Source organism: Python bivittatus, unplaced genomic scaffold, assembly GCF_059951505.1.
Source record: "Python bivittatus isolate LINGU-HERP-01145 unplaced genomic scaffold, Pbiv_v1 ctg000480_np1212, whole genome shotgun sequence".
Classification (NCBI taxonomy): Eukaryota; Metazoa; Chordata; class Lepidosauria; order Squamata; family Pythonidae; genus Python; species Python bivittatus.
The window spans coordinates 24,573,460-24,861,817 of NW_028277075.1; the positions used below are offsets into that span (position 1 = coordinate 24,573,460).

General features: G+C 37.6%; 8 protein-coding genes and 1 long non-coding RNA gene across 17 annotated transcripts in view; 5 read left to right on the forward strand and 4 right to left on the reverse strand.

Moving 5' to 3' along the window:
• Positions 1-20,747: 20,747 nt before the first annotated feature.
• Positions 20,748-88,910, reverse strand: INO80 (INO80 complex ATPase subunit). 3 transcript variants are annotated; one of them, XM_088145478.1, is made up of 37 exons: positions 88,563-88,910; positions 79,999-80,218; positions 78,475-78,660; positions 75,913-76,079; positions 75,583-75,650; positions 74,351-74,512; positions 72,108-72,228; positions 69,985-70,199; positions 69,594-69,647; positions 67,394-67,597; positions 65,716-65,911; positions 65,284-65,351; positions 64,615-64,824; positions 64,206-64,286; positions 63,340-63,435; positions 63,049-63,108; positions 62,207-62,349; positions 61,067-61,151; positions 60,581-60,698; positions 58,412-58,497; positions 54,773-54,940; positions 53,205-53,338; positions 52,818-52,885; positions 51,878-51,971; positions 50,993-51,170; positions 48,672-48,809; positions 41,836-42,061; positions 39,346-39,473; positions 35,991-36,085; positions 34,208-34,280; positions 33,163-33,321; positions 30,888-30,990; positions 30,088-30,176; positions 28,374-28,529; positions 27,541-27,700; positions 23,205-23,420; positions 20,748-22,704 (listed from the first exon to the last, which is right to left on the reverse strand). In XM_088145478.1, the coding sequence occupies exons 3-37, from the start codon at positions 78,615-78,617 to the stop codon at positions 22,499-22,501; spliced, it is 4,668 nt and encodes a 1,555-aa protein (XP_088001604.1). In that variant the 5' UTR covers positions 78,618-78,660; positions 79,999-80,218; positions 88,563-88,910; the 3' UTR covers positions 20,748-22,498. The 3 variants fall into 3 exon arrangements, with proteins under 3 accessions (XP_088001604.1, XP_025024400.2, XP_007431416.2); XM_025168632.2 differs by lacking the exon at positions 79,999-80,218 and having other exon boundaries at positions 72,108-72,222; XM_007431354.4 differs by lacking the exon at positions 79,999-80,218.
• Positions 88,911-90,919: 2,009 nt separating this feature from the next.
• EXD1 (exonuclease 3'-5' domain containing 1) lies at positions 90,920-119,795 on the reverse strand. Its single transcript, XM_088145479.1, has 11 exons — positions 116,002-119,795; positions 110,790-110,858; positions 109,023-109,086; positions 106,718-106,842; positions 101,930-101,997; positions 99,320-99,406; positions 98,550-98,654; positions 98,324-98,404; positions 97,649-97,792; positions 93,563-93,754; positions 90,920-92,352 (listed from the first exon to the last, which is right to left on the reverse strand). The coding sequence occupies exons 1-11, from the start codon at positions 116,132-116,134 to the stop codon at positions 92,005-92,007; spliced, it is 1,416 nt and encodes a 471-aa protein (XP_088001605.1). The 5' UTR covers positions 116,135-119,795; the 3' UTR covers positions 90,920-92,004.
• A 1,963-nt stretch (positions 119,796-121,758) lies between these two features.
• Positions 121,759-146,367, forward strand: CHP1 (calcineurin like EF-hand protein 1). The gene is made up of 7 exons (XM_007431352.4): positions 121,759-121,942; positions 130,690-130,762; positions 137,754-137,834; positions 138,506-138,633; positions 141,125-141,186; positions 142,077-142,199; positions 145,602-146,367. Exons 1-7 carry the CDS (start codon positions 121,876-121,878, stop codon positions 145,653-145,655), a joined length of 588 nt encoding a protein of 195 aa, XP_007431414.1. The 5' UTR covers positions 121,759-121,875; the 3' UTR covers positions 145,656-146,367.
• A 13,380-nt stretch (positions 146,368-159,747) lies between these two features.
• Positions 159,748-168,772, forward strand: LOC103048935 (uncharacterized). 3 transcript variants are annotated; one of them, XR_003085328.2, is made up of 6 exons: positions 159,763-159,835; positions 160,096-160,320; positions 161,370-161,488; positions 163,884-164,009; positions 164,964-165,044; positions 166,675-168,772. It is a non-coding gene; the product is annotated as an uncharacterized LOC103048935 (long non-coding RNA). The 3 variants fall into 3 exon arrangements; XR_003085327.2 differs by lacking the exon at positions 160,096-160,320 and having other exon boundaries at positions 159,748-159,835; XR_456321.3 differs by lacking the exons at positions 160,096-160,320; positions 161,370-161,488 and having other exon boundaries at positions 159,757-159,835.
• A 7,527-nt stretch (positions 168,773-176,299) lies between these two features.
• Positions 176,300-184,281, reverse strand: OIP5 (Opa interacting protein 5). The gene is made up of 5 exons (XM_007433674.3): positions 183,851-184,281; positions 182,469-182,535; positions 181,504-181,623; positions 179,328-179,409; positions 176,300-177,962 (listed from the first exon to the last, which is right to left on the reverse strand). Exons 1-5 carry the CDS (start codon positions 184,122-184,124, stop codon positions 177,816-177,818), a joined length of 690 nt encoding a protein of 229 aa, XP_007433736.1. The 5' UTR covers positions 184,125-184,281; the 3' UTR covers positions 176,300-177,815.
• Positions 184,282-184,408: 127 nt separating this feature from the next.
• On the forward strand, positions 184,409-199,500 carry NUSAP1 (nucleolar and spindle associated protein 1). 2 transcript variants are annotated; one of them, XM_007433673.4, is made up of 12 exons: positions 184,431-184,620; positions 185,403-185,459; positions 185,780-185,956; positions 187,560-187,734; positions 188,768-188,836; positions 190,789-190,901; positions 192,468-192,533; positions 192,647-192,825; positions 193,203-193,384; positions 194,182-194,295; positions 195,032-195,122; positions 198,594-199,500. In XM_007433673.4, exons 1-12 carry the CDS (start codon positions 184,528-184,530, stop codon positions 198,679-198,681), a joined length of 1,404 nt encoding a protein of 467 aa, XP_007433735.1. In that variant the 5' UTR covers positions 184,431-184,527; the 3' UTR covers positions 198,682-199,500. The 2 variants fall into 2 exon arrangements, with proteins under 2 accessions (XP_025025935.1, XP_007433735.1); XM_025170167.2 differs by lacking the exon at positions 198,594-199,500 and having other exon boundaries at positions 184,409-184,620; positions 194,163-194,295.
• Positions 195,116-220,985, reverse strand: NDUFAF1 (NADH:ubiquinone oxidoreductase complex assembly factor 1). 2 transcript variants are annotated; one of them, XM_088145481.1, is made up of 5 exons: positions 220,525-220,985; positions 212,897-213,477; positions 210,400-210,585; positions 209,262-209,336; positions 195,116-195,418 (listed from the first exon to the last, which is right to left on the reverse strand). In XM_088145481.1, exons 2-5 carry the CDS (start codon positions 213,395-213,397, stop codon positions 195,323-195,325), a joined length of 858 nt encoding a protein of 285 aa, XP_088001607.1. In that variant the 5' UTR covers positions 213,398-213,477; positions 220,525-220,985; the 3' UTR covers positions 195,116-195,322. The 2 variants fall into 2 exon arrangements, with proteins under 2 accessions (XP_088001607.1, XP_025025930.1); XM_025170162.2 differs by lacking the exon at positions 195,116-195,418 and adding an exon at positions 199,525-203,756 and having other exon boundaries at positions 220,525-220,980.
• A 186-nt stretch (positions 220,986-221,171) lies between these two features.
• On the forward strand, positions 221,172-261,797 carry RTF1 (RTF1 homolog, Paf1/RNA polymerase II complex component). The gene is made up of 18 exons (XM_007433672.4): positions 221,172-221,388; positions 233,376-233,486; positions 235,942-236,089; positions 242,159-242,360; positions 244,515-244,635; positions 247,531-247,642; positions 249,632-249,767; positions 250,292-250,469; positions 251,654-251,736; positions 252,112-252,199; positions 252,303-252,410; positions 253,563-253,640; positions 254,941-255,062; positions 255,354-255,411; positions 256,649-256,726; positions 257,305-257,400; positions 258,059-258,170; positions 259,059-261,797. Exons 1-18 carry the CDS (start codon positions 221,311-221,313, stop codon positions 259,163-259,165), a joined length of 2,016 nt encoding a protein of 671 aa, XP_007433734.2. The 5' UTR covers positions 221,172-221,310; the 3' UTR covers positions 259,166-261,797.
• Positions 261,798-279,946: 18,149 nt separating this feature from the next.
• Positions 279,947-288,358, forward strand: part of LOC103049101 (carbohydrate sulfotransferase 9-like) — a 17,445-nt gene continuing 9,033 nt past the window's right edge. The window contains exon 1 of one of the 3 annotated variants that reach the window (XM_025170163.2): positions 279,947-281,411. The gene's annotated coding sequence lies outside the window, so the exon portion shown is untranslated. The remainder of the gene's footprint in view (positions 281,412-288,358) is intronic. The other 2 variants (XM_025170164.2, XM_007433675.4) reach the window with 2 other exon arrangements.

A 288,358-nucleotide genomic window follows, 5' to 3' on the forward strand; every position in this document is an offset into this window, starting at 1 on the left:
ATAATAACAGCAATGTAATAAATTAAAAAAAATAATTCAAAACTCTTATTTTTTCCAGCAAAGGTAAAACAATTGAAAAAATTAAATTCATTTCTTAAAAATTATTTTTAGTGGACTTAACTTTTAACTTTTGCTTGATATGAGAAAATAACTTTTAATTTAACTAGTTTACAAAAGAAAGTAACATACCCAAGAATAAGTCTTAAAATTTTTCATGTTTTCATTCTAATAATCACTTTTTATAATGATTGTTTATCTATTTGTTGCTTTAATTGTTGTACACTGCCCAGAGTTGCTTTGTGTGAGATGGGCGGCTATATACATGTGACAAATAAATAAATAAATATCCAAGGGGAACCCTGATGTTTTTTAACCAAACGTTTGGTATGATGTTTGTAAGTTTAATGTCGCCTCTTGAACATGTATCAGTTCTGTTTTTGTCCTTTGTTATTATTTAGTGAATCTACTTTCAACCATATAAGTTGTTGAAAAACAAAGTACTTTTGCCATTTCAGACCACAATAAACAACTTCCACAAGGGAGCCAAAGGTCGTCAACAGGCATGTGGAAGCCCCCTCTCACAATATGACTTCGAGAAAGTCCTCCAATCACAGCCGTCTATTTGCCAAAATTTTTGTAACACTGATCCTTTGGTTATCTTTGGGTTATCTTCCTTGCCCTCATTGTCAGTGCTGCTCATGCAATACCCAAGAAAACCCAGTGAGAGAAATTAAATATTAAATAATAAGATTTTGTTGGGAAGGGTTGAGCTTTGGAGGGCCACAAATGTGATTGAACCTGTCAGCCCCATTACATAGACCAGACCAAGAAATCAACCTCACTGGAAGCTAAAACTACTTTTATTGAGATTGACTATACTAACAGAATCTTGCAAGTCTGATTGTGTACTTCCTCCTCTTATAGTTTGGTAAATTAGGGAGGTGCTTGTCTGACCCCATTCCAAATGATACCTGGACATTCTGGACTTAGACAATGTTTTATCTTTTGTCACCTTGGCAACAGAGCTTGTTTGTCAAGACCATCATCCTTCTTCTTTATAGAGCCCTAACAAGAAAGTTAGTTTAAATCAGAATGCTAATTTATTTCTGCCTTTCAGTTGGGATTGTTATACCTTCTCTTATATTGGGGTGCTCTCTTGTTCTCAACAAGAATGCAAATATAGTGGAATATTCTGTAAAGGCAGCTTTTAGGATAACCTGCTCTATTAGGTGTTAACTTAAAAAGTACTCACATTGGAAATGAAGGATGGGGACTTTGATTTTTGAGTGTTTTTTTTTGAAATACATAAATATTGTAGTGTGAAACTCATTATCATGCTACCTTTGAAGTACCATTATCCGCAAATCAGAGTTACAACTTAATATTAGTTGATCTGAGAAGCCAATAATTTTTACCCTGAAAGTTGACCATCACTAGATAAATTCCTAATAAATATACTAAGGGCTGGATCACACAGATGCAGTGTTGTTGTTTTTTTTGGTCTCTGAATTACTGAACTCTTCTGGCTAGCAACTGAGTTTCATTAACGAGGTATATTTAATCTCATTTATTTAGTCTATTTTAAATAACTGTTTAGGATTGATTGTCCTCCCAGGGAGGTTTACAATACAGGCATAATTAGGTAAGAAAGTATTGATAGTGATGAGAGATCTGTGATAGTTATTTGAATACATTTATGGATGAACTTCAAAGATTCATTCCATACCTACTGGAGACCACACCAAAACTCCAATCTCTAGCTAAATATTCTATGATTTTATACTAAAGCGACATACATAGTATTTCCTTCCCCAAATGATCCCCACAACAACCTTGTGATATAGGTTGTGCTGAGTAATAGTGACTGGTTCTAAGTCACCCGGTGAGCTTCTGTGGCCAAAGGTGAATGTGAATTTGGGGCTGTCTTTTCCTAAATTAGCACCTTAGCCATTAGATTACCGTAGCTGAGTTGATTCTAAGCAATATTTTATAATAATTAAAAAATTAACTTCCATCCTATCTTTCCTAAGCTGAATAAAAGCTGATTCTATAGAACTGTAGTTTAAGCAATTCAGAAATGAATACCACATACTTCCAGGGATTAATCTTTTCCCCAATCTCACTTTGGTCCCAGTTTGAAGATTGAGATTTATGTTATTGAGTTTTTTTATACTGCCTTCACTACACTCCCAGAAAATAATTTCTTGCTAGTCATTTTAGTGTTTGTGTTTACATTTTGAATTCCTAAATTCTATCCAACAGGCGTTGCAAATATGATGGAATTAAAGATGAGATCATGCCAAAGGCAGTTTCACTCAGGCAGGAAGTGTTTTTACCGGGGATTAAAGATGGACATTTTTCTAGGTCACTGAGACATAGACTTCATTTATTAGCACTTGGGTGATTGATACAAAACCTCTGCTTGTCTAATAGCATCCCTTTCTTGCCCATGTAGTCAAAATAGTAATGGTTTTGCCACTGACTTCCCAACCACTGTATTTATGTCCTAAGACTAGTCATCCTCCTGGGTGTCTTTTCAGCACCTTCTCATTTTACATAGGGCCTCTCCCTTAGAATAATGAGAGACTGGCCTTTACCAAGCTAGAAAACAACACCTTTTGTGAAATCTTACATTGTTACATAAAAAAATGGAGGACAGGAAAGCAGAATCTGGGAGAACACAAATCTCTAAAGCTGGTTTAATTGAAGGTTAATTTCTGAAATCTAGAAATAAGAGCTGTGGAAGCCTGAAGGTCTAGACCTAAGTAAATTCAATACTATATACATCATTCATTTTCTCCAACCAACATTCAATTTTCTGATCATGAATAATAGTTGTATTTTTAAACATCCAAATTTATGCATTATATATTTTTCATTTCTGTATTGGCATGCCTTTGGACACTATGCAGAAATCTATCTGTCTGGAGAAGGCTCTACTGATGGAACAGGTGGAAGAAAAGAGAAGGACAACCAGCAGCAAGGTGGATGGACTCAGTTATCCCCATTGCCAATACCCATCCTATTTCTGTTGTGCTATTCCTGGTTGTTGCCAAATGGTGTTTTCCTGATTTGTGGGTGTGTTACTCATTATAGGCATTGTTTTATTCCTCTGGCTTTGATATCATCCCCTTTCAGCATGACATTAGCAAATACAGGAAACATCCACAAATCAGGGATGGAATAGGTCTCCCTTCAGGACTCTGTAATGTCTTCTCTAGGCTGGCCTGTCAGCCCTGCCTCACACTCCCTGTTGCATGGCCTAAATTAAGATACAGTGAAAGTCTGATTTACCAGACCTCAGTGCAACAGTCTTTCATGGGACAGTTCAAATTCCCCTGCAATTTATTCCATTTAAATAATGATATCATTAAGCAAATGATCCAAATTACATCAACTTCATCATCTATGTGATGATATCATCATGCAAATGATATTAATTGCTGCAATGACATACAATTCAATTTACTGGGCATCCCTTCCACCAATTAGTCTGTTATAAATGGAGATTTCACATGTGAAATAAACCCATGGAAAGAAACCAGGCCAGAAATATCCCAAAAGAAGGAGGCATACCCTGTGAAGACTGTACAACTAAACAAGTCATGTAGAGTGGCTGTCTGACTAGTTGCAGAACTAACACCTTTCTTACTCCATAGAAGGGAGGGGGAGAGTAATTGAAATGGTACAGAAGCAGAGATGTTCCTCCACTGTTTCCTCAGAGGAAACAATGACAGGCTGTTCTTCCCTGCTTTGAGTTGTTAGAAGTTGAGAGAACTTGGTGTCATGAGATGAAGGCAACATGACAGGAAAAAGGAAAAAATGTATGTCGATCGGGAGGGCACAATTTACTATTTTGCTTTGAGGAATCTCTTATTTTAAAAACCAAGCAGTGTGGATGATTACTCAGGACCTGCACACTGCAATATAATCTCCACTGGACAGATTGGGAATCATTCTGACATGCCCTAAGCTACAGTACAGTCCTTTCAAAAACGCACTTGTCAAAGCAAGTTTCACCCATAGTGTTGAACTATAATGAAGCTCGTTTGGTTTTGGATTAGTGTAATGTGTGAACTTTATAAAGAACATGTAGTTTGAAAAGTATGGTTTATGGCTTAATGTTGTGTGAATTACGCCACGGTGCCTTATGCAACAAATCACATTTAAACATTGGGGCCAGTATTAAATAAATGAAAATAGAGTGTGTATATTTCTGTAGAACAAAATATTTATATTGCACTATTAAGGGGTTCTTATGTGCATGATTCTTCAGAATAGTAGTACAAAGCAATGGAAGAGCCAGAGATGGGATGGGATGGGATGGGATCGGTAACAAGAGATGAGAGCTACTACAGCCATATTAAATCAGGAAAATTGAGTTAAGTGGATATAAGGTATTCTGGCAAAACAGCAATACTGTATGGCCTGTTTGGTGGTAAACTATATGTCTGGGTTCACAACTGGCACTAAACCATTATGTGGCTTCCTTAGACATGTGCTATCACAATGCATGAACCGAGTCATTCTGGCTTAGCATTATACGTGAATGTAGTCACTGTGGCTTATTAAGCAAACTATGGTTTAAAAAGTGATACATTGTGTTGAGTGAATCCCATGCTTTTCATAAAGAAACTTCAAGCTTCAACTACTGACCTCTTTGGATAGGACTAGGAAAGAACCTTTTTTGAAACCTTGGAGAGCTGCTGCCTATAACTGAACATTAGCAGACAACCAGGCACCATCCAGATGATTTGGACTAGATCTCCAGTGCCCTCAACCAGTATTTCTCTTAGAAAATAAGTGAATAATAGCCCAAAACATCTGGAGGGGCACATGTTGTCCACTCTAGTGAGCTGATTATGGATTGCAGCAACTAGACATTTGCAGCCAATATTTTAACAAATTAATTCAGTAGTCACAGTTACCTTTCTACTCCATCAAATTATCTTATTAACATGGGGGAAGAGAAAGACAGAACCCACAGCATCTTGTAACTTGAACAGTAACAAACTATACCAAACTGGAGGCAGCCAGGTCAGCAACCCTGTCAGGTGAGACTGTTTCCAATTGCCCCAGCTCTCCCAACATGACCACAGCTCAGTGGAAGAGCTGGTGGAGTAAGTGGCCTGCGTTGCTCCACCTAGGCCTAGGTGAGGGGGGTCCAAACATCCAGGCACCAATGCTACCTAGACCTAGAAGGGTACTATATTTTTCCCAGGCTTGACTGTAGGGATGGGAAATAGCAACATTCAGCAGCAGCAAGGGAGTAGGCCTTCTCAGTGATGCCCCCTCTGCTCTGGAACACCCTCTCCAGGGAGGTACATCTGATACCTACTTTATCTTTTATTCTTCCATAGCATATACATTAATATGCTAATTTTTATACATATATGTATTTGTGTGTATATATACATGCACGCATACACACACACATACATGCATATGTTAGTATGCTATATTAATACAAATTTAATAAGTTATTATTAAACTAGCTTAATGTATTTATTAAATAATACATTATTAATATGCTATGCTTAATATTTTGTTAAGTTGTAATGAAGGTCTTTTATTTTATTTCTCCTGTTTTACTGTTAGCTGTTCAGAAATTACATTTCTGCATTTGTATTTTTACCTGTTATTTTGAATATATATTTTAGAATGTGATGTGTGTTTGTAAACTGCTTTGGAAAAACAATTCTTTGGAGAGTGACGTATACATTTTAAATAAACATTTTACATATTTATAAACTGCCTTTCACTTATGCACAGTATCAAAACCAGTCCAGAAACAATAGAGGAAATCATGCACTGAAACCAGCATTAAGATTGCTTAACCACATAATAAAACAGGGAGCAAATTAAAATGTTTGAAGCTCAACGGTCTCGCTATCAGCAATGGGAAACTAGCAATTAGCTTTCTGTGGGGCTCTCGACAGCTTTGTGTGCCAAAAATAAAAGATGCTTTGGGCCTTGGGCTGCCCATCCCTGCTCTTTTCTATACAACTATCTTGACTCCCCTTTTCCAGCCTGACAATTTATACTTGCAGGTTGGTATGTCAAGTGCCTGATGCTCCACTGTACATTCACCTTTGGATAGCATCTCAAGGCTGACAATCTCTCTCCCTTGTCTCTTCTACATCTTTTTCCTCTATCCTCACGCTTCTTCCTACATCTTCCACTTTTTGTTTCATACATTCTTTTCACAAACATTTTGTTTCTCATGTTTTTGTTGCATCTTCTCTGTCTCACCACAATTTTAGCCACGCTATTTCCTTCCTCCACTGTAGACTGTAAATAAGGACTAACTAAATGCAATAGTGGCAAACCTGTTGGTATAGACTAGAGATGGAAAATCTCCAGACCATGTGCTTAATTTCATATTTCAGATTGCCTTCTTTGGCCTTGGGGCTTCAACTAAGAACCTTTCCTGGTTTCATAATTCCTCCCTGAGAATCCCTTAAAGCAATGTTTCTCCAGAGCATTGCATCACCTGGCATATTTTCTTTTGGGAAATAGAAACCTGCCTTGTGCATTTTCCAATTTGGGAAAGATGTTGAGAAGGTAGAACCAGCTTCCTGGAGCTGGCAACCTACAGTGGGGCAAAAAAGTATTTAGTCAGCCACCAATTGTGCAAGTTCTCCCACTTAAAAAGATGAGAGAGGCCTGTAATTTTCATCATAGGCAGACCTCAACTATGAGAGACAAAATGGGGGGAAAAAATCCAGAAAATCACATCGTCTGATTTTTAAAGAATTTATTTGCAAATCATGGTGGAAAATAAGTATTTGGTCACCTACAAATAAGCAAGATGTCTGGCTCTCACCGACCTGTAACTACTTCTTTAAGAGGCTCCTCTGTCCTCCACTCGTTACCTATAGTAATGGCACCTGTTTGACCTTGTTATCAGTATAAAAGACACCTGTCCACAACCTCAAACAGTCACACTCCAAACTCCACTATGGCCAAGACCAAAGAGCTGTTGAAGGACACCAGAAACAAAATTGTAGACCTGCACCAGGCTGGGAAGACTGAATCTGCAATAGGCAAGCAGCTTGGTGTGAAGAAATCAACTGTGGGAGCAATAATTAGAAAATGGAAGACATACAAGACCACTGATAATCTCCCTCGATCTGGGGCTCCATGCAAGATCTCACCCCATGGGGTCAAAATGATCACAAGAACGGTGAGCAAAAATCCCAGAACCACACAGGGGGACCTAGTGATTGACCTGCAGAGAGCTGGGACCAAAGTAACAAAGGCTACCATCAGTAACACACTACGCTGCCAGGGACTCAAATCCTGCAGTGCCAGATGTGTCCCCCTGCTTAAGCCAGTACATGTCCGGGCCTGTCTGAAGTTTGCTAGAGCATTTGGATGATCCAGAAGAGGATTGGGAGAATGACATATGGTCAGATGAAACCAAAGTAGAACGTTTTGGTCTAAACTCAACTCGTCGTGTTTGGAGGAGAGAGAATGCTGAGTTGCATCCAAAGAACACCATACCTACTGTGAAACATCATGCTTTGGGGCTGTTTTTCTGCAAAGGGACCAGGACGACTGATCTGTGTAAAGGAAAGAATGAATGGGGCCATGTATCGTGAGATTTGGAGTGAACACCTCCTTCCATCAGCAAGGGCATTGAAGATGAAACGTGGCTGGGTCTTTCAGCATGACAATGTTCCCAAACACACCGCCCGGGCAACGAAGGAGTGGCTTCGTAAGAAGCATTTCAAGGTCCTGGAGTGGCCTAGCCAGTCTCCAGATCTCAACCCCATGGAAAACCTTTGGAGGGAGTTGAAAGTCCGTGTTGCCCAGCGACAGCCCCAAAACATCACTGCTCTAGAGGAGATCTGCATGGAGGAATGGGCCAAAATACCAGCAACAGTGTGTGAAAACCTTGTGAAGACTTACAGAAAACGTTTGACCTCTGTCATTGCCAACAAAGGATATATAACAAAGTATTGAGATGAACTTTTGATATTGACCAAATACTTATTTTCCACCATGATTTGCAAATAAATTCTTTACAAATCAGACAATGTGATTTTCTGGATTTTCCCCCCCATTTTGTCTCTCATAGTTGAGGTATACCTAAGATGAAAATTACAGGCCTCTCTCATCTTTTCAAGTGGGAGAACTTGCACAATTGGTGGCTGACTAAATACTTTTTTGCCCCACTCTATGTTGTTGAGCCTATGGTTGTTGAGTCCAAAAGATGATCTGCTTCAAAGAAATTCTGGTGCCTCCATGTGGCTCCACTCTGGAATCATGTCTGCATGAGAGAAGGCTTTGATCTAACCATAATAATGTCAACCCTTGGAGGTGATTTAGAGAGATCCCCACCCTTTGTTTAAACCCATATCTACCACTATCATCTGCAAGGTTAGAACAGTTCTTCTGAGTTTTATAATGAATGAGCCTGCATTCTGAGCTGACATGTCCAACCCTCCTCCCCATTTGCTTTTCTCCCCTGTACTTTTCTACAATTTTACTTGACTAAACTCACTTCTGGCACTGAAATTCAACCAAGGAGGAAAGCATGATGGAGAACAAAGAAGCTACATGCAACTGATAGGATTTCATAAAATTGCTCTCCATTCCAACTCTTGTTTTACATGTGAATTAATCACATGGACTTATTGCCATGTCCTTAGTTTGGCCTTCACATACTGTTCAGGGTAAAGCTTATTCCCCAAAGGCACAATATTTCCTGCATTCATCTGTATTTCTGAGCATTAGTATTTGCCTGGCAGAGTTGCCCATGGTTTAAGGTTTGTCCATCCAACACAAAGCACAGTACCATTCCCAGATAAAAACGATTCAAGACTTCTGAATCTTGCAATCTCAGCTGTAATGCAAACTAAGGATTCAAAAGGGAGCAGAAAACAAACACAACAACAAAAACAACATAACTAAGAAGATAAAATAATTAAAATATTTAGACTAGATACTAATGACTAACTATAGCTATGTTAAATACCTGAAAATAGTCAACACCAAAGTAACATGGATTTAAAACTGGCTCAAGAAGTCAATACATTATTTATACACTGGATGTCTATAATTATCTATTACACGGGCTGCTGGGAGTCTGTCTTACTGCTGGCAAAACAGTTTTAGAGACAAAGCTGTTGCTGCTACAAGTACAAACTAGAAAAGGTATTACAAGTCCACAGAATATACTGAGTCAGGGAAAAACATGTGTTATAATAATGCTATTTCTAAAATTAGAGAGCAGCTATCCAAGGGCAAGGAATGAAATTAAACAACAGCTTGAAAATACCTACAGCATGCTTACCCTTTATTGTGTACTTGGGTTGAGTAGAGCCCAAGCTTGTTGATGGCAATTTGTAAAGGCTGAATCTGCCAAGATGGCAATCAGTAGTTTCCAGGCTCAAGAGGACTATCATGAAAACTTTTCTGTGCCACCCCAAGGCTACTAAGTGAATCACTAAGTATTTGTTAATTTGGAAAGGTGAGAGGAAAAAGCTTAGAGTTGAAATTCTGGAGCACATGCCTATCTAAAGACTTTGACTTCTTTGCATTGAAAAGGGTAAATAATCTGAGTGTATATGGCTTCATTCTTGGCTGAAATAAAGAAGCTAATCTTGTCAAGTTGGGTCTGAAAGTCTTCTGCTGAGTAATCTAATTTCTGAATAAGATTTTAAGTATGTGAAAAAACTGAAATTTACTGCTTTGTAAAGCCTGACACAACCAATGAAACAACAAAGATTCTTTCAGGGAAAAGAGTATTTCTAACCTGCTTTTGAAGGGCTCTCCAAGAATCTATGACATCCTAACAGGACAAATTGTAAATTATCATTGTAATGCTTATACTGTAAGCTATGTACAAGTGCTCCCTTTCCCTGTTTCATTTTGTTGCCCTTTCTTGGTTCAGACTATGCCAAAATTCAAAGAGCATGGCAAGGGCAGGGCAATCAACTTAAAAAAAAAATGTCTGGGAAAATCTTTTGATTCCATCACTTCCTTGAGCAAATGGTAAAAACAAAAAGACAGGTAGATGGACTAACTAAAAAATAGAAGGGCTTAGGAGAGGGATGCCAGGGGTTAGACACCAGAGCCTTTTTACTTGTGAGCTTTGTGTCCTAACAATCTTATATGTAAATCAGCCTTCCCCAAATTGCTACCCTCCAGGTGTACAGGGACTACACTTCCCAGAATTACCAGCTTGGCCATTTTGTTTGAGAATATAGAGTTGTAATCCCAACTCATCTCAAAGGCAATAAAGGGGAGGAATGGCTGCTAAAATGGAGGTGGGCCAGCTAATTAAGAGGAACTGGGGCTTTCTCAGGGCGGGGAATGTGCAGCCCCAATTTTTTTGGGGGGGGGGATTCCTGAGTATGCCATCAAATTTTGGTGATGAGATTGCTGAAAATCAATGGAGTATCAATGTGTAGATGTTGAGCTTCACATTTTAAAATAGGCTAAACAATGAAAGAAGGAATAAATATCCATATTCACCAACCCAAGAACTTGAAAATAATTCCATCATTCTTGCCTGCTTTGTGGCATTACCAATTTTTGCATCTCCAAAACATGTTAAATGTGACCCCGCAACATCAAAATGGTTGCCTTGCCCATTCCTCCTCAGCTTACAATATTTTCATTTGGAAGCCCAATTTTCTGTGACAATTCACTGGGCCGTTTATCTTAGAAGCCATGCCTTGATGTCACAGGTACCTGCGTGAGAAATGGAAGGTGTATGTCTCCAGGCATTCCATTTAATGTATTAATCAAGGCCAGTCATCAACTAACAAGGGAATAATTGCAGTCACGTGAGAGGTTTTGTATCATTTTAAAGCAATTACAAACAGAGAGCTCTGAACAGTCACAGCATTGACACTCAATGGTTCCTTTTAAAGTAATATTCAAAGGAATTCCAAGACTCACCAAAGTGACAACTGATAATTTAAGTGGTAATTGGACACCAAGAGAAGATCTCTTAGGCAGAAATGTGATAATATGCATAAAAAGAGGTGCATGTGATATCAGCATCTGATTTATACTGAATAAGCAAGGAAGCCCAAAGATGGCATTTCATTCATGTTTGTAGCCAGCAATAAGCACCTGAAACAATCAGTAAGGAACACAAATCCTATCACTGCTTTCATCTTCAACAAAAACTTTACAGGAGAACAGGGAAACCATAGGAACTAAGGTTTTTTTTTTTAAATGTATACATTGGACATCAGAGCTAGTGGCTTTTATTACTTTGCAGTAGTCAAAATTTGCTCGAGTTTCTGAAATGACTGATAGTATTATTCTGTATGTGCTGTATATACTCAGAGGTATTTGTTTTTAATGAAGCTTCCTTCCTATTAAGTGTAAGACTACAGCCTAAACTTTCTGCATACTTATTTGAAAGCAGCAAATTTCAAATAGGCATGCTTATGACAAGGCTGTGAGCCATACATCACTCAACCATTTCTAAACACAGTCCAATATATTAATGCTTCCCTTGAATATTTTAACAGTGTAATCCTAGATATGTCTATTCAAAAATAAGTCCCATTAGCTCAATGGAACTAAATTCTCAGACTATTTTATTTTACTTTATACTTTGCCTTTTTATCCTGGCTAACAATTAAGCTTTTAATACAATTGTAACTTTTATAATTATAAATTGTTAAAATTATTAGGCAGCTAACAACCCCCCCCCAGCATGTAAAATATTAAATACAATATTAAGAGGCAATATATATCTTTATATACCATATATAAACAGAGAGCAAACTCCACTCCATTCTAGCACTGAAGATGTTACCTAGCTGGGTAATAAAACATTTGCAAGAAAACAACGAAGCTCAGAGAACCCCAAAGACTCCACAGTTCAACCCTCAGCTACACATATTCTCTTCTATTAATCTCTTGTATTTTGCATCAACTGCAACTTTCAGGGTTATCCCACAAAACAAACATATATAACCAAACATACTGTCACCAAATCTGACTGGTTTACGTAAGGTCACAACTGACACAGCAGATGTAATTGTACAAAAGGATATGCAGGTACAGGATTGCAGCTGAAAGGACTGGGATGTCTAAAACATCCAATTGCTGTAGTGGTTGTCATACATTCTTCTCAAGCCCACCACCTGCATTTTCTTAGAGTAGGCACATGGATGTGACACTCAACATATCAAACTTGATTTGCTTGGGGAATTAAGTTTACTATGGCTATATACCAATTTTCTGCAGTATATTGTACCCAGAGAACTCTGCCTGAGGCTACAGCATATTTTGGGTACTAACCAAGGTACATGCTTTATTTATCCAATTTTTCTAGCATACTGGCTGGGATGAAAATAGAGATGTTGGACTGCTGGTTTGATAATTTTGGTTGGGATATTGGCTTACAATTCTTGTTAGTTACCCTGAAAGTTTTGGCCTTACTGCACATAAATAGATTGAGTTGTAATCAAATACATCTGAAAGGCAATCTTTTGAGGAAGGCAGTTGCAGAGTCAGAAAAGAGTCATAAAACGGTCCTAAGACTGCAGTAAATTAAGGGTGGGTTCTTAGTTCCTGAAATACTGTACACGTTTATTTGCTGCACATACCACCAGTTATGTTGAACCCAAAAAAGCAGTGAAGCATCTACTCAAGAGTACTACACAAGAGCTAAAAGTTTCATAACTATTTCAAATGATTTTCATGAATCTTTCCCTATCTATACCAATTTCCATTAGTTAACTTGGATTATCCAAGATTAAAAGAATGGCAAATTCTGCATGCTCATATATCACATAATCTTACAATGATAAGAAAATAAAACTTAAGCTCAATTTCCACAGCAAATACAAATTTTACATTATACACATAGAAGCCATGAAAGGCAACACTGATACTGAACAAACATTTCTACAGTTTGAGGAAATGGAAAGGATGAGCCCAAGTTTCGCCAGAAGTGAAAACTTCATCAGAACTTACCATTAGGATTTTTTTCTGCTGATCAATCAAAATTGACTTCCATATGATTTAAACTGCTTGTTTCTTGTCCTATCTCCTGGAACAATTCTGAACAATTCTGCCCCATCTTCTACACGACAAACCTTCAAATACACTGTTGGCTTATAGGATCATACTGAATATACTTGTGATCCACCAAGACACCCAAATTTTTTCTGTATGTACCACTGTCCAGTATGATCTTTCCGTTCTACAATTATAACTTTTCTACCCAAATGTAGGACTTTGCATTTGTCCCTATTGAAATTCTTGCTGATTTCTGCCAATTGTTCCAGCATGTCAAGATAGCACTCAATTTTGATACTGTCATGTAAGCTATTTGCTATCTCTCCTCTTTGTGCTGGCTGCAAATGTAATATTTTCTAACAACTCCAAATCATGTATAAATACACAGGATTTAGAACAGAATGGTATGATATTGCAGTAGACATCTCCTTCTAGCCTGATGCAGAGCCATTGACACACATTGTGAATGAATGTCCAACCAGCTCCTATCCCTACTCCATGAAATTGGGGTGCTGTATATTTACATCACTATAGACGGGAATCAGATAGATTAGAATAAGAGATAGGGATTGTCTCAAGAAAATTCAATGCATTTTATAGATGTGTGTGTAGTTGAAGCTAGGTCTCCCCAAATATAGTCTTATTGTACCATGAAACTGCAACATAAATAATGAGATATTAGTACACTGGATATAACACTATTAAATTAACTTCTCATGGGAGGGTGTGAATATATCATGAGTGTATAAACACTCTCCCAGAAAGCAAATACTAGATAAAAGGCCTTCAAGAAAATTATATTATAGATCTAAACCAAGTACAAGTCATTTATCCAAGTAAAAAGACAAAATTACTTGAAAAAATGCAACTTTTAAGTCTAAAAGGGCATTTTTAAGGACAACCCTAATCCTCTAATTGCATGTGACACCTAGCCATTTGGGATATTACCATAAGCCAGGCATTTTTTTTTTTTTTTTGGCTCAGCAGAAACATTGTTTTAAGCAAAGGCATTTTGTTCACCCCTTTACAGAGCTCCAAAATAACCTTATTTTGAAAGTGAAGTATCTCTTAACAAATCCTTTGAATCTTCTTCCACACTTTAAATATTCTATTGCTGTAAGTCTAGTATTCTCAAGGAATAAGAGTTATCTCCTGTACAAACTTTCAGTGCAGTTTAGTGCGTTATGGCCAAGAAAAAATGGTTTGTAATTTGTGTGACTATGCCCTAATGGTTTAGGTTGAATATGCTAAGGTAATTTTTTCATGCAATTCCTTGCTTTTTTGGAAGCTGCATAATACTGACAGGAACTGGATTTAAAATGCTTTTGATCAATCAAATGTGACTATCATCTCAAAAAATCTGCCCTTCTCCTTCCTCTTTTGGTTACCCTTGCAGAAACAAAAGACACTTCCCTTGAATTTGGGCAAAAGTTAAGCATTTCTGCTATAACGCTAGCTATTATCCTCAACTCATTTACAAATATATCACTTTGTAGGAACTTGAAATCCTGTAGTCACATTCCAAACACTTGTTATGATAGCATAAAACAAGTGGCTAGCCAGATACATACCTTTCTATTTCTAACAAATGTAGCTTGTTAATGCTTTTGGAATTAAGCATGAGTAAAGGAAGGGAGAGAAGAAACCTAAAAATGCCCAATTCTTCCAGATACAACAAATTCTCTTTCTCTTTCTGTAAATGATTATTGTTCAATAAACCAAAAAGTAACAGACTTTGCAAATTCCAGATTTTGCCCTTATGTATGCCTTAATGTATATTAATATAAAATATATATCTAAATATTCATACATCTCTTTTTGGAAAGATACAACTATCAAATAAAGATGCTTAATCTACTCTCATGCCTATAAAATAGCTCAACTCTCAGTTCTAGCACTCCACTTGAGTTCCCTAGAGCACACCAGAAATGGGTGGAGACAATGAAGTTGGCCCTTTTTTGTAATTTATGGGGTTGGGAATTATGAGTAAAACGAACATCTTAACTCATTCAGAGAGTTAAATGACTATTTTCGCTCCTTAATTCACCTCCACTTCAAAAGCTGTACAAGTTGGCTCTGACCTCTATAGTGATGTCAGTATATCACTAGCCAAACCCTCTACAGAATTTAGACAGCCAAAAGATTAGCTGTCTAATCTCTTGCTACAAAAGTTGCCTACTCCTGGAGTATAGAAATAGAACACTGGCAGGAATAGTTACTGAAAACACTAGGCAGACAGTCAGAGGGGAAAGTTCACTGAAAGTAGGTCACATCAGAAAATAACAGAGAGCTGAAGGGTACTAAGTACCAAAACAGGTGTGAAGTTAAGATTCAGAGATTTACAAATAAAATTCATGTTTAAATCTTACTTGGTTGTTTGGTAGAGAGATAAGGAACTTTAAACATTTGAACAGTTTACAAGGAAGGACAGTAACCTAAAGGTTTGAAATAGAAGATTCTTTCTAGTTTGGAGGGATGCAGATATCCAGCAATGGGCATCTAGTATTCCTTTCTCTGGGCCATATTACACAGCTCTGATAATGAATATTAAAATGATCTGAGAAAATTAATGTGATAAATGTATCTTAAGTGCCACAACTGTACTTTTCATTATAATGATACTACCACTTCCAGGTTCATCCTGTGGGCAAGCAAAAGGCAGAATAAAATCCAGGAAACAGACTGGAAGAGAAATTAAGAAGGAAATAAAACATTGTTCAGCCCTCTGTGAAACAAGTCAATAAACAAAACAGCTGAATCCTCAGAATAACAGGAAAGCCTCTGCTATTAACTCTAGGGTGTTGTGTTGAATGCCTCCAAAACACCTAACTGAAAGAAATCTTTACAGTAACTGATCAATGTTCTGTTTATTTACTCTCTGGAATGAAGACTTGCACAAACTAAGCAGTACATAAGTTGGTAATTTGCTCATTATTATGGGCCAGGAAAAACTGTAACAATACTTTTCTCCCAAATTCAGCCTATGGAGAGGCATAAAAATCTAATCTGTACTGTTTAATGAAATGGCTGTTTTAAGGAAGCACTGATGAATGTGGTATAACTTGAAAATACTTAGGATAAATGTTGACTTTTGGCAGCAAAATGTAGGTTTTAAGTCATCTGGTTCAAGAAGGAATTATATGCCATGCTTCCTCAGATGGTAAGACAGAATATAGACAGAAGCAGAAGAAATTTTTCTTTCCTATGAGAAAGAGAACTTTAGAGATGAAGGAAAGATAAAAGAGAATAACAAATATCTTACCAGGAAATTCTAACAGGGTCTTTGAGAATGCTGATAATTGTTGAAATTCTTCTGGTCAACACAAAGGAAACTAAAAAGAAGAGCCACTGGGAGATTGAAACCTTTGTGAGGAAGTTGAAGACAGTGCAGACTTCAGAAGGAAAGTGATGATCTACCTGAGGACTGAGGAATGCTACTCAAAGGAGTCTCTTCAAGTGAAGAAGACTCCAGAAGATGATATAACTTGGATCAGACCAAGAAGTCTGAAGCTTATCTCTATACCATTTTAAAGAGGCTAGCCACAAAATCTAATACCCTTGCACTGACACTAACACAAGACATCATTCCACGTGGTCTATTTGAGTTGATCTATTGCTTATTTCCTAGAGACACTGGCAGTACTACATCCATGGGCACTAAACAGCACAGGAGCCTACCAGATCCAGTAACACACACACACACACACACACACACACACACACACACACACACACGGCATACATTTGCTAAGATGTTGTGGGAAAAAAAGGGAATTGGCAGAAGTGTAAAGGGGATGCAGATGTGGCATGCCTTGAAGATTAGCCTATTGCTTGGGAGGGGCTACTTTAAATTGGGCTTCTTTCCTTTCCTTCCATTTTCAGATTTCTGTATGCAAAAGTGAGAATGGTCAGTACATATAGATGGGGAATCAATTAATTCTAGGCAATTAATTTTAACAAGTAGTTTTTAGTAGTATTTTTATTTGTCCTGGTCCTATTGTTTTTTTTTAAAAATGGCTTCTGGCAAGGATATATACCCAATATGCACACATTCATATACTAATGTGTCACAGGGATATATTTATCAGGAGATCTCTAGAACTGGTTTCAGCTAGAAGCCGACAACTTTGGAATTCTGAGATGGGGCAATCGTTGGCAACTGAGATACTGGCGACTAAGGATTGATAAGATGGGGAAGCTAGACATTGCATAGGGTTTTTCTCTGTGTTATATTTTTCTACCTACTCTTCTGGGAGATTGGGGGGATGGGAATATCTTAAATTCAAGTGTGTCTACAAGCACATGTACAGAACTAAATGAATACACACACATAATCACTGAAAACTGATGGGTCCAAAACCAAGAAAATGGAGAAAACATGGTTACCCCCTCCTCTTTCTTTGGAAAGAAGGCAATTTGCCAACAGACTGAAGAAGCTTCAGAGCTTCCTAAGGAGATGGAGACAGTGCTGAAATTAAATAAAGATCCTCAAGATGAAGTGACCCATTTAAGGGGTCTACACAGTAGAAATATTTAAACATCCTTTATGTTAAGCAGGATCAAGCTTTAGGAGTCTTTATGGAGAAATGTGTATGAGACAGGAATACAGCATATAACCTTAGAATTGAAGCTGCTTATCATCTGGGCTTTAGTTTTTATACAGCGCAATGATCTAGCCCTGTTCTTATCATATTTTTGAGATGTACAGAGTGCAAGACTACTTAGCTTGGATCTTTGGTGCAGAATGCAAAAAAAGTAATTATTTTTCCAGATCTGCTCCTACAAATTATTCAGAAACAGAAGCTATACAATGAAGGCCAGCTGGCAATAAACAAGGAGAGATTAAACATTTTTATTTTTCCACCAACTTTTTATCTTTGGATTGTGGCATGAAGTTCTTTGATCTAAAGCAGGCAGTTTGCTGCTATAGGATCATCTGAAGTATAGAAATAATAATTGTTTAAAAATTTATTTAGACATTCACCAATATACACACATACGTATAATTTTACTAGGAGATAGGCTATCTTGATGTGTGAAATTTCAGGCAATTACTATACTGTATCTTTAGGAAATTTCAGCCAAAGTCCTAATGATGATAGTTTTTTTAAAAAAAAATTCTTTCTTAGTTTTCATTTTGGGTTCTTTTTAGATTTAATGTTTTTAAATGCATTTTTCCCTTTTTTATCACTTTAAGCTTTATGTTTTTCTGCTTAGCTTTCAGAAAGTTTGGCTTGACTAAATGAAAATTCTTTCAGCTTTTTAGATTTTTTATCCTGCCTTTCTTATTTTCATAAATAACTCAAGGCAGCAATCATACCTAATACTCCTTCCTCCTCCTATTTTCCCCATATTTTCCCTGTGAGGTGAGTTGGGCTAAGAGAGAGACAGTGACTGGCCCAAAGTCACCCAGCCAGCTTTCATGCCTAAGGCGGGACTAGAACTCACAGTCTCCCGGTTTCTAGCCTGATGCCTTAACCACTACACCAAACTGAGAGAGAGAGAGAGACAGAGAGAGAGAGAGAATATATAAATGTAATATAGGCTTTACTGCAATATTTGACCATACTCCAATAATTTTATAAAAGTTGTCCTTTCTAAATGATGGCATTTAAATACACTAATACTGAAGGAATACTTTTTTAATTCAAGAGACAAAACAAGATTTCCAAGCATTTTTCTGAAAAGTAATTCTGTGAATTTAGTGGTATTTCAGATCCATTCAAGGCATACATTTGTAATTGTATTATTACATACGCTTTGTGGAAATCTGATGTGATAAATACCTAAACAAGAAAATTTGGAAAAATAAAATTAAAGAACTTTTAAATACTTATGCAAGACAACTTAATGGCATTATACAAAGCCTTTATGTCTGTTACACTGGAACTTAATTCATTGTATGCACTTGATATAGAATACTCACTGAGCCATATTAAAGTTATTTGGAGTAAGGAGAAAGGCCAGGTAAATTATTGGTCTGTTGATGAAGGATAAAGGGTATAAGGATATAGATTCTGACTTAATAAATCAATATTTTTAATTTTTTTAAATGTACAACATTGAGCCAAAAGCCACTGAGGGAGAAATTAATCATTTTAAAAAATAATATTGATCTTCCAAATATTACATGTGAACCTTTATTTTTTTAAGAAACAGATACTATTAAAACTATGAAATAGGGAAAGATCATGGTGCTGATGGGTATCCTATTGAGCGATATAATATATATTTCACTTTTTTGCCCCTATATTTCTTGATGTTGCTAATGATGCTTATTTAATAGTTTCCAACTTTTTAAAAATGAGGCTTATAAAACAGTAATGTTGAAGACTGATAAAGATGCTGCTGAAGGTACAAGCTATTGCCTGTTTTGTTAAACATTGATTCAAAAATTCCGAGAACTGCCTTGGCACGTAGATTACAGACATCATCTTCTTGTGCAATCTGGCTTTATAAAAGCGCGTCAAATGTTGGGCAATATTAGACCACTAAATGATATTATGGGTATACATTCAGAAAATGTTCAATTGGCATTGGATGTGGAAAAGGCATGGTACAGTGGAAACATCTGGAGCACGTTTTTGCCAAATGTGGATTTCTTTATTCATTGGACTTAAAAGCCGCACTCTTATTCTTCAGCCAGGGTTATTACAAATGGAATTATTTCTTTACTCCTGAAGATGTATCATAGAACTTGTCAAGAGTGAGGCAATCAAAGTCCATGTGGGTTATAAAAGCAAAAAACCCTTAAACTGTTATTAGGTTCTGATTATTATATCTTATGGATAAATATGGACAGCATATAATAGAATATATTATGAATTATGGGCACTAAGCTTGGGTAGCATTGGATAGAAGTATTTGCTTTCTGCTTAGGAACTGTATCTTTGTTGATGTAATGGAAAGACTGGCCAGTATTATTGTGTATGGCCAAGATTTAATCCTTTCTAAAAATTTGTCTGATGTTTTTCTAATATGTATTATAATACAATGATTTTGTTTTCTTTTTGGTTTTTGGTACTCTTTTAAAATTAATTTCTTTCTGTGTTTTGAAGCAATAAAATAATAAAATAAATGGTTAGCTTTAAGAAAAAGATCTTCAAGTGTCTGAAGGGGTATCACCATTGAATATTAAGAACAAATTATTAGGAGTAAAAGCAATTAAACAGTGGAACTAATTACCAAGGGAGGGAGGAAAAAACTCCTCTCTGCTGGATGTGTTTAAGCAGAGATCTGATAGCTATTTTTCAGGGATGCTTTAAATTGGATTTTACAGTGCCACTCGTGCAACAAGAATATACACAATTGCATTAAAAGGTCTGATAACGATTGCAAGTATTTCTAGTACTCCTCTACCCAATGTATGCCTCTTAAAACTTTATAATGGGGAAAACCTCATACTGAATATCATTTACACAAGGATGAGCAGAGAAGAAAGTCACCAGTAGGCCTGGATCCACAGTTCACTCCATTTCACCAGTGGTAATAAACATTCTATGGTTTCCTATACTCGGCCAAAATATTCTTCTGCACATTTATTTAGATATATAAAAGGCAGATAGCAAGTAATGAGAAATAAAGGAAAATATTCACAGAGAACATTGCTACATTTATAATCTGCAAGTGTTTGAAACATTCCACATATCTCGATACATTTTAAGAGCGCAGCAGTCAACAACAGACATCCTGTTATATCTATCACCTGATCATTTTCCCCATGGAAACAATAAACCACAGAAGCAGAATTTACATAAAATTATCTTGCTCCATTTTATTTAAGATTCTTTTCTCCAGTTAGTAAAAGAAAGATGTGTCTCTTTTTATACATATATACAAGTTCAGTTATAAAAATAGACAGCACATTCAAAGAGGAAAAAAAGGCTTGGCATTTTTCTCATTCCCTCTAAACACTGTATATATACATGTGAATCTGAGGGTGGCAGGGTAAAATCTTCATGATTTAACTTAAATATCCCTCCCCACCCAATTAATCCCTCCAATTTTTTTTCTTAAATCAATCTAACTGAACTCATTTCTGCTATTTTCAGGTGTGCAAATCAGAAGCAAAGTCAACAGGAAGCACTTGCTCTACATTGAGGGATGCCAGGCAAGGTGCATGAGACTGAAAAATCCTTTGCTGACTTAGCTAAGATCTTCACCTCGTAACCTGGTTCTCCCTTGAAAGGTGAAAATGCCCAGAAAAAAACAACCACTTACTGTCAATATGAAGGCAGGAGAACTGCCTCCCCCCTTCATCTCAGTGCAATGAGGACAGTATACATATCATGCTAAAGCAGAGGGTTCTTGTGCATTCAGAATGGAGTACCAGAGCAGAGAGTTGCACAAATGGCACCATTAATCTCTCACAACTTCACTAGCTTTACAGAGCTTTAATACAGTGCCAGATCATCACAGTGGAACAATCCAACCCTACTGAAGGGTGTGGACACTGCTGACAAATAAGACCAGCTATGTGCGCATACACACTTAATGAATTGGAATGAAAGACATTTTACCTTAAATAGGGACCAGAAGGGAAAGAAAACAGCATTGCTCATCTTGTGTAATACAACAAACAGTGGTACCTAAATCATCATCCAAAAGCTCTTCTATGGCACAATGAGAGGAGAAATAGTGATGTTTTCTCCCTCTTGTATTTATTCTTGTTTAAAGTAACTCACAAAGTGTCATTCTATTTTAAAACCTTTAAACCCATATAAGCAAATTTGGGGGTGGGGGAGCTTAAAAGATGTTGATGCATCTGACCCCTGGATATTATGATCTTAAAGATTTTTCCACTCTGTGACTGCAGAGATAGCAATGCCATTCCAAAGAGCTCTAACCTGTTTTACTGTTGGGCTGACTAATTAAACAGTATTACAGTAATCCAGAAGCATGATATTGACAAAAGATCCTTTTTAGGATACAGTGCAAAACTCTCCTTTTCCCTGAAATCTATTCTTTATGGTATATCACTATTCATCACATTAGAACCATCCAATTATTTTTCCACAGCTTCTTCCAAAAGGCGCAGAGCAGAAGGCTCATCTGAATCTACAGATCACCCCCAAAGTTTAGATGCTGAGCTCCTTATTTTAAAAACAAGCTGAATTCCATGAAACCTGAAAGATGAGGGGAGAGTATGCTGGTATGAGTAGGAATGAAAGGGGAGGTCTTGCAGCTGGTCTCACATGGAAGTTGGATTCTTTCCCTGCATGATTTGTAGGATGCTACCAAAAAAAAAAATCCTCAATGGAAAAGTTAAGCCCAAGCATCCCCGTGTCTCTGACCCTCTTCCTCACAATTCTGCAAAGGGTAGTAAATCTGGACTACGCATGAAAGTGCACATAAAACACCTCTTGCCAAGTAGTGCAGTAATCTTCACACCCACAGATGGGATGAAAACAAGGCATCATCTATATACCCTTTTGCTGGTAGGCGTGGGCTACTTTGAAAGCCAATATGAACACATATAGGTTCCAGGGATTCAAAATTACTATCGCCCACCTGAGATATGGGCTCCTTTATATTGTTTTCGAATGGGGGTTTCTGGTGCCAAGGAGCTGGTTAGGCTTAAGGTCTTAGAGGATCCACAAACACTGTTTCCTTTGCTCAAGGAGGAAGAGGCGCTTGATAATCCAAAATCTGAAAGTCCAGCAGGTCGTATAAGTGGAGTCTGGAGAGGGCTGCCTGAAGGCATACCTAGCCGAAAAAGACCACAAAGTAATAGTAGTAGTAACTGTAATAGTAAATACTTCCTCAAGAAATTAGACCTGAAACATGACTTTTTAAGTGAACACAGTACTAAAACTGCAGGGTTAATAATTAACTATGACTTTCAATGAAAAAAATAACTTCCAACTTTTTAAAAAATCTAAACAGATTTAAGAATAGCAAGTGTGAGGCATCTGAGCCCATTCATTTTAATGCAATTAAAAGAAAATACTATAAAACAACAAAATGTTGTCTGTTCAATCATCATCTAAATTTGTGACAGAAAATGTATTAGTGCAAAGTGGCTCCATAAAAGACTTTCCAATTAAAAATCTGATAAAAAAACAAAGGTATGGATTAGAGGACTAGGCAGTTGTACCCAACTGCCTATTTTTCTGGAATTAAATATGAATTTTATACGATACTATAATTCCTTCAGGAAGACCTGGCTGGGTCTTCTCTGATAACTCTACACGTGCACAGCCTACCTTTAGACACGTTGTACCCATAGGCTGCATATGCTGCTGCTGAGGCAGCAGCTGCTCCTGCTTTAGCGCCCGCCATGGCAGCTGCACTTCCTGCAGTCGATTTTCGGCTCCGACCTTTCGTTGTGCTTTTGGATCCACTGTTTGAACCTTTGGGGCGACCTCGACTTCTACCTGAATGACCTCTCCCTGTGACAGGCATATCCTGTACTGAAATTCCTTAACAAAACAAAGGAAGAAAGAAAACGTGGAAACATCTAGCAGTACATCAGAAATGATGTTTCTAACAAGCATAATTGGACTTTTCTTTATGGATGAACAATGTACAATTTATTAAAGATATTTCATTCTCCAAACCGGCTACATATTAGCAGATATATATTGCCACATTCTTAGATTAAAAAATGTTTTTGACAAGAGTGCTTCATACCTGCACTCTCCATTTCCATTATAAATTGATACTTTTAAATGATACACTTGATTCCTGTGTGACTAAATTTATAGAATAATGAAAAAAAGTCTTGTTTTGCTGAGTTATCACTGTAATATCCCATAATACTCCATAAACATTTTATCTCAGCAGTTCATGAACTATCCCACCTTTCCTTGAAGTTATTCAAGATTTGTATTCAAAATGAATTCATTCTGTGCATAAGAAATTTAGCTCATCACTCTGCTTGATAAGTACCCTTGTAGAAGTAAAAAAAAAAACAAATATTAATCTTCCTTCCAAAGGAACTGGCTCAATAAAAACAATATTTTTACTAACTTATCTATATCAATGAAGTCTGAGCTATCTATAAGTAACTCTTCCTCCCACCAAAAAAACCCCTTAGGGTCACAGTGGATGGCCCAATAAAGATATTGACTCAGATGCCGCAGGTTTCAAAAAGGGCAAATGTCACACTAGAAATCATTTGGAAAGGGACTGAAAACAAAATTTCCAGCACTGTCATGGCCTTACACATATCTGTAATACAAATCTGTATGCATGGTTCTGGTTGCTATAATTGAACAAGGAACTAACAGCTGGCAGGAGTACAGGCAACTGTGATCAGGGAGTTGACAATTCTTTCTGGTGAGAAAAGGCTACCATGGTTGGGGCACTTCAGCTTAGAAAAAAAGATGGCTGGTCATATGACTGAGGTGTATAAAATCATGTACAGCATGGAGAAACTGGACAGGAAGAAGTTTTTCTCCCCCCCCGCCCCCAAAACATTTGGACTAGAAGTTATCGAGGAGCCCAACAGACAAAAGACAATGCTTCATACAGCACATAATTAATTTGGGGAATTCATTATTACAAAACATGGTCATGTCCACTACCATGGATGGCTTAAAAGAGTCTTGTAAAAATTCACAAGGGCAGGTTTATCAAAAGCTGTTGATACAATGTAACCTCCAGCTTAGGGACAGCATCTCTCCGAATACCAGTTGCAGAGGAAAAAGTGGTGGGGGGGGTATGTCTTCTTCTCTTCAGAGCCTCTCAGAGAAGAAGAAAAAACAAAATGCTGGACTAAAATTGGCCTTAGACTGACCAGCAGTTTCATTTATAGCAGTCTAATTATTTTTTTAATGTGTATGACTTAATGTTGACTATGACAAAAGGATGTCTTCGCTTCCAAAAAAAATCATAAATCTTTTAAATTCAGGTTAGATTATCTACTTTCCCAGAATCCTGATGACTGAAACCAGAGGTACAAATTCTAGAGATAATTATCTCTATAATTTAGTAATACTTTAGAGATTAATATAGAGCAATACAAGTAGTCCTCAGGTTACACACCACTTAGTGACAGCAGTTCCACAGTCGCAGCTGCGGTTGTTGGCCCAGGACCTCATGGTTCTCATGCCCTGCCACATTCATCTCCGCTTCAGTTCTGCCCATCTGCCTATTCCCCACCACCAATCTTTGCCCTTTGACTGCCCTGCACTCCACCACCACCTACTCCTGGTGCCCCCTGCTGACCGCCGTTTTCTCACTCCCACTGCTGACAAGGTGTGCCTGGCTGAAGCAGCTGTTGGCCCTTTGCGAGGTGGGCTGCCAAGTACTCAAATTTTGATCATGTGACTGCAAGAGTGCTGCAACGGCCAGAACTTTGAGGACCGGTGATAACTGCAATTCGTCCAGCGCTGTTGTAACTTCGAATGGTTGCTGAGCAAATGGTTGTAACCCAAGGACTACCTGTATTAGTCCCAGAAATTGGATGAAATCTACTTTGCTTGAATTCCCAATATGTGTGAACCCACAAATTGGTAATAGAATTATAGGATAAGAGTAAGATTCTTTTTCTTTTCTGCATCTCCATTTTTCCCCCCCAATTCCTACTGTTAGGTACTGTGATCAAAATCTTCATTCATATACAGTGGGGCAAAAAAGTATTTAGTCAGCCACCAATTGTGCAGGTTTTCCCACTTGAAAGGATGAGAGAGGCCTGTAATTTTCATCTTAGGTATACCTCAACTATGAGAGACAAAATGGGGGGGAAAATCCAGAAAATCACATTGTCTGATTTGTAAAGAATTTATTTGCAAATCATGGTGGAAAATAAGTATTTGGTCAATATCAAAAGTTCATCTCAATACTTTGTTATATATCCTTTGTTGGCAATGACAGAGGTCAAACGTTTTCTGTAAGTCTTCACAAGGTTTTCACACACTGTTGCTGGTATTTTGGCCCATTCCTCCATGCAGATCTCCTCTAGAGCAGTGATGTTTTGGGGCTGTCGCTGGGCAACACGGACTTTCAACTCCCTCCAAAGGTTTTCCATGGGGTTGAGATCTGGAGACTGGCTAGGCCACTCCAGGACCTTGAAATGCTTCTTACGAAGCCACTCCTTCGTTGCCCGGGCGGTGTGTTTGGGAACATTGTCATGCTGAAAGACCCAGCCACGTTTCATCTTCAATGCCCTTGCTGATGGAAGGAGGTGTTCACTCCAAATCTCACGATACATGGCCCCATTCATTCTTTCCTTTACACAGATCAGTCGTCCTGGTCCCTTTGCAGAAAAACAGCCCCAAAGCATGATGTTTCCACCCCCATGCTTCACAGTAGGTATGGTGTTCTTTGGATGCAACTCAGCATTCTCTCTCCTCCAAACACAACGAGTTGAGTTTAGACCAAAACATTCTACTTTGGTTTCATCTGACCATATGTCATTCTCCCAATCCTCTTCTGGATCATCCAAATGCTCTCTAGCAAACTTCAGACGGGCCCGGACATGTACTGGCTTAAGCAGGGGGACACATCTGGCACTGCAGGATTTGAGTCCCTGGCAGCGTAGTGTGTTACTGATGGTAGCCTTTGTTACTTTGGTCCCAGCTCTCTGCAGGTCATTCACTAGGTCCCCCCATGTGGTTCTGGGATTTTTGCTCACCATTCTTGTGATCATTTTGACCCCATGGGGTGAGATCTTGCATGGAGCCCCAGATCAAGGGAGATTATCAGTGGTCTTGTATGTCTTCCATTTTCTAATTATTGCTCCCACAGTTGATTTCTTCACACCAAGCTGCTTGCCTATTGCAGATTCAGTCTTCCCAGCCTGGTGCAGGTCTACAATTTTGTTTCTGGTGTCCTTCGCCAGCTCTTTGGTCTTGGCCATAGTGGAGTTTGGAGTGTGACTGTTTGAGGTTGTGGACAGGTGTCTTTTATACTGATAACAAGGTCAAACAGGTGCCATTACTACAGGTAATGAGTGGAGGACAGAGGAGCCTCTTAAAGAAGTAGTTACAGGTCTGTGAGAGCCAGAGATCTTGGTTGTTTGTAGGTGACCAAATACTTATTTTCCACCATGATTTGCAAATAAATTCTTTAAAAATCAGACAATGTGATTTTCTGAATTTTCCCCCCCATTTTGTCTCTCATAGTTGAGGTCTACCTATGATGAAAATTACAGGCCTCTCTCATCTTTTTAAGTGGGAGAACTTGCACAATTGGTGGCTGACTAAATACTTTTTTGCCCCACTGTATGCTCTGCTAGGCCACTGTTTATTATGCACATTAATGCACGTGGCACTGAAAATCACAGAAAACAGTAATTTGGCAAAATGCACCAATTACTTTCATGACAAGTTGAGGAATTATTCAGATCACAACTCCTGCTTGTAAGTCACTGTAGACACTGATATTATATCAATTTCTGAATTTAATTTAAAAATAAACTTCTCAAGCATACAGAGAATTAGTCAGGACATACGATTTTACTGACCTAACATATCTGAACAGGACATTCTTTTCTGGATTGCCTCTTGTCCAATGTTTTGTAAATCTGATAGTAATATGCAGTGTACAGAATTCACAGCACGTATTTCTAGGCCAAGGTTACAGATAAATACTAACCATTCATGTTGTCAGAGACAGAGCCAGTGACGGAAGCTGGGGAGTTAGTAGCTCTTGACTGAGGTGCAGAAGATGCTGGATCATCTACAATCACAAGCATGTCACTGCTGCTCTCATCAGGGGGGATGGAACCCATGTGCAACTCACTGTTGATGGAAATCTAAATCATATACAAACAAAATCCTGTATGTTATCTTGAATTACACTAGTAAATGAAACATGCTTTCTGACAACACAAGACTCAAGGTTTCTTGCTGCAACTGGCAATGCCTCCTTGCCAAACATATCCCTCTGAGCATCAATGTTTTTACCCTAGTTTTGATTCCTTAGCCACTGCTCGTATCTTCTCCTCAATGAGCTATACCTCATGCTTTCAAAAATAGATATGCTATTTCTTAAGTTAATTTTATATGCTCTGTCTCTGAATTTCACTTTAATTATATATGACATGGGCAGCTATATAAATTTGAAAAATAAATAAATAGATTCACTTCTGGAATTCCAAGAGACCATGTTGGAGCTTTTATAATGGTTATCATGGGATTGCTGGGGGAGGGGGGGATGAGACTTGTCACAATGACTTACGTAAATCACACAATACCCATTCACCAGAAGACAAGCTAGTGGACTTGCTTCCCATCACCTATTCTATTACTCCTGCTTACCTTTGCTTTTGTTTTTTGTTTTCTTTTTGTTTCCTAAACTGGTTGCATAAATGTTTATTCCACTACATGTCAAATATGTGTATTTTCTATGACACAGAGTTATATTTTTCTATACAGCAATTATTTCATTTATGGAATAACCAAGTTGTTTGCTAAAGAGATCCTTACTTCACTGAAAGGGCTGGGCATGGCAGACTCTACACTAACAAAAGACTCATCTCCATCAGCTGAAAGGTTGGAATTATCTGCAGATGGAACAAATGGGACCACAAGATTGATGCCTTCTTTCCTTTTTCTCCCATCTAACTCATCTTCCTTCTTTTTCTGCAATAAAAAAAGAAATTATTGTAAGGCTTGGAAATATACCAAGACCCTAGAAATTAAGGTAACAATATGCCATTTCACCAACACAATACAAAGTAGTATGAAAAAAAAAAAGAAAGCAATATTGCCTGATCTGTGAGTCTCCTTATTAACTTAAACAGTCCTGGTACATCAGACCAAATAATCCTTCAAGTCCCACATCCCATGCTGGGATGAGATACTACTAGAAAGTTTACTAATAGTGCAAGAAAAAAACAGACCTCAAATTTTATCCCAGCAACTGCCTTTCAGAGGGATATATTCTCTAAGCGTGAAAGAACATGCATCATGGTTATTCACCTTTTAAATGTACAGGTAGCCCTCACTTAATGAACACTTGTTCAGCGACTGTTCAAAGTTACAATGGCACTGAACAAATGGTACATACACCCAGTCCTCTAAGTTACAGCCGTTGCAGCGCTCCCGCAATCATGTGATCAAAATTCAGGCGCTTGGCAGCCCACCATTTATGACCGCAGAGGGCACTTCAACTCCCCCCACTCACCTATCTCCCTACAATCTCTGCCCTTTTGGCCACTTTGCACTCTGCCCTGCATCCTTGCCGCCTTGCACTTGCCACCCCAACTGACTTTCCCTATCTTCCTTCCCCCACTGTTGATGAGGCATGCCTAGCCTGGCCCTTCATGAGGCAGCTGCTGGGTGGCAAGGGTGGAGCGCGGGGCGGTGAGGGTGCAGGGTGGTGCAGAGGTGGTGGGCTGCAGGGTGGCCAAAAGGGCAGAGATGGGGGGAAGATAGGCTGCTGGGGGGAGTTGAAGCAGAGGTGAGTGTGGCAGGGCAGGAGAAGCATGAGTGCCTGGCCTAACAACGGCACGGCCTGGCCTAACGACTGCAACTGGGACTACCGAAACTGCCATCACTAAGTGGTGTGATCACGTGATGTTTCGCCTAGCAACCACATTGCTTAATAATGGAAATTCTGGTCCCATTTAGGGTCATTAAGCAAGGACTACCTGTAGTAGTCCCACATCTTATACTGGATTAATTCATCATATAATTTACTATTACAATTAAATTATCTATCACAATTTTATAAAAAATATTTGCATGAAAATAGCTGAATTTTTATAATGAGATACTTAATTTGCCAATATAGAAATCTTGGTTAACCCTAAAGCTGGGCAAATATTATTTTAGGAAAATTTAATTCAAACAGCAAAACTGGTCCTTACTGAGAAGTCTCTCCCTCACTCTCTCTTGCTGTCTTTAGACTGCAGTGTTAATCAAATTTTAATGACCAGACTCCCACCCCTTTCAGTGAAGGAGTTTAGCCTGTTACAAATCTTGGGGTTTGAGAGCAAATACAATACATGACAAACAAATAGTTTAAAAAAGGACATACATACATCCCTTGGTGATTCTACAAATATATTCTGGCTGAGCTACTGACTTTTATGCTCAAGCAAAAATGAACCTGAATGGAACAAAAGATAGAAGCTTCTGGAGACAAAAGTCACAAAGCTATAAATATAAGCAATGGAAAAAGGAATATTCAAAATACCTTCTCGGCATACTTTTCCCTTTTACGTTTACGCTCTTTGACACGATTTGTTTCCTCCTGTTGCCGTTTCTCCTCCTGACGTTGACGCACTATATGTTAAGAAATATAGGGAAAGATCATGAACAGCACAGATGCAAATATAGTTGTAAAATGTTAGAACACAGTTTAACATTTACAAAGCAGATCTGTGTTATTTCTTTAACTGCAATTCTTTATCCTACAGTCTTTAACTACATTCCTTTCAAACATGGCTCATCCCTTCCTCCAAGAAAATAAAGTTTTAATTAGTCATATGAGATGCAAAATGGCCCTCATATAGATTTAACATTTACCAACAGGCAAATGATAGAATGAAAATATCACAGCCTCATACTCGTCTTGCTACTATATTCTTGGTTTCATTCTAAAGCTATCATTTTTTTCTACTTTTAAATGTTTTAAAGGAGAAAAAAATATGCCAACTTTTAACTTAGGAATGATTCTCACTGTATTACATTGTTATGTTTTAGCAAGATAAGTAGCGCAGCAGCAAACTTCCTTCTTCTGTATTTAGTATGTATGAAGTTTAGACAGGAGGAAAAAAATCTCACATTCTGTTTCAAACACGGAAATTTCCATAGTACTGCTTTAATGCAGTGTATATTGTGATCAAATGCCACAATAAGATTTTAATTCTGCATCAAATTAAAGTAAAATTAATCCTCCTCAATTTCCAGTTACCTACTCAAAACACCAAGCAAAAACAGCTGAACATGTTCACAACAGGTGATGTGTTAGGCAGAAAAGAGGGTTTTACATACATTTTTTTTCAAGTTCCTCATCATCCAGAAGTAGACTAACAACTTCCTTTGGTTTCAAGGTGTCTGGTTTGAAATTGCCTCCTGAAATCACCATCCTCTGAATCTAAAGAAAAGAATCTGGAATATTAATACTGGAGACAGTGTTTGATTTGTAAGGCAACATTTGATACAGAGACCAGGAACAAAGCAAAGCACCTTTAAAAAAATGTACTGTAAACTGGACTGGTATTTATGAATATAGATTTTTTTTCCTATTCAAGAAATTCTTTGGAATAAAAATATTATTACTATTATGATTATCAATATGTTGAAACTTTAAAAAATAAAATGTTTTGTGTACTAAGATCAACTGCAGCTTGATGTTATGATTCCAACTGCTCTAACACATATTCAAATATGCATATAAACATCCATGGATAAGAGCACTGATAACTCAGTAAAAATTGTGAGACCATTGTGACAAACCCAATAAATTGGTAAGGAACAAAAAGTTCTGGTAGTTGGCAAGATCTCCTCCACATTCCTATAATAACAGTGATGTGAGCCTGTAATTTTCATTCTAGTCTTATAAAGAATCCCATTTTTAAAAGAACACAGGTGTACAACACGAAAACAAAAGGACTTTGATGTTCTGAACAATCTAGTCATTATACATACTGGATAACCATCTCCCACTAGCACATGTATTAGTTGTGCTGGCTGAAGGTAACAAAGGCTGTAGTTCAACACAACTGCAAAGCATCAGACTGAGGGAAATCTGGAATAGTCTGAAGGGTGCAATGCCACCACCTTGCTAAAATCAAGCATGTTTCAAACTGATCAGTATCAAAATTGGAATTCAACCTTGGAATGCTATATATGTACACCTACTCAACTTTTCTAACAGATATATAGAATAGAGATATATTAATAAACATAAATAATAGAGATAAAAGCTGTCATTATTACTGATGGAGAACAGACCTTGTTTGTGTTTCTATGGTTCTGGACTTGTCTTTTTTTGTTACTTTACATATATGCAAAATGACAGGGCTGTTTTTGCACATGTGTAACATACGTTGCTTAAGGCTTAGATAGTCTGTGCAAGAGAGGCAGTCTGGTGTAGTGGTTAAAGGCATGGAGCTAGAAACTGGGGGACTGTGAGTTCCAGTCCTCCCTTAGGCACTAAGCCAGTTGGGTGACTTTGGGTCAGTCACTTTCTCTCAGCCCTAGGAAGAAGGCAGTGGCAAAATACTTCCAAAACTCTTGCCAAGAAAACTGCATAGATTTGTCCAGGCAATCACCAAGAGTCAAGACTTACTTGAAGGCACCACCACCACCAACAAAAAAGTACCCATATTGCTTTTCCTCCTTGCTTAGTCTTGGAAGCTTGTTGGGTCAGCCTTGTTGCAAAGCTCATAGTAGCTGGCCATCTTCTTCAATGACTCACTCGGGTGGTAACTGAGACAGTTGTCCTGTTTGTGCCACGTCGCTTCTGCTGGCTTCTGCACTCTACACAATTCTTTCACAATTTCTATAGAAAAGCCTCTTAGTAACACCATTGGATACCAATGCCACCCACAGATTGCTTGCTGCAATCTCTGATGAAGAGCCCTGCTAGACAATAGTACTGCCTGCAGACTATTTGCAGATCTCACACTTGCTGCAAGAAGTTTATAAGCAACATTAGTTTCCAAGAGCATAAATGAGAGGCTCCTCCACCAAAACTGTGAAAAGAGTCATATACAGCAGAGACACCAGCATGAGTAGGATGACTCCTTCTACCACCAGCTGAGCAAGTCCCTCTGTAAAAGCTAAGCTGCCATGAAAAAAAGCCTGGGTGACCCAGTGAAATCTACCACAATTGAGCAAGGAGGAGGAGCAAATATACACATTGGCAGATGACCATTATGGGAAGAACAACTTGTTGAAAGAAAAGAATGGCCACAGGGTCCTGAACCTGAGATCTTGTAATTTGCAGTTTGTTATCTGCTGTTTTATATGGAGAGAGAACCCTTCAAACAGCAAGTGCCACCTCTACGAACTCTAATGATAACCATATAAAAGCCAGCAGATTGTGTTAAATAATAGCTCTCTGCACAGGAGTTTACTTAATAGCTCTCTGCACAGAACAAACATTTAATTAAATGACTATACTTTTCTTCACAATGTGATTATCCTTCCATTAGATACAGGGTCCTCTCTCCAGAGGTGAATGTCTTCCTTCTCAATAGCCACAATCTCACTTCCCAGCTATCCCTTATATACTTAATATTCTGTATTTCTGGTCTCTTACCTCACTTTTTTCTTTAGCCCTTTGCAAGATGCGCTCCTCAATAGTGCCTTTACAAATCAATCGATACACAGTGACTTGTTTCGTCTGACCCAACCTGTGAGCTCGATCCATAGCCTGTTGGTCCACTGTTGGATTCCAGTCACTATCGTAGAAAATGACCTGTCAGGACATTTTTTGAACAAGTTACATATACAAAAATAACTCAATATTACCACTCACTGATAATATAGAGTTGATGCTTATAATTTAGTTCTTTGAAATGAATCACAAGGATCTTATATACTGGCCCATTTTGTGAGTTTTCAGGATGAAACTTTACTGTCTTAAAGTTGTTACATGAGAGATGCAAGTTGCTACCCATCTCTTATTTCTTCTAGTATGGCACATTTGCCACTTCAGAAAAAAATCAAGGCAGATCAGTCATCATTGTTGGTAGAGAACATCTTCTATCCCTTCAAAAACTTGGAGGATGGGAGAAGAGGAGAAGAATATATGGCTGCAATACTTCTGTGGTGATCACTTCCTGGAGAGAAAGATGGCCAGAACAGCACTCTCTCTCTCCACCCTGACTCATGGATTGGAACTGACAGTTGGAATAAACAGAGACAGGGAGTTATTATAGCTGACTCTTAAATATTAAGCATTTTGTCATTACATTGCCTCTTCAGGTTCTGGGAGAAAAAGTTGAAAAGTTGCTCCTTTTCTCATCACAAGCAAAAAATCTCACTTTGCCTTAATGTAACTTGTAATAATGTAACAGATGCTGGGGAAAAATGTGTATTACTGAGAACTGGGTAAACTGAATGCACAAATGTTCTCTACGTGGCAGTTCTTTTCCTATTAAAATTCCCATTTTCAGTATTTGTATAATTTGATACTATAATTCACATAAAAGTATAATAGAAATAATACAGCTATAGTATGAGGTAAATTCCAGCTCTTATCTAGAAAGATCTACGTCTGCAGCATTAATGAATGAGATTTCCTACTTTAATATCAACTGAGTACAAATTTTAAGATTACATTATCAAACCAATTTACTTACTGTATCAGCAGCTGTAAGATTAATGCCTAAACCACCAGCTCTCGTGCTTAACAAGAAAACAAAAATATCATTCCTATAGAAACAGAAAAGAAACAGGTCTTTAATAATCAACTTTATATTACTAGGTAACATACAGTATGAATGAATACAATATTCTTGATCAATTCAATATTAATGCATGCCTTTCATTTTCTATTAATAAAGTGTTCAATTAAAGTTGCAATTTTCATTAGATTTGTATTGAGGTTTAACAATGAGGTCCATAATAACTTCTGGGACTTGATCACATTTATGTTTTGAAAACAACTTCCTCTGTTTTGTCCACTTTCTATAGTCTACAAGGATAGGTAGACTTGATATATCAAAAAGAACTCAAAAAGCAGCATGGGATCTGTTATAACAGTTGTCCCAAATTTCCCTTTGCTAAAAAATATATTTCTGAAGATTTCTTCCTTCAAGCTGCCCTCGTGCTTGTTTCATTCCTTTCTGAAAAGACCTAGAACATTCTTCATCATTATATCTAACATAACACATTGCACAATAACACCGGTAGAGATGAATCTCCGAATTCATGGGCCACAAACAGATTAAGACAATGAAAAATGAAACTTAAGCTAAGTAAAATGTTCCACACAAAGCCCAATCAAAATGAGGTATTTGCATATATTTTCCTCCTGATTTTTTCTACACTATCCACTTTAATTTAGAATGAGTATCACCAATTCACTTTTATTTTTATTGCCAATTGTACAATAGAGGATCTTTCTGGTACCATATTAATTGGAGAAATCAATGTAACATTTCAGGTTCATGCTGTATTTTATACAAATGTACACAAAGGAATGGCACTGGATGAAATGATCATAGGAAACTGGACTTTCCATATTGTGTACAGAAATCATATGGAAAACTTAAAATTTTGGAACTGTTACGTATAAAGAGCTGCTTATATTTTTTCATCCTTGTTAAAGAGCTCAGACATCTTTGTTACATCAGATTGAAAGCACATCCTAGTACAATGAATAATAACTACTGTAGTCTCTTATTAATTGCTCTATAACTTGGGATCCCGTGGTGAAATGTAATTTGGGGGGGGCCTTTAAGGGTTGCAGGGAGCATGGTCAGACTGAAATGTCAGCTCCTGTTTTTCCACATTATTTGTGGTTCTAAGGGGAGATTCAAGACACAAAATACTGTGGATATGCTAAGCCAAAGCAAAACACATTTATTTTCATTGTTATTTCAACAGCAACAAAAAAATGGGGGGGGGATGCACTACCCAAAAGAACTGTCATCAAGTTTTCGTGGCATGCTCATGTGGGGCTCATTTCAAGTTCAAAACAACAATTTCAAATCTTGAAATGCAGCATTTCAAATTCACAGTAGCTCAAAATCAAAATGTTCTGCATGCCACTACTATAGTGATTGTGCAACTACCCTCATTGGATTGCTTTGCGGGCTCTGACTGCATGAATGTTTTTAAAAAGAAAGTTTTATTTCTGTAAATCATGTTTTTCCTAAACATGCCGACATTCCCCTCTTCTTTCTCAGAGGCTCTCAATAGTCACAATATGCATGTTTGCTATTAGAAGGATTGATAATGTAGTAAAAGCGGGGAGCCACAGAAGCCCCTTATATGTAAATGAAATACTACAATAAGCTCTGACCTATTCAGCAAAATGGAAAAGTCTCAACACAAGAACAAGATTTTATGTACAGGGTGGAGGCTTCTTCAGGTAAGCACTTAGCACATTAATACCATATTTAAATAGGGGGAACATACCTGTTCTGAAAGTCAGCTACCATATCTCTTCTTTCTGAGATTTTGGAAGAGCCATCTAGCCGCATGTATGTATGCTTCCTATAAACCATATATTCCTAAACAACAACAAACAAGATCCCCAAATTCATCTTAAATTGTAGTACTTATAGTTGTTCCTAGAGAAGAGTTGCATGAAATATTGTGTCTATGCTAGAAAGTAACGTTTGTTTTAAAAATACACAAAATGAAATGTATATAGAATTATTAAAACACGTTAATTCTAAACTTGTTAAGTTGCCCAGAAAATGCTTAGAAAGCTTGTAATTGTGACTCACTGTTTAATTAGTATTTTTATGTTCATCTTTATTCATTTCTGTGTTTTAAAGTATTTCTGACCTACAGAACCTGTTCGTTATAGTTATATAAACATTTTTGTATATTTTGCATAGAACCATGGTTCATCTAGCTCATCTAGAACTTGAGATCATCTGTATATTTAAAATGAGCAGAACTGTGTATTTTTCAGAGTTCTGTAATTGCCTGGCAGAAATGTAGAACTTGGAAACAGACCAAGATTATATTGCTTCAATTAAAACAATAATGTTTCAGTTTATACAAATAATCTTGAAAGCATGTGAACAATGTCAGGTGAAAAAAAGCAGGAGAGGAACTAAGCAAGACTGAAAACAGACAGCAGCATTTCAAAATCTCTTCCTATTTTGCAAAAACATCAATGATTCAGATTTATTTTATTTGCATGTTACATACAATCTTATGTAAATGTGTGATTTCAAGAAGAGCCAGCCTACATTATTTCTATATATGTTTTAATTCTTCCCTTTCATTCAAAGTATCAAGCAATGGTTGAGTTTCCCCCATCCTATAAAACAATTTCTGGAACTGAAACTAGACTGCCAAGAACAGAATGAGGACAGTAGTTTTTTTATTTTGTATTTTATGTACTTTAAATGAATGATCATAGAAGATGGACATGTTGTATTGATTAAAAAATCCTTCAGTGACAAAACTTATATTAATGGTGTTTAAGGTACATTTTAAGCAATTTATTAAGGACAAGTTTATAAAACACTGATAGTATTTTTTGAGTTATCTACACTGGAACCAGAAACTGAAAATAAAAACAAATTCTTATTTAAAGTCAAAACCACAAGATTGGGCTGAAAATAATACTTCCTTTCTAGAAGTTGATTTGCTCTGAAATTATCCATTTTAATCATTAACTTTGCCTACAAATAAAATAGCTTATAGGAGAATACACAGGATTTCACTGATATTCCAGGCCCAAATCTCTGCTAGTTCAAACTACTTTTTAGTGCTACCATCACCAAGAACCATACCAGGTACTCTTGGTGCACTCTTATCCTAACACTGGAATAAAAATTAGCCATCTTCTTGTAACTGATGTAGGAAAGGTATGCCTACACAAGATTTGGTTTCCTGGAGGACACGAAATACTGGCTAGGTAATTATTTCAGATCTTTGCACATCACTTAGGAAATACAGGTAGTCCTTGACCTATGACCATTCATTCAGCAACCATTTGAAGTTACAACGGCACTGAGTGAAGGGACTTACAACTGATCCTCAGAGTTATGGCTGTCCCAGCACCCCCGTGGTCACTTGATTGTGATCTGGGCACTTAGTAACCCATTCACACTTACGACTGGTTGCCAAGCACCCTGTGATCACATGATTGCCATTTGCAACTTTCCCTGCCAGTTTCCCCAGAAAGTAAACGGGGAAGCCAGCAGGGAAGGTTGCAAGTCACTGGGGTAAGTCTCCCCCACCTGCACACCCTCCTGACCCCTCTGCACTCCCGCTGGCCATTTGTGCACCCCTGTGCACCCTCCCCAACCTGCACAGAACCTCTCGCACACCCTTGCCAACCAGTGCCCCTCGTGCACTACTGCACACCTTCCCAGACCCATGTGGCACCTCTCATGCACCCCCACACACCCTCCCTGACCCATACAACACCTCTCGTGATTCTTCCCACAACCCAGCCCCCGGAGCACCTCTCACATAATCCCTTGCACCCTCCCCGCACTCCCTCCTCCATGCACCCACTCACTCCCCCACCTGGCAGCAGCCACTTACCTGCCTGCCAGTCTGGGACTTGCAGCTTCCTGCTATCTTCCCCACTGACTTTGGTTGTGAGAAGCAGGCAGGAAGTTGCCTCGCCTAATGAACTTGGGATTCGGTTAACAATGGCAATCAGGACTCCAGGGATTGCCATCACTAAACGATGCGGTCACACATTACAACTGCATTGCTTAATGGAAATTCCAGTCCCAATTGTCATCATAAGTCAAGGACTATCTGTATAAGTTTATAAAACTTATGAGGCTACCTGACTATATAAAGACTCTGTGCAGCAGACAACATTAAAAACAGCAAGAACCAGTATAACAAAAAAAAGAATGTGTGTCCAGAACAGAAAAAAACAATCAAATTAACATGTAGAATCAGGTTAGCGGCTCACCACCCACCCTAAACCAAGATCTGGGGAAAAAGCCAGATTTTAAAAGATATTTTAAACAAAGTCAAAGCAGGGCCAGATGGATCTCCAGGGGAATATTGTCACTAAATATGTTAAGCTTCCCCCGAGGAAAGGAGATATACCTTGGAATTTGACTTAAGTGAGCTGAATACATTGGCATGGATTAAAGAGAAGGGATGATGCTAACTAGGGCTTAATGCAGCATCTTAGCTCTTCTGCTAATACAGATATTGAAATCTGGAACAATAAACACTAAGGCTATTGAAATATTTAAAAAAAGACACCTATTCAGGATATTAACAAGAAAACAGTAATTACACTGGTTCAAGAACTTTTGCCAGAAAGCTTTTTGGTTGTACTATTTAAAAAAAAAGGTACAAAAAGGAGATGCTGATAAAATCTTAATGGAATGATTATATTAAAATCACTCGAATATCTTTTCATTAAGCCTACTTGATTAATTGAACCAGTCACTGTGACACCATATTAGTCCTGGGAAATAATAAAATCCATCCTAAGTGGGGGGAGGGGGGGAGACCTGTTTGCTGAGGCAACTAAAACATTGAGTCATCCTCTTATCCACTGGGAATGGAAAAGATTTCAAAATAAAATCCATACACTACCTAAATATTCAACCCACCAACATCAAAGCAATTCATTTAGAACATGATCCACTGGCTCTTTAGTAGAAAGAAAACAGTCAGGACTGAATGTATGAAACATAGTTACTATTAATCCCACTGTAGTAGCTACTAACTCTGTCCTAAAAGTAAGGCAGCTAGGCTCATAAATCACTATTCCTTTCCTTAGTCATGAAGTTTAAGATTCCCACTGTAGAGGTGATATATTTCCTACCTCCAACAAGTCAATCATCCGTGTCATCTGAGAGTAGATAAGGACTCTGTGTCCTTGAGATTTCAGCCTTGTCAATAGAACATCGAGGGCATAAAGCTTTCCACTGTCTGTGATCAAACTCTCTTTGTCTAAAGGAAGAAAGGAAAATAAATAGATGATTTATGTCCTGTTGCATGCAATTCAATTAGGTTTACTAACATAATGTGTTGAATCTGAAGGTAGCCTTCAATCAGCGGAAAATCTTCTATCTAGGAAAGGCTTTATCCTTTTGGCTCTACTTCATCTCCTTCCAGTAAAAATGGCTTCTGCGTAATTTTTGTAATGTAAACATATAGAGTATAATTCAAAGACCTTTTGCTTTCTGTACAATACTTGTAATAGTTAACAAAGAAAATCCATCCACCTTCTGACACAAATTTGTATTATTAAGTAATGACTCAATCTGGCTTCAGTTCATTCAAAGGAAGAACTACTTTAGCTAGGTTTAACCAAACTTGGTTGTGAAATTAGGGGGGAATTTGCACAACACACACCACTAAGAATAATTTAAAAATAGATAGTCAAAAATGCTAAAACCTGGCTTCCAGCAATTGCTTTCCTCTCACAGTGGTCTGCAGGGCACAATGGGGTCAGTGAGGAGCTAGCTAGCTTTCATAGTAAACAGCCAGTGAAGTTGGTGCTTTTTATCGATGCAAAAAGGACTCAGACACTTCCTGCCATTTAATCTAAGACCATTTTTCTTTCAAAGAACAGGAAAAGCTTTAAGATATTCCCACAATGATCGCAATAGGGAACAGTGATTGAGAGAGAAGGGCAGAGTTAACTGCACAGCAGCTGTTTTGCTGCTCACTTGGATATCTGTATCAGTGCAACTTTGCAGCATGAGTTAAAAATCCATACTGAATTGCTCTTTAATTTCTAAACCAAGCATGACCTAACCAATATCTGAATTTAATTATGTGCTATTTCTTTCTTAACAGTTCTTTATAATTCTGAATAAACATCTATAAATTATCTTAACATCCATCAATTTATTCTAGCTTAATATTCCTGCTCTTTGTTTCTCTCTGCAGTTTTAATATTTTCATTTTGTACTACAACTACATTTTGACATACACATCACATATTATGAGAAAGTAAGACTGGAGAATTTTTATTAAAAGTTTCTGTTTTACTCAATGAAACAGAAATAAGATCTCCCAATGTACAATATTTTAAAGTGTTATGCCTTTTGTTAGTAGGAAAAGGTGCTATCAGATGCCTGATTTTTTGCCTCAGTTAAAAAATTACCATCCCAAATGTGCCAGAAATAAAACAAACCGGAAATAATACTATGCACTGTTTTCTTTTTGAGTTTCTTTTTGTTTTTTTAGAAAGCATTTATTCCATTCCTGTTTTCACATCAATGATCATTATTCAAATCCACTTATTCCCAATGCTAAAAGTTCATCTTTATCAGCTAACAGCTATGTATTCATTGGCCAGCACTGATTTAAAAGCTACAAAAGTAATTTGACACTACAAAAAACATAACTGACTTACAATATATTATCAACCCGTCAACCTTTGATTTAGTAACACTGGTGTGTGAACATGCATGAAGAAATAGCTCTTCTCAAGTACATCGTGTACCTGCTCAAGATCATCACTCAGTTTAAGAATCCAGCATTTTCCTCATCAGCAGCTTGTGGCAATGGGAAAAACTGTGATGCCTTAAGTATGAAACAGCCCCCATCTCAGAAGTTCAATTGCCCTCTCCTCTGCCTGCTTTAATGCAGAATAAAGAGACTGTATTGCTTAGCTAGGCATTTTTAGTTTAGAGCATCTGTTGCTGGTGTGCTATTTTATTGCTTCTAGTTTGGAGACTGTATTTTAATGGCTGTTTTTAAACACTTTTATTCCATATACAGCTTTGAGTAGGCTTTGCCATGGAAAGACAGAATACAAATGGCAAAATAAATAAAATGGCATGAAGTGCACTACATACTGCTTTACTATTCATGTGCACATACTGATATATGTGTATCTTAGAAACAAGGTACACCTTTGTCTGTTCTACACATTTATATGCTATAGATGAAGAAAATACTTTATACCAAAATCTTTATTAATCAGAACTTAAAAACAAAAATAGAAATGGCAGGGGCAATTCATCAAGAGCAAAACCAGAAAAACAGGGGAAGCTGGGGCACGTAAGAGTAAAAAGGAAAAAATGGAAGTTATAGTTCCATAATGGTGATGTCGTAAGAGAGTAGTAACCTGTGAAATTGGACATTCAAATCTAATTTGGCTCACTCAATCAGGGAAATACTGCTTGCTTTCTTTGTCTCTGGCTCTGCCATACATTTTGATAGTTTGCTTATCCTTATAAGAAGCCTCCCAAAAAGAAAACATAGTTTATTTCCAAACTCAGTTATAGTTATGGTATAGGCAATAGTTTCTTTCCTTCTTAGCTATAATAGTATACCAAATTACAATACTGCAAACCACCTGGTATCCTGATGAAAGACCAGCCGTTTGGAGGTCTGAGCCCCAATAATCCTCCTGGAGATTCTGGAAACAACTGAGAGCATCGTTTTACCCAGCTAGTTGCTAGTTCAGGGGCTCCATAAAATATACATTGCTTTGCTTCAAGAGTTCCTCCTTCTTTAAGTGCTTTACGCTCATGCTCTGCACTGCGATCATTGCAGTAGAAATCCAATGGAACAGCTGTTACCTGTGAATCAAAAGACTAGAAGTTATTCTAGATATTATGAAAGAATTATCTGAGACTGGCCCAATAATACGTTAGCTTTCTTTACAAATAGAATGCGAAAGCAAAGTAGTTATGAAATAACTGAATGTTCTCTAGATCTTTCAGGATGATTAATTCAAGTGAGATATTCAAGCAAGAGACATTACAAAATGTTAGACTAAGGCTTGATAAGGATTTTTTTTTTATGGAAATGATTTATTTTGATGCTTATGAGACTTCAGCATCCAATTAAATGTACAAAACCTAAGACTACAACCCTTGCTCAAAGGTCTTATAATGTACTAAAAGCCAAAGAACAGAGAAGAGAGTTTGAGAAAAACAATGGAAAGAAAGCGCAACATGTTAAATGGCAAAGTATAGCATAAAAAGAGATGTAATAAAAAGAGAAGAAATTTATTTTGAAGATAAAAGAAGATTGTGATGGGAATACTGAGTAAAATGACATAAGGCCTGAGAGGAAGAAAGGTTTCAAGGGTGACATACATCAATCAGATTGTTCCCGAGGTGTATCTTGTCATTCAACAAAGATTACTTAATGGATTTAGGATCCTGAACTGTTCTATTCAGTTCTCAGTGGGACCACAGTCTTAACATGGTAATTACTGATTTAGTTTACAGAAATGCATCTTACATAATTATGATCTGAACTGAACTAGAAATAGCCAATAAACAGCAAGAAATTGACTTGGCTGCAATGACCTTTCTAAAGCCCAACAATCTCATGAATATGAAGCTTTTATAAATACATATTTTGTGTAACAGCAACACTGTCATTATTATTATTTATTTACTGCCAAATGATTATTCCATAATACAGAATCTTTGGGAAGCACTGATCTATCTCCGGTAATTGTGCCAATACTGTTTCATTCAATCTATATGGCTCCTACCCTGGAAGCCAAAGGCACTGAAAAACTGGCTATTCTTCCAGGCCCCGGGGTAGGGTGGTAGATGAGCCCCTTTATGATTTTTGTGGCATTTCATATGTTTTTTTCAGGACGCATATCATCTCTCTATTTTATTGTTCTGATTTTTTATGTAAAGTGCCTAGAGTCAGCTGGAATTGGTTGTTCTTTAAATCTGTAATAAATAAATATGTTGGAATCCTGATTTATCTTCCTATGCTTACAACTTTCTTCACTGACAACTTCAGTGTAAATTATTTAGCCAAACTAAATCATTGCCAACACAGGAATCTAACTTTATATCAAGCTAGCCATCTTGGACCATCTCCATCATTTTAATCTTTGGCTAACATTCTGCTTCATCCAGATAGTGGCAAACAGCAATCTCTCCAAGTGGCTGAACAGTCTCCAGATAAGGAATATGTTCCAGCAGACAAGATTGCCTTTATTTAAAACACACACACACAGACACACACACACAAAACTCCCTTATCTCTCTTTAACAGGCTAAATAGCAAGTCTGTGATATCATCCTGTACAACATGTAATTGTTCCCAAACACATATATTTTCTAAGCTAACAGCCAAAACAACAACAAGATGGACATAAGATGCAATGACAATGATAAAGAGAACAGTAGAAGTTATAATCAGTACTTATAATCTATATTTATGTACTGGCCAAGCAAACGTAGGGTACATTTCTCATACGAAACTCTGTTATTCACTAACAGCAAAGAAATCTCTACTTTATATGTCAGAACATGGATATAAATGTTTTATATTTCAGAATGCACCATAGCTATTCTATAAATTATTCAAATTTTGTATACAACAAAATAAAGTACTATCATAACCAGAATTAAATGAAGTTATCACATATCATTCAGTTCTTTGGATAAGAAGCAGAACTTCCATACTTAATCTCACTGAAACCTGCTATGAAGAGAGACAGAAGAGGCTAGCATTTGTTGAAAGTTAAAATAAAGAGCCAAAGTTAGATGAGCAAAATTTTTGAGCAGAAGAGAGGGGCACACATATGAAAACAACTGATAAAGTGATCCTGTCTACGACTTACAACCACTGCTGAAATACATTCTACTGACAGAGCATAATTTATATATTTTATTTTTATTCAAAAGATTTGTATGGCCACCCATCTTAAACAACTCTGGGTGGCTCACAACAGCAGTAAAACCAGTAACTATAAAACAAAAGCATAAAACAATAAAACAGTAAAATGATCCAACAAAAACAAAAACCCTGGGCTCCAATTAACTTCATTCAATTTTTTCTATTCTACTTTATCCTATCCCAGTGCCTCAGTAAAAAGCCAGGTTGTGAATGGCCTTCCAAAAGGCTAAAAGGGTGGGGGCCTGCTGAATCACCAGGGAGAAGGTATAACATAGGGTAGGGGCAGTCATGGAAAATGCATGCTTCCAAGGTCCCACTAGGTGGTAAGATTTCAGGGAAGGGATCTGGAGCGTGCCTACCCTATCCTTATCTAGTAATAAGGCAATACTCTTGACCCGCACTGCCAGGACATTCCTATTACAAGGAGAAATACTGGGTAAATGCTCCTTATTTTCCTGAGGAAACATAACACCATATCTACCAATGAGGCAGAGTATATAAACACACTTTCACTGAAATCAAATATAAGCTCCAGATGACTGCTATCCTCTATCAGTAGCTGTCATAAGCAGTCATAGCCATGATGATGCCAAAGTAACATGTATGTCATGACATCATGCTACACTCTCATATTTGCATTGTAACACTGACTGCAAGTATGTAAGGGCAAAGTTTGTATCACTACACTTTGATGCATCCTACACCTCTGGATACCAATGGCAGTTTATAATTAAAATATGTACTAGTTTTCCTATAATGGTGCTAGATGAGTATGGGTCAAGAAGAGATTTCAACCAGACTAGTCTCCCAAACAAGGATGTTCAAAACTTGTCACATATAGAAGAGCTAGTTTCTGGTGACATGTGTCCAGACTAAAACATGTATACTATGTTGTATGTTCAGGACGGGGGGATTCAAGGCAGTCATAGCAGTTAAGAGGAAGTAAGGAAAATATAATGCTGGGAAGACCAAAGAGGTGGTGGGAAGATGGGATATGTCATGCCAAGAACAGTGGCAGCAATGATGGGATATGTCATGCCAAGAACAGTGGCAGCAACATCTAAGGGAAAATAGAGAAAAGCAGGCTCTGGGAAGGTCATATTGATGTCTTCAAGTACAGTATATCCAACTAGTTTGACCACTCTCAATTTTCCCAGAAGCTTCCTTTCCCTACTTCCCCTTAGCTACTACCACCAATGCCTTTCGGTTCCAGCATGGAATAAAGAGAGGTATGGAAAGGTTGCTGGTATGAACAAATGTGAGTTTCCCACAGAGAAGGGGAGAGAAATGCTGAGCCATTATAAAAAAGATATCTGAATCCTGGGAAAGTAAAAAGTATGAGAAAGAAACTCAAAATAACTTTTGTATTAGGTATAAGGTAAAGCTGAGAGGAGCTCTGACAGACTTTCAAAATACTGTGGATACCTTAACCACTTTAAAGTACATTCTTTAAAGACTCCTAGTAACTTCTGTGTTCTGACCTTGTCTATCTTAAAGGGCTGACAACTGGGAATATTAGTGAGTGGGTTGACACATGGGCCATACAGAACAGAACATGGAGGCGACACATTACCACCCTTGCCCTATAATGTTCTGTCTGGATTTTGTCTTGGCCAAAGCCTGGAACAACCCACATGTTCTGGGATTTTGTTCTGCTTAACTGCCATCCACCCAGAATAGTTCAGTAGGGCTTTCAAGATATAATGTGTTTGTTTTGAGCTTGAAACAAAACGCCTTCTCTTTTGTGAATACTTCTACTCCTAAGTAGAAACCCCTTTTTAATACTTTGATCAAATGATACATAAAATCAATGGTCAAATCAGTGATATTTGTATCATGAGACTCAAAAGTAATCTAAGTGGGACATAGGTAAGTTACTGAGGTTTCAATTCTAACTTACAGTATATGGTAACTATAATTACAGAATGCTTATAAATGTCCTTTGGGGGGAAAAAGCAGAGATGGGTATCCCTAATGTGATGGGACCCAGAGGTAGCTTAGATGCAAATAATACATATTTGCACATGAGCCCAGAATCAATGTAGTTCATGATCCTTTAGCCATCTGACTTATAGGCTGAGTCTGAACGAGCTTCCTTTTAGACCTGCAACTTTAGCCCCCCCCAATAGAGAAACTCTTAGGAAGCAGAATTTTATTTTTTCATCAGCAACTAATGTTCAAAGCAGCTAAGAATAACAAAAAAACAAATTTAAAAACATAACTTAAAACAACATAACACAATAAAGTAATAAATAAATAAAACAACTATGGATTCATGATATTAATATGAAAGTTAATTATTACTGTCAAATCCCCAACTCTTTACATATATCATACCACATATCTTGTAGTACCAAAAATAATTTCTTAAAGTATTTTTTCTAATTTTGGAAAAATAAAAAAGACATTTTAGTGTGGCAAACTGTACAGTGAACATATATAACATACTAAGAAGTCAAAGTCTGATGCACTTGTTTTAGTTTCCTGAATTTAAAAGCATAGTTTAATATTATGGTTCACATTTTATCTCAGTTTTCTCATTATGACTGTTTTAAAGCAATTTCTAAAGAAATTATGCATATTATGGAAAGAAGAAATACCTTAAATGGAAGTTTAATGTAGAAAATGCTAAAAAGTAATATTTATTTCTGACTCTGAACCTATTCAGAACTGAAGGAACTGCATAGTATCTGGCGGTGCAATACAATACTGCCATCTACAGCTAAGAAATGAGAACTTCAAAAGGCAAGTTTCACAGATTGCCCTAAGACCACATCATTCCAACTGAACAATGCTACAAAGCTATTCACTATGAAAAAGGAATCAGAGTAACATTTCAACATCACAATTTTTTCAATATACTTGAATTAACAGAGATTAGATTTGAAACAGGACTGTCCAAATGTTCCCTCAAGACATGACATAAAGGTCAATGCATAGGAAGTCCTCATTTAATGACCACTTGTTCAGTGACTGTTCAAAGTTATGATAGCGCTGAATGAATGGTATTTACAAGTGGTCCTCAAAGTTACGGCTGTCCCAGCACCCCTGTGATCATGTGATCACGATCTGGGTGCTTGGCAACCGGTTCACACCTATGATGGCTGCAGTGTCCTGCGATCACATGATCACCACATGCGACCTTCCCTGCCAGCTTCCCACAAGCAAAGTCAATGAGGAAGCTGACAGGGAAGGCTGCAAGTTGCTCCGGTAAGTCGCTCACATCCTTCCCTGCCTGGCAGCAGCCACCCCCCAGCCCAGCTGCACCTCACAGGCCACTCGTGCACCCTCCCCCATCTGGCAGCAGCCACTTATCTGCCTGCCAGCCTGCTAGCAAGCCTCCTGGGACTTGTTTAATGACCTGCAATCCTTGCTTAACAACAGCAATGGGGAGTGCCAGGATTGCCATCATTAAGCAATGCAGTCACGTGACATTGTACTTTACAACTGCATCGCTTAGTGACAGAAATTCCAGTCCCAATTACCATAGTTAAACAAGGACTACCTGTAATCCAATTAACTTACGGTATCATGCTTCAAAATATATTCATTAAATGTTTGAGGACCTGATAAATAATCTCATTAAATTTTAACTGTAAAGGTAGAAGTCAACATTATGGAGGCAGAGGCTGTTCGTGTAATCAGGCAGGCAGGCAGGCAGGCAGGCAGGCAGGCAGGCCGGCCTTTCTTTCTTGATGTAGTCCCCATCCCATCTCATCCATGCCTCCCCTCTAAATGGACCCTTCCTTCCAGAGCAGATTAAGGACTTCAGTTGTATTGGCATAAGGAGCTAACCAGATACAATCTCAAGTGTTTCAGTCATAAAAATTATTTTACAAATTTCTTTAAAACTGTCATGATAAGAAAACAGAGATAAAATGTGAACCAAACAGATAGTCTTCAGATTTTAAACATTATTAAAAACATTGTGATCTGGTGATAGGACAGATGGAATGAACTAATTTCAAAAGCCTTAAAAGAGATGCTGAACCTTATGGAAGTTTGTGTGCACTATTTTCCTACTTTGCAGAAGTTAAAAAATCAAGATACTGAACATCAACTCTCTCTCCTATATATATTTGCAATTCTGCATAAACAAAGCATGATCCTAGCCATAGTCTTTACAAATGCTAACTTCACAATTTGCTGCTGAAAAATGAGCAAATTATAACTGAGCCAAGTAGCTCAACAAAAATATCAAGGGTGTGTGAAATTGTTGTGAAAAGGGTTAACCTTTACAGAATGCCTAGAAAGAAGAGAATATCAATATCAGAATGACTTAGTACAAATGTGTGCTATGAACACCCTTAGAAAAGCATGTAGTGACTTGTATCTGGCCCCTCTAAATGGATATTTAGAGCAGGAAGAGGAGCATAAAACAGCCACCAAAATGATCAAAAGAACAAAGCAGCTGTCTTTTAAAGAACAGTTATAAAATTTATATTCTGAGCTTAAAAAATACTGAACTTACAAGAGGCAATTCCTTACATAAAAATATTCCAAAACAGGTAGAAAGGATTAACAAAGGCTTACCCGTGGGCTCACAACGGTCAGAAAGGACGGCAGCTCTGTGATTTGACAATACTGTTTCCATGAGGTAGCTGACTGCTGATGAATGATGTAATCCGAGTGGCCAATTACTGCTTTACAGTGGCTTGTGAATACAAGGCCCTAAAAATGATAAAATTCAGAAAGGTTTCCAAGATTTAGGACCAACATTTTACAGCAGAAATTCTATTCTAAGAAATGACAAAAATGAGCAATGACCAAATATGTTCATTTGAAGAAGGAACCTCCTGTACTGATATGACATTCTGAGGCCCCTGGCCTGTGTTTTATGTTTCTTGTTTATAACTGATGAAGAGCTCCATGAAATAGAGCAACATTACAGTATAACACTCTAAAAAAGAACCTGTTAGGAAAGACATTAAGATTCTTTGATATAACATGTAGTTCTGATTCTTGCACAGAAATTAAATGCAATACTAAGAGACATATTTTTAGCTTATATGCATTAAAACAGACAGTAGGGAGTTGTGGTTCTTATGCTATTCCATGTGCCTTGGCTCCCATGCCCCATGCTGCTAGGGAGCCTGACACCTAGAGGGTAAATATAAAAACAACAGTAGATGTTGTAAATGGACATACAGTTGCCACCAATTGTCCCCCACTGTGGTTCTATACATCACAGGGAAGATTCTGGTTCCTTTAATCAACATCCTCAGCTGATTTCAACTGGATTGTGAGCTTGCCAGTGGCATTACACACTCACAAAGAAAATATGGGAAAATGCAAAAGAATATTGTTCTTTCATGCCTTTCAATAACAGAATTTATTCCAAGTTACTCTCAAACCACATTGCAAAAGTGATTTTCTTTTTCCTGAAAGCTCATGTTTAAAGCAAATGAAACTGAATTAATTATTTGGAAAATGCTAAAGCTAGGTAAAAAAAACCAGCTAGACTTATTAGTTAGCTAATGAGTAAAATGAAAGAATTTAATACCAATACTTTCTTGAGTATGTTCAGATTTATGCCACTTGTAAATGGTGTGGAAGGGCATTGGGTAAACCATGTAAAGCACTATTGGCTGATTAGATAAAGAGGATCATAAAACAAGATAATAAAACATAGAACATTCTTGTTGCCAGGAAATCCAAATAAACCAGTGTGCTATACCAATGTAAAAATGTTAACTGGGTAAAGCCCAGAGAAAAGGTAAATACTGTTACATAAATGGTAAAGGTAAAAACAGTAACATAGCATTTTTTTCAAGATTTTTCTGATTTTTACTGGAAAAACACAGTATCTTTTTTTCCAGATATGGAAATCAACAAGTACCTATATATAGTTAGTTTATGAATCCATTGTACCAGGGTTTATAAAATAGCTGTCCATTTTACTTAAAAAGTAAAGTTACATATTGGGGGAATAGCCTGCTTTAAAACTCTGGGAATTAATGACTACGCTCTTGGTGGTTCAACTGCAGTTTATACAAGAGAAGTCAGTAGGCTTGGAAGCAAACAAAGCAGATAGTAACTCATAGTTTATTGACCAGGCAGTTACAAATAATAAATCTCATGCCAATTTGTACATACCCATCTCTAACTTAAAAAAAATTACAAGACAAATTGTCTGCAATTAAGCATCCTTCTTCCCATCTAATCTGGTCAGGAAAGGGTTAGGGGAAAAGATGACTGAACAGAAACTGACAATCTGGTTTCACTGCCATTGTTGTTCCACGTGTCAGGTTTCAACCTGATTGATAATCAGATTAAAAGGCTTTTATTCAAAAAGACACTGTCCTGATAAAATGTGCTTATTGCAGATGCTAGCAACGCCCTAAATAATGCAGAAAAATAGCAACTGCAAACTGCATAGCTCAAGCCAGATAAATATACCTGACCCAAGGTTTAAATCTTAAAGCTTTTTCTCTTGCTCATATGTCTTAATTTATGCACTGCTTTTTAACAGACCATTCTGATCTTTGGCCCTTTGATTCTGACCTGCCCTATTCTAGCCTCCACACCGTAGCTAATTGAATTGGACTGTTTTTGTAATATTTTAATTGCAGAATAGATAATATAACAGCAGAAGTATTACTTAGATATACCCAGTTTGTGTAATGAATAAAATGACAAAACTGAACTATCTGCTACAGATTTTTTTCTTTGTGATGCTGAAGTTTCCCAGCGCAGATCAGATTACTTAATTCAGAGATTGTTGGAATGTCTTAAATTTATGAGTAGGGACAATTTTAAGACTATTGGAGGATATTCACTTATTAGCAGGGACTCTTGATGGTTTGTTGAACTAAAGGTATTTGCCCTTGCACAGAAATGAAAATATTACTCACCTGCAGCAAAGTGCAGCTGTGCAAGTTGGGTGGGGAGAGTGGAAAGCTGACATCCAGCACAAAATCTTGGTTCTGCAGACACTGAGACTGATGCTGGTCATCTTTTTCTGGCTCTTTCCAGAATCGAAAGTGATGAAGCCTATAGGCGGCTTTCAGAGACAGGAAAAGAGCTAACCATCTGAAAAAACCAGAGTACACATTCACAGCTCTTGAACAGGAATATAAATATGCAGAAAGATGGGAATTACTTAATAAGCCATTCGTTTTAAAAAAATGAATATGAGAGAACAACTATTTTGGCATAACTTTTAGCCATTCAATCTGTCCTTCTTTAATTCCAATGTCCAGTTCCACACATATGAAATGTTATATGCATCTGTTATAAACAGAAAAGTAATTTTAGGACTAGCAGATAGTGAATGATCAATATTGTTCAGCTAAAATAGAGTTTCAAAGAGGAGAACCAATAGTAAGTCTTTGAAAACAAACGGGCACAGAATAGTTTAGCATTACACAAAAAAAACCTTGAAACATAATTATTTAAACAGAAGCTATACAGACCAGTTCCTTGTATGTGTAAAACTTACTCCTTTTTTGTTAAGATCTACAGGGACATTAGGGCATACACTGGTATAATCTCAATACCTACATTCATACTGTATGCATATTTAATCAGCTTCAAGAATTAATCATTCAAATATGATTTTTTTTTAGGTTCAAGGAAATGAGAGTGCAAGCAGCAACCACCTATTTGTAATAACTAAATATTATTCATTCAATGGGCATTATCCCCAAATATGTTTGCAACAGACTATTTATAAAGTTTTTAAAATTTATTTTTACAACTATTTAAACCAAATGTGCTATTAGTTCAATATTTCTCACCTGGCTAGGTGTCCTTTATGCATGAGGTTTGCCAGTTCTGCTGGAGAAACATCGATAAACCGTAAAAAAGAAAAACAACTCTCTTCCTCGGTACCTATAACATGTAAATAACAAGATTAAAATGAGCTCCTGCAAAGGACTGGTGCCATGTTGACTATATAAAGACTGACAAGTGAAAAACACAATTTGGGCTTGTGTGTGAATGTGTGCATCTTTCCCCTGCTCCACATGCTTTATCTTTGGTCACACGTTTTTCTGTCCCAGAGACAACAGAGCCAAAGGAGCAGGAAGAGAAAGAAACAAGGATGACAATAACTGCTTTTCTCCATACAACTTAATTTTCTAATTAAGTTTTGGTTACAGTAAGAAGAAAGGGAAAATGTATTGCCATTATACTCAAGAAGACAAAATCTGAGGACCAGAGGATTAAACTGTAGCGCAGCTAAGAAGAATTATAGGTTACTGTTAATAATCAAATAAAAAGGAGTCAAATATGTGAAGCTGTGCTGTTAAGACTATGAATACAGCTAAGGAGTAACTATAATACCCAAAAAGAGATGCAACTGCTTTAGGTATTTTTATATCACCATATTAAGTTCTCCAAAAAATAACCTCAAGAACAATTTTGATAGCTTGAAAGAATTAAAAAAAGAAATCAATGAAAGAAGTAAATATTGAAAGGAAAATCAGTATGAGGAAACAGTCTTGAAAAGAACAGTGGTAACATAAAAAACAGCTCCTTAATATTTAAGTAAGTTAAATATTGGAAATGCTAAAACAGAAGTCAGTTCATTTGTGAAATAAGCCATTTAAGATGTTTACAACATAACTGTCTTTATAATTTTAAATATAAGAGAAAAAAGTTAACCCACTGTATATGAAGTATGTAAAGTGATATGAATTAATTTCATCTTAATGATCTCTCAGTACTTTAACTTACCCCTTCTATGGAACAGAGACTGTTGGATATAGTCTGGTGCAAAAGGAGAAAGTAAAAACTGCAACCACCTGAAAATTAACAAAGATTTAAAATGTGAGGATGTAAATATTGATTGAGTTCAAACTGGCTTTATCACCTACCCTTCCTCTAAGGAACGTAGGACAACATTGCCTCTATATAACCTATGTTGTTAGCCAAACTCGTTCTCTGGAGAAGCTCAGAAGTATAAGCTGTGCTCCTGTACAGCTAAGCCATGAGCCACCTTAGCATAACATTAGAAGGAGCTGAAGGAGCTACAGATCTCTTATCAACAGCCGTAGGTGAAGAGGTCCCCCCTGACTGCATAAGTTGCACCGGGAAAACTGAACAGAATACAATATTGCTTACCTGTCCCGTGAATGGTTAAACACCCTGATCTGTCCGTGGCGATAGAGAAACTTTGAAATCTGATATGGCTTTAGTGAAATGTGAAATGGAGACCATGTTTCTTGTCGCTCAAAGAGCTCTGGATGATTGCAGACCTGTAAGGAAATATAGTAACTCAGAAAGGACTGGAAAATAATTGTTATCCTACATGTTTGGAAAAATACAGGAACAATTTTCAGGGTTTAATATTTTACCCTGCTTTTCCTCCAAACAGACACATTAGCACGATTGTTTCCGTTCCTATCCTCATAGTAATCCTGTAAAGCAGATTAGGCTGAGAGAGAGTTATTTTTCCATTACTCAGTCTTTTATACCACTTCAGTCACAAATAACTCTAAGTGGCATACATTCCTTATCAGTAAAAACAATGCAAAGCAATATACATAACATCATATATTCCCATTGCACAAAGGAACTCAAAAGTATAAATAATCACTTATTGTAAGGGGACCCACATTTATGTCCAGTCCCAAAGGCTTCCTGGAGCAACCAGATCTAATGGAGTGGGTGGTTAAAATAAATTCAACAAAATAAATAAAAACCTATAAAATCCTGTTAAGGTTGGAGCTGCTCTAATTCTGGGGGGAATGCTGCTCCAGAGAAGGGGGCAGCAATAGAAAAGGCTTGCCTTTGTGGCCCTGAAGACCGCACTTCCTCAAAGTAGGTCCCAAAGAGAGCCCTCTGTTCCTGATCTTACTGGAAGGTAAGCTGTGAGCTGTAGCAGGTGATCTCTAAGATATCAGGGTCCCAAGGCCTGCAGGGCTTTGGAAGTGCCAACCGGTGCCTTAAATTGCAACTGGAATCCAACTGTCAAACTGTGCAACTCACAGAGTAGTGGCATTACCAGGTTGAAGCAAGAAGTGCTTGGAAGTACTTGACTCGCTGCCTTCTGGACACTGTAGCTTCCAAATGATTTTCAAGGGCAGCCTCACACACAACATATTGCAGTAGTCCAGTTGAGAGGTGCCAACGGCATAAGTAACTGTAAGCAGGGCCTCCCGATCCAGGAACGGTTGTAACTGATACACCAGAATAAGTTGTGCAATGGTCCTCTTGGCCACAGCTACTACCTGCTTTTTAATCAGGAGCTGTAAGTCCAGGAGGATCCCCAATTATGAACCAGTTCAGAACAAGGGAGTGCAATCAGTCCAGTTATTGGGCCACAGTCACTCAGAAAACTTCACAACCAAGTAGAAATCTAAATCTGAGTCTTTCCAGTCATAGTTCAACATCTGGCTACTATTCTACACTGACTGCTGTAAATAACTGGTAGACTATAATTTGTAACATACATTCTTCTAGAATACGCACACTTCCCTCTTCTATACTTATACAGTATCCTGCCAAAATGCTGTTTTCCAACAGACTATACTGTACTACACAAAATGACAAGATTTACTATTGCAAATTATAAGACAAAGGAGGAAGGGCATAAGTGCAACCTGTTAATTATGCATTTGGGAATGGGGGTATAAAGCTACTTTTTCTTGAGACAAGCATTTCAAAATGATACGTTTTCCTAAACTCACCTTCCTGAACTGCATGACAAGGTTCATGAGGCTACTAGTAGTGTTCTGGGCTTGCTGAGTAGTGCCCATGGAGGACTGCAAAAGGTCATCAATTGAAATCTTATTCTTCAGAGCTTGATACAATAATTTCTGTCGACTGGTCTGCTGGCAATACATAAGAATCTCGATCTAAGAGAAAGGAAAACAGATTAAACTATTGCCAATAAAACATTATATTAAGTCCCAGTTCCCGAACTCAATCCATAAATAATCTTTGGGAATTAGAGCTTTTTCCCAGAAACCTTCATTCTAATGTCAGGGATGTGTAATTAATATAAAAAAAAAACCTTTGTTAGCTACAAATATTCAGATAGGAAGAACCCGTCAAAAATCTATGGAATAATACTATATAACGTACAGTAACGAGATGTAGAGCTCTCTTTAAGAAAAAGTTGTAATGCTACTTTGAAAGTTACTTCTTCACAACTTCATGATTTAGCCTAGTCAAGAAGCTACACATTTTTGTTAGGATACAGTACAGATTTGTGTATTGCATTTTACGTTAATCAATGACTGATATTTTTTGAAGACTGAAAAAAATCAGTTGTCTCAGAAAAATACAAATTTTATTTGTACTATTCAGAACTGCATATAAGGCCAAGGAATACTCTTGGCTACTAATTCATGGAACTGGTTGGGGATTCTACTCATCTGATTGACTTTTGTTTCTTCTTCTTCTTCTTCTTCTTCTTCTTCTTCTTCTTCTTCTTCTTCTTCTTCTTCTTCTTCTTCTTCTTCTTCTTCTTCTTCTTCTTCTTCTTCTTCTTCTTCTTCCTCTTCCTCTTCCTCTTCCTCTTCCTCCCCTTCTTCCTCTTCCTCTTCTTCCATAACTCATTTAACTTATGATTTCTTTTTCTTGCTGCTTAATTTGCAGTATTGGTTTGCTATTATTCTTATTACAAACTTTACAGCCTTAGATCCTTTTCAGAGAAAAACAAAGTATTGGAACATCCTATAGAGGATTTGGGATGAGGTTTAAGTCCAATTTGGGAGCCAGTCAACTTGTGTCCCCTCTCCCCACTATGCTTCACTTCAGCAGAAGAAGCGCAACAGGGGTGTGCAAAATTCACTAATCTAGAAACAAAATGTTCCAGGAAGCACCAGAACATTCCCTTTCCCTCCGGTCTATACCACAGCTCCTCCTGCACCATCATTCTGGCTGCAATTCAGAGATTTCCAGAGATAAATCTTCCGAACCGAGAATGGAACAGAAAGCTGGTATCCTGATTGAAACAGGCCTATTTCAGGGCTCAACCATCCTACCTCAAATTGCATTCAGTTCATGGATCAAGAAATTTTGCACATCCCTAAGAATATTATTTCTACAATAATCATCATGCATTATATTGATCAAAACTGTGCACAGTTCCATATATTGGAGAATTTAAAAGTATATATTCATGATTTTGCTGAATGCCCTTGGGAAAATTATTTACCTTCTTTTAACTTCTTTCAAATGTTAATTTTGTAAAATATTACCGTTGCACTGCAATGCTAATTACAGTAAATAAAAATAAAGCATCTAACAAGTACTCAGAAGTGCAGATTTATATTACTGATTTTAATGTGTATACAGTTCTGTTTTATTGATTTTATGGTCAAATATATTTACTTATACAAATATACAAAGCCTGAGAGTAGAGGGAGATCATCATTTAACCCTTCTAGAAAGGATGGATCCAGAAATGTACTTTGGTCAAATGAGGTAATTTTTGCCAATTTTCTCTTCTCTATAACAATTCCCACAACCGCCTGGAGCCAGTTTTCAGAGGGCACATACAGTGGGGCAAAAAAGTATTTAGTCAGCCACCAATTGTGCAAGTTCTCCCACTTAAAAAGATGAGAGAGGCCTGTAATTTTCATCATAGGTAGACCTCAACTATGAGAGACAAAATGGGGGGAAAAATCCAGAAAATCACATTGTCTGATTTTTAAAGAATTTATTTGCAAATCATGGTGGAAAATAAGTATTTGGTCACCTACAAATAAGCAAGATGTCTGGCTCTCACCGACCTGTAACTACTTCTTTAAGAGGCTCCTCTGTCCTCCACTTGTTACCTGTAGTAATGGCACCTGTTTGACCTTGTTATCAGTATAAAAGACACCTGTCCACAACCTCAAACAGTCACACTCCAAACTCCACTATGGCCAAGACCAAAGAGCTGGCGAAGGACACCAGAAACAAAATTGTAGACCTGTACCAGGCTGGGAAGACTGAATCTGCAATAGGCAAGCAGCTTGGTGTGAAGAAATCAACTGTGGGAGCAATAATTAGAAAATGGAAGACATATAAGACCACTGATAATCTCCCTCGATCTGGGGCTCCACGCAAGATCTCACCCTGTGGGGTCAAAATGATCACAAGAATGGTGAGCAAAAATCACATGGGGGGACCTAGTGAATGACCTGCAGAGAGCTGGGACCAAAGTAACAAAGGCTACCATCAGTAACACACTATGCTGCCAGGGACTCAAATCCTGCAGTGCCAGATGTGTCCCCCTGCTTAAGCCAGTACATGTCTGGGCCCATCTGAAGTTTGTTAGAGAGCATTTGGATGATCCAGAAGAGGATTGGGAGAATGTCATATGGTCAGATGAAACCAAAGTAGAATGTTTTGGTCTAAACTCAACTTGTTGTGTTTGGAGGAGAGAGAATGCTGAGTTGCATCCAAAGAACACCATACCTACTGTGAAGCATGGGGGTGGAAACATCATGCTTTGGGGCTGTTTTTCTGCAAAGGGACCAGGACGACTGATCTGTGTAAAGGAAAGAATGAATGGGGCCATGTATCGGGAGATTTTGAGTGAACAGCTCCTTCCATCAGCAAGGGCATTGAAGATGAAACGTGGCTGGGTCTTTCAGCATGACAATGATCCCAAACACACCGCACGGGCAACGAAGGAGTGGCTTCGTAAGAAGCATTTCAAGGTCCTGGAGTGGCCTAGCCAGTCTCCAGATCTCAACCCCATGGAAAACCTTTGGAGGGAGTTGAAAGTCCGTGTTGCCCAGCAACAGCCCCAAAACATCACTGCTCTAGAGGAGATCTGCATGGAGGAATGGGCCAAAATACCAGCAACAGTGTGTGAAAACCTTGTGAAGACTTACAGAAAACGCTTGACCTCTGTCATTGCCAACAAAGGATATATAACAAAGTATTGAGATGAACTTTTGATATTGACCAAATACTTATTTTCCACCATGATTTGCAAATAAATTCTTTACAAATCAGACAATGTGATTTTCTGGATTTTCCCCCCCCATTTTGTCTCTCATAGTTGAGGTATACCTATGATGAAAATTACAGGCCTCTCTCATCTTTTTAAGTGAGAGAACTTGCACAATTGGTGGCTGACTAAATACTTTTTTGCCCGACTGTAGTACTACGTGGGAAATATATCAGTGAAATTAGTCTCCCCTTCTTCTTTCAAGGGAGAAAATTATTTAGCTCAAGGGATGTCTAGATCAAACCCAACAGATGTTGAAAAAACATTTTTAAGAATGTTGATTTCCCATCAGTTACAAAAACTACAGTTATGTATAATTGAAAAAAAAAAAACCTAAGAGGAAACAGAGTTTCTTATTGATAATTTTGATTGGCACCTTATCTGACAATTCATTTTCCACATCTTTCTTGATCCTCCTCAACATAAAAGGTTTCAGGATCATGTGCAAACGTGACAGTTGATCTGAAATCAAGAGAAAAAACAATCCATAATCATTCATCTAATGTTAAAAATGCTTTATTATATCTACTTTCAGTTAGCCTTATGACTGATGATTCAAAACTGAGAAAGGAATTTGCCATGGTTGTATACTGGCACTTAATTTAACTTATAAACAGAATATATCATGAAAAACATTAACTAGAACAAATAGCAACTGGAATTGAAACTGATGGAAGAAACATCAACAATGTCGGATATATTGAGGATACTACTTTGATGCCTGGAAGTGAGGAAGACATAAGGAATCTCGTGATGAAGGTGAAAGAAGATGGTACAAAAGCTCATCTGCGATTCAGTAATTTTTTAAAAAAAATCCTAAGATTATGTTGACAGGCAATGCTAACTCAACGCATGCTTGTGGGGAAGAAGCTGAGGTACTAACAATTTTATCTTCCTTGGCTCAAAAGTTCATATCACTGTGATTATAGCCATGAAGTAAAGAGATATCCACAACTTGGGCTAAAAATGGGCAGATCTTGTCAATACATATCTAGTCAAAATATTAAAGTACAAAGACATCACCCTGACAGTAAAGGTATGTACTGTCAAGGCCATGGTTTTCCCAACTGTAACATATGGTTGTGTAAGCTGGATGATCAAAAAGGCTGAGCAAAGAAAAACTGATGCCTTTGAATTGCACTGAATTACTGAAAATACAATACACAGCAAGAGCAAATCATTCAATACTAGCTCAAGTAAAACTGGAAGATTGCTCACAGAAAGCACTAACAATGAAGGGAAAGCTTAAGTATTTTGGACACCTAAAGGAAAAGCAAGAGACACTGGAGAAGTGATACTTGAAAAAATCAAAGGCAGTTGAAGAGAGGCTGACAGTCAGTGGACAGATATTCACACTGATGGCAAAAGCATGAACTTATAAGAATTCAAAAAAGCAGCTATAACAATCTTGATGAAATAATGTTCATTGGGTCATGAGGGGACAGAAGAGACTAAACCACCACCACCAACTTATAATTGGCTGTGAATCATGATGACTAAATATTACCTTAAATATCGGAAGTAGTATATCTTCAGTACCAATTGCTGCAGAACATGAGTGGAACAGTACTACAGTGGTACCTCTACTTACGAACTTAATCCGTTCCGTGACTCTGATCGCAAGTCAAGTTGGTCGCAAGTTGAGGTAAATTTTCCCATAAGGTTCAATGTAAATACAGTTAATCCGTTCCGCCCTCCGAATTTGGTCGCACCCCGAAGCAAATTTTCCCATAAGGTTCAATGTAATTACCGTTAATCCGTTCTGGCGTCCGTGGACCACGCGTCAGGGGTGGAAAAGCGCCTGCGTGCCGCACAGCGGGGCGGCAAAACGCCCACGCGCTGCGTGTCAGGGGCAGAAAAGCGCCCGCGTGCTGCACGGCAAAACGAAAATTTCGTAAGCAAAATGCCTGCGCGCTGCGCGGCGGGGCAGCAAAGCACCCGCGTGCCGCGCGACGGGGCGCAGTGGGGCGGGAAAACGCCTGCGCGCTGCGCGTCAGGGGCGGAGGAGCACCCGTGCGTGGTGGGGCGGCAAAACACCTGCGCACCGCGCGTGAGGGGTGGAAAAGCGCCCATGCGCCGCGCGTCAGGGGCGCGACGGGGTGGCAAGACGCCCGCGCGCCGTGGGGCAGAAAAACACCTGCGGACCACGTGTCGGGCGGAAAAATGGCCAAAGACCACGTGTCAGGACGGAAAAATGGCTGCGGACCATGTGTCAGGGTGGAAAAATGGCTGTACCTTGAGGCGGAGTTCGCACATCGAGGTAAATTTTTGGGGCTGGAGCTGGTCGTATCTTGAAAAATTCGTAAGTAGGGGCGTTCGTAAGTAGAGGTACCACTGTATTATACAAAAGCCCTGGTTGTAGTCTTTCCATGGGCATCTAGTTGGCTACTGAGGGAACAGAGTGATGAGCTACCTGTGCCTTTGGTTTGATCCAGTGCAGTTCTCATGTTCTTAGCAACTATTAACAACTGGTTCTAATAAATGTGGTAGTTCTGCTCATGCTGTAGAATCTGAATGCAAAATATACTGAATCCTGCATACTCACTCTCATCAATAGCAGATTTATTTTCCGCATGGCTTTCAATATCTTTAGAAAACCACTCATTGAATTCTTCATGGGAGTCAAACAATGTTGGCATGATGAAATGAAGCAAAGCCCAGAGCTGCAAAAGCAAAGAAGATAGTATAATAAGTACCCCTTAACTAATATATCTTAAAATGCTTTTCTTACATTCACTGAACAGGTTCAAGGAAATCTCCTTCCCAGAAATTGTCAACACAGAATCCTAAACTCATGGGTCAACTGGCCTGATAACTCAGAAAACCTTTCAGTAACAATAACAGAGAAGACATTAAAGCCTGTTAACGGATGGAGGAATGCCTTTTTCTGAGCACCTCTGGACACAAAGTAAACAGAAAGGGGTGGGCAAGACTGTATGAATACAAAGAATACACCTGAATAATACTTGTGAATGTATTAGCTTTCCACTGCTTTTTATAACCAATCCAAACCAATGAGAACAATACATACCTCAGCCATAGTGTTTTGGATGGGTGTCCCAGTCAGCAATAGTCGGTTTCGACACTGGAACTGAAGTAAAATTTTCCAACGGACGCTAAAATACCAACAGATTTTGAACAAACTGATTTAACAAGTGGCAACAAAGGGACTAATTGCTATTTTTGTTTTTAGAACATTAATTTGTAAGATTTCTTCAAGGAATAAAATACTACATAGATTTTATTGCCATTTAATCCCTCTCTTAAAACTTCTCTGCAATGTGGTATGAGCAAATTATAAAGTGCTTAAATATTATGTGAATTGTGTGAGTGTGTGCGTGCACAGTGGATTTTAGTTTAATTAAAGCATAATTCCCTGTTCATTATAAAGCCAACCTGGAATTTGAAGGAAGAGGCTATTCATCATTTCTCAAATAACAACCACTTAGCAGGGGAAAATGGGGATAAATTTCTTTCATCCATTGGGAATGAATATTTTAAACCCAAATACTACCCATCCTTGCTTGAGATTCATCAGTATCTTACACCTGTATCAGGACAACACCTTCTGGGTTTCCCACTGTTCCCAAATGTCTCCTTATGACTTACTGAGCACTGCTGGACTTGGGGGAAGGGCATGGGGGGGAGGAGTGCCACTTTTCTTATTCTGGGCCCCACAGCAGCACTTTCTTTTCCCTGACATCTTAACTAGCATCCTATTTGTTTAAAGAGTCAGGTTGGGGAGTCTTAAGTAGCACAGCTGATGGCGCTGCTTCTTCTCTGTTGATCCTCTCCTGTACTGCTACTTCCTTGGCCACCTCTGCTTGCCCAGAGAAGAGCAGCTGGTAGCTTTTCAAAGCCACTGCCCAGACAATGGGAGACGCAGAAGGCTTTTTGTTGTAACTTCTTAGTTACTGGAAATGGTCCTGTTGAGGCCCATGGAACCTAACTATAATTGGTGCTTATGCTGACTTCTAACAACTGCAACCGAATTACAAACATGGAATCCTAGTAAGACAGACTGAAAAACTAATGAGTAAAACACACCTGCAAAAATACATTTTAAAAGTGACCAAACCCACAGCATTTTAACACTTCATTTAATTACTGCATCTTAGCTTCCTTTCTGTCACTGGCCAAGTCATTTAACTCTTTCTACTGCATAAGATACCTGGAGCTACTCTTGAGTGCCTGTGCCTCATCCAGCACCATATATTGCCATTTAACTCGCTGAAAATATTTGACATCTTGGACTACAAGCTGATAACTGGTGATCACCACATGGAAAGAAGCATCCTGAGTATACAAAGTCTTCTGCAATCGGGAAAAAAACACTGAAGTTATATAAACTAAATTGACCCATCAAATATATGCAATAATTTTAAAATCTTTCTCTAAGCTGAGTGAGCAGCCTGTTTCTATCTGAACATATTCTTTTGTTATCTTTTATATTTAAAACTTCTACACATTAGGCAGATTCAGATGCATATTGATTGGAGTACAAGATTACAATCTTCATGGCAATTCAATTTACAAGGCTTCCACTATAGCAGCAGATACTTCCTTCAAAAATGTATTTCTCTTGACTGGGGGCTCTGTATTATACTGATTACGTCACAAGATGTGGTTGAATCACTAAGGAAGAAATCTAGCTATATTCAGATGATCACCCAATTATCCCTAAAGTATATTTAAACAGTAGAAGCCAAACTTGTTGCAAATTCCAATCCTAACAACTGGGCAGGGAATGAAATTCTCACATGTTAAGGGAAGACTTTATGTACATGTGAAGATAAGAGCTTATAGGGACTGGTAACAGTTGGGGTTTTAAGGACCTTAAATAGAAGTATAAGAAAAAAATGTACAGGCAAGTACTAAAGAGAAGACAAGCATTAAGATAAAAATGAGAAAATTAATATGGATTTATCATTAAAAATATCCCCAAATTCTATTACAGAAGGACAAGAATCTATTTATTCATTAAATAAATGAGAGGGATGTGAGTGATAGTACCTGACTCCAGAATTTCCTGATCACTTTTCGGTCATTGGGATTTCCCCAATATGGTAGCACCTAGAATATATAGAAAACAGTCCACATAAGTACTTTTTTTACGGAAGTCCTGAAGTTCTTTCAGATTTTTGTCATTCTTTGTTCATACAGATTCAGATTTCTTGTCTTTTATGCTGGGCTTCAGAACTTGGCAGAAACAGAACTAGGAGAGTAGGAAGTAATATAAATCCAATCCTTCCTTTAAGAACTTAAGAAAACTGAATTTATGGAATAATCAAGTCTGCCAGTTACCTTAAATCTAGGAACAAATCTGGCAAACTCCTGATGCCAGTTGTTTAATGTGGAAGCTGGTGAAATAATTAAAAAGGGCCCCCAGATGTTCTCTCTCTGGAAGAGAAAAAAAACTTAATTAAAGAACAACATTTAATACAATCTTTAAATAAATATCAGATATGATAAGTAAAGAAAATATACAGGTTATAAAACAGCTTTGTACCAGAACCACACATACTAGGGACACAAGATATACATTGTTTACTGACATACCTTTCACAAGCATAGTGTGATAAAGCCAAACCAGCAAAGAAACTCATGTAATTCATACTGATTTCTTTCTTCATAAAATAAGAGAAAAAAGGTAGAGCAAAGGTGCCTGAATATTTCTTTTAATGTAATAATTAATTTGAGATATAGCAGTAATATGCATCCCTAGCAACCTGTTTATTGTTTTTGTTTTCAGTACAAACAGATATTTGTGTAATTTAGTGCACTTCCTTATCTGTTGAACTACTACTTCTATTCATTCAGGACACCTGATGTAGTACAAACATGATGCAGATCCCTTCATGGGCAACCTGGGCTTGCAGTTTAAGACAACCAAAACAAAGCTAAAGGAAGAATAGTTTTGAGTAAGGCCGAAGTAGAGATGAAGCCTGGGGAAGATCAATTAGTATCAGGAAACATAAGAGATTCGAGTCCAGAAAAGACTTTGAAATGAAAGAGAACACAGCCTAAATTCAATAATGCACACACTGAAAGGAAATGTTACTACACATATGCACACAAACACAATGCGCGCACACACATAGGCCTCATTTCAATTGTGTAATAAGTGCTTGCTTTTAGCCAGGAGTCTGAAGCACAAAGGATCTACCTACCTCAGCCAGATGCGCTAATAAGGCTATACTCTGCACTGTTTTACCCAGCCCCATTTCATCTGCTAGGATACCATTGATGCCCTGCAAGAATGGAATTGAAAACTTTAGTCTGGGTAAGGCATAAAAATAAGCATATATAATAGCTTGAAAATCAATACAGTACTGAAGCTTATCATTTCTCCTCAAATAGCACAAAATGACATTTGTGGAAAGTTCCATAATATTCTCCTTCCTGTAAAAACATACCAGCAGATATCTCTGAAAATACATGCGGATTCATTTCCACAGATGACGTTTTAATTATAGGAATATGAACACAATATGAGTAACCACAGTTCACCCTTCTTTTTGGAGTCATGCCAAGAAGGAATTTGTTTTTAAGATCTTGCTTCAATAAAAACAAGCACACCTGCTCATAAAGGTTGGCTAGCCAGTTCATGCCTTTCAGCTGATAACCTTTTAATTTGCCATTGAAAATCGTAGGCTGTGGAATGTCCTCTCCTGCCCGGATGGAAGGGTTGGCAAGGCTGTAGCTCTCTCCAAAGCCAGTGCCAGATTTATTGGCAGCCCGAAGTGCAGCTGCCCGGCTCTCCTTAGCATCTTCATCAAAAGACCTGGTCTAAACAAAGTGAGAGAGAAAGGGTTAGAGAGGTAACCCTATACAACATTAACTGTTAAGTCTGAATCCCAAACTTACACCTGAATAAAGACATGTAGGACAAGATACATTTTCTTTCATTTGTTAACATGGTCTCATAAATATGAGAGGGATAGAACTAAACTAGCCAAAACTAATTCAGTCTGCAATCCTCATCTTAAATTTTAGTATGAACTACAACTCTTCATTCAATTTCTGAACTTGTTTCCTTATCATAAATGCTTTTTGTCCAATTCCATGGGATAAAATTCACTTGAAAACTATGCCATTCTGGTTTAAAAAATATATTACTTAACTATGGACATTTTAATTTTTTTAAACTAGTAAGTTACAAGAAATATTTTAAGTTCCTATACCCATTCCAGACATTTTAAAATTTAGAATACTTCTCACTTTACATTATACTTTTTCAACACTTACTTGGGCCTGATGAATTTGAAAAGCATCTTCAGCATTCTTCAAAGCCTGAACCTTGTAATAATTACTATCTGATAATAAAACAAAATTTTAAAATGAAATATGGATTAAATTACAAAACTGTACATATGGGCTATTCACAAATATCTGAAAATGAAAAGTTTGAAATAGGCCTGGGCAGATTGTTTGATGAGGTGCTTCACTTACTCAGAAAAGTGCCTCTCTTTGTCTCGCTACCGATGCCTAGAAAGTGTCTGGGCTTGCTGCTGCTGCAGCTATTTCATGCCTTCAGTTAAGGGCTTCAGAGAGGCACTTCATTTGCAAGCAATGCCCCTTATTAAATCACCAGCCCTAATCCATAGGACTGCATAAGCATGCAATATAGCAATGATAGGATTTCCCTAAATCTTGCTAGAATTTAGTTTCACTCCTTACCATAATCCTCTTGAGTAATGTTGACTACAACTCCTCCACCAATGTCGATCTGCCTCTGGATAGAACTATCTTCAAGTTTCCTCAGAATTTCCTCCTGAATTCCATCATGTCCTGTATCTCGTTTGCGGCTCATGAAGTGGGCATACAGCTCAGTTTGGGTAATCAGGAAGTTAAGTTTTCTCTGCTGTCTTTTAGCCTAATTTATGAGAAAATAAAAGAAACAATTTCACATGTAAAGAACTTAAAACAGTGCATTTATCTTTCACAACTGAGGACCTAAACATAATAATTTCTGAATTAAAAAAAAATGTCACTGATGGCTGTTGGTTAAAAGTACATCTCCCAAAATACCCAAATAGCTGAAAGATACAGCCTACGTGTTCTTGCTAATCCAAAGAAAACAACTTATTAATATAAATATTATAAAACAAAACAGGCTGACTTTACAAAAAAAATTTAAAAAATTAAAAAATTTTAAAAATTGTTCCCCGCGCAAAGTCACTTGTCTGAGATGGGAGACTATAGAAATTGAATAAATAAATAAATAAATGAGGAACTGTGAGGAGAGAGCACATATAAAAATTACAACAATTTTTAATAGATAATAAAATATACAACCAGGCATATCTTGTGTTTTGCACTCTCAGAGAAGGCATACGGAGATCCTATTTCTCAGTTAAAGGAGAATCCCAGTGTCTTAAGTATAAGCTCAGCATGGAAACTTATGTCATGCTGGCTAAAAACACATATAATTTGTTAGGCAAACTTTAAAAAGAATTTGGATTAATATTAAACTTATGACTTGAATTAATATTAACTTGAATTCTATAGTTTAGATCTGGAATAGTCAACATGATGTCCACAGGCAGTGATATATTTGCATGCACTTTCCCAGGTATCTGTATCTATTCATAGGTACCTTGCATTTGACTTAATGTATTTTTGATTCATTTAATTAAAAAAGAAACAAATAAATGGGAAACTGGCATGCCAGAAACTAAATCCCTGTCCTCTAGCTTCATCTTTATTTACAGAAATGTTTCTAGTTCTTACACAGACAACTTTAGAGAATAAAAATGGTAGATGGCTACATCTGTTCAGGAAAAAAAAAAGTGGGAATGGTTGAGAGTAGCCCAGGAAGCTAGAAGGGAGCAAATTCACCAGTTTGCTTCATGGTAAATGGCTGTTCCATAAAAAACAATAACTGTTTTGTGAGAGCATTCATGACCTGCTCTCAGAATTCTAAATGTGCATACCAGCCCAAAAGGTTGCCTTTCCTTCCTTTAGAAAACTGATAAAACAGACTACAAATTTCAAAATTCAGAATTAAAGAAAAATTAGATCATAATCCTCCTGAAGAAAAAAAACTGCAATGGATACTCTGCACCGCAATGACTTTGTAGGACGAGAGCTGTGTAGTTAATGGGGGCAAAAAATGCTACCAGATGTCTGGTAGCAGCTTTTCCGACTAACAGATTTCACTGCGAGCTGCAGCTCATTTCATTAGTTGCATGCCCATCAGTTGCAGCTGATGAAGGGAGCTGCAGCTCAAAAGAACTTATGCCCGTTAATGAAATCTGTTAGTCGGAAAAGGCGCTACCAGACTCCTCCTGACTATTTGCTTCAATGTCTGTGGTGTTAATACGTAGGCTTGATTCCCTAAATGAACTATTCTTACTTCTCTCATCTCCTCATCCAATTTGCGCTGTTCTAATGCCTCTTTCTCTGCCCTTTTGCGGTGTTCTTTTTCCACTTTCTCATATTTTTTCCAATAAAGAAGCATCTCCTTTGTAAGCCGGCGTGCCCTTGGTAGAGTTTCTTTGCAGTTCTTTTGGGCTTGAATAGCTGCTCGACGCACCTCTCTCATACACTGGTGAGCCAGCTAACACAGGAAAGAGAGAAAGGAAAAAAAGTCTCTGTAAATTAGAATTAGGCAGAGAAAAACAAGGAAGAGAAGTTTATATTCTCAAGTCTTGCACTGGAAACAGTGTTCTTGACTATTTCCTAATACTAGAGCTGAAACTCACATGCGCTGTTTTGATAATACCTTGGTCTTATATATTAAAATAATTTCCTTGTAAATGTAATCAAACGTAAGATAAAAGCAGAAGTCTGTCGCTGTGATGAAATGATGCTTTCCTCTTACTGGAAATAAATAGATTATGGAAGTTAAATTGGGAAAAATTATGAATACAGTTATTACTGTTACTGTTATTCCTATTTAAAAATAACAATCATAGCAAATACAGATTCTTAGTGAACTCATGACTAAGATAATGAACATGATGTGTGCCAAAAAACCCAAATTCAGTTAGACAAGACAGCGTAATTCATCTTTCACTGCCTAAGCTCCAAGGGAATTGGTCCCATTCTGTTCAATTTTCAAAGAATTACAGGTAGTCCTTGCTTAATGCCCACAACTGAGACCAGCAACTCCATTGCTAAGTGATGCAGTCATTAAGTGAGATATCATGAGACCATGACAAACTTACAACCTCACTTCAACTGCAGTTGTTAAGCGAATCACCTGGGTAAGCGAGACATCAGGTGATCGCAACTTGTGATTTTACTGCCAACTTCTTCATTGACTCTGCTGTAGGAAGCCAAATGTGAAGCACACAAATGCCAATCACGTGACTGCAGGAAGCTGTGATAACCGTAAGCATTCACTGGTTGCGAAGGACTCAAATCTTGATCACATGCTGCAGTAGTCGTTAAGTGTGAGGACCAATCATAAAGTTACTTTTTCAGTGCCATTCTAACTTTGAACAGTCACTAAATGGGGCAGTCATTAAGCAAGGACTACCTATACTATATTGATAGATGCACTTCAGACAACATGACCCACTTTCAACATTTGTTTGAGATGAAACAAATGAAGTAGGAGAAGCATGCAGGACATAGCTTCTGAAATTCTTTCCAATCCCCAAACAGCAGCTCTGCTCTGGGTCACCTGACCAAGGAGGAGGAGAGATGGGGTTTGGAGTGGACAGCTGACAACATTATGAGCCATTGCTCAAATGCCTCTCCTACAGGGATGTATTTGAGAAATTTTATCCAGCTGGATCCAGCCTATTTTCATTCTCAATTATTTTGCTGGCTTCCCTTTGAAACCAAATTTGGTCCTGTTCGGTTCAATTATCAGGTTGTCCTGCTGATGGACAGACAGGCAGAGTCCTGAGCCCATTCACATATTTTTTTCCCGATGTTGTGTTGGGTTAGAACAATTAAAAACATCAGCTATAAAACTGCTTAGAGAAATCAGGCTTTATGATTATATCAGTGCTTTGCCAACTTAACCGCCTCCTGTTCTCCTTCCTGGCCCAAATCAAAATGCCGTTTTTGACTTTTAAAGACCACTGTTCCTAGAACGGTTATTCCAGGAGTGATTTCTCTTTGCGTCTGCAAAAGCCTATCTATATACTAAGATAATTATTAAAGTGGCATTTCTGGATTCCCTGCCACCTGAGGCAGGTTGTTATAAGAGAAAAGGCCTTTTCTATATATAGTAATACTCAGCTACGAAATGTTCTTACCAGAAAGTTTTGCTAGTACCTATGCTGACAATTATTTTATTTTACATTTTTAAGATCTGTTGATAAAAACAAATATTTTTAATCTTTAAAATTCTGATGATTAAAAATGTTTTAATTGCATTTTTAAGTAAGGCCACAATCCAATTCCAACTAACTTGATAGTAGACCCTTCAATGCAATAGGTTTTACTTCTGTCAAGATACGTATATCACTGCACCATTAGTACCAAAAAACACTCAGGTAATTTATCTGAACGGTAAATTCTCTTAATTAATATTAAAACAACATTTAAAAATCATTATATTTCAGTCCCACTAGGATAGAAAACGTTGTATGGTATACCTTTCTGCTATTGCTCAAGAACAAATTTCGGGCAGAGACTTTTTGTTTGTATGCCTAAAAAGGAAAAAAAAAATCATACTATAACAATTTTTCATATATCTAAAAATACCAACTGGAAACATCAAATATAATGATAGTCTGGCTTCAAAGATTTGATGATATTCATTTGAATTTGTTACTTATAAATTTATCAAATCACAATCAACAACTCAATATAAATGTTTTCTGCATTCCTCTCCTTTTCCTTCTGTCAGTTTACTAGTCTCCTTCTTCAGTACGCAGAATACATTGATTTAGGAAAAAAATATATATAATTTGCTATTGAATATAATTTTATCTCGTATGATTTCTGTATTCACACTAGTAATACATTTTAGTTTACAGAGCTTACCTTGGGCAGCTCCTTTTTAGCAATGCTCAGCCATACTTTCCTGCGGCGAGCATTTAATTGTTCAATGGATAAATGCTTTTTCTTGGACCCTGGTGGAGGGGTATCATGAGAAAACTTGGCAAAAACTTTGATCTGGTGGTGATGGCGTCGTGGAGACTCCTCAGACGAAATGTCTTCATCCCTTCTCTTCTTTTTTTTCACCTTTTTCAATTTCGCTAGAAGAGGACAGAATGCAATATGATCAGTTTTCTTCCCTAATCATTTGAACCCATAGCATTAACTCATGGCTTTTGAATGCATACCATCCAATAATGGAACAGTTATGACCAATTTGGAGTAGCAACTAACTTCTCAATTCTCTATAAATCTGCAGGAAAAAAATCTGGACTTGTTTATAAATACTAAACCATTCAAAAAAGATGATTACAAGCAATTGATATCAAAATGTCAAAACATCAACATTTATATTTTCTTTTCTTGTAAATAAAATGCTATTCAAATATTTGAGAAGATAATTAATATAGAAAACGGAATAAAACTGAGCTCTAATATTGTGGATATGGATAAGATCTAATAAGGATTCAGGTTCTCACAACTGACAAAGTCAGACAATAAGTTTTAAATATAGAGCATACTGAGTGAGATGGAAACAAATCTAAGTGCATAGATTAACAAAAATGGCAAAAGAGGAAGTATAAAACAGTTTCAGAGAAAGCATGTCAGATTTGGAAAAGCTGTTTTACAAAGATTACTCTATGATTTATTTCTAAAATGTATGAGTCACCGTACAGCAGCAACTTCCAAATTAATAAAGGCTTCCACCACTTTATGCTAGGATTACATACCCCCAAAACCTCACATAATGTGAGACACTGAACCAGGAAAAAGGGGGTTGTATGGTATGGATCAAATGTTGTAAGCCAAATGCACCAACAAGCGTGCTCATGAAGTTTTAGAGCCTTATTCTTGAACACTACATTACTTAAATGTGTTTTCTTTCTTGTCTCACATTCTATGTACAGTGAAAGCATTTTCTCTATCTCTTCTACAACTGGATTTCTAATGTGCATAATTATTATGGCAGACAAATAGGCAAACTGCATCACAGCACTATGAATTCTTCATTATGCTTTGCACAGTACATTTGCCCAGATTAAATACTCATCCTAGGGCCGAGGATCTTTCACCAGCTTCAGTGCGATATACTATGCCCAACTTTGTTTCTAGCATTAGAAAATTCCTTTTCACTTTAGGCACAGGGTTTCAACAAGATATAGATAACCATTTGAACCCACAGTAACAGGAGTAGCTATGGCAGGTATGGAAGTGGGAGACAGGATGCACAACTAGTAAAACTGCACAGCCTGATGCATGAGTGAAAGCAGAAAGGGGTTTTGGCAGGAATATATTCAAATGTTTTTGCTGGGAAGAAGTCTTGGCTTTTACCAGACCTTTAGCTCCAACTGACTACGCTGGCACAAACTAGATAACCATGATTTTTTTTTTTCCCACATAAAGTGACTTCTTGGACAAAAACAAGCAGCTGCATAATAACAAATTTGCATCAAACAAGGGAAACTTGCATAATAAAAACAGCTAAAAAAAATAAATATAAAATACTGTCAAACTCTCCATTGTAACAAACAATTGTTTTTTCCTAAAACAGCAGAAACTGTCAGAAGAGAGAAGTCTAATTAACAGACTATGTTGCAGGACACCTACAGAAAAACTAAGATTAAAACTGAAAGTTACATTCTTCGCCTGGCATTAAAAAGACCAAGCAGTAGATACTAAGGCTTGCCTCTCTGGAAAGAACATTCCAAATGAAGTTGCTTCAAGCTCAAAACTGATTTAAGACCCTTCATTCCAACTTTTTGCAAAACATTCCTTAATTCAAGGGTGGTTAAGAACATAAATTATTCTGGCTCCTTGAAGGACATATCTAGATTCAACTGTCTAGATACACAGGCCATTTGACCTGAGTCCCTTCTCGTGCACATGAAATAGTGTAACATTCCCTTTATCAAAGAGGTTGAAGTTGCTAATTACTATTGACAATATATAGAACTGTAAAAACCTCAATGCTCAGAAAATCTCAAGAGGGAATCAGTATAAATATGTACCTTTTAATTTTTTTTCCTCTTTGAACTTCTTTTTCTTCGGCCCTATGAGATGACGCTGTTGTTCATAATAAGGATCGTATGTAGATAGCAAACCTGCACTGTAATACTGATACTGCTGTAACTTGAAGCAGACACACAAAAAATATTTTTTTAAAAATTAAGGCCTAATTAAGTAAGAAATATACCTGGGTAGAAAGTTCATGTCACTTCAAATATATATTTTTTTTATGTTTGGTAATTACTGAGTATATTAGCATGATATGCTTAGCTATAAAGTGGTAAGATATACAGTCAGGTCCAGAAATATTGGGACATCGACACAATTCTAACATCTTTGGCTCTATACACCACCACAATGGATTTGGAATGAAACAAACACAATGTGCCTTAACTGCAGACTGTCAGCTTTAATCTGAGGGTATGTACATCCAACTCAGGTGAACGGTGTAGGAATTACAACAGTTTGCATATGTGCCTCCCACTTGTTAAGGGACCAAAAGTAATGGGACAAGTGGCTTCTCAGCTGTTTCATGGCCAGGTGTGTGATATCCCCTCAGTACCCCAATTACAATGTGCAGATAAAAGGCCCAGAGTTCATTTCAAGTGTGCTATTTGCATTTGGAATCTGTTGCTGTCAACTCTCAAGATGAGATCCAAAGAGCTGTCACTATCAGTGAAGCAAGCCATCATTAGGCTGAAGAAACAAAACAAACCCATCAGAGAGATAGCAAGAACATTAGGCGTGGCCGAAACAACTGTTTGGAACATTCTCAAAAAGAAGGAATGCACCGGTGAGCTCAGCAACACCAAAAGACCCGGGAGACAACGGAAAACAACTGTGGTGGATGACCAAAGAATCCTTTCCCTGGTGAAGAAAACACCCTTCACAACAGTTGGCCAGATCAAGAACACTCTCCAGGAGGTAGGTGTATGTGTGTCAAAGTCAACAATCAAAAGAAGACTTCACCAGAGTGAATACAGAGGGTTCACCACAAGATGTAAACCATTGGTGAGCCTCAAAAACAGGAAGGCCAGATTAGAGTTTGCCAAACGACATCTAAAAAAGCCTTCACAGTTCTGGAACAACATCCTATGGACAGATGAGACCAAGATCAACTTGTACCAGAGTGATGGGAAGAGAAGAGTATGGAGAAGGAAAGGAACTGCTCATGATCCTAAGCATACCACCTCATCAGTGAAGCGTGGTGGTGGTAGTGTCATGGCGTGGGCATGTATGGCTGCCAATGGAACTGGTTCTCTTGTATTTATTGATGATGTGACTGCTGACAAAAGCAGCAGGATGAATTCTGCAGTGTTTCGGGCAATATTATCTGCTCACATTCAGCCAAATGCTGCAGAACTCATTGGACGGCGCTTCACAGTACAGATGGACAATGACCCAAAGCATACTGCAAAAGCAACCAAAGAGTTTTTGAAGGGACAGAAGTGGAATGTTATGCAATGGCCAAGTCAATCACCTGACCTGAATCCCATTGAGCATGCATTTCACTTGCTGAAGACAAAACTGAAGGGAAAATGCCCCAAGAACAAGCAGGAACTGAAGACAGTTGCAGTAGAGGCCTGGCAGAGCATCACCAGGGATGAAACCCAGCGTCTGGTGATGTCTATGCGTTCCAGGCTTCAGGCTGTGATTGACTGCAACCGATTTGCAACCAAGTATTAAAAAGGGAAAGTTTGATGTATGATTATTATTCTGTCCCATTACTTTTGGTCCCTTAACAAGTGGGAGGCACATATGCAAACTGTTGTAATTCCTACACCGTTCACCTGAGTTGGATGTACATACCCTCAAATTAAAGCTGACAGTCTGCAGTTAACGCACATTGTGTTTGTTTCATTCCAAATCCATTGTGGTGGTGTATAGAGCCAAAGATGTTAGAATTGTGTCGATGTCCCAATATTTCTGGACCTGACTGTAATACAAAATCTGAGGAAAAGAATAGAAAGAAAGTAATACTAATTCCTCTTTCTAGTGAAAGGACTGGCTTTTGTAATGAAGCAAACCAGTTACTGTATGATATTGGACCAGTCACCCTCTCAGCTCCACCTACTGCACAAGATTGCAATGAGGATAAAATTGAGGGGTAATCCCATCTATGCTGCCTTGAGCATCTTAGAGAAAATGTGGGATATAAGAATATATTGACATTAACAAGTTCAGCCAATTTGATCTACTCTCCAGTATAGTTCACAATGGATGAATTTCTTTCTAGCTTTTTTACCTCTTTATCTTTGCTATATTTACTTTGATGCAGCTTTTTGTACTTGTGCAATCGCAGCATATTGTGAAGTTCTTCTCTTGAAAGAGTGAATTCCTCTCCTTCTTCCCCATCTTCATCAGTTACTGATTCACTGTCACTGGAGTCATCGCTCAGGAGAATGCTCTGCCAACAATGAGATAATTTCAGTTCAGTAACAGTGAGCAAAATGACCAGAACAGGAAATAGGAATTTCTGAAACAGGCCAATGGGATCAAGGCTTCTGAAAAGGGGGGGAAAAAAACCCCTTACAACATAGTTTACACATACAGAACACCTTTATTCTTTACCATTTCCTACTGTACCTTCCTCCACAACATTAACCATCATGGAAACTTTTGTTTTAATGGTGATCTGTTCTATATGTTCAGGGAAAGTGGGCTGTGAAGATGACTTGTTGAAATTACCCATAGTCAGTGATGATCCATATGCCTGGTCCAATGACACATCACAAAAGTACAGTCTTCTTTCTAGCCACATTGGGAGAAGGGAGACCCAATGTTTTGGGGTGCAGGACTTTTTCCTGAAAATTTGGTTTAGGGTACAGTGTTGGCAAATTCTAAAGATCTACCCTATAATCATGAGGCTGTTCCCCACCCTCAAAACCCTCCCCCATTTACTTAAGCCAAGGAGCTACAGCTACATTGTGGAGAAGCAGCTGGTTGTCTTTCTTTGATAAGCATAGTGCTGGAAGGAGCTGCACATCATCTGGGCTGGAGTGGAAAAGGAATGGAAAATAAAAGGGAGCGATTAAGCGGTTAACTTCTGCATATGGAACAATAAAGCTGAAGGAGTAGCACTGTCATAGGAGTAGCACTGGGAAGCAGCTTGGTAAGAAGAGATGGGGATTTTTCACCTCAGGTTTGACATGCCTGAGTACGGAAAAGCAAAACCAGGAAATGGACAACAGAAAACTGGGGTGGGCTGGGGGGGAGTTCTGAAGGAACCTAAGATATCAAAACTTGATGCTGTGCATTACAAGCCATCATAACATGGTAAAAATAATACAAGATTAAAAAACTGTAACTTTTACTGCATGCATCAATTCTATAAAGCTAAAAGAATGAAAGATATATCAACAGGATAGCACTTTTAGTGTTTTCAGAAAACGGGGCAGTTTCTATAGATAGGTCAAAATAACTCAACAGAAGCATCACTAAGCACAGATCTGGATTTCAAATTAACAAAAAACTTACCTTTAGCCATTTTCTGCTTTTCTTCAATTTGGAAAAGTTATATAGACTCCCTTTTTCTGTTTTTGGCTCTGTTTAAAGAACACATCAAGAGAAAACATTTATGCTATGCAAATAGTTCAAATTCAAGACACTTTCAATAGAGAAAGCGTTTACTCTAACCTGAATTACAAAAATGCATCTTCTGATTATGTTTGTTAGCCCATAAGTGCATTGCATATTTGATGACTTATTAATCAGAACACAACTGTTCCTGGATCCAAGAGATCTGCAAGTCTAGCTCACATAATTATCATCAAATGCAAACTAAAAGTACTTTTGAAACACTCCTACCAGATTGTAACACTCCATTGAGTGAATGTGTGTTTAACATTCCTGAACTTCCTGCTCCAGAAGATTCTCCAAGTAAAGAGGTTGCAGGCTCTTCTTTCACTTGCATCAAGGGACTCCCAGGCTGAGGAAGCAAAGGATTGTCATCCAATCCATCCTCGCTTTCATCACTACAAGAAAGGTAAAAACATATATTTATCATAGTAAAAGAGAAATAATGCTGTAAAAAATAGCTGTGCTCCAGAGCAACTTTCATTTCCCCTATCTAATACCAGAAGGAAGTAGTTGACTTCAAATCCTGTGGATATACCCACGCAGGTCTTTTGGCAACAAAACAGAATGGTTTGCCACTGCCACCATCTTGGATGTTTTTTCAATTTCTCAGTCTAGCTTAAAACCCTGATATTTTCTGTGGTCTCCAAGTATTAACTATGTGTGACCCTGTTTAGCTTCCATGCTCAGACAGGATTAGCCAAGCATTACTACCTCCTGAGACTCTAACCCTAGATGGATATTATGTATTAGGTGTCTCAATAAGATAAAATCAAGTATGATTTTATAAATATATAACAGAGCACAATTTAAAATACTAAGATATACAGTGCATTTTTTCACATTCGGTGTTGTACAGGTGGTTGTTCAATAGCTTCAGAGGGCCTTGGATGAAGCGGATTATCTGGATCCTTTTCAGTCTGGATTCAGACCTGGGTATGGGACAGAAACAGCACTGATCGCACTTCTGGATGATCTCTGGAGTGGGCAGGGTGGAGGTTGTGCATCCTTGTCCTACTTGACCTCTCAGCAGCTTTCAAAGCCATCAACCATGGTATCCTTCTGGATTGGATTAGGGGACTGGGGGTGGGCGGCTCTGTGTTGTGCTGGTTCACCTCCTTCCTCCAGGGTTGATTCCAGTTGGTGGCAGTTGGGGAGGAGAGATCCCGCCCTCGGCCCCTTATGTGCAGTGCCACAGGGTTTGGTACTCTTCCCACTCCTATTTAATATCTACATGAGGCCACTGGGTGAGCTCATCCATCACCACGGGGTGAGGTATCATCAGTATGCCGATGAGACCCAACTATACATCTCTGCCTCTGGTGAAGTAAGTGATGTTGTGGATGCCTTATCCCGGTGTCTGGAGGCTGTGAGGGTCTGGATGGGGAATAACAGGCTTCAACTGAACCCTGGCAAAACTGAGTGGCTTTGGGTTTGGGGTTCTGCTGATTCTGGGACTATACCATCTTTGATGCTGGATAGGGTGGCACCGCCCCAGACAAACCCAGTGTGCAATTTGGGAGTCCTCCTAGACTTGTAACTCCTGCTCAAAGAGTGGGTAGCAGTCATGGCTAGGAGGGCCTTTGCACAACTCTCTATTGTGTGCCAATTGCGCCCTTTCCTGGATCAGGAAGCTCTGCTCAGTCACTCAAGCCCTAGTCATCCCCAGATTGGACTACTGTAATGCACTCTACATGGGCCTGCCCTTGAAGAATATCCGGAAGCTTCAACTGGTGCAGAATGTGGCAGCACAGGCAGTTATGTGCGCTCCTAGAAGTTGCACTGGCTGCTGGTTTGCTTCCGGGTCCAATTCAAGGTGCTGTTTTTGACCTTTAAAGCCTTCATGACATGGGGATGGGTTATCTGATGGACTGCCTCTCCCCAATCACATCAGCCTGTCCCTTTATATCTGGCAGGGAAGGTATGCTACATGTTCCATTGGCCAGGGACTTGCATTTGATGGGTAGCAGGAGGTGGGACTTCTCTGCTGTGGCTCCCTCCTTGTGGAACATCCTCCCTCTTGAAGTGAGGCTCGCCCTTTTCCTGCTGTCATTTAGGAAGTCCCTCAAGACCTGGTTGGGTCATCAGGCATGGGGGGCTTTGGGAACCGGAGACATTCTTAGATGGCTCCGCTGTAATTGATACTCTGCTCTCTCCATGGGTTTGAGTATTTTAAAATCTTTTTTTTAAATCTTTTAAAAAATTTGTGATGTTTTTATTCTAATAATAAATTTTTATCGTTTTATAATGCTTGTTTTTATTCACTTGATATTTTAATTGTTGTACACCACCCAGAGTCACTTTGTGAGATGGGTGGCTATATAAATGTGATGTATAAATAAATAAAAATAAACTTGACATTTATAAGAAATTAAGTTTGGTATACTTTTAACTTTCTCCCATTTTTCTAGAAAAATTTTTTTCTTCTGATTTCAAAATTTCCATTTCACATTAGAAAACAAGTTATAACTTTGGCAAACTTATATTTTTTAAATACACTATGCTTTCAGAGCTAAATGAAAATAAACACGCAAGTGCTAGCCATATCTCCCACTGCTTTTAAAAGCATTAACAGCAGCACCAGGATATACGTCTGGATATTTGGGTATACACTCTGCTCCTTTTTGAATATTAAAATCTGAAGCTGACATTTGCTGACTTATCTATGGGTTCCCATCCTCCTGAGCTCATTCACCTCCATTACTGAAACTAATGTTAGGTGTTAAGATAGTTGTAATATGAAATGACTGCTTTTTTAACTGAGTCCACATCAGCAACAGATGGTTTTGATACCTGGATGCAGTCCTATTGAAGATAGCAGAAGTCTGTCGTAAAAAATGATCCAACCGCAGAGCTTTCTCCAAATACCGCAGATAGAGGGGCGTTGCCAGCTCTGTGCAGTTGCCATCCTCTCCTGAACCTAGCTCTGAGGCCATAGAACAAGTCTCTCTTCATGCAAAGATGTCTCCTAACGCACAGCTGTTTTAAAACAGAATGTAGTAGTTTAACATAACATACCTATTTTCTGGATTTTTTTTTCAGTGACAGGATAAAAAATATTATTTTACTACATCACATCTCACACATGGCTGGCCTAAACAGAATATCCTGTAATTAAGACGTCAGAAGTTGCAGAATTGTACACTTATTCTACATATGGTTAATTACACCTGAAGGAGAAAATATGGATTTGGTGCTAGAATACAGGTAGTCCTTGCTATCCAACCACAATTGGGACCAGAACTTTAGTCGCTAAGCAATGCGGTCGTTAGGTGAAATATCACATGACTGCATCACTTAGTGACTGCAATCCTGATTGCATTAAGTGAATGCCCTGGTCATTAGAGGCAAGCAATTTCCTGCCAGCTTCCCACCATCAAGTCAGAAGCTGCAAGCCCCAGGCACTGCCAGGTGGAGGAGGGAGTGAGGGGGTTCATGGGGGGGGTTGGGCTGGGTGTGTGTGGGTGTCAGGTTGGGTCCGCGGGGTGCAGTGCAGATCGGGTGCATGCACCTGACCCAACCTTCCCACACACCTCCACACACACCCCTCCCTTCCTCCCCCACCTGCTCCCTCCCCTACCCCCGTGGCTGAAAATCCTGCTTGGATTTTTGGCACGAAGGTTTTTCAGTCAGCCTCCAAAGCACCTTGCGAAACTGATATAAGCAGCCTGTAATAGCTTCATGCTGAAAACAAAGCAGGATTTTGGCGGCTCCTTGGATTTCGGCACGGAGCTTTTTCAGGCAGCCCTCAGAGACAAGAGGGAGTCCTCTTGGCAGGCGGCAGCGGCTTGCAACCTTCCCTGCCAGCTACTTTTCCGGCAGGTAGCAGGGAAGATCACAAATGGCGATCACATGATTGTGGGGCGCTTGGCAACTGGTCATAAGGGCAAACCAATTGCCAGGGGCCCAGATCACTGTAACTTGAGTTCAGGTCATAAGTCCTTTCGTTCAGCGCAGTTGTAATTTTGAACAGTTGCTGAACAAATGGTCAGATAGCAAGGACTACCTGTAGGCAAGTAAATTACACCTCCCCATATGTATTTTCCCAAAGAAAAAATAAGTGTTAGCTCAGCCATAAAACACTTAGACACAAAGGAATGCTGATTCAGAGTGTAGAAGTGCTGGGAAGCGATGGCATTTGATAACACCTAGGAACAAGTTACATCTCAACAGACACATTCTTAGAACCCTTTATTCAATTAAAAAAGTCATTATATTCACATCATTACCTTACCAACCTGACCTCATTAACACACATATCATAATCCAATAAAATTGTTTGCTATATTGATTAAATGTATAGTTTAATTTGCATACCTCTATTTACAGGGGTTGCATCCCTGTCTACTTTAGGCTTGTCTTTTGCCTCCAATATCCTAATAAACCAATTTGTGCTTCGGTGGAATTGTGTTCTAGCCTCTGGTCCAAATGAACTCGTAAAAATTCTCCTATACACCCACTCTTTCTCATGCCACTGACAGCATTCTCTTGACATGGATCTCAAGCCAATTTCTGAATCCAATTGCCAAGGCTAAGGCTGATGACAGAAGAAAGGACATAATTACATGAAAATGAACAGCTACAGCAGAGAGAGAATGTGCATAGAAAATAAATGTTAGTCTATAATATTCCACTGTGTTGGAAGTATAAGGTATCTCATCATCTACAGAGTCAAAAAGATGTGATGTGCATTCCTAAAAATAATACTTTTGGGTGGGGGGGTTCTAACCAGTGTATAATGTAATATAATAAAAACAAAACCAGACAATTGACTGAATAAATAATGAATGGTATGATAGACTATAATTAATAAACCTGTTCAAACTAACTCCTCCCTGAAAAAATCTGGTTTCTTTGGGGAATTTTAAAAATGTTTTTAAGAATAATGCCTCATGCCAAAGCATGGACAGGATATGCAAAAATGTTAGTTTTTTTTTAAAGTAAGCATTTCAAGAAAAATAGAGACGAAGCTTGACATAAGACAATTTTTTTTCAAGTTATATGATTCTTTACTGAATCCTAGGCCAGTCTGCGATGACTTCCCTTCAATACAAGGAAAAGGCAAATCTGTCCATTTTGTTTTCAAAATGGTTCCTTCAGTTCCTTTTTTACTTGACACATGATATATATCTTATATGTGCACTTTTACAAACATTTTCTTCATATTATAGTACATTTCTATGCATACTTTGCTTTAATATGAATGTTGTGTGACCTTTCCTTAAATACATGCTATTGTCCATATTAGTCGAATTACAAACTAGTTTAAAAATGCAAACTATTTTACATATTTTATATAATATACGGGTGGTGCTCATTTAATGACCACTTGGTCAGCAACTGTTTGAACTTATGACATTGCTGAAGGAGTGGTAGTTACAACTGGTGCTTGTACTTACGGCCGTTGCAGGGCCCCATGGTCACATAACTGTGATCCAGCATCCCACAGTCACATGATCACAATTTCTTGACCTTCCCTGCCAGCTTCCCACAAGTCAATGGGTAAGCCAGCAGCAAGTCTTAAGTCGCAGTCATTTGAGGTCCTCGCTTTACAACAGTAATCAGGACTGCTGGAACTGCTGTCGCTAAGTGGCACAACCATGTAGTTTTTTGACTTATGATTGTGTCACTTAACAACAGTTTCCAGTCCCAATTAGCATTACTTGAGGAGTACCTGTACTGGGAACAAATAATAAAACTTAGATAAAACTGTTCCTGTATCTCTCACTGTTATGAACAAGGGATGTGATTTTCCAATAGAGTCCTGTGGAAACCAAAGGCTCTTTAGAAGTTTCTTGATGCTATCACTAATGAAAAGAAAATGGCCTACCAACAAGGAGAAATTACACCCCAGAGTACAGATAGCCAATCTGCACTTTCCACACCTATATGAGAGCCAATGTAGTGGTTAAAGTGCTGGACTAGGAACAGGGTCATCCAGGTTTTAGTCCTTCTGCATGCATGGAAGTCGCTAGGTGACTTTCAGCTTCCCCTAGACTGGTAAGTTGAAAAACATCAATCTACTAACCCATACTGGATCAGGGTGGTAGATTATGGTCTATAACCTTCAATAAAGAGGCCTTCATCCTGCAGAATCCAAACACAGATGTGCACCAAAACCTGCAGTTTCCAGAAAACTGAGCAGACCTGGCCAGTGCACAGTGGGAATTGAAAACTCATAACTTTCACAATGTTGTTTCTACAACAAACTAAGATATATGCTAAAAATGTTCCTGCAAAGGGAAGTTTTAAAACATTAGGAACTAACACTGTGTACACAAGGGTGGATAATCAAAAAAGTGAAGATGGCTGCATCCACACAATCAAAACCCCATCCCTTTCTTTGTGCATGTGACCCTGATACAGGTACAAAAGGGGCCAGGCATCAATCATAACTGCCATTTGATTTTGATGACCCTCCCTAATGCCCTTGCTAGGGGTTGACTTGGTTATATTAAGCCATAATGTAATTTGTTTGGTTTTCAGTTAATGTATCGGATGAATACACCAAGATGCAATTTATTCCATAAACTGTGTATCAACAAGTCATTAGCACAATAAGTAAATCCAGATACTGACTTTCTAGCTGGGTTCCCACAGTGAATAAACCATAATTGGCAGGTTAATCTAATGTAACAACCCAGAAACTATGGCTTACATATCACTAACATGCTAAACCTAAGCCAAAATAAAGCAAACCATATTATTGTACAGTATGTGTAAACTAGAGATACCAAATTTGGCTGCAAAAATCTAAATAACAGCAAAGAGATATGGAAAACTCTAAGTTTTGCTGCCATCTCGTAGGTCATTCAGAATTTTGTAGCCTAGATATGGTAATGCTAATATAAACCAGGTCTCTAGGGGACTTCCTTGTGCAGTTGGTTGGCCACTGTGAGAACAGACTATGTTCTTATACAAATATTTAATGCATCATGCAACACCATACTAGCCAAGCATTTGCCTCTGATTAAATGGCAACTTGCACCATGAAGGCCTTAGTGCCTTTCAAAATTTTAGCAAGGAAGGGACAACCCTCGCTTCAGGAAGCAGGGGAAATGCTTCTGAACATCCTCCCCACAACATCTTCATGTTCGCTGTACATAGGCTGTAACCCCACAAAGAGAGGTTACAGCCTATTCTCTTGACCCAGGCATAATAGGCAGACAGATTCCACCTGGATCAGAAGGTGGCAAGGACCTAAGCTATAAATAGCACCTTGCACTCAGAAATGATCCAGCAACCACTACAACCCTCACAGTACTGGTTATTCTGTTATACCACTGTTGACCAACCATCTTCTAGGGCAGCCCCATGCAGGGTGAATGACAATAATCCAACTGCAAAATACACACAAAACCAAATGAGTATTTCAACACCAGAGAAATCTGGACTGCTTGTTCATTTTATATGTCCTTCAGTATAAAATTAATTTCTTCCTTCTTAAAGGAAAAACATTTAGCAAAGAACTATTACATTTCTTCTTTGGAAGGAAAGAAGGGGCACTACAGTTAGAATGTTGTCCTAAGGCAAAAGGACTCAGGACTTTTACTCTCATGCTGACAGCAACTGCTTTTCTCTCAGTTACAAAGTATAACAAATTAATGTAAATGTTTAAAGTTCTATAACCCAATTAAAAATAACTGTAAATTATGCTCTCTTGTTGTGTGCTCATTCATCCTTCATAAACACTTAAGACACTATTACTGCAGCTACTGGCCATTATTAGTGTTCTGTATCCCCCTTAACAAACCAACAAATACCTATAGCTTAACCAGGACCAAACTTCAGTGAATCCAGTTCTTATCTAAGAATGATTTTTTAATCTCAGTTATGTAATAAATGCAGCCAATCCTACCATACAGTGATATAAAAAACTTGAAGCTGTTTAAAAGCCATTCATCCCTCAACTTTGAAAGGCAGATGAGCCTTGTTAGAGCAGAAAGTTAGCAGTCTAGTTCATTTTAATTTAAAAAGTCACTTTGACAGTTTAATTAAAACCCTAATAGTTGCAACTATTTCTCTATTAGGGTTAGCAGAACAGAATCTTTCCAACTGATTATTCACCTCAGCTGCCTTACAGAATGGACCTGCCAGTGGGCTGTAAACTTAAGAGGCTTACCACTACTTCACAACACAAGAAATCAGAATTTGGGTTTTATTTACCCTTTGTTATCATGGGTAGCAGCAAGTGTAAAAAAAGGAAGCTTTAAAACAGCTCACAGTATAAAGATGACACTTGAAATGGCAGTCAGGGTGATGCATTACTATATTCAGGCCTCCAGTGAGGAGGCATTAGAAATAGGCCAGATAAATGTGTAAGAGTCATAGTTGAATAGGATGAAGGGGACTAAGCACAGTGGTAAGCAACCCAAGATAAATATGGGGTAGGAATTTAATTAAACAGGGCTCCTGGAGCATGCAGCAGTTCCTCAGAATGGTTATGACACTGCTACACTGCTTTGAAGTTTCCACCTTCCATTTAGTTAGGATAATGAGACAACAGAATTTCTCTTAACTAGTATTTCCCAACCAGAGCAGTTGTATGGGTTTAACTCCCAGAATTTCCCCATTGCTGATAATTCTGGGAGTTGAAGTCCACTGCAGATCCAAGATTGAGAGTCCAGCAGCTTAACTGACAATGGACTTGGAACAGCTTGCCTAGGCAGGACCAATATGGCAAATTGCCAAAGTCTTTTCTGCACTGAAGCAGAAAAGGCCTATGTGGGATTGCCTTCCCTGTAACTCAAAGTGAGACAAATACTTCAGCAATGCATCTATCAAATCCGTGTGCTCTTCACTCTATTGGAGGTATGGGGAGAACCCCTTTGTCTACACAGCAGCTAAAACTAAGGGCATAGGCAACTACAAAAGTCAAATATTGCAGACCTCTATTTCAGGTCTGCCAATGTCTTATAAACATGTGCTCCCAATCAATTTTATAGGAATATTCCAAGAGCATTGTACCTGGGTATTCATGTAAGTGAAATAAATTGTTTACAGTTTATAGCAATGTCAAGAATTTGTGCCGTTGTACATGTACGGAATAACTCTCAGCCAGCATAGCTATAATATGGAATACTGAGAGCACCAAAGTTATCCCAGGTCAGAAGGCAGTGCTTTTACAGCTGTGTTCCCACACACTAAACTACAACTTAGCCACATCTTAGTTTACTGTGTTGTTCAAATCCAGCCCATGTCGCTAATTTATGGCTCACGAGAACAAAGTAAACTCAGTTAACCATGGGTAAATAAGTCATATGCTCAAAACTCACATAAAGTCTCCTCTACAAAGACCTTGTCACATATTTTTGTTCTATGGATAAGTTGCTCTGAAGAGTACAAGGCTTGGGTTCTAAAAGACATATTTTATTTGCTTCTTTTTTCCCATTGGAGATAATTGATAGTCAATACAGGATTTTTATTTTTGCATTCTGGCAGTTAATTAACATATTCCAAACACAAGACAAACTGGCAATTGTTATGGGAAGTATAACAATATTCATTTTCCTTGACCTAGAAGGCAACTAACAAAGTTGTACTGCCTGAGCTTGCTGCAACTTCAATTAAACAATTCCTCTTCACATCCCTGATAAAACCACCTATCTCAATATAAGCGATACCCTACAACCACTCTTCTCCAATGCATTTTCTGTTACACTTTCTGAAGTGAGCACCAGAGTTGGCTAGTTATTTTAACTGAAATGTCTATGCCCTGTGCATCTACTTTTCAATTGTTTTTATAAATAATTCATGTTTTTAATTCAAGACTATTTGAACCACCTGTAAAGAATGCTGGTGTGCATGCATGTTTACTAGTCATAATTACTGCACTTGTATTCTATTACCATTAAGGACCCTACAGGATCTCTGTAGCTGCTGGTGAGTATATTATGGTGGGGAAGGGGGGAGAGAAAGGTGACATTATAAATGCAGTCCATCACTATCCTACATGGACTGATTTACTGCAAGTTATTGCTCAGGGGGAAATACCACCAAGATACAGTAACTGTTTAATATTGGTTGTATTGCCAAGGAAATGTGTCAATGTTGCTATTTTAATTAAAGTAGTTATGTTAAGCCATTTACTGCTAGTTGTATATAGTATTTTAGCTACATTAATGTCAATGGCCCATGGCAGCACACAACCATGGTTTTTTTAGCTGCACTGTGGCTGTTTGCATAGAAACCTCAACCATAGTTTACTCAGTGAACTCAATTTTCTAGTTTCTTATGATAGGCTAAATCATAAAAGAATCTCACGAGTGGTGCTGTTACAACATATTAGTCTAAAACTTGATTGTGCAATATACAGAACCACAAACTATCTGTAACAACCTGTATTTTGGATGATGTTCACATATCATGGCAGGCCAGTGTTATCATCTTGGGTTACAGTCAGCACCATATCTAAAATATTCAGAAACTTCTAATACTTGTACAGAATTTCTATAAAAAGATCATTTGGAAGATTATGTGACTTTTTATGTAAGTCTAGCAGAGATTCAGGAAAGCAAAACTGCAAGCCTTAATAGAGAGATGAATTCCTACCTTAATTCATGATCAGAAATGCACTCAATTGTGTTCAGTTATAGATCTTTAAAATTTCCAGAAATGTTAACACCACTAAAAGAATGTATTTTGGGGAGGAACCTGAAAATTTAGGAAAAATAAAAATATATGCACAGTTGCTGAATTCTAAAGAATATGCCATCTTTTTATTTTTGCATTTTTAGAAGCAGCAGGTAGGCAAAAAGTTAAAAATGCAAACAAAAGCCCATCAATGTTATAATAAAACAAAAAGAGTTATGGATGTTGGAATTTTTTTCCACTGCATAAATACACTAATTTTAGAACACTGAGAAAGGATTCAGGGACAAAGTTCTGAAAACACATTTTGCAACAAGGAAAGTTGTATAATCTGTCTCATTTTCTGCATATGAAATGCTAACACTACCAATGGTTTCTACTTTTTCAGATCCTTTATTTTTTTCATTTTCATGAATTTCTGAAAATTGGAGTTCTGTTTGTAACAAGCCAGCTTCTCTACCCTTTCATGTGTTTATTTTTTTATTTGATGTATTTTCAAATATAGTTCAATTTCTTTCACATTTAACTATTTTATGAATAATTTAGAATGAAAATATTAACAAATATTTCTTTTTTATTAATTTTTATGATTTATATGGCCACCCATCTCACACAGGTGACTTTAAGTGGCGTACAAGAATTTCTGAGAAAAACTTTTTTTCCTTGAGCCTTCATGCCTCTAATTCCTGTATTAAAAAAAAAAAAAGCAAAACAGCATATTTTAACAAGGAATAACTCAACCAAAGCCCTATATATAACTGGAAACATTATAGAAATATGAGAAGCTTAATAATGAATTAATGCATCTCCTTTTCAGTATTTCAAAAAGTTATTCAGTTTTCTAGGAAAAAACACCACAGTATTTTGTTTGTTGGGTAGTTAGAAATAATCACAAATGTTTGGTATATGCACTGGTATGTGAATAAAATTTCAGTCATGTACAAGAATGCCTAGCCAAGGGATAACATGCTGGTGATAAATATGTCTTTCACATAGATTTTTTTTATTATTGTACAAAACATCACACCCAAAACACAACATTTCTAATCCAACTTCACTGAATAAGGTGCTTCAGTGCTTAATCAGAATAAAATTGATTTAATTTTAATTATGAAGTTTTTCATTAAAGCAAATAAATATTCTGATTATTAGAACTGTGGAACACTTGGGAAATAATTCAGAAAATGTGCTTTGGAGAACATGGGAACAAAAATGTAAGTACTTTTTTGCTATTCTGTGATGCAGCCACATCTTTTCCTGGGATCACAGTGCTGAGTTTGCGCTCCAGGCACTCTGAATCACCTTTTTCAAATAATTTCTCATGTGCTATACAGCTTTATTAATTCTACCTTACACTCCATAGTCTCAACTCAAACTCGTTTAAAGATCAGAAACACTCAAGTCCTACAAATCAACTTACCACAAGAATTTCTCTGATATGCAGACCATGCCTGCAATAAGAGGGTTAAAGAAGTGATCACCACCATTGTATGCTACACTGCATGGTCTGGTCAAGTCGTCTATTTAATCATAGAATATACAATGTCAATTATAATTCAGAAGTAAAATTGCCAGCCATTAACGTCTATTAGTTTCTAGCAAACGTTGAAGACATTTTGCACAATCAATGCCAATAGCTACCAAAGTATCATCTGTGCCTGTGATGTATTCCGTGAAGCATTCTTTTAAATGTAACCTACTTAATCTAAATAAATACATACTCGTTTTTCTGATTAAGGTGACAAAACCAGGATGCAAAGTGACACTTCATGCCCACTGCTCTTTATTTGGTTTTATGCTTGATAAACGGCTGTACTTGGATCTCAGGTTCATTCAACATACCAGCATGAGTCTCTCCCAAACATTCCCACGGCTAGGAATCCTGTATCCCAGAGAGGGACGCCGATCAGGCCGGGCGGTTTCCTCGTTTTCCATTGCCAGGCATTGAGCAAGGTGCGCACGTGTGACCGTGGACTGGGTGTGACCAACACACGCTCGCCCACCGCATGCTGCCCGAGGCCAGAGGTAGTGAAGGCTCGCCTGCGGAATCTCCCTCGCCCTGCTGAAGCATTTGATGGGAAAGGGGAGACCCTGGAGTCCTGCCCCTTCCCCACTAGCGGGTTCCCCCCCCGCAAGAAAACGTCCTGTCCCTTTAAGAGAAGGCCCGGCTGCCGGGGCCACTACTGGGGGACCGCGAAGGAGTGGTCGGACGGGGGTTGATCCCGCGGCCTGGTCTAACGGGTCCCCGCTTTGCTGCCACTTGCCCCGGCCCGCGAGCGACGGCGTCTCACCTGCGTGCGCGGCTCGGCTTAGGCCGAGAATAGCTCCTGAGTTGTCCGCCCCGCTTTCCCCTCCCGGCCTCTCGGCCCGTGCTGCGTTGGCGCTGCTTGTGTCCTGCCGCGGCGCCCTCGACTTCTGCTTCGACAAGATGGCGGCCGCGCTATTGCTGCTGAGAAGGAGGCGGCGGCTGCGGGCGCTGGGACGGCGGCGGCGGCCACTTTCGCTCACTGAGAGGAGAGGAGCAGGGACACGGGGAGCCATGGCGGGGGGGAGGAGAGGCGCCATAGCCAGGCCAGAACAATCGAACGCGGCACCCCCAGCTAGTGGTCCGAGCACAGACATACAAACATTCCCCAATGGGCTTCGCCGCAACCTTAATGCGGACCCTAAGTCCATATCCCGCGCTCGGTCCCCATACGAAACCCAAAAGAAGTCCTCCAGAAACGATTCGTTTATCGCTCGATTGGTTGGGTCTGAGAGTGACGGAAATTGCCGAGTGCTTTCGGCTCCCAGAAACTAGCGTGAGTTAGCAATTCTCGCGCGAGGCTCAAATAAAGAGTCGCGAGAATGATGTTCCAACGGGACCTCCCTGGAAGTGACGTATTGTTTCTACTAATCTTAACCTGGCGCAAAGTGTGGTTGCAGGCCCAGCTAGGCCTCAAGTTTGTTTAGGGTAATTTTCGGTTAACCCTTCAGTTATGTGCACAGTAGATTTATGAACGCCTCCAAAACCTTTTACGATTCTCGCAGATACATTAAAATCGGACCTTTTCCCAGCGTTGTCACTTGCCAATGGCTCTGGATGACTAATTTAATCTAGAATTTACTGTGTCAGAAAACACTTGGCATGCCTTAAATTTGTTTTTTCTGCCTGCATTTGTTCCAATTCAGTATTATTATTTTAGAACAGGTGAAAACTACAGTTTTGTTATTTTCATTTAAAGGGTTCCAGCAGAGAGAGCTCTAAAGTAGTTTTTGCTTTTTTGAGTGGGGAGATGCCTTCAAGTCAGCCTTGACTGGCATCTGCTTGGGCAAATCCCTGCAGTTTTCTGGGCAACATTTTCAGAAGTGATTTGCCATTGTCTTCTTTGGGCTGAGAGAAAGCGACTGGCCCAAAGTCACCCATCTGGCTTCATGCCCGAGGTGGGACTGAGCTCAAAGTCTCCCGGTTTCTATTCTGGTGCCTTTAACCACTAACACCAAACTGGCTCTCTGGTACTAACAACAGATACATCATTGAAGGAAAGGTTTGAATAAATCCCAAATTAATTATGGGCCATAAAGTTGATGCCGATAGATAGATCTTCTCCAGGATGATCGGTGTCCAACTGGGCTCTTCAGGTTTTCCAACAATGCACCCATCGCTTATATAATCAAGTTCATCTGCCTTGCTGCTGATTGGCCTCTTTTTTCCTCTACCTTTCACAACATTATGATCACAACATTTCTGAAGAGAGCTAGGTCGTGTCCAAAATATGTTAATTTGAGCCCAGTCATTTTATTTATTTATTTCGTCGAGTTATATAGCCACCCATCTCACATATGTGACTCTGGGTGGCTTACAATAAAATATTGTAAGATTTTATATTTGTTCCTCAAGTGAGAATTCTGGATTTTGTTCAATGACTCATTTGTTTTCTTGGCTATTGATGGTATTTTCGAGAGTCTTCTCCAATATCAAGGTTCAAAAGTGTCAATATTCTTTCTATCCTGCTTCTTTAAAGTCCATCTTTCGCCTATGTAGTGCAACACAGGTAAGACCCATTTCTGCATGATTCTGATCTTTGTAGGTTGAGACATATTGTGGCATCCGAATATATTTTCCAAGGCTATCATTGTTATTTGCCAAGTACTAGTCTAGCATATTTCTTGACTGCTGGTTCCTTTACCGCTGATAGTTGACCCTAAAAGGCAGAAGCGATCCACTTCAATATCTTCATTGTCAATTCTAAGGCTGGTTGCTGTACCTGTTGTCATTACTTTGATCTTCTTTATATTTAATCTTAGTCCCATGTTTTTACTGTGCTCCTTGAGTTTCATTACTAGACCCTGCAAATCATTTAAAGTTTCAGGTATCAGAGAAGACTCAATAGCATAGAGCAGGTTATTGATGTTTTTTTCTCACATCTTGCTTGCATCTCTGCATCTTGAAATCAAATGGAGTGGGAATGTTTATTTCCCCAAGGTGTGCATATAATGGAAGCTCTGCCCATTTCAGAGATGAATACTAGCTCCCTATTTTTCCACCTCTAAAACTGTAGTTTCTGAACCTATATTCATGAGTGCACAATAACACATAGACCCATTACACTATTCCCTTTGGAAGTAAGCAATGTTATTCTACCACATTCATTCTACACAAAGACCATAAAGAGAAATCTAAAATTTTATTTTAAACAGAACATTCCAACTGTTTTACTACAGGAAAAAAAATCTCAAAGAAGAATGTCATGTTTGTCTTTGAAATCATAGCTTCACATTACTAAATCTGCATTTGTTCAAGTGCACCCCAGGCAATATCTGACCTATTTTCAAATACACAAATCTGTTACAATGGTTCTATATTACCTGATTGTGGGCCTTTTCCTATCTCAGTTAAAAAGGTACTTTTACAAACTTGGACCACATATTCCATACTCTACTTATATTAATAATGTGAACTACAATACCTCTCCAGAATAAAATGCATCAGGGTGTAGATAACTTATTAGAAAAAGAAGTTTGCTGATTCCTTCATGAGGGGATCTTCCCCTCAAACTACAGTTATCTATAGCTACCTTGTGCAAAAAAATAAGCAGTTATCCTGGGCTAATACTTAGTATTTCAGTAAATATGTTTCCAGTGATATAAAATTAATGAACATAACAAAAACCTAATCTATAAACAAGGTTGGAAGCCTTTTCCTGTTATGCAACTGTTTGGTCTTAGATGGGCAATCTACTCTGATTATTTGGAAATTGAAAAGAGTAAGCCCTGAATCTCCAGCGAGCAAATAGTGAACAAACAGTGTCAACTGTATTACATGAGAGACAGTTCTGCATTGCAGCAAAGAATATTGAATCCCATGTTTGTTGTTCCAATGGAAGCCCCCAATCCTAAAGAAAATAATTTCTGCTCTTGGTCTCTAGAGCTTAATACTCTTAGCTGGCAGTTAAATTTGGAAGACCCCCACTTTCTTTCCTCTTATGGAAAAAAGGATAGTAATCTGACTTGCCAGATAAATGAGATTCCAACAGTGTCAGACCAGGATTGGCAAGACAGCCCCACAGAAGGCAAAGGCAACCTTATATCTTGAAATGAGAACTGAGGTATATTATTCATTTTTTGAGCTAAAAAGACAGGCATAGGAGTTTCTGTTTATTCATGCTTGTCATTCAAAACCTGTCTGATTTCTTTTTCTAAAGTAAAACTGATATTTGTTTGTGGTTTGAATATTGGAGAGAATTTTTTCCCCTACATTTTAGTCTCTTCCAATGTCAGTTTACATGAAATACCTCCTTTTGTTTCCATTTTAGATTCTATCTCACCACTGCCAATTGTGGGCTCTTGGTTATCATGGTGATATATTTCTTCTTTTTCATAACTGCCCTGACTACCAGGAAGCCAGAGATGGACAGAACGTGGACAGAATGTTTTAGGATATGCTTCTTTCGCCGCCATTTTCCTTCTTATTGGCTCCACTTGTTTTCTGATGAGGAAACCTTCCTCACTGAGCTGGAACTTTTGCACTGCAGTCTTTCTTCGTATGTTATAAACATCTGCCAGTTGTCGTAGCTCTTCTGGTAACTCCATAGAAGATATCTGATTTAACACAGAAACAATTAAGAGTAGCACTTGATTATCATTTTTATTGTTTCTTTGAAGTACTGTTGTTATATCTATGAAATGAGGTAAACATGAAGAACACAGCAGTTGGCACTGATTTCAGATATTTTAACAGCAACCACCTGAATCTTTGATTCATATGAGATACCATATTCTCTGTTGAACCAAAACTGAAATATTAAGTATATTTTTTCAAACTCTGTAAGCATATGGTATTTAATTACAGTAAATAATAAGTTCCCTCTTTTCTTTAAGGGTGAATTCTATATTTTGTGTAGTATTTGAAGAATATTTATGTGTTTGAAGGGGTTTTACTAGGGCTTTGCAAAGTGTTTGAAAAAGATAATTTGCAAAGCTTATTAGCATGATTGAAACCCTCTTTTCAAAGCATTAAAGCAGCTGTGTTCTTTGAAATACCTCACACATGATTATCAGCATGCATTTGGGCACACACAGCCACTTTGTTTCAGTCCAGCAGTAAAGTTGTATCTGCATGCATATACATGTGTAAGCAAAGTTCAAAGCTGTTGCACTTCGCAAACTACCTCTTTTGAAAGCTTTGTATGCACTTAGTATTTACTGCACATTTTTCAGCATGAAAATATATGGAAACATATATTTCCAAAAATATTAAGCCAGTGATCATTAGAAGCATTGAAAACAGGAGTTGTACCTGTTCCTACACTACTATTATTTTGATATGAGGTGAAGACTTGTTAATACTTCCAGTTTTATTTGATATTTTAGATATTTAAGTTTTCTGGCATGAGTTTTATTGATCTAACCTACTACTATTATGTTTTTATTTAATGTCAATTAATTTTCTGTTTTGCTAATGTCCTAGAAAGTAAGATATATTCAAATAAGAAGTATAAACAAATATTTTCATAATTAAATAATTTTAACAGACATATTCTTCTGCTGTATGGAAATGTTGAATTAATATAAATATTAATTCAAATTCAGTATAAGTTTTGTGTGCTCTCTGCCAATAAAAATGTAAAGCCTATACTGAAGTTTCTCAACTGCAGTTCTTCAACTTAAGACAAAAGGAGTGCAGTTTTTTAAAAAATCTTCACTAATTTTATTGACTGAGTCACAGTAAAGTGCTTCAGTAGTTAATGGTTAATAGCATTAATAAATTAGATGATCCTACCCAATAGTGTGCAATTGAGGTTGAACTTACTTCTATGCTTCCCAGGGGGTCTGCAGATCCTTGCCGAAATGCATTCAAGTATCCATCCACTAAAGTTGTTAAATCAGACATAATTTCATCAAGCAGCAGCAAACGAAGAGGGAGGAGGTACACTGTTTCCAGAGCTAATACATTCATCAATACAGGTGGAAGGGGTCGCACAAACCAGACCTCGGGATTTTTCTACATGAAAAAATACAAAACAATATTCTCATTGGTATTCCTCAAAACTGAGTTGGTTGATGGAATTGCTGCTATAGCTTAACAGCAAAGAATCAAAGGAACCTTCGGTAGAATCATTCTATATGAACTCAGAGGTTACTTTAGATGAGCCATTCACTCTCAGTCTTATCCTACATGTCAACAATATTTATTTATTTATTTGTTTTTTTTATATAAATAAATCAAAATCAGCAAAAGATTTCCAGTGGTTAACATCAAAACATGAAAACATTAGCAATCTAAAATTCATAAAAACATAACAATAAAGCAATCAGCTGTGAGCCACAGATGATATCAACAAAAATAGAGAAGTTTTGTTTTAACCAATTTCCAGAATGTCATCAGGGTAGCCACCAACACAAGAAAGAGCCCATATTAGAGTTTACTTTGTGACAATAAGGGCAGTGGATGTCAATATTTCTCTGCCCTTATTGTGTTCACCAACAGTTGCCCAGTGGCCCTCTTTAGGGTGACCTGCTAGGTTGCAGCAAGCAACAGGATCATCTGTGAGGAATTCTGATTATTTGGTGGATAAAGTCACACCAAGTTGGACTCCAATTGGCAGGTTCAACTGAGGTGTCGGCACAGTCTGATGGTGTGATTTAGGATGAGTTTGAGTCAGTGACTCTTGAGGAAGTGGACATAGTTCTCTGCACTGTTAGTTCAGCCACTTGTTTGTTGGACCCAGGGTCTTCCTTTCTTGTTAAAGTTTCCAGGGAGTTGACCTGTAGTTGAGACTATGCAGTGGTATCAGCCTCTTTGAGGGACAGGGTAGTGCTGTCAGGCTTGAAGGAGGCTAGGTTATGTCTCCTCCTCAAGAGGCCATTGCCGGACCCAGCTATTTTAGACAACTACTGTCCTGTCTCCAACCTTCCCTTTTTAGGGAAGGTTGTTGAGAAGATGGTCAGGCTGCAGTTACACAGGACCCCAGAGGAAATGGATTATCTAGACCTGTTTCAGTTAGGTTTCAGGCTGGGATTCAGTACAGAGACAGCCTTGGTCATACTTGTTGATGACCCATGGCAGAGCCAGAATGGGCATGTGATATCCATCCTTCTACTCTCAGCAGCTTTCAATACTATTAACCACAGTATCCTTGTGGACCAACTCCAGGGACTGGAATGGGGAGCACTGTATTACAGTGGTTCTCTTCCTTCCTTCACAACCAGTCCCAGTCAGTGTTGGGCAGGGGGAGAGGTCACTCCCTAGACCCCTCCTTTGTGAGGTGCCCCAGGGCTTGACGTTCTCTCCCCTTTGTTCAACACCTATATGAAACCACTGGGTGAAGTCATTTGCTGGTACGGGGTCCATCAGTATGCTGATGATACCCAATTATATTGTTCAACCCCAGGCCAGCTGTCAAAGCCCTATCCCAGTGTCTGGAGGCGGTGCAGGCCTGGATGAGAAGAAACCAACTCTGGCTCAATCCTACCAAGACCAGATATGTTGCAGCTGTTGAGACTGGCTAGATCTAGGGATTTTCCACCTTCACTTGTGAATGGGGTTGCACTCCTCCATTCAGGAATGGGACACAACTTGGGGGTCCTGCAGGACTCAGAGCTCCCACTTGAAGTTTAGGTAGCACCTGTGGCCATGAGGGCCTTTGCACTGCTCCATGTGGTGTGCCGGTTGCATCCCTTCCTAGATTGGGTGGCCCTTCAAATGATCAGTCATGCTCTGTCATCTCACGGCTCAATTGTTGCAATGTACTCTATATGTGGCTGCCCTTGAAGACCATTTGGAAGCTTCAACTGGTCCAGAATGTAGTGGTGTGAGCAGTGATGGGCTTGCCTTGTCATGTCCACATGGTGCCTCTGCTGCTGCACTGATTGCCAGTGTGTTTCCAGGTATGATTCATCGTGCTTGTTATCACCTGTATAGCCCTATGTGGCATAGGGCCAGTTATCTGAGGGACTACCTATCTCCTATGGTTTCTGCCTTGCTGGTACAATCTGACAGAGTGGGTATGCTCCAGGTTCCCTCAATTAAACAGTGTCATCTTTCAGGATCCAGGAATCACATCTTCCCTGTAGCGGTACCTGTCCTCTGGAAAGAGGTCTCCCCTGAGATCTGGATGGCTCCCACTCTAATGGTCTGGAAGGCTCTGAAAACCTGGCTGTTCTTTCAGGCCTTAAAGTAGAGTGGATGACCCCCACTCTTGTTTGGGGTATTGTCATATTTGTATACATATTGGCGTGTTGTCTCAATTGCCATCTTATAACTATTGTGTAATTCTTGTTTGGATTAATTTTTATTGTATTTCTATTTACTGTTCTTTTATGTTTTTATTTTGTGAGCTGCAGAGTCAGTTGGAGTTGGGTGGCATCAAAATTAAATTAATAAATAAACATTAATATTGATCCAATAAAGATTTTTTAACTTGCATTGAACTATGCATGTTTACTCAGAAGTAAGCCATAGCGAGTTTAATCAAACTTGCATCATAATAAGAATCCATTGGATTGCAGTACTAAACTGACTAATATCCCAAAAATTAGAATTCAGGCAGTCCTCAGTTAATGATAATTCATTCAGAGACCATTCAAAGTTACAACAGTGCTGAACAAGGAGACTTACGACTGGTCCTCAAAGTTGTGGCCATTGCAGCATCCCCGCGGTCACATAATTGCGATTCGGGCATTTGGCAACCAGCTTGCAATTACGATGGTTGCAGTATCCCGTGGTCGCATGATTGCCATTTGTGACCTTCACTGCCAGCTTCTGACAAGCAAAGTCAATGGGGAAGCTGGCAGGAGGTTGCAAATGGCAATCTTGCTTAACCATGCAGGATTCACTTAACGACTGCAACTGGAACTGCCAGAACTGCCAAGGTAAGTCGACAGAGTCATGTGAGGTTATGCTTTATGACTGCATCACTTAGTGACAGAGTTCCCGGTCCCAATTATAGGTAGTCCTTAACTTACAACCATTTATTTAGCGACCATTCAAAGTTACGATGGCACTGAAAAAATTGACTTATGACTGGTTCTTGTACTTATGACTGTTGCACTGTCCTCATGGTCACATGATTGTGATTCAGGCATACCGCAACCGTTGTGCATTTATGACAGTTGCAGCATTTTGCGGTCATGTGATCGCCATTTACGATGTTCCCAGCTGGCTTGTGACAGGCAAAGTCAATGGGGAAGCTGGCAGGGAAGGTCACAAGTTGCAGTCATGTGCTGTCTCGCTTCACGACCAAGCAAAAAAGATCGTAAAATCAAGTTTAGTCACGTGACGGCTCACTTAACAACCACATTGCTTAACAATTTTCCAGTCCCTATTGTGGTCATAAGTCGAGGACTACCTGTACCATCATTAACTAAGGACTACCTGAATTGCCTTTATGTTGAGCTCCCAGATTGGATTACTTCTTTGCCTTTGCTATCTGCCTTTTAATATCTTCCTATTGGCTCTTATCATAGGCTTTCCCTTTCAGGTTTTCATATGCCTCAAACTCTTAATGTTTTACCCATTTCTTTTCTTAAACTTCCCTCAAATAACCTTTGATGACATTCCCTGAAGCCCACCTAATCTCTGAAGGTCTTAATGGAACTTTATAGTTGCCTTCCCAGAAAATTATGTGGTATATGTCCAGCAGAAATAATGCCCGTGCTATTCCATTTAGATAGGCTACAGAATGTTTCGCACTGCACAACGTAACTCCTGCCTTGTTATTTGCAATTTCTAGCTCTGTGCCAAATCAAAGAAAAATCATGGTAAGTATTAAGTATATGCTATTTTTGGCACAATTTCTGTTACAACCTCAAGAAGGTATAAAATAGATAATGGGCTACAAGCAGATCTGATTTCCTTCAACTCACATGATGATGCCATCTGAACTAACCATCTTACCACAACTGCTTGCTGCCTGTATTCCAAGAAAGAGATACATTTGTAGGGCAGCCCCAGATACCGTATTAAACACTCTTGTAAAGAGCTGATCCTGTGTGGAAGGTAACCACCTGTTTCCATTGAGAACTGCAATACATCAGCAACCTATGGGGGAAAAGGGGGGAGATCAATTAATCACTTCTGCAGTTCACAAACAAAAGAAACCTGAATACAGAGGATCATTCTTCTGTCATTATCACTTTAGGATTAATCCAATAAATAGCTTTTAGCAGATTTAAGAGTATTTTTCAGCAAATCAATGATATAATGCTAGAAGGAAATAGAAGACCAATAAAAGGCTGTTAGAAGGTTAGCTGTAAAAATCTTGACTGAGAAACTTAGAGATTTTCATCTTGATTTTTTTCAGTCATCTTTCATGAAGCACTATATATTACAATACAACTGGCATGTTTTATATCCATTTATGTAGCCATGAAAGTCATCATTCCTTAAGCTTTGAAATCTAAAACAGACTATCAAAAAATAGCAATTAAGATAGATACCAGATTGTATAGAATATTATATGCACGTAAATTAAGGACAGACAACTTTGAGATAAGATATTCTTTTATAAAGTAGCATATTAAACTATTTCCCCTCAAATCTGGTTACATACAGAAGTATTTGACAAGCTACCTGTGTATCAAAGACATTGGACAGCACAATTCCATATTGGTGAGAAAGACAATCTGAAAGCCAACGACAATCATGGATAACCTAAGGAATGTGAGGAAGAAGCAATATAATAATTTTGATCAAGAAATATAATAAAAGTAACACATTTTTCTTGCTTTTTAAAAAACATAATTTCATGTTTCCTCCCCATATTTTATTGGATCTCCTGTGCTACATAGAAACATACTTTCAAAATATTCTGGTCCTCCAATATCATTTGTAGTCCATTCTTGAACACTCGAGCTCCCAGAAGAAAAATGTCAAATAAGAAAACCTGACTTTTTGTTGCAATCTATAGTAAATATGTAGAGAAAAGAGCAAAATTATAGGTCTGCTGTAATCCAAATATTAATACTAAAATATGTTCAGAGTATCAATGTTTTTGACTGTTATCTTGATTCTAAGTATGTTACAGTATCATTAAACTCAGTGGCAATTACTTTCAAGACATATTTCAAATTGGACTGTGAAGTTCACAGCTTCTTAAGTTGAAAGAATATCTAACTGCAAGTAGGAATATTCTAATAAAAAATTAACTTGTTTATCCTATTACATAAAGGATAAACTATATATTTATCTAATTTCTGATCATATATTTTACTTAATTTTAAATTGTAATCACGAACTATTGTACCTATTAATTTTAGTCAGGTATAAACATTAGCATTTTTCTTTCCCTCCAATTCAATCTTTTTGTTTAGTGAAACTGATGCAATCTGATATGGACAGATTCTAACTACACCTCCCATAATACCTTGATCTACAGAAATTGAGAATTCTGTGAAGAGCCCCAGATATATCACTCATACAAAAACAACAAAAAAGAGGAATTACACCGGAAGGCAAAGATACAGCATATCTTTTTTGATTCTTAGACCATTATTGTTCGTAAGAAAAGTACCATTTTTTTTTTTTACATTTACACTCCAAATTGCGAGGCATACTGTGCATTCTTACTTGTAACCAAGCGAGTTTTCCATACCGACACAAATTGACACCCTCTGCTGCTATACTACATACGCTTTGCTTTTTGATGTGCATCATCTAATATGGAAACAAAAAGATATAGCAGGACATGGAAGACAAGGAAAACAACATGGAACTAGTTTTTGTTACCCAAAGTTACCATGCATCATTAAATGTAGAAGGATAAAGCAGTTGATCAACACAGTGTAAATAATGAATTGTTTCATGCCTGCTTGGGCATTATTATCATGTATTTATACAAAACATTTTCAGGTCTTTTAAGCCAATGACATTCAGGACAAGGCATTCTACTCAGCCTAACAGAATCCTCGTGAGGTTATTATTTTTTTCTTTCATTTGATACCATTTATACTAGGACTACCCCAATAATAAATATTGTCCTCAAATTTTTTATATTTTATCTAGAACCTCAATACATTTAAATTGTATTTTAAATGTATTGCAAAATACATGAAAAAACATAATACGTGAAAAAACATAATAAAATAAGTTCCCTGACCTTAACCTTACTTTTTCTTAAAGAGCCCAAAATATAAATATTCTTTGAAGCAGAAATTTTCCAGCCCCTACAATAATCCTTTTTGAATGCTGTTCATCAGAACTGTACCCAGTATTTCAAATGTGGTCATACCATATATTTACAATATTGGCAGAAATCTTTTTGCTCCACTGTGCAATTTTGTTGTTGTTATGATTATTATTTATTAGATGTATTATAGCCACCCATTCCAAAAGACTCTGGGTGGCTTACAACATGTCAAAATATACAATAGTTAAAAACATAACAACAAAACATAATTGTGCTGTCAAGAAGTAGCCATGATGGTTAAAAAAACCACACCCACACAACAGGAGCTCCACCAACACACTAATCCCAGGCCTGAGAACAGAGACAGGTCTTAAGGGCCTTCCAGAACCCCAGGAGAGTGGGTACCATCCCCACCTGTGAGGGGATGCTCTTCCAGAGGATAGGGGCCACAACAGAGAAGTGTTCTCAACTTTATATTGGATTTATTTATCCATTCATAAAATTTACATCTCAATAATTTCATTGTTGCATCACAAATGTTAGCCTGGTAAATATTAAAAGCTCCATGAATCGCTGTAATAATAGCCTGATGAACTACTGAGAATTCCATTAATGGAATCTTAGTCCCTCCTTGCAGTACAGTTTGCTGAACTGAGAAATGTTTGTTAAACCTACTTAAATCTATTTTAAATCTCACAGATTCTACCATACTTCAGACTACAGGCCATTAAAAAAAGTGTGCTATAAATAAATTATGTCCAGGGACATCTTATATCAGCTGGGTTTAATCTTAATTTAGCTCCCCCAAAAGGTAGCCTTTTTGGGTGTGGGGAGCATGAGAGGTCCACAGAAAACTTTGATTCACTGGAGGATTCTTCTGCTGAAAATGGAGAAGTTGCAATATGGGGAAATTCAATACAGCTTTTGCCACAGTTCAGGAAGGTTCCACAACCATTTGAAATAGTTGTTCAGTGCAACTGGATTCTCACACTGAAAGCCTCACTCACACATACAGCAGAAGAGTGATAGTCAGAAGTAGAGCCTCAGCTTGCTGGTTCCATCATGTGCTATGGATCCTCCCTAAGGCTAAAAAGAAAATGTAGCTTGGCACTCAAACATGACAGCCCAAAGGACAGCTGCAATCCAAGCTCCAAATCAAGGCACTGTCACCAGTGTCTCAATGTGGGACTTAGAGTGCAGCTGCCCCTCAGCTTGCCCTGCCTGGATGCAGAGCCACACTTTTCACTTTAAAGCCATAACCAAGGGGGTGGGGGTGGCTATGGGAGTAGGACAGCCTTAGCTGTGATGACACTCTATCTGAAGCTAGGAATACAGCTGCTCTTTAGCCTGCCCTGCCCAGAAGCAGACCTGTTTCTTCTCAGCCAATGTTCTACAGTGCCTGGTGAGACTGGCAAATGGTGACCTATTTCTGGCAGTCACTTCCCTGCTGTGTGTGCACTGAGTGAGGAATTTCCTATTGCCTGTGCTGCTAGCAAGATGGCAGTTCCTTTTTTCTCCCTCATCTCCATCAGATCTTAATTTTATATCTCTGAAGGCACACTTTGGTTTTCTTTTGGTCTACAATAAGGCAAGTCTACCAAAGCAATTTACTAGCAAGAAATCAAAATTTCCAGCCCAATACAATTTTCGGAGAAAGCAGATTACTTGAGGTTTCCACCATGAATAGGTGACTTGGAGGGGAGGGAGGACTGGAACAATTTGGCAACCACACTTAGGCTCAAACTTGATTCAAAACCCCAAACTATCATACTTCCCCATTAATTATAACTGGAAAACATTAAATTGCAACTGCTTTTTTTCCTGTGTGAGTTTTTAAAATAAATTTACATTTAAAAACATACCATGATACTATTTTCTCAATTTTTTACTTACTCAAGATTTGTGTATCAATGCACAAAAGGGCACTGCAGCCCTCAGAGTAAACAGCAAGACCTCTTGAGGCATTCATGATGATTTGAGTTTAAGACCCTGGGCTATAACAACAAAATAATAAAAACATCCTTGAGAAGCAGCAGCAACATTATACTTACAGCAGAACCAAATTTCTTCTGGAATTGATCAATAACAATATATTCTATGTCTTCCCCTTTATTTTCATCTGTAATAAAATTAAAACAATATTTGAAAGTGTTAACTTTACCTGTAATCACTGTATAATCTCCTAAAGTACTTTTCAAACATATATGATGTTTCTTCCTCTACAAAAGTACATAAACTATGATGAACAAATCCAGCAAAACAAATCAAGATAAAACTGGTTCAGACAGTAAAGGTGGTCTTTCAAAGTATCCTCACATCTGATGCCTCTAAGACCAAATTATTCAACTGCATTTCTAGCAGGCAGTATTTAAAAAGGTAAAGAATCCCTCAAGTTGAACTTTTTTTAAAAGTTTTTTTTAATCCCACCTTTATTATTTTTATAAATAACTCAAGGGAGCAAACACATGTAATCCTTCTCCTATTTTCCCCGCAACAAGAAGCCTGTGAGGTGAGTTCGGCTGAGAGAGAGCGACTGGCCCAAAGTCACCCAGCCGGCTTTCCTGCCTAAGGCGGGACTAACTTCACTCCTAATATACACCCAACGTGTAAATAGATCCCTTGGCTCCTTCTGGAACATATTTTTGACTTCCTAGTATAACCTACAGCCCTAGGATTTCCTGATAACCTCCTATCCAAGCACTAAACAGAGATAAGAATTCTTAATTTTTTTGAGGTCAGTTGCTTGCTGCCACCTGCTGTGATGTTAAATACTTAACGGCCTGGAAAGAACTGAAACTAAAATATATTTTAATTGCTTGCACATTGACTTGCATACTGTAGAATAGTATAAAAATGGTATAGCCTTCCACTCACATATTTAAATAAAAGTTAAGATTGTTTATGCTATCATCATTCCTAGGATTTTATACATTCTTTACCATTCAGCCTTATAAATAATCCCCAAAAATGCTTGAGAAAACTTCTGCTGAGAGTTTGGCCCTTCCCCCAGCAGCTTGCAGATTTCTATGCTACAGCTGTCTTCCTCTAACAGCTCATCTGGTTTCTATTCTGGGTTCAAAAGAAGGATGAAGCACCCCATCCCAACTCTACCCTCCTGTTGGCTCACTTATATATAATTCTTTGTTGCTTATGCCTATCAAACAACTGCTTAATAATTTTGTGTTGATCATTAAAGGCCTTTTACACATTCAGTTTAAAGTACTAGTGTATGGTCTCTTGAAACAATTAAAAAGAGCTTTTTGTCCACAAAGATTCCATTTGGCACCATTGCTCAATCCACACATCTATGATTTTTTAAAAATAAATTTACTTTCTGTTATTTGAACTACTATAGGTAAGTGCTTAGGAGCATGACATATCTGTTTCTTCAGTTATCAATGGAGTCCTGGGCTTATAAACAGCATTAAAATGTATCTTTCCTTTTTTTCATTTTTTAAAAAATACTATTTTAGGTTCCAATCCTATTCTTACTTAATAGTATATTGTAGAGGGTAGTTGAAAATCAACATCCTCTTTTGCTCAAATGGATATATTTTCTGTTAGCACAAAGTCAATATCTGAGATATTTATTTATTCATTCATTCAATTTATATACAGGTAGTCCTCGCTTAATGACCATTCATTTATCAACCATTCAAAATTACGATGGTGCTGAAAAAACTGACTTATGACCCATGCCTGAAGTTAAGGCCATTGCAGTGGCCCCGCAATCATGTGATCAAAATTCAGGCACTTGGCAGCCTGCCTGCATTTACAACTGCAGGGGTGCTGCTGCTCCTCCCACCCGCCTATCTCTCCCCCTGATCTATGCTCTTTTGGCTGCCCTGCACAGTGGTACTTGGCAGTGGCAGCAGCAGTGCTGGGGCTGAAGTAGAGGCCTGGGACTCTCAGCAGTGTTAGTCAGCTGCCACCGCTGCTGCCACCACTATCCCAGGCCTCTACTTCAGCCCCAGAAGTAGCCATTGAGAAATGCCGCCTCAAGCCCCAAACCATGGCCAGCCACCCCAGCACCATTGTGCAAAGTTGCCCCTGCTGCCCAGCGCTCCACAGGCTCTGCTGCACCCAGCTGACCTTCGCTGTTTTCTTCCTGCTGCTGACAAGGCACACAGGGCCTGACCCAAACATCCCATTTCTTCTCCAAATAGCATGCCCATTCTTGCGAGACCTGGGAAGACCAGAAGGTTTCCGAAGCACAACAAGAATGGGGCTCCTGCCTTTCCCCAAATAGCGTGCCCATTCTTCCAAGACCTGGGGAAGACCAGAAGGTTTGCAAAGGATTTTGCAGTTTGGAGAAAGAATGGGGTGGGCAATTTAGAAAAAGAATGGGGCATGCAATTTGGAGAAGGAATGGTGCGAGCAGCTTGGAGAATGATGCAAGCAGCCTCAGGAGGAAGGCCTGGCATGGCCGGCAGCTACCTCGCATACAGTACAGTCAGGCCAGGCGCACCTTGGCAGCAGCAGGAGGAAAACAGTGAAGGTCAGCTGGGCACAGGGCAGCTGTGGAGCACAGGGCAGCGAGGGCAACTGGGGCTTTGCGCAATGGTGCTGGGATGGCTGGCTGTGGGGTGGGGCTTGAGGTGGCATTTTTCAGTGCCAGTAGCGGCGTTGGGGCTGAAGTAAAGGCCTGGGGGCAGTGGCAACTGGCTGAGACTGCTGAAGGACCCAGGCCTCTACTTCAGCCCCAGCCCCAGTGCAGCTGAATGCTGCTGTGCAGGGTGAACAAATGGGCATAGGTTGGAGGGAGATAGGCAGGTGTGGAGAGTTGTAGTGCCCTTGCAGTCGTAAATGCTGTTGGGCCAGGCTGGGGCGGCTGAGGCTTTGTGCCTCACTGCAGCACCACACAACTTGCATACAGACTGCATTGGGCCTCCCAAGGCTTCCCCCACCCCTCTGTTGCACCCCCCATGCTCCTTACCTGGGATTCCCTCTGCTTAATGACCCGCGATTCTTGGTTAACAACAGCAACCAGGAGTGCCGGGATTACAGTTGCTAAGCAATTCAGTCATGTGATGATTCACTTACCGACTGCATTGCTTGGCAAAGGAAATTCCTGTCCCAATTGTGGTTGTTAAGTGAGGACTACCTGTAGCTGCCTATCTCACATTTGTGACTCTGGGCGCCTCACAATTAAAACGTAAACAGTACCAAAAAAATTAAAAAATGATAAAGCTTACAATAAAGCATTCCTTAGCAGATGTCCAGTATTAGTTCTGTACTATAATATTTGGACATTCCACAAGGAATCAATTCACCCAGTGTAGACTCCCCAACAAAATCTGTTGATGGTCACCAGCAGTGAGAGGATAAGGCAGCAGGGCCTCATGCTGTTTTTCTACTGCAGCCCCTATGTTAGGGACAACTTCCACCCTGAGGTCAGATCGGTGCCCGCCCCTAACAGCTTTCCAGGAGCTAGTAAAAATAGTTTTTTCAGAGAGTATTTGGAGAATGATGCATGTGCACCATCTGCATTGCTGAAATGTATTATTATGGTACTGTTGTTTTGGTTTAAATATTGGTTTATTGTTGTAAACTCCTGGGAATCTGAGCACATTATTGCAGTGTGTATATGCATGTAAGTATATGTATGTGTGTAGATAGATCAATAGATAGATATTTTAAAAAATGGAAAACCCAACATGCCTTTTAGCAGTATGAGAGTTCAATGCATGTCAGTTGAAGAAAACCAAATTCCAAAAGATTATATTGGATGCTGCACTTTTCCCTTTTTCTGTTTTTTCTAGTTTCTTGAATGGATTAACTTTTTCCAGATGTATTAAGCCTAAAGTCAAGGCAAAGGCTCCCTTGAGCTGAGATCAAAACTTGGTGGCTATATACCTTTATCCACGTGGTGTTCTTGGCAGCAATTCAAAAATGATTTACTCTTGTCTTTTTCTGGGATGTCTTTTCAACTTCACAATCTGCCCTACAGCCCTGGGATTTTCTGGTGCTCTTCCATCAAATGGAACCAGATCTGACCCAACTTAGTTGTGAGGACCAAGTCAGATTCAAAGAGCCTGAGATTTCATAGGTCCATTGCAATAACAATGCATAAATGTCAGTCACTCCTTCCACTGAAAAACAACCAGGTCTCATTCTAGTCCATAGCAGCACATAGGGAGAAAAAAAGAGATGTTAAGATTTTAACTTGGGGATGGACTGGGAAACAGAGAGAGAGGGCTCAATGGCTTTAGGCTTATAGCTATCCATTGCTGGTTTTCTTCTCTAATACCAACTTTTCTAATATTTGTAATAAAATTAGCTAATCAAAGAGCTGTGTCCTTGAATCTCCATCCACTAGCTTTCAAGTAATGGTTGGAGTAAAGCCTGACAGTAAAATTTTTTGAAGAGCTGCTAGGGTTGGCTAGGTGCTGCTACCTGTTGAGACCTTCTAAGTCATCTAAAACTTAATACAACTCTTTTTCCTATGTGTGGAAAGCCTCATTTCTGTTGTAAGGTTTGCCACCAAATTTCAGCAATGTGATCTTGGGTGGTTCCAGGGGTTTCTAAACAGAGTTTTAAAAAGGTACTTTGTAGGTCCACCAATCTTACCCTAAGATGATGGTATAAGTTGGTATCAGCAACGTCCTCAGTGAGCCATGATAAAGTCAAATTGACAAAATGCAGGTGATATCCTCGGACAAATGCTGCTATTACATATTTATGCCCTATCTCTGAAACATGTATGTTAATTACAGCATTTGTATGTCAATGTCATCACACATTTTATCATTAGCTACCCCACCCCATGGATGCTCATGCATTGTGCATGATATAAATGATTTCCAAATTAAGTATTCAACTGAATTTCTGATAATTACCGGGAAACTTAACATTACCCAAACAGAGATGCTGTCTCACTGGGGAAGCAACTTTAGCTCTATGAGTGCTTTGCTTCAGCGGTGATCCTTGGTCAACTGCAGACAACTTAGTAGACAGAAATTCTCTGCAAAAGATATTATTAATTAGAATCATGTTTAATAAAGTAAAATTGCTGACATGATGCTGGTTACATTTTAGCCAACCCAAACATAAAACTGTTCTACATACAGTAATGATTTTTTGGTCATTCTTAGGGCTACACAACTTAACTGTTCTTCAAATCTTGCTTTATCAGCTAATCATTCAAAAATCATTCAAAAGACAAAAAGGACATTATCTTTAGCTGAATGCATTACCAAAGGCAAGGTCAATCGCAAAGATTATGATACAGAAAGGACTTTAATGTGTCAAATAATGAAATCAAAGCAGTACCTGAGGCATGGCTAGAGCAGAAAAATTAGACTGAAGAAATTTAGCCTTAGTATACAGACTTTGTCCCAAAGACAAAGGAATGTAAAATAAATGGCCACCTATAATTTTCTCATTTATATTTCACAATATTTTGAAAAAGATAAAATTCAGCAAGTAAACAGCAGGTAATGCTACCATCAGTTGAAAGTTGCCTACAACAGCAAGTCTTCACAATCACAGCGTCTCCTTCTCTGGAACAGCATTCCTCCCAAGATCAGATTGGCTCCCATCCTACTAGGGTTTTTTGGAAAGCTATTTGTTCTTGCTATTCCAGAAAGCCCTGGGAGTAGACTTGTGATGCGGGGGGGAACCCTCCTACTATTCTATTAATCAATTTTAATCAGCAATCAGAAAATTACATTAAAAATAACTAAAAAGGAAAACAACAATGTTCAGACTTGTATCTACTGTTGCCTCATTTTCATTGCGGTAAAACAAAATTTAGCTACCATAGGGGTCATAGATAATTTCACATCTGCAAGGAGGTGGTTTATAGAATAATTATCCATCCTTCCTGGGTACCAACCCAGCAGGTTTAAGATGTAACTATTCCAAATATTCCTAAAGAAGTTACAATGTAAGAGTTCATGATGAACTGCTTTTATCTCCACAGATCTGCATGGGTGGATGAACTTCATTAGTGAGGTTTTACAATACCAATCCTGCAAAGTGACAGACCTTCCTGTCATGGGTTTGATTTCTGTTAGTTGTTCCTCAAGGTGTTGCTGGTTTGGTTTGGTTTGGTTTGGTTTGGTTTGGTTTGGTGGGTTGGGTTTTGTTTTTTTGGGTTTTTTATTTTTGTTTTTGTTTTACTATTTGACTATTGTTTTTATTCTTATGTTTGTAAACTACTTAGAGCCTTGAGTTACAACAACAAATAAATTGCAGTAAATAAATACAGCTGAGTTACATGATGTCTCAATCAGCCTTGTGTTAGAGATTATGGGTAGGTTTAAGTATGGGTATCTGGGACTGCTTTATCTACTGAGGCACGTAGTTCAAAGGCTCTCTTACAATAATGGGCCTACTGATGATATTAACTTACCCTTACATATTCAATCAGTGATACCATTTTTGCATTGAATAAGAAATAGGTGATTTAGGAGTATGATCTCTCAGCAGTTCTTGATACCAATGCCATTGACCACACTATCCTTCTGTGTTGCCTTGCTCAAGGACAGATGCTTATATCTCTATTTTGATTACTCTGGCCTTTCATGGAAGGGTGTGTGTAGCAAGGCTCACATACTGCACTGAGGCATGCGTGTTGTCTGAATCCAACATTTGTGGATTCAATCATGATTAGGCAAAACATGATTTAGCACAATACCTGAATCTAGGCTGAATCTCTGTTTCTGATAAGGAGGCGGAGGAGAGGAGATCTAGAATTAGGACATTAGGAAATTGTTCTACTTCTTGGCCAGTAGTTTACTAATTTTGGGGTGAGGTCCTTGAAAGCACAACAATATTTAGAACAGTCTCTCTTGCAGACATTAAAGTAAAGCAGGTTCATGAGAAATATATAATTATAACATGATGGTATCTAATAGCATTTCCCAAGTTCATAATACGCCTGCAAGACTGGCTGGAAATAATGGTAATAGAACTTCAACACTAAGTTGGAGAAGGCTGGTGAATGTATTGTATGTTATAGATACACACATATATATACACACACATTATTATAATAGTGGGAAACCTTAATTTTTTTATTTTCTTGATCCGCTTGGGTTTGATATATCACTAGTATACAAATAAAATTTTTCACTGGGAATAGCTTTTCCTAATACCCAGGATCTCAGTCATTTCTAACAATGAAAACTTCATGTGTACCTGGATCCAGCAGGAGTTGTGTTTCTTTCTGCAGCACACTGTTCTAGATCATCAAGCAATTGCACTGAAACATAGATCAACAGCTCCTATTACGGATTTAAAGTTCAACCAGGAACTACGCTTAATAACCAGATGACATAAACTAAAAGTGAATACAGACATAGTAACAAGTAAACCTGCCAGGATTAAAGCATGATAGAAAATAGGCTTAATCAAGTAACAACAGACTATGAAATGTGCATATTACATACCACAACAGGGTTACATAATTTTACATGTAGGCTTTATGCAAACAGAACAGAGGCTGCAGTGGTTTATTCCAAATCAACTCTCCTAAAACCATTTTGGTTCTGTTGTCAAAGGAGGTAAGATTACATCATTCATATATTTGCAATAGCAGCTAAGAGCCACCAATTACAGCAAGTTGAGAAGGGCACCTTGGAAGTGTTCAAGCTTTTGAGACAGATTAGAAACAGCAGAGAGGGAGAAGAAAAAGCAAATATGGTTCAGAAAAACTAAACACGGGTAATTTACAGCTTCCAGTGCAGCTTTATGCAGCTTACATATTCAACACAGCCCTAAATCAATTTTTTCCAATAAACTGGTTCTTTATTAGCACAGGTAGGATTAAAAATGTGATGGAAAAGACTTCCAGTGAACTCTTCAGTAATAATTCAACTGCAAACTTATGTGCCCTTAGGGCATTTCTCACTATTACCATTTTCAATCCCTAAACCCTCAGGAGCAGTTTGACAGTGATCCATAATTGTCTTCCTATCTGCTGGCTTGAACAAGAAGCAAAAATCACTCTCCCATCCCCAGCTGCTGTAGGTCCTACAGCAAAGATCCCTTCACTCCTGTGTCATCTATAAAGTGCTTCTCCCGCCACCAGGGTCCTGGGGCTTTGCACGTTTGACCTAGGCTATGGAAGAGGGAAATATAAAACCAGCATTTCCTTTTCAGGAAGGAAGCCGGGAATTGGAAAGAAGGATGAGACAAAAGTTCCATGTAATGGGAAAAATAGAAGATCTTAAGTAAAAAAAAAAAAAAAGGAAAAAAAAAGCTCTGCAGCAGTTTTGTAAACTACAATGCAGTTAATTCTGAAAAAGAGCACCAACCACTTAGGTCTTCAATACTGCTTGGGAATGCTGCTTTCAGACTGGTACAAAATCCTCATATGAAAGTGCCCTTAACATGCACAGGATTAGACCAAATTGCTTTATTTGACAGGCTAGCTTTTAAATCCTGTTCATTTGTGAACATTGTGATTTAAAGGAAATGAAGATTAACTGGGTCTCAGTAAAATATTAGAAATAATTTGTGTAAAATGTTGGAATGTATCCGATAGACCTTTATTATAGTCATAAGGTATTTTGTGAAATCTATATGATTATTTCATGTCTATACATTCCAAAGGAACCAAAATATTTTACATATATGTAACTCATTTATAAATAGAGCACGATTCATTAAAAATGAAAGCAATATAATTGCAATATTTGTTGAGAAATAATTCTATAGTAATTCATTTCAACTTCATGTTCTAAGAGGCTTAGGAAAAAATCAAAGCCCTATTGAAAATGTATTCAAAAATATATTTAAAACTTTTTTCATACTTTAGTCAGTATTAAAGAATATAAGGTAAATATCATTGTTAGTTGGAAATTTGAAATTGAAAACAGACACTAATTAATATGAGGTCCTGAAAATATCAGGAAGATTATATCCATCAAATAACTTCTGAATATAATTGTAAAATATTCTCACCATTAACAATTTCATGGCCAAAGAACTTCTTTACTCCTGGTACATTTCTGCCACTTTCCAAATTCTTAACTGAAGTAAACAAATAAAATAAGCATCATTCTCTTTAAATAAACAAAAAGCTGTTTTTAATACTAAAATATATAATATATATATATGAAAAATATAAGTATGAAATATCTTTGAAAAACACAGTGTAGTATTATGATGTGGGAACGCTCAAAAATAGTTCATTCTTTGTTCACCTTCCATGAACTTCTCTTTATATAATTAAATATACACTTATATCATTTTTGATAAAGCTGTCTTCTTCAGCTAGCAATCTTTTCTTTAAGCTACATCCTAAAATATTAATACATATTGTAATAAATCTATATACTACTAAAACTCTGTGTTTGTCAGTTTGTAATCTGCGAATGGGCGAACACTGCATAATAGGGCAACAATTTTTGAATCAAGTACCTCAAATGAGCTAACTTAAAGAATGCGTCCAAAATCTGGGACCCATTACTCCCATGGGAATGAAATTTGGCAAAGTTGTGGCCACTTCAGTGCCACACCTTCTGATTACACTTCCCAGAAACTCATAGATTGGGTGGCGCAAAGGAAGATGGGAGGGGCATACCTCCACCCTCTTTCCCACGTCCCTCTAGCCCCTGTGCCCAATCAGCTGGCAGCAAGGCCCAATGGTCAAGCAGTGATTGGCTGTTCTGGAACAGAGGAAATTTGAAATCTCTTAATGCCAGCTGGTGGTGAGGGAAGGATGAGGAGGCAACTTGGATGTCTTCTGATGAGGTAGGTCTGGTTGGGGGGGAGGCAGTTGATGGGGGAGCCCTTTCCTCCCTGGAGGGAGGGGGGCGTTGGGGACATGCCAGGATGGGGAGAGGGGGTGCAGTTTTGCTCATGTTCCGCGGCTCGCTTTGTTCCCCCTCCCCCTAGCAAAGTGACAGGCAGTTCAACAGGGAGGAGGAGGAGGAGGAGGAGGGATTTCCAACACCCCCTGCCAGCTTCCCACAAGCAAAGTCAATGGGAAAGCTTGCAGGAAGTCAGAAATAGCTCCTGCTCCCACTGCTTTTTTGCCTGCCAATGGTCATTCTGTTTCTTTGTTTAGGTAAGGTATCTCTGAAAGGATGATCCAATGGGTCACAGATTGTCTAGTAAATTATAATAAAAATACATTGGTAGGACTTTGAAATAAATGTGCAGAAAAGGATAACTAAAATTATTAGGAGGCTAGAGCAGTTCCCTTACAGTATACTTTTCAGAGTAAAGATTTGTAAGGTGAGGCAGACAGAAGTAAAGAAAATGTGGTCAAGAACATGTTTTTCACCCTCTTTCAAATGATGAAACTCAGGGTCGTCCATTGAAATTAAACATGTGGAGATTCTAGACCAATAAAAAGTAGCACTTCTTCACACAAAGCATGCTTAATCTAAGGAATTCACTGCATCAGATATGGTGATGATCACCAATTTAGATGGCTTTTAAAGGAGGATTAGATAATTCAAGGAGAATAGAGGCCATCAATTTATATTATCTCGTAAATCATAGGTAGCATAACTTAAATACCAGCAACAGTAGTAAAACACTATTACCATCTGTTGTTCTTGAAATATTCCCAGAGTGATCTGATTGGCTACTTTATAATATCAGAAGGTACTTTGGCTTGATTCTGCAGGGTGTGTATATGTGTATGTGGGGGGGGTGGCTTTTATCATGTTAAAGTAGTGAATAATTTGAACTCTTAATACTTCTAAGTTCTAAACAGCACTTGCAGGCCTCCCTGGAATTTAAAATATTGGTAGACTAATCCAAAGATACTTGCAAAAAACCAAGTACTGTGTAATTCTTGAATGTTGCTCCTTTGTGTTTACCCTTGCTGTCACAGAATCAATGGAATCTAATGTGCTTCAAGCTTCAGAAGAGCAGGCTGCAACCTGCACACCAAATAAATTAGAAAGTATTCCCATTTATGTGTATGAAATTAAGCTATCTGAAGGACCACCTTCTTTCATATAAATAGTCTTCATCTGTTAGGATTCCCTTTGGAAGTTATCTTCTATATTTGCCTCTGAGGTTTGATGGATGACTACTGGTAAAATAGCTTCTTTTCTGACCCTATAAAACTTGTTAAATTTTATTTTCAAGCACATTTAATTATTATGTTCTTGGTGAGAAAAAACCCACCTTGTTGTTTCAAACTTATTGTTTATTTTTATACTACTCTTCCTTAGGAGCCTTTATAGTTAAGAATAAATAGCTGTAAATAAAGCCAACAAACCTAAAAGGTAGCAATGATGCAAAAATTAAATCAAGGTTCATTTTTAAGAACCATTTAACAATGCATTTAACATAATTATAGATTTGTTTCTTTTGATCTGAAGAACTGAGACTTGATATGTTTCGTATATTTTTGTTTTACGCATTTTTTAAAAATACATACAGTACTTATTATTAACTACCTTGAATGTTCAGCTCTAAAGTAGGATATACATTTAAAAAATAAATTGCTTAAAATCACTAACACTTTGACTGTTAAAGGAACAGACTGCTGTTTTGAGTTTTTATAATACAGTACTTGTCTTTTCCAGCAAAACTAAATCCTGTCCAAAAAAAATAACACTCAGTTAAGCTGGTACACAAAGTACAGCAGGAGGAGCCTTTTACATACATAAATGTGCATGATGATTCACTCCTATCAATGTGTGAAGTTAGTACTTTAGAATTTATCAATAGATGCCAGTTATTGAGTAATTTAGACAGCATGGATACTAGCCTCTTTCTGCTGTTTAAATAAGAGTGTATTTTGTTTCTTAGGTTCTACTGAAATCCAGTGTTACACATATAGTCTATGAGTATAATAACTTATTTACTTACTCTTGAACAAGGTAACTATTGACTAACGGTTAGATTTATGTCAAATATAGAAAGAAATCTCAAACCATTTGCACTCCAGTGTGCCACTAATAAGTTTTATCACAGTGAGTTAAGAAAGTATAACTTGAGGATAATTGCTATGAACATTTTAAATAATGAAATAAATTCTATTATTATGAATTATTGAGTATTAAGCAGCTGTTTGAATCTAATTAGGATGATGACACTCAGATGCTGGGAACAAGTTTTAATGGACCCAAAGGGGTAATTATTGCTAACAGCATCCTGTTAACATCAAGGGGGATGAATTATAGTGATGGAATGTTGCTGATATAAAGAAATAAATTTGTATTGATGAGTTATGAGTACAGTACTAGGAGACTATTTGTTATAACTGGAACTTTTAGCACTGAGAGTTTCTAGCAGAATCTCATGAGACATACAGTGCATTCGGAAAGTATTCAGACCCCCTTCACTTTTTTCAATTTTGTGGTAGCCTGATACTACAATCATTCAAATTCATTTTTCTCTCTCATTAATCTACACTCAGTACCCCATAATTACTAAGTGAAAACAGAATTTTAGAAATGTCTGTAAATTTATTAAAAAGAAAAAACTGAAATATCACATGTACTTAAGTATTCAGACCCTTTACTCAGTACTTTGTTGAAGCACCTTTGGCAGCAATTACAGCCTCAAGTCTTTTTCAGTATGATACAACAAGCTTTGCACACCTGGATTGGGGGATTTTCTGCCATTCTTCTTTGCAAATCCTCTCAAGCTTAATCAGGTTGAATGGGGACTGTCGGTGGACAGCCATCTTCAGGTCTCTCCAGAGATGTTCAATAGGGTTCAACTCAGGGCTCTGGCTGGGCCACTCTAGGACATTCACAGAGTTGTCCCTAAGCCATTCCTGTATTGTCTTGGCTGTGTGCTTAGGATTGTTGTCATGTTGGAAGGTGAGCCTTCGGCCCAGTCTGAGGTCCTGGGCGCTGTGGAACAGGTTTTCATTGAGGAGATCTCTGTACTTTGCTCCATTCAGCTTTCCCTCGACCCTGACCAGTCTCCCACTCCCTGCTGAAAATCACCCCCACAGCATGATGCTGCCACAACCATGCTTCACTGTTGGGATGGTATTGGGCAGGTGATGAGCGGTGCCTGGTTTCCTCCAGACATAACATTTAGAACTGAGGCCAAACAGTTCAATCTTGGTTTCATCAGACCAAGAACCTTGTTCCTCACAGTCTGAGAGTCCTTCAGGTGCTGTTTTGCAAACTCCAACCGGGCTTTCATGTGTTTTGCACTGAGGAGAAGCTTCCGTCTAGCCACTCTGCCATAAAGCCCAGATCGGTGGATGGCTGCAGTGATGGTTATCCTTCTGGAACTTTGTCCCATCTCCACACAGGATCTCTGGAGCTCAGTCAGAGTGACCATCAGGTTCTTGGTCACCTCTCTTACTATGGCTCTTCTCCCCTGATTGCTCAGTTTGGCTGGGCGACCAGCTCTTGGAAGAGTCCTGGTTGTGCCAAACTTTTCCAATGAGAAAAAAAATGAATGTGAACTATTGTAGTATCAGGCTGCAATGTAACAAAATTGAAAAAAGTAAAGGGGTCTGAATACTTTCCGAATGCACTATATTTTGGTTGGTTCTGGATGGTTCTGCTACAAAAGATTAACAAGGATAATTTTTCAGCTTTGCAGTGCTAAGATTGTCTATTATTGTAAGTTAAACTCCTCTGTTAGGAAGAATAAGCTTGATCACATTTTATCCAATTCTTTTGCTGATCACCTTCAATCAAACGTTCATAAAAAATTACAGCACACAAATTGTAAGGAGAAGAGAGGAATGCTGCTTTGCTACTCTGTCTGCCAAGAACTCACACCTCAAGTACAATAGTTTCAGGTACTGGAGTTATTCATTTCCTTCTCAAATTTCAGGTCTCTGAAGAAATTGGAATTCAGTCCAGCATTTTTGAATTTCACAACCAATCCAGATGTGAATTTTTAAACAAGCTCTGGACAAAAAAAGTTTGGAGCTTGATCTCTAAGGAAAATAAAATGAAATCAAATGTTCTCAAAAATGAGACATGTTATACTAATGTTGTGGATTGGGTGGTAGGGTGGGAGATATAATTCCAAATGTAATATTTATTTACATACTTCAGCTTTTTAATAACCTGTGACCAAACTATGCTTCTATTGCACAAAAGACAACCTAAAATGAAGCCCTATTGTGTAGAAATTAGTCATCCTGATAAAGTAAATACATCAAATCTCAATACAATTTTAGCTGCAATTTTCAGTATAAATGCACTGAATTAAAAAAGAGCAGCAGGACCTCTGTTTAGAAAGATACATTGACTGGAGTCCACATGTTGCAATATCCCCTGGAATGTGCCACATTTCAACGTGATTTGTACAGTTTTCCCCAAAACATGATGAAGGAAGTGATAATCACTGCTAGGATCCATTATGTATTTTTCCTACACGGAATCTGGTATTCAACCTAAATAAGAAACTAAACAGATGAATCTTTTGTTATTTATAGAAGTATATAAAAATACACTAGGGAGATTATAAAATAAAAACTTATTCTCCAGTCAGTGATACATAAAAATTTCTTAGGAAGAAACTATACTAATACAAATCTTTATAAATTGTCCGGCTTCCAATTAATCACAATCCCACACAACTAAACAATCACAGAAATGCAGACTAGTAGGTGACCTGCAGAATGATCTTGCATATAAAGTAATGTTCATGATAAAAATAGAAAAGGCTACTCAAATAAGTCATCAATGAATGATACAAAGTCAAAAATCCAGGTCCATATGATACTGTAATGTTTATAAATCCAGGACAATCTGAAAAAAAAAATGAATTCGATTGTTCAAGCAAAGCCAATGTCTTCCATTTTTAAGAAAAAGTATGGGCACACAGATGTGCTTTGTTTGAGCTGAAAACAAACCAGTATAGGTTTGTTCTATTATTGCCATAATTTGTGCTGAAATTCATGGGCTTATTAACATGATGCACAATGTGCTCTCTTTTTTCCTTGCAATATTGCTGGTACCTGGAACTTATCAAGGCATTAAGAATTGTAGCCCTTTCACACACTGCAGGGAGGGAGGAGGCCAGGCATAAAAGAATTATTAAACAACTATCTACACCTGTAGATAGATTGCTGATATCTGTGGTTTCTTAACATTTGAACAAGTCCTTCAACAGGGATAAGGAAGAGAATTTGACCAATCCAATCTTCATAAGTTGTCTTATTCATGATATACATTTCCAGTCTTTGGCCCTCCCCCAATAGCCATGTTTTTATACACATGATACACTTCCTGAGTTTCAGGACAAAGTAAGGAACCCCAAGTATCTAGTAATAATCTGAACTGAGCACTCATAAAAATTCAGCTTTAAATATCTGAGTTTTAACAGAAATGGTTCATCAAACTTTCAAGAAACTTATTGTTATTATAGTACCAAGGTCCACCAACCACAGCCAATATGGAAAATAGTCAATGGCACAGGTATAGATGTAGGTGTATACTATAAAATAAGGACCAACTTGCTCAAACAGTAATGAACAATCCCAAATTATTTCTAACAAAAATCTATTGATATCTTTTTTGGCATCCTAATATAAAGGAAGGATATAAACAAAGAGCTTTTTTACTTGTTGCAATTGTTTAGATAATTAGAAGTCATGAAAACTTGTTTATCATCTGCAAATGCCCCAGAGATCTACCAGTAGATTTCATTCTATTGTTATCCATCCCTGCTTTACACAGAAGAAACTGTAGTTGACCAACACTTTTAAGAAAGTTTAACACAGTAGAAATAACACCCACCCACCGAGATCAGCCTGTAAAGACATTGTAGCTTATAAAACTATTGACTCTCATATACTGGGGTAGAGAATTATCAGTACATGGACCAAATCCAGCCCACTGCACAATTTTATTTATACATGAGTATTCATTTTTATGTTGATATCCCAAGGAGGAAAGAAACCTTGATAGTACCAAATAGCTTCTGGCAGTGCTGCCTTATTGCTGGCCCTCAACAAGGAGAAAAGTAGGCAGCAGGGATAGGTAGAATCCTCCTCCTCCGTGAGCATTTCCCTGTTCACTTTTCTACTGCTTTTCTTTTCTTCACTTTTTGCTATTCTGCTGCTGCATCTAGTTTTGCATTCTACGAAGCAGGAGCAAACAATTTAATAGACATTGTTACTGCTTATTCAGGGAAGCAAAATATGGCTGTTTCTGACATCTACATAAACTAAAATGAAGATCAGACATTCATCACCCCTGCAGCTGAAGAAAAGGTGAAAAGAGATTGTCATACAATGCTGCTCTCATTTGTTGCTGAAGGCACCAGTTCTGTTATTTACACTGCCCTTGCCATCTTTGTTTCCAGGAAAAGCCTTGTTTTCTTCATCTGGTGCCTTGTTTCTTCCTCTAAAAATTAAATGGTTTTCTATATAGCCATCGGCTGCTCTCACAACTTTCTTTTCAAATTTAACATAAAATATTACAATCTGAGATTAAGCATGTTTATTTTCAAGAAATTCCACTATTATTATAGATTTAAATCTCACAGACATGAAGCAGCCTAACAACACAATTTTAAGACTTAAATTAGGCCACAGCACTTACTAAGACTCAAGTCTAAATATAAATATCAGTTGCTTTTAATGCCTAGTTTTCTTCGTAAGTTCATGGTGCTTTAAGGTTCCAAGTAGATGACAATATATAAAAGTTATTATAGATATTGCCTTTTTGGGGCAATCCTTAATCCTACAATTTGATGTTGGTCAGTAAAACATGATTTTTTCCCCCTTCATTAAAAGCCACTAATAAAATTTCTAAAAGATAAAATTATTGAAAATATGTCATCACAGAAAATTTCAGCATACTAAATCTTCTATAGGAAGTCAGACCAAGTCTCCCCATTTAATAGGGTCAAACATTTTGGCAATGTTATCACATCTAATTTCATTACCATAAGAGTCAGCATCATGATTAACTCTGAATTTTGCATACATAATTAAATCTCTCCTCTAGATTTTGAAGCTTACACACAAATGGAGAGCATCTGATTCAACCAGTGTGGCCAGTCACTTGAACCCTCAGGCAGGCCTGCAAGATAGCTGACTTTTTACCATCTCTTTTTTGAAAGGTTTGCCATTCCATTTAAACCAGTTCTGTAAGCAATGAGAAACCCTCTTTCAAAACAAGTCATTGATCCTCCAGTGTTTTCTTTTGACTTTAAAATCTGGTCAATCTATATGGTAGGTTATCTGGACACAACTGCCATTCTGAAACCAAAAAATGAAACAGTAGAAAATTTAAAGACACTGGAATGAAACAGAATCTGGGATGTCTTTACACAGTAAAAGTGAGCTATAAAGAGTACAAATATCTCTAATCTGGACTCAATTTACTGTATTCCTAATATGTGCAATCTCTTACACAATTTCATTTTTAAAACAAAGTTAAGGCAGATGAATTCCAATACTTGTAGAGAATCACAAACTTCTGTCAATTCCACGGATCTTCCTTTTGCTACTTGTCTCAATAGAAAGAGACAAAGCTGTACTAAATAATATCTATATCAAAACATAGGATACTTCATTCAAATCAGTGATAGTTAAACCACCACAAAAGATACATCTAATTTATTTGTGTCCAAAATCAACAAAGACAGATACAAAGACAAAGCTTTCAAAGGTATATAAAAGTAAGCTACAGTATATAGAAGAATCCCTAGATCCTTAACATAGAGTACTATTGTTAAATACACTTACTGAGAAGTCAGCCCTATTAACTTAATGGAAGTTGCTATTTAATGCAAGCATTCTTAAAATTTCTTGGAAAAATGACACAGAATTTTTTAAAAGTACCATGGCTGCTATTATACTTCACGTCTCACAGAAAGTCAAACTGGTGATGCTAAAGGACAAGTAAATTATCTAAGAACTTAATAAAAAATAGATATGGGATCTAAGTTCTAAAACCCATTCCTTTGAATCTATAGTTCTGTGTTTCTAATAGTAGAGAATATATGTAACTTGGGGTTGAACTGTTAGGTTCCTGATGTTTTCTGAGTTTGGCTATTTTCCTATAGGTGTTTCATTACCAGGCTAGATAACATCATCAGGACATGGAAGAATAAAGTTTGTTGGTTGGTTATACATAGTAGCTTACCAGCAAACCTCATTCCCCCATGCCCTGATGTTACCTAGCCTGGTAACGAAACATCTGCAGGAAAACAACCAAATTCAGAGAACACCAAGAACTCAACAGTTCAGTGTTCATTCACAGTATCTCCTTTCAGATATTCACATCCTCAATGCATAAGATCAACTTAACACTTTAACTTACTTTTCCATCTTACTCTCACACACACAGTGAACTGAAACATCACACTTTGATTTTAGCATAGTAGTTTCTAAACCAGGATTTATGGCTTACAATGTTGAAAGAACTGTTACTTGTGTATTCCACAAATCATTTAAGACTTAATGTAGTATACAAACCCTGCCATGCATTCCTATTGTCTAACCACAGCCCATGCAAAACAAATATTTTTTCTGATTTTCTTTTCTGTCACTTTACTCAGTTTTTCTTTTCCTGAATGGTGACTATTTCTTCCCTATCAAATTTGTTCTCTCTCCTCGTCTCACCCATTATGCTAAACTGTCCTCAGTCCACAACCAGCCTGTCTGCTTAGTGTTCCCGCTCCATCAAGTCATGCAAACCTCTACCAGTTTTCCTGCTAGCAGGCCAGAACTCCCTACTTTACCAGATGAACCAATGTGGTTTGCCAGTGCCCCATTTCAAGGGGAAAAAGAACTGGTGCCAAATGGCATTAATTGTAATAAAGATATGTGTGTGTGGCTTCAAGTCAGTTTTGACTCCTGGCAACTGCCCAGAAGAGTCCCTGCAGTTTTCTTGGCAAGGTTTCAAAAGTGGTTTGCCATTGCCTTCTCTTAGGACTGTGGGAGAGGCACTGGCCCAAGGTCACCCAGCTGGCTTTGTGCCTCAGGCAGGACTAGAACTCAGAGTCTCCCAGTTTGTAGCCTGCTGCCTTAACACTAAATTGGCTCTCCATTAAGATAACAGATTGCCAAAGACCCATAGTTTACTCTGAAATACTCCCCACCATTTTTTAAAATTAAACACATTAATCTTCAGGGCATTTCAAGAACATGTTGCCTACTCCCATCTTCTATTGTATTTAGACTGCATATTACAATCACATTTCAGTGTTAAGTGCCCAGTTACCTAACCTATGCATAGTGCTAGCAGCTTCCATTTCCTCTGCATGGGTGCTACTAAGGAAAGGCCTAACCCACTTTGAAAACTGGTTTGAAGGATTTGCTCCTCACCCAGATCAATATTCTATAAATTCCAGGGGTGGGGTGGGGTGGGGCACTGGTTACCAAGACTAGAATACCCATTCCTTATTAAAGTTGAAATTCATTTCCCTTAAATACTTAACAAACTGTTAGCCCGTTCTTTTAGATAGCAAATTACAGGACATAAATTACACAACCAACGCTCAATGTTTTCTTCACGCCTGGAAGACTCATCTTCCAACCAACCAGAACTCAAGTCATTGTGGAGACCAGCTCGTATCAGTTGCTACACTGCATTTGCAGGCAACAGATATGCAGTCGGAATAAACCGGGCAATCACAAAAATGCTTTAGAGCCCTCGACTACAATCCTCACAATACTATACTTTGTACTGTAACGAGAAGGACGCAGTAAGATAAAGTACGTCACGACATTAGGAGCCAAGGAACAAGCCCAATGTAATCGTTAAAGGGGGTGAAAGCCAACTTGACCTAAAATAAAGGAACTATAACCGCCGCTCTGCTCGGAACTCTGTAGTTTTCGGAGAGAAGGGTGAGAACCGCCCGTGCTGACGTCAGAACGGAACTGGTGGATAGAACCGATAGACAGCCGAAGTGGGAGCGTCTCTCTCTGCGCAGACGCAACGCTAGGGGGTGGGGCGGTTTGTGCTGCGCGCGGTAGGGCGGGAAGTGGGTGGAGAAGCTTGGGATGATAAAGAGGGGGCGTCGCGCATTCTGTCAGTTGCAATCGCAGGAGCTCGTGCGACGTCTGCGTAGCTGATTGGTTCTACCTCCGGCTCTAGGCCAAGCGACTGGTGCTTTCCTGACGGGTCGTGAAGTGGCTGCGATGGGCTCTCGGGCGTCTACGCTACTTAGGGACGAGGAGATTGAGGAGATCAAGAAGGAGACGGGCTGTAAGTACCGATAGAAGCAATTAGTGGCGGCCACGCCGGCTGCGGCGTGCCGACCTTCGCCTTTGGGACTTTGGCCGGGAGAATTTGCTTTCCGTCGTGAGTGAATATCTTTCACCGCTCCAGCACGAGTGAGGGAAACGAGCCCTTCCGCGTTTTTGCCTCCTCAGACGCTGGATTGAGTGAGGAGGCGCTATGATTTATCCCTGTCATGACAGTCGCTCCGCTTGAAGCCCTTCCACGGGTCTCTGGGTCACCTTGGCTAATAGGGGTCCATCAGATCTCTCTCCCCGTCCCCAGCCTGCGCTTTGCTCAACAAGGGCCGGTATCGGTTGTCTGAGACGGCGCGACCCAAAGCATCCAAAAGCCTGGCTCCTGGGAGCTATGTAACAACGAAATGTCTTCATATGCCTTATATCCGGTCACAGGACACTCAGAGAGCTTGGCGTTTGGAGAAATGATTCTATTTAGCAACACTTAGGAGACAGCTAGATGACCATGGTAAAGTGCATCCCCCAGTCCTTGTGCCGGCAGAAAACACGCCGGCAGGAAATTAGCGGCTCTGATGGTCAAGCCCTGTTTTGTTTCACTGATAAGGATGGTGAATGGGGCTGTCCTTACCGTTTTAATGTGGAACAAGTTAAGGAAACCAGTTGGTGGATTCTTCTTGCTTCATTTCCTGTCCAGTGTCACCTGCCTGTGAGAAAAACAATCACCAATCATTTAATGGGGAGAGAAGCAGGACTATGCAAGTATAGGTGGGTGCTTTGAACGCTGAGTTTCACCACCTATTAAGTTGCCCAACTACTGGGTTCCAGGCATGGAAGTATCTTGAGCCTGTAAAGTTTCAGTCAAACTATTCCTAAACATGAGCCTTTCTTTCTTTCAAGAGCACTAAACCTGTGTCCAAAAATAGCCTGTTTGGCAGGTCACAGGTGCAGAGGAGAGGCTCACAGCAAGCAGGAGGGAATTCTTCTGATGCTCCTGCTCAGAACAGCCTCTCCTCTGTGCCTGTGACTTGTCATCAGACAATTTCTAAAGATGGGTCACTGAAAGATCACGCCGAGAGATTGGAAACAGAACAGATGGTGGCATAAGAATGAAGTTTGGTATTGCTCAGGAAAAGATTATAAGCAGCATAAGAAGGAATTGGGGGAGCTGTTTGAGAAGACTGCATATGCAGGAATTGTGTGAGGAGGACCTGGAAGCTAAAAACAAATTGAGTTGAAAAGAAAAAGAGAAGTATTGTGAGAAAAAAGAAGGGTTTCACACATGCCCTGCATAAAGGTGTTGCAGTGATTTTGTAAATCAGGCATTTCCAATAATTTAAAAGTGGGCAGAGGGGAAGAGAGGAGTGGCCAATGAGAATATGAATATCCAGCAATCTCCAAGCAATGCCTCTTTTTCCTCTTGGATTCCTGGGCTTGGTTCCAAGCAATAGGAAAAAAGGCTGCCTGTTCCAGAGCAAATAGGGAAAGATCTGATACAATAATAATAACCTAAAAGAGTGCTGCAGCAGGTTGGTATCATGGTGCTTCCATGTTCTTTTTGCCTTCTGATGTGATGTGCCTGGGTCTCAAAAAGAGCTAGGAAATAGGAAGCTGCTGAGAAACTGCCAGACCTTCCCACTCTTCCACCCTCCCCATATAGAGAGTGTGGTGATACAGTAACAACAAAAAAGTTGTAATTAAAATGACTTTCTATGCAGCACGGACATTGTGTACTCTCAAGGGAATGCAAGTTCTGTTTTGTAAACACCAGTCTAGTGTTCTTTCAAAGAGGATTAAACTTGTGTATATAAGGATCCTGTGTGAGATCTTGCACATGCTTTGGAAAGAATCTGTCAGATATTACATGTGCAGATGCCACTGCAGATGTCAGGTGTCCAGTTTCTTTGCAAGCCAAAATGGCAGTAGAGGGCAGTACCTGGTAACCAAAAGAGGGGGCAAGCCTGCAGCAGGCCTAGGTAACCATTAAGAGCTGGGCAGATCTTAGCTTTTGACAATGCCATCAAGCACATTGTCACTGACATGTGCCAGATTGTCCCCATAGCAAAAATTGGGTTGGAAAAAGGCAGAAAACACAACTTTAAAATTGGAATAGCTAAATATGACTTTAAGCTGCTTCAGCTGTGCGATGGGGATGAGAGGAAGACAACATCATGAGGACATAGCAGATAAAAATTTTTACTAGGATTTGTTTGTGCTATGGTTAGGAAGACATGAGGATGAGCCCCTTCATTGTACAGAAACCAAATTATGTGTATTTAGGCACCCCCTTCTACTGTGAAATAACAGTTTCCATTTGCAGCCAAGGGCTATGTTGTTTTTTGTTCAACAAAAGAAAGCAGGTTTTCTCTATTATTCTTTTCAAATTCTTTGTTATTACAGTAAATATAGCAGTCCAGCTACTGACCTGATCATTTTAGAATAATGGGGGAATGATGTGGTCCTGGGAACAATTCTGGAAGGTTTTTAAAATTTGCCTGTTCTGTTTTTTAACATACAGTAGTAGCCAATTTAAAATACGTAAACATCTATGCTGTAAATCATTCTCCCTTTGCTGAATTACTGTCACCTGAAATTTTTTAATTGTTCAAGAACCATATGTAAATACCATTTTGCTTAACTTGCAACATTTAGATAAGTATTCTAAGCTGATTATTTTAACCTATTGTATGGGATTTTTATGCTCCTTGATTATAAGCATTGATAAACCTTTTTAGAATATTTCTGTGTAGTGGCTGGTAGTAATAATAGAGTATACTGGGAGGAGAATAATGCACTGTACTCTTATTACTTCATTGATTCATTAGTTAATCATTCAGAATAGATTCTGCTTCTTCGTATTGTTTTGTGAATATTTTAACCTTTGTTGCATTATTTGTCATCACCATATCCTGATCTTTTTAAAATGATGAATAAGTGTAGAGCTGCCTCTGCAAAATTGATATTTATATGAAGTGCTTTTTCTTAGATTGCATGCAATATTGTATAAGCAACTCTAACAGAATAATTCTGTGGGTACGTACTCAGAAGTAAATACCATAACTCCCCCCCACCCTATGGAATACCCTCCCCCCAGGGGTGAGGCAGCCCCCTACTCTCTTGACCTTCTGGAAAGCAGTTAAGACCTGTCTGTGCCAACTTGCATAGGGCAAGAAAAGGAGCAACCAACCCTGGGGGTGGCTAGCACCTTGAAGATGCCCCTGTATGTTAATATCTTTTCTACCAGCAGCACCTTGGAAGATATTGTTATTTATTATGTATTTGGTTTTATTGTATTTTTATACTATTTTTACTGTATTGTGATTAATATTTATTTTTTGTTTTTATTGTAAACTGCCCAGAGTCACTTCCTAGTGAGATGGGTGGTGACCAAATTTGAAATATAAATCAATAAATATAAATGAATAACATTTAATTGGATTTCAGTCATACCACAACAGGATCTTAATCTTATATATTCTTTCCTTTCTGCTTCTGTTTCTCCTCCATAGAATTAGATCAAGTACTCTAGTATAGGAATCTCCATTTTTATATGTGTAAAACACATGCATGCTGGTGGTATGTTATTTATAAATAGTATAATTTATCCTTGATGTGTGTTGGATATATAATTATATATAAATAATGTAATTTGGTATTATTGTCTCTACCTGCCCTCCCCTAATTTATGAATGCCATGAGAGGTTTTAGCATAGTTTCAATAATTTAATATACTTTAATCTAAAAGATGCTGAAACCTTTATCTTATTATGAAGATGAACAGCCTGATAACATTGTAATTTCCTTTTTACAGTTAAGAAATTGAAGCTAAAAGAGTAAGTTGCCCAGGGACTCCTAACAGTTTTGTGGAAGAGTGGAATTGCCTAATGCATCCTACTCTTTTTGATAACAATGTTATCTTATAGTAGAGGAAAAACAAGTAAAATAAATTTGAAGTTATTTATAGATGTTCAGTGTTTGTGCATGTGTGTGTGTTTGGTCTGACACAGTTCTGTGTTAGAGAAGCCAAGCTAGCACTTTGATTAAGTAACATAAGAACTGCCATACTGAATCAGACAAAGGTCTGTTTAATCCAGATTTTTATTGCACGGTGGCTAACTTGATACCCACAAGAAGTCTCCTTGCAAGACTCTTAGGAGTCCCCTGGACTGCTAGGAGGTCAAACCAATCAATCTTAAAGGAAATCAACCCTGACTGCTCATTGGAAGGATTGATAATGAAGTTCAGGCTCAGATACTTTGGTCACCTAATGCGAAGAGAGGACTCTTTGGAAAAGACCCTGATGCTGGGAAAGATTGAAGGCAAAAGGAGAAGGGAACGGCAGAGGATGAGATGGTTAGATAGCATCACTGAAGCAATGAGCATGAAACTGAGCAAACTCAGGGAGGCAGTGAAGGACAGGAAGGCCTGGCGTGATATGATTCATGGGATCATGAAGAGTCGGACACGACTTAATGACTGAACAAAAATTTCCCACTTGTGTTCCTCAACAGTTGAAGTGTCTCAACAATTAAGTGAAATACTAGCTTGGTTATTAAATATCAATGAAGATAGGTAATTTATGGGCAATGAGTAGTATAGGGTTGCTTTGCCATAAAGATTAAAACTCAAAGTGATGAATTTAGAAGTCAATAGTGTCCTTGTATAATAAAGACTGAAAGTAAGTGGTGAAGATGTTTTACTGTTACCAGCCTCTGGGCTGATAGTGGGATGTATAAGGGAAGATTTTCAGTTACCGTATTTAGGAGATCAAAAACAATTAGAATCAATATGTAACGCTTTGGTGTGTGTTGAAGCAGACAGATCTATTGCTTAACTGATAATGGGGCAGGTTAGGACTTATTTTTTCAGGGATTTCCCTATGGAGTCAATTTGTATAGCAACAGTTTCAGTGTTGATCTTGTTTCAAAACAGCTAGTTAGACTCTACCATTCCATTTTTTTAGCCTTCATTCCTGTTTCACCCATTCTCACAAACCAATTTTCATGGTTTTCTCCTCCTTCTTATCACCTCTGTTCTGAAGCAACTCTGAGACCTATTGCAATAGGAGTTGTTGGGATAAAGTACTCCAAATAATCTCATTATGGTACAGAAGTTCACAGAAGACATTCAATTTTCTCAGTTAAGAAGCTGAACTTCCTGGTGGTGCAGGTGATAAGTCTGTGAACAATTGACTGCTTGTGTGCTTAGCATCCCTTTTTTCCAATTCTTAACTACAACAAAAAGCTAAAAATATACTAGTTTCCAACAATTACTCTGTGTAAGTAACTACTTTAGTAACCATAGGGATAATATATCAGTACAGATAAATTAACAGTAGAGTAAGGAAACATTGCGAACTTGGTTTTTCAAAAGATTTTACAAAGTCTCTTATCAAAAGATGTGAATACATATGATTGTTATGCAATAAAAGATCCAGTTCTTGACTGATTGTTATTTAAACAATTAAATTAAAGTCGCTCTCTGAGATGGGCGGTGACTACATTTGAAATATGAATAACTAAATAAAATAAAAATAAAAGTTAAGATGAAGAAATAATAAATTAGCAGTTTTCACAAACATGGGAAATTATCAGTAGGAACCCTCTAGAAACTATAGGAGCTGGGACTATTGTTTTTTCATTAACAATCTGAAACCAGGGATTAGATAAGTAATGAAGTACAGGTGATTGACTAGGAAAGGGATCTTGGCATTATAGCTGAATGTTTGATCAGTGCTATTATGTAAAAAACCCCAACAAATTCCATATTCAAGGTCATTAGGAAAGGAATTATCTATGGAGTCCTTGGGGTTCTCTGAGCTTGGTTCTTTTCTTGCAAATGTTTCATTACCCAGCTAGGTAACATCTTCAGTGCTAAAGTGGGATGGGGTTTGCTCTCTATTTATATGCTGTGGCCTGCCTTGCCAGTGCTGGTGGGGGTGGGGGTTTAATAGATTCAAAAGAAGGTTTCTATTCGCAAAGGAATAGCATTATATTCCCACCCCCACCAGCACTGGCGAGGCAGGCCACAGCATATAAATAGAGAGCAAACCCCATCCCATTTAAGCACTGAAGATGTTACCTAGCCGGGTAATGAAACGTTTGCAAGAAAAGAACCAAGCTCAGAGAACCCCAAGGACTCCACAGTTCAACCCTGAGCTACACATATTCGCCTCTGTTGGAATTATCTATGTTATGAGACCAAAGGTTAAAGATTATGGCCGTCGGGCCTAGCCCAAAGAACTCCTGGAGACCATGCAGGATCAATCAGCAAAGTTTATTAGCCAACGCCTGTTTACAGAAATCTTCTCAGACTGACCAGCAGTTCCCAGGCACAACTCTCTACTATCTTCTGGAATGTTTAGGGATGCGCCAGCTTTCTCCGCTTATCTCCAGAGTGTTGCTCTAGAGACGAGAGCACCGTTTTCACCCCCCTTCCTCCATTCCAGTCCATCACAATGGCTTAGGACAGGAGTTCATCACACAGAGTTTACAAGGCGATTATTATGGTGATAAAATTGGAGGAAGGAGTACTCTGTTGTCAGCCCACTAAGGTAGACCAGACTAAGAAACCAATGGGACAGGACCCAGAAGACATTCCTTTTCAGCTGTGGCTCCCAGCTTCTGGAACATCATTCCCCTTGAGGTGAGGTTAGCCCCATCCCTGCTAGCCTTATGGAAAGCCCTTAAAATGTGATTTTTCCAACAACCTTGAGGAGCCTGTGAGGTAGCTGTACTGTGTTTAGGTGATTGTTATTCTCTGCTATCTTGGTTTTATGTTTTTATTTTTTTATCTATGCTTAATTGTTTTAACTGTTATTATATTGTTTTCATTGTTGTTGGTTGTACACCACCCAGAGTCACGTTCAGTGACATGGGTGGCTATATATATTTGATAAATAAATAAAATGCCATATGGGTCAGGACTACTTTTATTGTAACAGCTATAGTAAGAGAATCTTGCAAGTCTGATTGTGCTCCCCCCTCCCTCCCCTATCTTTGTGTCAATTAGGGAGGGGCCTGTCTGAGACATTCACTCAAACTCATTTCTTGGCCTGGGCTCAGGCCCCTCTTACTTGACTGTTGCCTTGGTAGTGGCTCTTCCTCCTGTCCTTCAAAGCCATTCTCTATTCCCTCTACATATGTATATCTCTTTGACCTAGAGGAAAGGTGTGATATAAAACTATAATTAATTATAATTACTGAAGTACTTCACACAGTATTTAGTCAAACTTTGGAAGTCAACACAGAACATATAACACTGGTTTTAAAAGGTGGTTAGGAAATTCATAGAGGATAGGACTGTGTCATTATGGAAATATATTGCCTCCAGTATCAGAAACAGTAACTCAGTACAAGTTACTTGGGAAGAGTGTTGTTGTGTTTATGTCTTGTGGATTTCCCATAAGCACCCTTTTGGTCTCTTTTACATCTTTAAATTTGTCATTCTGGAATTGTCAGGACCTCTGCTATTTAAAATAAAGAACCTGGATAATTATTTAACAAGTACCTAAGCTGCCAGTTCTTGGAAGTCATGATTTAGTTAATGTGAGAACTACTCCTGTTGATTTAGCACAGGCAGTCTGCAAAGATATGCACATTAACTCTTTATTGGTGTGTATCTATGTAGATGGCATTGGTTTTTCAGATTGGCACATAATGATTACCTACTTGCTTTATATTATGCATAGGTATTTTGATCTCTAGAAATTTATGTTCTGATTAGGACAGAATAGAGAAGAAGATGAATGGAGTATTCATGGAATGGATATAATGCTATTCCTTTGAGAATAGAAACCTTCTTTTGAATCTATTAAACATTTTTCTATTTTGCACAAAATAGAACATAAAATAGCAAATTGCTTCAAATGCCAATTGCCTAAAAGTAGTCATGGAGTGACCCCAACAAGATGGACTGAAACTGAGTGAGGAGAAGCAGGAGCAAATATATTCTGCAATTCTACATTTAAAATCTGAAGCATATATTGATTTTTACTTGGTATATATACATATACACACACACACACACACAATACACCACAAAATCTAAGGTGCCCAGTCCTAGGAAAGGATTTTGAAGATGTGCAAGGACTGCAGGAGAGAGGAGAAAGTCCTGCTGTTCTGGTATATCATCAGCCTGATAGGTAGTTCCCACTCAGGTTTTTTTTTGTTAAGGTCCCCTTCTCTTTGTAGGTTAAAACACTTTCTGAATTTCTGAAATAAGTGAATATGCTTATGCATAGCAAAGAATATTGTTTCCTTTCCTGGCAGCAGTAATTGGTTCAAGGAAAGGCTGCAGTCCTTTTGTGTAAGCTGCCTGAAAGAAAGTAATGTGTTGTGCCTCAGGATATTCCTCAATAGAGTTCTGTTTATAAGGAATAGAAATAAGCCAAAGGAACCATTCCCAAATAGCAAATCTTCATTCAGATCAATATAGCACCCAAGGAAGGAAGAATATATTTTGAATCTTGTGTTTTTCTGAAAAAGGAGAATGAAACAAATACTAGGAAATCATAGAACTTGCAAACTGTCCAGATAATAATGCCTTGAAAACTGGATTGCATACATGCTTTAAGGTAACATCTGGTATTCATTAGCTTAACTTTTAATGCTATAGATAACAGAAAGCTTATCTTCTGTGAGCGCAATTTTAAGATTTTTTAAAAATAAGAATGTTGCAAAATCCAGGTTCTGAATTGCTGTAAGATAACGGATTGTTGGTATTTTTGTTTAATTTTAGCCTTATTTCTTTCTTCTCCAGTTTCTCATAGTCAAATTACTCGTCTATACAGTCGGTTTACCAGCCTGGACAAAGGAGAGAATGGTACTCTAAGGTATGTACTCTTAATCAGCTGTTCTCTTAACTTTCCATTTATGCAAATAGTCTTTGCCATTTTTCCCCAAATTCTTCTCCCAGGTTCAGATTTTCTCCATTATTATCTAACCTGCTCTTCAGGTTTTCCAACCCCACACCTATTGCCACTATAACGAAATCCATCTACCTTGCTGCTGTTCTTTTTCTCCTTCCTTCCACCTTTCCCAGCATTTGCTTCTCTAGAGACCTAGGTCCTTGCATAATATGTCCAAAGTATCATAAACTGAACCTGGTTATTTATGTCTCAAGTGATTTGTTCAGTGATCCGTTTGTTTGTTTTCTTGGCTGTTCATGATATTCTCAGGCATCTTCTCCAATATTAATGTTCAAAAGCATCAATACTCTTTATCCTGCTTCTTCAAAGTCCAACTTTCACTTCCATAAAGTGTCACAAGGAATACCATTGTTTGCCGTATTCTAATCTTTGTAGGTATAGACACATCACGGCATCTGAATATCTTTTCCAAGGCTTTCATGGTTGTTCTACCAAGTGCTACTCTGCAGTGTATTTCTTGACTATTTGTTCCTTTACTGCTGATTACTTGAAATATGAGGTACATTTTACATAGAATTGTACTTAATATTTATTTCAAATGCTTTTACCTTACTGTTCAGCAAAAACATTTAAGCTGAAACATATTAACTAAACTGCTATTTCAAAAGAAAACAATCTACTTATTTCCTATTTTTTGGAAATGTTCTGCACCAAATCTCCTCCGAATGGCTCGTTACCTCCTTTTCCTTGCCCCCCAACTCACATTCTAAAATAGCTTGCATATTTGAAAGGTATCTGTATTCTTAATAAGCATAGCCTGTAGGCAACAAGGAACTTTATGGTAAAATTTAGAAGTAAAGAAATCTCCATAGACTCTTACGAGGAGAAAAAGCTTCCTTTACTGAAAATTGTATAGATGAGAGACAAAAATGATGTTTTAATTTGATCTGGGAGGTGCAATGATATCTCATGCCACTGAATTGCCATTCTTGGGCATAATTTTTGTGGACTAAAGTCTACTGTATCATCTGCTAGTTTAAACATGAGATACCCTAATCCTTGTGTTGTATATGGAGTTCAGAATTGCTAAAGTAGTGGTTAATGTTGGGATTGGTGAAAAAAATGAAGTTCAAATCCTGCTTTACTGTGCAGCTTTATAGGCAACTCAGGGTAAGTGATGAATAGAGAATGGCTGCCATTAATGCGTTTAAGGCTCTATGACCTAACCAATTATGTCTGAGAGGACTGAAGGAACTTGCAGGTGTCACCCTGAAACCCCTTTCATGATCTTTGAGAAATCATGGAGGATGGAAAGAGTGCCAGAGGATTGGAGAATGGCAAATCTTTTTCCTCTTTAAAAAGGGGGGAAGAGAGGACCTGGGGGACTACAGACTAATCAACTTGACACTCATACTAGACAAAACTCTGGAATGGATTATTAAGCAGTTTGTGAATATTTAGAGAAGGTTTAATTCTTTAGTAGTCAGAAATTCTGCCAACTGTTTTTGATAAAGTGATCAGTTTAGTTGGACACAGAAAAGTAATGGCCATGGTGTACACTGACTTCAGTAAGGCATTCTAAAAATATCCCATGAGATCCTGATAGAGCAGATGGCAAAACACGTGCTAGAATATGTTGGTGCACTAGATCTGCATCAAGATCTATGTTAAGGGGGATCTTGCTGGGTTCTTCCTATTCTTCCAGTTTGTCAGAATGATCCTGAATTTGATGCTGTCCTCTGAGATATTTGTTATTTCTTCCTGTCTTTCTGTCATCTGCAGTTTTGATAATAGTATTTTCAAATCCCTTATCCAGGTCATTTATAAAAACATTGAACAGCAAAAAGCAGCCCTGTGGTATGCCACTCAACTCTTTCCACAGCTTAATTGATATGCATCTTTTGGATATGATTATTCACCAAGTTCTGTCCACTGAATAATAACATTGTCTAGCTCACATTTTGCCATATTCACTATTAAAATATTATGCAAGACTTTAAATTTGCAGAAGTCAAGATACAGTGTGTTCACCACATTGGCACCATTTGCATAGTCAGTTCTCTTTCTTCCTGGGCCACATCTGACAGGAAAAAGTGAAGGAAACAATACTTGTGTCTCAACTTCTTCACCCTCCTGCCCAGCGCTTCATAGTCTCTTGTACTGTCTTTGGGGCTATATCTGGCTTGTCATTTGTGCCTCTATAGATTAGTAGAAAGGGATATTTGACAGTGTGCTTAAAGAGTCTTGGGACTTTCCATCACAACCCAAGAAGCCATCACACCTTTCTTAATAGACTGTTCAACCAACAGATTAGTTATAGAGAATGAGGGTTATATAATTTCTGGAATAAATTTAAATTCTTCAAAAATAGAATTGAACTTTGGATGTATGTGGGTTTGTTGGCTGTGCATTACATCTCCATATCTTTTTAAACTGCTCCCATTGCTAAGACTCAAAAGGAAAACAGTTTTTAATAAAATAGTTTTCCATAATGGTGACCACAGCCTAAACGTACCCTCATTTTTGGATGACAATTTAGGTAAGATGAATAGAATACAAAATTTCAGCCATTGTGCTGTGTGATTATTTTATTCAAAATGTTTGTGAGGTGATCATGTTTACAAATGAATACCATTTCAGTGTAAATAAATAATAAAAATATGGTGGCTTTATATAGATTAAGTAAAATTTACTTTAAATTATGCAAAAATTCTACTGACTTCATGGATATATCCAAGTAGTTTTCATAGTAACAACATGGAAGTTATTTGCCATTGACTTCTTCTAGAAGAGTGTTTCTCAACCTCAATAACTTTAAGATGCATGGACTTCCACTCCCCGAATTTCCCGACCATTATGCTGGCTTGGGAATTTTGGGAATTGAAATCCACGCATCTTAAAGTTGCTGAGGTTAAAAAACACTGTTCTAGAATATTTTTCCAGTCTAGCCTACAATTGTTATTTGCTAGTATTCTCTCCAAGAATTAACCTACTCATACTAGTTTAGCTTTCAAGATCAACCTAGATTGGCTAAATGCTGCCACTAAAGTAGGGTTTTTTATATGTATTACTGTACCCTGATTATTTTAATAAATTAAAAGTATGTAAATAATGTCTCTATCAATTGCTCAACAGCATTTAGCTAAACAGGTTGTTCCACACTGAGCTATGGGAAGGTGTGGCATAATTTACACTTTTTCTATGAAAAACACTTTGTGCTGAAAATGTCAGTCTGTACTCTAGCTTAATCAGTTGAGTGTTTTATCACAATATCTCATAGTCTTCTATGCCATGTTTTTATAAATTATTGGTTACTTCAAGTCTCAAAGAGATCCTTGATAAAATCTATAAAGAAGCTTACTATTTAATATTTGGACTGAAAATAATACTTCATAAGGACCATGATTTTAGTTTTCACTGATTCAGAAATGTATATGCCAGGTAATACATATGAAAATAAGATTTCGATCTGGCATCCTTTGTAGCAGTTATTAGAATATAGTCCTGTGTGGTACACCATTCTGATGAATGCAAGTAACTGTTTGTAGATAAATTTTATGATGAAATATTTTTGTTGATGTTCATTGGAATAAATATTACTTTCTTTTGCCAAACGAAGGGCCTATCATTATCTGAATTCTTATGACCCAGATCTCATACTTCTTTCATTCCATTAAGTGAGGTAAGGCAGTAGCCTGCAGAAGCTTATATAAGAAGCTTATATAAGTTCCCTTTGGAACTTTGCATATGAGCTGAATGTATTAAGTGCAGTAGCACTTCCAGTTTATTTTTAAGATTGCATTTATCACTAATCCTTATTATATTACTATGTTAATATTTAAAATATTGCTGGCTTTGAAATACTTTATGTGTAATATGTATTGGGAAGTGGTTTATTAAAGGATATACTTGTTATTATTTATCTATTTCTTCAGCATTCTTTTCCATGAAATATCTAATTTAAACTAAGTACCACTTATTTTTTTGCTTCTCCATTCTGATTACAATAGATAGCATATATCTCTTTTCCTTCTACCTTAAGAAGTTGCTATTTGCCTTGTGACTAAGGACAAGTCTGCACCACTTGGTTTTGCCCATTATGTTACTGAAAATAGCTATGGTACAGTAAGCATCTCTTCATGTTTCCTAACATTATCCCTAATTTTTATTTTTCTACATGTTTGGTTTAGAAGAATGTATTATTATTTACTTAATTATAAAAGCAATATAGAAAAAAATTGCACAGTTCCATCCAGCAATGGTAGGCATCTAGCTGATTTCTCTATGAATGTCTCTGAAGTCAGAAATCTTTTTACCATGCACAACTATGACATGTTTCTATCCCTCCTTTTTTTTGCAGTCCACACATGCTTGTTTTATACACTGCAATAGGGAAGTTTGTATGTGACTTCATAGTTGTAACTGTGCATTCAGTATTTATGTTTTACTCATTCTGTGGTCACACTCTTCAGAATGTGTAGCATATATGTAAGAGAAAAGCATGATGATAATACCAGAACAACAAATGCTAGCCTGAAATGAAACCACATCTTTTTCTAATCACACATTATGGTAGATCAATCTGTTGATTTATAACTCTGCAAATAAAATAAAAATAGAATGTTCAAATATAGTTTGGCAGGCTGGTTTGTTAAATATATGGTGTATGATCTATTCCGAATGATAGGAGAGCCTGTTTGGTGTAGTGGTTAAGGCTCCAGGCTAGAAAGCAGGAGACTGGGAGTTCTAGTCCCTCCCTAGGCATGAAAGCCAGCTGGGTGACTTTGGGCCAGTTGCTCTCTCTCAGCCAACAATCTCAGGCTCTCATTCTGAATGATAGCAATCCAACCTAAATATGCAAGAATGCTTCAAAAGATAATTGTGCTTGGGTAGACCTTACCTGATAGTGTTGCTATGGCATATGAGTAGAAGAAGCAAACATTTCCTGTAAGTTCCAGCCTAAACCAGTGTAAGGAAGTTTAATTAACATGAGACTTTTCAGTATTCATTTACTTTTATGACTTGTGCAGATTTTCCGGTTAACATTCCTGGTGAATAATATTCCCCTCATGAGTAAAATGGCATGTTTAAAGGTGACTGACAATGACAAAAATAGATTTTTTAAAAGTGTAGTTAAAATGAGGTTAATGTTCAACCTAAAGTTCAGTTGTAAAAAATAGAACGTAGAGACAGATGTCCTCTGTTTAAATTTTAAAAGCTGAATCTGAGCAAAAAGGGATAAAGAGTAAGTGGAGGAGTTTATGTTCTAATATTTTATATTATAATATATTAGGTTCTATAGTAATATTTTTGTACTGTTTTTGTGTTTTTAACTTTGTAAGCTGCCCAGAGTCACATAAGTGAGATGGGTGGCTGTATAAGTTGAACAAATAGAGTGAAATTGGTTACTTTTGCACAGGTATGTATGGCTGAAAAAGTGGTATTCAGATTGCTAGAGATGTGCTATGGGAAACTTTTACACAGTGACATTCCAGTTTAAATTTTCATTCATAAATCCATTGGGAGAACATTCAAATAAAAGTGAAGCCTTAATGTTTTCTAGAATAGCTGTAAAACCTATCTGGCTAGTATTTAGTGGCCACCGCTAAATAAATCCATCAACTTTTTTTTTCATTTACGTATGATTTTTATTTTGTTTATTTTAGGATAGGATTCAGGGTATAGTACTTTGGATTCATAGACAAAAAGGTGCTTTGGAGCACATGAGGGCACTCATGTAGACATGTAGACCCGGTCTGTCACTCTTTAAGGCAGTGGTGTCTTTTCCTAAATCATGATGCTGGTCTTTGCAGCTGCAGCAAGAGCCCAGGAAAAGATCTACTTGGTTTAAGGACTTGAAAGGAGGTGTGTACTCTGAAATACCTTTATGCATTCAGATCCAAAGTACTGCACGGCCCTATTGATATAAATGAAAAAAAGGATTCTTAAAATAACTCTCTTGCTTTCCTTAGCGATGGGCAGAATAGCACTTGACGTGGACTTTTAATATACACAATTGAGTTATTAGGTTGCAATCTTTCTTTAGTAAACCTTTACATAACAGTGTACAACACTGGGAAATGATATTGTTGGTCAAATTGCAGATTTTTTTTTTCTCTTTCAAGTGCACTCAGACTTGAAGGGGTGATTTTCTCTGTCATTCTAAATGGTATAATCTTTAAAATTATATAATAAAAATATAACAATATAATTGCAGAAGTATACCTTATAAGAGACTACAATACTATAAATTACTACTATACCTTTTGTCACCTTTGAAAAACATTTTGATAAAGAAAGCTTTCTTTTTCATAGAACAATTTTGGGCAGATGTAGTTAGTGCAAAAAGCTCTATACACAAAAACCTGAAGCTTTTAAAAATGCTGACAAAGTTGAAGCAAAAATAACTGAGCATGCTGATTTTTTCTTTTTAATGCACTCTTGCCTCTTACTGAAAAGTGTTAATGGAGATTACACTTTTTGTGGCATTTGAATGAAAAAGATTAAGAATGGATATGGATATGGGGCTCAAAACAAAAGTATAGATAAGGGATTGGGTACCAGATAGTGTAGCAACATGAAAGTTAATCTAAAAATTACCATCTTGCACTTCTTTGAAGATGGGTCTTCTAGTAACCTTTCTTTGTAGTTTTATTTTAGTGGAAATCACTTGTGTTTAATATAGATTTACTGCTTGGTAAAAATGTTTTTTTTTTAATTGATACTGAGATAATGGGAAAGCTAGAAGATTCCAAATTAAAGCAAATATCCTTATACTCATTTCAGACTCACAACAGTACAAATACATAATTATTTTATTAAACCTGGTTCAGCATTTCATGATTCCGCAGCACTGATGTGTAGTGCTATAAATACTATAGCAAATATACCAAATTAAATGGATACTTTTAATTACCTCTATTAAGAGCTGACATTCATTTATTTGATATTGTAGCCGTGAAGACTTTCAACGCATTCCAGAACTTGCTATTAACCCATTGGGGGATAGGATTATCAATGCCTTTTTTCCAGAAGGGTAAGTTCTATGATGTGTTGTCTGAGTTATATTTATCAATGAGAATGCTACTAGAATATATCTAGATGGATATTCTTAAACGCTAACCTGTGAGATTTCAGATTACAGACTTGACCTTCAAGATTATCTGAATAAAATTAGAAACAATTGTGGCTTTAATCTTCAATTGCTGCCAGTTGCATATACTCAAAGAAGCAGCAGTTAAATATCCCCTGATACTTGAGGTTTCCATTAAGGTTCTAAACTGTAGCATACAAATACACTAGCATTTTTGTAGCATTTTGTCACTGTTTGATAATACATTGTTGCACTATAAGATTTCCCCATGTACCCTAGACATCTATTCCAGAGAGTTAGGGAGATACTTTGGAACAGCTTTTGAGGATCCATGTGGCAGGCTACAGTGGAGAAGGAAACATGTACGTGGAAGGTGAAACCTTGACTACTTGCTAATTGAGACTATTCTCATTTAGAGACAGGGAGAAAGAGATTTGCTATGGCAGTTCAATATTGTTTGGTTGAACAAGAGGTTACCTTTAATTTCTAACAATTGAAAAGGAAACTACAGTATTACAGAATAATGTTACACAAAAAATAGCAGCAATTCATTGTTCATACTTATTTGAAGCATTTGTTAAAATAATCTAACAATCAGGATTGTATGTGTGTAGAGAAGATCAGGTGAATTTTCGTGGATTCATGAGGACTTTGGCCCACTTCCGACCCATTGAGGATAATGAAAAAAGCAAAGACCAGAATGGGCCAGAACCTCTTAACAGCCGGAGCAACAAATTGCACTGTAAGACATTTTTAATGGTACATCTATTCACACTAACTGTATTGTTTGTATCCTACTTCATGTTTTTTCATTTTAAGATTTGCCCCCCTTTCTTTAATATAATTTAAAGTTGACTCCAGGTCTTACAGAAGTAAAAGTTAAACTTGTTCTTATCTCCATTATGACAAAGCAATATCTGTAGTTCTGATACTTATTTGAGTTTACATGTTACTATTGTAATATTTATTATTTAATACTGGAAATTAATGGGTCTAAAGAGAGTAAGTATGCCTCCTTCCTGACGCTACTTATACCTTCTCTTCTGGTGGTTACCTTAATTTCTTACTTCAAAAATAATCCCAAATTTACACTGTCTTCAATCAAAGACCCATAAATGAAAAAGGCAAACACAAAGCAATAAGGAATTGGCAGGCAATAGGAAACTCTGCATTAATTTGGGGTATAGTGAAAGAGGGGAAGAGAGAATACAAACCAAAATCATCACTTTCTTTATCAGAACTTTTACTGGTCCAATCATAATGGAAAGAGGATTACAAAATTCTTATATAAGGATTACAAAGCTCTTGTGTAAATATTTTGATTATTGGGCTGACCTTTTGCTATTAAAAATGTATGTGCAAACTTACCTCAGTTGTCTTACCTTGGTCCTTCTCCTATTTTGAGTATAAGTAGTCCTCAGTTAACTACAGTATTTGGGACCAGAATTTCCATCACCAAGTGATGCAGTTGTAAAGTGCAACATCACGTAACTTCATCGCTTAGTGACATCAATCCCAGTGTTCCTGGTTGCCATCGTTAACCAAATTCACCCGGTCATCAGGCGAGGACCCACCCGGATCAAGCCATTCCCATCTTGGTCCCTCTCGGCCCCAAGCCTCAGTAAGATAAGGGACTGCCTTCTCTTCAGCTCCCCCCACCCACTTCTCTTCCTCTCATCTCTGCCCTTTTGGCCACCCTGCACTTCTCCACCTCTGCTGGCCCTGCCACCCTGTGCTCCAGTGGCCCCAGCTGACCTTCACCGTCTTCTTCCACAGCTGACATGGCATGCCTGGCCTGGTCTTTCATGAGGCTGTGCCAGGCCTTCTTCCCAAGGCCACTTGTGTCCTTGTCTAAATCGCATGCGGCCTTCTCATGAGGCTTTAGAAGGCTTCAAGGCCACATGTGATTTGGACAAGGGCACGTGTGGCCTCAGGATGAAGGTCTGGTGCAGCCAGCAGCTACCTCGTGAAGAGCCAGGCCGGGCACATCACATCAGCAGCAGGAGGAAGAAAATGGCAAAGGTCAGCTGGGGGTGGCGGGGCTGGTAGGGCAAGCAGAGCACAGGACGGCAAGGCAAGCAGAGCGCAGGGCCTGCAGAGGCGGTGGAGTGCAGGGCAACCAAAAGGGCAGAGATGGAGGGGAGATAGGCAGGTGGAGGGAGTTGAAGCGTCCCTGCAGCCGTAAGTGCAGGAGGGCTGCCAAGCACCTGAATTTTGATCATATGACCATGGGGGTGCTGCAGCAGCCATAACTTCGGGGACTGAGCGTAACTACCATCCATTCAGTGCTACTGTAACATCTAACAATCACTGAACAAATGGTAGTTAACCAAGGACTACCTGTTCTTACTGCTATACTCACATGATCTCCCTCCCTCTATCCTGGCTGCATCTTTGTGCCTAGATCCATTAAAAGTTCCTTGTTCTTACCTCCAGAGATTTTCAGTACCTTGCCTTCCTTCCATAGTTCCTGCCTAACAATTCTGATTTTTTAACCCTGGCAGTTTTGGACAGTACTCATTGATATGATTCTGCTGTTTGTTCTATATTAGCGTTTATCAAGTCACTTTGCTTTCTCTTATTTTATAGAAATAATATCCTCAAAATTTCTATTATCCATGATATCTTTGGCACAGTCACCTAGTGCCCATACTCCACTGCAGAAATCCCAAACCTTTTTGGGCCTATGGTCATGGAAATGTGAGATATTTCTGAGTGGTCATTTCTACTATACAATAAAGTTTCAATAACAATTTTTTTGTAATATTCCTCAATGGGTGTATATCAAACTATAGTAAACAAATTGAAAACCTTGTCAAAATTGCAGAGGCAATGGCTATTGTCTATTTCATCAGAATCATCAGAAATATTGGGCATTTATTAAACTTTTAATTCAGAATCCTAATATATTCTAAAAGCTGAAATCTTCCTTTGGTTCCCACTTGAAGGTTTATATTACCATTCTATAAATGTATGTTTATGACAAAAAGTTTTTATGCTGACAATTAACAATGTAAATTATGTATAAATTGTCATATTAGAGAACTACTGATCTATATTCATTATTGAGCTAGTTTACATATATGTAAGATCCATTAGCAACACTGAAAGATTAAGAAAATGCCTTTACATTATGACCTGTATATTGCTCTGAATCCTTAGGGTTTATGTGATATAGTTTGTAAATGGCAGAAGTGGAAAAGATGCTAATCCTGTTTCATTTCATTTTCTAGTTGCTTTTCGATTATATGACTTGGATAAAGATGATAAAATTTCTCGGGATGAACTGCTTCAGGTAGGGTAATATTGCATAATCTATAGATAACTTTAATCTGATTCAAATTACTTTCTTATTTTATCCTTAAAAAAAGGTTTTGTGCCTTGTAAGTGATCATTTTTAAAGGATGAGATTGAATGGTTACTAAACATAAAATATTTGCCAGTTGGGTATTTCTGTATACATTTTTAAATGTGGTATTGCACATTATAATAGAGCCAATGGGAGAAAAATATATCATTTCATGTACATATAGTAGCTGGGTTCTGGCCTACCTCTTGTTTCTGTAGATATTCCTTCTCACATTTCTATTCTGGTAAAGTTATGTTTATAATTTTGACTTTGCAGTTCCCTGGTGTTCTGAACTTTTGTTTCATTTTTATGAAACTGTTCTGAAGATTTCACATAGTTATTCTTAGGTAAAAGCCTTCTGCTAATTATTATTTGTGGATAAGGAACAGTCTTTGGGTGAAATCCATTTCTGTATATTATGGGTAATGTGCCACCCTCCAGATACCCTAACTCCCATCCTCTGTAGGGTGAGTAATGAGAGATGTGAGTTGTCCACTATGTCCATTGTGCCTACAGTAACTACTTTTGAGAACTGTGTCCAAACATTGGAAAATATATTTTATAAATATTATTTATTATTTTGATAAAATTTTCAAGGTAAGGATGCCTCTTTAAATGGTTTATCTTTGAAATACCAGATTCTGTTGATGGTATCAAACAGATGTGGGCTGATGTCCTTTCATCTGGAATGAGCTTTCCATATTCTACTTTAATCTACATATTTAAAAAGAAAGTTGGCAGCCTTGCAAGCAATGAGTTTTATAGACTGTTTTTTATAGTTTGAATTTAAAACAAAACCTAATCTCTCATTTTCCTTGAACTTTTGTCCATTACAGGTCTTGCGGATGATGGTTGGTGTAAACATCTCTGATGAACAACTTGGTAGTATTGCCGATAGAACAATCCAGGAGGCTGATCAAGATGGCGACAGTGCAATCTCCTTTGCAGAGTTCGTTAAAGTTAGTGACAACTTTCAAAACAGTAAACCTCTTTACTCAAGTATTAGGGTATATCATACCATTCCATTTTACAGGTGGTCCTCAAGTTACAATCATTCATTCAGCAACCATTCAAAGTTACAGTGCTGCTGAACAAAGAGACTTATGACCAGTCCTCAAAGTTCCACCCGTTGCAGTGCCACCAGTTGCAGCGTCATGCGGTATCATGATTGCCATTTGCAACCTCCCTTGCTGGCTTTCCCCAAGCAACGTCAATGGGAAGCCTCAATGGGAAGCCAGCAAGGAAGGTCACAAGTCTCCCTCCCCCACTGGCCTTCCTTTGCATGACCTCCTTGCGATCACATGCACCCCACACTCTCTTTCCCTGGCCTCCCTGCAATCGCACACATTCATGCACACACTCATGCCCTCTTTCCCTGGCCTCCCTGCAATCGCACACATTCATGCACACACTCATGCCCTCTTTCCCTGGCCTCCCTGCAATCGCACACATTCATGCACACACTCATGCCCTCTTTCCATGGCCTCCCTGTGATCGCACCCATGCACCCCGCACCCTCTTTCTTTGGCCTCTCTATGATCACACACACACATGCACATTCCCCATGCCCTGTTTCCATGGCCTCCCTGCAATCTCATGCACCATGTGCCTTCTTTCCTCAGCCTCCCTGCACTCACACACATGCACCCCGCGCTCTCTTTCCCCAACCTCCCTGCAATCCATGCACCCCACACCCTCATTCCCCGGCCTTTCTGAGCTCACACTGCCCAGAGCACCCCCTTCCCTGACTAGCGCGCGGCCTGCGCCAGGCCTCCCAGGGCCTCCCCTACCCCTCTGCTGCACCCTGTGCTCCTTACCTGGGACTCTCTCTGTTTCCTGTTTAATGACCTGTGCGTTTTGGGTTACAACCACAACCAGGACTGCCTGGATTGCCATTGCTAAGTGATGCGGTCACGTGACATTGTACTTTATGACCGCATCACTTAGTGATGGCCATCTTGATCCCAATTGCAGTCGTAACTGGAGGGCTACCTGTATAACAATTGAAAGAAATTTTTCATCTAAAGGTTGTCCAGATTTTTTTTCCCTATATGTTGTTTAATTCTTGAAGGTCCACACTTAAATTTACTATTTATTTATTTTTACACATTGCCTATTTCCTACAACTCACAGTGGATGACAATAACACAGCAAACACATAAAAGATATAAACATATAAAGAAACCACAGCTAGCTAACTAAGGCATCTCTCTGTACCAAGGACATTTAATATAGCAGTCTTTTTGAAGGTGACTTTAATTTGGTCAGTACCTAGATGGGATACTGACTATGAACTCTGGGTTCTGACTATCCCTCGAGAGTGCCATCTGCAAAGACCAAGGGTTCAGCCCTTCTCAGTCACTGCCCTGCTTTTTCAAAATAGAGTTCCCCAAAAGTTCAGGCCAGTCCTGACCCTCCTGAGCTTTCAAAAAAGCAATGAAGACTTGTTTTTCCAGCTAGTCTTTGGGGTCCAGTGTATGAAATGGACCCTCCTGTAGAGAGGTTGTATGAATTTGATGAGTTGTTCTTTGGTGCTTGTGGGTGTTTTGAAAATATGGGTTCTGTTTGATTTATGTGTATTGAGGTATGAGAGCCACATTCAGCCAGGTCTTAATTGCTTTTTGAAAGCTCAAAAGGGCCAGGAATGGCCTGATTTTTGTGGAAATGCTGTTCCAGAGTAGCAGAGCAGGACTGAGACAGGCTGAGCTCATGGTCCCTGCAGATTAATCTGAAACTGTTCTTGTTGCCAGTTGTCATTCCTCATAGCTACTCAAAAGGAAAGCAAGAGTTTCCCCCACCGGTTTTCCTTTGAAGTGGGATTGCCATTTTACATTCACAGAGACAGTGTCTTTTGAAAGGGAGAAGCCTAGCTTCTGTCTCATTGAAAGTAAGGATTCAAGAAAAATGTATGAAATTCATGGAAGAGACTTCCTTATTCTGTGAATCTGGGCATCTGTTTCCATGAAAGAAAGAAGCCACAGCTTCTGCCATATCAAGAGTGAGCACTCTAGGGGAAAAAAATGGAAATACATGGTTGGAGAGCTTCCATCTGTGGATTCAAAGCATTCTTCTCAAGTCAGTGAGACAGCAGTGATAGGGGGCAGTTTTTCCCCCTCTACTTCTTAATTACAAACATCCATCCTTTACACTTGTAGGGCTCTTCTCCTTCCCCTTTCATTTCCAGCCATTTTTATTTTGCAAGTAGTCCTCATTTAACTACCACAATTGGGATCAGCAACTCCATCGGTAAGTGACACGGTTGTTAAGCAAAACATCACATGACTGTGCCAGACTTACAACATCACTTCCACTGCAGTTGTTGAGTGAATCACCTATCGTCATTATGCGAGACATGTGACCATGACTTGCAATTTTACTGCCGGCTTCTCCATTGACTCTGCTTGTCAGAAGCTGGCTGTGAAGCATGTAAATAGTGATCACATGACTGCAGGACGCTGCGACCATCGTAAGTGTGAGGACTGGTAGTAGAGTTACTTTTTCAATGCCATCATAACTTCAAACAGTCACTAAACCGGGCAGTTGTTAAGTGGGGTCTATCTGTATTTGTTCTCTCTCTTTTTTTTCCCCTTCCCAAGGTCCCTTCATTTTTTTTTTTCACCTCGGAGGAGCCTGTGGATCTGTGTGTTGTGGGAGGTGGGATTGGTTTATGTGTGGCAAGGAGAAAGGGAGAGAAGGGTATAGGAGTGAAAGAAAGAGAACTGGTGTGTGGGGGAGAGGAATAATGGTATAAAGGAGTGTGGGTATGTGAGAGTGGATTATATATATGACAGTGAGTGAGTGAAAGCAGTATACATGTGTGACACACTTGTGGACTCTTACTTAAAATGGCTGCCACAGAAAGGGTATATTAACAAAATGGTTAGCCATTCCACCATGATAATCACAATATCCATTTACCAGAACATGAGTATCTGAAATTGCTTCTGACCACAATTTCAAATCCACTAGTATACTCTAAACCTCCCCAGTTTACTTTTGTCCTTTTTCTGGACAGACTTCCAAGCTGCTACCACTTGTACTATTTTTTTAAGAATGTTTGTGGCCCAGAGACATTCTTGTAAGCTAAGATACTAGGGACTGGCATTTTACTCAGTAACATGCTAATTTCCCTTTTATTTTAATCTAGAAAGGATCGTGTGACATAGGAGCCACCAGGGGAGCTGTTTGTAGGCATTGCTTACCTCTGCCTCTGATTGAGACTACAGAATACATAAATCTGGAGCACAAGAAACATTTCCAGTGTGAAAAATATAAGGACCCTCTCTAGAATAGCAAGATTAAATAAAATGAAATTAAACTGGAATATTCTAACTGTGTTTAACCATTCTCTTCTTCTACAGGTTTTGGAGAAAGTGGATGTAGAACAGAAAATGAGCATTCGATTTCTTCACTGATGAATTGAAGCCAGTTTATGTTATCCTAATATTTAAAGAATATAGTTTATTTTACTCACTTTTCTCCTGAGCGTTGCTATTGGTGCATGTGAGGTATGTCTCCAAACTTTCCCCAGTTTGTCCATCAACAAGAACATTCCTTCTGCATCAGAAAAAAGGAACATGGCTGCAGTGCAGCTTGGAAATGGAGCAGTGACATGGCCTTTTCCTCAGTTCTTGAATTATTTCCTGACCATAAATTGATTTCTTCTCATGTACTGTAATCTGTACCATTTTACAAACTCCTAATGAAAAAGAGAAGAGGGCAAGTTCCACCGAAGAGCTCAGAACTGTTCAAACAAAAACTCCTGATTTGGTAGTATTATATGTCATTCTGTTTGTCTTGCCTCCCCTCCCTCCTTGATTTCATTTAAATAGATGTTTGTCAGTCTCTTCAAAACTTTTTAAAGTAAGAATAACAAGGCAATGGCTTGAATGGTTATAGCCTCCCAAGTGTGTCAAATCTTATTAATTTGTCCACAGGAAAGTCGGACATCTGCCAAGAGTATAATTTGCAATGTGGTTCACTAGTGTAGACTGTTGAATAGAAAGCTTTTCTATTGTCCCTCTCTTAGCTGCTGCTTGTGAATGTATTTGATCTGAAATACTTTCTTTCTTGTGCTTTTATTATTTCTTGTTCAGGAAATATTTGCAATACATTTCTACTGCATAACTGTAGTGAAAGTCATCTTTGTACTACTGTCTTTATTCATACTTTATTCATGAGCCCATTTGAATTTTTGGCTTTTCAACATGCATGTCAAAGCCCAGAATTAAGAATTCAACAGCAACACTACTGTTTGTAAGAAAATCAACTTTATTTTATGCACCTGTACAGATAGATTAAGTAACACGTTTCCAAAATAAATTTCAGTGCAAATTCAGAGAATTAAAATGAACATAATACAATGAACACAATAAATAAAAAACTCTCTAGGTAGGTTGTCTTTGCTATTAATAAACCAATAGCAGTAATTATCAAATACATTGACTAAAAAAAATAGTTATATAACTCTTTCACAGTGTTTGCTAAATTCTACTAAGCACTTTTCAAGTGCTCCTGTCTCCTGAAATGTCAAATGCATCTTTACCTAATTTACTTAAATTTTGCACAATTCAGTGACCTTTCAGACATATACACTATTTTACATCTTATGTTGCAAAGGGAAATTAATGCTTTTGCAGACCAATAATTTTATAAGGGAAACACCCAGGGAATAACAGTAATTTCTTTCAAAGAAAAGTATCTTGATTAATATAGTACAAGAATTTTATAAAGAAAATAACATAATATCAAGATACAAAATTTTGTGGATGAAATGTACATATTTTCAAATAAACTTTCTTCCTTTGCCAGTGTACCTGTAATCCATGGTTGTGCCTTGTAAAATCTATTGTATTCAACAATCCATAAATAAAAACTTTAAACCTAGAGTCCACCTATTCCAAATGTAAGTAGCTTATTTTGAAGACAGAATACATTTTTATTTGATTTTTAAAACAGCTTTTTCTTATTTCAAGAGAATTTGAACATTTAACCTTTAAAAGAGTAATCTTTTAAAAATGTACAGGGGAAAGCTCATAGTCTGATGCAGCAATAGAATAAATGCCTTCTTAATAACTTAAGATCATCTTCATTTAAAAAGAACACTCAGTGGTGCATATGAATTTGAGTTCTTTATTAGACTAGGGTATGTTTTTGTTAAGTACCAACATCAATTACCATTACCTTATTAATCAGTGTAATGGAAGGGAATACGTTTGAGTTTATCTGTGTTTCACATGGTGTAACGAAAGTCAGAACAGAAAGAAGGGGGAAGGCTGAAATATCTTAGAAATTCAGATTACTTGGTATGGAAGAAGTCTTTTAATGAAAAATGGTTGAGTAACTCTTAACTAATACATCTTTCACTGCCGTTTTTGTAGTCCAATTTGTGTATAGGAGTTACAGTAACATGCAGCAGAATGTTTTTAACTGAAAACATTTAGTGTCTAAAAGTACGTAAGTATTACAACTGATTTCAAGCAGTGTTATAAAGGTGTCCGTATCCTAATTGGATGTACTATTGACTGAAATACCCACAATTATGTCTGCAAAGAATAATATGCAAAATTTCCTAGAGAGATAAAATCTGCAGTAAGGAACATGGATAATTTTTGCCTCTTTCTCTCCACCTTCTGCAAAAGCAGGCATTCTGAGCAGTCTGTTCTTATCAGGATTGTGGGATAATTTTTTTCAGCATTCCTTAATCTCAAAATAAATCCTTTTCTTACCTACGTTCTGAAAAATCTACCATACCAGATCCAAAGTCTAACATTCACATTTCAAGAAGACAAACTTCTTAAGGAGTGGATTGATACAACAGTTTTTCACAGTATTTTCTCCCCAGGCTCAGCTCTCTTTTAATCTTGAAGCTGATGGATGGAGCAATCTTGATGAAGACATGTTCTCAACCTAACCCATCCCCCCTTCCTTGATATTTTGAGACTACTACTACTTGAAACAAAGACTACCAAACTGTTGCACTTGTTATAGGTTCTTTTTCTGTTTTGGGGTCAGTATCAGACAGATTTTCATATTTATTTGATAGAGCTGTATCCTACTTTCCTTCAAGGTGGCATACATCATACTCCTCCTTCCCATTTTCTATGCAATAACAATCCTAAAAGGTAGGTTGGGATGAGAGAATGATCCAAAGTCACCCAGTAAGCTTCAATGGCTGATACTGAATGTGAGCCTGAGACTCCCCAATGCCATTACAACACACAACCATTACACCACACTGGCTCTCTGCCTTGTGAGGATAACAGTCTAATATATGCTATTTGTGATCAAAATGCAATCTCTTTATCATATTGCAAACTTATATCTTATCATATACTGCAAACTTCTTTAATGGAAGCAAATATTGTGAGAAAATATACTCACATGTGGAATGCTGTATATTATTGTGCTTTACAACTATTACATGTGAAATTAATTTGCTTTGAATTACTGGGTGCTTAGCCTTAAATCCAGATTAACAGAATCTATCTGCTACTTTTACATAATATACTATGTTAGGAAAATGGCTTGGTTCCCCCAGCATTCTGAATCAGAAATTATCCAACCACATTTTAGCTTAGACAACTGCCAAGCTTCTGTTCTGTACTTCAAGAAGAGATCCATGCATCAAACTCTGTGAATGACATAGACATTTTTCTATACTAACAGATGTGCTACCTTTTGTTCTTCCAGAAAACAAATGGAGCCATTTTGCAAAACTGATTTTTTCGTGTGTGAAATCAGGCAGCAAAGCAAAAGGCACTCTAACATTTCACAAAGTCATGTGTCACAACAAATATAGTTCAATGGATGATAGCACCTCTGTCTTGAAAAAAATATTTTTGGTTTCCAAGATAACTAGAAAATTTTCTAGTCACCAAATCAGGGCAGATGATATTGTGAACTTTGCATGCTCCACATGCAACATTGCCCTGAAGGCATGAAGAAAATTCCATATCTTTCTGTGGAGTGGCTATAGATAGTAGCTATTATGGTGCTATGAAAAATGTCTGTTTATCCAGCATTAGGAGTACAGGAATCATGATTTGAAGACCAACTCTTATAAGTTCAGGATATACTTAATGAGACTGTTGAAACAATTTCCCACTATCTTGGGAAATTCTTTAAAATATGGCTGCTTCAGAAATGTTTGCAGGGATAATTGTAACACCATGCTTTGTGGACTTTGGGTAAGGACATTGAGAACTTCAGTTAAAAATCGACTAATTCCTCTCTCCCTTTCTCTCACACACGCATGCATATACACTATGATCCTAAAAGAATACTGTGAGCTTAACAAGACTGAAGACTGGTGTGGGTCTTCCGGGCCGTGTGGCCGTGTTCTGGAAGTTTTGTTTCCTAACATTTCGCCAGCATCTGTGACTGGCATCTTCAGAGGGCAGGAGCACAGACAGGAGCAGTTGAAAGTCTAAAAATCAACAAAACCTGGCTACCAATCCTGAAAAATACAGCCTGCAAAAGGTCAACGAACTCAGCTCAACCACCAGGATGTGTGAACAATTCACACAATGAACATGCTAATCACCCTTAGCAGCCACTCGTTAACAACTCAATAGAAAAAACCCTGCCTAACCCCCAGGAAGATACACACATATTTCGACACCAAAACAAGCAGCCAATTGGCTGGTGTGGGTCTTCCGGGCTGTGTGGCCGTGGTCTTGAAGTCTTGTTTCCTAACGTTTCGCCAGCACCTGTGACCGGCATCTTCAGAGTGCAGGAGCACAGACAGGAGCAGTTCTCTCTGTGCCCTGTGCAGTTCTCTCTCTGCTCCTGTCTGTGCTCCTGCACTCTGAAGATGCCGGTCACAGGTGCTGGCGAAACGTTAGGAAACAAGACTTCAAGACCACGGCCACACAGCCCGGAAGACCCACACCAGCCATCGTATGCCGGCTGTGAAAGCCTTCGACAATACAAGCAGCCAATTGTTAACCCAACCCCCCGCCCAACACACACACACCCTTCAGGCACCCTCGCTCATCTCTATAAATACCCACAACAGGGTCACATCATCCTGGGCACAGAGAGAACTGCTCCTGTCTGTGCTCCTGCCCTCTGAAGATGCCAGTCACAGATGCTGGCGAAACGTTAGGAAACAAAACTTCCAGAACACGGCCACACAGCCCGGAAGACCCACACCAGCCATCGTATTCTGGCCATGAAAGCCTTCGACAATACAAGACTGAAGACTGTTCTCCCACAGCAAGACTTAGTGATTATTCTTATTCCCTGGTATCATAAGACTAATTCAGGTATACAATATTGAGTGTTAAAGTCCTTGCTCCAGAACAATCTGCTTGTGCTCAATAAATTGCTTAAATATTATTTCAATTAGCAATACCTCTGGCACTTGCAATCAGTCATGAGTGTGTTCTATTCAAGAGTTGGAAGAGGACAATAGCTCCCATTGGAAGTGATCAAAATGTTGAACAACTCTTGCAAAGCCTTCCATGCATATTTGCTTAACAATCTCCTGTGTCAGGATGGGGAGTAATAGAGCCTCTATCTGGGCTTTCAGTGCTTATGTCCTTGGTATCAGCTTGGTCCTGTTCTGAGAAACTGGAGTGTCCAGCTCGTCCTGAAAGGTTTCACAGAAATTAAATAGTTTATAATTCTTTCATTTTTCACAGTACTGCCTAACTTTAAAACACCTGAAGATACATCTCTGCCATCAAAACAGATAATAGGCTTCATAAAGTTTTCCTTCTGTACCCAAAGCTTAACATTTATTCCATTAATAAACAACAAAAAGTAGGTTTGACTTAATTGGATAACCTTTTCGACCAGCTAACCTTCCCCTTTCGCCTATTATCCGAACTATGGTTCTCTCAGTCCCTTTAATCATTCCTATTACTATGAGAGGCAAGGTAATTAAATGAAGCATATGGACCTAATAACTAAATTAAAGGTACTATATGACCTACTGAGTTGTAGGCTGAGTTGGGGGGCAAACTATATACTTAACCAAAAATGTTTTTCCTCCATAGTGTAGCCACTTTGTTGTGCTAATTCTATATAATTATTATAAGTGCCTATTAACAAAAGACACTTGCTTTGAATAAACTACTGTAGACTGGAATCTTTACTAAGTGTTTTAATTACAACTTCTGATGTTTATCATTTAGATTGCATTTTAATTCTTCCTAACGTAAAAGGCTGCTTTTAAGTGTATTTTAGAAGAAGAATGCTCTCCTCCTCAATTTATCTACATATTTGATTAGATAAACCATTTATTTTATTTGATTTTATTCAATTTGCTGGCACCAAATTTTATCTACTTCTCTTCTGTCCTCTTGTACCAGATTTAGTATTCTGCAGGAATTTCTATCTTATACAATGATAAAAGCAGTACTGCTTCATTTGAGTTCTGATACTATTAGTGTAGCTCCATTACTGTAGCTTGGAAGCATCATATTTTATTATAGATTTCTGCAAACACTCTGTAGAGAGACAGAGTACTTTTCTCTTGTAAAGAGTTACTTATGAGCTGTCTTGATTGCATTTCCTTTTCATTACAAAATATATGATTTAAACCCCATGATTTTAGTAGTATTGACTCATTTATTAGTAACTGGTAAAACAGGCCTCTTGGATCAGGAGGTCCAACTCCTGGTCATTCATGCTATGGTGACTTCAGGTTTGGACTATTGCAATGTGTTCTACATGGGGCTGTCTCTGAAGACCATCTAGAAGCTACCACTGGTCCAGAATATAGTGTCACAGGTAATCATCGGTGCATCACAATATACCCACTACTTTGTGAGCTACAGTGGCTCCCAGTTGACTTCCGGATGCAATTCATGATGCCAGTTACCATCCATAAAGCCCTTCATGGCTCAGCACTGGGTTATTTGTAAGACTGCATATTTCTGATTGTTTCTGGCCATCCAATAATTCTAACAGAGTGGGCATGCTTCAGGTCTCCTCTACCCAGGAGGTCTGCCTTCTCTATCATGGTGCCTGGCCTATGGAACAACGTACCCATGAGATTTGGATAGACCCAAACCTGTTGGCCTTCTGTAAATCCTTGTAAACCTGCTTCTTACATGGGCATTGGGTCAGAATATTGGATGAACCCATGTTATAATGACTGGGGATGTGACTGTGATTGGCCTCAATTGTACTATGTTCTTGGTTGCTTTTATCTTGGTTGATTATTCTGCTTATATCTTGGTTGGTTATTTTTTGTTTCTGTGTTTTTACCCTATTTTAGCTGCTCAGTGTCACAATCTGCAAGTTGTGTGGCCATATAAATTGATTAAATAGATTAATAAATATCCTGAGGTGATGTGGGGGAGGGCTGTATACCCAATTATCTATGTACACGTTTAGTACCTTCAGCCACAAGATGAAAACCTGGAATTATGTTGTTAAGACAGTCCTTCATAAAATCCAAGAAAGCATAAATTCAGTCTTTTGTTTTTATTATCCAGTGATTATATAGCCAGTTACATTCTCTTCTCACCCAATCTTTTATAATATGTCCTGCTGTTGTTTTATAATCTGTATTTCCTAAGTCATAAAATGGATGGACTATAAGATATTATGGCTGGTGTGGGTCTTCCGGGCTGTGTGGCCGTGTTCTTGAAGTTTTGTTTCCTAACGTTTCGCCAGCACTTGTGACCGGCATCTTCAGAGGGCAGGAGCACAGACAGGAGCAGTTCTCTCTGAGAACTCTGAGAACTAAAAAAAAAAAAAAAGGGGGGGGGAAACTTTTTTTTTAACTTTCCCTTTTTAGTGGAATTGGCAAGATGTTTTTTCTTTTAAAAAAAAATATTTTTAACTGGACTGGCTTTTTCTTCTTAATACTCAATAATTCTTTATCTTAAGCCTCTTTTTTGACTAAGATTTCTTTATTGTTATAAGAAATTTATATTTTTTGATTTTGAAATGGGGAAAGTGGAGTTAAGAGAAAGTAAATGAAAGAAAGCTGCACTGCCATCTAGAGGCTCGACATAGTGCCTTTTTTCTTCCATTGTGACGCATGCTCAAGGACCCTGGGCTTTCTAAAAAGATAGTGGGATGTGCATGTTTATACAGGTGCCATCCGAATAACTATAAACAAGAAAGTGGAGTTGAAAGCAACTTTGAAAATATCAAGATGGAAAGTTTGAGTTAGTCACAAGAGCCTTGATTAGTGGCAGTAGCTCTTCTTTCTGCTAGAAGCTCTGCTTTGCTCTCTATTCCCCCCCCCCAGTTGGATTTTTAAAGAGATCCAGCCTTTCCCCTCCTCTTCTTTTTTTTTTCTTTTGCTTTTTTTTCTCTTTCTCTTGGCAAGAACAAAGATAAAGAATCCTTTGACTCAATGAAGGTTTATACAAGATAATAGACTATACGAGAAACACAATGCAGAAAAAGATTTTTAAACTATCGAGGATGACTATAAAAAATTGGAAGAAGAGCTGCAGAAATTCCTGCAAAAAAAGAAAAAAGATATTAAAGCTAAAATGGACTTAATTAAACATAAAACAGGATCAATGGAAAAGGAAGAAATAGCACAAGAAATCAGAAACATTAAACAGAATTATTTTGAGGCTTATAAACTGAGAATTAAAAGGGTTAATCAACTGATAAATGAAGAGGGACAGACTTGTTCTTGGTACTGAGGGTGAGAAAAAGATTATACAAGATTATAATGGAAAATCGTACTAAGAGAATGTATAAAAAGAAGAAGTAAAACAATATTGAAAGAAACTACTTCAGATGCTTAAAGAAAAAATGAGGGGAATACAACAATGATGGAACTGACAGAAGCTTCAAAAAGCAGAATGTTTGAAAGGACATTTATTATTGCTTTCTCTTATCCAATAATATAGAAAAAGGAATAAACAGCTAGATGTTTTGGGATATTGAATGAAAAGGGTGAACTTAAAATTATGCAAGCGCTGGAATAAAGTATAAAACTGAGATATATAGTTAAAAATTGTATTTGATTATAAATGTTTTAAGAGATTAGACTAAAATTTATACATGGTTGGATATAGTAACATATAGATTTTAAACTAGAGACATTTTTGTTGAAACATGTAGTGAAGAATTAAGTATGTTTTGATAGTGGTTAGAACTGTAACTTTTAAGAATTGGAAGAATGAAAAAGTACCTATGCAGGAGGAAGTTATTGAAAATTATGGAATGTGCAGAGATGAGTTAAATTGAGATTTGAAATTAGAATAAGAAGATAAGTAATTTTATATGACACGGGATTTGTTTTATTAATGATTGGATGAGAAAATATAGTAATATAATGGATTAGGAAATTTTACAATAGAAATTTGATATCAATTATTATATATATACACATATAATCGATAGATGAAAATGTACTACTAATCCTATTGAAAGTTAAAATTTCTTGTAATAAATGATTCTATAGACTAGCTATGAATGATTAATAATTGTTAATTGATAAGTACACAAGTATATTTTGAATAGATGATATGAGAATTTAAGATTATGAAAGGGGCACCAACGAGTTGGTAACTGGTTGACACACGGTATAAAATGGAAGATGTTCTTTTTTTATGCTTTTCTATGTTCTTGTTTGTTTATGTATGTTTTGTGTTTGTTGTAAAAAATAAAAAATTTTATTAAAAAAAAAAAAAGAGAGGACTTTGAAGGTTGGACACTAGAGGAAACTAGAAAGAACTAAAGATTATATTAAAGGAGAAGAGACCCATTAATATAGGATGGAGCAAATCAATCTGACTTTGGAAGAATTCAAGGATACTTGGGAACAATGCACTCAGAAATTGCTCTTAAGATTGTCTGCTATTATAAAAACAGATTCAAAAGAGGTTATAGAAGAGGAACAGATTTTACTGGACAAAACAGAGATTGAGACTGATTTGAATGTGGATCTGAAAGTGGATTTAAAAATGTCAGACTACAAGAACGATACAGAAATAGATCTTACACTGGACTTAAAAATGAAATCGGCTTTTTAGTTAGTCTTAATAACTAAAAGGGACCTACAAATGATAAATCAGAAGAGTGACTTGGATAATTTTCTTATGTTGGAATTACAAAAGAGATGTGTTAAATATATGAAGGAATTTCTGAGAAGAGACAAAGTGAAAATGTATTCTTTTGAAACATTATTTAAAGGGATGAAAGATTAAGATTTTAAAAAGCAAAAAGAAGAAGGAGAAGGAGAAGGAGAAGGAGAAGGAGAAGGAGAAGGAGAAGGAGAAGGAGAAGAGATCCTTTGTTGCATTTCTAGAGAAAGTGATTAGTTACTGTGCTAAAAAGGAAAGGAAAGGAATATAAAACTGGGTTATTTGATTAAGGTTAAAATATATATGTTGCTGTTTCTGGTAACTCTTAATAGACTTTTGCTGATTAGAACTGAATGATAAGGCCTTAAATTTTGTTTATAGATGAGATATGGGAAGAAGAGATATTTTGTTGAAGTATCAGAGAAGGTGATAAGTTACTAAAATTGTACTTGTCTTGATGAAGAGGGAAGTCATTTCTTTATATATTTCATTTTTCTTTATTATTTTTTCTTTTTTTCTTTTTCTCTGCACTTTTAAAATTTTGTTTACTTTTTATAATTTTCTTAGTTTGTATTAGTTTTTTAACCTTGTATCTGTAAATTTTAATAAAAATTATTATAAAAGAAAAAAGAAAAATATCCCAGAATTGTAGTGGCAAGGCAATTTGTACTCTTCCCCCCCACCCAAAAAACCCTCATGGACATGTCCATGAAGTCACCAAGACTTGATTATTATCAAAGGAGAATTTACTACAATGAACAATAAATTGTCTGAAATCTCACCTCCATTTATTAATGTTTCTCCTTTAAAAAATTGCCTCTGTATGTATAAATGCCTTTCTGAGCAACAATATTAAATATGGATGTATTTCTTTTTAAAATCACATGTAAGTAAGTAAATAATAGGTCATGTGTATAATTCATATATATAGATGCACATACATAAACATTTTCCTTTTTTCACTACTGAAGATGGTGCATGAAAAAATCAGATAGTCAGGACAATTGGATGGAAGAGGCACCACCAGAATTTGGCATCCTCCACCATTATGTATATAAAGGCTTTTCTTACAGGTACAATAAACATATTGATACAATATACACATCTTAATAAAACTAATATAAATATAAGGAGAAAAAGAGAGAAAAAAATCAATATAGATATTACACCTACTGTATATAAAAACTACTGCAACTCATTTTTTAAACTACTTAAACCTTGACCACGCAGAACCATATTGTGCAATCCTTCCTTTTCCTTGATAAAAAGCTAATTCAACGCCTGATGGATAGATTTAGTTGAGCCAGTGTTTATTAACTGATGTACAAGGATCAAACTTTGGGGCCACTGTTCAAGCACACTAGATCCAAAGCTCTTACAAATTTGCAAATTCCAAATTTTGGAATATAATTTAACAGCATATTAATGCCTTTATACCTTAAGTTCCTCCTGTTGGAATATTTTCCTTATATGTTTATAATAAGTTTAAACTAAGGATTGATGAAAGATTGTATAGGCAGTAGTAATGCCTTTTTATCAAGGGAAAAGGCTGGCTCCTGCCATTATAAATAAATGAGCACATTGCGCAGCAAAACCTATGTAAAGGAAGACATATGTATAGTAAGGCAAAATGCCCATTTAAATAGACATTGTGATCAACTATAGATAAGGAAACATCTGTTTTAACAGAATATGAAAGAAGGATTGCACAAGAGGAAGATATTCGTGCTGATAGAGCAGGAACTATTGTAATAAGCTAACATATTCTATTCTATTGATTAAATCTTTAAACTAAAAAACTATAAGAAGGGAGAGAGAGGAGCAATCCATCATAGCTGCTACCCAATGGGTTGAATTGATAACCTTGGGTTGAATAAATATATTTTCTTTGACCTCACCTGGTGTGTTTTATTGGATTCTCGGCTTGGGCACGAACCCTGGGAAAAGGTATCTGCTCCTTCTGACACTCCCAAGAACCTTGTTCACCATAGTAAGAATACCCCACCAATAAATGGCTACTAGCAGATATGATCATAGCATATGTACAGTGTAACTTCAAATTTATTAATCTCCAACATCAGCAGCCTTTTAAAAAACATTTTAGGAGCGTAGGGAGTTCCTAAAATTTTTTGTTGAATTAGCTTTGTTTTACAATCATTGGCAATGTTTCTTAAGACCCGGAACCATTAATTGTTTAATATGGGAAACTCTATTTTTTCATATCAGATTTCTTGCATAAATCAAATTTTTTTCATTTTTTTAAATTGTTGGCAACATTGAATTGTTGGCTTAAAGAAACTTTACGTTTTTAAATTATCATTAATTAACTGATTAAGAGTAACTGCCCCATGTTCTACTCATCTTTTTTTTTTAAAAAAGTGTTTCTTAGTTTTTGTAAATAAGGTTACTGCAAAGAGTCAATTTCTCATGAGAACTAGAATATGTTTTCTTACCCAAAATTACTAGAATATGTCCAGGCATCTTCAATATTGGAAATATGAAAGCTTTCCCACTATACTTACAACCAATCACTTGCCAGGATTTTAAGGGTGACAGATAATAACTTTCCAGTCCAGCTCATAACAGTACATATTCAAGTTCATTTTAATTCCAGTACATTACAGAAGGTAACAAATACATCCAGTGATATAATTTAAAGACAAGAAAATTAAAGCCTGCATTTTCAAATGGAAGCTGTAGCTCTTAAAAGGAGATCCTTGGTGTTTGACCATCGCATAGGAATTTAATAATTACTATTTGTTTAAAATATATGTAAAAACATAGCCAAAGTTTCCAACATCAACCTGAACATTAGAGGAGATGAGTTGCAAGACACATTTTATTTAGAGGAGAAATAATCTCATTGGTAATTACCCAAGCAAAAATTTAATTTGCATGATATCAAAGAACAAAGAATTCAGGTTTTGTTCCAGTAATTTTCATGCCAATGTTCCAAATAGTTGCACATTGCAGTAAGGACAGGTTGTAGCAGCTGCAGTTAAGCTCCCTCATTCTTTTCTTATAGCTTGCCTTTTCTCTGCGTTTACTAGGTTTTATAAATCTTCTTTTGCTTTAGAAGCAATTGAAATGCATTGGAAGAGTTGTTACAATAGAAAGCATTTACTTTAAGGCAGATGGCTTCTTTTGCTTTGATACAGTCAGTATGAAACCAAGATTTAGCTCTCATACTGGGGAAGATGAAACAATCTGAGGATAATCTTGACAGGGGAGCCTGAAGTGCAAGTCTAATAGACTGATAATGTATTAACATCTGCTTGGGGGGGGGGATCTGCTGAGCAGATTTGGAAGGTGCTCCCAGTGCAAATGTATGTCCACATATGTGTGCAAACAACTGGGGCAATTTTTGGAAGCAGCCTCAGAAGTGGTCCAAATGATATGACTGTTTTAAAACTTTGAAAATGGATGCTTTGCTGTCTCTAATAGACTTTGCAAAGCATTTCCTTATAATGTTTTGCAGTCCTATTCAGGGTTGTGCCACAATTAAAATGATAAATTCAGAAAAATAATCCTATTTTTTCAGTCCATTTTGCTGATTGGTTTATCTTTCTATAGATATGTAATTTTTTTTTTCTGTAAATCATTTGGAAACATATTATGTTCCTCCTGAAACGTTGCTCCTTCAGTGGAATGAAGGCAATGGCCCCTAATAGTCCTCAGGAAAGTTTTATACTGAGTCTGGGATGGCACAAATGTGATTATTTACCTTGTGGCTCACTATATTGTGCAGGAACTAGTGTGATTAAGTTTGTGTAACTAGGTTATGGTGGTACAAACCCAGGCAACTGGGTTAATTCTGCAAGCCTTGATTAAGTGTGTGTTAACTTACACTCGCTGTGTTCTCACAACACAGTAAACCACCTGGTTTAATAAAAAACACTGCGCTATAATCTATGGATTTAAAAACCATCAGCGTCTTCACCCCACACGCTGAACTACGTTACGATTCAGTGTGCGACGACGGCAAGGTAAGCTCTAATTTCCAGTCGCCCCCACGAATCCCGGTCAGGCTTTTCCAATTCTAGAACTGGGACCGCTGGTATGAGTATGCCGTGCGCATGCGAGTGACTGTTGACTGAGCGCAAGACGGGGCAAGGGAAAGCATATGTTCAGACGTAAGAAACCGGGGGTAGCGCAGGCCAGGTGGACTGACGTTTCTGTTCGGTTCCAAGTCACTTCCAATATGTCTCGGCCGCCACCACCCTGCAGTTCGTTTCCTCTCCGTAGTCGCTGGGAATGGCTGAACGTACCAAACCGCTAACCACCTCAGCGCCGCTGCGGAGCAATTCGGGAAAAGGGAGGCACGCCCCACCCCTCCACTTGGCCAATAGGCTTTCCGTGTTGCGGAGACGGCCCAAGACTTCGGGTGGATGTCCAATAAAAATCAAACGTGGGATGTGACTGATAGGAGCTCAGCCCAATAGAAGAGGATATCCGTCGGGAACGTGATCGTTTCGCGCGGGCTCCGATTGGGTGACTTGAAATAGGGAGGGGAAGATGGCGGAGTGAGGGGAAGAAGTGGAGCGAGAGCCGCTGCGGGCTGCGGCCCAGGGGCCTCAGCTGTGGTAAGAGAGTGGGGAAAACCAAGCGCTGCGGCAGAGAGGGTTACGAGCACTAGGCTTTATTGGGCATAAGCCCGACTCGGTTAAGGGGTTGGTTTGGCCCGGGCCGTTCGCGAGGTGAACAGGGATCTGTGCCCCGTGTGAGCCCGCTTCGCTGTCGCGACTCTTGGTCAGAACAAGTTGCAGGGTTATCGAGCAGAGCTTTAGCTCTTCATCCGACCTAGGCTCGAAAGTGTTCCCTGCCCTTTTCCTCCCTGGTTTAGGGTGCCAAACATAATGGGCGCTGGGACACTATCCTGAAGGATGAAGCTTTTTGCCTGCGTCCCGTTGGAGCTGGAATGGGAAACGGCGCTTCACGGGCGGCACTGAGCTCTGCAACTGCGAGGAAGGCACCGCTAGCCCTTCTGATCAGAATGGCTAATGGAAAGCCAGAGTCCTCGGGTGGAAGTTTCTGTTGGACCGCAAGCATGACCGGTTGGACAAGCTTGGTAATTGGTTTATCGGTATAAACAAATCTATACGTTCAACTCTAGACTTTTTCCGGCTTCCGCTGTCATCTCGGCGGATCCAAGGTTCACGGGATGGCTGTAGTTTAGACTTTCTTGCCTGTCCCAGAGTTTTCTTTTATGCCCGTTTTTTCTCGCCAAATCGATTTTTTAAATTTTATTTTGCATAGTGGCCCACATCCTAGTTTAATATTCGTAAGAGTGGGTTGTCCCCTTATCTTTGTGAAACCGGATTAGTGATTTGTTCTTTTGTTTTCCTTGGATTCAGAATTACACTTTATTACAACCCTCAGGTATTTTGTGACTTGGAACTGGAATTTAGAATGGGGATGGGTAGGAGGGCCAAATGTAGGCAGACATATTTTTTCAGTTGGTATTTCAGTATCACATCAGTGTTCTCCCTTTTTGAATTCCGGTTTTCTTTTCAAAATAGTTTAGTGATATATGCATATTCATAAGAGTAACAGATGAAGTGTTTTCTTTAAAGAATAGAAATAAAGAGCAATGATAGGGACAATGAGTTTGTCTGTAATGAAGTCAGTAATGACTAGTCTTAGAAAATGCATTGAGACATCTAGGGAAAAGGTCTTGTTGGATGTAATAGAGAATTGTTAGAGAATTCTGCAGATGGCTGGGAATAGCATTTTGAATACATTAATTCATATGCACTGTATTCATCAGTGTGTACTCTGAAAGCAGCTGCATCTATTGAAGTAGATATTGCCAAAATATTTTTAATGGATGCTTCTGAGTTTTGTTTATTCAGATGCTGAAATATCATTGAATAAAGGGACAGATGTGGAGAAACAGAGGACTTATGCAAAGTTGTTTTTTTTTTTAACTAGTCTTACTAATGAAACTAAAAATGGTAGTTGCCAATTCCCCTTTTGGGTTTTTTTCTTTTTTTCAAACTTCACATTCTGGCAGATCAGATCAGTTGGGAGTGTTCTAGATTAGGCTGCATTTCTTGAACATATGTAAATGCTTTTAAGAGATGGCATTTATCTCCAAATTAGCTGTTTTTCTCCAAGATATGGCAAGCATGGAACACAGCTGGGCATTGGTGTCTGAAAGCATCTTGAGTTCCTCTGAGTAGTGTTCTTGGAACATTCCCTTGCCTGACTTTTCCAGAGGACTCACAGAACAGAGGGTAATCTGATAGAAATACTGTCTAGTAGTAAATCTTACCTTTTCTAATAGCTGAAAGGTTTTCAAATGAAACATTTGAGGAAAAAATGGTTAAAGTACAATTTATGTAGCTTAAATATTTTATTCAAACAAAAGCTTTATTTTGGAACAACTATTAGTGTAATGCTTGAAAATAACGAAGTGTGACAATTTGATAGTACATATTTAATTGTTTTTAACATAAGAAAGATATGAAGGGGCTGAAAACTTTTTAATGTTATTTTAGTGACACTCTAGGAGCATCATACATATAATATTTCCTAAACTTAGTCATGGAGAGATTTAACTTTGAAACTGGCCAGTATGACTAGTTTATTTGTTACGATAATATTTTTAATGAATAAATGCATTTAAAAAAACTAAAATAGGCTTTTTGTGGAATAATACAAGTGGACAACTTTCTGTTTTATGTTACTGGTTTGGGCACAAAAATCTCAAAGAGGATCATGCTGGTGAACCAGTGTAGTGTAACAGGCAAGATGTTGGACAAAGACTGGGGAGGCCCAAATTCTAATCCACCCTCAGTCAGAAAATTAACTAGGTGATTTTGGGCCAGTCACACTCAGTCACAGGGGATAAAATTAAGGGAGACTCCCACATAACTTACCTTGAGCTCCTGAAGGAAAGACAGGATATAAAACAAATACTGTAATTATAATATCCCATTCTTCACTGCTTTTTTGGGGAGCTGGCCCAGTAAAGGTGTAAGAGAAATATATAACTTTTTTAGTAGAAATGGCATTCCTTTACTATTTAATTTCTTTACTGCTGTTTGGTTCTTTGTTAACTTCAGTAAAAATAATTGGTGCCTTGGAGTTGTTATAATGTTTATTATTAATCACATCTTACTTATCACAACAATGAATTAATATATTGGGCCTTTTAAATGCTTCTGACCAGGTTTTAGAGGAAGAGGGAATTATTTTATAGATCTGGTAAATAGACACTTTTAGATTCTTTACAGGCTTGGTTTACAATTTCCAGGTTTTGCTGTACAAAATACTGTGCACCTTTCATGGGTGCTTATGTGAGTAATAGGTATCCTTTACCATGAATATTAAGCATAATTTTGTTGTAAAAGAATGAGATGATAAGGTGATGGGAAGTAATAACCATTCCTGTTTTCCAGCTCTCTTATTGGCTATGTACCTCCAGGTTAAAATAAGATTATAATAGAGGTACAGCAGTAACTGACAAAGTACCCAGATTAGAGTTTCCCCCACAAAAAAAACTAATTAAATAACAAAATTCTTGGAAAAATGTTCAAATATGTTCAAAATGATACAGTCAGGATATCTGTGTATCTGCTGAAGCTTACTGAAATCAACAGTCATGTTTCAAGAATGCAAAGCTGACAAGTCTGGAAGTCGAATGATGGATCACCCATGAGCAGAACTACTTCATTATAAAAGAGTGAACAGAATACCAAACAGAAAGATATCCATAACAAATACAAATAAAAGCATTCTTGTCCTTATTACCTCTTCCATTACCTCTTCCTGCAATGCAGAATATTTTAAGAGGCAAGAAATATCTAGTTCTTCAAAGCAAAGTAGTCTCCTTTGCTTATTGCAGTTTCTAGCTAGCTTGTGTTAAGACAGTCTCTAAAATGGATTTTCACAATAGTTTAAACAATATTGCACTAACCACTCAATAATGTCTAAATTATGCGGACTTCGTATTTAAATTCTTCTACAACTCCCACAATAAATTACAGTAACTGGAACCTGGAGGTACATAACCAATAAGAGAGCTGGAAAACAGGAATGGTTATTACTTCCCATCACCTTATCTCATTCTTTTACAACAAAGTTATGCTTAATATTCATGGTAAAGGATACCTATTACTCACATAAGCACCCATGAAAGATGTACAGTATTTTGTACAGCAAAACCCGGAAATTGTAAACCAAGCCTGTAAAGAATCTAAAAGTGTCTATTTACCAGATTTATAAACTAATTCCTTCTTCCTCTAAAACCTGGTCAGAAGCATTCAAAAGGCCCAATATATTAATTCATTGTTGTGATAAGTAAGATTTTAAGATTGCTGAATTATTGGCTACCAAAGAGATACAGAGAGTATGCACACATTTGCATTTATCTGAAAACTGCTCAGTAAGGGCTGGACATTCGTGAATTTAATGAATTATATCCTGATTAAAATACATGTTCTTGAAGATGAGCTGTTTCATGCTTATATATATAGCCTATTTGCTGCAAAGAAATTGCATATTATGATTTTAATGTATATTTATGGAGATGTGCTCCAATATTAAGGAATACCATAAAGGTCTTTAGTGGTTATGAGTTTGGAAACAATATCTAAAGTGTATTTTAAAATCTTGTCTTCCCCTCAGTGTTGCCCCTCTAGGTCTGTGCGTATACCACAGTGATTGGCAGGGAAAACAAGAGACTTGTATTAACTGAAAACTACAGGCAAAAGTTCTTGGTGATAAAATGATTACTGCAGCATGAAATGAAAGGTATGTGTATTTTGTGAAATTGTTGGCCTGCTTCCTCATGATTTGACAGCTCGCTAAGATTCTAGGACCAGATGTATTGTATCCCAGAATGCTAGAGGAATTTGTGATGGTGTGTCAATCCTTTATGTTTTATATTTGAGAAATTCTAGCAAAGTTATGAAGTGCTGAATAACTGGATAAAAGTTGTTCCTATCTTCAAAGAAAGAAAGAATGACAGAATCTTCTGTCAATCTTCTTTTGTAACTTGGGGGAGATTCTAGAGCAGATCTGAAAGGGATCTACTGTGAATATCTTAAAAACATTGCAGGAATTATCAGAAATTGTAATGGATTTGTCAAAAATAAATCTTGTCAGACTAATCTTATCTCATTTTTTAATTGGGTAACCTTTTTAATAGATTGGAAAATGGTATGAACGTAGTATGGCTTGATTTCAGCAAAGTATTAGGTGAGGTACGCCATGTAATTCTGATTTAGCAAGCTAGTATGGTTTGGGCTGGATGGCATGATAATTAAATGGATACATAGCTGGCTTGAAAATCATGCTTAAACAGTACATATTAGTAATTCCTCATCAAGTTGAAGTGAGGTATTGAATGGGATGACTTGAATAAGGAGGCAGAGAGAATGCCTATCAGATTTCCAGATAACATAAAATTAAGTAGGATAGCTACTCCCGCCCCCCAAATTAAAAACAATCTTGATAGGTTAGAGAAATAAGTGAAAATAACAGAATGAAATTTAACAGACACAAATGCAGTTATATATTCCGTAAAAATAAACTAAATGTACAGATATAGAATGGAGAAAGTACAAGCGAAAATATAGAGTAAGATAGCTTAAAAGGTGGTCTGCGAACACATTCCTCTATATGAATGTCTCATTCTTTAGAAATTAATCCTAGAATAACTTCATCAGAACCTTTCTATAATTTATGAAAATTCTACATTCACAGAGGAACTGTGACAAGACTGAAACAACTAAATGTCCTATCTTCCAAGAGGGAAGAAAATCCAGGAATTATCCATCAATAAAGGTAAAAACTCCTTCAAGATAAGCTTGGCTCCTGGTAACTTCACGGACTAATAGTTTTCTTGGCATGATATGGAAGTTGTTTGCCATTAGCTTCTTCCAGGACATTTTTGTAACCTTCTAGTCTAATCTATAGCTCTGATATTATCAGTAGCTTGATGCTGATATTAGAAAGATTCTCAGATCTTTAAGAGTTGATCTCTTAGCATTGAGAAAAGGATACTTTGCAAAATCTATTCTTATTCTTTTAAATCAAAGACAAATTACACTAGACTAATCTTTATTTTCAAAATAGTTAATAGACTGATAGGTAAGACTATCTCATTGATATATTTTACCTTATTTTCAGCTAGTTTTCCATCAGTTGTCCACAATCTTTTTTTTATTAGTGTAGTTAAATTTTTATTGTTTTAAAAGCTTTCACCTTTATTTAGAAATAAACTTGATTTATATCATTGATTTAAACTGTCCTTTTTCTTCTTTAAATCACTTAAACGAGTCTACCCTCTTAGTTGGTAATTTGTCAGGAATGCTGTTGTAGTAGATTCCCAGCATTGATAGGGAGTGGGCAAAATAACATTTAAGGTACTGTTTAACTTTGTTTCTGTGGGTGAAGTGAATTTTAAGAATCCCTGTTGCCTGTTATCAATTTATTTCTATACCATGTAGGCCTAAAACACTAACTGGATATAATCATTCAGAACAAAGAGTCATCATCCATGAAATTTTAACATTTGCTTTTTATGGTCTTGCTTGACTTGATATGTTGACTATAAACTTTAAGCACTTTTAATTTTTTTTGTTTATACAGAGAAAAATATTCTTATGGTTTTAATGAAAATGGAAGTAAAAAAACGATAGCATTCTTAAGTAACAATAAGTACAGAAGGGAGTGCTATATTTTAATAGCTATTAAGCTTCAAAAGTACTTGAAGTCCTTTGAGGGAAATAAAAAAATGTGCAGAGATGGAAAATTAGTATGTGTATTTTGGCATTGGTTCAAACTGTCATTTGAAAATATATCTTCTCATGCAATCTTTGCTCTACAATCTGACAGTATAGGTTATATTGAAATGATTGAACATTCTTTGATATTGCTAGGAGCTTATAGACTACTATAATTTTCATTAAAAGTTTTCTGTTGTCCTTTATTCCATGGAAAGCTTTAAATTAAATAGCATTAATTCCTAAAATAAGCCTCCCCTGCATTCCAAATGATAAACTTCTTGGACCTCAACTCAGTTGTTATCAATGGATTACTTTAGAACATTGTACTGCTGTGTTTTGTACATTTAGCACAATCCATATTTTCAACTGCAATAGAAATAACATTTTCCATACTTAGTTACTTTTCATGGTAATGATTTCCAGTGATATTTATGTGTTATGAGGCAAAAAGAATCTTCAGTTTCTAGGATTATACAGTAGTCTTGCTGCGTATGAGAAATTAATGAATCTCAAGAGTGAGCAGAATGTGGCCATAATTAACACTGTGGATAGTACAATACTCCAGTTGTTGACATTACCCTAAAATTTATCTGCAGATTATTTTCCAGTGTTAAAATGCCAAGTTACTATGAAATTAAACATTGTTTTCAGATTCATTATATTAATTTGTGTGTGTTTGATTCCAGGTCATTTCTTTTTGATCCAGGAGAGGCTGTTTCTAAAGAATTGCTATTCACAAATGCCAGACTTGTGAAGAAAACTTTTCCTTTATTCCCTAAAAGGAATTGAAGAAATGCTGCTCTGATTCTTTTCCAGCTCCTTATCATAAAAAATTGTTATATGAAGCCTGTATTACAGAGGTGGAAAGTACAGCCCTTGCAAAATAACTGAAATGAATATGTAGAATTTCATACTGTTAGGTAAACCAGGCCTTTGTTTAGGGTTTTTGCTCTCTAGAAATGATTGTTTATACAAATACAGGCAATTGCCAGTTCTTGTTCATACTTTGTTCCCTTCAATATATTTTAGTAAGATAACTCACCACAAAAATCTTTGGAGAACCTAACAGATTGGTATGTCCTTGAAGTACTGTCTCAGAAACCTTGATGAAAAATTGTGGCAGAAGAACCCGGATACATGTGTTATAAAAGAAAAAAGATAAATAGTTTGAAAGATTTCCCACTGAGAATTTTCCTTCTTAAAAGAGTCAGTTTATAAGTAGATAACAATCTTAATGCAGCTATGTAATAATCATTTTGTATGTTGCATTTAAGTGTATTCTCACTTTTTAAAGCAAACAGATAAAGATTTATTTTATGTACATTTGAATCTACATCAAAGCTGGAAAGGGGGGGATATTAGTAGCATGTCCCAAGAAATGAAGATTGGAGACTTAAAAGTATAGACAATAAGCCTTGGGTCAGTGGAATTTACTAAGAATCCCTATTCTTCCCTAAGGAATTCAACAGCAAAAGGAACAATGACTTTTATCTATCCAGGCTTTTGCCTGAAAGGAAAAACAATGCCAGTATAACCTTGTATGTAAAACTTTCCACTGCTTAGATGAACAAAAGTTAGACATGCTCAGGAAGGGCTTCTTCATTATTGATTACTATGTCACCCACAGTTAAGGTGGAAATTGGGTTCTAAACATGTTTACAAAAAATTATTTCCATTGTGTGTGTTTATACTGGACAGTTTCTTCCAAGCTGGGATAAAAACTGCTCTTCAACCACAGCTTGCCAGAATGGGTACAAAGGCCTATGTCTTCTTTTCTTGCTGAGCCATGGAGCCCTTAGTAGTGTACCTTATTTCAGTTTTATTCAAATGTTAATTTAGGTTTGCTAATAGTTTAACAATATCCTCAATCTGAGTTAAAGGGAATACATTTAATAATGGTTAGTCATGGCTAAGAATGTTGAATGCTTTTGGCTGATTAATGACAAATGTTATTTTCTGAGGAAAACTAGTGGCTGATAGAAGAACATTTGGGACATGTGTATGTTTTAAATAGTTTTAATAAGGGGAATATACCTAGCGAAGCATTTATATTTGTTTGTCATTTTGTGTTTAGCTTATATATGATAAAAGGGCGAACATTTATTCTGTTGCTTTCTTTGAATAAAAATGAAGTATGGGTAGTCCTTATTTAGCGACCACAGTTGGAACCAGCAACTTGCTTGGTAAGCGAAGTGGTCACTAAGTGAAATTGCAACTGTGCTTATGATCTTATTTCAGCTTTCCTTTGCTTTACAGACCTCTGAAGATCATAAATGCGAGGGTCGCAAAGCTACTTTTTCATCACTGTTGTAACTGTGAATGGTTGCTAAACAAGGCGGTCACTAAATGAGGGCTACCTGTACAATTGTTTTTCAAAAGATGTTTCAATAGAACACTTTCAGAGGGCTTAAAATCTATAGCTGCAGGACAAAAATGAAATATTTAACTAATATTCAAATAGATCTGAAGCCCTGAAATCTGTTCAAACGAAAGTTTAAATTTTAAAATAATTTGGTTATCCTTTGGGATTATCAGGGTTTCAGAAGTAAAGCCTAACTTAATGAAGTATAAGCTGTTCTCTGCAACTCTGTTACTGAAAATTAGAAAGCAGCATGATAGTAGTTCAAGCAGTTTTTGAATATTGTTTTAGCTATTTATACCTCAGAGGTATTTTGTGGGGAAGAAAATACAATGGGACAGAGTGGGAATATAATTTAGTTTCCTCAAATTATCAGAAAATAACCATATCATATAAGAAGAAAATCAGTCCTTTATCCCCTTTCCCACTAAACTCCATTGTAATAATGTATCTATTTTTATTGAATACGTCTGCATTAAGAGTAAACTTCGTATTGGAGAAACAACAAAACTGCCCTCTATGCCCAGGAAATAATTTTGCAGTTTACTTACCCTGCTATATCTCCTTAACCGTACTATCCAGAGGCAATATTGCCTTAATTTTTTGGTTTTACATACTCATCTGTTGTCCACCTTGGCAGGAAATCTTTCGCATATGAAAGATGAAGCAAATATGGGGCATGTGCAATAGTATAATATATACATATAAATATATTTTAATACTTGTGGACAAAATGTTACAAGTTGTTTGAGAACAACAAAATCACCAATGTCTTCCATTTTAAAATGTGTATAGTTCCATAAGCATTAGTGCTTTGTAGCAAAACTGTAGTGCCATGTTAGGATCAGTGCATGAGCCTAGTAGTACTTTTTTTACAATTTCAGAGTGACAAATTAATGAAGCTGATGATGTAATTTATAGGAAACTGACATGGTGATGGTCATGGTCTAAAGATGCAGTGTCCTTTCTAGGCAATGGTAGAAGAACCTGCTGCATAGAATCAGTGAGATGTGGATTTCATAGTGATTGCATGAAAATAATCTTTAAACAGCCAGGTACATTTTGAGTGCACTTAAAGAAACTGCATGTGAAACCCTAATAGAAGTAACAATCTTTAACACCCTTTGTGAATCATGGAATATTTTGCTACAATGGGAAAAATAAGTGATAATGTAAATTCTTAAATTTTAGGGACTAGAATAAGCGTATGACTAGTCTTTCCTACTTATGCTTTTTTTTTTTTTAAAATAGATTGTGTTTCCCACAAAAATGGTTTGGTATGTTTTGAATCAGATTTATTGCTTGTTTCTGTGCTTGCATTAAGACAAGAATGGATACCGTTTTGCGGTATAACTGTTGCTTGTAGAAACTGAATGATAGATTGGGGCTTGCACATATCTGCCAATATATCATGGCAGCTCTTAATCGAGTAGCATCTTGCAAAATCAACTAAACTAGAAATGGTATTACTGTACAGTTATTTATGAATGCATCTAAATTATTAGCATTCATTATTCAAATTTCAAATTTTTGCTTACCTTGCCATTTCGGTGAAGCATTTGTTGGAGTTTTCTGCTAATTCAACTATTTGATCCCATTTAATTCTTGCCTCCAAATATCTATATTTACATTACAGTAATTAATCTTAGTAGGTGTTTTCCCCCTTTCTTTTCTGAAAATACTGCTTCAGTTAGGTAACTCATCTACTTAAGTTTTTGTTTTTGGTTCAAGCAAGTTTTAAGTTACGAATCTGGTTCTTTGTAGATCTTTATGTTTATGGTTTAAATGCTACTTTTAGCTTAAAGGGGATACTGCATCTTTTTTTTTTTAAAACTTATCTATAAATGGCCACCTTGATGAGGGAAGAGATGTCTCTGACTTTGTATTTCTTTATTGGTAAAACTTAATATGAAACATGTAATTTAACTGTTAAGCCAGAGAACTGCAGAATTACTTTTTAAAGATCTCTCTGTTTTCTCATGGAAGTGGCAAGGTGTGTCATTTGGAGATGAATTGTGAGGGCCCGAGCTTTATCGGGGTTCTCTTGTGAACAACAGTATAATTGAATGAAATGGTGTTGATGATTGGGAGAATTGATGGAAAAATACCTCTGAAACTGGAATGCAAAATAGCACAGTATGTAGGGGGAAGAATCCCTGATGCAAATAAAGCCATAAGATGACAATAAATAGAACTTTAGTAGCAATAACTGTTTGCATGTAATAGGACCTAACTTGCATTGGCAAGAATTGTATAGTAGAATAAATGGTATTAACCAAATAGGTTTGCGGTGCTCTATGTTGCAGGAAGTTGAATTTCTCATTAAAATGTTGGAAAGTTCCTCTCTACCACATAACTATGTGCTTGAATGCTACAGGCAAGGCTTTGCAAAAATTCCAGAATTTTATTTTTCAAAATTGATATAATTAGGAAAGATGTTTATTGTGTTGAAACTAATGAAAACTTACACAGAATGGTTGTAGATAATTGATCATCATTTCTGAAGAGACAAAGAATCCTTGAGGCTGGGTTCTACCCAGACATATAATTTAGGAGATTTGGGGATCCAGATTTCTGAACCAAGTTGTGGATTTCTCTGAAAGTAGTGTATGCATGTATAATTGTTTGGCTCATTTTTTAATATAAGCAAATCTGATGCGGTTTCACTTCTTTTTTAATTTTATAAAGCTATTTGTGGACTTGGAAGGTGAAGAGCAAGTTTCAGTTCACTCTGCCTGGCAAACTCTTACCCTCATCACTCTGGAGAGTACAGTTTATACCTCTTTAAAATGCAGTTGCACTAACCTTGTATGCATGTGCATACTGAAGACCAAGGAAACTGTAAATCTAATATAGAACTCTGCCTTAAGCAGGATTCAGTTGACCAGATTCATCTGCAAGGCTGGGACATATATTTAAAGGAAGTGGCTTTACTTTTATTTTTGCTCTTCATTCTGTGGTATCCATTATTTATCCACAGGGATAAGGCAGCAGTTTTAAAATAAAATGCATATACACGCATGCATGTTTATACACATTCTATAGAAATTTCTGCTCTGTACATATTTATACTGATCAGTGAAAATTAGCACAAGTTTCTAAAATGTTCAGAAGTTGAATCAAGCATTTAGTTGTTCTATATATGTAGTAAAATAGTTGATGAACTTAGGTAACTTTTGCTCACAAAATATATAGGAAGTGTTCATTAATCTTACAATTTTTCTAATCCTGGAAAATTATTTGTACTTTAGTTGCCTACGTGATTGTTTAAATACTCGTTGGCAGAATCCTAAAGGTATCTCATATCTGTACCAGTACAATTTTTCACTGCTAACATGTTTTGAACAGCTAATTTGCAAATCTTTTTCACTGTTGGTTAAACTGGTGCTAGGCTGAAATTATAACACTGCTCCTATAATAAGATAGAAAATTTAATTTCGTAATCTGGGTCACAAATGGGGGGGGCTCAGAACTGCATGCAAGACTTGAATGTGGTGCTATTCTGGAAGAACTAGTTAGATTGTTGTTAATTGCTTGCTTAAACATGTGAGCCTCATCCTAGAGTGTATTACTGCACTGTTCTGAGTGGTAAGGGATTATAGTATTTAAACTACTGGAGATTTGACATTGAAATATAATTCTAAACACAGATGAGAAAAAATTATTAAGTGGCTCTTAACCTGCCTATTCTGTGTGTTGTTTTCCCCTTTCTTTGATTATAATAATTCTCTTGATAGCTCTTAATTTTTGACTGCAGATCAGTTTTATTGAAACATTAATACTATTCACGATGAAAGGTTCCATAAAGCTTGTATTTCATCTGTCAACATTTTCAGTGGTTTGATTTCTTATTATTTTAATCAGAACCTACTCTCTAAATTTTGTGGTGAAAAAAATTAATATAGACCTCCCTTTTAGATTTTTAAATTTTCCTTTATTTTGCACTTTGAAAAACAATAAATCAAGTAAGAATTCAAGCACAATATTGACACATAGATGCCAGAAAATAGCTCTTACAAGCAGGTTTCTGGAATATAGATTGCAAGTAGTAGTTCTTTGATGTTTTGATCAGGGTTTAGAGAACCTAAGCTGAATTGAGTTTTTGCATTTGTTTGTATGCTTGGGGGTGGGTTACAAGAGGAGCCTATAGAGAGAGGGGCAGTGACTTTAACCTTCCCAGGAGTGCAGAGAAATGGGAGCTGTACAGAGTATGTAGATTTATACAAAGAAGATTGCCAGAATAAATACATTAGTGTATCTCTTAACAAATGGGAGAAAAGAACACTTATGCATGCACTTATACTTGTTACTGGAATCTGAAAATGATTAGAGAATGAATGTATATTGGCTATGGGAGGATTAGAGTGTCTATTTCTTGCATTCTAGAGAAGAAGGGTGTTATGTAGAGAGGAACTGACTTCATTCTAGGAGCATGGGAAATGAATGACAGAGGCTTTGAATCTGAGCACTTCCTAGCTGGTTTTAGATGGAATTTCCAAGTTTTTCTAAGTCACAGGACAAAGAACATTCCATAAAGTGTAGTATTTCTTAAGGACTGGATGTTGCAATTCTTTTCTCTTCCATGCAGGTGAAGGCAGGTGGGGTTACAAAGCCCTCAGAATGGAAAACTTGTATGGGAAAAATGCCACTGGCACAAGCACATAGACTCACAAACCGTCTTTTCTAGAGATAGTATTCTAATTATGCATGATTAAAATGTTTAGTGTTATAGCTATTATCAGTAAATTGATATATGCATTTATACATTATGAAGCAATAGGAACCAATATACCAATAGCTTGAATTTACTGCTTTGATTCTCAGTTTTTTAGACAACATGCTGCCTCTTTAGTAAAGGGGCAGAATGTACAAAGAAGGGACGAAGCATGACGCTGTGTATTAGAAAAAGGAATCAGTAGAATGAGCCCTTTTGGTCTCTTACCAAGTTCACAGTGGCTCTTGAGCCTACATAATATGAACATGGTTGGTGGCAAGTTGGGTTTCTTGGTTGCTGCAGTTGTACAAACAAAAAAGGTGCAGAGTTTCAGAGTACAGAGAAGGCAATAGGTAAATCCAAAATGGGGCAATAAAAATGATTTAAGCAGTTTAGGATTTGTTGTTATTTTTAAGTAGATAGTGAACTTCAGCCAGAGCCTGTTGCAGCTAAAAAAACAATGAGTAAATAAATGAGTAAGCTGTCCATACTTTTCAGGTATTCTTTCTAGGACTGGTGTGGCTTTTCAGGTTTTTTTCCATCACCTTGGCAGCTAGATTAAAATGAACTGGTTTCAGACCAGCAATAATGATACCTTACAATATGAAAATTGGAGCTATTTATCTATTATACATTCAAGTTCTATGTAAGTAGGGGGTGGCTCTTTTGATCTATTAGAGGACTGATGGTGTGAATATTCAATTTTGAAAAATCGGTGCAGCAGAACATGTTAATGTACAGCTACTAGAAACATAACAGCATAGCTGTTGTAGCAAAGTCTGTATTGGCACATTCTTTTCCTGTTAAGATGTGCTAAAAAGAAATCCTGAATTAAAATCCTTAGATTATGGCTATACTAGTTTGCAAAAAGGCAGTCTTAGCTTACCTGAATACTAGTATATCTCAAATTTTAACCCTTTTTCTAGGTATGAACATTTGTTAAGGCATGTTTATGCATTTTTGTGTTTTGTAACTTTCCCCGGCATATACATTTCCAACCATATTTTTGTACTACCATCGCCAGTAATCAGTAACTTCCAGATAGCTAGATGTATTGGAGTTGTGATTGAAGTCTTGCAAACCATTTTTAACAAGTGAAATAGACAACAGTATCTCATTTCTAAATTTTCCCTTCCAAAGTTTACTTCTCTTGTAGATTGTTTGCAGGTGTTTCAGCTAAACAGTAGGATTTAAGACTCTGCTACTAAATGGATTTTTTTTTTTCAAAACAAAATATTATTCTAAATTATTTGAAAACTGGGAAGAATGGGTAGCAAAAGTTAAGTCTTGAAGATAAACTACAAAGAGATTGGCAGACAGTATGCCTTTTACTAACAGATAAACTCATCTGGGTAAGTAGAGACAAGGAATAGGCTACATCTATTCCATTATACACATTAAGTATCAATATGAACAATTTGCCCATGTATATACCTGATATTTTCCAGATGGCAGCTTGCTTTTATATCTATGCATATTTGGGGAAGGGGAGGAATGTGTTAAATGTATTCTTTTGACACTGTAAACAATAATTGCTCAAAAATGAACTTTGAAACTCTGCACCTGTATATAATTTTTTAGCAATAAAGCAGCATGAGCTGAGAATGCACTAAAATGTCTGTGTCATTTTTTCTAGAAATAAACAGCTAAATGTACAAAAGACTATTGTACCATTTTGGTTTCCCTTCAGCATACAAAGGAAAATGTTTAAGTTAAAGAATCATTAAGTTGTATAATATTTTAAAACTTAGGTGTTCTGATGTATATGCTCTGCACCCAAGGTACAGAAATGTTACTCCTGGTGTGTGTGTGTTATTTCTCAACCTGAAGTAAAGACTGGTGGTTACCAAAAGCATGAACAGCTATAGACTGCCCCACCTTCACAGGAGAGACAAGCTTCTAGATGTTCACTTTTTTTTTTAAATAAATTTTTTTATTCTTTACAACAAACACAAAACATACATAAACAAACAAAAACATACAAAGGCATAAAAAAAACATCTTCCATTTTATACCGTGTGTCAACCAGTTACCAACTCGTTGGTGCCCCTTTCATAATCTTAAATTCTCATATCTATTCAAAATATACTTGTGTACTTATCAATTAACAATTATTAATCATTCATAGCTAGTCTATAGAATCATTTATTACAAGAAATTTTAACTTTCAATAGGATTAGTAGTACATTTTTATCCATCGATTATATGTGTATATATATAATAATATCAAATTTCTATTATAAAATTTCCTAATCCATTACATTACTATATTTTCTCATCCAATCATTAATAAAACAAATCCCGTGTCATATAAAATTACTTCTTACTCTAATTTCAAATCTCAATTTAACTCATCTCTGCACATTCCATAATTTTCAATAACTTCCTCCTGCATAGGTACTTTTTCATTCTTCCAATTCTTAAAAGTTACAGTTCTAACCACTATCAAAACATACTTAATTCTTCACTACATGTTTCAACAAAGATGTCTCTAGTTTAAAATCTATATGTTACTATATCCAACCATGTATGAATTTTAGTCTAATCTCTCAAAACATTTACAATCAAATACAATTTTTAACTATATATCTCAGTTTTATACTTTATTCCAACGCTTGCATAGTTTTAAGTTCACCCTTTTCATTCAGTATCCCAAAACATCTAGCTGTTTATTCCTTTCTCTATATTATTGAATAAGAGAAAGCAATAATAAATGTCCTTTCAAACATTCTGCTTTTTGAAGCTTCTGTCAGTTCCATCATTGTTGTATTCCCCTCGTTTTTTCTTTAGGCATCTGGAGTAGTTTCTTTCAATATTGTTTTACTTCTTTTTATGCATTCTCTTAGTACGATTTTCCATTATAATCTTGTATAATCTTTTTCTCACCCTCAGTACCAAGAACCAGTTGATTAACCCTTTTAATTCTCAGTTTATAAGCCTCAAAATAATTGTTTAATGTTTCTAATTTCTTGTGCTATTTCTTCCTTTTCCATTGATCCCGTTTTATGTTTAATTAAGTCCATTTTAGCTTTAATATCTTTTTTTTCTTTTTTTTGCAGGAATTTCTGCAGCTCTTCTTCCAGTTTTTTATAGTCATCCTCAATAGTTTAAAAATCTTTTTCTGCATTATGTTTCTCGTATAGTCTATTATCTTGTATAAACCTTCATTAAGTCAAAGGATTCTTTATCTTTGTTCTTGCCAAGAGAGAGAAGAAAAAAAGCAAAAGGAAAAAAAAAAAAAGAGGGGAAAGGCTAGGTCTCTTTAAAAATCCAACTGGGGGGAGAATAGAGAGCAAAGCAGAGCTTCTAGCAGAAAGAAGAGCTACTGCCACTAATCAAGGCTCTTGTGACTAACTCAAACTTTCCATCTTAAATTATTTTCAAAGTCGCTTTCAACTCCACTTTCTTGTTTATAATTATTCGGATGGCACCTGTATAAACATGCACATCCCACTATCTTTTCTTGAGCATACGTCACAATGGAAAAAAAAAAGGCACTATGTCGAGCCTCTAGATGGCAGTGCAACTTTCTTTCATTTACTTTCTCTTAACTCCACTTTCCCCATTTCGAAATCAAAAAATATAAATTTCTTATAATAGAGAAATCTTAGTCAAAAAAGAAGCTTAAGATAAAGAATTATTGAGTATTGAAAAGAAAAAGCCAGTCCAGTTAAGAATATATTTTTTTAAAAGAAAAACATCTTGCCAATTCCACTAAAAAGGGAAAGTTAAAAAGAAAGGATTTCCCCCCCCTTTTTTTTTTATAAGGCTCAATCTCGCCACTTGATCCACTTTTCTTCACTTTTAAAAATCTCTTTAAGTTACTTAAGGTGTTCTCTAAGAATAGTTGAATAGTAAAGGTCCATCTCACCCGGTTGACACCCCTCTCTTTCTTCTTCCTTTGGAGCTGTCCCGGCTTCCAGACTAGACTGTAATAAGTGAATTATGATGTGGTGGTTCTGCAGAAGAACTCCAAGTATTCTTTCTACTGACCAAGCTGATTGGTACTGATCAGTTTGACTCAAAGGAGACAACTGTTTACATTTTACTGTTTTAAGAAAGACAAATCCTGTCCTTACTTGCTGAAAAAAAATCCTATTACAGCCACTGTAGCCTATATCTCAAATCTTGAGAGTACAATAACCAGGCAACTGAGTTTTCTGGCCTTAGCCCTTCTGACAAAAGGAAAACACACACATGCACACTTAATACAATGCACATTAGTGAAGCTTTCCCCATAATTATAAACTTATTTCCTCAAAACATTGCTACTTTGGTAGTCTGGGCAATGATTTAAAATTTTTATGATAAAATTTTAAGCTGATATTTCAACCGTTTCATTTTTTGACCAATTTTAATGTTACTGAACACAGTTTGCAGCTGAGTCCTGAGGCAACACATCTTTCTCAAATGTAAAAAACAGGCAAGGTGACTTCCAAAGAAATGTACAAAGTAAATGTTTATTTCTTTCAGATAGATTATCCAGTTTCCAATCTGTTTACAATGCAATCTTAGAACAGCAATGCAATGTTTTAAGGTTTTTGTGAAAGTATAGTAGAAATACTTATATGTAAGAGTTAAAATGATTTGGGATAGCTGTTCATGTTCAAACATTATGTGCATTCGAGCATGCTAGAAAAGGAAACCATTTTGTATCATCAACCTGCCAGTCTAAGGCCATATTAATTGCCATGTTCAATTACAAACACAAGTAATTGTGAAAACAATTAGTTGAGACAGGCAATTCTAAAAAGTTAACTGTTCAGCTTTCTCCTTGTATATCCACATGATCTTCCCTTACAGCTCTGCTTCTCAGATACGGTCCTTTGTTGACTGAATTCTTCTAGTTTCTTAATTAGCAATTCCACGTGCATGTGAGCTAGTACAAGACTCTCTTTTAACTAGAAAAAAACAAAAAACTCTGTGTAAACAGAATGAAGTAGTATAGAATATAAAGCAAGTTGACTTTTTACAAATACTGTTAAAATAATGTTATGTTGCAACTTTAAAATATTCATATAGACAATGCTGCAGAAACCGAATTTTCTTTTAACACCTTCAGTATTCAACCGCAACATAATACTGATAGTCCTTGACTTACAACCTCAGTAGGGGCCAGAAAATTTGTTATTAAGCAGCACGGTCTTTAAGTGAGGCATCATGTGACTGCTCCCAATTTTATGACCTTTTTTGCTGTGGTTGTTAGGTGAATCACTATGGTTGTTAAGTGAGACCATGATTTGACCATGATTTGCGGCCTTCCCTGCCAGTTTCCTCATTGACTTTGCTTATCAAAAGCTGGGAAGGTCACAAATGCCAATCATGTAACCACAGGATGCTGCAACCTCTGTAAATGTGTGACAGTTGCCAAGTGCCTGAATCACGATCACATGACCACAGGGCTGCTGCAACAGTCATAAGTGCAAGGACTGGTTGCAAGTCGCTTTTTACAGCACCATTGTAACTTTGAACGGTCACTAAATTAACAGTAAGTCGAGGACTACCTGTAGTATGAAAATTTCAGTGTCAAAGACTAATTTGTTAAACTAAAGCAGGAATGAGCAACATCTGAGAGGAATGCAATTCAGCAGTATGCTTTTCTAGGGGATCTCACAGATCACTCAATGATACAGTGTTACTAGAAGGGGGCCTGTTTTTCCTGCCAAAGCTTTAATGGTTGGGAAGGGAAGCAAGAGGCCTTTTGGGAAGCAAATCATTCTGATTTCCATCTTAATACCTCCCAAACAGGCCTTTAATTTGGGGACAGGGGGAAGGCAATAAACTCTGCCACCAAATTTGGTGAAAAATTTGACATAACACTTCAGCTGAAAAAACAAATGGGCCCATAGACTTTCCAATCCTGAACTAAAATTATGATTCATTACTTTAATGTAGATAGTGGAAGTAGCATGGAGAAGTAAACAGTTATCTATTATAGTTAGAATTTGGCGTGAAGTCACAATTTGTTCAGCAAGCCCGGTCTGTTTCAACATAACCCATGCAGTTTGAAACCCACCGTAGCACAATCTTTTCCCATAATATTTTGGTAATGCCAATATATCTACACATGGAACAAATGCTGCTCTGTCAGAGCCCATAGCAAATCTCAAAGAGAATAAATAGGTAACAGAGTACCTTGTATGTTTTCTACTGTACTAATTTTTCATTCTTTATGATAATGCATAGTATAAATATAAATCAAACAATAAAAATAAATTCCAATGTATGCATGTATAGATAAAGAACAAAATCCAGAAAACACTTACTCTCTGTACACGTTCCTTCAGGCTCACCAGAGGACAGGTTACCTTTGAAGCTTCTACTGTGGTTTTAGTTTGTAGCAAGTAACTAAAATCAACGTTAAAAAATATTTTAATATTGGCTCATCAAAAAGAAAATAAACAGCTCACTTTGGGTGATAATCCACTTAACTCAGCCTGCCACAGAATGGTTTGTGAGCAAGTAGACAAAGAATAGAAACAGCCATTGCAAAAGGGAAAACCTTTCACAATATTAGATTTCAAGAACCTCACTATTCCCTGAATACTTGTTTCCTAAGCTTTATCAAATTTAGCAAGATATATCCATATTATTATTATTGCTATTACTATTGAGATCTTCACCAATACAGTAATACTTTGCCAACATCTTTTGTTTATTGTACCCATATAATATACTGAAGATATTACAATATATTGTGACAGATTTCACTTTAAATGACTATATATTTTAAGTCCTAATTATTTTATATATATCTTTACTTTGATGCCAACTGAAACAAAAGTCTTGCTTTTGAAATTGATATATGACTATTGCCCAGCATGGTGTTGCAGACATTTCAGGATCCTTGCCCTGAATGGGTAGAGTATTGGTTTCAGATCTGATAGATCCAAATTCAAATGCCTGCTTAGCTGTTAAGATCTCAGGATGATTCTGGACTTGTAACTATTACAATCTTACTAATAATACTTAAGGGAAGGTAGCATGCTAGATTCCTAGAGTGAGTTTCTTGGATAAAGTGGGGAATAGAAATAAAATGAGCATAGTTTCAAGAAGCAAAAGATGTTTAAGGCATGTTTCAATCTTGTATAAGGTAAAATTAATTTAAGTTTTCCTAAACATGTATTTAGTTTAGAAAATTAAGTCACAGCAAGATGGCTATGGTTAAAGTGTTATCCACTAATCCTTGAACCAGCAGAAAAGTACACTGGCAGAACATCTACTGATTGCTGAGCCCTATTCTGTCACAGTAAGAAGGCCAGCAACTGATGCCGTTCTGTTTTAAGGACAGTGATTGGTAAATTCCCCAGGTTTTGCTGCCCCTTCTACCAAGAAGCTACTATTAACAGGGAAACCAGCAGCTGCTGACCTTAAAATGTGGGGCAGGTTAGGTAACTGTAGTGAATTCTTGGAATGGCACACTCAAGTAATTTGATTAACAAGCTGCAAGCACGGAGGTGCTCTGAGCTTGTGACCTGTTAGGCACACTAGTGCTTTTTTGAGAGAGCACTAATACTGTATCCAAAAATAGTTAGCTGACAGGTTGCAGGCATGAAGTAGGGACACAAGGTAAAGTAGAAAGGAGCAATCGATAACAAGTGAGCTCTATCCTTTACTAGCACTGTAAGGGAATGGAAAGGCTGGCAGCAAGTCCAGTTCTATCTGCATGAACCGCAGCACCTAGAAGTAGCCTGTGAAAAGCCTGTGAAGCCATGAAGCCAAAACAGCACTGCCCCATCCACAAAGTAATAAAAGTAGAAGTGCAGGCACATGAAACCCCATGTTAATACAAGCAGGAGAAAACTCTATGTAATGTATCCAGTGATGATTTAAGTTATGCAGTACAGGATTAGCCCTTTCTTAAGAGTATGCTACTATTTCTAAACAAAGTCTAGCACTCTTTCAAAAGAACACTAAGCCTGTATTTATAGGGAACTAAGTAAGACCTGACAAGTACTCCAGAAAGCACGGATGCAGGCAAGTGCCTCTGTCCCCCCTGCAGCCACATTGGCCAAATCTGCGTCTGAAGATGATGTAAAACAGGACTTTAAAACTGGAACAACTAAAGACAACTTTTAGATACATCTGTTTTAGGCTGGATATAAGACAAAGACAACTTTGTGAAGACATGGCATCAAAAAATGGTTACAGGCCAGGATGAACTCTTGTTGAAATGAGCATTCAGAAAAATTATTTTGGTACAGAACCACCATATATTCTGATGTAACAATGACAAAAGACTGCACATACAAGGTACTAACAACCAAAACAAGGAGGACTGTGGCCTTTCTGAAATGCTTCAAATAACCTGAAGCATTCTATATGCCTTTTATTAAAGACTTCAATTCTATATCTAAACTGAGCATATTTTATCAGCCGATTACCCTTCACATTAACGAAAATATCCCAACACAGTTCAATATGCATCTGAAGAACACTAACCACGTGATGGTGTCCTTAAAAAGGCAGAAGAAGCCTCGTAGGTAAGCCAGTGATTTTGAACTATAGAGGACAAAGCCAATACGTAGTTCACAGGACTGACAATACAATGTGTTGTAGGTGCTGGAAGAAAATGACAACATGTGAAATCAGTTAAACATTCCAGATTATGTTCCATAAACCTTTATGGTAATGTTATGTGAACCTCAAGCCTCATGGGCAATAGTTCTTGGTTCTGTGCACATTAATAATGAATCTGCAATCACAAAACACCAATCAGCAGTTCCCTTATTCTTTTGGGTCTTTCATATTTTTACATTAATTATATATATTGGGATTTTCCTGCCAAATCCCTTATGATCCCATTCCAGACACCGACCAAGAGTTTCACTGAACTGCCCATCAGGTCCTTGGGGAAAAAAACAATTTCCCTCAGGAACCCAACAGAAATAATAGTTCAAGATTTAAAAATACTTATTAAACATATATAACTTAGAACATTAAGCCTATATTTATAAGGAGCTAAGTAAGACCTGACAAGAGCTTCAGAAAGCACTGATACAGACAGATGCCTCTGTCTCTCCTGCAGCCATATTGGCCATGGAGGGCAGATCTCAGCACCAGAGCAGAGGGAACATGCCCATAGTTGATTACAAAAACCAAGGCCTATCCCATCTCTAAGAACATTAGCAACCATACTGTCAATGAAATATGCTAGATAAGATCTATGGCAAAAACTACATGCAGAATCAGATGTAGCATTTGAAATTTAAGCATGTTATTTTAAATAAGATACAAGTAGAAAAGTTTAAGTGTAAAGGCAAAACCGCTTTACTTCTCTTAGCTGTATTTTTGTTTTTAAAAAATTCTGCATGTGTTTTAAAGTTACATTGTTGTCTTATGGCGATTCAAAATGGTTAATTAAATCACAAGGTAAACATTGGAAAGGTTTTCAAAAAGATACCCACCAACCAATGAGGTCTCCCTCAACACAGACCATCAAGTTGTCTTCCACAACAACATTTTTTGTGACCCCTGCAGAAAATAAGAGCAGCATTGGAATATTAGCAATAAAAATGCTTCCCCAAAACTAATTACTTTTTTTAATGTAGTTTAGGCATTACAATTTTTTTTCAGATTTTGCAAAAAACAAAAATATTTCCAGCCTCCTGCGTTGCAAGGAAAGAGACAGCTATTGGTAGAATCCACCCAATATGAACTTTAGATGTCACATACATTATCCACATAATCCAAGTTGTACTGGAAAGCCTTTTTCTCAATACAAAATAAAGTGAGAGTAATCACATAATAATAAAAGTCATTTGAAAAACATCATTAACCTGCAATTTCTATTGTAGCTCTAAACAAAATAGCCTGTTCTTATTTATTATAGTAATTTATATGCCACTTGCACATCAGACATAATGTATAATGGACCATGTAGCAACCTAAGATCAAAGAATAAAAATTTGTATTCAAATTACCACTAAGTAGTGGTAACCAGTGCAGTCACACACCGCCCAACTAATCTCACTGAATTATTTTAAGGATCTCCTTCATAATGGGCAAGTTTATGTAATAAAAGATGCATGCCTATCTAAAAAGAGAAAGATTTGTCTTAGAATCCTTTTCGTTAAATTCAGTGATGTCCAATATTTAAATCTAACAACTGCAGTAGAGTAGCAAGAATTTTTGTCCCCCATCCATACTAGTGTTCTTAATACAAGTATTAAGTCCCACCACTCCTATCAGTTGCATTGACTGTGAAATGGTCAAGTAGCTGAACAAGCATTTTGGAATGCCCAGTATTGGTTTTAGATATTTATCATTTCCTTTTGCAGAGAATTTGGTCACACCAATAGAAATTTAAATAGATGTTTATATGGTTTAATGTATACCAAAAAAAGTGTACAGGGAGAGCCGTTTATCTTGCTATGAGTATGTAACACACCCATTCATATTCCTGAATATCATCATACAATATTTTCTGAGGGAATCAATACTTTTAAGGGTCAACCATTAATGATGCACAAACAAATCCTACGGGGGGGGGAATTAACAAACACCATGCTAATTAGTTAAGGGTAAAACATGTCTGAAAAAAGTACGATGTTTTGCTCTTACACCAAAAAACTCTCCTCTCTGGAAACAACTAGTTACGACCGTTTCACACTTTACAAGCACAACACGTGTACACGTCCTCGCCAGCAACAATCCCGTCCTTCGTGCAGGACGATTTGCATTTTCCTGCTACCTTACTAATGTTTGGTGCACCTCGAAACTTCGCGGACAACAACACCTACTGCGACTATTGTTTCCCTTCTCCGTGTCAAGAACCGGATCAACTCACTGAAACAAACCAGAAGGCGGAGCTTCTCCTCCTGCGTGCACAAGTGGAGCGAGTCTCCTAATACGGCCCGGCAGCGCTGGCACTGATACACAACGCAGTCCTCCAGCCTGAGTCCTCGAGCGCCCGGGACCCGCTCGCCGCGGGGCTCTGGTTTCACTGCGCTTCCCTGGGCTCGGCAGCTCGGCCCGGTCCTGGGTCCCGCCCGCTCTACGGTGATTGCGCCGCCCACCCGCGGCTCCTCAAACAGAAGCCGCAGTTGCTTTCTTACGGCCATCCCGCCTTCCGCCAAAGATTCAAACGCGGCTCCCGCCTCCTGCTGTGCTCATTGGCGCCCCCTCGAGCTCTTGCGGGTAGTTAGCAAGGGCAGCCCCTCTCCCCGTTCATTGGAGAGGAAGCCCGTTCTCCCCTCGCTTTTACCTAATTGATCTACGAGAATTCAGGCCAAGGGAACACAGGAGCTTCTCAGTAAGTAAGTCTCTGGGAAACCAGAACGCCCCTTTTATAAGTGATAAGCATTTTCATCCTAGGATCTGATTGGCTCTCCCGGTAAGGGCTCCGCCGAGGCCGCGCCGCGAGTGGGGCGTTTGAAAATGGGGGCGGGACCGAAGAAGCGCGGCGGTTGAATCTCATCGTCTCTTGAAAGAGCGAGTGAGCTGTGGGGTGTCTAGCTCTCCGTCATGGAGGCGCTCTGTTCGCCACAACTGGAGGCGCTCAGGTATAGCGAGTTGCAGTGCCTGGCCAAGTCGGCGGGGTTGAAGGCTAATCTCAAGGTAAGTCCTAGGCTGGCCAGGCGGGCGGGGAAGCAAAAGCGCTTGAAGGAGGTGCGTAGAAAGCTGCGAGCCGGGCCGGCGGGCGCCCGACCAGCTGTTTTGAGCAAGGGGCGTCTCGATACCTCTGTTGTAGGCTAGGCATGGCGAGGTTCCCTTCTCGAACTAAACCTTGGGAACGCACATAACGCGAGTCGTGGATCCCGCCGTTGTAGTTGGTGGACTGTGATTTTGTGACTTCGGTATGACCGCTTGGACTTTATTACGTTAGTAGTCTGTTCACTAAAGCATGGCTAAACATGTGTGATTTTCCACTGATTTCATATAATCTCTGATTCTTTCCCTGCCTTTGTCGTCGTAATAGTTGATGGAAAGCTGGTTGAGGTGGTAGCTAGGATTTCACTTGTCCGGTTAAAATGTGTAGCTATCTCCCCCAGCCGGTATGGTTTGCTTTTTCAAAGATAGATCTGCGATCCCTGCCGCCTTTTGCAGAAGGACATGGATGCCGCTGGAGTTAGATATACTGTACTGTGCCTTTAGCTAGGTGAGACTGAAGAACTAGAATTGCTGGAGCTGTGATCAGAAGATACGCTGGAAGCTCAGCGAGGAAGCACCTAAAGATATGCTGAAGGGCAAGGTGCCCATCCTTGAGGCAGTTGAAGTGGGGACAAATATATCACAAGCATATTAAAAGTTCTTAAAGGTTTTTACACCTGAACTGCAGTAATTTCATTTATAATGGTCATTTTTGAATCTTGCTCTCAAATTAAATTATTTTCTTGTAGGCAGCCAAACTGTTAAATGTATTAAAGCAGCACTTCCGTGAAGAAAATAAAAATATGGTAAGTGCATGACATTTTGACAATTTCATTAAATCTCTCTCCTCTAGCAATGGTAACTTAAAATAGAGTAACTCTGTTCCTTCCATGTAATGAAGAGCCTCAAATACATTATTTAGCTGCCTGTCTATGCGTCTGGTAGGAGTGTACTCATATCTATGTTTATCTGATTTTCTTTAGCATAAGAGTTTTTGGGGCATAAACTAGTACGAACAAATAGCTTACTGGTTGTTGCTAGCTGAACAACTGAATAGCTTTATGGTTTGTCACTGAAACAAATAATGTGAAGGTGATGATAAAATGGCTCCGTTTCTTTTGTGCAGGACAACAAAAGGACATCCCCATCTACAGATACTGAGGAACAGAATGGCAGTCAAATTTCCATAAATCCATCCACAATCACCAAAAGGCGTAGAAAACAGAAAGATGATAATGCACAGGGAAATATGCAAGAAGAAAATCTTAATGAAGAGAAAACAGAACTGGATTCAGAGAAAGAGGTGATAACTTTTTATATGAAACCTTTGTAAGATATGCATGTTCTCTGTTTATAAGTTTGGTTGGTTTTCTGTGAATAACAAGAGCTGACAGAAGGGTATAAAAATAGAAATATAACGTGTCTCATAATAAACAGTTTGTGAACGCAATAAGTGCAGTATACTTGTTTAATGGGGCAGAAATTTTGCAGTTCGTATAAATTACACAATGCTACATAATTTATTTTGCAACATTTATTCTGTTAATTATCAGGAAATGGAAGTTCCTATGTATGTTTCTGAAACTCTTGTCTACCTTACTGTCCCTTTTTTGTCCGTAAGTTTATATATTATTATGTAGAGCTACCATACTAATAGGGGTAGGACGTTTACTGAATGTGATAGAAATTGTTTATGAATAAATTTATATAGATGCATGTGAGAAACTTGAGGTGAAATCCCATTATACGCTTCCATTAATTCCTCTGTTTATGTGCGATGGATTTGAGAGCACAAACAAAACACGCTTAGATTTTAGATTGTAATCCAGTATACTCTTCCTGAGTATATGTGAGTATACAGGTAATCCTTGGGTTACAATGGCAATTGGGACTGGGATTGCTGTCACTAAGCAATGCGGTTATAAAGCACAACATCATGTGCCTGCATTGTTTAGTGATGGCAATCTCAGTTGTAACCCCAGGACCACGTGGGTCATTAAGCGGGAAGAGGGAGTCCCAGGCAAGGAGTGCAAGGTGAGGGAGGCCTTGGAGTGGGCTGTCACAGGCTGCGCATGGGCCAAGGGAGGCCTTGGGTGGGCTGTTGCAGACCACACACGGGCCAAGGGAAGGCCAGCATGGGTGGAGTGCTGCAGGTGGGAGAAAAAGTGGCAGGAGTGACTTATTGGAGAGATCTGTGACTTTCCCTGCCTGCTTCTCATTGACTTTGCTTGTGGGAAGTCAGCAGGGAAGGTTGTAAATGGTGATCATGGGACCATGGTTGGCTGAGATGTCATAATCTTGAGCTGGGAACCTGAGCGTTCGGATCACAATCATGGGACTGTGGGAATGCTGCGACAGCTGGAACTTCAAGAACTGGTCATACATCCATTTTTTCAGCATTGCTGTCATCCTGAACAGTCACTGAAAAAATGGGCGTAAGCTGAGGACTACCTGTATACTGGGTCAGAATATGACTCTCATTGAAGTCAATACATCCTGCATATCTATCTATCTATCTATCTATCTATCTATCTATCTATCTATCTATCTATCTATCTATCTATCTATCTATGCTGTGAATTTTATTATGTAAAAATGAAACATAGCTGCAATTGATAATATTTCTGCTTTCTATGTTTTCTATTTATGTTCAATTTAAAGGAATATTCAAAATATGAAAATTCAAGTAAACCCTCAGTTGAACAGACTGCAATTTTAAAAACTTCAGATGGAAACAGTAAAATCTGTCCTGTACACTATGCTTCTGCATGTGTATAAGATCCCTTTCACCATTTTATGCATGTGTAAAATCCTATTTGGATGGACATTAAAGGATTTACCTTTATATAAATTAAGCATATATAGTGGAAGGGAGAGATAATTTGACCTACATGTTTGTATTGCAGGTCCCGATATTACTAAAAAATTGTGAAGGAAACCCAGATGCAGGATTTGGAAAGATACTGAGGATAAACCAAAATGATGAATCACAAAACAGTGGAACAGCAGGAAACTTAGAAGATTTTATCACTCCAAGTCAACAAAAAGAAAAAAATTCTACTAGGCAAAAAGGAGTTGAAAGTAATTTGCATTTATAAGCGGAATACTTGATTTGCTTTGCAGTTTAGGACAGGTGTGGGTAACTTGTTTGGTGTGTTTGTCACTAGCTTTTGTTTGTAAAACCACATAGGATTCCCAGGAACTGAACACAGTTTGGAGGTGGCAATATTTGAGAGCAATAGTGTTCAGTGTTGCCCTGTCTAACAATCTAACCATAAACCTAATGTGATGGAAGCTCGGATGCTATAAATGTGCAGTATTTTCTGATGTATCTTAGCTGCTCTGACCAGATAGCCTACATTTCAAGTAGGATAGTACCTACTACAGGTAGTCCTCGCTTAATCATTCGTTCAGCAACTGATTGAAGTTATAACCAGTCCTTGAAGTTATGGCCATTGCAGCACCCAGACGGTCACATGATCAAAATTTTGGTGCTTGGCAGCCCGCCCACATTTATGACTGCAGGGTGCATTTCAACTCTCCCCACTCACTTATCTCCCCCCATCTCTGCCCTTTTGGCTGTCCAGTCCACTACTGCTGTCTGCCCTTGCCACCCACCACTGCCCCCAGGTGACTTTTGCTGTCTTCTTCCTCCTGCTGCTGACAAGTCACACCTGGCTGAGGCAGCTGCTGGCCATTTGCGAGGCTGGAGAATTGTGAGGTCCTCAGTTAATGACCACAACCAGAACTACTAGAAGTGCTGTTGCTAAGCGGTGCAATCAGGTGATGTTTTGCTTAATGACCGCTTTGCTTAATGACAGAAATTCCAGCCCCAATTAGGATTGTTAAGCGAGGACTACCTGTATAATAACAAACTCCTCAGAAAAGGAATGCGGTCTTGTATTTTATACCTTTTCCTTAGCAGCTTGAGTGAAATAAGAATATCACCATTACATAACCCATTTTAACATAAGTATTGCTGAATTTACATATGAACTATAATGCTTGATGGAAACTTGCAGAACAAATTTGACCAGCTTAGAACCTTGAGAACTTTATGAATCTTTGAAATTATGATTGTTTCATAGAAACGCATCTAATCTGTTTACATCAGGTAAAACTTTTCTGGATTCTCTTTCTGGAAAGAAAACTACTTACACAGGAAGCAGGTCTGCCACTCCAGGTAAGTTAAAGGTTAAAGATTAAGCATAATAACAGTATGCACAGAATGTTTACTTGTTTATAAATTAAAACTTTTGAAAATATATTTAGTCAGTCCTTACTATGTTCAGCTGATGGCTCTTTCTGAAGGATAACATACTGACTTGAATTACTCAAATACAAGAGATTTTTCTGTTTGAAAGGAAATCTTTCATCATATCTCTGATATAGTATTTGGTAATTATATTTATAGTCTGTTTTAATGCCCAAACCCTTTTTCATTAATTGATACCAAATTATCTGACTTTTTTGTGCATCCTTTATGTGTTTTCTTAATCTAGGAATGGATATTGGGTAGATTCCACGCAGCTCCCCAGCACCCTGAACTTGTGCTACTGAAATTTGACCAAATGGTTGATTCTGGCATGCTGTTTTTGCCCCTCCTCCACATTAAGGTTGGAAATGGAAGCAGAAACCTCAGGGTGGCAAAACAACCCTGTTTCACAACACTGAATTTTGTTAAATTTTACTTACACGGTTTTGGGTTATTTTTGGAGGAAATTTAATATGGAAATGGGAGCAATTTGTCTCGTTGAAATTTCTTTCTTAGATCTGAAAAAAATCAAGAATAAAGAAAGTTGACCCCACTCCTCCCTTAAAATCACCTGTAGTTCTCCAAGTCAGGGGAGCAAGCTGTGGCATGTACCCCTGAAAAAGTTTCCCATCCAAAACTTCACATAGCTCTGTTTGGGTTTTAATTGACAGTATTGGAGGAAGACAATGGCAAATCACTCATCTATTGTGCCAAGAAAACTGCATAAATCTGTTTGTGTATTCATCAGCAGTGAGCTCAACTCAACAAAGTCTTTACTTTTTAACTGATTAATATATCTTCAGTATATCGGAAAATTGGGAAGGAAATTGGCATATGGAAAAATAGAAGTATGTTCGGAGGAATTAGGATGCTGATTTTAAATTTCTTTGTGAAAGCTTATTTTAAGATGACTGTTTCTTAAAACACTGTAATATGTTTTGATACCTTTAATTGTATTAATAGTTGTGAAACTTATATCGAGGATTGTTTTATGCAAGGATCAAAAGAAATGGAACAATGAAAAAATGGGAAAATATATTACTACATTGGAAACTTTTCAGTAGCAACCCCCCAAAAGTATTAAATCAATAGTTACTTTATTCTACAGGTCTTTTTAATCAGCATCCTATTTAAAAATGGATCCTTATCTGCATATTACAATCAACATATAAGTGCATGTGCATGTACATTGTCTATCCAGTGGAAACAGCAAAAAAGAAGAAAAACAGTATGCAGATGGGGTAAAAGGAAGAAAACTTCATAGCAAAGAGAAAAAATCAAAAAAGGAAAGAACACTGTATGTGCATCAGAGGAAGAGAAGAAATAACTGAACATGGAGGGAAAGAAAAGAAAATATGTACTGAATCTTGATAATATGCAGGCTGTACCAAAGTCAGGACCCAGAGACAGTTTATTATATAAATTACATTAAATGTTAGAATTGGTTGCCATTTTCTTCTAACTTCCTTACTCATTTGACACATGACCTTTGAATATTCCTAACTACAATAACATTTTCTATGAAAAAAAATTAATAAAACATAGGGGCCTATGGGGCCCAACTTTTGGTACACCCTGTATTTCTGTATAACTTCATTTAAATTTAAATGAGTAAGTAAGCTGAAATAAGCTTTATTCCAAATTAAATGTACTCCTTTGTTAAAAAAAAAAAATTAATTTGCCACATTGTATGTCTTCTATGGGTGGGCCCTAAGACATTCTTTGCTCTTGAATGTGTTACCTAAAAAAAAAGCTGACTTTTCTTGCTTTAATATGAGATAAATGTTTAGTCTTAATGTTAAGGAGCTGCATATTTGAATGAACTGGCAAGTTAAATGAATACAAGAAAAATATGGCTAATAAACGTTTCAATATTGTAGATTTTAAGAAACTTCATGAAGCTCAGTTCAAGAAAATGCTATCTATTGATGATTATATTGAAAGGAAAAATAAAATGATGCGTAATTTCAGCAGCTCAGTTAATGAGATCAAGGTAAGCGATCTTTCTCCTACCCCAATTATATGAAGAGTATCCTGAATGAAATTATGTCTCTCATTCAGTCTTATTTACAAGAAAAGGTTCATAGATGCTTATAAAAAAAGAATTTAGCCATTCTTCTTTTTGGAGATAGTCCCATCAATTTGTTCTATGAGCCTTTCAAAAAAAAAGTAAGAGACATGGTCATGATCTAGTTTCCCATTTCACTGAAGTAGGGCAGCAAAAAGATAGAAGGATTTTCCATTGAATGTTGGAAGTGTTCAAACCCTGGCCAGTTTAATAAGACTTCCATCTTGCAAAGGTTAAGTCCAATGATCTGTTTAAAGTATTGATTTGTTCATCACAGTTCTTTCAGACCTGCCTCTTGCCCCAACAATGACAATTCATATTTTTTGCCTAACTAGCAAATGTCAAGTGGTGCATCCTGCTCTATGTATATGACTAGATGGTAACAAAAGGTGAAAGCCCTGAAACCTTGAGTTGTGTTGGATAGGGGGACTTGCTATGGAAGTATAAAATCCCACCCCCCCACCCCCCAATAGGTGTAGGGAAAAGCTATTACTGTTCAAGATAACAGGTCAGACAGTTGGGCAGTTAGGAGAAAGGATGATGAAGAAGAAGGAATAGCAGCATTCCTATTTCAGTTCTCCAAACGTAGTTGGTCCAGAAATTAAGCACCTTACAGAACTGTGGCAAATACATTATTTAACATTTCAATTACTGATTCCACATAGAATCACTTTCAATGAGCTAGCTGAAGAATGGGGGATGGGAATTATGTACTGGTTATCTCACACAGTTTAGCTGACCCTCTTCTAGTTGTCAATCTGTTATAACTTCCCTGTTGTGGAGATCCTGTTATGAAAATGTCTGTGACAAAAATAATCCTAACCATACTGAAAGGCTTGCTCTGTATTTTCTTCGCTTCAGAGGTGAGTAGATGGAATGAGAGTTTTCAATCAAGGCACTAAAACTTGAAACTATCTTCTGGGTGAAAGATATCTGTCATAACTCCGTCTGATTTTCAGAAGGAAGTGAAAACATGGATCTTTATATAAACTTTTTGATTAGAGTATTGATATGATAGGGCTTTTTAGTTGGAGCTATTAACTTTGGAAGCTATGTTATAGACTGACCATAAAGTAATTACCTTTTCTTAATTTCAAGTGGTTTAAGTTTGCAAGAACTTAGAAAACTTTATTTTGGCTCAAATTCTGGCTTAGGCCTATGCTACTCTTGTTGCTGTTTATGTACCACTTAAAGTTTCTGAAAATACAGGAACCTTCCTAATGACTACATTGTGCTCAGACTGACAATCACAAGAAACATATGGCTTATAGCAAATATTGTATAAGTCCTTGATTAGAGTCTCCATTATTCCTTGGAATGACAGAGGAGCTGGAGCAAAGAAGAAGAAAAGCAGTACTACTTTTTAACAAGTTGTGGTTCTGTTTGGCAATTAGTTCATCTCCATGTCTGGCAGTAGTCTTAAAAAGCAACCTGATATTTTATTATGAAGCACTGTTATGAGGGGGAAAAATCCTAGGTCTCTAATTGCAGATGCTGGCTAAGAAGAATAAGTCTCTGAAGACTTCTCAGAAGGAAAATCTAAATACTAATTCCAAGGTAAGGATAAATTTTCAGTTAAGAATTTCCTTTACAAAAATTATCTTTTTTGACCTCAAGCCTTTTCAGCTAAACTATCTGTTAAAATGTGGCAGTGTCCCTCGTCTTTGCAGGTACCTTCCAGTTCCAGAGGGCTTTTATTAAGTCCCCCTCCTCAAAGGCATAGGCTTTCTGCCACAGGGACTCCATTAAAACTGTGGCATTCAATACGCAATTCTCCTGGCACTGCAAATAAAAGTATTTTATCTCAAAAATCATCAGCCAGCCTTTCTACAACTAAAATGAATGTCAGGTAAGAATATATGTGGCAATAACCCTGATGAAATAAAAATAGTTTACATGTGGAAATGTGTGAATTATCAAATTTAATATTTTAGAATCCAAATTTGTATAATAATGTTTTAATAAACAAAAATACTTAAAATAGTTTGGATTTAGTAGCTAAATTTTTGTTGCATTTTCTCAGTGTAAAAATAATGTATGCATTTGAGAGAATGATTATATGTAGAATCCACAAAAAGTTTTAAGCACAGAGCATTCTGAGTTAATTCCTATTCCCTTTGGCAGGATATTCAAATACTTTAATATTTTACATATGCTCCTAGTTATTTGGATGAAAGGGATATAAAATTATGATGAACCACTAAATACTATAAATGTTTTTGTTAGATTCTCTGAATCCACAAAGGACAATGAAGACAAGCGTTCCCTTATCAAGACTCCATCTAGAAAATCTCCATTTCTGAAAATCTGCACCCCAGATAATCAGAAAAGCAGCGAATGTATAACTGGAAAGGACTCCAAAGGAAGAGCAATGAACTCTCAGTCAACAGGAACTCCAGCAAATTCTGGTAACTTTTCCAAAAACTGCACCAGTAATGACGTGCACTTCTTTTACATGTGATTGTTGTGGAGGTCATTGATACAGAATCTTTGGACTATTGTATTATATACAGTCAATATGAAGTTCCTTTCATTTCCAGTGTTTAATTTTACATTACACTAACTGGCACCTGGGGTAGAAAAAGGCAGTATTCTAGCATGAAACTTGAATAAATTTGGTCTAATATGTAGCTCCAATATAGCTTTATAAGTAGAGCTTTGTGGATTCTTAGGATGGATACTTTCACATAGAATCTGTACTACGATTCCTATTTTTTAAAAAGCTAATACTCTACAGCTGGTAGTACTACACCAGCCTTATCTGATCAGGTAGGGTCACAAATTATGATCACGTTACCGCAGGACGCTGCAACTGTCTGAGTGCGAGCTGGTTCCCAAGCACCCAGATTGCAATCATGTGATCACAGGGGTGATGGGATGATAAGAATTTTGAGGACCAGCTGTAACCACCACTCATTCAGTGCCGCTATAACTTCTAAGAGTTGCTGAACAAATGGTCATTAACTGAGGACTATCTGTACTACAATTGCTAATTTATTTCTTGGGCCTCTTTAGTTCAGTAAAGACCACTAAAATAATACTTTGCTTAATCTTCTGTTTCTGCTTTAGGAAAGTCCTGTATTAAAAATCTGAAAAAATACCCAAGTGTTTTTTCCCATTTTAAGCTGAAAATTTAAATGAGTTCTAAAATAAGTTTTATCTCTGTTGCTTACTGATTATCAATAGGTTGGTTTTCTCCTTATAGCTGTCACTCCCTTCAAGTTTATAAATCAGACTGTAGAACCCACAAGCACCAAGAAACCAGTATTTGATCTACAAGCAAGTCTGTCAAGACCACTTAATTATCAGCCACACAAAGGTAACCATAGTTTTTAAAAATAACTCAATGTAAAAGGAACATTAAAATATTAGCTGTTGCAAACAAACTGAGAATTTAGTCACATACTGCCTGTAATATGCCTTGATTTTTCCAAAGGTAACTTATAATATACATATTAAATTAATGTACATCATTAATATTAAATTAAATCCATCATACGTAATTTGGCATGTTATTTAATACAAACTAAGTTGAAGTGGGTTCTTCCTGGCCTTTTGAGTTTGTTCTTAGCCCACACAAGAGTAAAAGTCTCCAACTTTGAGTCTACTTTCACATCTGAAAGTAGAAGCAGCTAGGGCAAAATAACTACTGTAAGGTCCCACTTAGTCATAACAGATAAGTAATTTTATAGAGATATTGGAAGGAAATTGGCTTATACCACAAATACCAAGCATAGATATCTGCACTCATTAAGCACATATCCATTTCATAAAAGGAAATTTAAAATATGCAAAGTATAACCTATTATAACAAAAGGAAAAGAAGACCATATAGGAAAAACTGCAAGATATATATTGATATTTTTGGCTAGTCTATGACTAATAAAGTATCTTGTCTCTTGACTATATATTAACTTGCCTCACATAGGCAAAATCCCCTTGCCTCATAAAAGAAACATATGGAAAATATTTGCTATTTATGTTACTTGATGCAGCAGATGAGAACAGGAAAGAAACAGATAGTAAACTAACACATTTTCCTTACATCAATATAGGAAAACTGAAACCATGGATCAACCCTAGTGAGAATCACCAGAGGCTGTATTCTCACAAGAAATACTACAAAGAGCCACCACTTCAAACCAGGCAAGTATATAACACCAGTACTTAAAGTCCCTGTCAAGAGCTGTGATTATTCTGTCATCCTTTGCCCTCATAAAATGAACATTCAGGTAACATTGAAGCTTATACCTTTGTCTTTTGAGAATCCTACAGCTGTGATCAAATGCAGAGAATTAAAATTCTGTATATCCTTTAAAAGAAGTTTGATGGTCCTGTGCCAAAAATTAGATCACATAGAGAAAAAGCAAGGATTTCTCCCAAGTAGCCAATAAAATTACTGCATGAAGATAAAATTTCTTCTGAGGGCTGTATATAAGGTTCTGAAATAAAACAGAGTGACACCTGTCACTGGTATGCATGAAAGCCTCATCAAATTATCTTTGTCTAGTCAAAGGGTGATCCAGGCCCAGTATGTTTGCCATACACCTAAAATCTGAGGGAGTTTGTCTGAACTTCCATTCTGTTGTGAGACACTGAGGATTATGAGAGAATATACTTAGACTATCAATTAGTTTATGCCAAACATGGAATGTAGGTAGTGAGAAGTTGCCTACATTTTAAAAAATGTAATCTGATAAATATTTTTCATAAACACAGCAGCCAAATAATGGAGTTGACAGTTTAAATTAGAAATAACACTCCAAAACAGTTTAATTACTCATTCAGTCTTCTTTTAGGTTGGAGCTGAAATCTCTGTACCTTGTATATCTGCAGTGGGATGAAGTACTTAAAATACATCCCCTCTAATTAATTCAGAGGGGGAAAGAGTCATTTTTTATCCTTTTTTTTTTTTTTTACTTTTGCTTGCCAGTAGTAGTCAACTCAAAGATATATAATGAAACAGAACAAATAAAATTTGCTCACAAGCTGTACCACGGCAGTCCTAGTCCTATCACCTTTTGCCTCTTATACCCTTTAGTAGTATCTTTGGAGTCAGCACTTGTGTGTGCTAAAACCTTTGATTGCTTCTTTTGTCTTGTGCATGAGCTGAGTATGACATATTTTTGTAATTATTCCTTACTACCCCAGTGATCAGTTCAGATTGCTGCAGATTTCAGATCTTGCCGTTAACTTCTGACTACTTCTGATCCAGAAAGCTTACCTTACCAGCAATTCATTTTGCTTTTTCTTCAGCTTTCTAAGCAGATAGTTTCAGTTAACGGAAATGAGGGCCAGGAGAGGTAATCCTGGCAGTTATTCTCTTGTGGGAATAACAAACTGCTGGGTAAAATCTTCTGGTGCTTTGGGATGAGGTATCATCAGTGTGGTGATATGTATTGCCAAGCCAGGGTGGGAACAATGTGGAGGTCCTGATCCAGTATTTGGCAGCTGAGGGACTGGATGGAAATAAACTGACTGAAAATGAATCCCAGCATGGAGGTGCTGTTTGTTCAGCTACCCTCTGATTCTTGTTTGGATCCAGTTATTACTCTGGACAAAGCTGCACATCCCCAAGGAGGAGCTTTGTGACTTGGCCATCACACTACACTTATAGCTGCCATTGGATAGGCAGTTAGAAGCCATGGCCAAATGGGGGATGCTTTACTCCGCTTTGTAAGCCAATTGCAGTGCCACCTGGAATGTGGATGCCTTAGCAACAGTTACCTACGCCTTTATTTTCTATGATGGACTACTGCAGTGCATTTTGTATGGTGCTGCTTTTGGAAACAACTTTATCTTACTCAATTTATATACTGCCACAATTCAAATTTGACTCCCTGCAATTAACATGAATATACATAATATTTAAAATATGCATGGTAAAGAAAACAATGCTTTATGGCATATGGTCTATCCATGTGGAATACAAAGTTTGCCTGGTCTCCCTCCCTGTTGTTTTTTAGAAGGGTGGTCTAAATAGAATTGTTAGAGCATTATGTAGTTGATGTTGCTGATTATACACACCAAAGGTGTCGTGATCCTGCTGCAGGCACACACACACACAAGGGAGTCTATGGTCTGATACAGCAGCGGCTTGCCTGACAGCAGCACTCTAGAGTCTGGTCCGGCAGTGCAGGAGGCAGGAGCGCAACTTAGCCCGGGACAGGACACACGGCAGCAGGTTCCAGCAGAGACATGAGCAAGGCATGAGCGAGACACAAACGAGACACGAGCAATCACAAGTGAGGCATGAGGCAGGTACTAGATGGTTGTCCCCGAAGCCTCCCCTTCTACCGATCCTTATAACGGCAGCCAGTGTTCCTCATTTCGGAGGGCGAGGCTCCCTTCTCGTGAGGAGCCTCGCCAAACGCCTTTGCAACACTCTCTTTTCAGCGTGCCTTGTTCTCACATCAGGTGGTTCCACATTTTCTGCCTCATTATCTCCAGCTGTTGCTCGCTGTCCAACCCCACCTCTGATAACTGCTCCGCCTGCTGTTCGTCCGGTGCTGTCTCCGACTCTGACTCTGAATCAGACTCAGAGCGGACTATGACAAAAGGAGATGTATTGTTTTATTAATAGTTACCTAGGTTGTGGTTTTGTTTTATATATGTTTTTTATTGATGAATTTTTAACATGAAAATGGTGGTATTCGGATGTTGTAATAAATAAAGTACAGTTGCCTTGATTTACATAACATGCTAAGGACTGAATTAACACATTAGAATAAGCCAGTTTTTGCTTTGGTCTCTGAGAATTGCAAATCGATATACCGTATTTTTCCATCTATAAGATGCCCGCATGTACAAGACAACCCCCACTTTTCCAACCCAAAATTAAGAAATCAATATTTTAAAGATAAAACAGAACACATTTTTATTTAGTAATTAGGTAACATTTACCTGATACACTCAGTGGGAGGAGGTCCAAACTGTCTCTCTGCAGCTCTATTTCCAGGCTCTTTGCATAACTTTGAATTACATTCAGTCACAAGTGAAACTGCCAATAGCTTGTCTCTGCAAACAGGCTTCCTCCAACTGATTTGTTCAGCATAGGCTGACGTCAATTACATAAAGCTTGTGATTGGAGGAAGCCTGTTTGCAGAGACAAAGTATGGGCAGTTTTGCAACCGCGCAGTTCTCCCCTCGGCTTACTTCCTTGCATAAGACGCCCTTCAATTTTTAGTGTAACGATTTTAGAAAAAAGTATCTTCTTATAGATGGAAAAATACGGTAGCTGCCAATAAGACAATGTTAACAAATTGGATGAGATGAAAGTTTGGCTTTTTGGTGGGGTGTGGAAGTTTAAGAGATCTAAATGGATTTTAAGATTCTTGTTCCTTAGTTCTGAAAGAAAAAACTGCTGACAATTGGGTTTGCAGCTAAATTTCAGCAACACAATCTAGGGATGGGATAGGTATTCTGAAGGTTCCATGTGTCCTATGAGCTACCCATCCCTGCCCTAAGCTAAAAACATGGTATAGATTACCTAAGAAGTCTGTGTATTATGTCTCGAATTTAATTATCCAGCTTTACATATCATTGAATGAAGTTTGCCTTAATTTCACTTATTCGTGTATTAGTGCTAATGTTAATTTATCATTTTTTGCTTAACAGAGATGAGAGACGGGAGAAACACATACAAGGAAGAAAACAAAGAAAAGACCAGAAGCTTAGCACACTGAGGAGACTGACTGCTGTTTAAAGTTAACTCTCAAATTGTTCTATAGATAATCTTAATATTCAAAATCTTTACTTTCTTGTAAATAATTTTTGTCTGTGCACTGAAGTACTTAAGCTGTCTATTCTGAGTAATCTTATTTTAATATGAGCATAGAACATTAGTGCTACTAAATTCAGTTATTCAGCAGGTGATACTGCTGTCTTAGCAGGCTTAGAAACACTTTTAGAAGGGCAGCTATCTTCTCTCAAATCTTTGCTTAGTATATACCTTAACTATATCCTAGATTGTCTGGAAACATACACTTTTTCAACAACTGGATCAAAAGTTTATTGTATTAGACAATACAATCTTCTGGAAATATGGCAAGTTTTAAATTCACTTAATGAGAAACCGCTTTTTATAAAAATGTCTTAATTTACTCCTAATTAAAATAATTGTGTTTACAGATAAAAGTTCATTTTAATTTTACTACTATACAGCTTTGCCATGTGTTGTCAACTGTTCTCCATCAACCTTTTTTCATTATATATGTACTGTGATGAGATTTTTCTTTTTAAAGTAAAATTGATGATTTAATTGGTATTTCAAAAAGAAAACCTAGCACAGCTAACTTTATGACAGAAATAAAAACCTATCTTCTATACTCCAACTGAGGAAAATAGGAGAATACATATTGGAGAAAAAAGGTTTCTAAACTGATTTCAGAATATACATAGTTATCCTAAACATTTTTTTTCCTTATACAGTGGTGCTTAAAAGTTTGTGAACCCATTTAGATTTTCAACATTTCTACATAAATATGATCTAAAATGTCATCTGTTCTCCACACAAGTCCAAAAACTAGATAAAAGAATCTAATTAAACAAATGAGTCAAAAACATTATACCTGTTCATTTATTTATTGAGGAAGCACACTGTAGAAGATCAAATGAAGTTCTTGTACCATAATCATAAAATGCTGGTTTCCAGGCAGGACAAATTTGTCCACTAATTACTGACACCTATGATAATAATGGATTAGCTTGATCAATCATCAATTATACTTCTGGGACACATCTGGGAAAAATCATTAGGAAAGAAGACCAAGCCACTTATACAACAGAGGTTAAGAAGAGATTTTGGAGAGTTGTATCGAGCAGTAGTTAGTCTCTTAAGTAGGCTGTTCATACCCATTTTCTCTCCTGGCATCATCTATATCAGAGTACTTGCTCACGTTAACTTAAACTCTACCTTTAGAAGATAATCTGCATCTCAACTAACTTGATGAAAAGGACTGCCTTTTGTTTTTACAGCAGGTTTTTCAAACATCATCTAGTAGAAATCTTCTGAGATAGATTCTTTCCCTTCACCTTTCTGTAACTCTTACACAAATGCCTTGAGTTATGACTAAAATATAAATATATTTTATTTAAATGTTAATTTACCTGGCATAAATCATGTTGGTATTTGAACTCCAAGGCAACCAAAGTGTTGGCTGTAGTAATAATTTCAGAAATACTGTATTATTACTTGGAGGAAGAAACACCAATAACCTATGCTATGCTGGTGACACTGTCCTGATAGTCAAAAATGCAAAGGAACTGCGAGCTCTAGTAATAAAAATTAAGGAACAAAGTGAAAAAAATGGGACTAAAATTAAATATGAAGAAAACCAAACTACAGGTAGTCCTCGATCATTCATTTAATGACCATTCAAAGTTGCAACAGTGCTGAAAAAAGTGACTTATCACCAGTCCTCACCCTTACGGCTGTTGCAGTGTCCCCACGGTTATATAATCAAAATTCAGGTGCTTGGCAACCAGCATGTATTTACAACAGTTGCAGCATCCCGGGGTTACATGATTGTCATTTGCAACCTTCCCAGGGGGCTTCCAACAAGCAAAGTCAATGAGGGAAGCTGGATTCGCTTAACAACTCTGATTTGCTTAATGACCATGGCAAAAAAGTTCATAAAATCAGGCAGGACTCACTTTAACACCTGCATTGCTTAGTGACAGAAGTTCTGGTCCCAATTGTGGTCATAAGTCCTAGCTTAAAACCATTTGTTCAGTGACTGAAGTTACAGTGCCACTAAACAAATGGTACTTATGCCCAGTCCCCAAAGTTAAGGCTGTTGCAGCAGTCACGTGATCTTTGGGCACTTGGCAACCTGCCCTGCACTTATTTATTTACTTATGCAATTTCTATAGTGGCCCATCTCAGTCCAAGTGACTCTGGGCAGCAAACAATTTCAATCATTAAAACAATTACAAATTATACATATAGGTAGCCGAGAATTATAAAAATTACATAAAAATCAACAGTGCAACCAGGTAATGGGGCCCTTAACACTTGCATGACTCCAGGCTCAGGCACATTGCCAGTTTTTAAAGCCTTACAAAAGGCTAGCAGGGTTAGGGCCATCCTGACCTCCAAAGGAATGTTCCAAAGGGCAGGAGCCTTCTCTGCTGAGAAGGCACACCTTCAAGTCCCCACCAGCTGACATTCCTTGGCTGATGTGATCTGCAGTATCTCCAATCTACTAGACTGAATTGGATGGGTAGAAACTATTTGGAGAACTTAGGTAACCCGGTCCTAAGCCATGCAGGGCTTTAAAGGTGACAACCACCACCTTGAATTGCACCTAGAAACACACAAGTAATCAATGCAGCTCCTGCAGTAGTGGTGTTACATGTGCTGTATATCTGGCCCCATTTACTTCCAGTGCAGCTGCATTTTGCACCAGCTGAAGCTTCCAAATGCTCTTTGAGGGTAGCCTAATGTAGAGTGCGTTGCAGTAATCCAAACAGGAGATAACGAGGGTGTGAGTGGCTGAGGAGAGCCTCTCAGTCCAGGAATGGGTGCAACTGGCACACAAACTGAAGGTATGCAAAGGTCCTCTTAGCCACAGCTGCCACCTGCTCTTTGAGCAGGAGCTGCAAGTCCAAAAGGAGCCCCAGATTGTGCACAGGGTCTGTCTGGGGTAGTACTATCCCATCCAGTACCAAAGATGGAAAAACCTTGTCCCCAGGAGGCTCAAATACCCAAAGCCACTCCGTCTTGCTTGGATTGAGTCGGAGCCCATTGCGTCCCATCCAGGCCCTTGCAGCCTCCAGACATCGGGATAGGACATCTACGGCATCACTCAACAGGCCTGGGGTGAAGATATATAACTGGGTATCATCTGCATAATGATGGTACCTCACCCCAAACTGTCAGATCACCTCAGCTAGTGACTTCATGTAGATGTTAAATAGGAGAGGAGAGAGAACAGAGCCCTAAGGCACCCCACACAATAGGGGCTGTGGGCTGGATCTCTCCCCCCATCAACACTGACTGAAATCAACTCCGGAGGAAAGAGGAAAACCAGAACAGCACAGTGCCGCCTACCCCCAACTCCCAAAGCTGATTCAGAAGGATACGATGATCAATGATACTAAATGCCGGTGAGAGGTCAAGAAGAGCAAGGGTGGATGCACTATCCCTATCCTGCTCCCAGCAGAGGTCATCCAAGAGTGCGATCAATGTTGTTTCAGTTCCAAATCTCAGCCTGAACCCTGACTGAAAGGGGTCCAGATAATCTGTTTCATCCAGAGTCCTCTGCAACTGCCACGCTACACTCTCTCCACCACCTTTCCTAAAAAGGGGAGGTTGGAAACTTACCACCTTACAAACTTACAACCACAGGGGCGCTTCAACTCCCCCCACTTGTCTATCTCCCTCATCTTTGCCCTTTTGGTCACCCTGCACAGTGGCACTCCTCGGTGGGATTCACTACTGGTGAGATTGAGTTAACAATGGCAATGGGGACTTCCAGGATTGCTGTCGCTAAATGATGAGGTCACGTGACATTGCACTTTACGACCACATTGCTTAGCAACAGAAATTCTGGTCCCAATTATTGTCAGAACTTGAGGACTACCTGTAATGACAACAGGAAGTATAACTGGCCTTAGAATTGGCAATGAAGATATCAAAGTGGTGGATATCTTCTGCTTTTTAGGATCAATCATCAGCAGTAAAGGAACAAGCAGTCAAGAAATACGCGGCAGACTAATACTTGGTAGAGCAGTGATGGCCTTGGAAAAGATATTCATATGCCATGATGTGTCTATACCGACAAAGATCAGAATTATGTAAGCCATATTATTCCCTGTGACACTATGGAAGTGAAAGTTGGGCTTTGAAGAAGCAGGATAGAAGGAGTATTGATGCTTTTGAACTTTAGTGTTGGAGAAAACTCGTGACAATAATTGGACAGCCAAAAACACAAACCAACGGATCACTGAACAAATCAGCTCCGAGTTCTCACTCAAGCACAAATGATCAGGCTCAAATTATCCTACTTCGGATACATTATGTGAAGACCCAGCTCTCTGGAAAAGGCTCTAATGCTGGGAAAGGTGGAAGGTAAGAGGAAGAGGACAACCAACAGCAAGGTGGATGGACTCAGTTACAGTAGTGATGAGTACAGTGTTGGAAGACGTGAAACACCAGGTTAGGGATAGATTATCATGGAGAATATGTGGTTGCTGGGAGTCGAAAATAACTTGATGGCAATCAATCAATCCTATTACTACATACAAAACAGTATTATTCATAAAATAACAAAATCATTTGTCCTTCAGCTAAAAGGAAAAAGTAATTTCTTTTAATCACTATAAAATGTAACTCAAAAGACTACATATAAAAAGTAGGATAAACTCAGTTCTTCTTCTTTACAGATGTTCTTTATTAATTGGGGGCAGGTGAGCATATGCACATTAGCTCCACTTCCCACCACCATCAAAATGCAGGTGGTGGCTACATGCTACATGGCACTACTGCAGTGCTCCTATGTTATTTCACTATATTGATAATTGCTTATGAAGCTCATATTCACTGATAAGTTCACCACTCAACTGCAGATTACTATAGAATGGTATATAATTTCAGAAATATTATAAGTTGATATTAACAACAGTCCTCCATATGTTCTATTTCTTGAGATTCTTTTCATAGAGCTCATAGGCAAATGATTCTGTGTGTGCTTGGTCGCTTAACAATCCAATGAAGTCTATTTCCAGCTGGAATGGACCGTCTACTTTATCAGCAATGGTAAATCCCAATGTACTGATCTGTTAAAAAGAACCACTTTGTATTATTTTCACAAAAATATTTTTGTCTAAAGTCATGCAGTTTTTATTTATCTTCAGTCTGATCAAGCCTAAATTGATATGTTTGTATAACTATGTTTTTTATTCATAAAGGAGATGAGGCCTCAACTACAAGTTCTTGATTAGAAATGTGCAAAACTCACTCAATTCAGAAACAGAATTTCCGGAGAACTCAGAAATGTTCCAAACCTCTCCTCCTTCAATACACATAACAGCAATCCTCAAGGCTGAAAGCTCCTCTGAAACAATGTGCAGTAGAGTATAGGGAGCTGTGGTGGCCCAGGAAATCAAAAGAATTCAGCAAGGCTGTCTTTTGTATGCAGCAAGGCATTTCTACTCATTCAATATATCCCTGGATCCAAGCCTTAGTCTTTGTTCAATTCCCAGATAACAGCTTGGTATTATACATTAATGCATTTGTAAGATGTGGTTTGATGCAAGCTCAAAGAAGGTATTTAAAATTTCTCCCTTTTTACACTACCTGCTAAAAGAAACCTCAGACAAACCTTTTAATAAAGATGGGTCAAATTTTAAACATGTATATTGCTTTAATTATTAAAAAAGTCTTAAAATATGTGGAAATGGATTTAAGATACATAACAGTTTAAAAATAGAGCAGTGTCTCTGAGAGAAAGCCCACCCAAATGTGGGCTGCAATCCAGTACACACTTACCTGAGAGTAAATCCCACTGAATTCAGGTTAGACTTACCACTAAATAGATTATGCATTAACATTTTGCTGTTCTTTTTTATTTTATACATGATTGGAAAGAACTTTTTGTAGTCAAACTTGGCTTCTAGTAATTACATAGGAAAATCCCTGTACTTATGTAGGCAGTGTTTTTGGAAGTTTGCTACTGCCTTCTTCCTAGGGTTGAGAGAGAACGACTGGCTCAAGGTCACCCAGCTGGATTTTGTACCTAACGCAGGACTAGAACTCATGTTTTCCACTGCTAGTCCAACACCTTAACCTTTAAACCAAACTGACTCAGATGGATCGTGATATGATACATGCTTCCAAGCCTTGTTGCCTTTAAACGATAAATTACATTTTATTCATTGCACTAGAAGATCTATCATAATTGTTTAAGTAGAGAGTATGTACTTCAGGGTTGAACTGTTGGATTCCTGATGTTTGCTGAGCATGTTTTCCTGCACTACACTGCACTGCACTGATGTTACCTAGCATAATAATGAAACATCTGCAGGAAAACCACCAAGTTCAGAGCACACCAAGAATCCAACCATCATAATTGCTTTTAATGTTCTAGTTGTCCTAGTCACATGGAAAGGTAACAGTGATTGGAGCAGGGAATCAAGGAGGAAAACATGGCACACAATGAAGGATTTGATTCAATTTTCTGTAACTATATTGTACCAGGTATGAACAGTCAGATCGAAGACTGAGATTGTCAGAAACATGGTCAGGGAATATCTTTTTATTTTAAATGTGTTTCAATATCCAGGATCAGATTAATTTCATATTAGGGTACTGAAGGAACTAGCTGATAGTCTGATATATATTATGCTTGATATATATTATATTCAATAATTTTGGAGAACTAGTAAAGTGCCAGATGACGAGTGAAAATGTCCCTCACATCAAAAATAGGAAAAGAGAAGATCTAGCAAACTACAGATCAGACAATCTGACATACTTGGGAATATTTCAGAGATGATAAGAAGTTTAATCTGTAAGCACCTTGGTACTTACCAAATGTTAGATGAATTTGTCAAGAACCATCCCGGCCTAACTTTATCTCATTCTTTGATTGGGAAACTTTCTTAATAAATTGGGAATGCTGTGGACATAATATATCTTGGCTTCAGCAAAATATCTGATAAAATTCCTCATGACATGTTGATTAACAATCTAGTTAAGTGTGGGCTGAATGTTATAATTAATCAAATGCACAGTTAGTTTGAAAAGTCTGCTCAGATACTGGTTCCTCATCAAACTGGAGAGAGGTATCAAATGGGGTGCCACACGGATTATTCCTGGGTAATTTACTCTTTAGTGTTTTTCTTAATGAGGAGGGAATACTTATTACATTTCCTGACAACCAAACATTGGGTGAGGTAGCCAATATTCAAGATGGAAATACAATTGAAAATAATGTGATAAGTTAGAGAAATGGGCTGAAAGTAAATGTAACAATGACAAATGCAAAGTTCTTCACTTAGGAAATAAAAACCAGATGCATGAGTACTGGACTGGAGATACAGCTGGCATGGTGACAATACTTGCAAAAAAATAGTGCTAATAGCTAAAGCTCAGTTTCTTCATGGAATAGTAGTTGTTGGCAAACTTGAACAGCCAGCACAGTGATACCACCATAAAAAATTAAATGCAGCGTTAGGCTGCTTCAACAGAAATAACATTTCCAAACTATGGAAAGTGTTCCACCTTTTTCTGCTTTGATCAGACCCCACCTTAAGTACTGTGTCCAGTTCTTGACATCACAATAAGGGCAACAAGGATGATAGGACGCTAGAAAGAAACTTCTGTGAAGAGAGATTGAAGGAGCTGAGTATGATTACTTTAAAAAAAGTCTGACTGAATGGGGGGATATAATAGCACTCTTCAATTCCTAAAAGAAGTACAAGGCTTGATTCCTCTTGTACCAGAGTGCAGGACATGAAATAATGGATTTAAGTTATAGGAAGGCAGATTCTGAATGAATGTTAAGAAAATACTTCCTAACAGTAAAAGCAGTTTGACAGGGGAATCAATGAGAGAGAGAGTTGTTGGGCTTTCCTTCATTACATGCATTCAGGCAGAGGCTAGATAGCCATCTCTCTGAGATGCTTTAATTTGGATTCTGCATTGAACTGAACTTGACCTAAATGGCCCCTTCCAATCAGAGTAAACAAATTGCTTTCAATCATTCTACAACATGAGTACACTTTATTTATTCTTTATATGCTATATTTTTAGTTCTTTACCCTAATTACTTGGATATCAAAATTAAGATTCTCCATTGATAAAAAAAGGCTTAAGCTATAGCAGCATTCCTTCATAAGAAGATTACTTTGCTGGACATCAATAGATTCATAAAGGACATTAATTATGGTTTTAATGTTTTGTGTGAGTGCCCAGAGTCCCCCATTGGGGGAGATGGGCAGGGGAGTAAACAAACAAACAAACAAACAAGCAAACAAACAAACTTACTTATTCATACGTCAGTGATTCACATTCAATAGATATAACAATAAAGGATTTCAAGGAAATTTCACCAAAAGTTTATGATTATATTTCTCATTGAAACTGAAAGGTTGAAGACAATGAAGTGGAAACATCCCAAAAATTACAACTATATTTTTTATTACTCCTGCTAACAAACTACAGACAATCCTTGCTTAACCACTCTAATTGGGACCAGAATTTCCATCACTAAATGAAGTGATTGTTAGGTGAAATATCACGTGCACACATTGCTTAGTGATGGCAGTTTCGGTAGTCCCAGTTGTGGTCATTAGGCCAGGAGCTCACACTTCTCCTACCCTGTCACACTCACCTCCACTTCAACTCCCTCCACCTGCCTATCTCCCCCCTCATCTCTGCCCTTTTGGCTGCCCTGCTCTTCACTGCCCTCCGCTGACTTTCACTGTCTTCTTCCTCCTCCAGCTGATGAGGTGCACCCAGCCTGGCCCTTTGCAAGGCAGCTGCTGGCCACACAATGCCTTCCTACCTTGTGAAGGGCCAGGCCAGGCATGCTTCATCAGCAGTGGGAGGAAGATGGCAAAGGTCAGCTAGGGGTGGCAGGGCTGCAGAGTGGCAGAGGGCAGGGTGGCCAAAAGGGCAGACATGGGGGGAGATAGGCAGGTGTGGGAAGTTGAAGCACACCCTGTGGTCATAAGCATGGGAGGACTGCGAAGTATCCGAATTTTGATCACGTGACCGTGGGACTGCTGCAATGGCTGTGATTTCCAGGATGGGTCGTAATGACCATTTGTTCAGCACCATTATAACTTCAAATTGGCACTGAATGAATGGTTTTTAAGCAAGGACTACCTGTAGCATGTAAGATAGCTGTGCTCTCAAAAGAACAAATTCTGGTACAGGTAGTCTTTGAGTTACAATGGCAATTGGGACTGGAACTTCCGTTGCTAAGTGATGCAGTCGTAAAGTGCAATGTCACATGATATCGCTTAGCAACAGCAATCCTTGCAGTCTCCATTGCTGTCGTTAAGCAAAGATTGTAGGTCATTAAGAGAGTACCTCCTCACAACTTCCTGCCAGCTTCCAACAATGAAAGTCAGTGGGGAAGCCAGCAAGAAGTTGCAAGCCTCAGATGGCTCAGAAGAGGCTGGCAGGCAAATAAGTGGCTGATGCCAGGTGGGGGAGAATGCGTGAGAGTGCGCGAGTGGCTAGGGAAGGTGCAGGAGTGGCCAGGGAGGCACAGCGCGAGTGCAGCCAGGCTCAGGGAGGGTGCACGGGTGGGGGAGCCTTACCTGAGCAACTTGCAACCTTCCCTGCCAGCTTCTCTGTTGTGGGAAGCTGGCAGAGAAGGTTGCAAATCACTATCACATGACCGCAGGATACTGCAACTGTTGTAAGTGCAAGCCGGTTGCCAAGCACCCAGATCATGATCACATGAACACAGGGCTGCTGGGATGGCCAGAACTTTGAGGATCGGTCATAACCACCACTTGTTTAGTGCTGTTGTAACTTCGAACAGTCACTGAATGAGTAGTCATTAAGGACTATCTGTACTGAAAAAATGAGCATAAAACTTGGAGATATTCCATGTCTGTTTTCTTGAGCAACTATTTTGCACTTGATTCTAAATGCTGAGATTTATAAAGTAACTCCCCTCCAAATTTAAAATCATACTTTGCAATTCGATTCATGCAAAGAATAAGACAGATCTTCATCTCAGGGCAGCAGTCAGTAGTAGATTATCACTGGTATGCGATTTAGTGAAGTCATTTTCACTTTCACACAGAATCATTTGATGCCTGAACTGGTTGTGAATTGCTTACAAGGCAAAATTTATGCTGTGGATATTGACCTTTAAAGCTCTAAGCAGCTTAGGGCCAGACTATCTAAGGGACTGCCTCTCTTATTATGTACTTGTCACATTATTAAGAACAATAGGGGAGGCCTTCTTGAATATATTCTCAATGTCAGGGAGTCAGTATTCTGGCATGTGGAAGAGGGCCTTTTCCTGTGTTCCTATGTTGTGGAATGCACCCTCTTGGAATTATTTAGGAAATCTATAGAAACATTTCTTCCCCAAGTGGCTAACCTCTTACAATTGATATAGTGGGTTTAATCATTCATATACATTATTTTTAATTAGTTTTTAAAACTTTTTTTATTTTAAAGTTTTGTTAGCTACTTTGACACCTACAGAGCAAAAAGGTAGGATATAAATCAAATTCAGTGAATGAAATAATTTTGGATTTTGATCATAAAGCTTAGATTTGCACCTTGAAATAGCTGGTTTTAAAAACACTTACCCTGTCTGGCCAGATTTCATATTGGCCATCCTGGATTCTCCCTTGGCTTGAAAAAAAGAACTTAGAAAATGGAACCTGTTGTTAAGAATTTACAGATTAGTTAAAAACAAATGTATTTAGGTATTTGCCAATATTTTCACACTGTTCATCATTTTCATTTTGTTTGTAGAACTTACAAACATTAATTTCCATATTCAGATTAACAAGCCATATAACTTTATTTTTTCTATTCTTATTAATGAAATTGTTACTTGCAAGATAAACAATGAGAAAATGAAATCTAACTAAATCTGGTTTACATCATTCATTATACCTCTCCAGACATTTCTATCCTTACAAACCATCTTGCTTCCACTCTATCAGTACAGAGATTCATCTTCGCAGCTCCTTTTCAGGATTTCATCAGTTCTAAAAACCAGAATTTTTCTGGTCTTCCTCTTCCTTTCAACACATTCATTTTTCCTTCATACATTTGTTTTGTTTTTTGATCAAACCACATCAACATACATCTTTTGTTATGATCACTCATATTTCTATTCAACATACATTCATTTGACATTCTTTCATTCTTGACTCTCGTTTTACCACACACACTTCTTAAGTAACCCATCTCTACAACAGTCAACCCATTTTTTATGTTTCTTCTGACATAACCAATTCTCACCTTCTTATATACAGCCATTTTCACTGCTTTTTGACTAGTAAATTGTCTCAATTGACTAGAGTTGTGTAGGCAATTGTATGCTAGAATAGTTTTCTTAAGAAAGCAAAATATTTCCAAGCCAAAAGTATTACAGCAACTGGAATAGCAGAACTATCAGCCTAGAAGGAACTGTTACCTATCATGGGTGGGTGGCAATTTGCCATTCTCAAACTCTTAAAAAAATCCAAGCTAGAGGAAAAAAATCACATTAGAAGATAACCCTTTTTTTTTTTCATGTTTCAAAAACGTACTTCTGAACAAACTGTTTCTATATAAAATATATTGATTTCACTTAAGCAATGTCAATTATTTTAGCAGTTTTTCTTACTGCTTTCTCAAAATATAACTGGCAAATCAAAGATTCTTAGTTTGCCTATTTTTTAAATATCAGAATCACATACTATCTATAATGGTATCAAAAAAAGTCATTGTTACCTGGATTTCCTCCCAATATGGCCCCCCTCGGGGGAATATGAAGTAGTTGTAAACATCCTTCATCCGGGTAGAGTCGTATTTGTTTGGACTGATGTTTATCATCCATGGTCTACCATCACCACGAACACGCAGGTATAGACTATTAAAATTTGACCAATCGTATAATTTTGTACGATGAAAAGCAATCTACCAAAATATATAATATTACTCTTACTATTTCACCAATTATTACATTTGGGAAATTCCCCTTCCCCTCTCCCTTGATATGAGGCCTTATTAACATTATTCTGTTTACCACTGAGATATTTTTCTTGTTCTATTAATCTATTCTATCTTTTTCACATAATTAATTGTCATGACAACTGGACTGTCTCATAAATATTCATACTCTATATCTCATCAGAATTTTAGGACCTAATCAGCAACTGAACACAACCAAAAAAATACTGCACTGACACAATTTGTATCTGTCCCACTCTAGTTGAAAAAAGGTTTTTCAATTATTCCTGGACAGGATATCTAAAACGATCAAAGTTTCTGGGCTAGTAAAATTGTGGTTACAATGTCAGTTTCCACACACAGTTAGACTAATGTGCCTGTGCTTGAAGGTGACACTTGAGGGTAACAGAATGTAACATTAGAGCAGCAGACAGGAAAATTCTAGACATTTGTTCCCCAAACAATATCTATAGCAAGGTTTGACATGTTACACTGTATCACTGCTTCACAACAGATGGTAACTGACAGCCTAATTTTACAAGCCTCATCGATTTGCTTATTAACCACTATCAATGAAGAAGCAAATATAAAATAATCCATACCCCTCCCCAAACAGAATTGAAAGATAGATAAAACGGCTAGGAAGAAAGTGAGTTTTAACATCATGATAGATTCTATCAGTTTGGAAAAAAACAAACTTTTAAAAATCACTTGTTTTAATGAAAAGGAACAAAGTAATTCATACATATGTACTGTATGCCATTCAATGAACCATTCCTTAAGATTAAAAATAAAGGCAAAATCTCCCTCGACAAACCTGAATCCTGGTGACTACGTGGGCATCTTTGTGATTTTTTCCCATTTAGGCCAAGATCTTGGGATTCTTGGCAGTCTCTTGTTGTTTACTACTCCTGTTTAGTTTTTCAAGATCATTCAAGTCAACTACATACTGGGACCAGCTGTAACTTACTTAAGACTAGGCTCCATTAAATGCAGGGGTTTTATTTCTGAGCAACCATTGACAAGATTGGACAGCAAGTCTCATTCCATATTACAAAAGGAACATGTTTGGCAATTCTTTTAAGAAATCTGTAACTTGGGGAAAATTATAAGCAACATTTTTTAAATCTTGCACTTTGACAGTTATCTCTCTGCCTGGGATTTAAATTCTTAAGATAATGGCTGAGTGACACTTTATTTAAAATCACATCATTTGTTCAATTATATCTTCTTAAATGAATTGGCTAGGTTCTTACAAAATACTAAAAACCATACAGCATGGTTTACAAGCTGCTTGATTGGGTTCATAACTCACGCAAAGCCAAAACTAAGCAAACTACTTTAAAACAAATGCAACTATTACTTTTAAGATGGCCGTTGATCAAAATTAATAAAATCTAATTTAATCAGACTATGATTTAGCCATTATGAGAGTCTTAGTCTGATATAATATAGACCTAACAAAAAGTCTGTACAGCATTTATAGCTGGTGAAGTTTTATTTTAAGCATTATTTCACAGAGGCATCTCACTGTCTTAGTATACACAAGGATACTTAAACAGGGAATGTGGCACATTTTCTCCAGCTAAGCCAGTGGTTCTTAAGATGGTACTTGATCTTAAACAATGGAGTAATTTGGGCATATCCTGGGGGTAATGGAGCAATCTGTAATTGCTTCTTTGTGAGTCAGGGATCCAGTTTACAAGTTTGTATAAAACAACAAAGTCTGGGTTTTTTTTTGGGGGGGGGCATAATGATATTATTCAAGGCCAGGAAAAGGGGTAACTGGGTCAGAGAGTTTAAGAACCACTGAGCTAAGCAAACCAAACATGTAATCATTTATGGCAAGGTTAACTTATTCCTGGTCCTTAATACCAGAATCTATAGATGTTTACTTTAATTCCAAGTAAGTGGTTAAAATCCTTTTGTGTATAAGCATATTTTTATTTATCCTATAGGACTTTCCCATCCTCTCTTCTCCCCTGCAATCCTATAATGCCCCAAATCTCATTTTGATAATTTCTCAGCCCTGCAGGCCAGAGGTACATGTAGTTGATCTGAAACAGATTACCTCTTGACTACTATGCTGTTGAAAGCCACTCCAACAGGGGTAAGAGCTAACTGTGGTGGGATACAGCCCAATTTAAGAATGCAGCATTACTATTATTCTCCGCTTTGAAAAACAGTATTAACATGGGAATAGTATTTTTTGGAAGAGATTTCAGTCTTGGCTTAAAGAATAAACCACTCTTTAAAATGTGAATATGATTGTACTCACCACTTCTGGTTTTGATACCATGGCACAATATCCACTATATTTTGTCACTCCATCACGAGGTACAGTAGTATTGAGGTTCCCATACAGGATAGCAGACTGTTTATTCTTATGTAGTTTTATATAGATTTCACTTTTCCCTCCAATCTCTGCATCAGAACTGAGCACCCATTTATTTAAATCTTGTTCATTACGAAATTCCCACAACACTTTCGTCTGATTCAACATATAATCTTCTAGTTGATTTTGGTTGATGTCTTTCAAAAAATCAACTATCTCTTTCTTTAAGAGTCCACACTGTGTTTTGATTTCTTCCACTCCTTTCTTAAAATTGACATCAACGTTTTTCCATGGTGAAATTTTGCCAATAGATGTTCCTGGTTTCTGATAGCTACTGTACCACCTTGAATGGTAACCATCCGCAAGAGTCCTATACAAGCTACTTTGCCAGCGGTATTTGTTTAGCAAAAAGAGAGAATCCAGCATCATGAAAGATGAAGCCATAAATGAATATTGATGAGCAGCTTCCCTTATCCAAACAAAAATACTGGTGTCTATTTCTGATTAATGCTGTTTACCTCTACCTGTTATAATACAAATAGAAATATTTTTAAGACAAAGTTTTTAGTTTAATTTACTTTCCCAAATATACCAAGATGTTTATACCTTATTAAATGTATTATCATAAGCAACACTATCAGTAACATAAGAGCTGCATAAACAAAACAGATACCATACTATATACACAATATTATTAAAACAAAAAATAAATACCAATAAACCTAGCCTGTTCAGTTGTGATACCTTTACTGCTATGGAAATAAAAGAAAATAAATATGTAATGAAAGGATGATATCCCATTTGTGTTTTAAGAGAACTGCACACGTACACATAAACCCAGCAACATGAACAGTCTGGAGAATACTAATTATTTAAACTTATTTTAACTTTTAGCCAGGATATTGGGCCAAGTTACATTGCTGGATAGCCTTCACCAAAAATTGGAGGGAGGGAATACAGTTGCTTCAGTTCCCTCAAAGGTCTTGGTGCCTTTCAACAGCATAAACCATAATAATCTTTTGTGATAAATTGGGAGGGTGGGACATTGCACATTTTTAAAAAATAATAATTTCAGTCTTTCCTGCCAAACTGTTCAGAAGATGGTGCTGGGAAATCAGCCCATTCATTGCTCAGTGGCGTTTTGCAGGGCTACATCTTGAAGCCTATACTTTTCAAATCACTGGGAAAACTCACCCAGAGCTTTGGAGTGAGATGCCATCAATACGCAGACAACACTTGGATGTCCTATTCCTTACCATCCAGTTCCAAAGTAGCAGTTGCTTCCTTTGACCAATGCCTAAATTTGGTTGTGTGCTGAATGAGGCTGAAAAAAGTAAAATCAATTGAGGCAAGATGGATGCGCTGTGAGTCAGTAGGAATCTGTTCTGGATGGAGCAGCACTTCCCCTGAAACAGCAGGTCTTTAGTCTGAAATGCTCCTTGATTCCCAGCTGTTTATGCATTCCCTAATGTTGACACTAACAGGGAGTACAAATTACGTTTAATGTACCAGCTTCAGCCAAGGCTTGGTTACATCCCACTTTCATTGTTTCAATGTACTCTACATGGGACTATTCTTGAGGAATGTCCAGAAACTTCAATTCGGGAAAAATGTAGCAGCCAGTGTACTAACAGGTACACAATAAAAGCAGCTTACGTGACTTGGTTCTTGGCTACCTTAGGAATTGCTTATCTTAATATGAACCTGTCCATGCATTAAAATCAATAGGAGAGGTTTCCTTAAAGATGTACTCAACCTTAAAAATATATTTTACACCTTTCTGATATATTTTAGCCCTTAGTTTATACATGTAAAATGTAAAATACAGTTTACAGTACAATCCAAAGACCTAATGTGAATTGCTTGAGAGAGTTAAGATGTTGCATAGATGCCTCTCCACCCACAGAAGACAGAGTTTAGGTGGAGGGAATGGATACAGTGGCCTCTATTATGTCTGAGCTAATATAAAGCTGTCACTGGCCTGTGATTCTGTTAGATGTGCCAGATCCCAAGTCATTCTGTCCCCTAAGATGCACCTGATCTACATACTTCATTTATAGCAGCCCTAGAACTAATGTAACTAATTTCCCTTTTATTTCTCCTCCACTGTTGTTAATGAGAATGTAATATGACAAAAGGCTTTGCCTTGCCAAAAGAGATAGGTTAAGCATGAACCTCTGTTTTGCCATAGTATAATTTTTAAACAGCACAAAGGACCCCATCATTTCAACCTATTTTCTGTGGAGTCCTTGGGTTCTCTGAGCTTGGTTCTTTTCTTGCAAAAGTTTCATTACCCGGCTAGGTAACATCTTCAGTGCTAGAATGGGATGGGGTTTGCTCTCTGTTTATATATTGTGGCATGCCCTGCCAGTGTTGGTGGGGGTGGATCAAAACCTCCACCCCCACCAACACTGGCAGGGCATGCCACAGTATATAAACAGAGAGCAAACCCCATCCCATTCTAGCACTGAAGATGTTACCTAGCCGGATAATGAAACGTTTGCAAGAAAAGAACCAAGCTCAGAGAACCCCAAGGACTCCACAACCTACTTTCTCTTACTCCTTCATATCCTTTTAGATTTTCAAGTTAAATTATTACATGGCCTTGAAGTAGACCACCAGTAGCTAATCAAAGAAAAAGCTGATATAAGTTCACTACAAACAACAACATGTTTATGCAGACAGAGTAATTGGGAAAAGAGGACAAGGTGATCTCATATATGAAGAAATGGGATACAGAACCAATGAGAGGGTTAATACAAGGTATGAGGAAATGTAAATTTTTAATAGGGAGATGCAAAAAAAAAAAAGAGGAGGAGGAGGAGGAGGAAGAAGAGGAGGAGGAAGTGGTGATGATGATGATTATGGACTTCACTTCCTATCCTATTAGCTCCTACTTTCCTCAGCACCTCTCCTCTACCTGACCCGGTCTCTGAGAGACTGATGAAATTCTAAGAGACTTTGCAATGGATGGTGAGAACTTAACATCAGTCTACAGCCTGAATACATTATGAAAATCTTAAGAGACTTCCTCCCACCATCTTGCTTCCCTTTTTCCCCTTCTTCCCTTAAATTTGGATGCAGAACTTTGTAATCACTTACTAAACTTTAGATGCCTAACTTAGTAATAACTCATCAAACTCTAGATCTTGATTTTTAACCACTTACCAAGCTAAATAAAGAAACAACAAACCTAATCAGATTCTTAAACCTGATGCACAAAGCTTACTCAAAGAACATATATAAATGTAGCTTGAAAATCTGTGACCGAGCCTAATGTGTAGAATACATGAGTCGGGAAATCTTGGCAAAGATAATCTGGGTGGGTGAAACCGACTTAAGGGTCAAGCTGCTAAATGTGGTAAATCTGAGCAGCATTCCCAAAGTGAATGGCTGACTGACAAATCCACTATAAATATAGGATACTTGGAACGGGACTCTTAAAGGGGAGACACTGTAGACTTCAGGGATTTCAAGCCATCAAGAATATCATCACTGATGACAGTACAGCATACCTTGCAGCAGACTGTGTGACTCACCCATATAGTAACTATTTCACCTTTGGCAATAACATATACAGCCATGGGCACATGCATAACTCCACAATATGCCAATATTTTCATGGCTGACCAAGAACAGTGCTTTCTGAACTCTTACCCCCGAAATCTCCCCTTTATTTCAGATTCATTGATAATATTTTCATAATCTGGACCCACAGAAAAGAATAGTCCTCCTACTCCCCACCCCCTTCCTCTTTTTCCTGCAGGACCTTTTCAGATCAACAAACGCCATTTCACAGGATCAAACACAGCAACCAGGTCCAACTGGGTGATTTTCATATCCGCATCAGTTGTGTCCTGCCACCTTTGCTTTGGTCTTCTGGGTGTTTGCCATCGGTGTTAAAGTGGTAGGTAGTGCAGGCAATGGTGTGGGGTGTGGGGTGCTGCTCATAGGATGTGACTATACCACTGTAGACGTTTTTCCTGCATTTTCTCTGTTATTGGTGCAACGCCCATCTGCTGCTGGACTGTATTGTTGCTGATGTGGTCAAGAAGGGAGACACCTAATGACCAACAGAGTATACGCATCTCCATAGCATGTAGAGGGCATTCAGCACTTTTGGTGGTTGGCCAGGACTCAGCGCCATACAGTGCTACTGGGCAAACCATCATTCTATATACTTTTGATTTTAAGTGAATTGGCAGAGCACTCTAGTTATTTCCTTCCACCGCAGTCATGTCTCATTCACCCTTGTGTGCATTTCTCCATTAATGCTCCCATCACTTTGCAGATGAGATCCAAAGTAATGGAAGGAGTTTGTCTTCACTAGAACACCCATGGAAAAGAATGTCTCATCAAATCCCATCATGATCTCAAAAATCTTTACCCCATCATCAACCTAAGTCTCAGCCTGTTGACAGAACAAGTTCACTTCCTTGTTATTACAGTAAAACTACACAATGGATACAAGCATACCACATTAGAAAACTTACAGATTGTCATGCATATCTACAAGCTTCCAGCTTCCATTCAGAACACACCACCAAATATTTCATTTATAGCTAGGCTTTATACTACAACTGCATTTGTTTCAACCCACTTAACAGAGATACTCAACTGATGGAATTAAACTAGGCATTCAGGAGACTGAACTAACCATCCAATGAGTTCAATAGAGAAATCCTTACCACCAGATCAATTCTCCAGGAGGATCTATTAAAAACAGACCACAAAAACAGAAGAAAAGAACTCTACTAGTTGTCACCTACAGCTCAAGCCATTCAAATTCATTATTAATAAGCTGAAACACATGCTTGACAATAACACTACACTTTCCCAGGCACTGAGTGGCAGGCCAATACTTACATATAGACAACCCATACAGACAACCATCCAACAATCAAGCAGATTCTCACAAGGAACAATAAACAACACAATAATGATGCTAACAGGGGAACCAGATCCTGCAACAAACCCAGATGTCTACTTTGCCTCCACATTTACACCAACAGCACCATCACAGGCCTGAAGAACTTCACACACAATATTGGACAACTTCACATTCTCTTCCTCCAATGTCATGGATGCCACATTGGATTCTATGTAGGACAAACAAGCCAAACTTTGTACAAGAGAATTTATGGACACAAGTTTGACATTAGGACTCAAAACAAGGTTAAAGTAATATCAGAGCATTGCAACCTTTCAGCACACTTAACCTTAAACAGACCTTAAAGTAGCCATCTTGGAAAAAAGAAACTCTGCCAGTACAGTTGAGTGAGAGACTGATAAATTCACATATGTCAAAAAGTTTCAGGCTATCTCTGAAGGTCTCAACAAATGGATTTCTAATATATTAGAACTGGTCATTGATAAGATACCTGAAATCTGTTTCACACATAACTTGCATCTACATAACCACCCTGTCTTCTGCCTTCTATTCTTCCACCCCATCTCATCCCAGTTTAAGTCTTACATCAGTCTAGCCTTCTGTTGCATCTGATGAAGTAAGCGATAGCTCATGAAAGCTTATACCTTTTAAGAAAATGTTTTAGTTGGAAAAGGGCTGGCACACAGACTCAAATGTGGGAAGCCCAGGAAGGTGATCCTAGAGTATATTGTCACCTGACAAATGTCTCCTGCCTGGCTTGAAATATTTTTTTTCAATACTTATTCACAAAGAACACTCTATCATTAAAAAGGAAAGACCAGATAGCTGCAAACCAGCAAGCCATTATCTGTTAGGCAAAGACAGCATGATGCATGAGTCTTGATGCTAAGACACTAAGTAACATCTATTTCATTCCTGTCTTTTTACTTCTTTTGGTAGCATAATATCTCAGGAATGGAGGGGAATTTTATGTTCTGTCTCTTATTTATTCAAAACACTTGTTGATTACAAATAATTAAAGCTCTGAAGATGTTACCTAGCCGGGTAATGAAACATTTGCAAGAAAAGAACCAAGCTCAGAGAACCCCAAGGATGCCACAGTTTGTTTTACAGTAACATTCTACAAACAATTAGTATATGATATAAGTCTGTTTAAAGATACATTTATTTATTTATTGGGTAAATTTATATAGCTGCCCATCTGTACATGACTCTGAGCGGCATACAAAGTTAAAAACACAAAAACAATACAACAGAATAACCAACAACATAACAAAAACCATTAAAAACCATTTTAAAGCCCTGTAATCTGTGGGACAGTATACTCAGTTTCTCTGGCAATATAGCCACTTTGCAGGCTCTACACCTGTGTGATCCCCAGTCCATGTTGGAAGGAAAAGTTATCTTACCAAGTCCGTTTCTGAGCCGGGAGTAAAGACACTGACGAATTGCATGAAGTTAGGAGATTTATTCTTCACCCAAGTGCAGAAGCAATGACAGCAGACAGTTAGGTGGGCGGCCGCGCTGGGCCCCCTCCCCACAGTACCTTATATACCTTCTGTTACATTCAAACCCATGTTAAGATGTCATGACTTTCTGATCCAATCAAAGCCAGTTACCTTGATCCATGCTCCTCCCCTTACCCAGGACCCCTTTCTCTGATGCCAAATAAGGTTCTTCCTTTCTGTATGTAAACTAATTTCTATCACCTTGAGTGTTAACAGCCATATGTAAACATACATCCCTAAGAAACAAGGTCAGGACCGCTTATCTTTCTTTGTGAGGGGTCATCTGAACAAGAAGAGACTATCAGGTCAAGACAGTTTATCTGCTTACATGAGTTGCTGCCTTTCCAGTCAGGAAGAGGCAAACCATGTCAGCAATTAGCACATCCTTGAGATTTTGAAAAGTGTTAAAGGTCTCATCCTCAAGAATGCAAGCTTTTGATAATCTAAAGTACAGTTAACCATACATACAGAAAAGGGAATATTGGCATTTTGCTAGGCCTGCTTTTATTTCATATTATACAATATATAAAGATAAATGTTTAAACATCTAAATGTCTTAATATATAAAAATGTCTACATGCCCCAACCTTCTAACATCCAGATGGCAAAGCCATGTCTTCAGGCCCTTTTGGAAGGCCAACAAGGTTGGGGCCAATCTGACCTCTGGGGAAATGATGTTCTAAAGGGCGGGTGCCGTGGACGAAAAGGCTGTTCTCCTGGGTCCCGTCAGATGGCACTCCTTGTGGACGGGACCCGCAACCTGCTTTTCTTACCGGACCTGGAAGGGACGGGTAGATGTGACTGGGGAGAGGTGGTCCCACAAATAAATGCAAATAAATACACCAGTGAAACTCCATGCTTATTTACAGAATTATCTGCTTTTCCACAAGAGCCACCTATGTCTTTATTGCTCACACGCACGCTGATTATTTCTCTTTCTGTCCTTCTCCGTCGTCTTGGCTTTCTGCTCCCTTCCTTATAAAGAAGCGGTAACCCTGACTTGCAATCTATAGTTTCACTTAATTGCCGTCCGATATACTACGTAATTGTGTTTCCCAGACAACGTGTACCTATTCTACCCATGTTGACTGGGGATGATGACTACAGTAATCCAACGGGAATACTGGCATTAGATTCTGCAAGTATGTTCCCCTGCGTTACCCTTCGCTTACCTTGCATTCGTCTTCGTGCCCGAGCTCTCCGTCGGTGAGTTCAATGCTGAAAGTCGTCCGGGCTCCTCAAAGTTTGAGTCCACAAAGTGCCGCTCGTCAAGGAAACGACAGTCTATAACAAAGGTTCCGTTCCGTTTATCTCCCGGAAGTCAGGACTGCAGAACAAAAGCATTTTCTCCTCCAGCTAGAAAGCCTTTGGGCTTTAATGCTTTTTAAAAGGTGGAGAAAGAGTGGCGTTTCATTTACTGATTTTTTTTAGCCTGGTCAAAGCTGTCTTATGTCACGTAAATGGCAACAGGACACAAGGGGTTTTCAGAAGTCCCAGCAGGCCTTCCCCTTCAACGACGTGCCTGCACAAGTAATGCTTTTACAGTCTGTAATGGGTCTTAAGTTCTCACTGGTCACAAAAAGGGAGCTACATGCATCCCTCCGAGGGAAACATCACATCACCATCCCGTCCTCCGGCGATGGCTCCTTTGGGACTAGGGACTGGCCCCAACCGATGCGGGAACGCCCCTTAACCCAACTCCGCCCCCAACTCAATTCCTAACGGCCAGTAGCGCTTTCTATGCCGGCCACGCCTACATACGACGCCCGCGTTTTTGCCCCGCCCTGGAAGGAGGGGCGTTGCATGGCGCATGCTCGGTGCCCTTTGTGTCCCGGGCTGGCTGGCTGGCGGGCGGGCGGCTGGCTGGCTGGCTTGGCAAAGGCCTGCCGCTCGGAGTGCCGCACCGTCCGCTGGGCCCGCTGTGAGAAGGGGACGGGAGCGGCGGTGCGAGCTTCGCCATGGTGAAGAAGCGGAAAGGCCGGGTCCTCATTGACTCAGACACCGAGGACAGCGGCAGCGAGGAGAACCTGGACCAGGTGAGTAGTGGCGCTACCGCCGCCGAACTGGGCCCCAGGGCTCCATCGCCGCCTCTTCCTGGATCGTTCTTAGTGGGTGCCTTAGGGCACCCCTCGGATCCAAACGGCTTTCGTCTCTCTCTCCCCGGGCTAGCGCGGAAGGGGAGTCACTGCGGCTCCTGAGGGAGGGGAGAGCGTGCGTATGTATGGGTCGCGAAGAGAGGGCTCTCGGCATTCGCAACAAACGTGGTTGAGTAGATGGAGTAAAGGGGCTTTTGAAACGCGGTGGTGTCGATGCGGTGAAGACGAGTAAAGCTGGGAGTTAGGCGAAAAGGATCCAGTCTGGCAGGTGGCAGGATGAAGAGTGTGTGATGGCTCTGGAGAGCCGTGAAGCTGAGATCTATTTGAACAAGTCTTCTTTGAGTCTCTTGTTCTCCCCTGATGGCTGTGGGAATGATGGGAGATGCGAATATCAAACTTACTTGTTTGGAACCGTTGTAACCACTTTCTCTATGAGACGTTCCTTTCTCTTTCTAAGCTCTATTTCATTTATATTAAAAATTATCCTAGGTTTTGTACCCATCTTTTGATTTGCAACCCTTGCTTGAACTTAGCCAGTTTCTCAATGTCTTTGCAGCATTTATAGGGTTCAGGGACTGTATCGCTGTATCAAAGAAGGTTCCCCCATATAGATTTTTTTTACAGTGCATTCATTGTTGTTGAGTTTTATATACTGAGATTAGTTTTGTCTCTAGGTCAGCCTTTTTTCAATAAGGCACCAATGTGGGTTACAGATACTATCATTCTTTGACAGCATGAAAGGATTCTAAATTCTAGTCAGCATGTCTTAAATCGATTTTTTGTGGAAGGCTGGTTTGATTCCTATCCATTAATATGCCTATTCTTCAAGGTTGTGCTTTGTGTATGAAAGCAATATAATCATAGAACAATGAGCAACTAGTGTAGAAACTAGGCCAAAATCAGTAAATTATAATATACCTTTTGGATAGGAGGAGTATCAAGGTCTTTGTCCATGTCTCCACTTGTATCTAACCATGGTACAAACATGCCCACAGTTTTTTGTACTGTGTCCCCATGACATTACTGTCACCTCATCTCCAGCCTGTGAAAGAGACAGGCTTAAGTTGTCCTTGGCTGTACCAGTGCTGTCAAAATATTTTCCTTTTTATTCTGACACCATCCAAGGACTGTCTCACGGTTCATAAATTGTTAAGATTCCCTTAGATGACTGGGAATAGAGGCACAATTGGTTTGGCAATAGGGACAACATATTTAATTCCAGTAGAGTTTCCTCCTGATTCAAGGATGATTTGAAAGCACAATAATTTGGTAATGATTTTCTGTGTTAATCTTGGGTTCAAAAGCAGGATTTGATTGCTGCTCTTGATGTGTATAAGTTGGGAGATTAATAAATATTTATTCAACAAAGAAACCATAGAATCAGGCCTGATTGTATTGTGTGAAAAGTCCCCTGATATCTTCTCTGTCTTCCTTGTGGTATCCTAAAACAGCGTTCCTGAGTCTAGGGCCTTCTAAATTGAACAAACTCTTATCACTACTAGTTGGCAGCAGCATGGATATGTAGACTGCAGATAATGCCATTGTGGTCTAACACATCTGATGGATGCTGAATCAGAGAAGGCTGAAATAGAGAAACAGTTACTGATGAACTTTTCTGGATCTTGAGCTCATTAGTTGTTCTATCAAGAAAAAGAAGTTTATAGTGGAAAAACTGAGGGTACAGTTTCTTGCAGAAGGTATTCATCAGGGAATAGGGAACAGGGTAGGGATCATAATGGGCAGTACTCTGCCTGCAAATATTTCTCTTATGCCTACAAAGTTCCCAGGCCTGTTTATTTTAATTTTAAGAATTTTTTTTTTTTTTTTTTGCAATAACAAAAAGGGCAATTTTAGAAAATAAAAATCTTAGTTCCTTTGGTAGAACTTTGGAAGTGTATGCATATGCCCAGTAATAAGTATTTTGTGACTGGTCATATCCACCACAACCATTTTTATGAATAGGAGAGTGCCTATGATATTTATGTACTTTTATATAAAAATATGTATTCCATGCTTTTAATACTTGTATTTTAAACCATTCTCAATCTTACAAGTTCCCAAGTACTTTTACTATAGAATGAAGCCATGTCAGTATAAGGCTTTCTATATAGCCTGTCCTCCATTTCCAAGCAATTCTCAAAATTTTTGTTAATTTGCTTTAAGATATGAAGGTTTCAAATCTGTTTCTTTCTTTAAGGTGTATTGATCATATGTTCCTCAGGTTTTATGGCTACCTCTCTTTAACTCAATTACAAGTTTTCATTATTGTTATTTTCAACCTTCAAAGTTAGAATGGTTTCTAACACTAAGTCAGTGTCTCATATTTTGTGGCATGCTATTGAAGCTCAACGTTCTTTATAACTTATGAGATTTCTTTTAGGGAATAACTAAGCCCAGCCTGCTTCAACAGGAAGATGCCTGTTGTATTCAGGTGTTCACAGATGCCAACTGTTTGGAATGGGAAACATACTGTTGGAATGATGTGGTGTGAGGCCAGTTGATAGATATCTATGGAGGTCTCCAATCCTGTTCAGTTTATTGTAATTATGAACATTTCCTATTTTCTCTTTTTTAATGTGCTGATTTGGACAGCCAATGTGGCCACCAATTGTGAGGGATCCCTTGTTCCAGCTGCTTCCTCCTTTTAGATTGGATGGAGATCTATTTCTGTTATTGGAGAATATAAGGAATTTAAAATTGGTGAAGAAAACTACAATCTCAACCAGGAGTAGTTCCAAATGTTAACTAACTGTTGAAAAAGCCTTTGTATTGATCTGTTCACAAGTAACCTCAGTACCAAAGTGGCCAGCTCTTTCTCAAGGTTTGGAAATCCCAGAAATTTTTGTATGCATTTTCACTGTTAATGAAAACTCTGTGCAAGTTTCAAGCATATCAAGTTGTTGGTCATATTCTAGAATAGATGGAGTATACTTCTCAGATTCCATGGAGTTCAGCATTTTCCAACCCTGATAGATTCTGATCTCTTTAGATCTTTCTCATAAGGTTTAATCTTCCATCAACATATTTTTGAACACATAGCATTTTCACTCCTGGAGATAGCTCCTGAATTTTTTAACAGTTGGGTGTAGGAGCTCATCCTATTTCCCGTTATTCTTTCACTGGCAAAAAAGAAAAGAAAAGAAAGAGATCAAATATGTGATGTTCTACAACAGGTGTTAGTATCACTGTATCAAGTCTGATACCACATAGGAACTAACTCTTCTTATGTAACCAGAATAACATATAGTGGTAAGTCCAAGTGCTGTTTTCCAGCAATTTGGCCTGGAATTGAAGTTAATGCCCTTATTTTAAAGAGGCTGATAGCAACTTTACATGGTGTACCAGAAGATAAGGTTAATTAGTTATTTTCTGTAATGCAGTGTCTATAGGAACACCATTTATGTCTTCTCGTATTTATAGTTTGTGTTGGAATTTTCCTGTTGGAATTTTTCTGGCTTCTGCTGACCATCCTTCAAGGAATCATTTACTGTAGAAAAGTAATTTCTTGATGGTGCTCTCCTTGGCCAAGTGGATAAGCACTTTAGGATGTTCTCAATTAGGTAAGAATTATATGTTCATTCTAATAGGATTGTTCACAGTTTCATCAAGTTTGTGACTTGTCAAAAAGATGCACAAGGAAAGGTGGTATCCAAATCTACTATTAGTAGGTGGTTTCAGATCATATGTTGCTTTCGCCCTACTAAGGTTGTCTGCCAGATGTGGGACTTCCATTCAGTTGATGCAAATACGTATTCCTCTACAACAAGAAGCATTAGAAGTGTTCATATCTGAGATTATTGCTTTTCTGTATATATTTACTGCCTGCTTCAACTCCTTTTCATCAAGAATAGAGAATATTTGTGCTTCTGGTCAGTAGCAGGTGGGCTCACTCCCATTATATCTGTATTGAGCAACTCTTTAGGAATGCATTTCCTCAGATTTCCACAACTGAAATTCTGTTTTCCTCTTGTTACCATATTTTTTCTTACCTTTTCTTCTGATTATATTTATTTGTAAATCTTTTCTAGTGGTTAATGCTATACTAGCTTCAAGTACTACAACTTGAGTGCAGGGGTCATTTTGGGAAATACTATTACATTTTTCTAATGTTTAATCCAATCTTTTATGGAAGAGAAATTAAAACAAACTTATGTGTTGACCAAGATAACACTTCATGGTTTACCTTGCTGCTAATTCTTATTCAGTCACAACTACAGCATGAGTTACTTTTGCTTTGAAAGTTAAATATGATTCTCTGAGAAACGATAAATGATTTCCAAATGTATACAGATAGTCCCCGGGTTAAGAACACCCAGTTTAAGGACAGCCCATAGTTAAGAACAGTCTATTGTAGCAAAATTTGAGTTAAATACCCAATGATTCGAGTTAAATACACAATATTCGAGTGAATTACACAATACTACTTATACAGTATTATACAATAATATTGTTCCGGCTTAGATACAAATTCAACTTAAAGACAGACTTGGGAACAGAACTTGTTCTTAAACTGGGGACTACCTGTATTCTATTCACACATCAACAAAACTAACACCATTCTCTTTAAATACATGTACTTGAAACTGATTTTACTGAATTTAGTCGAAGTAACTCCTATTCATTAAATGAATAGTCTACATCAAGTGCTGTGTATTGGCACTTCCTTTCACTCCATCTATTGAGGTATGCATCAGATATGCTATAGAGAGTCTTCCAGTCCTTTGGAGCTGAGCTGGTACACCAGATAGAGTGGGAAGGAAAAACCTGTTCTGTCATAGAATGATACTACTGGATATAATCCAAGACTTTCCCCAATCAGTTTAGACCCATATCTTTAGTATTATGGTAGGTTATGTAGGAAGCTATACAAGTATGAATGGTTGCTTACTTCTTGATGAGACAGTTATTTTTAATTTGCTTTAATATTAACATCAGGTTTTATAGCTTGAGGGTACAAATAAAAAATCCTAAATTTTGTATCAGTCATGCACATCATTAAAAGTAATTGGCAAATTTTGAATTTTTTAATGATTTTATTAAACATTACAATTAAAAAAGTAAAAACTAACATAAACTAAAAAGAATAAAAGAATAAAATGCAAAAATAGAAAGTGCAGAAAAAAGAAAAAAAATGGAAAGAAAAGTAAAAAATAAAAAATATATAATAAAGAAAAATAAAAGAAAGATATAAAGAAATGATTTCCCCTTCATCTCAACAAGTATAAACAATTTTAGTAACATTACCTTCTCTTAAAATGCAACAAATAAACTCTTCTTCCCATATTTCATCTCTTATTTATAAACAAATCTTTAAAGCCTCACCATTCAGTCCTGGTCAGCAAAAGTCCATTAAAGGTTACCAGAGATAACAACATATCTATTTTAACCTTGATCAAATAAACCAAATTTACGTTCCTTTTATTTTTAACAATCTTCATCTTTAATCCCTTCAAATAATGTCCTAGAACTTCCTTTCTTTTCATTTTTTCTTTGTCCCTTCTCACAAAATCCTTCAAAATTTTACAGGTCTCTTTTGTAAATCCAATATAGAAAAGTTATGCAAGTCACTCTTCTGGTTTATTATTTGTGTATCCTTTTTAATTATTAAGACATCATCCGGTTTCATTTGCATATCCAGTGCAGCATCTTTTTTCATATCATTCTTGTAGCCTGTCATTTTTAAATCGACCAAATTAATGTCAGTCTTGTCCAGTAAAATATGTTCCTCTTCCTTAACATTTTTGAAAGACAGTCTATCTATAATGGCAGACACTCTTAAAATTAACTTCTGAATCCATTATTTACAAATATCCTTCAGTACATCCAGTGTTAAAGTATTTTGCTCCATTCCGTTTTTAGTAAGTTAAATTTTAGTATTCTTCTTTAATTGTAATCTTTAGTTCCTCCTGGTTTCTCTAGTGTCCAGCCTTCAAAGTCCCATCCTGTTTTGTTTTTTAAGACTCAAAAGGCAGCAGTTTCCCAAAGGAAGGATTTTTATAATTAATTTCAGAATCTTATTTCAAATTCATCTGGATCCTTAGTCCATTTGTAACTTTCCAAAATCAACTTTCTAATCACACTTTTGCAGTTTATTCCAGAAAAATAATTGTTTTTAGTCCTTAAACTTGTATTTAAAACTTCTTTCTCTAAGGATTGAAGGAAACTCACCTGGTGAATGCTATAAAACCTGTTGATCTGAAGGTTCTTAATAGTCAAGAAGCAGTTAAGTAGTTTCTGAAAGTGATTAAGAAATGAGGCTCGGCAAACCTTGTGTCTGTATAGGTTACATTACAGCTGTGAGAGCTTAATTGAATTCTGTCAACTGTCCGGAGTATGTGTGGGCAATCTCACAGTCTATCTGGAAAGACTGTGCCGGTCAGAAATCACCATCTGCCACAATGTCATTCCTGCTCCTTCAGGAATGTCTAATTTGGCATGAATCCTCACCAGAAGTTGTACATTTTGAAAAAATGTTGGGTTCTTTGCACTCATTTGTAGGTGAGAAAGCATAGCTGTATAATGCTTTCATCAGAAAAGACAGTTGTTGGCTGTGGAGAGAGCTAGAGAAAAGAATAAAACTGCTTTAATATATAGAAATAAGAGGGGAAATGGAAAATAAGAAAGAAATAGAACAAAAAGTATCATTATACATACAGGTAGTCCTTGACTTATGACTACAATAGGGACTGGAAAATTCATCATTAAGCAGTGCGGTCATTAAGTGAGGCATCACATGACCGCACCTGATTTTACAACCTTTTTGCTGTGGTCACTAAGCAAGACATCACATGACTGCAACTTGCGATCTTCCCTGCCAGCTTCCCCATTGACTTTGCTTGTTGGAAGCTGGCTGGGAAGGTCACAAATAACAACTATGTGACTGTAGGATGCTGCAACTGTTGTAAATGCACATTTCCCAAGCCATGACAGTGGGATGCTGCAGTGGTCGTTAAGTGCGAGGACCGGTCGTAACTTTTTTCCAGCACCGTTGTGATTTTGAACAGTCACTAAATGAATGGTCATAAGTCAGGGACTACTTGTATAACATACAGTTCTGTTTTTAAATACTTTAAACCATGACCACACAGAATAATATTGATTAGTGGATAGAAAACTAGTTAACTAGCTAGATCAATTATGTTGATAGACAGCCAGTTAATAAGAATTAATACATATCATTAATCCCAGATTGATTATATGAGTTTATGTGTCTGTTGTAATACAATTTTTCCACCCCTGCCCTGCACAATAAACCTATAATTTTTCATATATTGATACCAAAATCTTTGATACATAATTAAAAATTACATTCATATCTTGATTAAAAGGAATCAAGCTCCTGACTTGATATAAGAAGGGTCAGCCATTAAACTGTATAATTGTGCCTATTATTGTTTTTAAACTTGATTGCTTGAATTCCATAAAAAGGTCAAAATACATCCCAATGACAAACTGAAAATCATGAAAATTAGCTTCTCTCTCCCCCCCTCCATCTTCATAAGGTTGCTGTAATTTAGATAAGAAACTCTAGGGGGTTGTCCTTCCTATAAAAACGTTATTTATAACTTATACATCTAGTTAAAATGATTTAAGGCTATTAACTATCTTAGGAATCCTCGGTATACACGTCAATCTTGAAATAATATTCAGTTTTATAACACCTTTCCCAAAAATTTTAACTTATCTGTGTCTATATTACATGTTTGTATCTATATTACACTGAGGTAAATAATTTAAATATTTACATATACAAAAATCATAATACAAGATGTTTAAAAGGCTTCAGTAAAACCCAAATTGTTACAATTTTTCCCTTGAACCAATAGGAAGTATATGAAACTTATTTTGATTAATCAGATTGCCTGAATATTTATCAGATTGTTGTACTATGTACATCAATGCATTTTGATAAAGATCATTGATAATTTTCAATAAGACCTAGTATGCTATCAACATATAGTAATAATTCGTGTTTATCTCCAGCAGCTATTATGCACAGGATGTCCTTCGATTGCCTGATTAAAGCAAGGCAGTGGTTTCAACCTCATATTAAATGTAAAAGGAGATAAAGGACATACTTGACAAGATAATTTCATTTACTACAACCCTGATTGAAGTATCAGAGTGCCACATTTTAATCTAGTTATTAAAAAAGAAAATCTGTTGACCAAACGTGCTCCATAAATACAGTATCAACTGCACTTTTATCAAGGGCCTTTCTTTTCATTCAGTGAAACTTTCATCCTTTTATGAAATCAGATTGCAAAAGGTGGGCAACCAAAAGTAAGTATCATCTGTAATCTACGAGAGTCACTGTTAACATATAATCAACATTTAACCAAAAATTGGACAGTAACTTGCACAGCCTCAGTATAATCTTTACCAGCCTTCACAATCACAACCAAATAGGCTTCATTAAAGGAAATTTGAAAAACTTTGTTAAAAAATATTATTATAAATCTACAGGAGGAGAAAAATCAGTGTATGTTATAATAGCATTCAGTAGGATAACCTACAGGAATCTCAAACTTCTGTTTAAATTTAATAGTGTCTACTATTCCCTAAAAAAGAGCAAGTTGCAGCTAAATAAAAGTTTGATCAGATATAATATCTGAAAGAACTGCTGTATGCTATTTAAAATTTTCTTTCTTTGACTCAGCATTATAAACTCAAGTGCAATTTTTTTTAAAAAAAAGCTTTGTTGCTCTTTCAGTGGAGAGGCCAGTAATCTTTCCCCTCACTACCAGCATCTTTGCTTTATATAATTCATTGTTTCAAGTAGCTTTGGATCATTTTCCTCAATAAATAAATGAACAAGTGTAATGTTTTTGACTCATTTGCTTAATTGGATTATCTTTATCTAGTTTTAGGATTTGTGTGGAGAACAAATCATGTTTTAGGTCATTTATGCAGAAATATTGAAAATTCAAAAGGGTTCACAAACTTTATAAACTCTGTAATTATTAGCTGTTCTAGTTATTAATATTAAAAATGTCCTTCTGATAGTAATTTCTTGTTCCTGTACATATGTCGAAGACTTATTAATCAAGGTCACTGTGCCCTGGGCAAATTTTGAATTTTCCCTAATATGTGCTCAATCCATATTCTAAATAGAACATCTTTGTCATATGCAAGAATGTGAATTTCTTGTAAAAAAACAAACAAACTCCAAGACTTAAATTGTATAGTCTGTAATTCTCCTCTTAGAATGAAAACTAAGGCCTTGATCATTCCATGCAAATACTAAAGATGACATAATACACTCAGTATTTCTGTAGTTTAAGGGAAAAAATGTTCAAGATAAGCTTTTTTTTTCAAAACACACACACAATCTCCCCCTGAAAAATCATGAAAAAGATACTCAAGAAAAACAAAAATAATAAAAGACTTAGGGAAAAAATGCAATAGAATTACCTTTTAAAATAGAGAAAAATAAACCAGAAGGGATGTATTGAAGGTACAGTGTAGAAACTCCTTGCCACCACCTCCCAAGCCAAAGGTAGCCATCTCCCTTAAAAGCATGTTTTATATAGTAAAAGACCATTACTTTTTAAACTTCATGTGGTCCCAGTCTGTTTGTAGCCTCCAGATTGAAAAATGTCTTCACCCTGGAAGAAGACTGTTGGAGAGAAAGGAAAAAACGTTTAATACTCTTTTCTCCTGCTGCCGGAGGAACTCCATTAAATAATTTGCACTTATCGATTATCTATGGAGACAACTCTGGAAAAAGTGCTAATTGTCTTAGCATTCCATACTAAAGATCCCAGTTGCTAAGATAAATGGAAAATATAGTTCCAGCTTATAGACCTTGAAAATATCACAACAGGACAGAATTTCTGTACTGAATAGAAGCAGAAATCCACAGAATAAGCAGTTTCAGTCTCCAATTTATATTCCATCTGCAGTGAGAAATTTCATGTATGAATTTTTCCATGGGCTGCTATAATGTGTTCTTGCTCAATTTTGTAAGGCATGTTTAAAAAACATACATTATTTCTGCAAAGCAAAACCTATATGCAGGCCATTTCACCTTGAACAGCTTTATTTCCTTTCAAAACTGTTTCTGCATCTGTGGTTTGTTGTTTAACAGAATTTTAAAGTTGAGTGATTTTTTTTCATGTTCATGTTTTAGTAACAAAAGCTTTAGTAAGAACTATACCATATTTTTGTTCAGAGAATCCAGCCTCTGCATCATCGCCAATTACTGTATTTTAGCTTATTGTGAAATGTTTATACGTTCAGACCTTCTAAAAGACTTTAAATTACGAGCAAGATGTTTTAAAGTGAGAAGCAACCTCAAGTAGCCCAAAGCCCCAAACCATAACATTTCTACCACCACGCTTTACAGTTGGTATCAGGTCCCTCTGGTGAAATGCTGTATTTGGTTTTCACCAAACATGTCTTCTGGTACTGTCTTTGCCTTGTCTGTCCAGAGCACATTGTTCCAGAAGTCCTGGTCTTTTCCTAGGTGTTCATGAGCAAACTTAATCTTGCCCTGATATTTTCTCCTGGCAGCATCTCCCATGTGGATCAAAGTTGTGCAGCTCCTCCCACATCCTCTCTAACTGTGTTCTAATTATTCACACATGATGTGGTGCACCTGATTCTAATTTTAGGTGTTTGAGGGAGTGATAAATATAGGGGTGTAATTACTTTTTCCACGTGAAATTTGCATGTATGTTTATTTAAATTACATAATGGACTACAAAATGTAAATGATGCATGATATTTGTTATATCCACTTTATCAATATTGCTGAAAGGAAGATCAAATATCTGTATGTTGAAATATGTTGAAAAAGTCAAAAATTTCAATGAGATGTACTTACTCACATGACTGTAGCTTTCTGTGTAGGCCTCCCTCTCCTATCCAGAGGCTTAGTGGCTTTTCCATAGTAGTTTTAATGAATTGCATGGGTGCAAAAAGGGAAATTTCCATAACGTGTGTAATCTTGGATCGATCTATCTATCTATCTATCTATCTATCTATCTATCTATCTATCTATCTATCTATCTATCTTTCTTCTTAGTGTTTTTCCCGCAGGTGCAGGTCCGCTTTTTCAGATCAACCAAGTTGTTGATCTGTTAGTTGTGACAGGAATTGATTGACCGGCTTGTCACCTGAGCCTGACATCATAGGCTGAGAGAGGGTGACTGGCCCAAAGTCACCCAGCCAGCTTTCATGCCTAAGGGAGGACTAGTACTCACAGTCTTGTGGTTTCTAGCCTGGAGCCTTAACCACTAGACAAAACTGGCTCTTTATTTTATTTTACCAAACTTTATTTATTTATTTATTTATTTATTTATTTATTTATTTAATTAATAACTATTATTTATTTAATATTTTACCAAACCTTATTTTGACAAAAATTTTTTTACTGATTATGATACCAATTTCCAAACACTCAGTTAAATAATGCATGTTTTAATAGAAAATTCTTTGCTGATAACAGCTTAAGTTCAGATTTTTAAAAGAAAAATCAGTGGTTTTGCTACCAAGTAGTGGAACTACATTGGTTATGACATAGTGTTAGAACTTTTTCAATTCTATGTTTCCTTGTTCTCTCATTACATGAAACTGCTGGGCAGCCCTACTTATAAGAATCAAAACGTCAGAAATACAATACTTCAAATAATAAGAATTTGCAGAATCGACGTATTAACTAAGAAAGGCCATGCTTCCAAGAACTTTATTCAGAAAAAGTTCAAAGAACTCTAAAAGGAAAGACATTTCCTATGTACATTTTTTATTTTATTTTGTATAGCAGACCTCAGCATGACGTATTATTTTAAAGAGATTTTAATCGAGATCCTATAACATTCTGGTAGGATTCAGACGGGAGAAGGTATACTTGAGTGGAAATTCTTTCTCTTTAACTTTGGAGCGGGTTCACATTTAAGCGAACTCTGAATTTGTGTTCCTACCAGGAGCTCCTGTCATTGGCTAAGCGGAAACGTGGTGACTCTGAAGAAAAGGAAGCACCTGCTAGCAAGCCTACAGCCTCTTCAGACTCTGAGACTTCAGATAGTGATATTGAGGTTAGTCTGTGTTTAATTATGAATGAAACAAAGTAATGTGAATTAGTTCAGTTCGGGTGCTGAGATTATTATCAAATATGAAACATTTGTACACACCTGTGAAGGTGTGAACAGTAGAATACACTTGATACTGCATGGCTTTGTGATAATGTGTGCTGTGACCTGGGAAGTAGCTAATCCTCCCTTGATTCCTATGGAGAAATTATCTCAAAATGGTTGTTCTTAAACAAAGAAATCTTAGAGGGAAACTCCAGCATGAAATGATTGATTCTATAACTTATCAGGAAGTTCAGTCCTATCAGCTCCAATGTAGAGATAATTTTCATCTGAATTTGATTTATTGATTTAAGAAATGCATGTGCTATCTTTTGATTCATGGTGGCTTATAGAATTAAATACTGTAATAAAAATACCCTGTAATCAACAGCTAAAAATAGCAATAAACAATAAGAGCAAAGTAAAATGGAATAAATTAGAAGTATAACTATTTTGCATAAAAATAAAAAGATCATAACCAATGACTACAAGTGTTCAGTACAAGCTGCAATTACATTGTATGCATCATTACATCTTTATGCAAATGATTTGATTCATGTAATTTGTATGGTGATATTATATCTTTTGCCCCCCATTACCTGTGGATTCCCATGAATATGATTCTGAAGTAATAAGGCCTGCAAATAATTTCTCTTCTTGTTATTGTTGTTATTACTACTACTACTACTGCTACTGCTACTACTACTACTATTTTCCAGACTTTGCTAAGCCAGAGTGGTATTTGGTTGAGATGTAGAGAGTTAAGGTTATTTTGAAGTGCAGTTCCTTATTTATAACCCTTACTTATCCACGGAATTCATTCCTTAGAAGCAAATGGCTCCTTAAATTTAAGGCTTTACAAGAATAATAGAGTTTAATAAAAGTTGCAGTTTCATATACACTTCTGTTTCTTGGTTATACGTTAAATATACTTATCTAAAGAAGATAATATCTGTAGCTCAGGGTTGAACTGTGAAGTCCTTGGTGTTCTCCGAGCTTGGTTGTTTTCTTGCAGACATTTCGTTACCCGACTATGTTACCTAGTCGGGTAATAAAATGTCTGCAAGAAAACAATCAAGCTCAGAGAACACCAAGGACTCTATGCTTATCTAAAGTATTATTTAAAGTATATCTAAAGTATATCTGAGTTCAGTGGGACTGATTTCTGAACAGTCACATGCTGACAAAACTATCCTGGTACATGTAAGAAAGTCCTGCTTATATAGTCCAGGATGTTTCTTCCTAGAGATGCCCATAGGAGGCCTAACAGCAGGCCTTGATAGCACTCTCATGCTCATGCTCTGTACTTACAGTTGTTCAGAAGCATATTACTTCTGTTTAGTGTCTTACACAAAAAAATCCTGAGTGTATTTCCCTAGTTTTTCATTTATTTAGATGGAAGAAAATTTCATTCTAAGAAGAGAAAAATCAGTGAAATCTACTTGGCCTAATTTACTTATGTGTGGCCATAGGCTGTGCATATGAATGTCATGTCTTTCCTTGTTCTGTCACCATTCCAACAGATTGTAGTCTCCCTGGCTTCCCATGCAATCCCAGCAAAAGACATTTTGATGGAATTTTACCCATTGGGCATTTTTCAAATTGGAAACTTGGCCAGCCAAAGAAGCTTCAGAGTGATAGAAAGATGTGAAACTCAGTTACTCTGAGTAGAGCTGTGGAAGAAGTAGCTTTCATTTCTCTGAATACAGCTTATATTTTCATCATTACACTATTTGTTAATTTAATCTGTGGCTGGTAGAAACAAGCTAGCTTTATCTCACTGTTAACGGTGTTCTTGTGGCAGGTGCCATTCTAGCAGAGGATCAGATTTTTGTCAAACAAATTCAAGTTGCATCCTGGTTGAAGGGAAATGGTTAAGAGAAGTGTGTAATGTTGGTTGAAAACTATAACTAATAAAGTTGTATTAAATAAAATATTAAATAAAGTTATTAAAATATTAAATAAAGTTGTATTATTCACTATTAATAGGTAAGATTACCTGTAGTTATGGTACTGAATGACATGCTAAATTGATAACATTCAGAAGTTCAAGAGGAGTTTCCCAATTGTGGGGAAGCAATTACTTTTGCTCTTGTAGTGGTAAACAGTGGTTTAGTGTTATACCTAAATGAAGCTGTTTGCTAGCTTATAAAATACTTCTTGTTCAGTTCTTCGTTCCCTTTTCTAAATAATAAAACTCTCAGTTGTGCTATTTTGTTTAAGGTTATAATACAGTATTATTTGTATTATTTTATAGCTGTGGTTGTCTTATCTCAACTCGCCAAATTAAAATGTTTGATGGCTGCTTCAGCATACATTTAGATTAAAATCCGAACTCTTCTGGGTATTTGGCTTCATGAAATCTTTGAAGATACTTCAGACTTATCTCATAACGCCTGTCTTTCCTTTTATGCCATAGTGGACAGTAGGAGGTTCTAAAAACAAAAAAAAAGGAAAAGCTGCAAAAGTAGATAAGAAGGGAGCCATGAAGAAACAGATGAACAAAGCAGCTTCATCAGGCAGCTCTGATAAAGATACCTCTGCAGAGAGCTCAGCACCTGAAGAAGGTAACAAAAAAAAGAATGCATACATTAGTGACGGGAAGAATTCATACATGGCCTGAATTTACATAGTATATTTACCCATGGGTAACTCAGCCCAGTTTTCTTGGTTTGTATGACCCACTGAACCATAACTTAACTGTACAGGCTGGGTTCACATTACAAGTTTGGTTAAAATTTGATTGGCTAGTTTATGATTCAGGGTATCACAAGAACATGGTCACTTTCTTTTGGGATTAGACCATAGTTTTTTTTCTCTAGATCACTGGCCTTCAAATTTGAGTTACCCAAGGAACCCTTCTCAATGTGAAACATCAGTGTGGAACTGTTAAAAAAATTGTTTCATGTAATACATTTTATTTGAACAAAATGTTAAAATTAATATTGCAGTAATACACTTCATACAACGTATACAGAAACTGTTATGTTGAACCTCTAGATGATTCTCATGGAATCCTGGGGTTCCAGGGAACACAGTTTGAACACTATGGCTCTAGATAATTTATTAATAATAGGACAGGGTGATGCACTAAACATTCATTTTAAAAACTAGTAGAAGCCCATTTCAGTCTCTGTTTAGACTTGGATATAAGGGGACAGAGGAAAAATGCTTTATGTCTTCATTCAAAAGATATTAGTTTTATTTTCAAGGTCAATTCTAATCCTTTCTCCTTTCCTATGCATACAAGTAGCCCTCACTTAACAACCACAATTGGGACTGGCAACTCTGTCACTAAGCAATGCAGTTGTTAAGCGAAACATGTGACCACGACGGGCTTATGACCTCACTTCTCCTGTGGTTGTTAAGCAATCACCCACAGTCGTTAAGTGAGACATCATGTGACTGTGACTTTCAATTTTATTGCCAGCTTCTCCATTGACTCTGCTTGTTGGAAGCCAGCTGTGAAGGTTGCAAATAGTGATCATGTGACCATGGGGTGCTATGACAGTCATAAACGCCTGTCGATTGTGAAGTGGCCAAATGGCGATCATGTGACCACAGGGATACTATGATGGTTGTAAATACAAGGACTGGTCATAAAGTCACTTTTTCAGCACTGTTGTAACTTCAAATGGTCACTAAACAGGGCAGCCATTAAGCTGTATTTTTACCTGAATTTTATATCTTGGCCCTATTCCTGTTAGCTATATTCCTATAACTATATGCAAATAGGAATTTCAATATTGCTATAATGCTGCTCCTTCAGGGTAAGTTTTTTCTTTCTATATTATTGCTGAAACTTACTGAAGTAAACCCAGTAATAAGATACATACATATATACATACTAGTTTAAGGTAAGCACGTTTGTGGAAAGTACAGAAAGGGAGTAAGAAATAGTAAGCTAAAGAGCTAATAAAAGAAAAGGAAATATAGGTAAATGTAGTTTATACCAATCCTGTTCACTAAACCTCTTGATACTTTTCTGTCCTTGCAAACCATTCTTAGTTACATCTCATCATACACCATTTAGTATGTTACTTTTTGTTCCTTAAACTTCACACCTCTCTTTGAAGATCACAGGAACTCCATACAGCTGCAACTTTCTCAGCCTTCCTCTAAACTCCTTCACTCTTTCATCATGTATTTGTTTTGTGATTCACTATTCATTTTCTCTGTATGACCAAACCACCTTGATGTACTTCTTTTGTAGTAGTCACTGTTTTTTGTATTCAGCCCACATTAATTCAGTATCTGTCAGTCTTGTGAGGTAGTCCAGCCAAGAAGACACCCAGGAACACTAGCTCTGTCTTTATTGTAAGGTTACATTAACAGAATCTTACACGTGTGAAAGTACCCCTCCTATCCCTCACTTTTACTCTCCTGAAAACTAGGGAGGAACCTAGTTTCACTACCCCTTCTCCTTCGGACTAAAATGTTGTTTATCAGACCATTGTCTAGGCTGCAGCTCTTCCTTCTGTCTCCCAAGGTCATTCCACATACCATTACAGTATCCATTCATTACTGACCCTGTATCTTTTTATTTAACCACATGCATTTCTTGAGTACCACATTCTTAATATATTCAACTTAATTTTGTGTTTCTCCTGGCACTGGGAAGACTCATGTTCAACTTCACCCTCAGCCTTGGAAGCTCACTGAGTAACTTGAGGTAAATCACTCAGTCCAGTCTGTCTCGTAGATTTGATGTTGTGTGGACAAATGGGAGGAAGAGCACTAAGTACACTGCCTTCAGCTCCTAAAGGAAAGGTGCAATATAAATCTAATAGAGAAATAAGAACAAAATGGGCAGAGCATACCCTTATATACAGCCATGTTCACTTCTTTGGACCATCATTATCCTCACAACACACCACATGCTGCCCACTATCTTTCTACCAGCATTTACATATCTAAGAATTTCTCTGTTGTCCCATTTTTAGTAAACATTAACCAAGATCAATTCATCTAAATTGCTTTAGGTTTTTTGTATATGTATCTCTCTCACTTTCCATTTGCCTTTGGCTGGATGCATTAATGTTCAGAACCCTACTCCTAGTTGTTAGACACTTAATCCTCATTAATATGTAACCTTCTCTTGCTGATGCCTAAATTAAGATACTCCACAGGTGGAGGGGAAGAGAGAGATTGAAGGGCTATAAAGTTTGCCCAATGCAATTAACCCCTTTGTGAGCTGAATTCCAGAGACCTTGCCTGCCACATGGGCTTACTGTAGCAGATTGGAGAAGGACCCCTGGTGCTCTAAGTATTTAATGGGGACAATTTTAATAAACATGATCTTGTTTATTTCAGTCCTGGCACCTCCTTTAATGTTCTCCTGCTTCGGTAACCATCTTGCAAATTCTAAATTAGCTGGCAACACAAGAATTTCAGAAAACAATTATACATTGCAAATATTCCCTGCAAATCATTTAGGTTCTCAGCCAATAACATGGCATTATCTATGTATGAAAACGCATATATGGTCACATCCACCGTCAGCTTATTTCTACTATCACTGTAAGAATTCCTTATACATATATCTACAAAAATATTAAGTAACCTAGGGGACATCACATCTCCTTGCCTTACTTGTTGCTTGAGTTGAACTGTTTGCTAAGTATTCCATTTATTCTCATGTATTCCTTACTTCCATCATGCACTGCTGTTATTGTATTTAGCAACCAGTCTTTGGCTCCCTACTCTTGCAAAACATTCCACAATTTAAGTATATTCACTTTATCATGTGCTGTCTCTAAATAGCAAACATTCATCAAATGTTCATATATTTTTATGACTTCCTGAGAGCAAAAATCTGGTCTGCACACTCTGTCCAGTGTAAAGTCACATGACGCTTCCCAGCTTTTCCTCATTGTCACATCACATACTTTTTCAATCAAAATTCTACCAAACACCTTTAGAGGCATGCTGAAGCAGATCCCACTGTAGTTTTTGCATTCACTCATTACATATGTGTAGGAGAATAGCAATAACATTCTTCCAGCCAGGCAGAGTTGCAGTTTTTTTTAAAGTCAAACAGCCACTCTGTAAGGAAACTACATCCATAATGTAGCCACTCTCCAGGTACACCTATATTTTCTTGGGCATTAACTTTTATAGCATTTGTTTTGATTCTACTGTTTAGTATAACACTATCATTCCTATACAAATCTAATTTCAGTTTCATCCTGAATAATTCCATCACTTTTATTTTTAACTCTACTCTGCTGCAGACAGCCACATTGCTCTGCATTTACTCTCTCTTTTAATCATAACTGTTCCTTACTCTCTGACCATGCCATTTGTAACTGATTATACTTCCATTTTATAAACATTATATAGCTTCTTCTCCTTTTTTTGAGGTAATTATTCTCTTATATGCATTTTTTTCTTTTACAAACACATTTACTTCATAATAACACCAAGCATTCTTTTTCACACTTCCCATGAACGTATATCTACTTTTGTGGTACTCTCTAATAAAACTTTTCTACTTAAGCAGTTTTCCCATCTTCTTTCCTTATCCACTTTCCGTTCAATCTGTTGAAAGAGAATATATCTTCTGATATTATTTCCCCCAGAACCTGTACTTCCTTTTCCTGCAGTCACTTTTGTCTTATCACTTATTTCCTTGCCTTCCATGGTCATTTTTTCACAATATCCACTCCTTATGCTGCCAAAAAGTGCTCTGTCCCACATTGTCTCTCTCTTCACCCTTGTATCCTTGCTTTCACTAGTTTTTTTTTTATTTTTCATTGTAAACAATCCACTCAGTCATGCTTTCTGTTTATATTCATTCTTTTGTCATGTGTACATATAAATAGGCTTAGCCTTAAATCACATAATCAGAATAAGCAAACCTTTTTCTAAGCAGATACTCGCCATGCAGTTATTCTCATTCATACTGGTTCTCCAGATGGGCCAGTCACTTTTCTCTTCACTCTAGTCTTATTCCCACCCATCCATTCATGTTGTCAGAAAATCCCCTGAATCACACTTATTCAGAATCTTGCACAGTTTTCCCCAAAACGCATCTCTGGTTCTTTCATTATCCTTGTTCATTGATGTATTATGTGCAACTGTTACCGTCTATGGATTCCTACTTTCATACATACCCACAGTAACCTGGATGATACCAATTCATACCAATTTCTGATATACAGTTTACCCTTTTATTTATAATTAAGCCCATACTTTCACTTCCCTGTATGTATTCAGTAATTTCGTTCTGCAAGATAAGGCTGCCTTTATTCAGATATATTGCATCATTGCTTTTTCTACAGACACTCAACATTTTTCAATATTTTTCTTTCTTTCATATCATTTTGTAATTCATGCTCTTTGCTATTTACTACTCTTACTCTTTGAATTGCAGTTTTCCATATGCCGTAGTTGTCACCAAATGGGCTCATATTGACCTCTACCAGCCATCATGGCCTTGATTAATCAAGGGTTTCACATAATGCTTTATAATAATACAGAGAGATGTAGATTAGGTTACTAGATTTAGTCATATCCATGCCGCATATCGCACTCTCTGCTAATGGTAGGGACAGTAATAGCCACTTTTGGCACATTTGGCAAGTAGGCCACAAGCAGAACCAAAGCTCAGTTTTACCCACAAATATATTCATACTTTTCTATGCAATTTAGGATTTCTAATCTGGAGTCTACCTTGCAGGCCAACATACTGCTGCCCACTCAGAAGCACTGATACCTATTCAGAACTGTTGGGTTCTGATACGTACTCAATAATAACAAATAATGGTGATGAATGAATGCTACCAATATGTCTATAGAAAATGCACTTACTGCTACTCACTGCAATCTTTCTTGTCCAACTCTGTCAAGCAGTACAAGCTTCAGGATTGATACAAAGACTATATAATAATAATTACGTGTGGAATGCCGGTGCCTTGCATTCTAAAAGCTGTTAGTAGCTGTATACTTAAATATAAGTTACATTCTAATAGGAGCACTTGAAAAATATTTCTGGAGGGAAAAAACCAAAAAAGTAGGAAAAACATAGCTGGAAAGAGAGGATACAGATTGGATGAGGAAGATTACGAGGAAAAAGATTTCTTAGCTATTTTTATTTTTAATAAATTTTGAGGCTTTTGTTTACTTTTCAGAATGCTCTTCAAATGTGCTATTGCTGTAACCTAATTTAGGTAGGTTGAAAAATGCATTTTGGGGTATTCTTAATTTTGAATTCTTCTTGAGTTTCTTGGACCTTTGGTGAATTCCTATAGATTTTGCTTTAAAGTAATTTCTTTTCAGTCTTGTAACTCAATTTTATATGGAATCGGGCCACTTAATCAACTAATCACAGTTCAGCAAGGGCTAACAGGGGTGTATTAAAGTTTATTATCTTCTAGCAGAGTCAAGGTTTGTCAGTGATATCTGCTGTATTCCTCACAGGTATGTGTGCATTCTATTTTTATTCTATATGTTACTTTCTAAAACAGCTTAAACGACAGACAGGTACTTGCCTGAAAAGCTTAGAATCCAAATGCTGCTGGGTATGCAGAGGCAGAATGGAAATGCAAGAGTAAGAAGAAATGATTATGAACCTATCATAATTATGAGTTACTTGGCTGCCCCCCCCCCCAATAGTTGTTTCTCTTTTCTTTCAGGAGAAGTATCTGACTCTGAAAGCAATGGCTCTTGTACCAGTTCAGACTCTGAAACTTCATCTGAAGATGAGTTTACTGATGGCTATGGGGAGGATTTTATGGGTGATGAAGAAGATAGAGCTCGCCTAGAACAGATGACAGAAAAGGAAAGAGAACAAGAGTTGTTTAATCGGATAGAGAAGAGAGAAGTTTTGAAGAAAAGGTGAGCTTTTGGTTAGGATAATTTGTGCAGCCTTTTCATATTACTGTATGTATGCAACATTCATTTCATTTTAGACTTTCTAGAATACATGTTTTCTTTCTTTTTGCTCCATATCACTTTTCAGCTTTCTGAAGAAAATGTCAGAAAATTGGTTCTTAGTTAGTCTTTGGTTTTATCTGTGAAAAACAAGCATAACCATAGAAGAAATGCAGATGCACAAATAATTATTAAAATGTAAGAAGTTACCTGTATCTGTTGCCTGTACATTTCACTTTTATTGATTCATAGTCATGCTCTCAAAAAAGGCAACACAGCTACTTGAGCCTGACAGAAATAGTGGAGTACAATTAGGCGTTTGCATAAAATGAGAAATGTGGTTTTGCTCCATGCATGGCCCAAATGTATTACTGTTCTGAAGTTTAGTCAGACCATTCCAGGTGTGTCCTGCTCCATCCAAAGCAAAACTGGATAACTTACATAGATCCCGGTTTCAGCTAAGACAAATATGGACAAGTATAAAAGAGGCCAAGGCTGGTGTATCTAGTCCCTTGTCCCCTTCTCGTCCATGTGGTCTATGTGTCCTAGTCCACCCAGTGTCCACCTTCCTCTTGCTTTCCCTTAGCCACCACTCACAATTGAATTCAGTCTGATCTACCTGTGTGGCCCACCTGCTCTTCCCCGTATGTTCTTCCTCATCACTACCCCAGACTCATCTGAATCCTCTGCTGCTGTGTCCTGCCACCCTTTCCTCCACTATCACCCACCCTGAAGCACCTTTGTTGGAACATGCATTTTCCAGGGCTGTGCACAGACAAAGCACTCCTCAATCGTGTCTGATCTGTTCATGGCCCACTCCATGCACAAAACCTTTTGTACAACAATAGTCATTTTGCACAACACTAGTAATGTAACTCTGTGCAGCCAAAATAAATGCAGAAAATGTGCAGATAAATGTAACTTTGACTGTTTCTTAATAAAAGTGGCTAAACCCTTAAATTTAAAAGCATTTAGAAATGCTATATCCTTTTGTTTTAAGAAGAGGTACATGTGTGTGCAATAACTCACAGCAAATTACTGATGTCCCACCGTCATTAGCAGCAGGAAACCAGAAATCCAGTCTATACCAGACAGCTGATAGGATGACTTGGCTTCCTGCCACTAAACTGGCTAGTGAGGAAGAGCGAGCAGATTCCCCACAGGTCTGTGGATTATACCTTTTTCAGCTGGAGCTTGCAGGCTGCCCTGTCATGCTCTTGAGTTCCTAGGTGGATTGGGTAGTTATTTTTTTTAACCACAATCTTGTGTGAAATTTAAGCAGGATGAAGAGGGTTTTTACAATATAATGAATCATAGAATTCTATATAATTTTATTTGTAGCACAGTGAGTGGAGGTCTTTAAAAACAACTGTTTTGTTCTGATCCTGCCAAACTTGCTTGAAATACTTTTTGGACTTCTAATGTCAACAGTTCATCAGCCTTTCCAACCTGATGTCTTCCAGATGTTTGGGGCAACAAATCCTTAACTGTATGGCCTATTTGGAGAGGGCCCAGGTTGAAAAAAGTGGGAGGACAAGTTCAGAAGGTCATGAATTTAATTAGCAATTAGCTTGATGTCTGGCTCTTTCAAGATACATATGGCTTCCACTCTGGCCCTGTTCAAAAAAGCTCTGAAAATGTGGCTCTTTCCCCAGGCCTTGCGTTAGACTGGGTGGTAGGTTCTGTGTGTTTGGCTTTTAATGGTTGCTTTTCTTTTGGGAATTCTTTGTTTCAAATGTTTCTACTGTACGCTGCCCAGAGTTGCTGTAGAGTTATAAGTAAATTTCTTAAATAAATAAAATATATGCCTGAATGCTATTTACAACAAATATAAAGTTACCTTCTTTCTGAAAAAATATCTCATAATTCTAGATATTGGTTTCTGCTTTGAAACTCAGCAATTAAGTATTTAATACTGCCAGTAATTTGCATAGTTTTGTGCAAAAATCTAGAAAAATTATTTCATTTACTGCAACTGTTACAAAAGATTTAATCATTTTATGCCTTTTTAAAAATATGATCTTACATTAAGTTTGAATTCAGTGTACTATTTTGCTCTTTCCTGATGTCTGAATTAGCTGGAGACTCCTACTTATTTTTTCCTTTGTTTGAACCCAGGTTTGAAATAAAGAAAAAACTAAAGACAGCAAAAAAGAAAGAAAAGAAAGAGAAAAAGAAAAGGAAAAAGCAAGAAGAAGAACAGGAGAAGAAAAAGCTCACACAGATCCAGGAATCCCAGGTAAGAAACATAGAAAGCACTTTTTACTAAAAGCTGAGACTGCTTAAAAACATACAGTATCTCATAATGAATTATATTCAGTGCCGCATGAATGAAAACTTGCGTAAAGCACTTTCCCTCCTCTCTATGTCTTATATCCCCATATAATACCAGAAATTTCTCTAGAGCAGTGTTTCTTTCTCAAAGTGTGATCCGAGACCCTGGGGGTTCCCCAAGACCTTCTCAGTTGTCTACAAAATCAAAATTGTTTGCCAGCCTATGTTAAAAAAATAATAATATTAAAATCCCATCAAACTTTTGTGAGAAGTGGTAGCGGCAGCAGCAGTGGCAAGGAACAGCAGGAACAGCCTTGACCTATCCGAGCAGTGGATTGGCAAGCTGGCTGCAGACAGCAGCATCTTGGCATCAGGAGTGCGGAATGGTGTGGCAGGCTGGTAGTGTAGCCTGGTGGGGCCACGGGTCAGGTGCTGCAGCTGACTGGTGGTGTTTGGCCAGCCCCTGAAGGTGCAATGGACTGCAGCATGTTTTCCATCCTCCATTTTGTGGCCCACTCTGGGAATAGGATAGCAGTTGGCTGCCTCTCTGCATTGGGATGGCTGTGGCTGTGGCCCTGAGAGTAGGAGTCCTGGCTGAGTGGAGGACTTGGGTGCCCAGATGGATGCCGGCTGCAGGAGTTGGAGTGTGTGCTGGTGCTGCAGGAGAACCGACATGCATCCTGTGGCTGCCACCTGGTCCAGCAGCCATCTTGATAGCTACTTCTTCCCTATTTGTGGGACTCAGGACTTGGATGGACTTTTTTGTTTAGATCATGGTGGTTGGTGGCCTAAAGGGAATACCTGTACCAACAAGGATATTGTGGATTTTGGACTATTTTGTTGGAGTGGGGCCAACAAAATGAAATGTGCCAACATTTGGAAGATCTACAGAACTCAGTGGACCAATATTTTCCAGATAATCAAAGCATGATATCACAGAATCATACATAGGTAAAAGATCCATTTAAAGTGCAGAACAGACCACTAGGTTTTAATGTAACCGAATACGAAAAGTTCATTGATATGTCAGATTCAGCATTGCACCTAACGTTTGAGAAATTACCCCTTGTCGAGTTTTGGTGTAGTATCAAAGAAGATCCACAATTATCTGAAAAGGCTGTCAAAATATTTCTTCCTTTTCCAAGTACTTATCTTTGTGAAGCTGGATTTTCTTCATACACTTCAACTAAAACAACATATTGCAATAGATGAAATACAGAACCAGATATGAGAATCCAACTGTTTTTTTATTAAGCGAGATATTGAATATATTTGCAAAAATTTTAAATGTCATTCTTCTCATTAATTTTTTTATTTGTTAAAAAAATATAGGTTTTTTCATGAAAAATGTTCTAAGATATGTTAATATGTAATAGGTTTAATAGTTATTTTTACATGATTCAATAAAGAAATATTCTATGAATGCATCAATTTTAATTTTTAATATGGTAAATATTGATAAATATAAGCCATACAAACAAAAGCTCTATTGGGGTCCTCCATAATTTTTAAAAGTGGTCCTGAGAGAAAAAAGTTTAAGAAACACTCCTCTAGAGGATCAGGCAAGCCTGCTCAATATTATAAGCTGTATTTCTGTGGCTGCAGTGAGGGGATGAATCCCCTCTGTGTTGAAATCAAGTTTATGGGACATTTGTGACAATTTGTTTGATCTTATTTTGTGATGAATAAATATCCTTTAAGACCATCCCAAAGAATAAACTGAGTTTATGTACTGAAGTTTCATCTTACATTGAGGTAGGTGATGGAATTTATCATACTTTTCTTATTTACACAGAGGTTGGATTGAAAATCAACAATGAGAAGTTTATTTAACAGTGCAATGGTGTGAAGAGGGCAGATAGAATCTAAATTGATTCTCTTTAAAGAGTTATATCCATGAGACTACTCATCTATGCTTAATTACAGAATGTCTGTTTAGTTTGTCACAAAGGGTTAATTTCCCCCCCTGCTTGAGATAATTCCTGTTAGTTGTCCTATTTCTTTTTCTTTTTCACTTAAAAAAAAAACTTTATCCAACTGTTAACTGCCTCTAATTTTTTTAAACACCCCCCCCCTTCTAAATTCTCTTAGCTTTATGGCTACATTTGACTGGAATGATTGCTGATAACCTGGTTTCCCTTTTGGTTGTTTATGATTCTTTCTAAAGAATTTGTATATCATTATTAAAATGATTGAATTGAACATTTTTGACTATTCAGTATATTGTGCAATAATTTTTTAAAAATATGTTAAGTTTATTTATTTGATTATTTAGTGAATTTATGTGACACTAATTTATGCAGACTCATGGTGGATTACAATGAAGATTATATAACTTTTTGTATAGCAGATTAGGTTTATTTTTTAAACTAGTTAGTGTTTTACATAATAGTAATATATTGCTATTTAGTTTATATATAATACTATAAACCTATAAGGTTTTTTTTAAGATAACTTTTGTTTTCTTAAAGAAAAAGTTAAATGTCACCTTGAGTTCCTGGAGGAAAAGCAGGATATCTATCTAACTAATTAATAAAATTAAAATAAATTCTCTTTTCACCAACAGCAAAAAGAAAAAGAAAAAAGAAAAAAATTTCTGTTCTTCAAATAAGTTGCATTTTAAACTGCAATAAAATTGCTAATACAAATAGATGAAAGCAAAAGGTCAGTAAGAGCAGCATAAGAAGTATGAGCTTGTATGAAACAAATCAACCAAACTATGGAAACATAAAAAAAACTTTGTTCAGAAATAGGAAAACAAAAGAGTAAACGTCAGGCAAAATACCACTGCAAAGGCTTATTCCCTGGTAAAATCTCACCACATACCTTTTAACATAGTTGGCATTATATGTTTCTTTAGGTGATGTCACATAATAAAGAGAGACGGTCAAAGCGGGATGAAAAGTTGGATAAGAAATCCCAAGCCATGGAAGAACTAAAAGCAGAAAGGGAGAAAAGGAAGAACAGAACAGGTAAGTTCAAAAACATATTATTTAGTTGAAAAAAAAAGATATGAAGAACATAAACCATACAATATAGATGCCACTGAACTCCCTAGTAACTCCTTATATATTGCTTATAAGATGGAAAGAGATCCTTGATTGTTTTGTTTGAACATTTCTAGTGGTGAAGGAAGGCACAGCTTAATCTGGTCCATCATCCTCTTTCTTATGGTGGCTGACCAGATGCTTTTTATTCTATTAGCAATTCCTCCCCCACTGGTGGTATTCAGAGGCATTGTACTATCTTGGACACAGTACAGTAACCATCATGACTGGCTATTGTTGGTAGTTCGATCTCCCATTAATTTGTCAAATCCCTTTCCAGGTTTCCAAATTAGTAGCTATCATTTCTCTGGTACATATTCATAAATATATTTTAGATTTATCATATCTATCAATAATATTTACAGTAGAATGAAATCTTTCAGTGAATGAAATTATCTTGCAGTAAAGCTAATTTTCCTTAAGTTGTTTTTTTTTTTTAAAAAAAGCCAAGCACTATTTTGGGTGCATCTTGTTATTTCCAAACTGTTTTGGAGAGTTCTGAAACTCTGTTGCATAGTTAGATAGATGCACAAGAAATATTTTGTGCACACATTCCTACTTGGTCAAGTAGAACAAGGGGAGAATATTTTCCCAAACCAGCTCCTGACTGTCATCCCCTAAGCAACAAATACCATTTCTGTCCCATGCCTAGGCCTGAACTTGGAGTGGAAAGAGCCCATATAATCCACTCCCTTTAGGGCATTCTGCAACAGAAACTACCACCCTCAGGAACATGGCAGTAATTGTCCAAGATACCTGGATCCAAGGAAAGCCTCTTCACAAGAGGCTGTCCCACTGGCATCTGGTATGACTTCCTCTCCTGGAAAGATGTTGACTATTTCCCAAAGTGCAGCTAATCACACCCTTTACAGTTCCTAAAGTTGCCCAAACAAAAGGCATGGATCCAAGCCATAAGTGATAGAGCAAATGTCAGAGATTCCATACCCACTTTATCAAAATCCATAGATTGAGAAGAATCTCAGATCACATTGCAAGGCATTGCTCCATCGATCTAAACTCAAATTTAACCAACTCTATTGGCAAAATGTTGTGTAAACAAGTCACAGTAGCTTGATGGCAAATCTTTTTGCCCATCCTTCCCCAACAGAGGACATGCTATTTTAAATTGTGCCATTGAACAACAATCCACTGATACAATAATGGCAAAGTATTGATGCTTCAGCTTTGTTGTCTCCATGTAGGCTCAAACATGAGCTCTAACTCCTATTCAGTCAAGTTTACTTTGTGTTCCTCCACTGATGCCCAAGCATTGCTCCTGTTGCTTCATCTCCCAGAGTTACCCAGTAAGCTAATCTGGGATTGGCAGACAGAGAAAGGCCACTTGGGGGTAATCATATCAAGTACTCTAGTCAGTTCCAAACTTTATAGCTCATTTTGGCACTTAGTGAAGCCATCAGTTTAGTGAAAAATCTGCAAGTGTTCATCAGGATCCAAAAGGTCCTGGGGCAGACCATCTTAATTGGACCTCTCACTCTCTGGATGTCCTGGGTGATAATAGTTCTCATGTGAACTAGGAAGTAATCTGACCACTGCAGAGGACTCAGAGTAATGTTTTCCATCTTCATATTATGGTCAGTTGCTTTGAAACAAACAAAAGGTCTAACATATGCCTGCTTATGCTACATATCTTAAGCTTAAGCTCTGTACCGGAGCTTAAGAAAAGATCCTGCAGAACAGCAGGACAGGTGGTACATGAATATCAATTTGTCCCTATAGCCCAACTTCATGTACAGGCACTCACATCCTCTCATTGAATTTACTGTCAGTGCTGGATGTGGCAAAATTTACAGAAGTGCTCCACTGAAGATCTGAGAGTGTGAGCTGATTGTATTGGAGCAGGCTTAAACCAGATAGAGCTTTATACGCCAAAATGAGTGCTTTTTTCCATTGTAGCTGAGTTACTTGCAAAGAAGCAGCCATTAAAAACAAGTGAAGTATACTCAGATGATGAAGAAGAGGAAGAAGATGATAAATCTAGTGAGAAAACCGATCATTCATCCAGATCTTCATCTTCTGATGAAGAAGAAGAGTAAGTATTCAGTATCTACTTTGATTTCATGTAGTAGATAAAACTGAATGTGAGACTCATGTTTAATATTCCTTTAGATCTTGAAATTTACTTGGTGACCTTAATGAGTTGCTGTCTTCACAGCTTGGATAATTGTGGTTGGAACAAAAGTGATATGTAAATGTAATAAATAATAGAACTTAATGGTTCCTTTCTTATCTAGTTAAGTAAAACATTAATGCTGTTGTAGAGTATGGTCAACAATGTGGTAGCCAGGGTGTTCACAACATTAGAGGTTGCTCGCTGTCCCCCTAATTTTAAAATAAATATATTTATTTAATTAAAATATCTGCACTTTTATGAATTTAGTCATTTTTATTGTTTAATAATTTAAATAAAGCACTTACAACATTATCAGGAATCACAGTCATGCCCACTGTTCTATAAATATAATGGCTTTTTTAGTATATGAATGTGATACTTTCAGACTGTTTTAAGATATGAATTATTTCCTTACACTTGTTTTTACTTTTCCATCAAACCAGGAAAGAAGAAATTCCTCCTAAGTCACAACCAGTGTCTCTGCCTGAAGAACTGAATCGGATTCGATTATCTCGACACAAACTGGAGCGATGGTGTCACATGCCTTTCTTTGCCAAAACAGTCACTGGTTGCTTTGTGCGCATTGGAATAGGAAACCACAATAGCAAACCAGTTTACAGAGTAAATATACCCTTGAGTATTTTCCCTTATTCTTCCTAGTAATAAGAACAGCAAGTATTCCTTATTTGTGTTTGTTCATGAGCTATTTTGGAGCCTTTTCAAAATACAATGAAGTGAAAGCTGGTAATTAATAGTACAGCCACTCTTTGTTTAGTGGCTACCTTGTTTAGTGACAGTTTGCAAATATGATGGTAATAATAATTTTTTTAAAAATCATTTTCTAACCAATGCACACACTCATGACCAGATTTCTGTGCCTGAGAACAACACACGCCAGAGCGAGAGTAACGCTGGCATTGCTGCACGAGAGAACTTTAAATGAGGCAGCAGCAACCAATAATCTTCACAGCATCTGTCTTTCTCTCAGTCATGTGTTTGCTTAGTGACCATTTCACTTCTGATTTAGAGAATGGTTTGTGGTTACCAAACAAGGAGAGGGTGTATAAAGAATTGGTTGTGAACTCTCCTTTATTTGTCCTACTAGTATATTTGAAATAGGTAGACAGACAGACAGACAGACAGATAGATATTTTCTTATTGGACAATTAAAATATTTTTTTGAGCAGTGATACTCAATTAAAAAAAAAAAACAGAGTGGATCCGGACTAAATTCCCAAAAACTGATGGCAAGAAAGAAACCTTTAAACTTCTTCCCCATAGTGATTTATATCAAATCTATTCCAGAGAGAATCCAAGCCCTCCAAATTAGCTTTTTAAAAGAAGTAAGCAACTAAAAGAGGAGGGAGGAATTAACAAAAAAGGCTATCAGCATAGAAATTGGTATTGGTATCCAGAATTGCTGGATATTGGTCTTTCAAAGATGGAAGGAGCCATTCCATTCCTTGAATGCAAACCATCTTTAAGTATTTAACATGGAATGTTGCATTGTTTCATATTAAGGATACACAAATTTATTGAGCTTTATTTTACATTTTTTTAATCTTAAATTCTTTCTGTCCCATTTATGAAGAAATTGTAAATTCTTATCAGAAAATAAACTAAATGAACCTCTTATCTAATCCTGTATCAAGGTGCATGATAAAGTAAGAGTATCACTGCAAATTAATTAGTATGCTTCAGATCTATACTCTCGTCTTGCTAGATCTGCTTTGATTTTTCTACTTTGCTGAGAAAATGTATATATAGAAAAGGTCATCTTTTTTGTTTTGTTGCCATTTGTATAGGTGGCAGAAATAACTGGTGTTGTAGAGACAGCAAAAGTTTATCAGCTTGGAGGTACCAGGACAAACAAAGGGTTGCAGTTAAGGTGAGATATCTGAAAGTCATATCATCTTGTGGGGATGGTATCCAGGTATATAATGAGTGTGTAATTATCCTGAATCAAGAGAAAATTAATACATTTCCTCTTAAGGTAAGTTTCTAGAGTTATGAAAAATCCAACAAATACTGGAGTGAAGAGTGTCTGTCCTATTGGTACCAATATTTTACTTTCACCAGTAATAGTGCATTCAGAATATATAGTATCTTCTTGTAGAAAAGGTAGAACTGAACTGATTTAATATGGTCTGATTTGAGGATAAAAGGTAATCCATCTAAGAGTGCTTTGAGATCTATTCATCATTGTTTCCTTCTCCAAAGTTTGGGTGATATATAGAAACTATAGTTTTTTTTCTTTCCACAGGCATGGTAATGACCAACGTGTATTCCGCTTAGAGTTTGTCTCCAATCAGGAATTCACAGAGAGTGAGTTCATGAAGTGGAAGGAAGCTGTAAGTTTACTGGAACGTTTCCACTTTTTCAATTGCTTTATCAAGAATTTAGTGCTGAGAGGTGAATGAAATTTAATTATATTTTTTATTTTGTTACAATTAGATGTTTTCTGCTGGGATGCAGTTACCCACCCTTGATGAAATAAACAAGAAAGAAGTGTCCATCAAAGAAGCCCTCAACTATAAATTCAATGACCAGGACATTGAGGAGGTAAATGAAGAAAATGTACTTTTGAGCTGGAACCATTCAGTTGGTTCATAATGGAAAGGTAGGTGAGGTCATAAAAGAGATGTTCTCGGGTGCCATATTTCGGTTCTATAAAAATAAGATGGTTTTGAAAGCCTTATTTTTGTGGTATAAAAGATATAGTGAGTACTTTTGATTAGACCATGCTCTGATGTTCCTTTCTGGATGTTACTTTTTCTTTCAGATTTGCACATCACAATAAGATTAGATTCTATATTTAGAGAGCCAGTTTGATGTAGTGGTTAAAGCATCAGGCTAGAAACCAGGAGACCATGAGTTGTAGTTCCACCTTAGGCACAAAGCCAACTGAATGACCTTGGACCAGTCACACACTCTCAGCCCTAGGAAGGTGGCAATGGCAAACCACTTCTGAAAAAACCTTGCCAAGAAAACTGCAGGGACTTGTCCAGGCAGTTGCCAGGAGTCAAGACTGACTTGAAGGCACAAAAAAAAAAAAAAAGAGAGGGAGAGATTTAAACTGGTAGGACATATTTATGGGATCGTCCTCTGGGAAAATAATCTCTGCACCAAAATTTCCAGTTCTAATAAAGGTGTATTAAGGATATTCTGCAGTCAGGATTATCAACTCCCTCAAATTCCAAATTGCTTAATATTGTCCTGTTCTGATGTTTAGTTTGGTCCATCTCATTTGTAATTTTTTTTTAAAGATCTGCATGAAAATTTGTAAAATGTTCGTGTAGATTTGCCAAAGTATACACTTTTACTTTTTTTACTTGTGAAATGCCTCATAAAAGTTGAAAAGGTACATTTGTTAGCATATAAATTATGCTAATTAGTATAAACATTGAGGAACAAAATTTTCCATTATTCCTAAGATGCACGTACTCTTCATAGTTTTTTTGTGTACCAGTAGACTTGTAGCTAGTATGTAACATAATGGATCATGGTCTAAAATATTTTTATTATTATTGTACCACTTCATAAATATAGATTAAGTATACAAGATTAAGAAGGCCATAAAATTAGTGAGAAATGTGTCTTGTAAAGGATTTAATAAAATAAAAATGCCACAAGGGTAATCAGCAGAGACAGTTGGCCAGTCATCATGAAATCTGTATTAAATATAATACTGAGTTTCTCATTTTCCATTTTTAGATAGTAAAGGAGAAGGAGAGATTCCGAAAAGCACCACCAAACTATGCCATGAAGAAAACTCAACTACTAAAAGAAAAGGTAAATAGTATTGCTTAAAGTGCTAGATTTTCAGTAAATCTTTGGGCTTCCTGGGAGAAAAAAAAAATACAATTGCTTTGTACATAAACCGTTCTGTAAATGGAACAGCTGTTTTCAGCTGGTTCATACATAAACCGAAATGCATGTTTTGGATGTTTTGCTCTGGATTCAGAATGAAACAATGTTGTTTTGTTCCAGATTCAGACCAAAATAGAGTTGTTCCAAGCAGAAATGTTTGGAGTAGGGGTAAAAGAAGGGGAAAAACCAAGACTGGGGATTTCCTTGGCAACAGCATGGGTCTATGATGCTGATAGTGATGGGGAAGCAGGGAAAGATGGAAAGGGAGGGCGTAGTTCTTCCCTTGGCTGTTGGGATGTTGAGGAGGCCCCTCATGTCACTTTTGCATTCAGAGGAGGCCTTGCCATCCTTTCTGCGGTTGCCACATGGATCTCAGCAGTGGCAGCTGTAGGGAGGGAGAGGGGAAGATATTGGGAAGCTTGGGAAATGTGTGGATTGGTGGGATACGCCATGCTGGGAGCTGCTGAGACCGTTGCTGTAAGGAACAGGTTCATGGTCCATGCAGAGGATGCAGTGGTAGCACTCTGGAGAATAAATATCCCCTTGTTTCTGAAAGTTGTTGGGGGGCATGTTAATTAGCTTTGCCCTATTCACCCCATGAAAACACTTTAAGATCCCTACAAGCTTTATTGCAACTGAAATCTGGGGTGACAGAAACACTGCAAGTTTTGTTTCTGCCAAGCCATGAGTGTTCAGAAACTGTTCAAAACAAAATATTTTTTATTTTGTGTGTACCCCTAATAACTTCTATTCCTTCTCCCTCAAAATATTGCACATTAACATTTTGTCTGTCTGTCTGTCTGTCTGTGTATCTATAATGCAAGTTACTCACATTTGCTACTTTATGGGGTTCATTTTTACAGAAAATGAAGAAAAAACAATTTCCTTCATTTTTCTATAAGCCTTCATACAGTTTCATCACTGCCAATAGGTGGCGCGTTGGATCCATCTTAATACTGTGAGGGAATAGCTCGAAATATTACCCTGTTAAGGGATATAACATACAAAAATATTTCAGTCAGATTCCTATGAGTCTGATTTAGATCAATTCCTAGACATAACTTATTCAGAGAATATGTTGATTGAAACATATGCTAAATCAAGATCTACTTGATATAATAAAACATGGTTATGGAAAGTTGAAAAACTTTTAATCAATTCCAACCAGTAGAATTGGTACAATGAAGAGGGTTCAGCGCTAATAAGTAATTCTTTGTTAAAGGCCATGGCAGAAGACATGGGAGATCAGGACAGAGCAAAACAGATTCAAGACCAGCTTAATGAGTTAGAGGAAAGAGCAGAAGCCTTAGATCGCCAGAGAACAAAAAACATTTCAGCCATCAGGTTGGTACCTAACAGAGCTTGGAAAGAAAATCAGCAGGCCATTTCTGTAGCCCCCTTCTTATCTTGAGGTGGGGGTGAGGGTGATATTATTTCAGAGAAATTATGGTGATGCTTTTTAATTAAGCAGAATCTTCTGTTTACATTTTTAGAAGTGATGCTTCCTTTCAATTATTGAAAAAAGAAATATGTGTTAGAAAATGGCTTCTAGAGAGGAGAAAATAGTTTATGATAGTAGTTTGAGAAAGTTAATCATTTCTATGCAGGGATAAATAAATATTTTTCTTTTTTTAGTTATATCAACCAGAGAAATAGAGAATGGAATATTGTGGAATCTGAAAAAGCTTTAGTGGTAAGTTACGTTTGTGGAGCAAAGAAAAAACAAAACACATTGTTAACAAAAAAGTAGCTGTCTGAATTTAACAACCACATATGGGGAAACTACTCCTTTTTTTTAGTTATATACTATTTTCTGGACAGCCATACCAAAATATTGTTATGTTTTAAGCCATAAAAATGATTAAAAAGTACTAACTTTTGATGAGTGAAAATGATAACATTTGTGTTGAAAAAAAGGCAGTCTGCAAAAGAAAAAAAAATAGTTGGTCCATCTACAAAATCAGGATCAAAAAGCAAAATATGCTCATGTGGATAATGAACCCAGCATGCTGGCTGGGGAATTCTGGGGGTTGAAGTCCACACAGCTTAAGGTTGCTGAGGTTGATAAACATTGCTGTAGAGGAGAAAAAGACCCTGAAAGTAGAGTTTTTTTCCTTGCACCTAATTCCAATTCTGATTCTGAGAATTATACTTAGCAAAGGATGGGGGATGGCTTTGAAGTCCCAATAAGTTGGTTAGATCTAAAGTGATCTTGCACAGAAAGCTGTTTAAATCTCAACTAAGAGATTGCATTATCAGTGATAATACTACAAACAAATACTGAGATGCACAAAAAAGTAAGTTTCTGCAGAATTTGGGCAAGCATTTGAAAAAGTGCCTTGCCTTCAGGTATGCAGGAGTAGGAGGCAGACTACTTTTTTTGTGCTTGATAACCATATATAGGTACAAAAATCTATTTACAAAATAGTTGTGTGAAGTATATGAAATGTTCTCAGTCCCACTTGTTACATCACTGCATATTACACAAAATTTGCAGAACAAAAGTAGAGCTATTTTACTTTTAGAATTCCTTGAATCTATTCTGCTGTTGGATTCATTTCAATCATTTAAGAAATGCTAATTAACAACTAGAATGCCTAGAGCCTATTCTTTGACCTAAGAATCACAAATACAAGACATTAGTATTAACTTTCTGATATGCTGTAGAGATGGGGTTTTTTTTTCCCTTACCAAGAACCCTAATTGGGCCAGAGGCTTCTTTAGTGGTTCTCTTTTCCACATTGACCTACCAGAGGCCTCTAGGAAGCTAAGAAGCCAAACATGAGCAATAGCTCTCTCTGGTTTCCCATCAACTGGAATGAAGCAGGCTGTCTGATTCTAAAGCTAGTGCTGCTCTTTCAGTGTTAAGGCAACTCTGAGAAAGGGAAGCTTACCATAAAAATGTGTCTTCGTACTTTATGTTTTTGTAGGCTGAAAGTCACAGTATGAAAAACCAGCAAATGGATCCTTTTACTAGACGGCAATGTAAACCTACAATAGTCTCAAATGTAAGTAAAATACAAGTTTGAGAGCAATGGAGAATATGATTGGCTATTCATATCTGAGATGTTGGTTATCAGTTGCTATTCAAATATCCCACATATAACACTGAAGCATTAACTAATATGAACTAAGATTAATATAATGCTCTGGCCTATAATCAGATGCAAAAAGGCATACATTTTTCAGCAGTATTAATTTAATTCCATTTATGTAGAATTGTTGGTATGTTGCTTACTCATCAGACTCTAGGTGGCTTACAATTATAACAGCATAAAAACACATTATCAAAATCAATGTTCTTAAATCCTGTACAGTGCTGTCACTGAGTGAGGAAGAGCACTCTTTTTACCACCTTTCTAAATTACAGTAAGGTGGTATAGGATGTATTAATGTGCAAATTTCTGTTTATAGATGATGCCATCGTTTTGAAAATTACTGAAAATTGATTGCATTTGAAAAAAAATAGTACATTCAGTTATAATTGTATGTAGTTACTGAATTCAGGAAGATGTGTGTCCTAAATGAAGAGAGCATTTTAAAGATAAATAGTAGTCTAACCAATAATAAATCTTCTTTTCCACAGTCCAGGGATCCTGCTGTACAGGCTGCTATCCTTGCTCAACTAAATGCAAAATATGGATCTGGTGTGTTACCTGATGCTCCAAAGGACATGACCAAGGCAAGTCCTCCAAGTGTTCATTATATCCTGCCCTGTAGTTCTAAACAATTAATCTTAAGTCTGCAGAATTCTAGTCATATAAGATAACAGCAATTTAAATCTTAGATCAAGGATGGGCAAATGTGAATCTGTGAACACCAGTCTGTCTGCCAGTACTTTTCCTGGAGACTACCAGGCTTCCTGGTCCATCTGCTTTTAATTGCTTTTAAATTCTTTGTATTTAAAGTACTAAACAAGAAGCTGGCATACTGCAGAGTCCCAGCCATTAGGATCACATTAGTTTACACACTTAAGCTTTCTTAGAACATAACAGTGGTGAATGGACCAGTGCTTTGATTGGAAGGGTAAAAGAGATAGCTGGGAGCAGGTTCATCAGTTTGCCTGTTGGTGAATTGGTTTTCTGTAACTGGCACAGCAATCATTTTGTGAGAACATCCTGACATGCTTGCAGCATTCCAAATGTGCTCCTGACCCTAAAAGGTTTCCCACCTCTGCAAGAAAACTGCATTTTCTCTGTAAGAATAGAACAAGACCTCTTTTGGTGCATGAAAAGAAGATTCCCTTCCAGAAGTATTTAGATATACTACCTACTACCTAGTATAAATTCCACATGATTTAGGTTCTGTGCCACAATATCAAAAGCTTACTTTTCTTTCAGAGTCAGGGAAAAGACAAAGATATGAATTCAAAATCAGCCAGTGATCTCTCAGAGGATCTTTTCAAAGTGCACGATTTTGATGTGAAAATTGACCTTCAGGTTCCCAGCTCAGGTAGGCCCTACTGCTTCTGAAGGGACAAAAATGAATGGGGAGAAAAAGGGGAGGCTATCCTACCTTAATTGTTACTGACAGCTCTCACAAAATGGCAGTATTTGAGCAAAAAACTAAAGCTGTGAGTAAGCAACCATCTTGTGCAAATCTGATTAGTAGTTGTTTGTATTTTCTAGTTCTGAAAATAGCAGCTGTCTCCAGATTGGAGAAGTTACTATTGATGGCCTAAGAAAATGCTGGTTTTACCATTCTGGCCTCTGATGCTCTAACTGCTTTTATTTGTATCTGCATCTGAGAAGTAGATATAGTTAAACCATAGAATTTGCTGCCCACATTTGTGGTAATGAGAGCAATTTGGATGAATTTAAAGACAGATTGAATAGGTGATCAGCATGGAAAATTGGATGATCAGTGGCTACCAATATTAAATACTATTTACCACCTCCTGAATGACAGGCAGCAAGCCTTAAATAATGGTGTCTGAGAAACAGTGGTGGTAGGAGGTGATTTCCCTCCAGTCCAGATGTGTGAGTTTCTGTAGCTAGTTGGCCACTATGTGACACAGAATGCTGAGGTAGATGGACCTGTGGCCTGATCCAGTGCAGTTTACTTTCTAGACTTAAACTTTCTGCTTAAATATATTGGGGCAGGACCCTTTTTACTGCATTAAGCAGTTGCCACTAATTAATAATTATAATGAAGGGGTGATGGGTGGGAACTCTGGAATTATAGTCCAATGTATCTAGGGGCACTATGGTAGGGAAGGCTGCTCTCTAAAGCACTTGAAGAAAAGTGAATTATTTTGGCTTGGCTGCCTGTAACTCAGCAGCTTTCTGCTCTCTTCAGTCAGCTGAGTTACTTGTGTGTGTGCACCTTGTCTTCCCACAGAGTCCAAAACACTGGCCATCACCTCCAAGGCTCCCCCAGCAAAAGATGGTGCCCCTCGGCGATCACTGAACCTAGAGGACTACAAGAAAAGGCGGGGGCTGATTTGAGCATTCCCACTCTCTGCTGCTTCTGATCCTGCATGCTACATGATCTCCCCCCACCCTTTATTTTCTTCCCTTCCACTTCAGTTTACCCTTCTGGGTTGGAGCAGCAGCAGAGCTAGGAAGAGACTCTTTAAAATTGCCAGCCATCTGTAATATAAACCATTGACTCTTTGCTGTATAGACTTCCCTTATTGCTCTTTCCTCCTGCCACACACAAATATGGATCCATGCTATTTTTAGGGAGGGGGAGGGTTTTATTTTTCCCTTTTTTTCTTTTGGAAGTACAGCTGTTTGGAATTGGCTGTATGTATTCAGTGTTAACATGGAATCTGGATTTCTGCAGGAATCTGTTGGTGGCCGAGCAGTGTTAGCACTTTGCTTTCCCACCATCACAGGCAAGGAGAATTAACCCGTGAGTGGCACAAGACCTCTTGTGAAGGTCACCTGCACTTTTCCCTCTTCTTCTTTCCCCTTGCTCCTAGCTTTGGAGAGGGACATATTTACAAACAGGTTTAGGGTGAAAGTGTACATTTTTGTGGGGGTGGGGTGGGCTGTGTGAACTTTTTCCAGATGTTTTTTTATCATTTTTAACCTGCAGTAAATTTGTATTTGTCACAGTTCTTTAAAGCTGTCTGGAATTTCTACCAGCTACATTTGAGCATCTGACACAGCAGGGGCAATTTAGTAAATGTGATTTTTTTAAAAAACAAAAAAAGCCTGGCTGACAATAACTATGTAAGTTCAAACTTCTCTGTTTCTTTTTATAAAAATCCCTCCCTTCTCTCCCTCCCATATCTGGCTTTGTAACACAGTAATACATGTGCTCTTGAATAACCTGTTATAGGAAGGTGGGGCACTATTTCCTCTCTGGCTGCTACTTGGATCTTCTCATTTCCTACCCCCCACTCCCTCACCAACAAAAATCTGTGTGATCGTCACTTTTTCTGCTCAGCCTCATGGTTGCCTCATCTTCTCTAGGCTAGATATCTTGTTTTCATTTGAATACCTTTTGGAAAAAAAATGCCGAATGGGAAGGATATGGTAGAAATGGGAGACTATTTTAAAATGGAGTTATTTGACCTATATGATATTGGTAGGTACAACATGTGTGGTTGAGAACTCTTAACACAAGGATTGTACTTGTGGAGTGCTTGAGTAGGAAACATGACTCTTGATAATCACTCAGGTGTAAAGATCAAAGTGTAAATAAATGGCATTTTATCAAAAACTCTTCAGAATGAACTACAGTGGGTTATACTGAACTTAGTACATGAATAATGACAGGTTTCACTAGTGCCAGTTTGGGAAAGTATCCTAGACAAGAGATACTTTCTTGACTCAAGAATCAGGAGAAATCGTATCCTAACATACATGAAGCATTTTTAAGCCCAGAATATCTTTGCTTCCATCTAAATAGAGGTTTGAATCTCGTGGCTGTGATCTGTGAGTATCCTTCTTGATGCTTTAATCTTTTCTTTCATTGCTTATTTAATGCAAGGAATACACATAACTGTAAAACCTGGTGAAATGAAGGGGGGGACTTCTCCTTAGATTGTTCTTGTCACATTGTGTGAAGTGTGTGGCTTTATTTACTAGATAGTCCATAGTTTTATGGACTGTTGTGTAAATATGTAATCATTCTGGTTTGTTTGTTTTGTTTTGTTTCTCTTTTTTTCAAGCTACATTTCTCAAGCTCTTGTGGGCTGTTATTTTTTAAAGTGGATTTCTAGAATATGCCAGTGTATAACTGTTTGGGAGTCATCATGATATACTGTGTAAATAAGCAATTTTATCACTTGATTTTTTTCCCCCCTAGCAACATCATCTGTAGTAGTCAATCTCCCCAATATCAATATTTCTGATGTAGAAAAATAGATTTGCCATACGTTAGCAGGTTTTTGATTGCCCACCAATTTCTACAAAGCTGTGACACGGGAGAAAGGAAAGAGCAAGCAAAGATTTAGCTAAGCTTCTTATGTTTCCACCTAATTATATCATGGCAGTTCACAACAGACCTTTGCAGCCAGAGGTAGACTTCATGGCATTGGCTTCACAATCAAAGTGCAGAAGACTTCTCTAAGTTGTAAATAAAACACTGGTTTCTTCCCCTCCAATTGGGTTACAGCAGTGTTTCTCAGCCCCAGCACTGTTAAGATGTGTGGGCCAATTCCCAGATTTGAATGCTGGCTGGGGAATTCTGGGAATTGAACTCCACACGTCTTTAAAGTTGCTGAAGTTGAGAAACACTGAGTTAGAGGAACTACTCAAAAAAGTGGGGAATTTGAAGACACAAGTGAGGTAGCTGTCCCCATGGATCCCCTATGTACTAAACTCAGAAACAAGAGATTCTGTTTTTCACAGAGGTAATAGTTGAGCCCTTGTACACCATCTTTTTCAGTGAGAATAATACATCGAAGGAGTATTTTTTCTCGGATAGCTATGGAACTAATTGTGTATGAAGGTGTAATGTTTTCTCCTCTTAAGTGCATGTGACAGTGAGTGATGACAACACAGCCTCATTTGGAGGGATGGGTTTATTTGCTTTAATTCATTGATGTCTCGGCAGCATTCGTTACAATGTATAGACTTCTATAAATAAACTCTGGTTGGTTTTAATAAAGCTGCTCACGTTCAATCCTTTGGATATCAGTCACCAAAAATATGCAATTCATATTTTTGAGCAACAACACTCAGAGTTCATATCTAGTTGTCCCCAAAGTTTCAAAGTTATTCTTCAGTTAACTTATTAGAAATTATTGTTTCTAATGGTATGTAACTGTGGCAATTCTGGACAGATCAAAATTATGTTGGGAACTCTACTGCATTTTAAAATACAGCAGTCATTTAAAACCAGGAGAGCAAAGGTGTACTTTTTCTGAGTCTGAGAGATGCTCTTCAGCTTTAGGGACATATTAGGAGGTAGTTAGTCCTTCAAAAAATAGGCAGAAGTGTAGGTCAAAATAAGTAAAATTACCTTAATTGAAATAGCATTAATTATATATGGACAATATGATTACTCTTGTAATTAACAGCATTTTGCTTCTATTACATTAAAAAAAAATGCTTCTTTCAGACAATTTTTAGATAGGCTCTTCAAGTCACATATACCCTTTAGTTGCATACCTCTGCAGCAAAATGTAAAATCAGCTGCACACAAAAATGTTCAACAATTTCAGCAATAAAGTATATAGTTATTTTTGAAGTGGGACATAATTAGCACCCATAAAAGAGAAAAGCTACTTGGTTAACATGTCAACTTTAGCATGAACTGCTACAGTCTTAAAGAGCCCAAAATATAGATAGAAATATGTAATTAAAGAATAATAGGCAGCATTGGCTGCTATATGCCATAAGAATTATAATATTAGTGAAAATAGTGTGCTGTTCTAGGGAATAAATTTGGAGAGGCGAAAAAATAGAGCCTTTAATTACCTTACTCTATAATAAGTAACACAAAAATAATTCCTTGAATGCTATATCACAATCTGTTTGGATATCACAAATACACATAATAATGACAGGAGGCAGAATGGAGTTTAGCCATTACTTAAGGATCTTAAATTTAATAAATTTATAAATTTATTATAAAAATAGATTAGGAAGCTGTGCTAGAACATTTAGCAGCTTCCCCAAATAATTTCAATTCCTGGTATGACTGCCATAATTGTCCTCAAAACTAACAGCTCATATTTAGGATATGGCACTGAAAAAAATTGTACGTCTGATGATGCCATGCAACATTGAAATTAGGTTACTATGGTTAAAGTTTGTTCTCAAAGGGTAGTAAGACACATGAGGCAATAGGGTGATAGAGTAAATCTGATTGGGAGATCAGAGAAGAACAGAGATAGTGGTAGGAATGAAAACACCATGGAAATTAAGCAAACTGCAGGTCAGATTTTGATATAAAAACCTGTAAGTATATAGAGTATAAGGGAGAAAATTGGGGAATGTTTGGATTCAAGGGTAATTGCAGGATTAAACACTGGGAACCCATGCAGACTATGTCTTTTGGAATTCATTCCAACACTTACCAAGAGTAGCCATAGGAGGTGCCTGTATCTCTATTATAAAGTCTGTGGGTATGTGATTCTGCTCTTCCTTTATGTTACATCTGTTCTTCTGTGTATGGTGCCCAGAGGGTGGGTTATCTGTGCTCTTCTCTGGGTCACATGATTAGGAGAAGGGATTAGAATGATTCTGAGCTACTGCCCAAACATCTTTCCCATATGGAGGCATTGGGGAAGCTTTTTTGGATTTTTTTTTCACATTCCATTCAGTTACAAAGAATAAACAGGTTAGGGAAAGCATTCAGAGCGTGGCTTTTACATTTTTTCCAACCCCTTCATAATTGCTCAGCTCCTATGAGTCATATGACTAGTAGGAAGAGGGCTTAGAATGAAGAGCAACTGTTTCTCCCATTGGGAAGCAATGGGAGAATTTATCTGAAAATCTTTTTTCCATGGCCTCCAGCTAGAGCAGACCCACTTTTGAACTTGGTTTTCTCCACCATACAAGAAGTGGTATTTCAACCGTGTCTTCTCTACTGGAGGTAGTTACGACTCATGATTGGGTCAAGATACCTGCATCATTTAGCTGCGTTGTGACTTGGTAGTAAAGGAAATATTACAATGTATTGTGGGAGAGTAACACTTTGATTAAAAAAAGAGCTTCCTGGGAATTAATCAGTGGCAGAAATGGACTCTTCAAAATGGCTTTTATCCTTCTCTTTCTGGAACAAAATGGCTTACCCTTAGAGTTAGAACTATATCAGAAGGAATATTTCAGGCAGAATCAGACATACATGAACAAATCAATAGGTTTTTATCAAGGAATCAACTCATAAAGCAAAGCAAGATACTAAAGAAATTACCTTGAAGATCTGTTTCTTTAGAAAATTTAATTAATCCTAGATCAAATATATTGAAAACCGTGCAGTCTTCAGATTATGAAGTAAATATTTAATTAATTACCATCATTGCCCTATCTGTAGAGATTAGGCCAGAAATGCACTGATGTTGCTGTAGAAATTGAGCTATTTGGAATGCTCAGGTAGTACCACTGCAAATACTTTAATAAGTGGTTGGGAAAAACAGCACAAACATATTTTTCAATTACATTGTAAATATGATTATGCAAGCACTGCCCCCCACTTTATAGCCAGAGTCTTGGTTTGGAAGATAACCCAAATCATCTTGTGCCGGCTGGGAAGAAGGGATAACTCATCCCAATTCATTCCCAATTCTGGAGGGTTATTTGGCAAAATCAGAGCTCTAGCTTTTCAATATCTAGCATGGAAAAAGCAAACTTCTTGTTTGTTGTTTTAGAAATGGCACAACATGGTAGTATAGGTATATCCTTATGAATAGATAAAGCCTATCAAATTCCATAGACTTTTGATCAAGTGGGGAAAATAGGAGGAGGAAGGAGTATTAGGCTCGTTCGGTGCTTTGAGTTATTTATAAAAATAAGAAAGGGGATTTAAAAATCTAAAAAATCTAAATCTAATAGTGGTTTTTAAAAAAATTTACATTAGAGTTCTTCACAAACTCATATTAAAGTGCCCATATGCATAATTCTCATTCAGCTTCTTCCTCCAACCTGCCGTGTATCCAAATGTCTGTGATTTGCACAATCAGTTGGAAGACTCACTCTGATTTGAGGCTGGACCAGATCGCCTCTCCTTTCCAGTTGCTCCTGAACTAAGTATGGGAGGTGGAGATCTGCAGTGGCTTCTCCAATCCACATCAGATTTGGGATATTCGTTATTTTATTTTCCAGTATTTATATCTTCCCCCAGTTCTGATAAACTCTGGGTGGGTAACAACAGAATCAAATATAGAATACAAAACTTCAATAAATAAAATAGGGTAACACAACAAGAAATAAGGGCTGAAAACATAATTGAAGAAGATGGTTTTCACTTGTTTGTGAAATGAAAATGGTTGGGGCCATCCATACCTCCCGAGAGTGAGTCTTCAAAGATTTGCGACAAAGTCCATATGCCATGAACCTCGTGAGGAAGGGAGGCTCTCAACAGGTCTGCTATAGATACTATGAGTAGATGGGCAGATTCTATCCTGTATGTTGCTTTATATATTCCAGTGCTGTACTGTATTTATTGATTTATTGATTTATTGAATATATAGCTGCCCATCTCTCATATGTGACTCTGGGCGGCTTATGAAGTTAAAAGCAAAAACAATACAAAAAATTACCAAAACCCCATCCACCCCCAACATAACCACAATTGTCACCTGCTTCTCAAGCAGGGGTTGTTAGTCCAGAAGAACCCCCAGATTGTGCACTGGGTCTGTCTGAGGCAATGTAATCCCATCCAGAACTTGATAATAAATTCCCAGATCCTGGTGGCCCAAAAACTCAGAGCCACTCAGTCTTGCCAAGGTTGAGCCACAGCCTGTTTTCCCTGTCAAAACTCCTACAGCATCACTTACTTCATCGGGCAGAGATATACAGCTAGTTGTTATCAGCATACTGATAATATCTCACCCTATGGCTACAGATGACATTATCAGACAGCTACATGTAGATATTAAACAAGAGCAGAGAGAGTTCTGAGCCCTGCAGCATCCCACGATGTAGGGGCTGAGGGTAGGACCTCTCATTCCCGATCAACACCAACACCAGCCATGGAGGAAGGAAAAGAACCAGCACAATACAATGCCACCCACCCCCAGCCCCTGCAACCAGTCCAGAAGGATATCATGGTCAATGGTATTGAAAACCGCTGAGAGGTCAAGTAGAGCAAGGATGGATGCATTACCCCGATTCTGCTTTCACCAGAGATCATCAAAAAGTGTGACCAATGCTGTTTCAGTCTCATACCCAAGCCTGAAACCTGACTGAAAGGGGTCCAAATAATCCGCTTCCTCCAAGATCCTCTGAAGCTGCTTTAAAAGTAATAATCATTTGAATTGTGCCAGGAAACATACATGTAAACAACACATTATACTTCACTATGCTGGCAGAATACTCCTACTATTACAACTAGCCACCATATTCTGCAGCAGATGACTGCAGATCATCCTTCTGGGTCATCTCCAAGGGTAGCCCCATGTAGAACTGTCAAGTCAAACTCAAGAAACAAGAACCACTTGGATTCCTGGAAAGATCTTTATTGCTAGGAGGGTAATGTAACAGTACAGAAAGCCTGCCAAAGCAGGTCTCCAGATCAACTTATACCTAGCACACTTAAGGCAAAGATACTCTGAGTATCTCATGTTCCTTCCTTTGGACTAAGGAATCTTTTTTGTAACAGTCCTGTTCCTTCCTCCAAGTTCCCAGGGTCTGGTAAACATTCCATCACAAGAACATGTAATAGTAGTCCAGCTGAGTGGTGATCAAGGCATAAGTTATCATTGCTAGTCTATCCTAGTTCAAATATGGTTGCAGTTAATGCACCACCTAAAACTGGGTGAAGATCCCCATGGCCATGGCTTCCCCCTTGTACTTTAATAGGAGTTAAGAGTCCAGGAGGACCTCCAGGTCACAAATCTTTTGCAGGAAGAGCATGATCTCATCAAGAGTAACTACTGGGACCAATGTTTTATTGGCTTGTCCAGCTGTTTACTGATGATGAGCAGCAGCTCTGCCTTTTTAGGATTTAATCTGACCTTATTACAACTCATCCAGACCCTCACAATCACTAGACACTAGTTCAGGACCTATATGGCCTCTCCAGCCCAGCCTGAGGTGGCAATGTATAACTCACCCCAAACCAACATGTGGTCTATCCTACTGGTTTCAGTTAGACGTGCAAGAATAATACATTTTAATTTAAGTGAATCAGGCAAAACAGCAGAATCCAAAGTGTATAATCACCCTACTAGTTGTAGCAGGGGATGAAGCTTCAGGAAATGTTTCAGCTTCAAATGGTATTGAATCTTCCACCTTCATAAAGATTCTTCTTCAGTATATAGTCCTCCTTTTAAAATGTAGGTCATAACTTTCTCTTTATCTCCATCTTATTTTTGGAATTGTGTAGTCAATATCAGGGATGTGTTTGTACCTCTCTGTTTAGATAAAACTGATAATGTCATTGGCCATTTCACAGTAGTTACAGACATAAGCCACTGTCACATACCTCTACCTGGATTCCTTAATGGTGAGCTTCAAATCTCCCCCAGAATCATTGTAGTACCAAATCCTTACTTCTGATAGTTGCTTTTTCCCTCTTTTAAGTAACTTTTAAGTCATGATTTTTTATTTTCACTATGTTCCATTAAATATGAGGACTAGTATGCATCAATAAAACTTTCTGCATTTTACTTTTTAAAAATATTATATCAAACAAATTAATAAAATAATACCTCCAACAGTAGTAACAATATAATGGAACTTTCAAATTAATAATCATCATAGTAAAAAAGTGCAAGAAAACCAGGCCTGGGAAATTAAATTATAAGCAGAACAACTCTAACAAATGTGTCCATGTTGCTTGAAAGACTTCCTTGCTCCTTTGTTGAAAAAATTCTAATTCAAATCTTTTGTTTGAAACGTGTAGAACTCTCCTCCCAGTATTGTTTGATAATTCTTTTAGCCAATCCTCAGCCCCCATGACCCCCAAATCCACAGTTCTTGATATCTTGATAGATTCCAAATATTAGGGTTATAGACAAGAAGAACATGCACATTTTAACATCTAACAGTCAATTCAGGGTTACATTAACAGTCCTATTGATTTCAGTCCAAACTGTGAGAACAATAGTCCAAACAATATGAACTAATGTTCCAACTCCTAAGCATGATGATGGCAACCAACCTTTAATAACATATCTCTGAAGTGTCCATATACATGCAAAATTTTAGTTATTAATCTCATTTTCAGATCACAGGAAACATATTGTGCATTATTTAAAGCAAACCACCACAATTATATGAGAGCAGGAACTCAAACTACTTATTCCAGTGGTTATATAAATATGATACTATTTTCATATTTAATTCCTTCAATTTCTTATAAAAAGGATTGTCATATCAAATTCCTTCAATTTCTTATAAAAAGGATTACTGGCTTAAAAGCCATACTTAGTCCCATCATAATCTCTGGAACTTTAGAGCTGACTTCCAGTGAGGACATGGCAAACTAGAGTCTCTGAAGGAGTAGGGATGACATTACAGCAGAGATTGGCAGCCAGATGGTGGATCCTGGCCAGCAAAATCTCTTTGGAGAAAGGAGAGATTGTGAGATTGCCCACATGTACTCTGGATAGCTGCTCCTCATGAGTAGAGTGCAGGAACCAAGGTTTTTGCGATCAGCTTGTGAGTCGAGCAGTTGGGAGTTGAGGGATTCCATCAAAGCTCACAATCGTAATGTAGCCTATATGGACATAAAGTTTGGCCAAGCCTCATTTCTTAATCACTTCTGGAATTACTTTTTAAACTGCTTTTCAAATATTAAGAACCTTCAAAACAGCACGTTTTATGACATACACTGGGTGAGTTTCCTTCAATCCTTAGTGAAAGAAGTTTTAAGTATGAGTTTAAAGATGTAGAAAAAAAATTTTTTTTGGACTAAACAGCAAAAAGGTGATTAGAATGTTGATTTTGGAAGTTATAAATGGACTAAGGGTCCAGATGGATTTGAAATAAGATTTTGAAATTAATTATAAGAATCCTTCCTGTGGGAAACTGCTGTTATTTTGAATTCTTAAAAAAAAAAATGATAGGATGGGATTTTGAAGGTTGGACACTAGAGGGAACCAGAAGGAACTAAAAATTACAATTAAAGGAGAAGAACACTTAAATTCAACTCGCTAACACAGAATGGAGCAAAATACTTTAACATTTGACATATTGAAGGATATTTGTGAACAATGGTCTCAGAAGTTAATTTTAAGAATTGATATGGAAAAAGATGATATACTGGATATACAAATGAAACTGGCTGATGTCTTAATAATTAAAAGGGACATACAAATAACAAACCAGAAGGGTGACTTGAATAACCTTCCTATATTGGATTTACAAAAGAGACCTGTTAAAGTTTTGAAAGATTTTGTGAGAAGGGACAAAGAAAAAATGAAAAGAAATCAAGTTCTAGGACATTATTTGAAGGGATAAAAGACCAAGATTGTCAAAAGTAAAGGGAAGGAATATAAAGTTGCTTTATTTGATCAAGGTTAAAATAGATATGTTACTATCTCTGGTAACCCTTAATGGACTTTTGCTGACCAGGATTGAATGACAAGGCTTTAAAGATTTGTTTATAGATAAGATATGAGATATGGGAAGAAGAGATAATTTGTTTTATTTTAAGAGAAGATGATAAGTTACTAAAATTGTGTATATTTGTGATGAAGGGGGGAGTAATTTCTTTATATATTTCTTTTTTTCTTTACTATATTATTTTTTCTTTTCTATTTTTCTTTTTATTCTTTCTTTTTGCACATTCTATTTTTTCTTTCTACTTTTTTTTTTAGTTTGTATTAGCTTTTATCTTTTTAATTTTAATGTTTAATAACATTATTATTTTTAAAAAAATAACCTGTGGAACTTCAGAAGCAAAACCAGCATCTGGACCAAACAGACTGAATAACAACTTGCACTGAATAAACTGCCAAAAAGTATTCTGGGGTAAATCAAGTAAGTTTGCTTTTAATTCTACAAAGATTTTTAAAATGACTTGCTCAGAAATAATGGATCAAAAGTAATAATATTATGAAAGGCCCATTTCACTTAAAAAGAGATCTACATTTTTAAAAATCTAACATCATCCTATAATGTAAGATTTTAATGGGTGAAAGGGTCAAAAATACAGCAACACCCTAATATTTTTCATATATATTTTGTGCTATTTCAGGTATTGAAATAATTTTCTGCACAAACAGGGATCCTAATACTTGTCAATAACAAGGTTGAAAGTGTAAAAAGTTAAATCTATCTTACCAATTGGAATTCTAAAAGTTTGCAGAACTAAAATCCAAAGAATTTTTTTCAATATAAATCAATCTGTGAGTTCAGTTCATCTGAATTGCATCTTACTCCGAATACTCAAAGGAATTCTAGATAATCTGTCTAAATCTTCTACCATTTGCATCAGAACAAAGGATGTTCATATTTATCATTTGAGATAGCTTCATAGCAATTCTTCTATCAAAGGAGACAGATACAACCTAAAACCTTAATCCATATACTGTACTTACCAAGAAAATTACTATAACTCAGTGTCATCAACTCTGATTTATTCAAGTTATCAAACTGGATGCAAAATGCATGTATTAATGAGATGAGAATGAGAACATTTTCTGCTGTATTTATAAAACATATCACCTGCATGTAATAGGTTTTTATGCTCTGTCCCCTTGCTACATTTCTACTCTTGCTTTCAACATGCCTAAGTTTAGAAGCAAGAGGCTCTAAAGCCAAATTAAAAAGGGAAAGAAAACAAGGGCATCTCTTCTATGTACTCCGACATAAATGTAGTTAAGGAGAAGGTACACCATTAACAATCACCTGTGATTTAGGGAAATTGAGGAACCCATAACAATCCAAGGTATAAAAATTTGAGGAAAACGCAAATAAGTGAAACCTGTTGCAAACCACCCCCCACCCATAACCCAACACCTATCAAAGGTTTTCTTAGTATCAAAAGAAATTATAATTGCTGGTCCTATCTATTTTGATTTAGAGTAAGGTTTAAAATCTGATATTGTCAGAAGGTTGGTGGCTCTGTAAAAACCCACACATGGACTCCACGCAGTCATGAAGAATATAATTATTAATACGTGATGTTTTAATAAGGCACATTATTGCACAAATTTAATATCCAAGCAAGATTACAATATCTTCTTTGTTAATTTGCGATAAGTGGTTGAGACTTATATCAACCACATATAAGGGAATGGAAGGCATTGCTACTTCAGAATGGATTTTTGCTACAGTCTTGTTATATGGTCAGTTTGTATACATTCCACATCTGTTCTGTTCTGTTCTGTCCCCCCCACCCCTTATTCTTCTGTTTAGTGATACTCTGAAGGGAATTATGTGATGCCATAGGAAGGATTTTTAAAATACTGTAGGAAACACAATATTTTGGAACAAGTCTCTGAAGGTATTTATAAAATATCATTAATCCAATGTTATCTAATGCTGGTCACCTTTTTATAAACCAGATTACTCTTCCTGATTAATCAAAAGTAATTTTATTTGTAATGTTCATTCAAAGTCACTGTCAAAATGTTGGCATCCATCTGTATAGGAAATCAGGCAATAGCTTGTACAATCAGTACAATCTTTCCCATCTTTAAACTCAGTTATATACGTCTAAGTAAAGGAAGTTGAAAAAACTTTATTCAAAAAAGGATAATTATAAATCTCCAAAAATATAGCCCCTCCCCCCCAAGACATCTATTTTCTTGTAGAATTCATAAGGTATTTATTGGGGCTGGGAATTTTACCAGTTGCCATCGCTTTTTAAGTATTTATTATTTCCTGAAGAAATAAAAGTGCAGCTAAATGAGCAGCTTGGTCACAAGTAATCTTTGGAAGAACTATATTGATTTCTTTCTTAATAGCCATTGATTCAGTATTGTAAACTCAAGTATAAAAATAATTGTTAAAAATCTGATCTATGAGACTTATTATATACTTTGTTCTGAGCATCCTTAATAGTGGAGATAACATTTGTTACTGCTATTTCACTTCATCTGGAGACAAACAAAAAATTGCTGGAAAAAGTGGGGGGGGGGGGAATCCTTTTTGTCTTGCATAGCATGTTTTCTATAGAGGCAAATCTAGAAAAGTCATTACCCTAGCAGAGATTCCCAAATCCAACCTGCTGAGATAAATGCAAGATAGTATCCCATCTTGTAAACTGTAACAGTAACCACAATAGGGCTAGGTTTCAGTATTGAATAAAAACAGAAATTCACACAATACTCAATGTTCAACTTCTAATTGCAGTGAAAAAATCTCACACAAGAATTTCTCCATTAAAAACAATCCAGCATTGAAAGGAATATTGTAAAATCGTAAATTATTTCTAGAAAGCAAACATGGGTCATTTCCTCTTTATTTATTTTCCTCTTTATTTATTCTGGCATTTATTTACAGTATTTATTTATTCTGGTTCAATATCTTGGGTCAGCAAACTATGGTCTGAGGGTCAAATCCGGCCTGTTGCCTCTCTTTGTATGGCCTGAAAGCTAACAATGGAAGGCCAGGCAGGAGGCTAATTGCCAGACCCAGACCCTCTGGCATAAGGGCCGGGGCTAAGGGCCCGGTGGCAGCGGCAGCCTCTCAGCGGCCTCCTTGCTGGCGGGCGAGCATTATTCAATGGCTGATGTACCCCTTGGCCTGCAGACCTGCCAGGTGTGCTCATGGAGATGGAGGAGGGGCGGGATCTGGCCCTTTACAGAATAGTTTGCCAACCTGTCTTAGCACATGGTTTATCAGAATTTTCAGACTGAAGCATTAATTTTTTAAGTGAACTGATAACTAAAGTTTTTAACTTCCTCTTATCCAATCTACATACAGTAGTTGAGGCTTTGCTTCATCTCCAAATGATTTTGTTTCACTCATGCACTGCAGTTTTAATGTGCAGAAATCCAGTCATTCTACAGGATTGTAAATCATGAGCAAGAACGTTTAAAATGACAAGCAACCTGACCTGTCTTTCTCTGCTATTACTTTTTGTTTTGGGCTAGGAATAATTCCAGCATTTTGTTGTTCAACTGGCTTCAACAAGCTTCTCCCTTCAAAATAAAGAAGGGCAGTAATATTTTCTGCTCTCTCTGCCATCAGTTTGGTTCCATAATTTATTGCCATAGGCAGAGCAATAACTTAAAGAAAGGAACAGAGTTTTCTGCTTACCTATCCAGAACTGCACTGGACTGTTTCCTTATGTAGTGGTGTCGGCTTTTACCGGTGTTTATGTATTTATTTAAGTGATTTATATGGTTGTCCAGCTCACAACAATGATTCTGGGCAACTTACAAGATTAAAACGACACTTAGCCACGTAAACCATAATGCCCAAGGTAAATAAACCCAACTCATAAAAACAGCATTACCAGCACAGCTTGGCTAACCTCCTGGCCCCAACTCCTGTGGGAACAGTCAAGTCTTCAGTGCCTTACAAAAGTCTAGCACAGTGTTTCTCACCCTTGGCAACTTTAAGATGTGTGGATTTCAACTCCCAGAATTCCCCAGGCAACAATGCAATGCTGGCTAGGGAATTCTGGGAGTTGAAGTCCACACATCTTAAAATTGCTGAGTTTGAGAATCATTGGTCTAACAAGATTGGAGCTGCAGTGTCCAGTTTTCCAGAGGGAAGCTGTTCCATAGGGCAGGTGCTGCCACAGAGGAGGCACAACTCTTGAGTCCAAGATGGAAGGGACACAGAGCATGCCCTCCCTGCTTGATCTGGGGGCCATCCAGAGACAATGGGTGACAAATGGTCCCACAATAGCCTGGCCCTATGCATCCCTTAGCTTAGGCATCAGCTAACCCACCTCTCTGTTCTTCAACAACCTATCAACCAACAACCCACTCCACACACTTCACCCCACCTTCACCTCTCCCCATTCTCACCTGGGGACGGGAGAGCCTAACAAGGCAAGAGTAACCCAGGGTCTGCCCTTGTAACACCTGTCTCTCACCCAAGAGGAAATAGTAACAATATTCCAGGGTAACAATTTTTTTAGAGTTGTTCTGCTTATAATTTATTTTCCCAGGCCTGGTGACTGACACCTATACCAGGAGGGACTGGGTCACCCTAAACAGGGCCACTAGTCAGCACTCTGTGGATGCAATAAGGGCAGAGAAATAACTACATTGCTTCGCCATGAGGTAATCCTATCCTTGTTCAGTCAGGTTCAACTCTTCATTTTCCTTCAGCAGCACTCCAGGCATCTCTTATGCCATTTCATTACTGAAAACCAGGGGACCCTCCAGGATTCACAGGTACAGAGAGTACACATCGACATGATCCAATCCAAGACCAAAGTTGCTCTCTCATTCCAAGTGGCAACTAAAGCATTAAGCAGCAGCAGCTGAAAACCAGGATCTCTGGAGCTCTGGTTACCAGCCTTGGGCAGAGCACAGGGTACTGGAAGATGACACCAGAAATAGATAGATAGATAGGTAGGTAGGTAGGTAGGTAGGTAGGTAGGTAGGTAGGTAGGTGTGGGTCTTCCAGGCTGTGTGGCCATGTTCTGGAAGTTTTGTTTCCTAACGTTTCGCCAGCACCTGTGACTGGCATCTTCAGAGTGCAGGAGCACAGACAGGAGCAGTTCTCTCTGTGCCCAGGGTGATGTGACCCTTTTGTGGGTATTTATAGAGATCTGAGGAGGAAAGGGGGGGATTGGGTGTGTGTGTTGGGTTAGACTCTCAATAAAAAAGAGGAGAGTCTAAAAATCAACAAAACCTGGCTACCAATCCTGAAAAATACAGCCTGCCCTCCCTGCTTGATCAACGGAACTCAGCTCAACCACCAGGACATGTGAACACACAATGAACTTGCTAATCACCCCCAGCAGCCCCTCGTTAACAATTCAATAGAAGAAAAAACCCTGCCTAATCCCCAGGAAGATACACACAGATGCTGACACCAAAACAAGCAGCCACTCAGTAACCCAACCCCCCCCACACACCCCCAATCCCCCCCTTCCCCCCCCCTCAGATCTCTATAAATACCCACAAAAGGATCACATCACCCTGAGCACAGAGAGAACTGCTCCTGTCTGTGCTCCTGCCCTCAGAAGATGCCGGTCACAGGTGCTGGTGAAACGTTAGGAAACAAAACTTCCAGAACACGGCCACACGGCCCGGAAGACCCACACCAGCCATCGTATGCCGGCCGTGAAAGCCTTCGACAATAGATAGATAGATAGATAGATAGATAGATAGATAGATAGATAGATAGATGATAGATAGATAGATAGATAGATAGATAGATAGATAGATAGATAGATAGATAGATTCTCCTGCCTGAGAACAGCCTGCCTCCAGTCTTCTGCCATAACTCCCTTTGCCCACCACCCTAATAGCTTTGCCAGCTCCTTCCCCACTGGCTACCCCAGTCTACCCCAACCTTATCTGTTCCACCCCCCAAGCCAAAGGCCCCAAACACATCACCCAACCTATCAACCATGACACCAGGAAGCTGGCACTGGCCTTGAGGATGCTTCTGCCTTGCACTTCTTTTCTAGTTTGTAACTGAAATTACAGTTAGGGTTAACCATCTACTGAAAACTGACCTCTTCACTCAGGCTTTTTGTTTTCTCTCTCCCTTGGGCCCCTCCCACTTTTTAATGAATATTGATTTATACTGTTGTAATGTATTTGTATTATTTTATGGATCCTTTTATTATTTTGATATAAGGAACAATACATTAGTATGTATTACTTGGGATGCACCCATGGATGCCACGGAGGCCCTGATCTCTGGAGCTTTCCTATGGCATGGAGGTTGAAATCCCACCCCATCTACCAGCAGTTAGGGAGACTCCAACATCATTATGTCTGTTATTTTCTTCTGTGTATGGAAGTAACATGTCTAAGTGTGTTTGTGTGTGCACATGTTTTTCTGCTTTCTGCTAATGGTGCATCTCTGTGTATTTGGGAGTGCCCAGTTGAGGAATGGAGGACATGCTAGACCAGTGCACAATGAGATTAAAACATGGGGGGAAAGTTTTGTTAAGAGTAGAAGAGCAGTGAGGCTAAGAAAGACAAGAAGGTTTGGAAGATATTTTAAGAAACGAATTATGGACAGATTAGCATTTAAGTAAGAACCATATCAAAGCAGTGAGAGTATTAAGAAGTGCATTTAATATTCTGCTCATGGTATCAATTAAACTGGTGCAGAGACCCCAAGGCAGCACAGGGGTGTACAACCTGTGCTGCCATATCTTTGTCAATTTCAGTGGCATGATTGCTGAAAAATTGTTTCCTGATTTCCTGACATTTTGAGGCAGGATGCATACAAAAACAGTAGTTAAATCCTAAAACAAGTGTAAACTCAGTTCAAAAATGCAAAGAAAAATACCTCAATGGAGCACTCCAAATCCAAATCCTGGAAATCTGGAAAACACTGGCCCTGTATATGTGTAGAATCCCCACCTGCTTTGTGTAATTTCCCCACCCACTGTGACCATTGGACTCCTCCTGAAATGGTAAATACAGTAACCCCATCCTGGGTGCCCAAACCTGTCCCAGGACATATCTGCACTTAAATTAGCTGAGGAGCACTAAGTCTACTGGAAATTCAGATATGTGGAATTATTAGCTTACCCAACCCCTGCCTACAATCAGATATGAAATGGCTCTAAGTCATATACTCTTGAAATGTACACATTTCATGTCTACTGCTGTTATTTTTCCAAGTTTCATCACTGGTTTGCTTCTGGTGTGAAGCAACAACCTTTACTGGCCTTTTAAAAACCTGAAAGAAAGCTGTTTTCTCACATGTTCCCATACACATAGATGGCTTTCTAAAATACATGAACTACTTGAGAAAGAAACTGGTTCGAGGTGGATCTCCTTCTTTGTTTGCAATACAAAGACATTAAACCTAAGGATTAAGTTAGATTACTGCCCAGTCCGTTTCCCAAGAAGCAAAAACTTTTTTTTTCTCTCAGTATCAAAATTCTTTAGAATCAAAATCTGGAAAAACAAGTTCTAGTGCTTTGCAACAGACAATCATGAATACCTCAGTTTGGAAACCATTTATCAATATTTCAAATCTCTCTTATCAAAACTGGAAGCAGTTAAGATCCCTTTTAAAGTGGATGGCATTGGTGTTAACTGTATTTTCTTCTCTTTTCCTTATCTCATGCTTTAATTCCTTTGGCTTATTATTTATTACTTCTTTTCTCCTGTCTAATGTTGGTTACCCTGAAAGATGTTTGGTGTATGTGTCACTGTGTGTGTGTAGACACAGAAATGCACTGAATGTGCAGGAAGAATAAGACTGGTGGTTGAATTAGCAATACAGCTGCCGATAAACATGTATCTTTGAGAAGAAATTGTATGTCACAGGGACACTGGTCTTGATTTGCAGAAGGTTTAGTTATTGTAACTCCTCCTTTTTATGTACTGTACATTTGTACACACCCAAAGACTTCAATTCCAATACAGATAGTGGAAGTAGGAGAAGATCTCCGCAACTTATATAATACCAGGAGATTTTGGACTAGGGGATGATTCAGTGAAAGGAGAAGGAGAAGGAGAAGGTAAGAGATCTTTATACTTTCCGTTGGTAGTTGTGAAGCTGCTTTCCAAGTAAGTTAGTATTATTATCATGGGCTTGCCTCAAAGTAAAATCTGACTGCTGCCTGGGATTTGATCACAAAATGTTAATATTTCTTAATAATCCAGATAGGTCAAAGGATGGTTTGGGGGTGGTGTGGGGGAATTAGTGGAAGATGGTTTTCATAATGCAGATTGTTTTAGAAGGAAAGATCTCTCAGGCCTTTGGGGAACATGATGTGCTAATCTTTCCCCATCTGAGGGAAGAGGGTTGGTAGAGAGAATTAGAGGCTTGGAAGGAACACCGCGGTGCAGGAAACCTCATTCTAGTGATCCCTTATTAGGCAGTGGGTCTGCTGTTTGCCACTAATCATGTTCCATTTGTTTATCTGCAAAAATCCAGATATTTATTTATTTGATTTCTATAGCCGCCCATCTCAACAAGTGACTCCAGTGATTTTTTTTCTCCAGAGAAATCCAGACCTTAGGAACGCTAGTCCTGGCATGTGTCATTGCTCAGTGAATGCACATAACTGGGTTACTGTAACTGGTGAAATGCTTGATCTTATAGTGGCTGGTGTGTGTGTTTCACCTCTCTGAGGTAGGCAATTGCAGCCTTTTCTACTGCTGGAGTTGGGCTTTATCCCCTTCTGCAGTTAGTGAGCATTTCAGTCTATCATCAGATTTTGTAGCAGCCATGCATTAATATAGACAGAAGGGAGGCCATCCTCTCCTTTTACTGCTATAATGCCACCTAGTTCAAAAATAAACACAAACTTAGTCAAGTACATTGTAAGCTAAAACTTTTAAGGGCTTCAACCACTTTGAAGCTGAAAGGGCTGGAACAGTGAAATAATTAAAGTGGAGGGAAAGTGCTTTTGCTGAGACTGATTACGTTCTTTATGCCATAACCAATGATGGGAGCAGAGCCTCTAACAATTTAAAGTATTCTGAAGCGGGGTGTCGATATATTATGATTTGAAGATGTATACTAGGAAGGAAAGCCAGTGATGACCATGGCTGATCCTAATTCTCAGGGCCACATGTCCAACATGTTCAGTGTCAGGAGAAGGAAAAAGGACAATTCATCTTCTGGACAGTATTGCAAGGGCAACTGCTTTTTCAGATTGTTCCATTAGATTGAGCAAGCAGAGATAGCAGTAGAAGTAATGGTTCCCATTTAGGTGAGCAAGCAATCAGCAGTTCCTGCTCCTCTCCAGAGCAAACGATAAGGAATTACTACACTTTAAAAAAAAATCAAATTATGTCAAGCATTTCTGGACCTAGAATCCAGAGCAAATAATAAAAATAATTACAAAAAAGGCTGAAATTCAATAACCATTTTAAGAAGTCAACAAGTAAGCAGGGAGATTGACTGAAGGTCAAATTAAAATGTATTGGACTGGCTTTCCCAACATGCTAAGATATAAAGTGGTTTGTTGATTCTGGCTCAGCAAGCTGTGTGAACCCAACCAATCATGACGTACTCAATAAATTATGGTTAGATAAACAATGCTTTAATAATGCAACATGCCAATCCATTCCGTATTCATTCATTCATTCATTCATTCATTCATTCATTCATTCATTCATTCATTCTCATTAAGCCTATCCTTCTTAGTATCATTTGCCTTTGCATTCTTCTGGATGAATTTTTGGAGACTTAGGAGGGCCTAACTGCCACCAATATTGCTTTTCCTGAATCTCTCCTCCTTGACGAAACTACCAGCTAGTGCTTATTTTTCCACCTTCTAGAATGTAGACACTCTCTGTTAATGAGAATTGGTAATATTCTCTTACTCCATCTTTCAATAAATCTCCTTGCCTTCTTTCCGCATTTCATTGCAAGGTTCGTCCTTACTTCCTTACCTCTCAGAAGCCAATATAAAACAGCCAGGTTGCTCACTCCAATCCGTCTCTCTAAGCTTTTCTTTCACTCTCTCTCTCTTTCTGAACTACATAAATAACTCTTTGTTTAAACATTATTTTTCTCCCCCCCCCCCGTTTTTTGGGGGGGAGATTCAGATTTTTCCTCTAATATTTTCTTGGAGGCTTTTCTGACATGCGTATCTGACTTCTTTCGATATTTTGCTGAGAGTATGAAATTTTCTGCAGCCTGGCTGCAGAAAAGCCATCTTTGCAAAGGAAAACATTTCTCCTTGGTCAGAGGTGGGGACCTTGTGGCCTGCCAGTTATTGCTGAACTACAGCTCCCACTATCCCTCATTATTAACAACAGTGGCTGGAGATACCGGCCCCAAATTTGAGATATATTTATTGCAATATTTATATCATGTCTATACCATCAGATTCCAAGACCCTGATGCAGGATAGATAGATAGATAGATAGATAGATAGATAGATAGATAGATAGATAGATAGATAGATAGATAGATAATTTCTTTTGCCAGGCTAGATTTACACATTGCTTTTCATCCTGGTTTTTGGTTTATCTTCTTGTATGAATTCAGCCACTGTTTATCTTATTGTATTTATTCATTTTTGGCTAGATTTATATCTTCCCTTTCCTTCAGGAGCAAAAGGTGGCCTACATAGAACTCCCTCCTTCAATTTCTCCCCACAATAATCCTGTATGACAGATTCTGGGGAAGCTGGGAGTAACAGGAGGAATGTTAGACACAAGCAACCAAGACAGAGCCATGTTTATGAGATAGGCTGCCAAGAAGTAGCTTATCTCATAAACAGAACTTCAGTCCAGGCTGCAGGAAACCTGGGAAGGAAATATTAAAAGATTATCTCCTTTATCCCACTCCTTGCATTGAAACACCTTATTGAAGTCTGTCTGATTCATTCTTGCTTCCTTGCTCTTTTGTGAGAGCTTGACATAGGAACTTCCGGCTCTCATTTATTAATGAGTTCATTAATGCAGAATCTTTAAACATTCTCCACCTCTTTCTTCTGAGCTGTTTGTAACCTGGACTGCTCTACCATTTATGATAAGGAATGACCAAACTCCTCTCCCATTTCTTGGTTGTTTATGTTTCTCCTGTTATTTTGTCAGCCTTCCTACAGACTTTGTCAACCTGTGAGATGGGTTAGGCTGATAGTGATCAGTCCAAAGTCACTCAGAGAGTGAGTTCAATACCTTAACCACCGTACCACCCTGGCTCATTGTGCAAATCTAGCCAATTGTGCTTTATTTAGTTAAATGAATAAAGGCTTAGTACAATATGTGAGCTCAGTCCTACTCACCTGGACAGAATCCAAACTTGGAGTAGGGTTATGGAATATTGTCTATTTTTCCATGTTACTCTTTCTACTAAGATAGGGAAAGAGTAGACTAGGTTGCCATTTGTCACCCCCTTTCCCTTGTTGCAGACACCTATGTGATATACTCATGTGTTGATCAAATGGGAAAGTTGGCCTTGATCTGCATGAGAAATAGCTGCTGTAACTCCTACCTTTTAGATACACCCAAAGATACCCATTTCAATAATGTAGAAATAGTGGAAGCATGGGATAGAGTAAGGAGCCTATATATTACTGGAATGCTATCCAAGAAACACAGAAAACAATTGATCTAGGACTGTCTAAGCTTTTATCCTGAAGCTTTATTTTTATTTATTCTGAAGCTGAAAATATTGGGATGGGTTAATTAATTAGGATTTGAGGAACAACTTTCTCTGAAGCTACTTATCCAGTTGAGAAGCTCAGTGGTGAATGTGGAAGAAAAGGCTGTGGAGAAAGAATTGCAGGCACCTGTGCTGCCTCCCTCCACTCCTATGTGGGACTTCGCTCCTGCATGAGCAGGCAAAGGTGCCAATAACACTGTAATCTTGGCATGGGTGGAGGAGGAGAACAGAGGAGACACATGTAGTTTCACAGGAGGAGCGGGAGCAGCAGCACCACCACCACTAGCCAAATGAAAGTAGGTGTTGAAGGTCCAAACGAGAGAAAGGATGTATAGCGGCCAAGCAAGACAAAGCACAATGTAAAAAAAGGTGCAAGAGGTCTACAAGCTGACCATTTAAAGAAAAAGAAGAAGAAATCCCAGAGGAAGAGAGAGAGAGACTTGGGTCTGTAAGAGCACAACCCTTTTGCATACTAGTAATAGTAGTAGTAAAAGAGCAACAGAAATAGTATACTAGTAACAGTAGTGGTAGAATATAGCTTAGTAGTAGAAGTAATAGTATAGTGTATAGTAATAGCAATAGTAGTAGAATATAGTATAGAGAAAAGTTTGTTTAGTCAATAGAGTGTAGGTTAAGATAATAGTTATAGGAAGGACTCACACATGTTGTATATATCACTTTTATATCTTGGATAGTGTTGTATACAAAAAACCTCCCTAACCCTTATAGGGAGACATAAAACCCCAAGTGTCTAGGGTTCAGTGGTTTTTGGTGCTTTTGAGTCTGTGTAAGTCAAAATTGGGTACTGTTTGGAAAAAGGAAAAAGAACCCATGATAGCAAGCCCAGATTAGCTGCCAGGAAGTGGCACCCTAAGCGAATCACGTAATCGGCACCATCGCCCTTTGAAAAATGTTTTTTTCCTTGAAATATGTTGCCCTAATTTACCTGTATGGATGGGCCTCTAGAGAAGTTAAAGAAGAAAAGGCAGTATGTGAAGTGGCTTATAGATGTAGTGCGAGAAATAATAATTTGCAAAGATGGAATGTTATGGGGAAGTCCAGTGAATGTTCTTTGTGTAAACTAGAGGTGGGTATATTTCCTTTACTTATTTCAGTCCTTTAATTTTTTGGGGGGAGGCTTACTATTTCTTATTCTTTCCTGTGCTCTGTGTAACACAGCTTACCCAAGAGAGAATAGTTTGATAAATATATGCATATGTTTATCCACCTGAAGGGCATTATTTTAATACACAATTTTATACTCTATGTATATTTCACATGATGTATAACATACATTTAATAGTGCACACTATTTTACATTATGTTTAAAACTTTAACTTGTAACTTGCTTTTTGCCTTTTAAAAAGCACAGAATTTCCCCCACCCCATTTTCCTTTGCCTTGAGGCAGCCAGCTGTTAGATGCCTGACTGTCTTTGAATAAACAAGTTGCAAATTAGCTTGGTACCAGGCAAAGAACGAGAGGGAGGGAGAGAGAGAGAGAGAGGGACCCTGAATTTCAAAGAGGAACAAAGAAGAGATAAGAAAGACTGACAGGATGTTTCCTTGGTAACAAGAAAAGAAAGTTAAACTTAGATTCACCTCTTTAGGACCCACCTTTACCCCTCCCTTGGACCATCCCAAAAATCCTTTGTATGGGCATGAGAGGATGCACTATCTGATTTGATTTTTTTTACACCTGTACCTTTCTATAAAGCCTCTGATGTTTGCTTTGCAAGGTGTGGTTTCAATCAGCATTCATTGCCACGGTGTTGATTGGGCTCACCCAGTTGTGTCTTGATCAAAATACATCTTTTAACTTTCACAGAAGTCTTGTCTCAAGTTTTTGTTTGGCTCTTTGAAACTTGGGTAGCAAAGAGTGCCTTACACACCTTTCCTATCTTTTGACTTTGAGTGTATATGTGGTCCTGATAATGTCTTTTTCCCAGTTTCACAGCCTAACTAGATTCAGGTACGAAGTAAGGAGCCAGGTCATAAATCAAGAAATTCTTTTACAATTGTGCTTGTTTATAAAACAAGCATAAAATAGGTTTAGCCTTTCATCAAAGTTCAAGCTATAAGGTAATATTATTATTTGAATCAGTCCAGGAATCCAAACTCTAATAAGCAATTTGAGTACAACGGTCAAATTCCACAGGGGAATAAGTCACTGTCATGTGCCAGGAACACAAAGAGCACATGCTTTCAAGAGAGCTGTTGCAGAAGTTATTCTAGCAAAAAATCCCTCTAAGGGAGTTTTAAAATCCAAAGCTTATTTACTCCCTATCTAGGTGCAGCTAAAAACGAACAGGTCAGATTTCCTTAGATTTGATTGATTTTTTTTCAGTTTATATAGCCACCAATCTCACAATAATGATTCTGGGTAGTTTACAGTGTTTAAAAATAATCCAGTAACATAATATAAAATAAGAGTTGAGGAGTCAGGTCAGTCTAAGCAAACAGTAACCATAGCAAGGGCTCGAATACTCAGACCTCCATGCCAGAAACACATCCACACCTTTAGAACCTTTTGAAAAGTTGCAGGGCAGAGGCCAATCTAATCTTGGGGGAAATGGTACAGTTCTACCTAATTTCTCAGTGCAATTAATATTTTTTTACATCCAGGAAATTTTTGAAAGCTCATTGCTCACAGAATCTATCATTACATTGCCTGATATAATAAACAGCATGTATAATGGGAGAGCAATGTAGAATTATTTCTCTAAATGTTAGAGGTTTGGGAGATCCTGTTAAGAGAAGAAGGATTGTTAATTATGTTAAATCATTTAAGCCTCACATGGTTGTATTACAACAAACATAAACAACAAAAGGTTAAATAATAGGTATTCTGATAAACAGTTTTTGGTAGGAGGATCTAATAAATCAAGGGGAATAGCTACTCTTTTCAAAGTTGGCATAAATTTAAAAGTTCAAAAGATTCTAAAAAATAGGGAAGGAAGATGTACATTTATAGAATGGAAATTTGACTATAAAACATTAACTTCTAATCAGGATTAGTTATTTACAAAAGATTATGAATGGTAAAAAAAAACCGCAGATAATTTTATAATAAGAGGGGACTTCAATATTGATGCATTAAAACCTCAGACTGGAATGATTTCAAAATTTAATGCATGCTCATGGATTTATAGATGCAGGGACAATCATGAATCCTGCAATAAAAGCACATACATTTTATTCAGGCAGACATAAATCCCTCTCTAGGATAGACTACATATGGATATCTAATTTTTTTTCAAATGTTTTGCAAGTTAAAATTGCACCAAAACTTACATCAGATCATGCTGCAGTGATTATTATGTTCAAATTAGAAGAGATTATCACATTTATTTATTATTGGTGTTTTAATCCTATAGTAGTAGTAATCTTTATTGTCATTGTACTACTTGTACAACGAAATTAAATGCCACCCCAGTGCAGCTTTAAAAATATAAAAACCATAGAACACATAAAACACAAAACACACATAACACACATAAAACACAACCTTCACATTCCATATTGCACAACCCCTGATGCTGCAATAATACTGCACTATACGATATAATTCAGTATAGTTACAGCTCTAAGATAGAAGCTATTCTTCAGCCTATTGGTCCTTGTTTTCATTATCCTGTACCATCTGCCAGATGGTAACAGTTCAAAAAAAGAATGTCCCGGGTGGGATGGGTCCTTAAGAATGCTTTGAGCTTTCTTAAGGCAGTGGGAACTATAAAGTTCTTCCAAAGAGGGGAGAGGGCAACCAATGATCCTCTGGATTTATTAATAATCCTCTGGATAATTATACAATAATCCTCTGGATTATTATACAATGCAGCAGCAAAACAACAACACAAACTTTGAGAATTTTTTTTCAAGAAAATAATACAAATGAAACATCAGTAAGAATAAGGTGGGATACTATGAGGGCAGTATTTACAGGAGAGTGTATAAACCAGATGACCACAATTAAAAAAATACCATCACAAAAGGCAAGTAAGCTTTATTCAGAAATTACCAAACTGCTAGCAAAATATAAGAGAACTGGATCAGCTAGTATATATAAACAGATGGTAAATAAAAGGAGAGAGTTAGATGATTTGGAGACAGATAAAATCTCCTCTCAAATTATTTTTGCCAAACAAAGATACTATGAACACAATATTAAAATTCTAGAATACTGACAGATAAACTGAAAAAAGCTAAGGGAAAAGTGCATTAGTGCAATTAAAAACAGCAATGGGAAATAGTGACTAAAACCAAAGATATACGTAAATGATTCAAACATTTTTTTCAACAATTATATTCCTTAAATAATTCATCACTAACAAAAATTAATCAATATTTAAATTGATTAACATTCCCAGTATTAGCTCCAGAGGATATACAATTTATGGAATTTCTTTTCTCACTTTCAGAAATCTCTGAAGTCTTTAACACTAATCAAAATGGAATATCTCCTGGCCCTGATGGACTGTCAGGGGAATTTTACAAAGAATTTAAAGTCTTCATACCTGAATTTCTACTTTTATGCAATACTTTGCACCAGGGGGACCCCTTGCCAGACTCTTGGAAACAATCTAAGATAATTATGATCCTTAAATTGGGTAAAAATTCTCAGGAATTGGCAATGTACAGACCCATCTCACTTCTTAATACAGACTATAAACCATATACTAAATTGTTAGCTAACTGTTTAAAAGTGATTATAAGTAAAATTATTCATATAGATCAAGATGGTTTTATTCCAAATCGAAATATATCTACCCCATCAGGAAATTATTAAATATTATACAAATTAGTAAAATTAATAAACTTTCATTAGCCATATGTTCTGTAGATATATTTAAAGCCTTTGATTCTCTGAAACTACAATTCTTAAAACAAATATTAAACAAATTTAAACTCGGGGCTGGTTTTTGTAAGATGATTGAGCATATTTATGGACCAACTGAAGTTCAGATAAGACTTAACAGTTGTGATTTAGATTCTGTTACGATTTTAAGAGGTACCAAGCAGGGTTGCCTCCTATTACCTTTATTATTCAACCTAGCTTTAGAAGTGCTGGCAATAGCACTTAGATCTAACAATCAGATTTATGGCTTGGCATTGCGTGACAAGACATATCTTTTCAATCTATTTGAGGATAATATGGTTCTGACTCTCTCAAATGTTTCCCATTCAGCTAGCTATATTAAGAAGGAGTTAAGAGGAATTTGTAGAGGTGTCAAGACTATCAGTTAATTTTCACAAATCACATTTGATGTTTTTTCACACTCCTCCCAAAATTCAAAAGGAACTTTCTATAGATTTAGTGATTCCAATAGTATATAAATCTTTAAGATGTTTGGGCATCACTATTATTAAAATATTCATAAATAAAAAAGAAATGAAACAGAGAAATGAAAAACTGGGCTTCAAAACATTTCAACCTTTGAGGGCAAATTGCAGTGGTAAAAATGAAAATCCTTGCAAGGCTCAATTTTCTATTTCAATGCCTTCTAGTGGAAATTCCAGAACAGACTTTAAGACATTGGCAAAAATAAAAATAAAAAGCTTCTGCTTTCATGCAAAAAAAATGAGAATAAAAAAAGGACGTTATATAGACCTCAGAAAGAGGGAGCCTGGGGCATACCCAATTTGATAATATATTATCTAGAGGCAGTTAGGGCATATGATTTGATTCATTATGAAAGACTCTTTTAAGCAATGGATCCAAACTGAAACTATATTACAACCAAATAATTTAATAAATCAATGGATATTTTTTCATCCAAAACATTTTTCTAGAATAAAAAAGATTAAAAATATTTTCACTAAAGTGATGCTTCAAGTTTGGAAGAGTAAATACGTAGCTTTGATAAATGACACTTCTCCTTTAACTCCTTTAGTAACATATACAGATCACGATAATCATGGTTTGGCTAAAATGAAATTTATGAGAGAATACAGCCTTTATAGACTAAAGAATTTTTAAAGTAATAAAGAACCTCTCAATAAAGATCAGATAGAGCAACAAACAGATGTTAAGTTACCATGGTTCTTCTGATATCAACTCAATTCTCTTTTGGGCAATAGAAATGTTAGAGTTTCAGCAACACAGCCTTATACCAATTTCGAGAATTTAATACTTAACTACTTTAGAACAACTCAAAGGAACAATCTCAAAAATGTATATAGGTTATTATTGCAATTAGATCATGGAAAAAATCTATGTGGTTGCTAGGAGTCAAAAACGACTTGATGGCACGTAATCAACTGTTTGCAATTAGAAATAGGAGACTGTTATAGGCGCTCCCAGGTTCCGCTTAGGGTCACTCAATCACGCTCTCACAGCCTGTTGAGAGACATGGATCTTGTAAGCCTCCCTTGCTTTCTACCTGGGTTTTCCAGAGAGCAGACAAGACACACAGCCTGGGCAATAGGCGGGAAGTAATTAGGGACACGCACACATCACTTTCAACCAACACTGAGGCACAACAGCTTCTTTGGAATACACATAGACCCAGTGAATTTAAAGTAACAGCAAAACTTTACTGGTTACAATGTATGTTTGCTCTTTCTCACACGTGTACACACTCATCCACACTTACCCATATCCTTCTAAACTAGGCTGCCAGGCACTAGCTTTTTTTATCCCCCAAAGTCCTTGCATTGTTGATTCACAAGACTGGCAGCTACTCTTGCCTTGTTAATTTATAGGTCTGGTAGCTGTTGATGGGATGGGGGGGCAGTTTCCAGGTGCTCAGGCCCAACTTCCTTTGTCTGGTTCAGGTGACATTTTTTCCTTTGTTTCCTTAATGGCTGGTTTCCTTCTTATCTACCTCCTCAAAAGGATCTTTTAGATAAGATTCCTGGCTTTTTGTCCTGTTTATGTGCCTGCTTCATCTTTTAATTATGGCAGCTTCAGCCTAGTCTCGTAAGATCCACCCCATAGTTTAAAGGAAGCTTGGGATACTGATCTTGGTAAATCCAGATAGGAGACAAATTGGCAGGAATTATGGGAAATGGGTAAATTCACCTCAGCTTCAATGCAAAGACTGCAGTGGAAGATTACACGTTGCTGGCATTTGACTCCAGCCAGATTCATACTGTATATATCAAAATTATTCTTCCAAATGTTGGAGAAGTTGTCATAAAAAAGTGTCATTGTGGAGTCCTTGGGGTCCTCTGAGCTTGGTTTTTTTCTTACAAACATTTCATTACCCAGCTAGGTAACTTCTTCAGTGCTAGAATGGGATGGGGTTTGCTCTCTGTTTATATACTGTGGCCTGCCCTGCCAGTGTTGGTGGGGGTGGGGGGTTTGTTTTGTTCCTCTGGCAGTTCCTTGATTAGGGCATTGTTCCCTGCTTGATTGTGTGCCTGGTGGTAACCTCTGCTGATCTGGGTGATGATTG

Coding starts and splice junctions, on each gene's coding strand:
- OIP5 (XM_007433674.3), bottom strand. CDS start 184,124: ATGGCCGTAAGAAAGCAACTGCGGCTTCTGTTTGAGGAGCCGCGGGTG. Junction 182,536..183,850: donor CCGCCTTCTGGTTTGTTTCA/GTGAGTTGATCC, acceptor TATTTTCTGCAG/GGGTCACAAAAAATGTTGTT. Junction 177,963..179,327: donor TGAAGGAACGTGTACAGAGA/GTAAGTGTTTTC, acceptor GTTTTTTTCTAG/TTAAAAGAGAGTCTTGTACT.
- INO80 (XM_007431354.4), bottom strand. CDS start 78,617: ATGGCCTCAGAGCTAGGTTCAGGAGAGGATGGCAACTGCACAGAGCTG. Junction 51,171..51,877: donor CATAAAGGACACCTAGCCAG/GTGAGAAATATT, acceptor TGGTTTTTTCAG/ATGGTTAGCTCTTTTCCTGT. Junction 27,701..28,373: donor TGCCCAGCCCTTTCAGTGAA/GTAAGGATCTCT, acceptor TATATGATTTAG/ATTTCCATCAACAGTGAGTT.
- NUSAP1 (XM_007433673.4), top strand. CDS start 184,528: ATGGAGGCGCTCTGTTCGCCACAACTGGAGGCGCTCAGGTATAGCGAG. Junction 187,735..188,767: donor TAGGCAAAAAGGAGTTGAAA/GTAATTTGCATT, acceptor TGTTTACATCAG/GTAAAACTTTTCTGGATTCT. Junction 188,837..190,788: donor AAGCAGGTCTGCCACTCCAG/GTAAGTTAAAGG, acceptor TCAATATTGTAG/ATTTTAAGAAACTTCATGAA.
- CHP1 (XM_007431352.4), top strand. CDS start 121,876: ATGGGCTCTCGGGCGTCTACGCTACTTAGGGACGAGGAGATTGAGGAG. Junction 141,187..142,076: donor CTCGGGATGAACTGCTTCAG/GTAGGGTAATAT, acceptor TGTCCATTACAG/GTCTTGCGGATGATGGTTGG. Junction 142,200..145,601: donor CCTTTGCAGAGTTCGTTAAA/GTTAGTGACAAC, acceptor CTTCTTCTACAG/GTTTTGGAGAAAGTGGATGT.
- RTF1 (XM_007433672.4), top strand. CDS start 221,311: ATGGTGAAGAAGCGGAAAGGCCGGGTCCTCATTGACTCAGACACCGAG. Junction 251,737..252,111: donor AACAAAGGGTTGCAGTTAAG/GTGAGATATCTG, acceptor TTCTTTCCACAG/GCATGGTAATGACCAACGTG. Junction 258,171..259,058: donor CCTTCAGGTTCCCAGCTCAG/GTAGGCCCTACT, acceptor GTCTTCCCACAG/AGTCCAAAACACTGGCCATC.
- NDUFAF1 (XM_025170162.2), bottom strand. CDS start 213,397: ATGGCTTCATCTTTCATGATGCTGGATTCTCTCTTTTTGCTAAACAAA. Junction 209,337..210,399: donor CATATTGGGAGGAAATCCAG/GTAACAATGACT, acceptor TCTTAACAACAG/GTTCCATTTTCTAAGTTCTT. Junction 203,757..209,261: donor ATGAAATCTGGCCAGACAGG/GTAAGTGTTTTT, acceptor TCTTTTTAACAG/ATCAGTACATTGGGATTTAC.
- EXD1 (XM_088145479.1), bottom strand. CDS start 116,134: ATGGATCCTAGCAGTGATTATCACTTCCTTCATCATGTTTTGGGGAAA. Junction 98,405..98,549: donor AGGACCAGAATATTTTGAAA/GTATGTTTCTAT, acceptor CACATTCCTTAG/GTTATCCATGATTGTCGTTG. Junction 97,793..98,323: donor CCAATGTCTTTGATACACAG/GTAGCTTGTCAA, acceptor TTTCCCCCATAG/GTTGCTGATGTATTGCAGTT.